We start from the raw sequence: 284,060 nt of genomic DNA, 5'->3' as shown, positions 1-284,060 counted from the left end.
AACAGGCTGGGAAAGAAGAGTTGCGGACCTCAGTTGGGTCTGAACATTAAAGTTTGGATGAAATAAAATCATATAGACAGAAGACCACTGGGCTGTTACAGTGCGCTTCTAGCTCCATCCAGAGGGTGGATGTATATAGGTCTGAGTGGAAATGTTGTTAATAATGTGGGAGAGTCCTGTGAATTTGTGGATCTTTGGGTGAATCTTGAGATTTTTTTTTTATTATGAAGGACCAAACAAGGATAGTACACTGATTCTGAGACCCAGATTATTATAACACATTGGTCTTATTGAAGGTACTCATTAATACCACCCTTCCAAACTCACAATGACAAGCACAAACTTTCCAGATTTTATATAAAGATACATTTATAGATATAGTACCATCTATTTTATACAATATCAATTAAAGATACACACCATGTCATCTACAATCAATATAAATATCACCACCATGCTTTTTTAATTGATATTTATTGAGCTCTACATTTTTCTGTGCTCCCCTCCCTGCCTCTCCCCTACTTCTTCAACCTTTCCTCTTAGGTCCCCCATGCTTCCTATTAACTCAGGAGATATTGTATTTTTCTAGTTTCTATTTCCCGTGTAGATTGGATCTATGTAAGTCTCTCTTAGTGTCCTCATTGTTCTCTGGAATTGATGTTGGTAATCCGGCTTTCTTTTATGTTTAAAAGCCACCTGTGAGTGGGTACATGTGATAATTGTCTATCTTTGTCTGTGTCCACCTCACTCAAAATAATGTTTTCAAGTTCCATCCATTTTCCTGCAAATTTCAAGATGTCGTATTTTTTTCTGCTGTGTAGTACTCCATTGTATATATTGTCTTTATTACGTTTAGGTATGTTCCTCGTATCCCTGCTCTCTCCAAGACCTTTATCATGAAGGGTTGTTGTATTTTGTCAAATGCTTTTTTCAGCATCTAATGAGATGTCTATGTGGTTTTTTATTTTTCAGTTGTTTATGTGGTGGATTATGTTGATAGTTTTTCATATGTTGAGCCATTCCTGCATCTGTGGGATGAATCCGACTTTGTCATGGTGGATGATGGTTCTGATGTGTTCTTGGGTTGGATTTGGCAGTGTTTTGTTTAGTATTTTTGCATCAATGTTCATGAGTGAGATTAGTCTGTAATTCTCTTTGTAATGTCTTTGTGTGATTTGGGGGTATCAGGGTAATTGTGGATCCATAAAAAGAGTTTGGCGATGTTCCTTCTGTTTCTATTGTGTGGAATAATCTGAGGAGTATTGGTTCTTCTTTGAAAGTCTTGTGGAATTCTGACCTGAAACCATCTGGTCCTGGGCTTGTTTTTTTCGTTGGAAGACTTTTGATGACTGTTTGTATTTTTTTTTTTAGCAGTTTTAGGTCTGTTTAATTTGCTTATCTGGTCTTGATTTAATTTTGGTAAGGAATATTTATCCAGAAAGTTTCTCTTTCTTTTAAGTTTTCCAATTTTGTGGAGTACAGGCTTTCGAAATACGGCCTAATGATTTCTCTGTATTTACTCTGTTTCTGTTGTTATGTCCCCCTTTTCATTTCTGATTTTGTTAATTTGGATATTCTCTCTCTGCCTTTTGGTTAGTTTGGATAAGGGTTTGTCAATTTTGTTGATTTTTCTTGAAAAACCAGCTCTTTGTCTCACTGATTCTTTGTATCTTTTTTTGTTTGTTTGTTTGTTTTTATTTTAGCTCTCATTATTTCCTGCCATCTAGTTCTGTTTAGTGAGTTCGCTTCTTTTTGTTCTAAAGTTTTCAAATGTTCTATTAATTCTCTAGTGTGAGATTTTTGTAGCTTCTTTATGTTGGCATTTAGTGCTATGAACTTTTCTCTTAACACTGCTTTCATTGTGTCCCATAAATTTGGGTACGCTGTTTGGTCATTTTCATTGAATTTTAAGAAGTCTTTAATTTCTTTCTTTATTTCTTCCTTGACCCATTGATGATTCAGGTGAGCATTATTTAACTTCTATTATTGTGAGTTTTCTGGAATTAGTATTGGTTTTGACTTCTAGTTTAAACCATGATTATCTGATAAGGTACATTGGGTTATTCCAATTTTTTGTATTTCTATAGGTTTGTTTTGTTACTGTGGTCTATTTTTGAGAAGGTTCCATTAGGTTGAAAGAAGAAGGTATATTTTATGTTTGGATGGAATAGTCTATAAATATCTGTTAAGTTCATTTGTGTCATAATATCTGTTAGTTCTGTTATTTCTCGGTTCATTTTTTTGATTGATCTGCTTAGTGGTGAGAGTGGAGTGTTGACGTCTCCCACTATTACTGTGTAGGATTTGATGTATGATTTAAACTTTAGACGGGTTTCGTTCACATATCAGGGTGCCCTTGTATTCAGGGCATAGATGTTCAGTATTGAGATTTCCTCTTGATGGATTTTTCCTGTGACTAATATGAAATGACCTTCTTTGTCTCTTTTGACTGATTTTAGCTTGAAGTCTATTTTGTTACATAACAGGATAGCTACAAATGCTTGTTTCTTAGGACCATTTTATTGGTATATTTTTTCCCAACCCTTTACTGTGAGACAATGTCTGTCTTTGAGGTTGAGATGTGTTCCTTATATGCAGAGAAGGATGGATTCTGTTTTTGTATCCAATCTGTTAGCCTGTGCCTTTTTATAGGTGAGTTGAGTCAATTTACATTAAGGAATTTTAATGACCGATGATTGCCATCTTCCTTGGGTTGAAGTTTTCCTTCTCGTATTTTGTGTAAGGGCTGGGTTTGTCGCTAGGTATTGGTGAAATCAAGATTTTTTATGGAATATCTTGTTTTGTTCTTCTATGGTGATTTATAGTTTTGGTGGGTATAATAGTCTGGGCTGGCATCCGTGGTCTCTCAATGTCTGCATAACACTTTCATTGTCTCCAGTGAGAAGTCAGGTGTAATTCTGATAGGTCTGCCTTTATATGTTACTTTGTAACTTATTTGTAGTTCGTAATATTCTTTACTCTCATGTTTAGTGTTTTGATTATTATGAGGCGACCGGACTTTTTTTTTTGGATCCAGTCTTTTTGGTGTTCTGTAAGCTTCTTCTATCTTCATAGGCATATCTTTCTTTCTTTTTTTTTTTAGGCATATCTTTCTTTAGGTTGGGAAAGTTTTCTTCTATGATTTTGTTAAATCAATTTTATGTGCCTTTGAGTTGAATATTTTTTTTCTTTCTTCTATACTTGTTATTCTAAGATTTGGCCTTTTCATGGTGTCTTATATTTCCTGAACATTTTGGGTTAAGCTTTTGTTAGATTTAATGTTTTCTTTAACTGAGGAGTCTATTTCCTCTGTTGTTTCTTCAGCACTTGAGATTCTCTCTTCCATCTCTTGTATTCTGCTGTTCATGCTTGCGTTTGTGGTTTCTGATCTTTTTCTCATGATTTCTCTTTCTATAATTCCTTCAGCTTGTGTTTTCTTTATTGTTTCTATTTCAGTTTTCAAATCCTGAATAGTTTCTTTCACATGTTTGATTTCTTTTTCTTGCATTTCTTTAAGTGATTTGCTGATATCTTCCAATTTTTTGTTTGTCTTTTCCTCGATTTCTTTAAGGGAATTTCTCATTTCCTTTTTAAGAATTTCAAACATTCTCTTGAAGTTATTTTTTTTAGGTTATTTTTTCTGGTTTATCTATATTTGGTTGTTTAGGTCTTGCTGCTGTAGGGTCTGTAGGTTTTACTGGTGTTGTGTTTTAGCGTGTGATCTTACCTTTTCTACTGATCTTTTCCTCTAGTGCGTGTGGTTGGAGATGTCTGAGATTCTGTTGAATAATCGTCTAGGTGCCTTTGAGTCCAAAGTTTAGATGGTTGTTCCTCGTGGTACTCTCAGAGTCACAGTTCTAGTTACCCTATTGGTTACTTGGTGTTCCTGGAGATAGCTCAGTTCTCCTGTGCTTTTTTTTCTGCTCCCTTGGAGTTTTCTGTCTCAGGCCTACTTTGGCATACGTTGCTGGCTTTGACCTGCTTCTGTAAATCCTGGTCTGGATCCCCCTCCTGCAGAAGTCCCTGGTTTGCAGTTGTACCTGTTCTGTTGGAGATGGCTGTCTCTGGGTCAGATTGCTAGCTCAATCCTGGTCTGCCAATGTCCCAGGACTGGATTTTCTCCGGTGGAGCTTGTTCGCTTTCTGTCCTAGCAGATGGTTCTGTCCCACTCTGGGTCTGGTGAAGATTGCTTCCTCTGGGTCGGGTTGCTTCTTAATGAAATAAAATCTATTCATACTCTTTTGTGCCTCTCTTTTACATAATTCTACACCATCCTTGACTTGTAATACTTATATTTTAATAGATTGTAAGTTGTAAATTATCACAGTATTTATCTTTTATATAAATGTTAGGAGATTTAACTCTGCAAATATCTTAAACTCCTTATTTGCTACTAATTAAGGGTTAATGTATATTTGTTGCCTTATATTATTACAGACCTATACGGCAGTTGGCACAGGAGCAGTTCTTCTTAATGTGTACCAGATGTTGCATGGGACATAAACCTCTGATGTTCTTCATTACTCTACTCTTTACCATTCTGGGGGTGAGACAATTTTAGTGGAACTGTCAATATATTTATTCTTAAAAATGAGAGATATTCAAAGATAAACTACAACTTTTATTTCATTTAGTTCATGTTCCATAGGAATAGATATGATATTACAAACATTAAGACTTTTTTTGGCAAATAAGTCATTAATGATCACAGTTTTAGTTTGTGTTTGTTAATATTTCAGAGTGTCACAACAGAAAGGGGGAAATATTCAGAAGAATACTTCACACTTTTGAGGCGTCTTCTCACTCATGCTTACAACTGCAGTGTTCTTGTACCCAATGCTGATGTTCTTCTTAGTGATGAAATTGACTGGCTCAAAAGGGTTAGGGTAAGATGAATAATATTCAGATTATTTTATTATTAAATTAACTTTAAAGGAAGGATATGTTAGCTTTTTGTAATTAAAGCAGAATGTGTTTGCTATGAAAATTAGGGAGGAATCGATGAGTTTTGGTCACCATTTTAGAAATTTCAGTTGAAGTGTGCCACAGTCATTCATTTTCTTGTGTCTGAGACAAGATGAACTACTGTGTTAGTATGAGTATGTTGCATAGCCCACACATCTACTGGTGGCTTTAAAGCAGAGAAAATGTCTGTTTGTGGATTTCTTGTTTCTGCACTTATTTCATTCAGTCTTCTATCCTATAGAATGTTAAAGTTGTTATTCAGGACATACTTTCTTCTATGCAAAACCTCACACTTTTGGACACTTCTGAATCCAAGAAAATTGATAACGAAGATTAACGATTTCAGAGGTTTTAAAACTTTGAGATTTTATTCTGCTTTGAAGACAAAAGTGAACAAACTAGACATGATCATATTCTCTTTAATTTCAACACTCAAAAGTAGGAAATAAGTATGAGCATTATGAAATACTATTTAAAATATCCAACAAAAATTTTACAAAGACAAACTGTTGTTTCTTGGAGTTGACTTACAGAAAACACATCTTATTTTGCTTAAATGAATTTGAAACTTGTTAGTTTGCTGTTTGATTATATCTATTTTGGTATTACTGGCCTGTTTGCGAATTACAGTGCTACCATTTAGGGCATATGTTGGTTCTTAGGTTTGATAGGGGTGTTTTTCTTTTAAGGCAAGATCTTACAACAATTCCCAGATGCTATTTAAACCTAATGTGTTACACTGATTACAAATTACACTGAATTTTTTATGTTACTGGTATTATTCTTAGTTTATTTTTATTCAGAATGTTAAATTTACCAAATTATATATTTTATATAATCTGTAGTTCAAAATTTTGTCATTAAAATAGGCATTATTCTATTAGTATGTAAAGCCTTAAAATGCTGAAAGTTAACTGAACCAGCATTATTTTGTTTGGTACTAGATAACCCATTTTCGTTATCTAGCCGCCCTGTTTATATTTTATAATATTAAAGGACAGTTGTGACCTCAAATTCTAATTGTTGCCATAGAAATTTCTCTTTCCCTGGGATTGTATAACTTCAAAATAACTATCTGTACAGAGAAATTATACATGCATTCTTAGAGCTTTTTTTTTAATTGTGACTTCCTGCCCCTTTGTTTATCCTCATAGGTTAGACTGGTATTATTTTTTTCTTTGGTAGGATTGTGTTAAAGACTCAGGTGAAGCAGGTGTTGAAGATCCGATCTTGGAAGGCCATCTTGGAGTAACAAAAGAGTTACTAGCCTTTCAAACTCCAGAGAAAAAATACCATATTGGTTGTGAAAAAGGAGGTACTAATCTTGTTAAAGTAAGTTCTAAATTCAACTGCTTTTGTGTGTGTTTGTATGAATAAGTGCAGGTGTGTGCATACTGGGGTAGATGTGTAGCCTTCCACCTTGTTTGAAATTGAGACTCCTTGTTATTCACCACCAAATACACCACATTAGATGACCTACAAGCTTCCTGGAGTTGTCCTCTTCTGCGTGTCCACGCTTTAGTAAATCTTGGATTGTAGATGCTTAATATTGCGCCCATTTTTACATGGGTTCTAGGGTTTTGAAATCAGATTATTTTTACCTACTAAACCATGTTCTTCAACTCCTTATTTTTAAATTGTAATTCTGAACTATTCACCAACATGAGGACACATATGCTTCTTTCTAGGATTCCAGAGGCTAAGGTAGGCAAGGTTCCGTGTCATCCAAAAGGATACACAAGTGAGTTCTTTATCCAAAGGAAGAAAAAGCAAACTGTTGAAACACTTCATATGTTACCATGTTTTTGATAAAACTCATTAATAGGCTATATCTTTGAAAATAATATTTTTTGTTAAGCTGAAGTTTAAGCCAGCTTTTATTATTTTTCTCTTATTAAAATATTTTTGCATGTTTTGATTTCCCTGCTTTCTGTTCACCCATGTTTGTTATTTCTCTTTCCCTTCCACTCCCCTTCTCTTCTCCCCCTCTTCCTCTTTTCTTCTCTCCTTCTCTTTTTCTCTTTAAAAAATTCTTGTAAAAAGCCTATCTTTTAAAAAACTTTATCTTAATAAAATCCTTAATTTTTAAAGTTTTGAATTACTTTGCAATTTTTTTTAATCTTTTATTCTTTGATAGTTTCATTCATGTATACAGTGTATTTACTCCAAACTTTCTTGTTCCACCCCCAAATGGACTATCATTATCATTTGGGTGCCTCTGTGTTCTCCTTTTCCAAAAATATGCTGTGATTTTTTTTTCATTTAATGACTATCTTCTGGGGACATATGGGAAACAGGGTTAGTGATGTCATGGATTTTATCACACACAGTTTTCAGTGACTCTTGGTTTGTTCTTTCCCAAGACCTTTGCTGCAAGAGATGATAATAAAAAGGGTGCTCATAACTGTTAATAAACATAATTATACAAAAGAATACAGATAGAATATAGGATCACTAAGCAGCTGTATAAGATTTGCTGTTTGCTACATCTGAATTCTTCCCAGGATTGTGTTGACAGTGAGAATTTCTTAAAATACTTGTTTTGTTTTTTTGGTTTTTGGTGATCTTTTTTGTGCTTTGTATAACTGGGATGTATTTTGTTGATATTTAAAATGAACTTAAAGTTAGTATATGATTCGTCACTTGTTTTGTCTAGAAAATTGGTATTCATTAATTACTTTGTTTTATTAATGTCTTGTTAGGATTTCTGAAACTGCTTTTTGAGTTAAGTAGTTAAATGTCAAATTACAAAAGTAATTTCTTATAAGAGATTTGTTTTTCTAAAAATATATTTATAATGTAATAAATATAAAATATAAAATAATGGACAATGTCTTTTTTTTAACTCCTTAGGAACTAATTGATGATTTCATCTTTCCTGCATCTAAAGCTTACCTCCAATATATGAGTAGTGGAGAACTGCCAGCCAAGCAAGCTGTTCCAGTCTGTGGTTCACCAACTACAGTTAATGCTGGGTTTGAACTACTCGTAGCCTTGGCTTTTGGCTGTGTAAGGAATCTTAATCAGATAGTAAACTGTTTGACTGAAATGTATTATTTAAGCACAACAAGAACAAGTAAGTAAAATGTAAAGTTTTTTTATTGTTTCTTAGTATTCCAGTGTTTAAAATTAAAATGTCTGCAAACAGAAAAATTACATTATTGAAAGTATCACAAGTGTTGTATGTAATTTAATAATAAAGTTTAACAATAAATGCCACAGATATAAATATTTTTACACAAGATATTGGAAAGAATTTCATACCCTACTATGGAGGTCATTTAATGTTTCTTGAGTTCTGAGAATAGGCTTATTTTTAAGGTTCAAAGAGAATATTTAGGTGACTTACTATGCTTTCCATGCCCTCAGAGTTCCATGAAGTGACTCTGAAGATTTTACAAGAGTTTTAAACTTAAAAGGAAAGTCAAGCTAAACTTAGAGCTGCATGCCAATAATCCTAAGACTGGGAAGAGTGGAGGAAAAGGATGAATTTGAGGCCAGCCACAGTGCTATCCACAGGAAGTTAAAGAAGGCCACTCGGCAGTATAGCAAGCTCTCTGTTTTGAATCATGTGGAATGGAGCATGGGGCTAGATAATTTTAATTATAATGAAAACATGAACTCATTTTAGTAGAAAAGCATGATAGTTTATTAAATTTGTTACATTATTTAACAGAAATATAAGACCTGAAATTCTGTCATAGATTCTGTTATACCTTTTGTTCTTATATTATTAAATAAATGCTGAAATTCTTTGTTGTGGTAAACTTATAATGAACTTGTAATGAAAAACTTATTTGTCAGAATTTGTTTTTTTCCTCTGATACTTGTTGACAGAGATTTCTGTCCTTCCTGGTCCCACAGCCGTTCAGTCCCATAAAACACACAGAGGTCTACATTAATTATAAACTGATTGACAAATTAGCTCAGGCTTTGTAATAACTAATTCTTACATTGTACAGTAACCCATAATTCTTTTCTGTGTTAGCCATACACCTTGGTACCTTTTTCAGTGAGGCATTCTCATTTACTTGCTCTGTGTCTGTTGACAACTGCAGACTGACTTTTCATCTTCCCAGAATTCTCCTGTTCTCATTGTCCCACCTCTATTTTCAGCCTGGTCACACCACCTGCCTGGCTACTGGCCAAACAGCATTTTATTAAACAAGTACAAGAAACAAATCTTTCTGGGTAAAACCATTGCTGCACAGAAAATGCTTTTTGCATTGCTAGTTTTCAAAGATACCAAAATGCATACAAAAACTGTTAACTTCCCATGTATTCCATATTCCTGTTTTAGTAATAGGGATATGCAAGTTGTACATATACTACATGTATACATACAGATAGCCACACGTGTGTGCGCACGCGCGCGCACACACACACACACACACCCATACATTATATCTGCTTAGGTTGATTTTTCCCACCCCATATAAGTAGAGATGTAGTAAATGCAATATTCTCAACTTTATTTTATAGTTAATATATTTAGCAGCATCTTGATGTCTGATTCTTGTTGGTTTGTTTTGTTGGTGTTTTTCTTGAGACAGGGTCTAAGTAGGCCTGGTACTTACTAATAGGCCATGTTGACCTTGAACTCATAGAGCTCAATATGCCTCTGCCCAGGTATTGAAATTAAAGGTGTGCATAAGCTCAGCTAGAGGTCTGATTATAACTATTAATGGTATGAATTTCAATTTAATATATTTTAATTTTTGTAATTTACAGATTTTTGATGATTTTTAAATTGCTTTTGGATTTTTGCTAAGTATTGGACATATAAAATAATAGTTCTCACAGTAATTTCAGTTTTACTATCTACTTCCCTTGTTATAAAGCTAGATCTAAACCAGTGGTTCTCAACCTGTGGGTCAGGACCCCATTATGGATCAAATGCTCCTTTTCCAGAGGTTTCATAAAACTGCCAGAAAACACAGATACTTAAAATTCACAAGCATAGCAAAATCACACTATGACACAGCAATGAAATAGTTGAGGCAGTTACCACTGAACTAAATAAAGGGTATCAGCATTGGGAATGTTTAGGGCCACTACTCCAGAGAGCAAAATAAATTTTTCACTTTATTATGAGGAACAGTAAATATTTATGTGGAAGAACCTTTTTTTTTATGAGTAGAACTGTGGCTTGAAGGTAAGTGATTTTATATTTAAAACTAAGACGTTTGGACTGTTTCTGTATAGTTCTGTTCATACTAAATTGACCATACTAAGGTTGGTTTGGGGTGTGTTTTGTTTGGTTTCGGTTTGGTTTGTTTGGTCTGTTTTTGTTTGGTATTTTGAGACAGAGTTTCTTTGTAGCTTTTGAGGCTATTTTGGAACTAAATTTGTAGAGTAGGCTGGCCTCAAACTCACAAAGATCCACCTGCCTCTGCCTCCTGAGTGCTGGGATTAAAGGTGTGCACCAAAACCATTCTGTGAGCATACTAATTTTTAAAAGTACAAACTATTTTTAATGTTTATTCTTTAAATTATTGTCTTACTAAATTACAGAAATTTAGTATATAGTCCTAATTAGTGTTATGCAGTATAAATTTATTATATAACACTAAATTATTAAAATATTAAATAATATGCAATCCTATCTTATACTAATATTTCTAAGAAATATAGAAGTAATGTCAATAAAATTATGAAATCAGTTTGACTCATTGCTAAAGGAAAATTTTAGTATTCCAAATCTTGTGCTTTAAAATAAAAAGTTCCTAATAGTAATTTCTTAGCCTAAAAGAGTTGTAAATTAGAAGCATCACTTTCTTGCTGTAAACATTTTATTTTCTTCTCTCAGCTTGTGAAGCACTTACTGAGTGGGAATATCTACCACCTGTTGGACCGCGCCCACCAAAAGGATTTGTGGGACTCAAAAATGCTGGTGCTACTTGTTATATGAACTCAGTGATCCAGCAACTATACATGATTCCTCTTATCAGGAATAGTATTCTTTCAATTGAAAACATAGGGAGTAATATAAATGATGATACATTCAAGGATGAAAAGCAGGACAGTAAGGTAAGTTTCAGTCACTTTTTGTATTATTTTTCCAAATCCTAAAACCAGGTATTCCCAGTTCTCTCTCAGGTTGTTATACTTTTAATAGTATCCTCTACTGTCTTTGATGCTGGTGGTAGAATAATGTCTGATTTGGTGCGTCTAGGGTATTATAATACCCCATTATATACTACAGATTGGAAAGTACAATAGAAAATTTTACTTGTTTTATGTTCTTCCCTCAAACAAATACAGTTGATGTATTCCTGTTTTCTGTGATGTCTTAAGTATAATTAGTTTTTAACTATTTTCGGCAATTATCCTTACTGTGTACCCAATCTATTGTAAAGCTTTCCTGCTATTTTTTTTTATAAACTATCCTTTTTCATAGCGTTCCCTTAGTGTTTTAATCAAATCTTAGTTCCTTTTGATGGAACAGAGCTGTTTCTTCAGCAATACTATATAATTCACTGATAACATTAACAAACATTAGCAGATAATCAGTACCTTGTTGCATGATTATTAAAAACGCAGAAACAGAAATTGGGGTTCAACCTGAAGGTCAGAAAAGCAGAACAACCAGCCAACTGGCTCTTACCTTTACCTCAGTCTGAAATGGCAATCCTGCCTCCAAGAATCCTCAAAATACTGTGAGAGCTGGTGTATAAGCATGATCGGTGCAGCTATTTTACTCTCTAAACTTTATTAAAATACAAATGAAATATTACACAGTACCCACTGAATGTACTCAAATGAAGCAAAAGTGGACAGAAGTTAAGTTATAATAAAAATATTTATAACTAGCATGATTCTGTTTACGCTTTTATTAAAATATAATTATCATTTCCTATTTTCTCCCACCACCACCTTTCTTTGATGAAGGTATAAGGAAAAATATTTAGAACTCAATTTTGAGATACACTGGCTTATTAATGTGTCAGTAGTAAATTCTTTATTAAGATCCATGATCTAATTAGCACCAAGTAGTTAAGCTGGGTTTCCAGTACCAGGCATGATTTGCCTCCTGTTAATTGGTTAAGTCCAAGTGGAGAGCTATGGCTTACACCTGTTGTCAGTGCTGATATTTCACCTTTACGGGTGTCTAGTCACACTGGTTTTTGTTGTGGTTCATAGTCAAAACAGCTCGATTTGATTGTTTCCCTTCCTTTCTATGAAAACTAGTGTACTTATCAATTAGGCTTCCAGGCCCAATCCAGGTTGGACCCTCCATATGTTTTCTTATGCAATAAAGACATACACTCAAACTCTGGGAGACAACCAAGGGAAACAGCAGTAGCCCAAATTGTTTTTGAGAGTCTCTTGAGCATCCTGGACAACTCAAAAGGGATTGTCTCATGACTTTCTGGGATTTTGCTAGTATATATAGCTCTTGTGAAGAGCATTGCCAGGTCAAATTGAGCATAACTTAACATAAACTATACACACACTTATTAAAAATATTCTTACAGCTTTTACTTTTTCTGGTTTCTGCATTACTTGCAGTAACTTACTCACATCTGACAATTTGCAGCAAGGAACCCCAGTTGAGAGAATGTGTAGCCTTTGTCTTTTTGAGTCTAGGTTAAGTCAATCAATATGATGTCTATCTGCTGATTACATTTTAGGTTTTCGTACAGCTGAATAGTATTTTATAGTATACGTCTCATATTTTAATTAGCTATTTGTTGGTTAAATGTTGTTTCCATTTTCTGGCTATCATCAGGAGAGTAGAAATTAATGGAGCAGGGTATTGTTCTTTGGGCATTTGGCACAGAAAACTGGATTGCATGTTAAATTTATTTTTAACTTTTTGAGGTTTCTCCATACTGATTTCCAGAGTGGCTGGACCAATTTGTAAGCCTGCCAACAATAAAGGAATATGCCCCCTTTTCTACATCTTGTTCATCTTTAATTTTTGATCATTTTGTTGATTTTTGCCATTCTGACTGATGTCAGATGAAGTTTCAACATTGTTAGGATTCCGTATTTCCATAATTCCTAAGACTATTGAATGGTTGTAATTTTTTTGTTTGTCAGTTGCTTGGTTTGTCTGTTTTTAGATACTTCTTACCCATTTTTTGTGTCTTTTGGGATTCTACTCATATGCATAGCCCATATCTGTATCATTTGTTTCCTTGACTTTTTTGAGGGATGCCTGTATATATTTGAATATTCTGTATCAGATGTACAGCTGGCAAAGTTTCCCATTCTGTGGGTTCCTTTTTACCATTTTTTGTTGTTGTCTTGATTGTTTTTTTAGCTGTGTAGAAGCTTTTTTTCATTTTATGAAGTCCCACTTGTCAATTATTGGCCTTAATTCTTGGAAAATCATAAGCAGAAAATCAAATCATTTCTTTATCTATATATGTAAGGTATTACCAGTGTTTCCGTTCAGTGTTAACAGGTTTCAAGGTAAAATTAGGTCCATGTGGAGTTATTTTTGTGCAGGATGATAGGTGTACAGGCCTGATTTTATGATTCTTCATGGGGACATCCCGATTTTTAAGCACTTTTTTTTCTTCACTGTGTGTTTTTACATCTTTGTCAGAGATTAAATTGATGGAGTTATGTATATTCATTTGACTCTTGCTTGCTTATATGCCATCGTATCTGTTTTATGCCAGTACCATTTGTTTTTATTTCTGTAGAGAGGTAATAAATCTTAAAATCTGGAATTGACAATCTCTAGCCTTGTTCTTTCTACTCAGATTTTTTTTTCTATCTGAGTCCATTTATGTTTCCAAATGGGTGCTCTGTCACATGATTTTAGGATAGGTTTTTGTTTTGTGTTTTGGTGTTTGTTTTGATTTTTGTTCTATTAAACTTTTATTTTGTGTATTTGAGTTTTTCCTGCATGTATGTGTGTGTACATACATATAATCTCTGTGTGTGTGTGTGTGTGTGTGCGCGCGCGCGCGCGCGTGCATGCGTGTGTGCGTGCGTGCCACATGAATGTACCACAGTGCCTGCAAAAACGATAAGAGTATATTAGATTCTCTGAACTTCAGTGATAGACTATTATTATCCGCCCTTTGGGTACTGAGAACCAAACCTGTGTCTTCTGCAGAAGAAAAAGCATGGTTATTTTACCTAATAAGAGACCTGTGTATGTTTTCTCTTTTGGATTTGGGTTATACATGGCCATTTGAACTTCGAGATTCTAGTAGATCATGCTACTTCTAGATTGTTGATTCAGTGCTGATAAAGATATCTAATTATGCTAACTACAAGTAAATGATACAAACAATATATAAAAATTGAAATTAAATGTTTCACTTTTGTGATTTGTTATGTTGTGTTTCATGTTGTCTGTACTACCATATATTGCCTGCTTGTATGCTTTCTTCTCTACCAAGATTATGAATACTCCTTTATATTATGAACTTTAGGTGCAGGACAAAGCATATAAAAAGATGCTTAGTTTTCCAATAAACAGCTAAGTTGTATAACCACTGAATTCTGCCCACATAACTACAAAGGGACTATATCATTTAGAACAATTGTGGTGGGTTCCTCTTAAATATTCTAATATTAGGTGTTAGTAGTTCTCATGTCATAGAAATATAAAGCACAGATAAAGTATTGCTTCCTTAAGATGATACTGAATACTATAGATTTTATAATCTGCGCTTGTTCATTTGTTTCCTTTCTAGTCTAATTGACTAAAATTTAGACTGTTAATCAATGTTATTATTTTTTTAGTAACTCTGTGTGTTCTGGTGGGGTGGATTGCTATGCATGCACATGCAGAAGCCAGACGATGAAAAGTTTCTTCCTCTATCTCACTTTACGTTGCTCCCTTAAGTCAGGAATTTTCACTAAGTAGAAATTTTATTAGTTCTGCTATTTAAAATAACAAGAGAGTTGTCATGGTCTGGTCTACCTTTCTCTGCCTCCTAGTGCTGGGATTACAAGGCATATCCAGCTATATTCACTTTGTACTGGTAACATCAAGTTATCTTACCCACTATACCATTTCCCCAATTGTATTTTATTACATCTAAAATGGTTCATAACAGCCCACCTGGAAATAAATAATCGTATAAATTGAAATGTGTTTTACAAACAGGAAATTCAATGTAATGTTAAGACACTACTAATGTATTCCCTACGTAGTTTCTATTTAAACTTATTTTGTTGTATTTGAAAATGTAGGTTAGCTCATTATTATTTTGTGTTTTTGCTAATCCCTAGAGTCATGTTGATCCCAGAGATATATTTGGATATCCTCATCAGTTTGAAGACAAACCCACATTAAGTAAAGTAGAAGATAGAAAAGAGTACAACATTGGTGTTTTAAAACACCTTCAGATAATCTTTGGACATTTAGCTTCTTCTCAACTACAATACTATGTGCCCAGAGGATTCTGGCAACAATTCAGGTAAATTATGTGTGAATTTTATTTATGTTTTTATATAATTTAGTTATGCTTTTAAAGATAAAGATTGGGATATTTGTTGTAATGTTTAAATAATGGTAGTTTTCCAGATGTCATTTTTACTCTGTTTTTTTCTTATTCTATTGTCACGAATAGTAAGTATAAAAATTGAGATAACAAATAATCCCTATTCTTCAAACTATAGAACTCTTGTACTTTTGTCTTATCTTGCTTTTATTTTCTAATTCATAAAATGAAATTTATAGTTTATAGTTATTTGAAACCAATACTTTTCAACTAAAGCAAATATCAAGCTTATTTCATCATCAGTCTCTGTGTTTGTAAGATTATGGATGAGAATTTCCTTTTTGGTGTGTTTTCTTGTTTGTCTTTGGTTTGTTTACTTTTTAGACAAGAATTTGTCTGGCGCACACTAACATTCAATACTGCAACCATGCCAAGTTTTCAAATTTTTCTTTTTGGTTTACTGAGACAGTTTCTCTGTGTAGCTTTGGAGCCTGTCCTTGAACCAGCTCTGTAAATCAAACTGGCATTGAACTCGGAGAGATCTGCCTACCTCTGCATTCCACGTTCTGGAATTAAAGGCGAGAACCACCAACGCCTTTAAGCATGATTGTCATCCATCATTGTATGTAAATAAAATGTTTTTACTATCAGTAAACATTTCACTACTCATTATTTTGTTTATTTTTTTTTCCATATGAATTTTAAGAAGCATACTTTCGGGTTCATTACATATAAGTGCTGTTTTTCATTTTTAATATTTTTTGAGTTTAGGATTTGTTCTTTGCCCTTTTTTTGAAGTGTTTTTAATTTTGACATTAGTTCCCTCACTTTTTATGTGTAAGTTACATTACATTTCTTTTTCCTTTTTAGGAAAAGAGCTCTAATATTTAAGAAGTATCTTAATTTGGGTTTCTATTGCTTTGATAAAACACCATAAACAATTTGAGGAGGAAAACTTTGCTTCTTATAACTCTCGATCATATTCCAGTGCTGAGGAGTCTGGGCAGTAACATGAATGCAAGAATCTGAAATATGTCTTGCTCTTCATGCGTTCCTATGTCTTGCTCTTCATGTGTTCCTCATATACCGATGCAGCCATCCCAGAGGTGGCACCAAATATATAGAGTCAGTCATCAATTAAGAAAATGCTCCATAGGCTAGTCTCGTAGGATCTTTTTCTCAGTTGAAGTTCCTCTTCTAAAATAAACCAGCTTGGGTCAAGCTGACCACAAAACTAGCCAGAACAATAAGAATGTAAAGTTCTTTTATCCAGGCACTTCACTGTCTATTTAAAGATTATTTGGAACAGGGCTCTTCTAACTTGTGACCACTTATTTCTGTTCTACTTACTGCAAGTTCTTTTAATGTGTCATTTTATTTTTCCTTTACAGTTGGATATTTATAGTACAATGACTCAATTTGTGTGTTTCAGTATAAATTTAATTCCATTCAGATGAACCGCTACTGTAGTCAGTCGTCGCTCATTTGTTCCCGGCTGCCCAGAACACAAAATAATCAATCATTCAGAAACTATATTATTTGTAATAGTGTTTGGCCAATAGCTTAAGCATATTTCTGGGTAATTCTTACATCTTAAATTAACCCATTTTTATTACAACCCATGTATCTGCCATGTGGCTGTGGCTTACCTTCAGGGTTCCAGCATATCTGTCCCTGGTGGCAACTGCATGGCATCTCTTTGACTCTCTTTCTTTCTCCTAGCATTCAGTTTAGTTTTTCTGTATAGCTCTATTCTGCCAAGCCACTGGCCAAACACCTTTATTAACCAATAAAAGCAACATATTTACAAGACTTCCCACCCACATCATGCTGTTGTAGATCATAATGATATTTATATGCAATACCACATTGTTTGATTCTGTACTTTAAGCTATGCTTTGTTCTTACCTGTTTCTGCTATTTCTTTTTGCTATTTTATCCCCAGATGTGCCAAAAGGTTTACTTTTCTAGGCACTATTTCTAATTTTGTTCTTCCATATTACTCCAATTTTCAGATTTCTCCAAAAGTACTCTACCACTAAGTTATGTATTATTTGCATGATAACAGTAGTATCCCACTGAATAATTGTACATATTACAACTGAGGAAGAAAACAAAACATATATATTTCTATAAAACTATGGATTGCCTTTTATAATAATATGTATTAAAATGTATTAAAATATAAGATATTTTTAATTGAGTAAAATATATTTGTGGCCTCCCACATACCTTTTTATGATATTGATACTAGCAGTGCCATAACTATCCATTCATACTATTCATATTCTAGACATACAATATGTTTTAGTGTGCTTTTGTATCAAAATTCAAATGATAAAAGTATTATAATAGTATTATTTTTAAAGATTTTATTTTGATTTTATGTATATTAGTGTTTTGCCTCCCATGTGTGCTGGTGCCTATGTAGGCCAGAAGATAGAATCAGTTCCTCAGAACTGGATGTTACAGGTGGTTATAAACCACCATGTTGTTGCTAGCATCCAAACCCAGATCTTCTGCAAAGGCATCAGGTTCCTCTTTTATTGTTTTGGATTTTAATATAAATTAAAGCATTTTCCCCTTTACTTTCCTTCCTTTCAACGCCCCTATACCTCTCCCACCTTTGAAATTCGTGACCACATTTTCTATGTTACTGCCTATGTTTGTTTTCAAAATTTGCCATTTGGTAGTCAACAACAGATGTTGTTGTTCTTCTCTGAGACTATTTCTCATACCTGAGAGCAATCCTTAGTTGCTTTTTGCTGCTTTGTGTAGACTTGAGACCTTATGGGCTGTCTAGTTTGGCATGTTAATTGGTGTCTTTGTTCAGTTCATATTTTGACATTCTCATTGATAAGACTTCATGGATGTGGTTTCTGATATTACTAGGAGGCAAATTCTCTTATCAAACTTTCTGATCTTTTGGTTCTTGAAAATTCGTTGCAAAAGGTAGTAACTTTTTTCTGCAGTGCTCCCTGAACCATTTCTGCAACTGTTTTGTAGGTGTATCTGTAAATGGAGACTGCTTGTTGGTTTCCTGGCTGCCCAGACCCAAATAATCACACAGAAACTATATTAATTAAATTAAAACACTCTTTGGCCAATAGCTTAGGCATATTTCTAGCTAGCTCATATATCTTAAATTAGCCCATTTCTATTAATCTGTGTATCACCACAAGACTGTGATTTACCAGTACAGTTCTGGAGTCTTTCTCCTTTGGCAATGACGTGGCATCTCTTTGACTCTGCCTACTCTCTTCTTTATATCTTTTCCAGCTTGGCTATATTCTGCCCTGCCATATGCCAAAGCAGCTTCTTTATTAGCCAATAGTAATGAAAGACATAATCACAGCGTATAGAAGGGGAATGCCACATCATGTATCCCATGGGACTGGACTTCACAATTCTATACTTTGAATGCTTTTTGTTTTCTTTTTTAATTAAAAAGAAAAACAAAACTATCTTTTTTTCATTTCACATACCAATCCCAGTTCTCTTTCCCTCTCCTCCTCCCATCCTTCCACCCTACCCCCATTCCACCCCCATCTGCTCCTCAAAGAGGGTAAACACATTGCTCTGAGGAAGGAGCAAAGCCCTCCCTGTTATATCTAGGTTGAGCAAGGTCTCCTAGTCAATACATAAAGTAGAGAGAAATCCTAATGCCAGTAGCCTGGCAGTCTGTCTCAGTCATTCAACTATCACCCACATTCGGAGGGTCTAGTTTAGTCCTATGCTAGTTCCTTCCCTATCTGGCCAGAGTTGGTGAGCTCCTATTAAGTCAGGTACACTGTTTCAGTGGGTGTCCCCATCATGGTCTTGACCTCTTTGCTCATATTCTTACTCCTCCTCCTACTCTTCAACTGGAATTTGGGAGCTCAGAGCAGTACTGCACTGTGGTGCTCTGCCTATGCTTCCGTCAGTTGATGAATGAAGGTTCTATGGTTACATTTAAGATAGTCATCAATCTGGCTACAGGGCAAAGCCAGTTCATTCACCTTTCCACCATTGATTCGGGTCATCCTTGTGGATCCTAGGAATTTCTCTAGTGCCAGGTTTCTTGCTAGCCCCATAGTGGCTCCCTAAATCAAGATACCTCCTTTCTTGCTCTCCTTCTCTGTCCTTCCCCCATCTTGATTATCCCATTTCCTTGAGTTCTCCCCTCCCCTTCTCCATTCCTCCTGTTTTGCCTTTCCTTCTCCTCCCACCCCTATTCTTCCAATTTTCTCAGGAGATTTGTCTATTTCCCTTTTTCCAAGGGAATCTATATATGTTTCTCTTAGGGTTCATCTTGTCTCTTAGCTTCTCTGGGAACGATATATATGCTCATTATCCTTTGCTTTACAGTTAGTATCCCTTATGAGTGAGTACTACCATGATCATCTTCCTGGGTCTGGGTTAACTCACTCAGGATGGAATGTTGCTTCTACCATTACGTAGGGATCTCTGTTGTAAAGAGAAATTTTCTTGATGAGGAGTGAAGACTACATTTTTTGTGAGTATAAACACAAATGATTATAGATTGTTGCTAAGTATTTTGTGCTAAACTAGAGATTTTAGATTCTCTTATAACCGTGATTTGATTAGCACTGAATAAGCTATATTTCCAACACTGGACATGGTTTCTCTCTTCTGGTCTTAAGTACAATTAGGAGAGTTTTTTATTACCACCAAGTTGTGTAACACTACTGCACCATAGGGTTACCATGTCATATTTCTCCTTAATGTTGTTCATAGCCATCATTATCTTTGTGTAGGATTTTGTAAGCTTTGTGGGCTTTTTGGCTCATAAAAGCTGGTCCTCAAAGAGAGATCATTCAGGTCAGTTACAGCACTGGGTCCTGTTTTTGAGGTGCATGGAGTCTACAACAGTAGAGACTTAGTTACTACTTATGGAAGTAACCAAAGGCAGTAGCAATACATTGTATGCTTGGGAGAGTCTTTTGGGCAGCTCTAGCCGATAACTCAAAAGAGGGCTTCTTGTGCCGGGTATTGTGGTTTTGTCTTTTGATACAGGGTTATGTTGTCCTAGAACTCAAGAATGATCTTCCTTTCCATGATTTCCAAGTGCTGGGGTTAAAAGTATATTTCACCATCACCCACTGAAGGTGTAGTACTTACTATAAGCAATCTTAGAAGTGTACAGAATTTGTTCATGAGCTTGATTAGTGACTTTAAAGATAAACATGTATATTAAATCAAATGTATTCTTTAAATAATCTAGTTATCTCTGTTTATATATTTCTTAAAGCATTTGATTCCTGGTCACTTTAAAAGACTGATAACAGACTTCCACAGGTTTTTTCATAAGTATATGAAAAGGTCGATATGCCCTTCTCTCCCTCCCCTTTATTTTTATTATGTAAATGAGTGGTTTGCCTTAAAATATGTTTATGAACCACATGCCTGCATTGCCAACAGAAGCCTACAAAGGGTTGATTCCCTGGGATTGGAGTTAAAGGTTTTTGTTGAAATATCAAGTAATTCCTCATATTGAACCTCTGCCAAACAGCCAGTACTTTTGTTTGTGTATCTATATATTGGCATACTTCCATTTAATTTGAGGGGAAAAAGAAAAAAGAAATCTCAGGAAAAGCTTTTTTAAAAGCTTAAATACTCATGTTTTCCATTTTTCAGACTTCTTTCAAAGTTAGTAAGACATTCCAACAGTGAAAATTTGTAAAGAACCAATAATAAATACAATGGGAGACCCAGAAATTAATGTGTGCTATTAAGCTTGTTGGATTTTGACACCCCCCAAAAAATGATACATAAAATTTTCGAAAGCTCATACCGTTCCCGATTAGCTTTCTCTATCTCATGGTTGTTCAGTCAAGATATAAACTCTGGGGTTTCAACACCGTGCCTGTCTTCCATTGCCATTCTTCCTCCATGGTAGTCATGGATTCTAACCTCTGGACCCACCTCCTTTCTGTCTCTTATTAGAAAAGAACAGACTTTTAAAACATAATAACCCCACATTGCAAAAATAAAACATAAGATGAAGTAAATACTATTGTATCAAAGTTTGACATAACTCAACAAAAGAAAAGAGGCTCCAAGAGCGGGCAAAATAGTCAGATACCCACTCATTCTCATAGTCAGGAGTCTCATAAAAATATTAAGCTAAAAGATGGGCATGGTGGCACACGCCTGTAGTTCCAACCCTCAGGACACAGTGGCAGTCAGATCTCTGCAAGATTGAGGCCAGCCTGATCTACAAAGCAAGTTCCAGAACAGCCAGAACTATTATACAGAGAAACCCTGTCTCAAAGAAACAGCTGTATAATGTACACACATAAGATGTTGTGCAGACCCATGTAGTCTGTTGAAATTCTACACTAAAACATTTGGTCCTGGGGCTTCAGGAGGAGGGTGACTTTTCATGATGGCTCTATTTGCTTAGAGGTTTTAGGTCTCTTTACATTGTTCATCTGATCTTGATTTAAATTTAGTAAGTAGTGTCTATCTAGAAAATTCATGTTTCTTTTAAAATTTTCAATTTGGTGGAGTACATGTTTTTAAATGTATGTCCTTAAAATTTTCTGGATTTCTTCAGTATCTGTTGTTACGTCTCCCTTTCCATCTCTAATTTTGTAAATTTGGATATTTTTCTGTAAGCGTTTATATATTTTCCTGATTTTTCTCAAAGAACCAGTTCTTTATTCAGTTGATTCTTTGTATTTTCTGTTTAAATTTTACTGATTTCAACCCTCAGATTAATTATTTTTTTTGCTGTCTATTCTTTGGTATGATTGGTTATTTTTGTTCTGGAACTTTCAGGTGTGTTTCTAAGTTTCTAGATCTTTCAAGTTTTTTATTTTGAATTTTCTTAGAACCAGTTTCATATATCCCATAAGTTTAGGTATGCTGTATATTCATTTTAATTCTATTCTAGTAATTAAATTTTTTTATTGATATTTATTGAGCTCTACATTTTTCTCTGCTCCCCTCCATCTTCAACCCTCCCCCAAGGTCCCCATGCTCCAATTTACTCAGGAGATCTTGTCCTTTTTTACTTTCTACTTCCCATGTAGATTAGATATATGTAAGTCTCTCTTAGTATCCTCATTGTTGTCTAAGTTCTCTGGGTTGTAGTTTGTAGGCTGACTTTCTCTTTTTTATGTTTAAAAACCACCTATGAGTGAGTACATGTAATAATTGTCTTTCTGTGTCTGGATTACCTCACTCAAAATAATGTTTTCTAGCTCCATCAATTTTCCTGCAAAATTCAAGATGTTGTTATTTTTTTCTACTATGTAGTACCCCATTGTGTAACTGTGCCACATTTTCCTTATCCATTCTTCAGTCGAGTGGCATTTAGGTTGTTTCCAGGTTCTGGCTATGACAAACAAAGCTGCTATGAACATAGTTAGGCACATGTTCTTGTGGCACGATTGAGCATCCTTTGGATATATACCCAAAAGTGGTGTTGCTGGGTCTTGAGGAAGATTGTTTCCTAATTTTCTGAGAAATCGCCACACTGATATCCAAAGGGGTTGTACCAGCTTGCATTCCTCCCAGCAATGAATATGTGGGTGGTGGGGGGACAGTCTGTAGTTGGTGTTTTGTTGAAGGTCTAGGGATGAGTCTCAGGGATTGAGTCTCGGAGAACAGACAGGAAAAAATATATGTGGAAATAGTTTTTCATACATATTCTGATCATGGTTTCCCTTCTTCCAGATATTACCTATCCATCCAAGTCCATGCCTCCTCTTTCTCTTTAAAAATCAAATAGGCAAATTAAAAGGGGGTAAAGTTATTTTTTAAATTCTATTGAATTTGTTTTCTATTGGCTGTCTGCTGCTGGGCATGGAGTCTCCCTTAAGTGTGGTTTGTATACTCCACATAGGGGATATTTTTTCCTTTACAAGCAGTTGTCAGTTGGAGATTGGTTCTGGGTTAAGGGATCATGTCCACTTTCTCTCATGAGCCCTGGGACTGATCTGACTTGAGTCCCTCTCTGTGAGTTCATATGTGCATCAGTAATGTTTATGTTATGTCTTGAACATTGTTTCCTTTGTGACATTCATATCCTCTATAAGGCCCACTATAGGAGATAGGTCTGGTGGCTAAGAACTTAAGACTGTGTAAGTTATAGGCCAAGGTGAAAACTAAATCCTACTGTTCTAACTGATGTAGTAGTAAAATAACCACTAATGGCATTTTGATGTTCTCACAGATCAGTGTTTTACTCAGCTATCATCAGAGAAGCTCTTAGAATCTTTATATCCCCTCTCCTGAATTCTATGAGACCTGAGGGAGGGGATTTGATGAAGATATCCCATTTGGAACCGAGTATTCCAGTGTCTCTTTAATCTCTGCACATTCTCCACATGTGGATCTTTGTTAGTTCCCATCTGCTACAGGAACAAAACTTCTTTGGTTATAACTCATTAGCTTTGGTAGAAAACCACATGTCAACTCCTAGGCCATCTCTCTAGCCTTATACCCAATTTCTGTTGTAATTGGTTGAATGCAGTATCATGACTACTTAAGTGCAGTATGCACTTGGTTTCTTTTGTCTCTTCTATAGGTATAGAGTTTCAGCTTATATTTTGTTTTTAATTATTTCTTTCAGCTTACATTGTTATTTTTATTTGTTTTACAGAAATTAAATGCATCTGGTACTTTCTTGTATTGATTAACCTATGTATTTGTTAACAGGCTTTGGGGTGAACCTATTAATCTTCATGAACAACATGATGCATTAGAGTTTTTTAATTCTTTGGTGGATAGTTTAGATGAAGCTTTTAAAGCTTTAGGACATCCAACCATGATAAGTAATGTCCTTGGAGGATCCTTTGCTGATCAGAAGATTTGCCAAGGATGCCCACATAAGTAAGTGCCAATATTTGTTGTTGTTGTTGTTGTATATTTTTTTCTTTTTGTTTTTGCAGAAGTGTCAATAAAATCTTTACTAGTTGTTGGAGGAGGGGCCGCTTGTTCATTCCTGGCTGCCTGGCTAGCTTTAACCCAAAATAATCACACAGAAACTACATTATTTAAACCACTGCTTGTCCCACTAGCTCTGTCTTCTTATTTGCTAACTCTTAAATCTTAATTTAACCCATCTCTATTAATCTGTATATCGCTACATGGCAGTGGCTTACCAGCAAAGTTTCGGCATGCTGCAGCTCCATGGCCTCTCCGCCCTTCTTTCTCCCAGCATTCAGTGTAGGTTTCCCCACCTACCTCTATTCTACACTGTCAGGCCAAGCCAGTTTTCTTTATTCATTAAGCAAGGCAGAAGGACCTCCAACATCATTTCCCCTTTTCTGTGTAAATAAAAAGGAAAGCTTTAAATTTAGCATAGTAAAATTACATATAACAAAGCAGGTATCAAGCAAAAAATAATAGTTACAATATTTATATCTACTTTATCTTTTATAATATCTAAGGGAAAACTGTAATTATAACCATTTATTCCTCAACTCCATCAAAGACTCCAGAAAGATACAATATTACCTAAGTAAACAGGAAGTGCAGTATAAGCAACTTGCAAAATTCTAGAATTGACAGAGACATCTCACTGCCTGGACAATAACCCAAAGTTCTTCTGTACCACTGGGGCATCCATCTTCAACCTACAGGCCCATAATATCTGGCAGACTTTTCTGTAAAGCAGGAAATTTCAAAGGTAGGTCTGCCTGGATTGGCAGTTTGTCAGTCACTTTCTTCTGTGTTCTGCAGGCTCTTTCATGTAGCAGGAACTCCGAAGAATCGTCTCACCTTTAGGCAAGTTGAGCAGTCATTTCTCTGTGGATCCTGCATGTCCAGTTAAGCAGTCCATCCAAGAGTAGTTTTTTACCCAAATGGCTAACCAACTCCAATAGGAGCCTCTTCAATGCCCATTACCCTTGGGAGTAGCTTGGTGTGCCAGGAGCTGATGTGCCTCACCGTCATGAAAAGTTAAACCGGAAGTTCAATTAATTATAGAAAATGGTTCTTTATCATATTGCTTCTCGTTTTCTTGATATTTTGCTTCCTTTTCATGCATTATGATTTTTCTGGGTTACATCAGAAGGTGATATTTTCTGCAAGTCTACAATTACCTAGGTCTTTTATTTCTTTTATGAAAACAATGTGTCTTAATATAGATGTATAAAATGACTACCATTTTATAACATTTTAATACAGAGTAAATTCTTAATTAAGAATAGTCTTAAGTTTTCAGCTTCAAAGAGAATGGATAGAATATGTATCGTAAGTGAAAATAACCATATTAATGTTTATTTAGGAAGGTCAGATAGGACCACAAATACGTGCCTAGATAAATGTTTTGTTTGAGGATTATTTTCTTTTTATTAAGTTATTTTCGTGAACTATATTCCTATCACAGTTTTTCCTAGATCATCCCCAGCCTTTTTCTCTGCAAAAAAAAAAAAAAAACCCAAAAGGACATCAGTAAGACAAAAAATACATAAACTCAGCATCCATTGGAGAAAAACATCTACAGAAATGCTATTCAGTTCTGTTTGTGTTAATGGGCTACACTATGCTTGGGGCTGGGGACCTATTCTAAAGTTAAGTTAATGAGACTCAATTGGAAAAAGCTATTTTTCTTTCAAAGAAGTTACAGTGAGCTTTTATTATTTTTTCTTTTTCATCTTTTTTAAGATAAAGCCATTTTAGTGGATTTGGACAAGGGGGGCTTGGGTGACGAGGTGCTCTGCAAATGCCTGGTCCGGAACAAACTCTCAAGAAAGTTCACTAATTACAGAGGGACATTGCATTTTTGGTGGCTGAATGAAGGCTGTCAATTAGTGTTCCAGCTCAGACTCCTCAGCAGCCACCAGAACTTGAACCAAGCTCTAGTTCCCTAAACTACATGAGCAAGGCTACCTAGCCAGCTAAGTAGAGAAGGCCTTTGCTGTGATGGTGTCCTGGGCCATGGCATCCATCCACACCTCCAGTCTGTCCCCAACATAAGTGATCCCTAGAACAGAGAGCTTCTTGATCAATCAATGTTGTGACCTCATGCCCACTTTCCCTCTGTCAGAGCCTGTGTAGCTCTTCTATGTTCTGTCATAGTTTTGGTCAGTTCATATGTACATCAGTCCTATTGAGTCCGGAATTCAGTGCATTCAAGTCATCTATCAAATCTGACTCCAATATCTGTCTAGTTGCACTTGGTTAGGCATCTCTCTATAAGTATAATAGAATTTAATTAAGAGTTATTTTATTGCTACACTCCTTTTTCAGAATATGGGCTTTTCCCTTGTCTATTGCCTTTTTAGTTTGTTTCTTAGACACCTGGGAAGTGTCAGCATTGGGTTCTGTCTCACGAGTGGGTCTTAAATCCAATCAGAATTGCACTATTGTGTACCACCATAATTTTATGATATAAGTTCATGTCCTATTTCTCCTACTTGGGAGACCCTCTAATCCTACCTAGTCCCCTTCTAGGTATCTAACCACTATGATTAGCATAGATATCAAAGGCTTAAAAAGATACATCCACATTTAAGAAAAAAGATGTTGTGATTATCATTTGAGTCTTCATTACCTTGCCTCATTGAAGATTTTTTTTAGCTGATACAATTGCCTGTAAATTTTATTATTATTATTATTTTATTTTATTACTTAAAAAATACCAATCGAAATTCCCACTCCCCTCCTACTCCCTCCACAGATTTTCTTTCCCACACCCTCCAATCTTTTTTTTCCATTTTTTTATTGAGAAAAGGAGAAAAAAAAACAAGTTTCCACCTCCTCCCAGCCTCCCATTTCCCTCTCCCTCCTCCCACCCTTCTCCCCCTCCTCCCACCCTTCTCCCTCACCCCCCACTCCTCTCCCCCTCCCTCTCCAGTCCAAAGAGCAGTCAGGGTTCCCTGCCCTGTGGTAAGTCCTAGGTCCTCCCCTCTCCGTCCATTACTAGGAAGATGAACATCCAAACTGGCTAGGCTCCCACAAAGCCAGCACATTACATAGGTTCAAAACTTCATGCCTTTGTCCTTGGCTTCTCATCAGCCCTCATTGTTCGCCATGCTCAGAGAGTCCAGTTTTATCCCATGCTTTTTCAGTCACAGTCCAGCTGGTCTTGGTAAACTCCCAATAGATCAGCTCCACTGTCTCAGTGGGTGGATGCACCCCTCGTGGTCCCGACTTCTTTACTCATGTTCTCCCTTCTTCTGCTCCTCATTGGACCTTGGGAGCTCAGTCCAGTGCTCCTGTGTGGGTCTCTGTCTCTATCTCCATCCATCACCAGATGAAGGTTCTATGATGATATGCAAGATATTCGTCAGTATTGCTATAGGATAGGGTCATTTCAGGTTCCCTATCCTCAGCTGCCCAAGGAACTAACTGGGGACCTCGGCTTGGGTATCTGGGAGCCACTCTAGGTTCAAGTCTCTTGCCAACTCTAAGGTGGATCCCTTAACTAAGAATTGTGCTTCCGTGCTCCCCTATCCAACCTTCCTTTATCCCAATCCTCCTTTTTCCCCAAGTTCCCCCCATTCTCCCCTTCTCCCTTTTCTCTCCCCATCTCCCTTTACCCACATCCCACCCCACCCCCAAGATCTCAATTTTCTCCCCGGCTATTTTGTCTACTTCCCATAGCCAAGAGGACAACTATATGTTTTTCCTTTGGTTCACCTTCTTACTTAGCTTCTTTGGGATCACCAATTGTAGACTCCGTGCCCCTTGTTTATGGCTAGAAACCAATTATGAGTGAGTACATCCCATATTCATCTTTTTGGGTCTGGGTAACCTCACTCAGGATAGTGTTTTCTATTTCCATCCATCTATTCCCTGCTCCCCTATCCAACCTTCCTTTATCCCAATCATCCCGTTGCCCCAAGTTCTCCCCATCCTACCCTTCTACCTTATCTCTCCCCTTCTCCCCTTACCCCCCTCCCCCCACCCTTAAGATCCTGATTTTTGCCTGGCAATCTTGTCTACTTCCCCTACCCAAGAGGATAGCTATATGATTTTCTTTGGGTTCACCTTCTTATTTAGCTTCTTTAGGATATCCAATTATAGACTCACTGACCTTTATTTATGGCTAGAAACCAATTATGAGTGAGTACATCCCATGTTCATCTTTTTGGGTCTGGGTTACCTCACTCAGGATAGTATTTTCTATTTCCATCCATTTGCATGCAAAATTTGAGAAGTCATTGTTTTTTACCGCTGAGTAGTACTCTAATGTGTATATATTCCACACTTTCTTCATCCATTCTTCCATTGATGGACATCTAGGTTGTTTCCAGGTTCCAGTGCTCCGATGGGGGTCTCTGTCTCGTTTCCATCAGTTACTGGATGAATGTTCTATGGTGATATTTAAGATAATCATCAGTCTGACTACAGGGCAAGGCCAGTTCAGGCACCCTCTCCTCTATTGCTTAGAGTCTTAGGTGGGGTCATCCTTGTGGATTCCTGGGAGTATTTCTAGAGCCAGATTTCTTGCTAACCCCAAAATAGCTTCCTCAATCAGGATATCTCTTTCCTTGTTCTCATATCTGTCCTTCCTCCATCTCCATTCCCTCAAGCTCTCCTCTTCTCCCCTCTTCCCTCTTTCTTCTACTACCCCCCCCACCTCCATACCCCAAATTTTGTCAGGCGATCTTGTCTGCTTCCAATTTTCAGGTGAATCTATATATGTTTTTCTTTGGCTTCACCGTATTACTTAGCTTCTCTAGGATCATGAACTATAGGCTCAAAGTCCTTTGTTTATGGCTAGTATCCACTGATGTGTGAGTACATACAATATTCATGTATTTGGGTCTTTTATCTAACTCAGGATAGTGTTTTCAAATTCCATCCATTTGCGTGCATAATTCAAGATGTCATTGTTTTTTACCACTGAGTAGTACTCTAATGTATAGATGTGTCACAATATCTTTATCCATTCTTTCGTTGAGGAGTATCTAGGTTGTTTCCAGGTTCTGGATACTACAAATAATGCTTTTATGAACATAGTCAAACAAATGCTTTTGTAGTATGATTGAGCATCTTTTTGGTATATTCCCAAGAGTGGTATTACTGGTTCCTGAGGTAGGTTGATTCCAGATTTTCTGAGAAACTGCCACACTGATTTCCAAAGTGGTTGCACAAGTTTGCATTCCCACCAGCAGTAGATGAGAGTTGCCCTTGCTCTACATCTTCTCCAGCCTAAGCTATCATTAGTGTTTTCATTTTAGCCATTCTGACAGGTGTAAGATGGTATCTCAAAGTTGTTTTGATTTGCATTTCCTTGATACTAAGGAAGTTGAACATATCCTTAAGTATCTTTTGACCATTTGAAACTTTTTTGTAGAGAAATCTCTGTTTAGTTCAGTACACCATTTTTAATTGGGTTACTTAGAATTTTAATGTTTAATTTCTTGAGTTCTTTATATGTTTTGGAGATCAGACCTTTGTCTGATGTGAATTTGGTGAAGATCTCCTGCCATTCAATAGGTTGCCTTTTTGTCTTCTTAACTGTGTCATTTGATTTAAAGACGCTTCTCAGTTTCAAGAGGTCCCATTTATTCACTGTTGCTCTTATTGTCTGTGCTACTGAGGTTATACTTAGAAAGTGGTTTCCTGTGCTCATGTGTTGTAGACTACTTCCCACTTTCTCTTCTGTCAGGTTCAGTGTGTTCAGATTAATATTAATCCATTTGGACTTGAGTTTTGTGCACGGTGATAGATATGCATCTATTTTCATTCTTCTGCAGGGTGACATCCAGTTATACCAGCACCGTTTGTTGAAGATGCTTTCTTTTTTCCATTGTATACTTTTAGCTTGTTTGTCAAAAGTCAGAGGTTCATAGGTTTGTGGGCTAATAGCTGGGTCTTCATTTTGATTCCATTGGTCAACATCTCTGTTTTTATGTGAATACCATGCTGTTTTCATTACTGTAGCTCTGTAATAGAGCTTCATGTCAAACATAGTAATCCTTCTGGGATTTCCTTTATTGTATAGGATTGTTTTGGCTATTCTGGGTTCTTTGTTTTTTCATATAAAGTTGATTATTATTCTCTCAAGGTCTGTGAAGAATTGTGTTGGGATTTTTATTGGGATTTCATTGAATCTTTAGATTGCTTTAGGTAGAATTGCCATTTTTTTTTTACTATGTTGATCCTTATGCAAGAGCATGGGAGATCTTTCCATTTTCTGGTATCTTCTTCAGTTTCCTTCTTCAAAGACTTAAAGTTTTTGTCAAATAGGTCATTCACTTCCTTGGTTAGAGTTACCCCAAGATACTTTATGTGATTTGTGACTATTGTCAAAGGTAATGTCTCTCTAATTTCCCTCTCAGCTTCTTTATCCTTTGGGTATAAGAGGGGTATTTTTTTTAGTTAATCTTGTATGCTGTCACATCACTGAAGGTATTTATCAGCTGTAGGAGTTCTCTGGTACAGAGTTTTGGAGGTCACTTATGTACACTCTTATATTGTCTGCAAATAATGAAAGTTTGACTTCTTCCTTTCCAATTTAAATCATCTTGATCTCTTGCGTTGTCTTACTGCTGTTGCTAGAACTTCAAGTACTGTGTTGAAGAGATATGGAGAAAGTGGACAGCCTTGTCATGTTCCTGATTTTAGTAGAATGTCTTTGAGTTTCTCTCCATTTAATATGATGTTAGCTGTTGGCTTGCTGTATATTGCTTTTATTATATTTAGATATGATCCTTGTATCCCTAATCTCTCCAAGACCTTTATCATGAAGGGGTGCTGAATTTTGTCAAAAGCTTTTTCAGCATCTAATGATCTTACATTTTTTTTCTTTGAATTTATTTGATGGATTACACTGATAGATTTTCATATGTTGAACCTGCCCTTCATCTTTGTGGTGAAGCCTGGTTGATCATGATGGATGATTTTTTTTGATGTGTTCTTGGATTGAGTTTGCCAGTATTTTATTGGGAATTTTTGCATGAGTGAGATTGGTCTGTAATTCTCTTTCTTGGTTGAGTCTTTATATGGTAACTGTAACTATGGTAACTGTAGCCTCAAAAAAAAAAGTTCGGCAATGACCCTTCTGTTTTCATTGTGTGTAACACATTAAGGAGTATAGGTATTAGCTCTTGGAATTTCTGGTATAATTCTACACTAAAACCATCCAGTCCTGGGCTTTTTTTTTGGCTGGGAGGTTTTTTATGACAGCTTCTATTTCCTTGTGACTTATAGTTCTGTTTAAATTGCTTACCTAGTCTTGATTTAATTTGAGTATATGGTATCTATGTAAAAAAATGTCCTTTTCTTTTACATTTTTCAATTTTGTGGAATACAGGCTTTCATAGTAAGAACTAATGATGTTCAGAATTTCCTCAGTCTGTTATGTCCCCCCCTTTTTTTTTCATTTCTGATCTTGTTAATTGGGTTGCTCTCTCTCTCTCTGCCTTTTGATTAGTTTGGATAGGGTGTGTCAGTCTGGTTTACTTTCTCAAAGAACCAGCTCTTTGTTTCATTGATTCTTTTTATTGTTTTCTGTGTTTCTGTTTTGTTGATTTCAGCCCTCAGTTTGATTATTTCCAGTCATCTACTCCTCCTAGGCGAGTCTGTTTCATTTTTTTTCTAGAGCTTTCAGGTGGGCTGTTAAGTCTCCAATATGTGCTTTCTCTGTTTTCTTTAAGTGGGCACTTAGTGCTATGATCTTTCCTCTTAGCTCTGCTTTCATAGTGTCCCATAGGTTTGGGTATGTTGTGCCTTCATTTTCGTTGAATTCAAGGAAGACTTTAATTTCTTTATTTTTTCCTTGACTTGGGAGTAGTTCGGTAGTTGACTGTTCAGTTTTAGTGAGTTTGTAGGCTTTCTGGGGGTAGTATTGTTGTTAAATTTTAACTTTACTCCTTGACAATCTGATAAGACACGGGTAGTTGCTCCAATTTCTTTGCGTCTAGAATGTGTACTTTGATAACAAGGATGTGATCAATTTTAGAGAAGGTTCCATGAGGTGCCGAGAAGAAGGTATATTCTTTTCTCTTTGGGTGGAATGTTCTATAGATGTCTGTTAAGTCCATTTGATCCATTACATCTGTTAATTCTCTTATTACTCTGTTAAGTTTCTGTCTGGTTGACCTGTCCATTGGCGAGATAGGAGTGTTGATATCTTTTACTATTAGTGTGTGGGGTTTTATATGTGATTAAAGTTTTAGTGATTTTTTTTATATATGTGGGTGCTTTTATATTACATACGTAGGTATTCAGGATTGAGACTTCATCTTAATGAGTTGTTCCTGTTATAAATTATCCTTCTCCATCTCTTATTATTGATTTTAGTTTGAAATCCATTTTGTTGATATTAGGATAGCCACATCTTAGCACGTTTTGTGTTAAGAATTTGTTCAATTTAATGTTTTCTTTGGCCAGTGAGTCTGTTTCCTCTATAATATATTCAGCGCCTGCGATTCTTTCTCCTATCTCTTGTATTCTCTTGGTTATACTTGTCTCTGTAGTTCCTGTTTGTGAGCCATTGGGAGCAGGGTGGGTTGGGGGAAAGCCCAGCAGCAGGAACACATCTGCTGGCTGTCTAGAAAAGCTTAGAGAGTTTGGGAGGGACTCCAAGGTTGTGTACCAATGGGAAGGTCCCAGAGCAGAGCGTGGGGCATCCCTCTGTCTGGGCTTTTGGGTGCTGTAGCAGGCTGTGTTGCAGGGTTCCAAGGACCAGGTAGGCGAAAAGGCGTGTTTGGGGACAGGGTGGGTTGGCCCTGCAAATTTTATAATTTCATTTTTACCAGCTGAATAATATTCCATTGAGTAAATAAATATACCACATTTTCTATTTATTTCTTCATGGGAATCTAGATGGCTCTAACATATAGATATTATGAATATTATATAAAGCAGCAGTGAACATGGATGAAGAAGTGTCTTGGGATTTAGCATCATTTGGGACTATACCAATAGTAGTATAGCTGGATCCTGAGATAAATTGATTCCCATCTTCCCAAGAAACCACCATATTGATTTCCATAGTGGCTGTACAAGTTTGCATGACTTACTCCACATCCTCAGTAATGTGAGCCATTATTTGTTTTATTGATATTTCATTGTTACTGGTGTAAGATGAGTATCAATGTCTTGAGGTGAATATTGCTGATTTGCGGGGGTGGGATTGAGACAGGGATTCTCCGTTTGGTTATTCCTGTCCTAATACTCATTCTACAGACCAGGCTGACCTTGAACCAGATATCTGCCTGCCTCTGTCTCTAGAGTGCTGACCTACCAAACTTGGCAGCTGACTGCAGATATTAACATTTTTATTTATATTCTTACACATTTTACTTCTGTATCTGTCTTTAATTGATTTTTGTTTGTTTTCTTCGTGTCTTTTTCTGGTTATTTATGTATTTTTAGATATTGACCTTTTGTAGTACAAATTTAATTGATCTTAATTAATCAAAACCCAGAGTCAGATACAGGAATTAAAGCACAAGATCAGAGAAGCAGAGCAGTAAGCCACTAGAGAGACATTTTACCTCTGCTAATGCTCAGCCCAAAGGGACAGTCCTCAGACTGGCTAGACTGCACAGTGTCTGTACCAAACCACAGGCTCCAGTGAGCTCTTGTCATCTCCTCATGTACCTCTCTCTGTCCTACCGTATCACTCCTGTCTCGATATGCCTCCGTTTCTGGAATTAAAGGCATGAGATCCCAAGTGTGTGTGATCCCAGCACTTAGGATCACATCTTGCAATGCTGACATCCTGTTTCACCAGCACTGTTTGGTGAAGGTGCGAGTTTTTTCCTTCAGTTTGTGTTTCTGGCTTCTTAATTAAAGACCAGATGTCTGTGAGTGTTTGAATTTTCATCTTGACCTTCAGTTTGATTCCATTAGTCAATGTTTCTTGTGGGTATGGGGGGGGGTGTTAATACCATGCCTTAAATCAGGGATGGTGATAACTTTTACAGTTCTTTTATTATTCAGGATTGTCTATCCTGAGTTTTTATGTTTGCATATGAAGCTGTCCTTTTGAGAGCTATGAGGAACTGTGTTGGAATTTTGATGAGGATTAAAGGGAACCTATAGATTTCCTTTAAGTAGAATGGTCATTTTTACTGTTAACCAACCACCCCATAAACATGAGATCTTTTTAGCTTCTGATATCTTCTTCAGACACTTGAAGTTTTTATCGTACGAGTCTTTCGCTTCCTTAGTTAGATTTACCCTAAGATTTATTTTTTTGTTTGGAGCAATTGTTAAGGGTATTGTTTCCCTGATTTTTCCCCAGTCCGCCATTTGTCCACTACTCAGTTCTCTGTGTTAATTTTGTGCCATGTTTGTTTTATGGAAGTGTTTATCAGTTATAGGATTTCCCCATTAGAACTTTTAGGATTTTTTATATATATACTGTCATATCATATGCAAATCAAGATAATTTGACTCATTCCTTTCCCATTTGTTTCCCTCAGTCCCGTATGGTTATATATACAATTAGACAATCCTGCGTAGCAGTATTATACTACAAAATTGCAGCTATGAAATAACAACATAAATTTTTTTGAGATGGGGGGAGGATGAGGCAGGGTTTCTCCGCGTCACTGCCCTGACTGTCCTGGAACTAGCTCTTGTAGACCACGCTGGCCTCAAACTCAAAGAGATCCACCTGCCTCTACCTCCTGGGATTAAAGGCATGTATCACTACCGCCTGGCAACAGGAATTGTTTTATCAGTGTGGGTCACCACAACATGAAGAACTGTATTAAAGGGTAGCAGCATTAGTAAAGTTGAGAAACACTGTTTGAGACCTTCATGTATAAAGTTACTTAATATGAGATATCTCTCCAATTTCATGTTACAGAACCATTTCTACTGTATCTCATGGGTTTGGGCAGGTTATGTTTTCATTTTTATTCAATTCTAAAATACTTTTAATTTTCTTCTTGATTTCTGAATTAACCTATTTATTACTCAGTAATGAGGTGTTCGGTTTTTATGGGTTTCTATTCTTTCATTTGTTGATTTGCAACTTTAATCCATGGAGGCTAATAGGATACAGCTTGTTATTTCAATTTTATGTTTTTCTGCGGATAACTTGCTGTATGTTTGAGTAAATATTCAGTTTTAGAGGAAGTTTATTGAGCCTCTGAGAAGAAGGTATATTCCTTTGTGTTTGACTATTCTGCAAGTATTAGTCAGGTCTTTTTGGTTTAAGATGTGACTTAGTGCCAGAATTTCTGTTTAGTTTTTGTCTAAATGGCCTGTCTATTGGAGAGAGTGGAGTAGAGAAGTTTCCCACTATCAGTGAGGGTCAATAATTATGTTATCTGTAATTAATATGTATTTAAGTGGTTTGTGGGGTTTTTTGTATTTTTGTTTGTTCGGTGGACTTTTTTGTTGTTTGAATTTATTTTTTTATTTATTTTGTTGTTGTTGTTGCACAGGTATTAAGAATTCTAGTGTCCTCATGGTGGGCTTTTTTTTTCTTTGATGACTATGTAGTGTTCCTTCTGTCTCTTCTGCTAAGTTGTTATTCAAAGCCTATATTGTCAGATATTAAAATGGCTACATGGCTTGTTCTATGGGTGCCTTTGCTTGTAAATGTTTTCCCATCCTTTACCCTGAGGTGATTTCTGTCCTTAATGGTAAGGTGTAATTTGTGGATACAGTAGGAGGGATCCTGTTTTCTAATCCAGTCTACTAGTCTATGTCTTTCTATTGGCAAATTGAAGGCATTAAAATTGGGGGTCTTTAATAGGTAGCATTTCTTGGTCCTTTTATTTTATTCCATAGTGTGGTCCTCTCACTCCTACCCTTATTACTATACTATGGGATTATTTGTGTCTTTTGGGGTATGGTTAACATTTACAGACTGATGTTTCCTACTGTCTTCTGTAAAACTTGATTATTAGATAAATACTGATTAAATTTGGTTTTATCATGGAATAATTTTCTTTTCAAATCTTTTGTTGGCTAATAGCTTTGTTGGATAGTTTATTCAAGGCTGACTCATAGGAGTTTTTAGAGCATTAGTCCAGACCCTGGAAGGGGTGATATAGAGGTACAGAGTTTTTAGAATTCAGTAATCACTTATTCTCAACACCTTCAGTTAGATACTAATTTATCTTTTTTTTCAAATGATGTGCTTAAAGCATTATTTGTATTGCCTGTTTACCAAGGATTTGACTTCTTTGCTACTTGGGGCTAACAACTTGGAGAAATTGCTTGAGTTGGGTATAACTGTGCACACATTTAGTCCCAGTATTTGGGAGGCAGGACAGATGTATCTTTGTTAGTTAAAGGCTAGCCTAGTCTACGTGGCAAGTACTGACATAGCCAGGACTAGTAGAAAGACCCTACCTGAAAATAAAATAAACAAAAATAGGGGTCATTGCTCTTAACACTCTTTTGACTACTAGGTTGTAGAATGCCTTATGGATGCTGAATTGAAAGAGGTCTTCTCCAAAAGAAACTAGTATTCTTAACTGCTAAGCCTGATCATTAATAATTTTCTTGTTTTATTTTCATTTTTACTTATTTATTTTGGGGCTTGATCTTACTATCTAGTGTGCTGGCCTAGACTTTATTTACATAGACCAGGCTTGCTTCAAGTTCACCAGCATCTGTCTGCTCAATGCTGGGATTAATGGCTTTGAGGTTTCGGAAGGCCAAGCCAGACCCAGTGCCATCTCACTTTCTCAGCCTGTGGACCAGAAAGAGCTTTCAGCTATGCACCAGTGCCATGTATGCTGCCATGTTCATTCACAACACTGGACTATGCCTCTGAACTTAAACAAACCCAATAAACGTCTTCTTTTTTTAAGAACTGATTTGGTCATGGTGTCTTTTCACTGAAGTAGAATAATGACCAAGACAAAAAGATTTTAAACTTAAATTCCTTTGTTTCCTGATATTTTTAGGTATGAGTGTGAAGAATCTTTTACAACTCTGAATGTAGACATTAGAAATCACCAAAATCTTCTTGATTCTTTGGAACAGTATATCAAGGGAGATTTATTAGAAGGTGCAAATGCATATCATTGTGAAAAATGTGATAAAAAGGTATGTTTTATAGCTTTCAAGGTTATTACAGTATGTAACAAAACCAGAAGACTTTGGAGTTGCTTGTAGTTTTCTTTAAAATTAACTTCTGTCTCGTGTTTGAGTGAATGGTTGCATTGGTTGACTGCCTGATTGATATATTAGTCACTTTTCTATTGCTGTGATACAGCAACATTGCCAAGGCAATTTATAGAAGGAAGAGTTAATTTGGGCTTATGGTACCGTAGGGATAACAGTTCATCACTATCACAGGGAAGTAGGGCATGTGCTGCCTGGAACAGCAAGATAAGAATTCACATCTTAAATTTCAAGTTCAAAGCAAAAAGAGCAAAGCAGAAGTAGGCAAGTTTTTTTTTCTCTCAAAGCCCTCACCCCTAGTGATAAACTTCCTCCAAGATGACCATAATTTTTCCAAATAGCACCACCCCTGTGAACATTTGCTTAGTTCAGGAAAACTTGTTACTTGGGCTGGACTAGAACTATATAGCCCAGACTAGCTTTGAACTTAGACTCCTGCTTCAAGAGTTACCTATACTGGTATTTCAGGTATGAACAACTGTGCCTAGTGCTGTTATGTCTTTAATTTCCATTAATGGTCCCATAAAAGAAATTAGCATTCTAGCTTATGTATAGATTCGTCAGCAAAACAATATCATGACAAGGTGTGGCACACCCTGCTTTTAAGAAGCACAGACAGGTACAACTCTGTGAGTCCATACTCAACCTGGTTTATGTAGCGCATCATGCCAGGCAGTAATACACAGTCCCCATCTTTCTCCCCCATCCATCTCCCACCAACCCCATCCCAAAAATAGAAAGAATTTGTAGATTTGGGGGAAATGGTTGCTACCCAATGTGAATACTGGAGTTCAGGTTCCTAGAACTCACTTTAAAAACTAGGTGGGCGTGACCGCCTACTTATAATCCCACTGTGTAGAAGACAGAAACAAGGAATTATGGACCAAACTGCTAGACTAAATAGGCAGAATGGTGAGTTCTAGGTTCAATAAGAGATCCTTTCTTGATATATAAGGAAGAAAGTGAAGAAGCATCAACTTTGAGCCTTTGTGCATAGGCATCTATCTACACATACACATGCCCTCACAGATACAAAAGCCCACAAAGACATACTAATACATATATAATAAGTAATAGTTAACTGTGGTACAAACTTCAATCCCAGAACTAGCTAATTAATTTTAACTACATAGTGAGATCCTGACTCTGTAGTAATAGTTTAAAAGTGTTTACTCCAGATTACTCACCAAATCAAGTTCATTTGATTGTACCAGATTTTCACAACTCCTTTATTTTATGTACATTTATGGTTATTACATTCAGTCAATTACCTGTGAGCTTTTAGATTGTAGAATATAAAAACAGACTATGTTTAAATATAGTATACAGTAAATAATACACCTATTTCTTGACCCACATACCTCTTTAAGCTGTCTGTATTGTAGTAGGTTGGTTACGTGTGTAACATGAGGGGTCTGCTTGTTTGTGTTTCTGTCCCACCCTTTACCCCACAACTGTTTAGCCCCAAAGAAAATCACACATAGGTCTCCATAAATTATAAGCTGATTGGCCCATTAGCTCTAGCCTCTCACTGGCTAACTCTCACATCTTGATTAACCCATTTTTCTGATCTGTTAGCCATGTGGCTCAGTACCTTTTTTCAGCAGAGCAGATCACATCAGTGCTGCTTCGGTGGTCTGGGCAGGAGTGGGAGGAATCAACTTCCTCCTTCCCAGATTTCTCCTGTTCTCATTACATCATTTCTACTTCCTGTTTGGTTTTCCCACCTGAACTTCCTGCCTGGCCAATCAGCATTTATTTAAAACATGATTGACAGAATACAGGCAATTCTCCCGCACCATACGTGACAGTGCCTCATGTAGGAAATACGATTTTAAATTCCCGATCTACCTTGAAGGGGTGATTGGATAACAGTGACAATATGGAATCCCTTCAGGAATATCTATTTTGCATCTTATAAGAAGAGGCATACTTATTTAAATGTTTTGCAAATATTGTTGAAAAATGACATTGATTATATTCCATATTTGTAACATATGTAAATTTAGATGATTGATTTTTAAATTTTATGTATTGGATTTATATTTTCTGTTTTAGGTTGATACAGTAAAGCGCCTACTGATTAAAAAACTCCCTACTGTTCTTGCTATCCAACTGAAACGATTTGACTATGACTGGGAAAGAGAATGTGCAATCAAATTCAATGATTACTTTGAATTCCCAAGAGAACTGGATATGGAACCTTACACAGTAGCAGGCGTCACAAGACTGGAAGCTGATAGTGTAAATCCATTGACTCATTTAATTCAGCAGAATGAGCAATGTGAAAGTGTGATAGCAGGAAGCACAAAGTATAGACTTGTTGGTGTCCTTGTTCACAGTGGTCAAGCAAATGGTGGACATTATTATTCTTACATCATTCAAAGAAATAGTAAAGACAGTGAGAGGGGTCGCTGGTTCAAATTTGATGACGGGGACGTGACAGAGTGTAAGATGGATGATGACGAAGAAATGAAAAATCAGTGCTTTGGTGGAGAGTACATGGGAGAAGTGTTTGACCATATTATGAAACGCATTTCATACAGGCGTCAGAAAAGGTGGTGGAATGCGTATATTCTGTTTTATGAACAGATTAGTACAACTGATGAAGACAAGATGGTAACACCTATATCAAAGCTAACAGTCACAAGACCTCATCAGATTATGTCACCAGCCATTCAGAGAAATGTATGGAAACAAAATGTGCAATTCCTGCATAATCAAATGCAGTATAGCTTAGAATATTTTCAGTTCATTAAGAAACTGCTTACCTGTAATGCTGTGTACTTAAACCCTGCTCCAGGTAAGTTTCCTGGAACTTACATCCTATGAAAGTGGTATCTAGTGAATGATTTGAAGAATTTCTTACCAAATATCACAGTGCTTAAATTTATCTTTTCTATTTTTACCTTAACGTTTGGTGGGGTTTTTGGTTTTTGAAGAACAGTCTTTATTATGTAACTGGCTGTCCTGGAACTCAGTATGTAGACACACACACCTTTGTACATTGATTCACCTGAATCCATTTAATATGTCAGCATTTTCAGTAAGATCTATTTTAAAGTAAAAGTTGTAGAAAATATGGTTCTTGTATTTGTTAACACTGAAATAAAACTTTTATTTTTAACTTGAAATAAAACATGTCTAATTATGTGTTGCTTTTTAACTTAAAGGACAAGATCATTTGCCACCTGAAGCGGAAGATATTACAATGATTAGCATTCAGCTAGCTGCTAGATTCCTTTTTACAACTGGATTTCATACTAAGAAAATAGTCCGTGGCCCTGCTGATGACTGGTATGAGTATGAATTTCATTTTTTATGTGTTCTAACATAATTGGTATGTTTACTTTACTGTTTTGGTTCTTTAGGTGTTTTTTTTTTCTTTTTCAATTTTTGCTTAGGGTTTTGTTTCTTTGGTTGTTGGTTGGTTTGTTTTTCTTTTTTTTCAGATGGTGTCTCTTATGTATCTGTCTATGTCTGGCTGTCATATGATTCACTATGCACACCTTGCTGGTTTCAAACACCCAGGTCCCCCTGCCTCTGCCTCCTGAGTGTCAGAATTAACATTGCCCAGCTATATGGTTTGGTTGTTGTTGTTCTGGTTGTTGTTGTTGTTGGATTTTTGGCTTTTGTTTGTTTTTGGTTGGTTGGTTTTGATTTGTTTGGGTTTTGGGGGATTGAGACTTTTTTCATGTGTAGCCTTATACTAAGAACTTGCTTTGTATACTAGACTGGCATTGAACTCATAGAGATCTGCCTGCCTCTACCTCCTGAGTGCTTGGATTAAAGACTTTGGCCACCATTGCCTGCCTGCCTTTTTTGGGTTTTTAATACCTAGTTTCTCTGTGTAGCCCTGACTGTCCTGGTACTCTCTATATAGAGCAAGCTGGTGCTGTGTTATGTGTGTGTGCATGTATGTATGTGTTTAACCGTGACAGGACAATACTAATTTCAAACATCAGAGAAAGATCTTTGGACTGATATGAGGAAAGTCTTCCAAATTGTTTGTATTTTGTGTATACTGTTAAGAAAGACTGTTTTCCCGTCATTTATGGGTGTGTAACACATTTCCTAGCATTCATAGATGCCCTAAAACTAGAGTTACAGATATCTCTGACCCATGATATGGGTATTGGAAATTTAACACTCCATGTCCTGTGAAGAGGGGTCTGTCTCTCTTACTCCTGTTGTTTTGAGACAGTCTCACTATGTACTCTGCCTACCCTGGACTTGGCTCTATAGGTCTTGCTTGCCTCTGTGTTCCATAGCTGGGATTAAGATTTCTCCTACAACACCTAGACCTCAGAAAAATTTTATTAGACTTAGTTTTTCAATAATTGACTATTACATCCAGGCCCAGTGGTAGTGAACACCCTTCATCCCAGCACTTTAGAGGCAGAGGTATATGGATCTCTGTAAGTTTGAGGGCAGCCTATTCTACATAGGATACCCAGAGAAACTTGTCTCTAAAAACATGTTATTTTTAATTGTATGTGTCTGGGTCTATGCTACATATGTCCAGGTGCATGAGAAGGCCAGAAAAGAGCACCAGATTTAATGCTACTAGCAGTTCTGAGCTGTTAGACATGGATGCTAACAACTGAACTACATCCTTTGCAGTAGCTGTATAATTTGTTAACTATTGAGCTTTCTTTCCAGCACAAATGTTTTCTGTTATTTCTTATTCGTGGCATATTCTTATGGTCTTTTTCACTGTGAAAAGAGTAAAGCTGTGTCACTTAGTAGATGAAATTTTCTTAGCTGTAATTTTAAATCATTACTAACTATAAAATTACAAAACATACTATCTACCTATAAAAACTCTTTCAACATCATTTATATTAAAGAAGTTGATTTTTACAGAGACTCAACATCATCATTGACTTAACGCATTTGATTACTTTGTGGAACTTGTTATAATACTTTATTGGTTAATATGACATTTGTATCTGAACCAACAATAGCCTCATTTTTTTGTTTCATAAAAAACTTCCTCTTTTGTAGAGAACCCCCAGTAAGTATCTTAATAAATCAATACTAATTGATGTTTCTGATTTAGGTGCGATGTGCTGTGTATTCTTCTCCGTCACAGCAAGAATGTACGATTTTGGTTTGCTCACAATGTCCTATTTAATGTATCAAATCGTTTTTCTGAGTATCTCCTGGAATGTCCAAGTGCAGAAGTGAGAGGTACATTTGCAAAGCTTATCGTATCCATTGCACATTTTTCTTTGCAAGATGGATCTTATCCTTCACCCTTTTTATCACCTTTTGCAAGTCCAGCACCTTGTGGTCAGGTAATTGTCAGCTTCTCTGTAATAGTTAGTTAGTTAAAAATAAAATTTTGTGTCTTACAATTAAAATAATATTTATGTGTTGCATTTGAAATATTTACCATTCATCTAAATGTACATTGTAACACTTGCAGGTTTTTTAAATTATTTTATGCTAATGAAAATTTGTCACTGGGCACTTTGATATGGAAATTTCTACTCAGATATTGACTATATCTTCAGAATGTGTTTAAAGTTTGATCTTATAATCACAATATTTTTGTTAAATACCCTGTTGGGTTTGGTAAAGACAGATCACAATACATAGTTCAGACTTCTCTCGAACTTATATGCAATCAAACCCAGATTTATAAACTGTAACATTCCGTATGGTATGGTAGTGCATGCCTTTTTATTCTACTATTGAGGAGTCAGAGATAGGCAAGTCTCTGCTAGGTCCAAGCCAGTCTGACTTCCAGAATAGGTAGAGCTACATAGACCTTGTTTCAAAAACAAACCTTAACACCTTGTTAAGTATCCTTAACTTTTGTCTTAGCTAGCGTTTCTCTGGCTATGAAGAGACAGTATGACCATGACACTTATTATAAGGAACACCTTTAATTGGATAGCTGGCCTGTACAGTTGTTTGACTTAGTCCATTATTGGCATGGTGGGAAGCAAAACAAAATGCAGGCAGATGTGATGCTAGAAAAGTAACTGAGAGTTCTTATGTCTTGGCTTGCAGGCAACAAGAGGTGATGTTCTGAGACACTGGGCAGTATCTTGAGCATATATATGACCTCAGTGTGTGTGTGTGTGTGTGTGTGTGTGTGTGTGTGTGTGTGCGTGTGCGTGTGTGTGTGTGTATGTATGTATGTGTATATCTCCCCAGTGACACACTTCCTCCAAAGAGGCTATAAGGTCACATCTCCTTATAATGCTACTTCCTTTGTTGGCCTTTTCAAACAACCACGCACATATATTTTTGCTCTTTTATGAACAATACCAAGTGTGAAGGCTTGATGAAGTTCTTTATTTCCTGTTTGATAAACCTGAATTTTTTTCCATATACAGGAATGTAACCATTTTATGCCAACAAAAATACATCGATGTATGTAGCTGTTGATAGAATGTTGTTTTTCCAGATATGTGATAATTTGAACTTGAGTGATCATTTACTAAAAGCTGTATTAAATCTCTTGAGAAGGGAAGTTTCTGAACATGGGCGACATTTACAGCAATACTTCAGTTTATTTGTAATGTATGCCAGTTTAGGTAAGGAGTATACTTAATTCTTTTATTTATTTTTTTAAAGAGAATCATACATCAGAGTTGTATGTGGAAGTTCACACCTTTATTTTTTTTAATATTTATTTATTATGTATACAATATTCTGTCTGTGTGTATGCCTGCAGGCCAGAAGAGGGCACCAGACCCCATTACAGGTTGTGAGCCACCATGTGGTTGCTGGGAATTGAACTCAGGACCTTTGGAAGAGCAGGCAGTGCTCTTAACCTCTGAGCCATCTCTCCAGCCCCCACTTAATTCTTTTAATGATTGTTTCATGACTATGAAAATGAAACCATAAAGTTAATAATAATTATTCTTTTAAAGTATGTTATCATATCTTTAAAACCAATTGTAAATTTTCTAATTAATATTTTATGGTGCTTTTCATCTTATACCATAAGGTAACTTGTATTTAACCCTTTTAATTAAAAAACTATCTTGTGATAGAATTTATATTAGATTCTATAACTGATTCATGTTGCCTTTTGAAAGACTAATTCGAGCACTCCAGAGGCAGAGGTAGGCTGATCTTTGTGAGTCCAAGACCAGCCTGGTTTATAGCTAGGACTGCTACCCAGAAAAACCTTGTGTCAAAACCAAGGGGGAAATAAATAAGTAAATAGAGATTTAATAATTCTTTTTCTTTAGTTTCGAGTTAAGAAAATTGAGACAGATATCAAAGAGGAAAGAAGAGTATAAATATACTTTTTTGGCCAGGCAGTGGTGATGCACACTTTTAATCCCAGCGCTATGAGGCAGACACAGGTAGAGCTCTGAGTTCAAGGCAAGCTTGGACTTTTACACAGAGAAATCTTGTCTTGAAAAAACAAAAACAACAAAAATACTTCTTTACCCAAGGAATTTTTGCACTTAGTGAAAGAGACTGATAGTTCACACACAGAAAAAAAAATTGACTTGCCTTTTAATTTCTCCTTTTTTTCCTCTGCTAGAAAGTTTGTTAATTTCTTTTTTGACCTAGTGTAGTTAATAAGCTAGTATCTTTGAGGGCTGAAGAGTGGTTAAGGACACTTGTGAGCCTGGTTTGATTCCCGGGACTTACATGTAAACCCATTTCTTCCTTGGGGACTAAAACATGCTTGTTGGTTCACAGAAACAACGCAAGTGAAACTCTCATATTTATAAATAAATGGGAAAAACAAGACACTACTATCATGATAATTTCCTTTTTTAATACTTAGTGTTTAATATCAGTGTTTTCTGTCCACATTCTGCCTGTAGTTACCTATTTCAAAACTAATAGTGAGAATTTTATTCATAACTTACAAAGAACTGTCATTCAATTCATCCTTTTTCTTACAAAATGATCTTCCGTTTTTATAGGTTTGGCAGAAAAAGCTCAGCTTCTAAAACTAAATGTACCTGCTATCTTTATGCTTGTGTCTTTGGATGAAGGGCCAGGTCCTCCAATTAAATACCAGTATGCTGAGTTAGGTAAGTTATACTCAGTAGTATCTCAACTGATACGATGTTGCAGTGTCTCATCAAGAATGCAGTCTTCAATCAGTGGTAAAGTAGAATGCTTTATTGTGTAATAGTTTCAAAGTATTGTTAGCTGTGCATTATACTCCAAGTAATACTGAAAGTTTATAAAATAGAAGTCTGAAGTATGATGCATTTTTCATTATTTTTAGATGATAACTTTTTGGATTAGTTTATTGTTTGGGAGGAAGTTTTATTGTTTTATTTTTGCACAACCTCTCTCCCCTCCACTCTCTCTCGCATATGTTCCCTTTTTATCACTCTCTCTCTCCCATTTCCCCTTTCCCTCCCTTCCTTCCTCCTCTCTTGCTTAGGCCTAGAATTCACTATGTAGTCTTTTTTTTTTTTATTGAGAAAAAAAAATTTCCGCCTCCTCCCAGCCTCCCACTCCTCCCCCCTCCCCCCACTCCTCTCCCCATCCCCCCAATCTTCTCCCCCTCCCTCTCAAGTCTGAAGAGCAGACAGGGTTCCCTGCCCTGTGGAAAGTCCAAAGTCCCCCCACCCATCCTGGTCTAGGAAGGTGAACATCCAAACTGGCTAGGCTCCCACAAAGCCAGAACATGAAGTAGGATCAAAACCCAGTGCCATTGTCCTTGGCTTCTCAGCAGCCCTCATTGTCCGCCATGCTCAGAGAGTCCGGTTCTATCCCCTGCTTTTTCAGTCACCGTCCAGCTGGCCTTGGTGAGCTCCCAACAGATCAGCCCCACTGTCTCAGTGGGTGGGTGCGCACCTCATGGTCCCGACTTCCTTGCTCATCTTCTCCCTCCTTCTGTTCCTCATTGGGACCTTGGGAGCTCAGTCCAGTGCTCCAGTGTGGGTCTCCGTCTCTATCTCCATCCATCGCCAGATGAAGGTTCTATGGTGATATGCAAGATATTCATCAGTATGGCTATAGGATAGGGCCATTTCAGGTTCCCTATCTTCAGCTGTCCCAGGAACTAACTGGGGACCTCACCTTGGGCACCTGGGAGCCACTCTAGGATCAAGTCTCTTCCCAACCCTAAGATGGCTCCCTTAATTAAGATATGTGCTTCCGTGCTCTCCTATCCAACCTTCCTTTATCCCAATCACCCCGTTGCCCCAAGTTCTCCCCATCCTACCCTTCTCACTTTTCTCTCCCCATCTCCCCTTACCCCCCTCCCACCCCACCCTTAAGATCCCGATTTTTTGCTTGGCAATCTTGTCTACTTCCCCTACCCAGGAGGATAGCTATATGTTTTTCTTTGAGTTCACCTTCTTATCTAGCTTCTTTAGGATATCCAATTATAGACTCACTGACCTTTATTTATGGCTAGAAACCAATTATGAGTGAGTACATCCCATGTTCATCTTTTTGGGTCTGGGTTACCTCACTCAGGATAGTATTTTCTATTTCCATCCATTTGCATGCAAATTTCGAGAAGTCATTGTTTTTTACCGCTGAGTAGTACTCTAATGTGTATATATTCCTCACTTTCTTCATCCATTCTTCCATTGAAGGACATCTAGGTTGTTTCCAGGTTCCGGCTATTACAAATAATGCTGCTATGAACATAGTTGAACAAATGCTTTTGTCATATGATTGGGCACTAACTGAGTTGTAACTCACAACAATTCTCCTGACTCAGCTTCTCACATGTTGGAACTACAAGCTTTAGACAGTATTACCATCAAAAAAATGTTAGCTTATTTATGTTTTAAATTGGTTTCTTTTAATCCAGCTACTAATAAATAGCTTTTAGTTTACTATATGTATTCATATATGTGCTATAGCATATGAGTGAAGAAAATCATCAGGATCCTATTCTCTCACCTAATTCACAAAATTAGAATGATAAAAAGATTAGCATGGCCCCTGCTCAGGAAGGACATACAAATTTCTGAAGTATTCCAAGCCTTTTGAAGATTATTTTTCTCACTTCCAGAAACTACCATTTAAGATCTATAATTTGATCACTTTATCGAATGTATACTACTGTGCTTTATAGAGAGTGTAAACATCAGATTTCATTGTTTGGAATAATCTTTTATTACAATTTTGAGGTTTTTCATTAATGACAAATATGTTGCAGGTAATTCCCCTCTTCCAAATCCTTTTGGTGACCCAAATTTGTCACAGCCCATAATGCCAATTCAGCAGAATGTGGATGACATTTTATTTGTAAGAACCACTTATGTGAAGAAAATTATTGAAAACTACAGCAACTCAGAGGAAACAGTCAAGTTACTTTGCTTCTGCTGCTGGGAGAATCCCCAATTCTCATCTTCTGTTCTCAGCGAACTGCTTTGGCAGGTAAAGCAAAATAAAAATATCTACTTTTATTCATAGTCCTTTAAATGCAATCTAACTGTGCCTTAAACTATTTTTAGATTGCATATTCATATACATATGAACTTCGGCAACATTTGGATCTACTCTTGCAAATTATTCTGATGGAGGATTCCTGGCAAACTCATAGGTATGGTACACCTCTATTCTAACAGCATAATTAGCTTCACAAGTTCTTGGAAAAATTGCACCTGACAGTGAAAAAGTGTACTTCTACTTTTTCCTTGTTCAGTTAAGTGGTTATTAAATTTTATTTACATTTCAGTTAAGAAAAATTCTATTGCAATCTTGTTTTTAGATTAGAAATGTTAGATTGCATAAATTATTAGTAGTTTCAAATTGTCACCCAGTTTATCATAAATTTCAATGTGATTATCAACTGTTTTCAGAACAGTACCTAGAATTAATAACAAAAAGCATTCAATAAATCAACTAATGTTAAAGAAATTTCAAGAGCCAAAAAAAAAGTTACCATGAAACAAATGTTGTGAAACTCCTTTCACTAACTTTCCATAATTTTCAATTGTTTATTTTGGTTGGTGTTACAATTTTTGTTTCTTTTGATTAACATTGATGGGTTTTACTAATACTACCTACTTTTCAAAAAGAAACTATATTTACCTCAAAAGGATTGATTTATGCACAGAAATCATTTTAAATTATTGGCTTTGAACAAATGTGGTGATTTGGGAAACAGTGGCAGATAGATCTCTTTGACTTTAATGCTAGCCTGGTCTGTTAGTGAGATAGAAAGAAAGAGAAAAGAAAAGTGCATTTCTTCTAGGTGTTACAATTTTGTCTTGTTTTGGGATCTTTTCAGAATTCATAAAGCACTTAAAGGAATTCCAAATGATCGAGATGGGCTGTTTGATACAATTCAGCGTTGTAAGAATCACTACCAAAAAAGAGCATATCAGTGTATTAAATGCATGGTAACTCTCTTTAACAGTTGTCCTGTTGCCTACCAAATCTTACAGGTAAAAGTCTTTTTTTTTAAATAGTTTTATGAAGTTCTGACTCAAAATTTCCAAAGAAAACACAGTTTGGGAGTTCCCATTTTAGGTTGAAATAGTAAATTTAATTTCCTAATGATTTTTGGTTTTTTGTTATAGGACTTCTCTTTCTCATGTCCCTAGCTGTCCTGGAACTCACTCTAGACCAGACTGGCCTTGAATTCTCAGAGATCTGCCTGCCTCTGCCCCTCCCCCGAGTGCTGGCATTAAAAGGCGCACACCACCACTGCACAGCTAATTTCTTAATTCTTTTTTTTTAAATATTTATTTATTTATTATGTATACAATATTCTGTCTGTGCAGGCCAGAAGAGGGCACCAGACCCCATTACAGATGGTTGTGAGCCACCATGTGGTTGCTGGGAATTGAACTCAGGACCTTTGGAAGAGCAGGCAATGCTCTTAACCTCTGAGCCATCTCTCCAGCCCCCTAATTTCTTAATTCTAAACATATAGTTTTGTTTTTCTATTTAAGGGTAATGGAGATCTTAAAAAGGAATGGACTAGGGCAGTTGAATGGCTCGGAGATGAACTTGAAAGAAGAACATATTCTTGTAATCCTCACTGCACTTACAGCAATTCTTCTCCTCCAATACAAAGCAATGAAACATCAGACGGTTATTTTTTAGAGAGATCTCATAGTGCAAAAATGACACTTGCAAAAGCCTGTGACCTGTTGCCAGAAAAGGTAAGAAATAAGTTAAAAGACATTAGTTGATAAAAGACGTAAAAACATGAATGAAAAGTTACTGATTTATAAGGCAATGTCCATGTATTGTGATTATGTAAAATTTAGATTATTCTTCTATTTGTTTTTCATTAACGGAATTCATACATTAGAACAATTTAGCTAGGTCTAGGGAGAGTTAACATCTGGACACATTACAAGTCCAAGGCCAGCCTGGGAAACATGAAACAAAGAAAAATAAAAAAAAATAGTTAACTACGGATTGAACAGTTTTATGAGATTTTTTAAAAAAGATTTCAGGAAGAGGCACTTCTGGAAAGACAGTCATAATATTAAGCCAAGAGTGTTATATAGTTCAGTTCTTTTAAGAAAGTCATTCTCAAATGTAGTCTAACCGTGGCTTGAAAGTACTTAATTAGAACCTTAAAGATTTTATGTTCTGACTCTATAAATGATGGTGCATGACTGTAGTTTTCATATTTCCCACATACAGCTGTGGAAATATTCTAGCTGAAACCATCCTGATCTACATAGGAAAATTCTTTCTCCAAAACAGACATGTTTGGCAAGTTCTCCAGTGATGCTATAAGAGCCATACTTGGAATGCCTTTATTTTTATCAGAGTTAGACATAGAAAAGTCTTAAATGCTTCCTCTCTATAAATATAAAACAAAGAAAATTGTTCAAAGATTTATATATACTTACTTTTTCAGATGGGACTTTAACATAGGAATCAGTCTGTAAGTTCTTTGTTTAACAACTACGTGAATTTAATAAAACAGGTTGTAGTAACATTTTTAAATCTGCTTTAAAAAGCTTGAACATATGGTTTAAATTTTAAATTGTAATATTTGAAAAGTTTGAGCTGAAAATTTCTTTCCCCTCCTAGAATTATGTACCTGAACAGCCATATTCAAATCGAGGAGCACATCTCTTGAATAACCCTCAGAAAAACGATGAACCACAAGAAACTTATGAAAGCAATGAAGAAGTATCTTCACCCCTAACAAAGGATCAGTGACACACAAATAAATAACTGGTTTGTTGTGTCAGTGCATTTTGGCCTTATATGCAGAGCTTTTTCTGTGCCTGCTTAGTATTTAAAAGTATAAAAAGAGATTCCAAATAAACATGGAGTTGGAAGTATTTGTTGTGTTTATTGTGATTATATAAATCACCTACTGTGGAATATGTATAGTGTTTTATGATGAATGCCAGTACTAGTGTGCAAAAGATAAAATGTACAAAATATATTATTTGACATTAATTCTCATTCTCAAAAAAGTAACGAATATGCATCTTTTTGCTTTACTACAATGTGTAGAAGCATAATAGAAGAGCTGTACTTGATATTTTTCTATTGTAGAGGAACTGTACTGATTTTTTTATTATTTTGTAGAGTTTATTAGATTAGGCTTCTAAACGTGCTTCCTCAGTCTTATAATTAAATGGCTATCATCAGATTCCACAACATTTTGAATTGTCATTTTCCAAAATATCTGGCTTATTTTCTTGTTATCCTCAGTCATGCTTCGAAGCACCATTTTTCTTTGTCCATTCATAAAATCTGTTCTTTTGAGATAGAGGAGAGGCTTCAGTTAAAACAGAAACTACTTAATTAAAATAATTCTGAGTTGTTGTTTGTTATTTAAGATTCTCAGATTAGTACTATTTTTAAAGTGGTAACTTTTTATTATATATAGTATTTTGGAAGCTCTCTTCACACTAAATATTTCCACAAGCAATACAACATACTTAATGAAAATTTTGCCGCTTTGTAGAAATTTTGCTGGATTCATAAATAAAGATTGGGAAAATTTATTCTGTTTTATTTCTTGGTGCTTTATTAATATCTACACATTTTCACAGACTATACATTTAATTTTATTCATAGCATGCTCTGGTGTGACATTGACCTAACATTTCAGACACATTAAGCTCTAGTATAAAGATTTGCTCCATTAAAAAAAAAACAAAATTATTACTACTATTTAAATTTCCTTTTGTAATCATACTTTTATATGGTGAATTCTTATTACTAATAACAGTTGTGCAGTTAAAAACTACCATGAACACTGAATTAGTTAATAGGCATTTTATACAACTAATACTTCAAATGACCATAGTCTTTAACCTGTAACTTGATGTGCCTGTTTGATATAGTTGATATATTCCTTGGCCCATTGTTAAACAGAATGGGCCAGAATGTACCTTAATCTAAAAAACGGCAAATTATTGATAAAATTTTTGAAAATATTACCCCCTTTGTTCATGGTCATTTGCAGATTTCTTCTCTGTTCAGTAATCCAAATAATTCTTAATATTTTGTTTCATGTGGGACAAAAAGGAATAAATATCCACATTCAGCCCTTTTGTATTTCCATGGTACTTTCATGAGATGAAAGGCATCACCACCACCAACACCACCAGCAGAGATGTTATTTTTGTTTTGTGACTCACAGCTCTTTGTTTTTCAAGGAAAAAGTTAAGGATATAACTTAGTATGTTGAGACACAATATTCTTGGGAAGTCAAGAGCAAGCAGTTACTCACTCTTGATAAGGAAACAGCCACAGACCAAAATAATGAGACCACAAGAATCTAACTTGGTGAACTGATGTAGTGCTTTGAGGTTAACTTACAATTAACTACAGAGATTAATTAACTTGTAGCAGAAATGACTTACCCACCCCATCCAAAACCTAGAGCACACTGCACGGCCTGTACTTAGTGTGTCTTCCAGATCATTTAGCTGGTCTAAGCTTCTTTGAGCAGCTTATATATTTTGAGTGTCTCTTGTACATTACTGCTTATACAATTCCTGGAAAACCAGTGTCTAGTTTCACATACCTTGTTTTTTTTTCCCTGACAGATCTACAAATGACTAGCACTGTCCTAGCTACTTTAGCTGTAATCTTTTTTTCCAATAATTAATTTTTAAGATTAGACTGGTTTTGCATAGACAGGTGTTTTGAACATTTCTATTAGCACTGGTTACTAAAGTTTAATTTTAAAAAGAGGGTTCAGTTGTAACAAAGCAAAAGAACAAATCCAATCACCATGTTAAACACTTAAAATTTCTCCTGTCAAAACCTAGAGTTACCAGAGTGCCTGATGGTTATCTAAAATCATTTTTACTGAGACATATTAACTGAGCACTTTCGAAACATCTTGACAGGTAGCTATCATTGAAGATGAAGGCTCATTCTCCTATTAAAAGATACAAAAGAATTACAATGGTTCTCAACCTTCTTAATGCTGCAACTCTTTAATACAGTTCTTAATGTTATGGTGATCCATAACCATAAAAAAATTTTCATTGTTACTTCAAATTTGCATTTCATTGTTACTTCAAATTTGTTTAAGAGACCCCTGTAAAAGGGTTGTTAACCCACAATGGGGTCATGAGCCACAGCTTGTGAACCACTATTTTAGAAAGTAGTTTATTTGACAGAGCTTAAATCCATGTTTCTTAAGAACTTTTCTGGATGTACTTTTCTGTGTCTTGGTTTTACATTAGCTTGTAGACAGAACTTTCTGTCCCTCACATTCCCACAGCCATTCAGTCACAAATTAATACATCGAGGGTTATGTTAATTATGAACTGTTTGGCCTATTCAGGCTTATTACTAACAAGCCCTTACAACTTAAATTTGTTTGGGCTTATTACTAACTAGACATTACGACTTAAATTAATCTGTAATTATTTTCTATGTTTAGCTACATGGCTTGGTACATTTTCATCTTGCTTCCTCTGCATATGGCTTTCCTATTCCCCAGAATTTTTCTAATTTGGTTGTCCCATCTATACTTCCTATCTGGCTACTGGCCAGTCACCATTTTATTAAACCAATATGAGTGACAAATCTTTACAGTGTACAAGAGTATAATCTAACATCATTGGTTTATGATATATTGCCCTCTTAAGATCTTTTTTCACCTGAGGTTTATAAGACAAAAGATTATTTTGCCTAAGGAAATACATTACCTACAAGGCAAAATTGATGATATTAACTTGACTTTTGCCCCTGTATAATTTTTCGTAAGCTAATACTTGTCTACCTCCTAAAGGCATTCCACTCTTTAAAAAGCCAACTTGTACCATTTGAAGAGATCAGGGAAGACATCCCTGCAACTTTCCACGTCATAGAAAATTCAGAACACTGCTATAGCCTAACATCAATGACTAATTTTAACCAATACTTGCTCCTCTGTGTTCTTAATTTTGTGCACTATGGTGAACCTATATCATGCGATGTCATATTTCCCACCAACCCCGAAAATTTGTAAAACTGATTTTTCTTAGTTCTGGATTTAAGACTGGATTGGTTCTCCAACCTTAACCCTTGCCATCTCATGGCAGCTGTTAGGAAGGCTTTAAAAAAAAAAAGAAAGCCTCTCTACACTTTAATGTGACATCATGTTTAGGTTCCCATATATGCTGTTGTTTCTGTTAATCATCTCATATTTTAAGGTCCAGTCATGGCCAGGAGGCCATTTCTTCTAAACTACAGGCTTTGAAGAAAATGATTTGCTAGCTTTCATTTCCCAGACAGATCATCTGCTGATGTTTGGTTTATTGTATTTCACATTCAAAAGTCAAATTTAATAATTATACTGGAGGTTCAATCTCAGCTCTGCGTCTGGCCTAATGCCTGGATCAGATTGTCTAATAAAATAAGTTGCTGAGGCAGGGGCTACACCGCCCAATACCTTCTCTCCCCATCCCATCCAGCTTACATCCAGATCCCCCCACCCCCTGTCTTCCCCCCCCCTCCCTTCTTTGGCAGCATAGCACCTTCGAGCTCAGCCTGCTTGGGTGCTGGGACCGAACCCGAATCGGGAGGGCAAAGAGGAGGGCAGTAGTTCCTTTGTCTCCATAGCCTGCAAGCAGCAAGCAAGGTAGGCGCTTTGTTTACGAGCTACCCAACCAGCATGGAGATCATCACTGGAGCACAAGGAGAGTCATCACTGGAGAGCCCCGACACTGGGACGGTACATCAGTAGGCAAGGAGACCTGATCCTGTAAAAGAAGATCCATAGGAGACAATTCGGAGGAAGAGATGGGCAGGCGCCAATGCAAGAATTCACCCAACAATCTGAAAAACAACATGAAACCACCAGAACCCAGCGACCTCACAACAGGAGGACATGAACACTTTAATCAAGAAGAAGTAGAAAAAACTGACTTTGTGAAAGTGATAGAGGCCCTTAAACACCATGTAAAAAATGCCTTTATACAAATGGATGAGAATTATAACTGAAAGTTTGAAGAATTGAGTAAATCAGTGAATGATACCCTAGAAAACCAAGAAAAAACAATTAAGCAGATAATAGAAACAGTTCAAGACTTGAAAACTGAAGTGGAGGCAAAGAAGAAAACACAAACAGAGGGCCGGCTGGACATGGAAAATCTAGGTAAATGCATAGAGACTACAGAAACAAGCATAACCAGCAGAATACAAGATAGAAGAAAGAATCTCATATTCTGAAGAAAACAGAGAAAATAAATGCACTGATGAAAGAAAACAGCAAGTCCAACAAACTCTCATCACAAACATTCAGGAAATATGGGACACAATAAAAAGACCAAACCTAAAAATAATTGGAGTAGAAGAAGGAGAAGTACAGCTCAACGGTCCAGAAAATATACTTAATAAAATTATAGAAGAAAACTTTCCCAACCTGAAGAAAGATGTACATATGATGGTTCAAGAAGTATGCAGAACAACGAATAGGCTGGATCAAAAAAAAATCCCCTTGCCATATAATAACCAAAACACAAAGTATACAGATAAGGAAAGAATATTAAGAGCTGCAAAGGAAAAAGGCCAAATTACTTGTAAAGGTAAACCTATCAAACTTACACCTGACTTCTCTATGGAAACCATGAAAGCCAGAAGGTCCTGGATAGATGTACTGCAGAAACGAAGAGACCATGGATGCAAGCCCAGACTACTGTACACAGCCAAGCTTTCATTCACTATAAATGGAGAAAACAAAATTTTCCAGGATAAAAACAAATTTAAACAATACGTAGCCACAAATCCAGCCTTACAGAAAATGTAGAAGGAAAATCACTAACGAAGGAATCCAACAATGACCACAATAACTCAGACATCTAGAGACCCTTCACCAGCTCAAATCAAACAACGGAAACACACAAACCCTACGACTAAAAAAGTGACCAGTGTTAACATCCATGAGCATTAATATCACTTAATGTCAATGGACTCAACTCACCTATAAAAAGGCACAGGCTAAGAGATTGCATACTAAAACAGGATCCAACATTCTGCTGTTTACAAGAAACACACCTCAACCACAAAGACAGGCACCTACTCAGAGTAAAGGGCTGGGAAAAGGCTTATCAAGCAAATGGACCTAAGAAACAAGCAGGTGTGGCCATACTAATTTCTAACAAAGTTGACTTCAAACTTAAATCAATCAGAAGAGATGGAGAGGGACATTTTATACTCAAAACAGGAACAATTCATCAGGATGAAGTCTCAATCCTGAATATCTACGACCCTAATATAAAAGCACCCACGTACATAAAAGAAACATTGCTAAATCTCAAGGCAGCCATCAAACCGCACACACTAATATTAGGAGACTTCAACACTCCTCTCTCACCAATGGACAGGTCAATCAGACAGAAACCAAACAGAGAAAGAAGAGAATTAATGGAGGTAATGAAACAAATGGACTTAACAGACATCTATAGATTATTCAACCCAAAGAGGAAAGAATGTACCTTCTCTGCAGCTCATGGAACCTTCTCGAAAATTGACCACATACTCAGTAGCAAAGCTAACTTACACAGTTACAATAAAATATAAGTAACCACCTGTGTCTTATCAGATCACCATGGATTAAAGTTAGAATTCAACAACAAAGCTACCCCCAGAAAGCCTAAGAATTAAGGAAACTGAACAGTCAACTACTGAACCAACCTGGATCAAGGAAGAAATAAAGAAAGAAATTAAAGTCTTCCTTGAATTAAATGAAAATAAAGAAACAACCTACTCAAACTTATGGGACACTATGAAAGCAGTGCTAAGAGGAAAGTTCATCGCACTAAGTGCCCACTAAAAGAACACAGAGAAAGCACATATTGGAGGCTTAACAGCCCTCCTGAAAGCTCTTCAAAAAAAAAGAAGCAGACTCACCTAGGAGGAGTAGGAGACTGGAAATAATCAAACTGAGGGTGGAAATCAACAAAATAGAAACACAGAAAACAATCCAAAGAATCAATGAAACAAAAAGCTGGTTCCTGGAGAAAATCAACAAGATTGATAAAACCCTATCCAAGCTAATCAAACGGCAGAGAGAGAATACGCAAATTAATAAGATAAGAAATGAAAAGGGGGACATAACCACAGACACAGAGGAAATTCAGATAATCATCAGATCTTCCTACATAAGCCTGTATAACACAAAACTAGAAAATGTAAAAGAAATGTACACTTTTTTAGATAAATACCATATACCAAAGTTAAACCAGGACCAGGTGAACAATCTAAATAGACCTGTTGGTCGCGAAGAATTAGAAGCTGTTATCAAAAACCTCCCTACCAAAGAAAGCCCAGGACCAGATGGTTTCAATGCGGAAATCTACCAGAACTTCCAAGAAGAGCTAATACCTATACTCCTTAATGTACTCCGCAATATAGAAAAGAAGGTTCAATACCAAATTCCTTTTATGAAGCTACAGTTTTCTGATACCAAAAGCACACAAAGACTCAACCAGGACACAGAATTACAGGCCAAGCTCACTCATGGACATCGACGCAAAAATCCTCAACAAAATACTGGCAAACCTAATCCAAGAACACATCTGAAAAATTATCCATTATGATCAAGTAGGCTTCATCCCAGAGATGCAGGACTGGTTCAACATATGAAAATCTATCAATGTAATCCAGCATATAAATAAACTGAAAGAAAAAAACCATATGATAATTTCATTAGATGTTGAAAAAGCATTTGACAAAATTCAACATCCATTAATGATAAAAGTATTGGAGAGATTAGGGATACAAGGGTCATACCTAAATATAATAAAAGCTATATACAGCAAGCCGACAGCTAACATCAAATTAAATGGAGAGAAACACAAAGCCATCCCACTAAATTCAGGAACACGAAATGGCTGTCCACACTCTCCATACCTCTTCACTATAGTGCTTGAAGTTCTAGCAATAGCAATAAGGCAACATAATGGGATCAAGAGGATTCGAATTGGAAAGGAAGAAGTTAAACATTCGTTATTTGCAGATGATATGATACATAAGTGACCCCCAAAACTCCACCAAAGAACTTTTACAGCTGATAAACACCTTTAGTAATGTGGCAGGATACAAGATCAACTCCAAAAAATTAGTCGCCCTCTTATACACAAAGGATATGGAAGCAGAGAGGGAAATCAGAGAAGCTTCAAACTTCACGATAGCCACAAATAGCATAAAGTATCTTGGGATAAATCTAACCAAGGAAGTGAAAGATCTATTTGACAAGAACTTTAAGGCATTAAAGAAAGAAATTCTAGAGGATACCAGAAAATGGATGGACCTCCCTTGCTCTTGGATTGGGAGGATCAACATAGTAAAAATGGCAATTCTACCAAAGGCAATTCATAGATTCAATGCAATCCCCATCAAGGTCCCATCAAAATTCTTCACAGATCTGGAGAAGACAATAATCAACTTCATATGGAAAAACAAAAAAACTACAATAGCCGAAACAATCCTATACAATAAAGGATCTTCTGGAGGCATTACCATCCCTGACTTCAAACTCTATTACAGTAATGAAAACAGTGCGGTACTGGCATAAAAACAGAGAAGTCCACCAATGAAATCGTATAGAAGACACAGATTTTAACCCACAAACCTATGAACACCTTATTTTTGATAAAGGAGCCAAAAGTATGCAATGGAAGAAAGAAAGCATCTTCAACAAATGGTGCTGGCACAACTGTATGTCAACCTGTAGAAGAATGAAAATAGACCCATATCTATCACCATGCACAAAACTCAAGTCCAAATGGATTAAAGAACTCAATATCAGCCTGAACACACTGAACCTGTTAGAAGAGAAAGTGGGAAGTACCCTACAACAGATGGGCACAGGAGATCGCTTCCTAGGTATAACCCCAGCAGCACAGACATTAAGGGAAACATTGAATAAATGGGACCTTCTAAAACTGAGAAGCATCTGTAAAGCAAAGGACACTGTCACTAAGACACAAAGGCAACCTACTGACGGGGAGAAGATCTTTACCAACCCTGCAACAGACAAAGGTCTGATCTCCAAAATATATAGAGAACTCAAGAAACTAGACTTTAAAATGCTAATTAACCCAATTAAAAAATGGGGCACTGAGCTGAACAGAGAATTCTCAACAGAAGAAGTTCAAATGGCCAAAAGACAATTAAGGTCATGTTCAACCTCCTTAGCAATCAGGGAAATGCAAATCAAAACAACTTTGAGATATCATCTTACACCTGTCAGAAAGGCTAAAGTCAAAAACACCAATGATGGCCTGTCCTGGAGAGGCTGTGGAGGAAGGGGTACCCTCATCCATTGCTGTTGGGAATGCAATCTTGTGCAACCACTTTGGAAAGCAGTGTTTCGGTTTCTCAGGAAATTCGGGATCAACCTACCCCAGGACCCAGCAATACCACTCTTGGGAAAATACACAAGAGATGCCCTGTCATATGACAAAAGCATATTTTCAACTATGTTCATAGCAGTATTATTTGTAATAGCCAGAACCTGCAAACATCCTAGATGCCCTTCAATGGAAGAATGGATGAAGAACGTATGGAATATATACACATTAGAGTACTACGCTGCTTGAATGACTTCTCGAATTTTGCATGTAAATGGATGGAAATAGAAAACACTATCCTGAGTGAGGTAACTTAGACCCAAAAGATGAACATGGGATGTACTCACTCATAATTGGTTTCTAGCTATAAATAAGGATCATGGAGACTACAATTGGTGAACCTAAAGAAACTAAATAAGAAGGTGAACCCAATTAAAAACATAGCTATCCTCTTGGCTATGGGAAGCAGACAAAATTGCTGGGGAGAAAATTGGGATCTTGGTGGTTGGGTGGGATGGGGGTAAGGGGAGATGGGGAGAGAAAAGTTAGAATGGAAGGAGGGGGGAACTGGGGGAAACAGGAGGATTGGGATAAAGTTAGGTTGGACAGGGGAGCACAGAACCACAATTCTTAGTTAAGGGATCCACCTTAGGGTTGGCAGGAGACTTGAACCTAGAGGGGCTCCCAGGACCCCATGGTGATGTCCCCAGTTAGTCCCTTGGGCAGCTGAGGATAGGGAACCTGAAATGACCCTATCCTATAGCAATACTGACGAATATCTTGCATATCATCATAGAACCTTCATCTGGAGATGGATGGAGATAGAGACAGAGACCCACACTGGAGCACTGGACTGAGCTCCCAAGGTCCCAATGAGGAACAGAAGGAGGGAGAAGATGAGCAAGGAAGTCGGGACCACGAGGTGTGCACCCACCCACTGAGACAGTGGGGCTGATCTGTTGGGAGCTCACCAAGGCCAGCTGGACTGTGACTGAAAATGCATGGGATAAAACCGGACTCTCTGAACATGGTGAACAATGAGGTCTGATGAGAAGCCAAGGACAATGGCACTGGGTTTTGACTGTACTTAATGAGCTGGCTTTGTGGGAGCCTAGCCAGTTTGGATGTTCACCTTCCTAGATATGGATGAAGGGTGGCGGAACTTGGACTTTCCACAGGGCAGGGAACCCTAACTGCTCTATGGACTGGAGATGGAGGGGTAGAAGAGTTTGTGGGAGGGGGAGAAAGGTGGGAGCAGGGGGAGGGAAATGGGAGGCTGGGTGGAGGCGGATACTTTTTTTTCCTTCTCTCAATAAAAAAAAATTGCTGATTTCTGCTCTGATTTTTATATTTTGTTCCCATCAACTGGACTAGGATTTGGTTTTGTATTTTTGTTTTATTTTGTTTGGCATCATTGACTTATTCACTCCAATTCTTACTGAGTGGTCATTTAGAACTACGATTTTTCCCTCAGTATATTTCCAATGTGTCCCAGAAGTTTTCTTATGTTTTTTTGTTTTGATTTTTAGGTCCAGCAAGTTTTTTTTCTTTTTTCTTTTGATTGCTTTCTTAACTCACTCATCACTTAATAATTATAATCCATATCCTTGAGTTTGCTTTTTATTAAAGATTTTTTTGCTGTTAGTTTTGTTTGATTGCATTATGCTCTAATAGGCTATAGGAAGTGATTTCAATCTTTTTGACTTGATAAAAAATTGTTTTGTGTCTCAAGCTGTGATCTGTTTAAGAAGTGCTTCCATGTGCCTCTGAGTAGGTGTGTATTCTTTGTGTGGCTAGGGTATTCTGTAAATCTTTTCAATCCCATTTGTGGGATATTGAAATCACCTACTATTAGTAGATTGATTTTAATCTCCTGTCTTTAAATCCAGTAGTGAATTTTTATGAAATTGGGAGCCCAGAATTTGGTGCGTGTATGTTTAGTGTACTGATGTCTTCTTTGTTAACTATTACTTGATCAGAATGAGCTGCCTTTCTTTATTTCTTCTGATTAGTTTAAGTTTTAATTCCCTTTTCTCAGATTAGGATATCAACACTTGTTTGCTTTTCCATTTGTTTGGAGTCCATTTCTCTATCCATCCTTTACTCCAATGCTAGTCCTATCTTTTTAAAACTGACATGTTTATTGTTGGTAGCAGATATATTTTATCTATTTAGTCTGTCGTTTGACTGGAGAGTTGAGACCAGTGAGAGATAGATCTATAGAGATGTACATATACATATGCACAGCATAGGAATGTGTATACAGATTGTGTTCTTGTCGATGTTTGATGGATCTTGTTTTAATAATTATTCTTCATATTTCTCTTCTATTTAACATCCTAACACAGTCTCTTCTCCCTCCCTCTCCTCGTCCTACCTTCTCTCTACTTCCTTACCCAATCCACCCACCCATCCTGTATACTCTGAAATTGGTAGGCCTCCCATGGGCATCAACAAAGCATGGTATGTCAGGCTATCATAAGACCAAGAACCTTCCCCTACATTCAGGATGAACAAGGTAGTCAAGCATGGGTGAGTCATAGCACTGGAGCTAGCTCTTTCTCCCATTGCCAGGAATCCCACATATAGATCAAGCTGCACAACTGTCAAATAAATACAGAGGGTCAGCTCCCTGGTTGTTGCTTCAGACTCAGTTTCCACAGAGTCTAGCCATTTCTTTGAGTTTTCCTGAAATATCCATGCCCCCCTCCAGATCCCTCTTCTCAACCCATGTTTGGCTGTGGGTCTCTGAACCTGTCGCTATCAGTCACTGAGTGAAGGCTCTTACAACAACTGGCATAGTCCAATTACAAGGGTTGGCTAGTTGTGCAGTTTGTTCACTACTGCAAGGAGTATCAGCTGGGGCAATCCTAGAAGATTTCTGGTAGTTTCCTTGTATCGGGCTACTCATCTTAGCACTCTCTCCCTGAACCCTTTTCTCAAGTTCCCATGCTTCCAAGTCCACCAAAGAGATCTCTTCTACTTTCCCATCATAGGGAAATCCATGAGTTCCTCTAAGGATAATCCTTATTACTTAGCTTCTCTAGGTCTGTGGATTGTAGCATGGTTATCCTTTGCTTTACAGCTACTATCCACTTATAAATGATTGCATACCATGTTTGTCTTTCTGAGTCTGGGATCTCACACTGTGATTTTTTTCCCATCCATTTTTCTGAAAATGTCATCATATCATTTTTCACAACTGAGTAGTGCCCCATTGTATAAATATCCCACATTTTCTTCATCTATTCCTCTGTTGAGGGACATCTAGGTTTCCAGGTTCTGGCTATAATAAGTAGAACTGCAGTGAACATAGTTAAGCAAGTGTCTTGTGGTATGACTGAGCATCTTTTGGATATATGCCCCAAAATGGTGTAGCTTGTTCTTGAGGTAGGTTGATTCCCAGTTTTCTGAGAAACTGATATACTGATTTAGAAAGTGGCTGTATAAGTTAAAGTTAACACTCCCACCAGCAATGGGGGAGTGTTTCCCTTACTCCACATCTTATCCAGCATAGACTCCCATTGTTTTTGACTTGATCCTCTGATAGATGATTGATTTGCCTTTTCCTGATAGCTAAGGATGTTGAATGTTTCTTGATATGTTTCTTCACCATTTCAAATTCTTCTCTTGAGAAATCTGTCATTTTTGTTTTTGAATTAAGTCTACATAGTCCAGGCTGTCCTAAAGCTCACTGTGTAGTCCTGGCTGTTCTTAAATTCACACAGATCTGCCTGTCTCTGCCTCCAAGTGCTGGGCTTCAACACACAAGCACCATCACACCTGGTTGTATGCCATTTTTTAAATATTTCCATTATTTCCGTACATATTAGAGATCAACCCTCGGTTAGATGTGGGGTTGGTGAAGACCTTTAGGCTCTCGTTTTGTCTTAATTGATTTTGTCCTTTGCCTTATAGAAGCTTTCAGTTTCATGAGGTTCCATTTATTAGTTGTTAATCTTAGTGCCTATGTTGTTAGTATTCTGTTCAAGAAGTTGTCCTTTGTGCAAATGCTTTCTCTTGTGTCATTTTCAGTATAATGATTCTTATTGATGTCTTTGATGTACTTTTGTTCAGGGTGATAGTTACAGATCTATATGTATTCTGCATGAAGGCATCCACTTAGATCATCACCAACTGTTGAAGATGATATCTTTTCTCCATTGTATGCTTTTGACTTCTTTATCAAAAGTTCAATGTTGATAGGTGTGTGGATTTACAGTAGGGTCTTTGGTTTGATTACATTGATGCTTTTATGTGAAACATTGTATCTCTTTTTTTGCCAATACAAATCTGTTTTTATTACTTTAGCTCTATAGGAGAGCTTGAAGTTAAGGATGGTGATGACTGCGTACATTCCTTTATTGTACAGGATTTTTTTTTGTTATACCATATGAAGTTGCATATTCTTTCAAGATCAGTGAAGAATTGTGTTGGAATTTTCATGGGGTAGCACTAAATCTGTAGATTTCTTTAACAAGATGACCATTTTTACTATGTTAATCCTGCTGATCATTGAGCATGGGAGATCTTCCATCTTTCTGAGATCTTTTGTAATTTCCTTCTTCAAAGACTTAAAATTCTTATCACACAGGTCTTTTACTTGTTTGGTTAGAGATTCATCTAGATATTTTGTATTTGTGGCTATTGTGAAGGGTATTGTTTCCCTGATTTTTTTCTCAGACTATTGTATATATGAGGGATACTGATTCATTTCTTAATCTTGTATCCAGACATTTAACTAAAAGTGTTTACCAGTTGTAGGAATTTCCTATTAGAATTTCTGGGGTCACTTACATCTTCTATCATATCATCTGTAAATGGGGATACTTTGACTTCATCCTTAACGTTTTGTACCCCCTTGACTTTTTTTTTGTTTTATTGCTATAGCTACTTCTTAAAATACTATGTTGAATAGATATGGAGAGAATAAACACAGCTTTGCCTTGTTCCTTTCATTGTGACTTTGGTTTTTATTCATGTCTTCCATATTTCTTTCTTTTTTTATTTGTAAATGTGTCCCTTTAAGAGAGCTGAAGGTTCAGTTCATGAAGCATGGACATGTCATGCAATATATCTTCATGTAAACAGCATGCCCATTAATGATACAATGTGATTGGAGCTCTATAGTTAGGATTAAAATTGAAGCTTTTATTTTTGCTAGTGAATGTATTGCAGCAAGTTGCAAAATGCTGTATAATCTCTCAAGGTGAACAGAAGAAGCAGAGTCTTTCATGCTAGGGTGGAAAATCACTAATCCATGGAATAGAAAAAATTTCATGTTTCCAGGTTTCAATGATACTGTGGCAAAGTAAAAAATATTATATTCTGAGGTTACTAATTTTAATTTGTGGCATTTTATCCATATTTGTTCAAAATTCATAGAAAGTTTTCAGGTTTAATATTTAAAAAGCTTTTCTATCTATGATATTTTATATCTGGATAGGTTTCTTTGTAAAGGCACTGGAAATCACAGGTAGAATGTTGTCTGGCATATGACCTACTTATGTTCTACCACAGAATTTGGCTTAACAAAGTACACAATATGGTAAGACAAAATTTATTCTGTTTTTCCTCTAGAGAGGATTCCAGTGCTCAGTGATGCAGCAGATAACACACTCTGAATCATGAATTGGGAATTGAAGGGTTCTATGTCTACACTTACAACATTTCCAAGTTTTAAGGAGCATAAATTCTGGAACAATGGGTAAAGCCAAATAAGCATTCAAACATTAGTAAATGCAGGTTTTACTCCCCAAGCAGTATGGAGACATACCTTCACTTCTCAGTGCCATCATATATTTTTCATTTCTAATTATTTTTACTTTGTTTTACATAACAAACTTTCCCCCTACATCATCTCTTTTACTTTCCTCATACTGCCTACTACCACACACTCTTCCTACTACCAATACACTCTTCCTCATCTTAGAAAGAACAAAGACTTCCATGTGAGTCTTCACAGCATGGCATATCTAGTTGAGATAAATATCAAGATCCTACCCCATGCTTAAAGGTTTGTGAAGGTATTCCAGGTTGGGTTATAATTTGCAAAGGGTCAACTCATTCACCAGGACAGGTACTGTTCCCACAAATAAGTATACACTACTGGAGACCACATGCAGAGGTACTAGGTTAATCAGTAATCAATCATCTCTTTTATGACAACAGAAAAGACTATTGGTTCTTATATAGAGATATTTTTTTTAAGTAGTGAATTCAGAGAAACCACCTTTAGAGCCCTCACATCCAGTCTTTATGAGAAAAGAGCACTTGATTGCAACAAATAGGGGTCTTAAACTCTGGTTGATTAAGGGGAAGAATATTATGTCTTCAGCCTCAGATGGAAGTCTTTTTCCATGGATCTCACCAAAGTTCTCAACAGTATGCAGCTTGCATCTATGAGATCAAGAGTTAGTGAGGAGGAGGCTTCTTTTGGGGATATAAAATATATTTCTTAAGGGAAAAAGGCAAATAACAAAAATCTGTAGAAACCTCTTCACTTCTGGTTACATTTGGCAAGAAATATATGTCAGCATGTTTATTTTGAGCATCAGTCTTTCTTTGTGTCCTACATTTGTGCTTGTGTGGGTATTTGTGTCTGTTAAGTGAATGTGTATATTTTGTGTCCCTCAGTTTGTGACTTTGTGTCTATTCTAAACACAACTCTTTTGTATTAATTTTCATCATGCCCATGGAAACTTGTTTCTCAAAAGAATCATGTTTGAAATATATTTGTCTTCACCTGAGTGAGATAGGGCTGAAAAAGTCAGTGGTATAAGAGTCATAATCCTGCTCCCATATCCACCCTTCCTTCATCCCAACTATCCCATTCCCCCAAGCTCCCCCATCCTCCGCTTCTCACTTTTCTCTCCCCATTTCCCCTTACCCCATCCCACCCCACCCCCAAGTTCCCAATTTTTGCCTGGCAGTCTTGTCTACTTCCAATATGCAGGAGGATAACTATATGTTTTTCTTTGGGTTCACCTTCTTATTTAGCTTCTCTAGGATCAGAAATTGTAGGCTCAATGTCCTTTATTTATGGATAGAAACCAATTATAATTGAGGATATCCCATGTTCATCTTTTTGGGTCTAGGTTACCTCACTCAGGATAGTGTTTTCTATTTCTATCCATTTGCATAAAAAATTCACGAAGTCATTGTTTTTTACTGCTGAGTAGTACTGTTGTATGAATATATTCCACACTTTCTTCATCCATTCTTCCATTGAAGGGCATCTAGGTAGTTTCCAGGTTCTGGCTATTACAAATAATGTTGCTATGAACATAGTTGAACAAATGCTTTAGTAATATGATAGGGCATCTCTTGGGTATATTCCCAAGAGTGGTATTGCTGGGTCCAGGGGTAGGTTGATCCCGAATTTCCTGATAAACCGCCACACTGCTTTCCAAAGTGGTTGCACAAGTTAGCATTCCCACCAGCAATGGAAGAGTGTACCCCTTCCTCCACAACCTCACCAGCAAAGGCTATCATTGGTGTTTTTGATTCTAGCAATTCTGACAGGTGTAAGATGGTATCTCAAAGTTGTTTTGATTTGCATTTCCCTGATTGCTAAGGAGGTTGAGCATTACCTTAAGTGTCTTTTGGCCATATATATCCTAATTAAGGGAGCCATTTTAGGATTGGCAAGAGATTTGACTCTAGAGGGGCTCCCAGTTGTCCAGGGTGATGTCCGCAGTTAGTTCTTTGGGCAGCTGAGGAGAGGGAACCTGAAATGGCTCTATCCTATAGTCATACTGATGAATATCTTGCATGTCACCATAGAAACTTCATCTGGCGATGGATAGAGATAGAGACAGAGACCCACATTGGAGCACCGGACTGAGCTCCCAAGGTCTAAATGAGGAGCAGAAGAAGGGAGAACATGAGCAAGGAAGTCATGACTGAGGAAGTCATGACTGCGAGGGATGCACCCACCCACTGAGACAATGGGGCTGATCTATTGGGACCTCACCAAGGCCAGCTGGACTGGGACTGAAAAAACATGGGATAAAACCAGACTCTCTGAACATGGCGGACATTGAGGGCTGATGAGAAGCAAAGGACAATGGCACTGGGTTTTTATCCTACTGCATGTACTTGCTTTGTGGGAATTTAGCCTGTTTGGATGCTCACCTTCCTAGACCCGGGTGGAGGGAGGAGGATCTTCGACTTCCCACAGGGCAGGGAACCCTGACTGCTCTTAGGACTAGAGAGGGAGAGAGAAAGGAGTGGGGAGAGGGGAAAAGGAGGTGGGAGGGAGGGAGGAGGCAGAAATTTTTTTCAATAATAATAGAAAATACACATGAAGGGAGGGAATCTCAAGAAGTTCCCTATATTTTAGCTGAGGAAAAACTTCTTACAACTGTCAAAGATTTTATGAGCATTATGATGGGAGAAAATATATAAGGATTGAGAAATTTCAGGCTATATATCCAATATTCAAGACAAGAGAAAGATACACAACCATATTCAGACTTTTCAATGTCAATGGCATAAGTGGCAAAGTCAGGGAAATTTTGACTACTTTTTAAACATGTAACGTTTGCTGTATTTTCTCTTTTCCTGATATGTAGATGATATCCTCTCATTTTTGTATTAGTATAATGAGTATCTGTTCCAGATAATTATAACATTTAACCTAAAATAAGGAGTCATAATCCTGTCTCCATTGTGGAAATATGAGAACTGCAGAATATAGAATATATCCAAATTCTCCTCAATTTCCTAGATTGACATAGTGATGGCTTCACTGGCATGTATGCTGGAACACAGTTCTCTTTGGTGTACTGTGGAATTCATCTTTGTATGCTGTGAATATGATTGATTGATGTTATTAAAGAAAACTGGTTTGGCCTTATAGGGCAAAAAATAGTGTTAGGCAGGAAAACTAAACTGAATCATGAAAGAAAGAAGGGCAGATTCAGAAAGAAGTCATGTAGCACTGCTAGAGATGAATGCTGGAACTTTTAGTTAGTAAGCCACAGTCACATGGCAATATGTTAACAAGGAGAGAGGGCCTGCTTTTTGTCCCAGCTGCCCCTCTAGCTTACACCTGAAATAATCACACAGAAACTGTATTTATTTAAACACTGTCTGGCACATTATCTCTAGTCTCTTATTGGCTAATTCTCACATCTTCATTTAACCCATTTTTGATAATCATGTCACCACGAGGTCATGGCTTACCGAGAAAGAGTCAGCATGTCTGACCTGGCAGCTCCATGGTGGCTTTCTTTCTTCCCTTCCTCCTAGCATTCAGTTCTGTCTTCTCTGCTTACCTAAGTTTTGCTTTATCAAAAGGCCAAGGTAGTTTCTTTATTTATTGTCCAATGAAAGCACCACATAGAGAGAAGTACTTCACATACCATTTCTCCTTTTCTGTTTAAACAAAAAGGATTTAACGTTAACACAGTGAAATTACATATAACAAAACAATTAAGAATTACAGTTGCAATATTTATATCTATTTTATATTTATCATAACACAGGAAAACTATAACTATCTCTTCTTCAACTCCATCAAGCACTCCAGAAGGATATAATATTACCTAAGTAAACAGGAAGTGCATTGTAAGCAACATCCAAGACTCTAGAAGTGACAGAAATGTCTCACTTCCTGGACAGTCACCCACAGTTCTTTTGTATATTGGGGCATCCATCTTCAGCCTACAGGCCTATAGTATCCAACAGACTTTTCCATGAAGTCAGAAATTTCAAAAACAGTTTAGTCATTTACTTCTGTGTCCTGCAAAATGTCTCATAGACTTCTTCATGAATCAGGAACCCTGAAGGATCATCCCACCATTAGGCATGTTCAGCAGTCCTCTCTCTGTGGGTTCTTCATGTCCAGTTTATACAACAGTCCAGGCAAGAGCAGTTTCTTGCCCAAATGACTATCAAACTCCATAAGGAGCCTCTTTGATGCCCATCTTCCTCAGGAAGTAGCTTAATGCTACTAGGAGCAGATGTGTCTCATTGTCATGAAAAACCCAAAGTTATTAAGACATTTTAAATGCTAAATTCTGTAGTTTTGAAAGAGATGAAGAATGCCTATCTAGCTGAAATATATCTCTATGTATCTAGAAAACCTAACATGACTACAAGCTATTATTGATGATTATCCATTAACAACCTATATTTCCTAATTAAACATTACATTTTTAAATGAACTACACAATTGCAATACCTTAATCAAGATCAGAAATACATACACATATAACAAAATTGACCTTAAATTTATATCATTAAGGCAAAATCCATATCAATGCAAATCATTCAAATATGTTTCATATCCCGCTTTAATTATAAAAGAACATCTATAAACAATATTTGGGAATATGGTTGCAGTTATTTCTCTCCAAACTGCTTTGTGCTGTATTGGGGCACTGTTAATTACATCTTTCATGGTGTATCCTGTGTGCTAGATTCATCTCAGTTGGCAGTTGAGTGAAGTAATTTTCTGAAGGTGTTCACTGTGACATTTCAGGATGGCAAGGTCTATCATACCATATTAGTCTAAGTGCAATCCATAGGGTCTCATCCTCTGTGAAAACAAAAGAAGAACCTCTTTTCCAAATCACCATATCCTTAGACCTAAATTTGTAAGTCACGATACCTTTAGAACATATATGCTGGTACAGCTTAGCAGACAATACAGGAAATATGTCTCTGTATTTAGCTCCTTCACAATCAAAAAGTTCAAAGAAAACACAATATACAGAAACCAGACTCTCTGAATTTTTCCATTTTTACCTGGCTTTTTTTTTCTTTATTTCTTTTAATCTATAACTATCTGTACTCTATTTCTGTAAAGACTTTATCTTTTTTTAAGGCATTAACTTTATTCTCTATATTCTTTTTCTTCTCTCTCCCAAGCCTATGTACACCCTTCCAACACTGTGACCCATTTATCGGTCTTTTATATCTGAATCTGTCCTATTGTGAATTTGTAATTTTTTACTATACAGGAGCACTTCTTAAAATGCTAAGCACTTCTTAGAAACTTAAGTTGTGCCATGTAGGGGTAATACAGTACTGCCTGCTTCCTGCCTTGTCTAAACTTTAACTGTGCTGTTATTAAGGTAATTATGATAGTTCCTGCCTGAGTTCATAGCACAGTTCAGCATGGCAGAGCAGAGCTGGAGCTGCTCCTGCCTCAGATCCATTTGGTGCCATGAGCCATGCACAGTTCCAGGCACACAGCAAGTCCACATTGCCATCAAGCAAGCAATCATTTTACTCACAAAATCCCATCCAAATTCTCTGCCTCCCACAAGAGAAAGAGGTAGTGATAGAAGCATAGCCCAGAAAGCTGGTGTTTTAAAACTGTGTGGCTTTTTTTCACCTCCAGGTAGGAGCTACACTCAGCACTTTAACTGTGAGAATGAGCTCTTTATCTGAGTTATATCCAAATCTGCCATGCAGGGCACTGCAAAGCCTGGAAACAACTCTGTGTATGGTGGTGGGAATCCACCATGCTCTCCCGCCTGCCTAAGCCTGATACTGCCATCTGCCCAGGCAGGAAGAGCTGAGCCACAGGTATGGTCTCAGATACTTTCCTCCTGATCCCAAGTGAACACACAAACACCCAGGCTCATAAATACACCATAGCCAGAGTTTGCACCAGTGGCTGGGCCCAGGAAGCTGTATTTTAAAACTGTGCAGCTTTTCTTTTTGGTATGGCCACTGAGTTACGAAATCTCTCTGCAGCATACCCTAGCAAACACCTACTTTTGTGTGTGTGTATATGTGTGTGTGTGTGTCTAGAATTGCTTTTCAAGTCCTTTCATGTTTTATGTGGAGTTCATTACCATATTAGAGCGCCGCTCTGTTGTAAAGAGGATCAGCAGGCTGCTTCCCACTGCCCTTGGCCTCTGAGTCATTTGATCAAGATCAGAAATATATATATATATATATATATATATATGTATTTTGTATATATATACATATAACAAAATTGATCTTAAATTTGTGTCCATAAATCAAGTTGGGTGCCAGATGAAGGCATAAGTCACAAAACAATCCCACATCAGTTTGGAATTATGATTAACAAAAGTGTTATTTATTTAAAGGAAAAACTTACTGATCACCATCTTAGACAACAGCCCTCTGAGTGACCACGAAAGGTGTCTAGTAGCCGGAAGTGGAGTCTGAAGCAAGAGAGAGAGTGCACGGCTGCCACTGCTTTTTAAAGCAAAAAAGACCACACCCAAGTGGACTAGTATTTTAGAGGCTATTGGCTGAAAGAGCAGAAGGAGCTCCTGCAGCAGCAATATGCAGATTAAAAGAAATGGGTTGAATTAATATATAGGAGTTAGCTAGTAAGAAGCTAGAGCTAATGGGCCAGGCAGTGATTTAAATAATATGGTTTGGTTTCTGTGTGATTATTTTTGTTCTGAGTGGCCAGGTAAAACAAGCAGTCTTTGACCTACAAACTGGAACAACTACATAGTTGATTAAATCCACATAAAGCCTAGGAGAGCTTGAAAAATAATTCTAGACACAAAAACGGAGTTTAACATTGCTTCTTGTTGTTTGCTGGTGGCATCCCACAACTACTTTAAGGGAGGTTTTCCTGATTCAGCAGTAACAACACAAAAAAGCTGCGCCATTTTGAAATGCAGGTTCCTGGGCCATGCTGCCAATGCTAACTCTGGCAATGGATCATTTAAATGACCCTTATGGGCGTGGATGTTTGTGTTTCCATTCAGGGTTGGAAGAAAAGTAGCTGAGACCATGCCCATGGGTCAGCATTCCCTGCCTGGTTGTGCAGTGGGATCAGGTCTAGTAGGTTTGCAGAAGCAGGATAACATGGTGGATTTCTGTTGCCCATACACAGAGGTATTTCCAGGCCACACAATGGACTGTATGTCAGATTTAGCTTTTACTCAGAAAACAAATTGTTTTATGCTATATGGTGCTATCCAGTGTTGAGGTTGAGGATGGCTTCCCAGCTGCTAACTTTAGAGGTGGAGGTGAAACCATATTTAAAGCCCAAGAGAGGCAGATCCAGCACCCAGGGCAACTGAGGCAATGCTGCTTCTGACCAGAAAGCATGTACAGATATGCAATGAAGAAAAATCCATATTAAAAAAAACTTGGGGGATCACTGGGCAGCGGAAGGCTGCCGGAGGACACCCAGCACAGCCGGCGGGTACCGACTGGGACAGGCTGGAACCGGCTGGGACCGGAGCGGCAGCAGAGGACACAGGCTGCTGGTGGCAGGAACGTCCCAGCAGCAGAAGCAGGCAGCAGGGACCGCGCACAACACCGAGAACAGATTGCCCCACTACAATTAAACCAAAGAGGTAGGCCTTCGGTTGGGGAGGTCCCTGGAAAAGGAGGAGCTGGGTCCTATTCCTGAAGACCCTTCTGAGGGGTGAGAGGGATCTTGGCCCCCGGCAGGAACCAGGAAACAGAGCAAGGGCATTTTGTAAGAGGAGCCCCTGTCCAGCAGGGAAACCTGAACCAGATTTAACAGACCCCTTAGATAGCATTGATAGGAGGAGATGGGAAGGCGCCAAGGAAAGAATTCACCCAATAATGTGAAAAACAACATGAAAACACCAGAACCCAATGATCTTAAAACAGAAAGTCTCCAACACCCTAACACAGAAGAAGTGGAAAAAATTGACTTTATGAAAGCAGTAGAATCCCTTAAACAACATGTGAAAAATGCCCTTATAGAAATTGATGAAAAGTATAACCAAAAATTTGAAGAAATGAGTAAATACGTACATAATACCCTGGGAAACCAAGAAAGAACGATCAAACAGGTAATGGAAACAGTTCAAGAATTGAAAACTGAAATGAAGGCAAAGAAGAAAATACAAACTGAGGACCAGATGGATATGGAAAATCTAGGTCAACGAGCAGAGTCTACAGAAACAAGCATAATCAATAGAATACAAGAGCAAGAAGAAAGACTCTCAGATGCTGAGGACACCATAGAGAAAATAAACGAACAGATCAAAGAAAACAGCAAAGCCAACAAATTCTCAACACAAAACATTCAGGAAATATGGGACACAATAAAACAACCAAACATAAGAATAACAGGAATAGAAGAAGGAGAAGAGTCACAGCTCAAAGGCCCAGAAAATATTTTCAACAAAATTATGGAAGAAAACTTTCCCAACATAAAGAAAGTTATTCCTTTGAATATTCAAGAAGCATACAGAACACCAAACAGACTGGATCAAAGGAAAACAACACCTCGCCATATAATAATCAAAACACAAAATACACAGGTTAAAGAAAGAATACTAAGAGCTGCAAAGGAAAAAGGCCAAATTACTTATAAAGGAAAACCGATCAGACTTACACCTGATTTCTCTATGGAAACAATGAAAACCAGAAGGTCCTGGATAGAAGTACTGCAGAAGCGAAGAGACCATGGATGCAAGCCCAGACTACTATACCCAGCCAAGCTTGTTCACTATAAATGGAGAAATCAAGACATTCCAGGATAAGAACAAATTTAAACAATACGTAGCCACGAACCCACCCCTACAAAAATTAATAGAAGGAAAACCGCAACCCTAGGAATCCAACATTGCCAACACTGCCTACAATAACTCAGGCATATAGAAACCCTTCACTAGCACAACTAAAGAAGAGAGTCACACAAATTCTACTTCCAAAAACAATAAGAATATCCGGCATAAACAACCACTGGTCATTAATATCACTTAATATTAATGGTATCAATTCACCTATAAAAAGGCACAGGCTAAGAGATTGGATACGAAAACAGGATCCAACATTCTGCTGTTTGCAAGAAACACATCTCAACCACAAAGACAGGCATCTACTCAGTGTAAAGGGTTGGGAAAAGGTCTCTCAAGCAAATGGTCCGAAGATAAAAGCAGGTGTGGCCATATTAATTTCTTTTTTTTCCATTTTTTTATTGAGAAAATGAGAAAAAAAAAACAAGATTCCACCTCCTCCCAGCCTCTCATTTCCCTCCCCCACCTCCAAACCTTCTCCACGTCCTCTCACTCCTCTCCCTCTCCCTCTCCAGTCCAAAGAGCAGTCAGGGTTCCCTGCCTGTGGTAAGTCCTAGGTCCTCCCCTCTCCATCCATTCCTAGGAAGGTGAACATCCAAACTGGCTAGGCTCCCACAAGGCAGCACATTACATAGGTTCAAATCCCTGTGCCATTGTCCTTGGCTTCTCATCAGCCCTCATTGTTCGCCATGCTCAGAGAGTCCAGTTTTATCCAACGCTTTTTCAGTCACAGTCCAGCTGGCCTTGGTGAGCTCCCAGTAGATCAGCTCCACTGTCTCAGTGGGTGGGTGCACCCCTCGTGGTCCCGACTTCTTTGCTCATGTTCTCCCTCCTTCTGCTCCTCATTGGGACCTTGGGAGCTCAGTCCAGTGCTCCAGTGTGGGTCTCTGTCTCTGTCTCCAGCCATCACCAGATGAAGGTTCTATGATGATATGCAAGACATTCGTCAGTATTGCTCTAGGATAGGGTCATTTCAGGTTCCCTATCCTCAACTGCCCAAGGAACTAACTGTGGACCTCGGTTTGGGCACCTGGGATCCCCTCTAGGGTCAGGTCTCTTGCCAACCCTAAAGTGGCTCCCTTAACTAAGAATTGTGGTTCCGTGCTCACCTGTCCAACCTTTCTTTATCCCAATCCTCCTGTTTTCCCAAGGCCCGACCTCCTTCCCTTCAAACTTTTCTCTCCCCATCTTCCCTTACCCCCATTCCACCCCACCCCCAAAATCCCAATTTTCTCCCCGGCAATTTTGTCTGCTTCCCATAGCCAAGAGGATAACTATATGTGTTTCCTTGGGTTCACCTTCTTACTTAGCTACTTTGGATTCACCTATTGTAGACTCCGTGCCCCTTATTTATGGCTAGAAACCAATTATGAGTGAGTACATCCCATGTTCATCTTTTTGGGTCTGGGACACCTCACTCAGGATATTGTTTTCTATTTCCATCCATTTGCATGCAAAATTCGAGAAGTCATTGTTTTTTTACCGCAGCGTAGTACTCTAATATGTAGATATTCCACATTTTCTTCATTCATTCTTCCATTGAAGGGCATCTAGGTTGTTTCCAGGTTCTGGCTATTACAAATAATACTGCTATGAACATAGATGAACAAATGCTTTGTCATATGATAGGGCATCTCCTTGGTATATTCCCAAGAGTGGTATTGCTTGGTCCAGGGGTAGGTTGATCCCGAATTTCCTGAGAAACCGAAACACTGACTTCCATAGTGGTTGCACAAAATTGCATTCCCACCAGCAATGGATGAGGGTACCCCTTCCTCCACAGCCTCTCCAGCAAAGGTTATCGTTGGTGTTTTTGACTTTAGCCATTCTGACAGGTGTAAGATGATATCTCAAAGTTGTTTTGATTTGCATTTCCCTGATTGCTAAGAAGGTTGAGCATGACCTTAATTGTCTTTTGGCCATTTGAACTTCTTTGGTTGAGAATTCTCTATTCAGATCAGTGCCCCATTTTTTAATTGGGTTAATTAGCATTTTAAAGTCTAGTTTCTTGAGTTCTCTACATATTTTAGAGATCAGACCTTTGTCTGTTGCAGGGTTGGTGAAGATCTTCTCCCAGTCAGTAGGTTGCCTTTGTGTCTTAGTGAAAGTGCCCTTTGCTTTACAGAAGCTTCTCAGTTTTAGTAGGTCCCATTTATTCAATGTTGCCCTTAAACTCTGTGCTGTTGGGGTTACACATAGGAAGCGATCTCCTGTGCTCATCTCCTGTAGGGTACTTCCCACTTTCTCTTCTATCATTTTCAGTGTGTTCGGGCTGATATTGAGGTCTTTAATCCATTGGGCTTGAGTTTTGTGCAACGTGAAAGATATGGGTCTATTTTCATTCTTCTACAGGTTGATATCCAGTTGGGCCAGCACCATTTGTTGAAGAAGCTTTCTTTCTTCCATTGTATACTTTTGGCTCCTTTATCAAAAATGAGGTGTTCATAGGTTTGTGGGTTAAAATCCGGGTCTTCTATACGATTCCATTGGTCGACTTCTCTGTTTTTATGCCAGTACCACACTGTTTTCATTACTGTAGCTCTGTAATAGAGTTTGAAGTCAGGGATGGTAATGCCTCCAGAAGATCCTTTATTGTATAGGATTGTTTTGGCTATCCTGGGTTTTTTGTTTTTCCATATAAAGTTGATTATTGTCCTCTCCAGATCTGTGAAGAATTTTGATGGGATCTTGATTGGGATTGCATTGAATCTATAAATTGCCTTTGGTAGAATTGCCATTTTTACTATGTTGATCCTCCCAATCCATGAGCAAGGGAGATCCATCCATTTTTTGGTATCCTCTTCAATTTCTTTCCTCAATGCCTTAAAGTCTTGTCAAATAGATCTTTCGCTTCCTTGGTTAGATTTACCCCAAGATATTTTATGCTGTTTGTGGCTATCGTGAATGGTAAAGTTTCTCTGATTTCGCTCTCTGTTTCCATATCCTTTGTGTATAAGAGTTTTACTGATTTTTTGGAGTTGATCTTGTATCCTGCAACATTACTAAAGCTGTTTGTCAGCTGTAAAATTTCTTTGGTGGAGTTTTTGGGGTCGCTTATGTACACTATCATATCATCTGCAAATAACGAAAGTTTAACTTCTTCCTTTCCAATTCGAATCCCCTTGATCCCATTATGTTGTCTTATTGCTATTGCTAGAACTTCAAGCACTATAGTGAAGAGGTATGGCGAGAGTGGACAGCCTTGTCGTGTTCCTGATATTAGTGGGATGGCTTTGAGTTTCTCTCCATTTAATTTGATGTTAGCTGTTGGCTTGCTGTATATAGCTTTTATTATATTTAGGTATGACCCTTGTATCCCTAATCTCTCCAAGACTTCTAACATAAATGGATGTTGAATTTTGTCGAATGCTTTTTCAGCATCTAATGAGATGATCATATGGTTATTTTCTTTCAGTTTATTTATATGCTGGATTATATTGATAGATTTTCGTATGTTGAACCAGCCCTGCATCTCAGGAATGAAGCCTACTTGATCAAAACGGATAATTTTTCGGATGTGTTCTTCGATTAGGTTTGCCATTATTTTGTTGAGGATTTTTGCGTCGATGTTCATGAGTGAGCTTGGCCTGTAATTCTCTTTCCTGGTTGAGTCTTTGTGTGGTTTTGGTATCAGAGTAACTGTAGCTTCATAAAAGGAATTAGGTAATGACCCTTCTGTTTCTATATTGTGCAATACATTAAGGCGTATAGGTATTAGCTCTTCTTGGAAGTTCTGGTAGAATTCTGCATTGAAACCATCTGGTCCTGGGCTTTTTTTGGTAGGGAGGTTTTTGATAACAGCTTCTAATTCTTCGCGACCAACAGGTCTGTTTAGATTGTTCACCTAGTCCTGGTTTAACTTTGGTAAATGGTATTTATCTAAAAAAGTGTCCATTTCTTTTACATTTTCCAATTTTGTGTTATACAGGCTTCTGTAATAAGATCTGATGATTCTCTGAATTTCCTCTGTGTCTGTGGTTATGTCCCCCTTTTCATTTCTTATCTTATTAATTTGCGTTTTCTCTCTCTGCCGTTTGATTAGTTTGGATAGGGGTCCTTCAATCTTGTTGATTTTCTCCAGGAACCAGCTTTTTGTTTCATTGATTCTTTGGATTGTTTTCTGTGTTTCTATTTTGTTGATTTCAGCCCTGAGTTTGATTATTTCCAATCTTCTACTCCTCCTAGGTGAGTCTGCTTCTTTTTTTCTAGAGCTTTCAGTTGGGCTGTTAAGTCTCCAATGTGAGCTTTCTCTGTTTTCTTTAAGTGGGCACTTAGTGCGATGAACTTTCCTCTTAGCACTGCTTTCATAGTGTCCCATAAGTTCGAGTATGTTGTTTGTTTATTTTCATTGAATTCAAGGAAGACTTTAATTTCTTTCTTTATTTCCAGAGAGTCATATTTTTGTAGGCTGTAGCTGGCTAACTGATGTGGGTTAGTACCAGAAGCTGTTGTCTCAGGGAATTTGGCTTCCTGGGTTTTGGGAAGTTAGAAGTTATGAGATCAGGTCATTCAGGCGAGGAGTCTGTACAGTTGAACTGTATGTACTGGAGGGCTGAGTTGATTAACTACTGTACCATCAAAACTGAGTTAGAACTGGGTTCTTGAGAGATGATGCTCCATATTCTGGGGCTCTCTAATGTCTGAACTTGGTATCTGAACAAACTGACTCAATGGCTTGTAGAGTTGGAGATTTTGGGCTCAGGGTTGTCTGACACTGGCTTCTGGAGTTAGAAAATGGGACTGTGGATAGTCAGCTACTGGATGCTTTAGACAATCTTTCATAGCCAGGGTAGCATGGGCATCACAGAGACCAGGAAAGGAGAGTCGTTGTAGACAGAAGTACAAAATATGGGATCACTTCAAGCATGAACAGTTTTTATTTTTTTCCACTGTAGTTTATATATGATTTGTCCAACTACTACAGACAGCACTGTAAGCCAAGCTCAATCCAAATTATCTTTGTCTCTGTTTTGTTAATTCTTCTCTTCATTTAAAAACTTTCTCTCTCTCTCTCTCTCTCTCTCTCTCTCTCTCTCTCTCTCTCTCTCTCTCTCTCTCTCTCACACACACACACACACACACACACACACACACTTGTGTCTAAGATATTTCTTTTGTACTTCCTTGTCCTTTTGGCCTGCTTTGCTGGTGAGGTGAGGTGGGATGACAAGGCATAAAGACAGGATATTTCTTTTGTTTTTGCAGTTTTGGGAGAGACACTGTGAAACATGTGAGGCAGGGTTTCTGTTTGAGAAAGTAACTATAGAACATTTGGACTACAACATCCCAACTCCTTCCTATTTTGTAGCATGATTCTGATATGCTTTCTCCTAGGTATCAATCTTCTCTGGATTCTTTGGACATATTGATCGCTTTTTGAAGTCAATAAACAAATAACAGCAACTAATATGAAATTTGTCAGTATTTTAGCAGGCCAGCCCTGTTAAATATCAATTTGATTGGTATGTTTTCAAGTGTTTTGGAGTTCCTTGCAAACTGTTGTCTCTAGACTATTAAGAAATGATAATTTCTAATGAATATATTCTTGATGTAATTGTCCAAGGTCAATAGTACTGTTCTATGGAGATCATACTTTATCTAGATGGCTATTAAAATTTTCCAGGAATATTTATCCTCTGTAAGGTAAAACAAAGATACAAATACAACTAGAATTGTATTAGCAACTCAGGGCAATCAATTCCCCAGTGTCCTATTTTCTCCCCCATCTGAAGAGGGTCTTTGCAGCAATTGAGTTCAAAGGCAGGTTTATTCAGTGGCCACTTTTGAGGCCAGTGTTGGGTAGATATTCATTTCTCATTCCCTATATGTCTTCTTTGGAGGAAATAGTGAAGCTACCTAGAGTTGGAATGTCTCTCTATCATAAAATGTTTTCTAATAAAACATTTTAAATGCTGTTTTCTGCAGAACTCTGAGCATTTGAGTACTGTGAACTTTTTAGGTATATCTGAGATTACAACACCCACCACCCGTTATTTGCCCTAAGAACACACAGGACTAGGTAAGGCAATTAACCACATCAGTACTTAGCATGACTATTACCAAGGAGCTTGATCAATTGTAAGATGACTCTTGTATTTCTTAATAGTGTACAATATGTAAGCACCCTTCATAAGACTAGGTCTTTGTAGTAATATGGGGCGGCAGGGCTGCGTCCCCCACACCCGGCCGCCCACATGGCTAGCTTATGCCCCAAAATATTACACAGATACTGTATTCTTTTAATCACTGCTTGGCCCATTCTCTTCTAGGCTAATTCTCACATATTAATTTAACCCATTTCTAATCATCTGTGTATGGCACCCCAAGGTGCGCTTACCGGGGAGATTCTAGCCTAGTCCATCCTGGGTCCGAGCTTCATCCCGGGAGCCAGGGCATGGCGTCTCTCTCTAAGGCGTCTGCTCCCGCGAGGAAAGCGGTCGAGTCTCTGACCTCACTTCCTCTTCCTCCCAGTGTTCTGTCCTGTTTTCTCCTCCCACCTATCCTCTAACCAATAAAATGGGCCAGGGCAGTGATTTTATTAGCCAATGACCTTCCTCCATCATTTCCCCTTTTTCGGTTTAAACAAAAAAAAAAAAGGCTTTAACTTTAACATAGCAAAATTACATATAACAAAACAGTTATCAAGTAAAAGTTACAATAATCTTTATCATAACTAAGGAAAACTATAACTATAACTAACTATTCTTAACTCCATCAAAGACTCCAGAAAGATATAATATTACCTAAGTAAATAAGAACTAAGAAACTTCAAACTCTAGAAATGACAAAGACATCTCGCTGCCTGGACAGTCACCCAAAGTTCTTTTGTACCGTTGGGGCATCCATCTTCAGCCTTCAGGCCCTTGGTATCCAGCAGACATTTCCATAAAGCAGGAAAATTCAAAGTCAGTTCAGTCACTATCTGTTGTGTCCTACAGAATGTCTCGCAGACTCTTTCATGAATCAGGAACTCCGAAAGATCATCTCACCTTAGGCAAGTTCAGTAGTCCTCTCTCTGCGGGTTCTCTGTGTCCAGTTTATGCAATAGTCCAGGCAAGAGCAGTTTCTTGCCCAAATGGCTATCAAACCCCATAAGGTGCCTCTTCGATGCCCATCTTCCTCTTGAAGTAGATTGGTGCTGCCAGGAGCAGAGTGTCTCATTGTCATGAAAAGTCCTCAGTTATTAAAACATTAAATGTCCTATTCTGTAATCTTTGAAAGACACGAAGAATGTCTATCTAAAATATATCTCTATATATCTAGAAAATCTAACTAACATGACTACAAGCTTTACTATTATTGATGATTATCCATTAACAACCTATATTTCTCAATTATACAGTACATATTTAAATGAACTACACAATCACAATACCTTAATCAAAATCAGAAACACTTATACATATAACAAAATTGACCTTAAATTTCTATCAATAAAGCAAAATCTATACTAATGTAAATTATTCATATCTATATCATATCCCCCTTTAAATGTAAAAGGACGTTTATAAACCATATTTGGGAACATGGGCGCAGTTTTTTCTCTCCAAACTGCTTCCTGCTGAATGGGGGCGTCGTTAATTAGGTCTTTCATGGTATAACCTGTGTGCTAGTTTCATCTCAGTTGGCAGTTGAGCGAAGCAATTTTCTGAAGATGTTCACTGCAACCCTTCAGGAGGGCGTGGTCCATCATACCAAATCGGAATAGAAGAAATGAACAGCGTCTCATCCTCTGTGAAAACAAAATAAGAAACTCCTTTCCAAAGTATCATATCCTTAGATCCAAATTCAAGATATCTATGTTGGATTAGTTCAGCAGCATTTATAAACAAATATCTTTTAGCATCTGTTGCTCCTTCCTCAGCATTTAAATAATTCAAAGAGAGCATAATAGCATACAGTATCAAGATTCTCTGTGTATTTTCCATCTTTGTACAGCTTTGTTTTAACCTCTATTTTGTTTATTTTTACTTTTAACTCTTTGCTTTTTGAGACAGGTTCTCTGTATCTTTGACCTGAAGTAACTCTGTAGACCAGGCTGTCTTTGAACTCTCAGAGATCCGCCTGTCTCTGCCTCCCAGGCATTGGGATTAAAGGCGTGTGCTACCACACACAACAACTCTCTTCCTTTTTTTGTTTTTTACTTTAAGAACTTCAACTTTTAGTCTGCATATATTTTTAACACACTGTAAACCATTTAAAAATTTTCTTTGTCTTTGAATCTCTCTTTACTGTATATCTCTCTTTTTCTGACCACACGAGCCTTTAAATTACTGAGCAATATGGGTAGGATTAAAGGCGTGGCTTTGCCAGCTAGATCCAGTCCATTCCTTAGCTTTCCAGCCTCATGGCTGATATACAGGCTGTAGCCATGTTTACTGCAACAACTGTATGGCATTTCAAGGTCCCTGCCAGCAAGTGAGCTACAACAGACAACACTCAAGTCCTCTCTCTCGGTAGCCGGCCCTCCTGCCTCAAACAGTCAGAGTTTGCCCTGGCAGGATGGCCCAGAAAGCCAGCATTTTTAAACAGCGCAGCTTTTTTCCTGCTACGGCTGAAAACCGAAAAGCATGCGTTCAGCTTTTCGTCAACACCGTTTAAGTGTTTCGTGGCAGGACCTCTTAATGAGCTGCAGGCTTTGCAGCTAAAGCTGAGTCAGGAAGCCTCTCTTAGATGAGGTGCTTGCTTGCCTCTGGCAAGCAGAGCAGACCCGAGGACACAGCGAGTCTAGTTGCCATCAAACTAATCGTAGCACTTTACTCCATTTATGCTCTATTCAAAAACTCTGTCTCCCGCAGGAGCCAGACAGAGATCGCAATGGCGGCACAGCCCCAGGAAGTCGCGCTTTAAAATGACACAGCGTTTTTTTTTCTGCTACTGTTGCCGAATCAGGAAATCTCTCTACAGCATGCCACCAACAAACAGCAAAAATCTGTGTTAAACTCTCGCTCCCTTATTTTTAAGCCTTCTCAGGTTTTTTAAGTGGGTTTAGTTGTCCACACGTCTGGGCGCCAACTGTAGTAATATGGGGCGGCAGGGCTGCGTCCCCCACACCCGGCCGCCCACATGGCTAGCTTATGCCCCAAAATATTACACAGATACTGTATTCTTTTAATCACTGCTTGGCCCATTCTCTTCTAGGCTAATTCTCACATATTAATTTAACCCATTTCTAATCATCTGTGTATGGCACCCCAAGGTGCGCTTACCGGGGAGATTCTAGCCTAGTCCATCCTGGGTCCGAGCTTCATCCCGGGAGCCAGGGCATGGCGTCTCTCTCTAAGGCGTCTGCTCCCGCGAGGAAAGCGGTCGAGTCTCTGACCTCACTTCCTCTTCCTCCCAGTGTTCTGTCCTGTTTTCTCCTCCCACCTATCCTCTAACCAATAAAATGGGCCAGGGCAGTGCCTTTATTAGCCAATGACCTTCCTCCATCAGGTCTTTACATTTAATTCCTGTGAGATTTAGTCTTAAAAATAATGATTCTAAATTGAAACTCTTTTAGCATCAAAATAATTGTAGATGATAAATTTAGTAAAGTAAGCAAGATAACCATTGTGTGTGTTATAGCAGAAAAAGTATGTGCCAAATTGAGACATCCTCTTGAGAAGGTAAGGAGAAGTGATAACGGAAAGTTCCCAGGACCAAATTGGAACAGGAAAATAGGGGCTTGTGAGTTGGGTTGTGAGCCATTAGCAGGGACTGAGGGAGCACAGAGGCCAGCATTGCTCTTGACAGGACATGGAAACCTCTGCTTCAATATTCAACCTTGAAAAAAAACAGAGTCCTCTTTGATGGGGAAGTTCAGCCAATCACATTCTGTTTATGGTGTGTCCCCCTGAGGCCAAGGAAAACAGATAAAACATCCAGGTGCACAGAAAGCTGTTTCTCTTTGTTCCCTGTGCTCCTGGTTCACTGGAACCCTGGTTGTATTAGTTTCCCTTTTTCCATTTTATTAAAGCTGAATCTGTTATATTAAGCTGGTCTGGTTAATTCTAACTACTGATCGACCATGCCCCTTCACTTGGTGCCTATATGTGAGGCTTTTTGGATACCTGCCTCTGCCTTTGAGCCTCCAGGTAACCCTCCATGCACGACCGCCCCGCATTCCCTTCCGCCACCCAGGCTCTGCTGCTACAGGTGGCAACGAGCTAGTGTGAATGCCCCTTCATCTGGGTGCGACCTAGAGCCCCACCGCAGTGGTGGCTCTGTCATCACAAGCGTCTCCTGACTGTAGTTAAGTAATCCACACAGCACACGGTCTGTGAGTTTAACCTCTGGATTTGAGTATATATATATTTCAGAATTTTTTCCGGTTCTGACTCACATACCACGTGGGTTCAGGTGCACCCCACCACCTACTGGCAGGCAACGGTCATTACAGGTAAGATTTCTTTGGTTTGAAAAAAAGTAAAATACACGTAAGATTTCTTTTGATTGAAAATGTCAGACAATATAACTGTTCAAGGCTTTCACAGCCTTTTTAATTACACAATAACTGAGATTTTACAAGATACCTATAATATTCCCCTTGCTTGGCTATTTATGGGGCTTACCATTTTTATTGTCTTTGGTAGCTTCTTTATAATATGGATTGACAATAGAAAAATGATGCAGTCTTTACAGACTGAATCCAGAATTCTTAGGAAAGAGGTTCAAAAACTTAAGGAAGGGCACGACCATCTTGGATGATAAGTTTCAGTCGGTTGAGGTAATTTCAAATACAATTCAGACCGACATCAACCTCCTCAAGAAAGAGTTTGGAGCTCTCAAGGAGGAGACTAGATCTTTGTCTGATATGTCTCAGTCAACTGAGCAAAATTTTGAGAAGATACAGTCTAATATTAATTCATTTAAAGAGAGCTTCACTGCTCTGGAAGAGGGAACAGCTGATTTGGCTCATAAAATCCAGTCCTTGACAGTAGGAGCTGAAACATTAGTTGAGAGGATTCAAACTGCTGACTGTATTAATCAGACTTTATCAAAGGGGTATGATACATTAATTGACAGAATTTGCATATACAAAAAGGCACAATACAGGCCATGAGGATTATGTCCAAGGATGAGATATTATCTCTAATGGACAGACTTCATACCTTAGAATCCTCATTGAAGGCTTTGGAGCATAATACTGGACAGGAGATTCAGGCCTTACAGAAGGCAATGGTAAACAGCTTTTAAAAGATTGAGGAAATTATAGACTCTGATGAACAGGAGCAAAAGGTAGAAAGGCAAAATTTAACTCTGTCAGTGAGTAAAACTCTCCAGGATACTTTCCCCAGAGTTCTACCTGCCTTTCCAGTAATAACATCAGAAAAGGTAACCGGCTCCAAAAACCCTAGGATCATTAAGGAACATACATGGGAGCCTATACGTATGAGTTATCTGAAAAAAATTTAAAAAGCCATTGTGAATTACGGACTACATTTGTCCTTTGTTAGAGAGATGGTCAAAACCTGGGCTCTCAGTAACAAGGCTACATCTTACAATTGGACTCAATTGACCTCAGCTGTCCTAGAGAGCTGACCTCAGTTGCACTTTAGGTGCCTATTCAAAGAAGAGGCCAGACTTTTACAACAGCAGGAAAGAGCAAAAGAAACTGAGATTTCCCTAGATCAAATTCTAGGTGATGGACTTTACTCTGATCCTCAGAAACAAGCTTTTTATGATGACCATATCTTATCCATATGTGCCACAGCAGCTTTAAAAGCTTGGGATAGGGTTCAGGACCCAGGACAGAGAGTGGAATCATATCTCAGGGTTAAACAGGGTCAGAGAGAACCCTTTACAAAGATTAACTAAGGCTGTACAAATAGGGATAACTGACCCAGAAGCCAGACGTATGATAATTGAATCTTTGGCTGATAAGAATGCCAATGTAGTGTGCAAAAGGATCCTGGGGCCTTTAAAGATCAGATCAGTGCCCTTGGAGGAATGTGTCTTGCATACAATGAATGTGGATACATTTGACTATAGCACTGAAACATGGGTAGAGGAAGCAATTTCCAATGGTAAAAGAAGACATCAAGATACCAAATGTTTTAATTGTGGTAAAATGAGACATATGAAAAGGAAGAGCAGACAACAGATTTCCAGAAATAATACCTCTTCTAGAAATAACAGGAATAGGAGGACTCAGCCTTCAGGTTTATGTAGGAGGTGTGGCAAAGGTAGGTATTTGATGAATGAATGTAGATCAACAAGAGATAGTCAAGGCAACCCATTACCATCAAGAAATGCAATGAGGGGTCTCTTGTAGGCCCCCATGGCAAATGTGGTCCAGTCATTTCCAGTTACTGCAGAGAACATGCCTCATCAGGAAAATTAGAAAGCCCCATGCCTGCTGTTAAAGGCAATAAAAGCCTGAAGGATGATTTAAATGTGGAAAATGAGTCCAGGAATCTGGTAGGACAGAGGAAACATATATTCTGGCAGACTTCTATAAATGAAAAAAGACCAAAGCTAAGAGTGTGTGTAAATGGTATTTTTATTGTTGGCTTACTGGACACGGGTGTGGATGTATCATTACTCCAAAATCTTGGAATCTGAATTGGCCTCTTCAGGAGGTAGATATTCAGTTCCTGGGAATTGGAACCCTATCTCAAGTAAGAAAAAGCACTTGATGGGTTGAATGCATAGGACTAGAAGGACAAACAGGAAAACTAAGGCCATATGTATCCAATATTGCAGTGAATTTATGGGTCATGACCTATTGCAGCAATGGAATACCAAGATTAACATTCCTGCTGCTTCTAGAGCCTATATTACAGATGGCAGATTCTGGCCATTCAGGCTGTACAAGAACACAAAGCAATTGATGACCCTTCAGAGATACCAACAGCCCTGCCTCTAAAATGGTTGACTGAAAAACCAATATGGACCAAGCAATGGCCTTTAGCTGAGGAAAAGTTGCAGGCTTTAGAAAAGCTGGTACAAGAACAATTAGATGCTCGATATATAGAAGAATCTACCAGCCCTTGGAATTCTCCTGTATTTGTTGTAAAGAAAAAATCTGGTAAATGGAGAATGGTGACATCTTAGGGATATCAACAAGGTTATTCAACCTATGGGCCCTCTGCAATCCGGAATTCCTTTGCCTTCTCTGTTACCAAAGGAGTGGCCTGTCATAGTTAGTGATATAAAGGATTGTTTCTTCACTATACCTTTATAAGAAAAAGAGAAAAGTTTGCCTTCACAGTACCTACTTATAATAACTCTCAGTCCACTAGGAGATACCAGTGGACTATCCTCCCACAAGACATGTTAAATAGTCCCACTTTGTGTCAATATTTCATAAGTCAACCATTGGTAATAATACACAAGCAATTTCCTAAGTTGATAATTTAACATTGCATGAATGATATTTTGCTATCTGATTCAAACATAGATACCTTAGAAAGACTGTTTGAAGAGGTAAAAATAGTTTTACATAAATGGAAATTGCAGATTGCTCCCGAAAAAATATGGAGATGAGATTCTGTCAATTATCTAGATTATAAAATAGGTTACAAAAAATTAGGACACCAAAGACACAAATTAATAGAGATCAGTTATGGACTCTTAATGACTTTCAAAGATTGTTAGGAGACATCTCCAGCCTACGACTGACTGTTGGGATAACACCTGATCTAATAATTCATTTAAACAAAACCTTGGATGGTGATAAAGACTTGAACAGTCCTAGAGAATTAACAGCTGAAGCAGAAAAGGAAGTGACAATGATTGAGGAAAAATTAACAGGGTGAATCCAGAGCTCGATTGTATTCTCGTCATATTGTCTTCCAGAATTTCTCCTACAGGAATCTTAATGCAGAGGGATGATATTAACTTAGAATGGATCTTTTTACCACATAAACCAAGTAAGAAATTAAAAACATGTGAAAAAAGTCTCTGAATTAATTATAAAAGGTAAATTGAGGCTTCGTCAACTAGCAGGCATAGACCCCGCAGAAATTATCGTGCCTTTCACTACTGATTAGATTTTAAAAAAAGCTATGGGAAGATAATGAACCATGGCAAACGGCTTGTGCTAATTTTTTGGAAGAAATTAATAATAACTATCCCAAAAGCAATAGGCTTAACTTTATAAAGAGAACTTCCTGGATTCTTCCTCGAATCATCCGTGATGTTCCGATAACTGGAGCCCATACATTTTATACTGATGCCAATAAATCAGGGAAGACAGGTTACAAATCAGAAGAATTGAGTAAGGTGAAACAAAGTCCTTATGATTCTGTCCAGAAGTCAGAATTATATGCCATTCTTATGGTTCTAAAAGACTTTAAAGAATCCCTTAACATAGTTACTGACTCACAATATGCAGAAACAGTTATCTTGCATATTGAAATTGCTGAATTCATACCAGATGATAAAGAACTGTCTTCATTGTTTATCCAGGTACAAAACATGTTCAGGAACAGGTTTTCCCTATATACATAACACACATTCGATCCCATATGGGTCTTCCAGGTCCTCTAGCACAAGGTAATGCGGAAATTGATCAATTATTGATTGGTAGTGTGCTGCAGGCCTCTAAATTTCATTAAAAAAAATCACGCCATGCATCCACCCACTGAGACAGTGGAGCTGATCTACGGGGAGCTCACCAAGGCCAGCTGGACTGTGACCGAAAAAGCATGGGATAAAACCGGACTCTCTGAACATGGCGAACTATGAGGGCTGATGAGACACCAAGGACAATGGCAGGGGGTTTTGATCCTACTTAATGTGCTGGCTTTGTGGGAGCCTAGCCAGTTTGGATGTTCACCTTCCCAGATATGGACGGAGGGGGGAGGACCTAGGACTTACCACAGGGCAGGGAACCCGGACTGCTCTGTGGACTGGAGAGGGAGGGGGAGAGGAGTGGGGGGAGGGGGAGAAGGGTGGGAGGAGGGGGAGAAGGATGGGAGGAGGGAGAGAAGGGTGGGAGGAGGGGAAGGGAAATGGGAGGCTGGGAGGAGGTGGAAACTTGTTTTTTGTTTATGTTTTTTTTTCTTCTTTTCGCAATAAAAAAAAACAAATAAATAAAAAAAATGAAAATAAAATCACGCCAATAGCAAAGGCTTGAAGAAAGAGTTTTCTATTACGTGGCAACAAGCTAAAGAGATTAAAAAGAAATGCCCTACTTGCTCTTTCTATAACCAAACACCACTGCCTGCAGGGACTTATCCAAAAAAAGGGTACTAAAAGGAATGAAATCTGGAAATTCCACTTTGTAGAATTTGGCAAATTAAAATATGTACACCACACCATTGACACTTATTCAGGTTTTCAATGGGCAACCGCTTTAAGCTCAGAAAAAGCTGATTCAGTAATCACTCATTTATTAGAAGTTATGGCCATCATGGGTATACCTGCACAAATAAAGACGGATAATGGTTCAGCTTATGTCTCTAGGAAAATGAAATGGTTTATTGTTTATTACAATATTAAGCATGCTACAGGTATACCATACAATCCTACAAGTCAAGCAGTCATAGAAAGATCAGATTGAACTACAAAGAATATGTTATACAACTAGAAAGGGGTGGAAAATACTCCCAGAAATAGGTTACATAATGCTTTATTAACCTTGAATTTTCTCAGTGCTAATGAGAAGGGTACGATGGCTGCAGAAAGACATTGGATAATGGAAAAGTCTGCTGAATTAAATCAACCAGTTTGTTTTAAGGATATGCTGACCTCGCAATGGAAGCCAGGGGATGTGCTGCATTGGCGAAGGGGTTTTGCTCTTGTCTCCACAGGAGAGGAAAAATTGTGGATACCATCAAAATTAATAAAGGTTTCGTTTGAAGAGGAGAAGCCTCTTGGAAAGGATAAATGACAGTTCATCCATAATTATGACAATCATACCAATGGTAAGAAAAACATACAGGATGGGGGCAGGGTTCTCTTCTTATCTCCACAGGTAAACACTCATCTTCAAAGAATTCCAGGGACCCTGGATGTTTGAATACTGACAGATGGAAACTAGTTACAACCCAATAAGGATCAGCAATAAAATTGAATAGGTTCAGTAACTACAATTACTATAACATGTTTTTAAACATGTATTAATGTGCATTTATTTTTAAATATGTAGAGCTGGTTTTGGAGTTGGACTCTGTCTCAGTCCCCCTCCAATTCCAAGCCTGTTGATAAGAGATATCTCATAGTTTCTGTCTCATGTCAAGAGCCATGATATGGGACAGAATAATAATAATAATAATAATAATAACAACAACAACAACAATAGATAAACTTTCTTTGCATTTCCTCATTTCTGTTTCTGTCTTTATTACATCTTTCATTGAATATATATGTCTGTATATGTCTTTATAGATAATAAACAATATATTTTCCTGCAGTAATCTTTGAAGTTTTCAGGATGAAGATGGGGCCCCATAACATCAACTCTACCTGGTTACTATGACGTCATAATGTTGATAGCTCTAATATTAGACCTGTTTTTTGGTACCAGCTGCACAAGACAGTTCCAAATGGTGCACAATTTTGGCAACATTCTGGTCGGACCTCCTCAAAACACTTAGAGACTATTTGCAATTTTCTCAGGCCAAATATTAATCTGAGAATTTTACCATCATTTACTTTTACGGGGCACCCTAAAAAGGATGTCGCCCCCATGACAGCTAGAAGCAATCTTAGAGGACGATGTCCCTTCTCCCAGCAGAGTTTGCCCTCAGGTTTAGGGACATAATTTAGGGGTTAGTATAGGGTCGAGGAGATGGGGGAGGTATTTTATAGGCTCAGGGATGTTTATTGAAAAAAAAAGAGGGATTGATTGGTGATGGGATAATAATAATATTGGTATTTGTGAGTTATTGTTTTTAGAAAATTATATTGGTTTTGATTCTTGTATATTGATACAAAAGTTAAAGTATATTGAATATTGAATGTGAGTATGCTTCTACCTCTGTTTAAAACATTTATTATGTATTGCCATATATATATATACGTATATAGTATTGATATATATACATAAATTTACCATATTGCAGTGTACATTTCTACCTCTGATTAAGATACTAATATGTAATGATATACATTGTTTACATTTAGAGGTCATTGTCCTCATTTATTGCACAGTTGTTTATTCTCTTAGTCTTCAAGTTAGATAGGTATCGATAATTATAAATTAGTATTCATATATGTTTGTCATATTTATATTTAGGCTAATCAGGTTCTTTAGATACAAGAGATTATATTTGGTATAGATAGTATAATATTCAACCTCTTCGAAGAGCTGTAGAAAATGACCTTTAGTCTAACCTAGGAATTTCGTGCCAATGAGACACAATCACTTTTGGCAACACTGCTCTACTCCCAAGAGAATGTTGAGCACCAAAGACATTCCGCTTGAAGCATGTCTTCTTCTTGGCAGAACTGGTCTTTTGGCAAAGGAAAGCCCATACCTCAACTACTGACAAAGACACAAAATATCCATAAGTGGATAAAAACAGGATTGTCTTATCTTGCCAAGACAGGGTAAGACAGTTCTAAAAAGTTTCTTGCCTTTGAAAATGGCATGTCAGTTATATTAGGCCTTAGCCAAAGTTGGTTGCCTCAACATTGCAAATGAGACTTTGGGTTATTGCCCAGGTAATCAGTTGTCTCTGTCATTTGTTACACATTTTGGAAGTTTCTCGTTTGTACTTCCTGGTTGCTCAAGTAATATTACTTCCCTTCTCAGATCTTTGATGGAGTTGAAGATTAGATAATTGTAGTTATCCTCCGCATGATTTTGCTAAACTTAATTTCATTCTTAGTAAAACTTTTGTTATATCTTTCTTGCTTAATATTGTTTCTTGTTTGTAATTTTATATTTGATATCTGTTCCTACTGTATATTGTATTGGGTTTGGTTCGATCTTGTTTAGACAAAGGGGGAGATGATGGGGAAGTTCAGCCAATCACATTCTGTTTAGGGTGTGTCTCCCTGAGGCCAAGGAAAACAGATAAAACATCCAGGTGCACATGCCTCTTTCCCTTTCTTCCATTTGCTCCTGGTTCGCTGGAACCCGGGTTGTGTAAGTTTCCTTTTTTCCATTTTATTAAAGTTGAATCTATTATATTAAGCTGGTCTGGATAATTCTAATTACCGATTGACTATGCCCCTTCACTTCTTGGGGAGGAGCAGGTATTTTATTATAAAATATATCTTATTTATCAAGCTTATATTGTCATTTCTTTAAATTCTCTAGAGGTGTGATATTAAATGCTTGGCAAAGGCATACATACTTAGGTGTAAATCTCTAAATTATCTTTTGTTATTCTAAATAGATTGCTATAATCTTAATTTTTTTTCATCATATAGAATATATTGTAAACCTGAATATGTGTGTGTGTGTCTGTGTATGTGTGAATATATATATATATATATATATATATATATATATATATATATATAAAACGTTGTAAACAAATCTAATCATATATTTTCAGGATCATATAATAGTCCATATTATTTAAAGCATTTGAGACGTGTTGTTTGCTTAGTCTAGAAGGAGATACATGCATAGAGAGCTTATTTAGATTAAGATGTATTACATAAAATATATTTTAAAATAGTAGTTGGATCTAAATTATAATTATATGTGTGTATAATTAAATCCAGCTTGTTTATAAAAATCTCAGCAACCTCAGATTTAGTGATTTAGCCTTACTGTCACATTTGACAATAAGTTTCAATGACTAAAAGGAGGCACATTTAACTAACAAATCCTCACTGATCTTGACAAGTGCTTCTAACTCATGGGAAAGTGGCCTGAGTCCACCTATCTGCAGGTTTTCTTTACTCATTATTCTCACTCTTCCCTCTGTACTACATGCCATCTCCACCAGGGTCTCCTAAGAAATGCCAGGCTCCTCCCTAAAGCTGAGCAGAACCCCAAACCTTCTGCTCCCACTCTTTTTGATTTCAACATAGAAGATTTAGGCCCACACCTTTCACCTTCTCAACCTAACTCTCTTCCTCAACCTTATCCTTCTGCACCCTCTAATCCAGATCCCCACCACAATCCTCAAATACATTGTCCTTGTTGCCTCCCACTGCTCACACCCACTCACACATCAATGGCCTTTATGTGGTATGGGAACCTAATTACTTTATCCATGTATGTTTCCTTTTCTATGGCTGATGTCTCTCAGGCTTAAAGAAGCCTTGGTTCTTTCTGTGGCAAAGCTTGGGTGTCTTACTCAAAACTCTAACCTCACCAGGTATGGCATCTTTGTCATTCTTTACTCTCACCCCTGAGAAAAAGGATAGGGTCAGGTTGGCTGCTCAAGCACAAGAAGAGGAGGTCCAACAGAAGGACAATTCCTGTCTAGTAGGGGCAGGTACAGTTATCTCATCAAGTTCCCACTGGAACTACTAAGTTAATATTGAGACTCATTCTCTGGTAGGGAGCCCAAGAAAAGATGGTTTGCCTCCTGGATTGCCTCCAAAAGACTTCTCCTACAGAAGTTAATTTTGATAAATTGAGGGAGGTCACCCAGAAGCCAGGAGAAAATCCAGCTGGGTTTCTAGCCTAAATGATGGAGGCTCTCCTGCAGCACACAAAGCTAATTCTTAAGAGGGCATGGCTGTCCTCAACTTTCATTTCTTCTCACAGGCAGTCTCTTATAATATAGAAAGAAAGATAAGGATTGGATGATGGCTCTCAAGCTCCCCATAAAAATCTGATGAATATCAGATTTAAGGTATGTATTTAAATATGTATTTAAGGTATTTATAGTAAAGCAGAAACATGTGAAGACCATAAATCTTCCCATGATAGAGAGAAAAGTGATAGCTTCTAGCAGCACACCAAAGATCTCTTCTAAAAGAGAAGAAGGTATAGAGAACTCCAACTGGAGCTTACTGTAATATGGCCAACTTGGACAAGAGGTGAAAATTTGCTCTTTATCTCAACTGCCACCAGGACACTGTCCAGACTATGTACAAGCAGTACACTAGTGAATTGATTGTTCTGTTTCACCTAGACAAGGTAGGCTGTTCCCCACTAGTTCCTCTTCCACTGTATCTGCTGGGCCTGGTGGCCCAAGACTGATGCTGCCCTGAAACCTTTTCCTCCAATGACAAGAGAGGAACCCAGGGTTGCTGTCCAGGTAACCACTAAGTCTCTGTATTTTTTTAATAGATTCAGGAACTACTTGGTCTATACTTTCTGCTTTTGGTAAAACTTACCCTCATATCTCTGTAGTGGCTGTCATGACTATTCCCATGAGCCAAGGGCTACAGGCTCCCTTCCTCTGCTCTCTCTAGGACCACCTGATAGCTTACACCTTTCTCATTGTAGTTTATTGCCCAGCCCTATTATTGGGCAGAGATATCATGGTTAAATTGAACCATTCCTTCTCTTTTCAACCAATTCCCTCTGAAATTTTTCCTCCTCCTTGTCTCTGAAGAGCCCCCAGTAGCATTAACACTTCACCCTAACCCCTACCACCTGCCTCTCATAACTCAAAAGTATGAGTCACTTCCTTTCCTTTGGTATCCTCACATCATCCTCACATTAAGAACCTACTCCAGGATGCTACCTCCCACCCTTGTCATTTCAATACGATATTTTTCTAAAACATAATCAGGACCCAAATCCTACCATGCAGTGCTTTCTTGACAAAGGTTTCTCAAGAATATTCACTCACCTTATAATACTCCTATCCTGCTTATTATCATCTAGTCTAGGACTTCATGATTGTTAATTAATGCAGTTGACATTGCTGTACACCTGGTAGTCAGTAACCCCTATATTCTACTCTCTCACATTTCCTCCACTATCTCTCATTTTTCTGCCTTGACCCTGACAACCATGTGTAATCAAGTAATCTGGGGCTGATGCATCAAACAAACTAATTTAGGGGAGTGAAAAACTGTGGCTTGTTATCTCCCATGAATGATAGCTTCCAGCATTTCAGAAACTCTCTGTCCTTTGGCAAGGGGCTTGCAGGTCAGAGACATCTTTGTTTCATGGATCTCTAAAGCACAAGAATTAAGACTTAAAATGTAACTTAGGTTCTCACACTATTTTAGGAATTCAGATACTGGATTCCTAACTTTGTTCTTCTTGCTCACCCCTCTATAGAGCAGCTAAGGGCTCCTTAACTGAATCTCTAGATCCTTCTAAGTCAATTTTGCTTTCTCTCCCCTCTGAGATGCACTTCTACAGATCCCTGCTCTGGCCATCCCTGTCCTTGACTAACCCTTCATTCTATACACTACTGAAAATTGTGGAATGGCTCTGAGAGTTTTGAGACTCATGAAAGGATCAACCTTTTTGCCCCTGTTGTCTGCCTTTTCAAACAGTTAGGTACAACAGTTAGGGGATGGCAAGCTTGCTTTATGGGCAGTAGAATAAGACTTGATACTGACCCATGAGGTATATCCAAGCTCATTTTTGGTTGTCCTCTGTCTTCTCACCAGACTGGCTAAGGATTGCCTATCACACAAGTCCTTCCACCCTGGCCCCTTCAAAGCCACAGCTTTTTTACCTCATCTTCCTAGAAAACCTTGATTTCTCTTTGGCTTCCTGCCCTCCAGTTTCCTGTCACACCTCTTCCCAAGGCCAACACCCTCACCAATTCCTGCCTTGAGTCACTTGAAACCCTAACCTATAGAAATCCTGAACTATCCTCACACATTCCTGCCTAGTATCGCTTGAAACCCTAATCTACAGAAATCCTGAACATTTTATTTCCTCCCTGACATATCCTGACTACACTTGGTTTATAGACTGGAGTTCATCTTTCAGCTGCAGGCTCCTACCAAGTTGACTATGCCATAGTCTCCTCTGAAGAGGTTGTATAACCTGCCCTTCTACTAACAAGCTGTACTTCTCAGAAGGCAGAGCTCAGAGCCCTTCTTAGAGCCCTCACTTTAGCATGAGACAAAACCATCAATATATACAAAGATTCAATTTATGCTTTTCATTGGAGTGGCTAGATATCAACCTGTCTATGATGTCCAATTCATCTATAGATAAATCTATCTGCTGATCTCTAATCTATCTATCTATCTATCTATCTATCTATCTATCTATCTATCTATCTATTCCGATCGATCGATCTATCTACCTACCTACCTACCTACCTACCTACCTATGTATCTCATAAACTAGAGTTCACTGTGTAACCCAGACTAGCCTCATACTTGCAGCCATCCTCCTGTTTCAGCTTCTACGTGCTGGATTTACCAACCCATTCACAGTAGAGGAGCGACTTTCTCATAAGAATCCTTGTGGGTGAGGACTGTTGAGAAGCCAAGGACAATGGCACGGGATTTTGATCCTACTTCATGTACTGGCTTTTTGGGAGCCTAGCCAGTTTGGATGTTCACCTTCCTAGACATGGACGGAGCGGGACGGACCTAGGACTTTCCACAGGCAGGGAAGCCTGACTGCTCTTTGGACTGGAGAGGGAGGGGGAGAGGAGTTTGGTGGGAGGGGGGAGAATGGTGGAAGTAGGGGGAGGGAAATGGGAGGTTGGGAGGAGGCGGATACTTTTTTTTTCCTTTTCTCAATAAAAAAAAAAAAGAATCCTTGTGGGGAAGTCAGAAAAAGAGAGTGGGACAGAGCTTTTTTTAATCTTGTTGTACCCATAACCTGTGTTGCAGCAATAACTTATGCTTTCTGCTCTCCTCAACTATTTATGTACCTAGTCAAAGCTCATGTTCTGTGTGGGACACAGCCATCTGGATGGCCTGCAACTCCTCCTCAGTGTGGTAAATGGAGGCATTCTTACATTACTCCCATTTTGTCTGGCCAGCAGGCTGACTGTGGGCAGGGCTACCTACATTAAGAGTGGACTGTGGACTAAACAACCAGCCCTGGAAAAATTTCAGAAATCATGTGGAATAGACATGAGGTGCATGACCAGTAGCTGAATAGCTCTCATTTGGGAACACATATTGTGTCTTGGTTCTTGGGGGGCAGTGCTCCTGTGGCAATGATCTTCCATTTATAGGCCAGAGAATAAGCTCTATGGACCATATCTCCAAGCAAAAGGCCAGTCTCAAGTTCCTACTATGCTTATGAAGACAACATATCTGGTGGGCTGGAGGAAAGCACAATGTAAGACAGACATGCATGTGTACTGAGAATTTCCATGCTGGACCCATAGCCCTTCATATTCTTCAGAGTTTTGTGCCCTCTGAGGCCTGGTGAAGACTGAGAATTTTTTAACATGACACATTGCAATCTGGCCCCACCTGGCCTCAGGGGGTGGCCATACCTGGCCTGACAGTAACGAGGTAGGTAACAAGGGAACCGCTCCTCAGCTTGGATCTGTGGGAACTTCTCAGAGTGTCTTTTGAGTTTTCTTGCTGTCTGTAGGGGCCAGATGAAGACTCAGTACTGTGGTCACCAAAGAACAGCACAGACACACTCTAGATCCAGGGTCCAGGTCAACACAGAGAGTGTTTAAGCTTGAAGCATGAGGAGATACAGAGACTCTAGAGGTTGGGGACATTGGAGAACAGGAATATGGGGGACAAAAGAGTTTGGGGAAGTGGGCCATGAGAGGTTGGGGGACATGGCATCAGAGGTTGGGGAAAATGGGGACACCACAGGTCAGAAATACATGGAAAATAGGGGACACCAGAGAGTAAAAGATTTTTGGGAGGCCAGAGGGGAAACCATGGTCACCTGAGCTCAGAGTCCTAGTGTATTGTGTCCTCCATTCATGACTGTGCCAGCTGCCATGTCCCCTGCAGTCAGCACCCTCTGCTTGGAGCCACTTTACCTGTAGGGACACTTTCTTCTGCAAAGTCAAAGCTGCACAGTGTCACTAGAGGAGACAGATGTGGCCACCTCACAGATACAGAGGAGCCCAATTAACACCCACCAGGTGTTCTTACAGATTCAGTCCCCTACCACAGCAGCAATGGAGGGAAGTGTGATGTTGTGGGCAGCAGGCAACACACAGTTCACAACCACCAAACTGTGGGACTTTGGGAAAGGTCCTACCAAGGAACTAGAAGTGGATTTTAGGTTACTCAGATTGCTATGAGGTCATACATGGGCCACTCATGTTCCCACTCTGTACATGTGACCCAAGCACCAGGCTGGGTCATGTGTGTAGCTCCATAAGAACAGCGACCAAGGGGCATGCTTCATCTTCCCAAGTTCAAGCCTCATGTGTTCACTGAAGACATAGAGACACTCAGTGAGGTGCTGCAACAGCTAAGCACAAGGCTGAAATTCTCATGTGTCCCTGGAATTGAACATCTGCAGTATCTTTCAGGACCAATAGGAATACTCTTTCCAGTCAGGAATATTATTTTGGATGGATCTGCCCACCCTCAGCTATTCATGAGTAGCTCACCACCTCACACTTCCTCATTTGTTCTCCCTGTTTCTTTTCATTGCCACCTGGTTCACTTCTCTTCCAGTTAAGTTCAGACTCTCACCAGCTGCCTCCTGTCACTCCCAGGTCCATATGCTGGCTGGCATCTGGTGCTATTGCTAGACATTGTACTGCAGTTTTATCCTGAATCTAGTCAGGTGCTTGTCCCTACCACAGAGGTCCTGGAAGCTGAATGAACAGAGATTGCATCAGAAGTGGATCACCTTCCCCTCATTGCTGCACACCTGGGACAGATCACAGCTCAGTTTACCAGTGGTCAGCCATGATGTTCTGTAGCATATCAGGTACCAAGACAACCAGGATTCTCATTCTCCTGGTGAGATGGGAAATATGGTGTCATTCCAGAGATGTGGCATTGCAAGTCAAAGTTCTGCCTCTGAGATGGTTCCTTCCTCCCCTCAGCTCTCCCAAAGTCCATAAAGAACCTTGTCAATGTCCATCATCTTTTTTAAGTAGATTGGTACTGCCAGGAGCAGATGTTTCTCATTGTCATAATTTTTCTTAAAATATTTTAAATGTCATATGTTAGTCTTTGAAAGGTTGGAACAATGGCTATTCATCTGACATATATCTCTATACATCTAGAAAACCTAACAAACATGACAAATTTGACTTACAAATGACTATGTATTAACCTATATTTCTTAATTATACATTTTAAAATGACTTACACAAATACTATACCTTAATCAAGAGCAGAAATATACATATAACAAAATTGACCTAAATTTGTATCAATTAAACCAAGATTCATACCAAATGCAAATTATTCATCTCTATATCATATCCCCCCTTTAAATATAAGCCAACATTTATAAACAATATTTGGGAATTTGGGCATAATTTCCACTAAACTACTGCTGAATTTTTGTTAGAGGAAGTATTTTTGGGGTTTCATGAACACCTTTTGGTGGGCCTTGGTCCATCAAACCACATTAGTCTGGAAACATTACACAGGTTCCCATCCTCTATGGAAACAAAAGAAGAACAACTTCTCCAAAGCAAAATATCCTTAGACACAAATTTTGAAGTCAAACCTTTTATGTATGTTGGTTAAGATTAGCAGCCCATACAATGAAATGTACTTTACTCATTCACAGTGAAATAAATTCAAAAACACAATAATATACATAATCCAGACTGTGTATTTTTATCTTTGTATGGCTATCTTCTTTACTCCTTTAATCTATGACTGTGCTTTTTATATGATAACTGTCCATACTTTATTTCCTCTATATTTCAAGCGTACATACAGTTTTTAAATTGATTTTTATTGAGCTCTACATTTTTCTCTGCTCCACTTCCTGCATCTCTTCTCCCCCACTTCCACCCTCCCCCAAGTTTCCCATGCTCCCAATTTACTCAGGAGATCTTGTCTTTTTCTATTTCCTATGTAGACTATATTTATGTATTTTCCACTTAGGGTCCTCATTGCTGTTTAAGTTCTCTGGGATTGTAATTTGTGGCCAGATTTTCTTAGTTTTATGTTAAAAAACCACTGATGAGTGAGTACATGTGATAATTGCCTTTCTGTGTCTTGGTAACCTCACTCAAAATAATGTTTTCTAGCTCCATCCATTTTTCTGTTATCTGTTTAGGTCTGTACTCTATTTTTCATTTGATGATTTGTTCTTTTAATGAGCAGTTTCTTTTTTATTTTTATTTTTTTTGGTTTTTTTTTCAAGACAGGGTTTCTCTGTGGCTTTGGAGCCTGTCCTGGAACTAGCTCTATAGACCAGGCTGGTCTCAAACTCACAGAGATCCGCCTGTCTCTGCCTCCCGAGTGCTGGGATTAAAGGCATGTGCCACCATCGCCCGGCTGAACAGTTTCTTGAGTTCCAGGATAGTTTGGAGATCAGACCTCTATCTGATGTGGTATTAGTGAAGATCTTTTTCCATTCTGTAAACTGTCACTTTTTCTTGTTGACCATGTCTTTTGTTTTACAGAAGCTTTCAGTTTTAGAGGGTCCCATTTATTAATTTTTTTCTCTCAGTGTCTGTGCTGTTGGGGTTATATTTTGTAAGCGGTCTCCTTTGCCAATGCATTCAAGTGTACTTCCCACTTTCTCTTCTATAAGATTGTGTGGCTGGCTTTATGTTGAGGTCTTTGATCCATTTGGACTTGCGTTTTGTGTGTGGTGATAGATATGGGTCTATTTTCATTCTTCTACATGTTGATATCCAGTTATGCCAGCACCATTGGTTAAATATGCTTTTTTAACATTTGATATTTTTATTTCTTTGTCAAAAATCATGTGTTCAAAGGTATGTGGATTAATATCCAGGTCTTCTATTCAGTACCATTGGTCCTCCTGTATGTTCTTATGCCAATACCAGTCTGTTTTCAATACTGTAACTCTGTAGAAGGGTTTGAAGTCTGGGATGCCTCCAGAAGTTCTTTTATTGTACAGGATTCTTTTGGCTATCCTAGGTTTTTTTGCTTTTTGATATGAAGTTTTGTACCATTCTTTTGAGGTCTGTAAAAAATTTTGCTGTGATTTTGATGGACATTGAATTGAATCTGTAGATTGCTTTTGGTAATACTGCCATTTTTACTATGTTATTTTAGGAGCATGAGAGATCTTTCCAATTCCTGGTGTCTTCTTCAATGTCTTTCTTCAAAGATTATAGTTCTGGCCCTTTTGTCTGTGAGGTTCCTGGCCAACAAGTGGCCCTGATCCTGTACTAGAAGATCCATCCAAAGAGGTGAGTGTATGCCTGACCAGCTGCTGGATGCCCTGAGAAGGGAGCACAGGCACCCTCTAATCCCCTAAACTTTTTGGCCATTCAACAGGACTTCACTTCCTGGCTACTGCCTTTCTCATCTTTTCCATCCCAGCTTGCCCCCAGGCACCTCTCTCCATCTGTGGGGTCATAGGATCCCCCAACTCAGCCTTCTTGAGGGCTGAGGGTTTGGAGACAAAGTGGTGAGTGCAGCTGCTGCAGGAGTTTCTTTGTTCCACTGAGCCTGCAACCAGCAAGCCAGTCCATATTTCTGCAAAATCCCTAGCCAGTAAATGGCCCTGGTCCTGTACCAGAAGTTCCATCAAGAGGGGTAAGTGAGTGTCCAAATGGCCAACCAGATGCCCCAGGAGCAGAGTACAGGCATCGCCCAATCCCCTAAACTTTCTGGCCATTCAGCAGGGCTTCTCCCTGGCTACTGCCTTTCTCTAGTTATACCATCCCAGCTGCCCCCAAGAACTTCTTTCAATCTGTGGGGTCCTTACACCCACCACCACAACCTACTCCAGGGTGGAGAAGATCTGAGAGACAACTCCAGTGCTGAGGGGACCTAAAAGAGGACAGAGCTGGAAAAACCCCTAAGTACACGGATAGCCACAGCAAAGATTGGACCAAGCTGCCAAGGCTCTCCTAACAGCATTTGAAAAAAGAGATGGGCAGGGGCCAATGCAAGAATTCCTCTAACAATCTGAAAAGCAACATGATAACACCAGAATCCAGTGAAAATACAGGAGAAAGACTTGAACACCCTAAACCAAAAGAAGTAGAAGAAATAGAGTTTTAATGTAACATTATAAAAGTGTTAGAGACCATTAAACAGGATGTGAAAAACTTAAGGTCATGCTCAACCTCCTTAGCGATCAGGGAAATGCAAATCAAAACAACTTTGAGATATCATCTTACACCTGTTAGAATGGCTAAAATAAAAAACTCCAATGGTAGCCTTTGCTGGAGAGGCTGTGGAGGAAGGGGTACCCTCATCCATTGCTGGTGGGAATGCAATCTTGTGCGACCACTTTGGAAATCTGTATTTCGGTTTCTCAGGAAATTCGGGATCAACCTACCCCTGGACCCAGCAATACCACTCCTGGGAATATACCCAAGAGATGCCCTATCATATGACAAGAGCATTTGTTCAACTATGTTCATAGCAGTATTATTTGTAATAGTCAGAACCTGGAAACAACCTAGATGCACTTCAATGGAAGAATGAATGAAGAAAGTGTGGAATATCTACACATTAGAGTACTACGCTGCGGTAAAAAAAATGACTTCTCGAATTTTGCATGCAAATGGATGGAAATAGAAAACACTATCCTGAGTGAGAACCTTCATCTGGTGATGGATGGAGATAGAGACAGAGACCCACACTGGAGTACTGGACTGAGCTCTCAAGGTCCCAATGAGGAGTAGAAGGAGGGAGAACATGAGCAAAGAAGTCGGGACCGCGAGGGGTGCACCCACCCACTGAGACAGTGGAGCTGATCTATTGGGAGCTCACCAAGGCCAGCTGGACTGTGACTGAAAAACTCCTTTAAAGAAATGGATGAGAGGAGGTCCTTGGACAGTAAGGGGCCCTGATCCTGTACCAGAAGATCCATCAAAGGGGAGAGTGTGTTCCTGACTGGCAGCAGAAGCCCCGGAAAGGGAGCACAAACATTCCTCAACCCGCTAAACTTTCTGGTCATTCTGCAGGGTCTTCTCTCCCTGGCTGCTGCCTCTCTTCCTATCTTATTCCAACTTACTCCCAGGAACCCCTTCCCTTCTTCAGAGCCAGAAGATCCCCCAGCTCAGCATGTTTGGGGGCTGGGATGGGGTGGTAAGTGCAACCTGGCAGATGTTCTTTAGTTTCACTAAGCCTACAAGCAGAAAGCTAGGCCTTTTGTCTGCTAGGTCCCTGGCCAGCAAGGGGCCATGATCCTATACCAGAAGATCCATCCAAGAGCATTTGAAAAAGACATGGGCAGGCACCAATGCAAGAATTCCTCCAACAATCTGAAAAACCACATGATAAAACCAGAATGCAACCAACATACAACAGGAAGACTTGAACACCCTAATACAGAAGAAGTAGAAAAAAATAGACATTATGAAAGTGATCGAGTCCCTTAAACAGGATATGAAAAATTCCCTTAAAGAAATGTATGAGAAGAATAACAAAACGTTTGAAGAAATTAATAAATCTCTAAAAGATACCCTAGGAAACCAAGATAAAACAATCCAACAAATAATGGAAATACATCAAGACTTGAAAACTGAAATGGAGGCAATGAAGAAGACACAAACCAAGGGCTGGCTGGATATGGAAAATCTAGGTAAATGAACAGAGACTACAGAGACAAGCATAACCAACAGAATACAAAAGATAGAAGAAAGAATCTCAGATGCTGAAGACACTATAAAGAAAATAAACGCATTGAACAAAGAAAACAGCAAATCCAAAATATTCTCATCACAAATCATGCAGGAAATCACAATAAAAAGACCAAACCTAAGAATAATAGAGATTCAAGAAGGAGAAGAATTAGAGCTCAAAGGCCCAGAAAATATATTCAACAAAATAATAGAAGAAAACTTTCCCAACCTAAAGAAGGATATTCCTATGAAGTCACAAGAAGTATACAGAACACTGAATAGATTGGATCAAAAAAAAATCCCCTCACAATATAATAATCAAAACACAAAGCATACAGAATAAAGAAAGAATATTAAGAGCTGCAAATGAAAAAGGTGAAGTAACTTATAAAGGTAAACCTATCAGACTTATACCTGACTTCTCTATGGAAACCATAAAAGCCAGAAAATCCTGGATGGATGTATTGCAGAAACTGAGAGACCATGGATGCAAGCCCAGACTACTATATCCAGCCAAGCTTTTGTTTACTATAAATGGAGAGATATGCTGCAGAAACTAAGAGAACATGGATGCAAGCCCAGACTGCTACACCCAACCAAGCTTTCACTCACCATCAATGAAGAAAACAATATATTCCAGTATAAAAACAAATTTAAACAACACGTAGCGACAAATCCAGCCTTACAGAAAGTAATAGAAGGAAAATCACAACCCAAGGGGTCCAACAATAACTCAGACATCTAGTGACCCTTCACCACCACAACTAGAAGAAGGGAAACACAAAAACTCTACTACCAAAAAAAATGACCAGTTTTTTTTTTTGGCGCGTGGCATCGCCCAGCCCAGCCTATCTGGGCGCTGGGTCCGAGTACTCGGGGCTCCCGGGCGGGCAGCAGATCCTTTGTTTCTGTGGCCTGCCTGCACCAAGCGGGGTAGGCGCTTTGTTTGTGAGCTGCCCAAGCAGCACGGAGGCCTGATCTCTCGGCGCCAGGTGACCCAGCGTTGGGGTGAGTTTCTGGCCCACAGCGCCAGCCTGGGACGAGGAGCTCGGGGGTTCCTTGGACCCCTGTCCCTCTTGGGCTCTCTTGCAGAGCCTCTACTCCCTGGGTGCTGCCTCTTTCTTCCTGGCCCACACAGCTTCCATCCAGAGCCCTCCCTACTTCGGCCCCACTGCCCTCTTTTGGCACGTGGCATCACCCAGCCCAGCCTATCTGGGCGCTGGGTCCGAGTACACGGGGCTCCCGGGCGGGCAGCAGTTCCTTTGTCTCTGTGGCCTGCCTGCACCAAGCGGGGTAGGCGCTTTGTTTGCGAGCTGCCCAACCAGCACGGAGGCCTGATCTTTCGGTGCCAGGAGACCCAGCATTGGGGTGAGTTTCTGGCCCATGACGCCAGCCTGGGACGAGGAGCTCAGGGGTTTCTTGGCCCCCTGTCCTTCTTGGGCTCTCTGCAGGGCCTCTACTCCCTGGGTGCTGCCTCTTTCTTCCTGGCCCACCCAGCTTCGGTCCAGAGCCCTCCCCACTTCGGCCCCACTGCCCTCTTTTGGTGCGTGGCATCGCCTAGCCCAGCCTATCTGGGCGCTGGGTCCGAGTACTCAGGGCTCCCGGGTGGGCAGCAGTTCCTTTGTTTCTGTGGCCTGCCTGCACCAAGCGGGGTAGGCGCTTTGTTTGTGAGCTGCCCAACCAGCACAGAGGCCTGATCTCTCAGCACCAGGTGACCCAGCATTGGGGTGAGTTTCTGGCCCATGGCGCCAGCCTGGGACGAGGAGCTCGGGGGTTTCTTGGCCCCCTGTCCTTCTTGGGCTCTCTGCAGGGCCTCTACTCCCTGGGTGCTGCCTCTTTCTTCCTGGCACACCCAGCTTCTGTCCAGAGCCCTGCCCTCTTCGGCCCAACCGCCCTCTTTTGGCGTGTGGCATCGCCCAGCCCAGCCTATCTGGGCGCTGGGTCTGAGTACTCGGGGCTCCCGGGCGGCAGCAGTTCTTTGTTTCTGTGGCCTGCCTGCACCAAGCAGGGTAGGTGCTTTGTTTGCGAGCTGCCCAACCAGCACGGAGGCCTGATCTCTCGGCGCCAGAGAGCCAACATTGGGGAGAGCCAGCGTTTGGTAGGCAAGGAGACCTGATCAGGTAAAAGAAGATCCATAGGGAGCATTTGGAAGAAGAGATGGGAAGACACCAAGGCAAGAATTCACCCAACAAGCTGAAAAGCAACATGAAGAAAACAGAAACAAGCGACCTCACAACGGGAGGACAAGAACCCCTTAATCAAGAAGAAGGAGAAAAGATTGACTTCATGAAAGTGATTGACACCCTTAAACAGCATGTAAAAAACGCCCTTATAGAAATGGATGAGAAATATAACAGAAAGTTTGAAGAATTGAATAAATCAGTGAATGATACCCTAGAAAATCAAGGAAAAACAATCAAACAGATAATGGAAACAGTTCAAGACCTGAAAACTGAAATGGAGGCAAAGAAAAAAACACAAACAGAGGGCCTGCTGGACATGGAAAATTTAGGTAAACGAATAGAGACTACAGAAACAAGCATAACCAGCAGAATACAAGAGATAGAAGAAAGACTCTCAGATTCTGAAGATACCATAGAGAAAATAAACACACTGATCAAAGAAAACAGCAAGTTCAACAAACTCTCATCACAAAACATTCCGGAAATATGGGACACAATAAAAAGTCCAAACCTAAGAATAATAGGAGTAGAAGAAGGAGAAGAATGGCAGCTCAATGGTCCAGAAAATATATTTAATAAAATTAGAGAAGAAAACTTTCCCAACCTAAAGAAAGATATTCCTATGAAGGTGCAAGTAGCATACAGAACACCAAATAGGCTGGATCAAAGAAAAAATCCCCTCGCCATATAATTATCAAAACACAGGCACAGAGGCGGAGCGGCGGCGGCCAGACGCGGCGGAGTGGCCAGACGCGGCGGAGCAACACTGCATACAGGAAGAGGCTTTCGGGGACCAGCGCAGCGGCAGACCCAAGCGGGGGGAAAAGGGGTGCAATAAGGAGAGCAGATCGTCCTACTACAATTGAATCAAAGAGGTAGGCCTTTGGTTGGCCAGGTCACTGGCACAAGGGGAGCCTGGTCCTGTCCTGAAGATCCTTTGGAGGGGTGAGAGGGTTCTTGGCCTGCAGCAGGAACCACGAAAGAGAGTGAGGGCATTTTGTAAGCGGAGCCCTTGGCCAGCAGGGAAACCTGATCCGGTTTTTAAAGGACCCATTGGATAGGATCAATAGGAGGAGATGGGCAGGCGCCAAGGCAAGAATTCACCCAATAACCCGAAAAACAACATGAAAACATCAGAACCCAATGATCTTACAACAGAAGTATTTGAACAACCTAACACAGAAGAAGTGGAAAAAATTGACTTTATGAAGATAATAGAGTCCCTTAAACAACATGTAAAAAATGCCCTTATAGAAATGGATGAGAAGTATAACAAAAAGTTTGAAGAAATGAGTAAATACGTACATGATACCCTGGGAAACCAAGAAAAAACCATCAAACAGGTAATGGAAACAGTTCAAGAATTGAAAACTGAAATGAAGGCAAAGAAGAAAATACAAACTGAGGACCAGCTGGATATGGAAAATCTAGGCCAACGAGCAGAGTCTACAGAAACAAGCATAATCAATAGAATACAAGAGCTAGAAGAAAGACTCTCAGATGCTGAGGACACCATAGAGAAAATAAACGAACAGATCAAAGAAAACAGCAAAGCCAACAAATTCTCAACACAAAACATTCAGGAACTATGGGACACAATAAAAAAACCAAACCTAAGAATAATAGGAATAGAAGAAGGAGAAGAGTCACAGATCAAAGGCCCAGAAAATATTTTCAACAAAATTATGGAAGAAAACTTTCCCAACTTAAAGAAAGATATTCATTTAAATATTCAAGAAGCATACAGAACACCAAACAGACTGGATCAAAGAAAAACATCTCCTCGCCATATAATAATCAAAACACAAAATATACAGGTTAAAGAAAGAACATTAAGAGCTGCAAAAGAAAAAGGGCAAGTAACTTATAAAGGTAAACCGATCAGACTTACACCTGACTTCTCGATGGAAACTATGAAAGCCAGAAGGTCCTGGATAGAGGTTCTGCAGAAGCTAAGAGAACATGGATGCAAACCCAAACTACTATACCCAGCCAAGCTATCGTTCATTATCAATGGAGAAAACAAGACATTCCAGGATAAGAACAAATTTAAACAATACGTAGCCACAAATCCAGCCCTACAGAAAGTAATAGAAGGAAAATCGCAACAAGGGAATCCAACACTGCCAACACTGCCTACAATAACCCAGGCATCTAATGACCCTTCACAAGCACATCTCAAAGAAGGGAGACACACAATCTCTACTAACAAAAGCAATAAGAATAACCGGAGTAAACAACCACTGGTCATTAATATCACTTAATATTAATGGGCTCAATTCACCTATAAAAAGGCACAGGCTAAAAGATTGGATACGAAAACAGGATCCAACATTCTGCTGTTTGCAAGAAACACATCTCAACCACAAAGACAGGCACCTACTCAGAGTAAAGGGTTGGGAAAAGGTGTTTCAAGCAAATGGTCCTAAGAAAAAAGCAGGTGTGGCCATACTAATTTCTACCAAAACTGATTTCAAACTAAAATCAATCAGAAGGGACCGAGACGGTCACTTTATACTCATAACAGGAACAATTCATCAGGAGGACGTCTCAATCCTGAATATATACGCCCCCAATATAAAAGCACCTACGTATGTAAAAGAAATATTACTAGAACTCAAGGCAGACATCAAACCACACACACTAGTAGTAGGAGACTTCAACACACCTCTCTCTCCAAGGGACAGGTCAATCAGACAGAAACCTAATAGAGAATTAAGAGAATTATTGGAGGTAATGAAGCAAATAGACTTAACAGACATCTATAGAACATTCCACCCAAATAGGAAAGAATATACCTTCTTCTCTGCAGCTCATGGAACCTTCTCAAAAATTGACCACATACTCGGAAATAAAGGAAACCTCCACAGATACAAAAAAATATCAGTGTCCACCTGTGTCTTATCAGATCATCACGGATTAAAGTTAGAAGGCAACAACCACGCTGCCCCCAAAAAACCAACAAACTCATGGAAACTGAACAGTCAACTACTGAACCACACCTGGGTCAAGGAAGAAATCAAGAAAGAAATTAAAGTCTTCCTTGAATTTAATGAAAATAAAGGGACAACATACTCAAACCTATGGGACACAATGAAAGCAGTGCTAAGAGGAAAGTTCATAGCACTAAGTGCCCACTTAAAGAAAACGGAGAATGCATACATTGGGGACTTAAAAACACACCTGAAAGCTCGAGAAAAAAAAGAAGCAGACGCGCCCAGGAGTAGTAGAAGACTGGAAATAATAAAACTGAGGGCTGAAATCAACAAAATAGAAACACAGAAAACAGTCCAAAGAATCAATGAAACAAAAAGCTGGTTCTTGGAGAAAATCAACAAGATCGACAAACCCCTATCCAAAATAATTAAACGACAGAGAGAGAACACGCAAATAAATAAGATCAGAAATGAAAAGGGGGACATAACCACAGACACAGAGGAAATTCAGAGAATCATTAGATCTTACTATAAAAGCCTGTATGCCACAAAACTGGAAAATACAAAAGAAATGGACATTTTTTTAAATAAGTATCATATACCAAAGCTAAACCAAGACCAGGTGAATGATCTAAATAGACCGGTCTCTCGCGAAGAATTAGAAATGGTTATCAAAAATCTCCCTTCGAAAAAAAGCCCAGGACCAGATGGTTTCAATGCAGAATTCTACCAGAACTTCCAAGAAGAACTAATACCTATACTCCTTAATGTATTTCACAATATAGAATCAGAAGAGTCATTGCCAAATTCCTTTTATGAAGCTACAGTTACCCTAATACCAAAACCACAAAAAGACCCAACCAAGAAAGAGAATTACAGACCGATCTCACTCATGAACATCGACGCAAAAATTTTCAATAAAATACTGGCAAACCGAATCCAAGAACACATAAGAAAAATTATCCATTATGATCAAGTAGGCTTCATCACAGAGATGCAGGGCTGGTTCAACATACGCAAATCTATCAATGTAATCCACCATATAAATAAACTGAAAGAAAAAAACCATATGATCATTTCACTAGATGCTGAAAAAGCATACGACAAAATTCAACACCCCTTTATGATAAAGGTCTTGGAGAGAATAGGGATACAAGCGTCCTACCTAAATATAATAAAAGCTATTTACAACAAGCCAACAGCTAACATTAAATTAAACGGAGAAAAACTCAAAGCCATCCCACTAAAATCAGGAACACGACAAGGATGTCCACTCTCTCCATACCTCTTCAATATAGTGCTTGAAATTCTAGCAATAGCAATAAGACAACATAAGGAGATCAAGGGGATTCGTATTGAAAAGGAATAAGTTAAACATTCGTTATTTGCAGATGATATGATCGTGTACATAAGCGACCCCAAAAATTCTACCAAAGAACTCCTACAGCTGATAAACAGCTTTAGTAATGTGGCAGGATACAAGATCAACTCCAAAAAATCAGTTCCCTTCCTATACACTAAGGATAAGGAAGCAGAGAGGGAAATCAGAGAAGCATCACATTTCACGATAGCCACAAATAGCATAAAATACTTTGGGGTAACCCTGACCAAGGAAGTGAAAGATCTACTTGACAAGAACTATAAGTCTTTGAAGAAAGAAATTGAAGAAGACACCAGAAAATGGAAAGAACTCCCTTGCTCTTGGATTGGGAGGATCAACATAGTAAAAATGGCAATTCTACCAAAAGCAATCTATAGATTCAATGCAATCCCCATCAAAATCCCATCAAAATTCTTCACAGATCTGGAGAAGACAATAATCAACTTTATATGGAAAAACAAAAAACCCAGGATAGCCAAAACAATCTTACACAATATAGGATTGTCTGGAGGCATTACCATCCCTAACTTCAAACTCTATTACAGAGCTACAGTATTGAAAACAGCTTGGTATTGGCATAAAAACAGAGAAGTCGACCAATGGAATCAAATAGAAGACCCTGACATTAACCCACAAACCTATGAACACCTGATCTTCGATAAAGAGCTAAAAGTATACAATGGAAAAAAGAGAGCATCTTCAACAAATGGTGCTGGCAAAACTGGATGTCAATCTGTAGAAGAATGAAAATAGATCCATATCTATCACCATGCACAAAACTCAAATCCAAATGGATTAAAGACCTCAATATCAGTCCGAACACACTGAACCTGATAGAAGAGAAAGTGGGAAGTACTCTACAGCACATGGGCACAGGAGACCACTTCCTATGTATAACCCCAGCAGCACAGACACTAAGGGCATCATTGAATAAATGGGACTTCCTGAGGCTGAGAAGCTTCTGTAAAGCAAAGGACACTGTCACTAAGACAAAAAGACAACCCACTGACTGGGAGAAGACCTTCACCAACCCTGCAACTGACAAAGGTTTGATCTCCAAAATATATAAAGAACTCAAGAAACTAGACCGTAAAAGGCTAATCAACCCAATTATAAAATGGGGCACTGATCTGAACAGAGAATTCTCAACAGAAGAACTTCAAATGGCCAAAAGACACTTAAGGTCATGCTCAACTTCCTTAGCGATCAGGGAAATGCAAATCAAGACAACTTTAAGATACCACCTTACACCTGTCAGAATGGCTAAAATAAAAAACACCAATGATAGCCTTTGCTGGAGAGGTTGTGGAGAAAGGGGTACACTCACCCATTGCTGGTGGGAATGCAAACTTGTGCAACCACTCTGGAAAGCAGTGTTTCGGTTTCTCAGGAAATTCGGGATCAACCTACCCCTGGATCCAGCAGTACCACTCTTGGGAATATACCCAAGAGAGGCCCTATCATACAACAAAAGTATATGCTCCACTATGTTCATGGCAGCATTGTTTGTAATAGCCAGAACCTGGAAACAACCTAGATGCCCTTCAACGGTAGAATGGATGAAGAAAGTATGGAATATATACATATTAGAGTATTACTCAGCAGTAAAAAACAAGGACTTCTTGAATTTTGCATACAAATGGATGGAAATAGAAAACACTATCCTGAGTGAGGTAAGCCAGACCCAAAAAGAGGAACATGTAATGTACTCACTCATATTTGGTTTCTAGCCATATATAAAGGACATTGAGCTTATAATTCATGTTCCTAGAGAAGCTAAATAAGGTGAATCCAAAGACAAACACATAGGCATCCTCAGCAATATTAACCTTCATCAGGCGATGAAAGGAGACAGAGACAGAGACCCACACGGGAGCACCGGACAGAAATCTCAAGGTCCAAATCAGGAGCAGAAGGAGACAGAGCACGAGCAAGGAACTCAGGACCACGAGGGGTGCACCCACACACTAAGAAAATGGGGATGTTCTATTGGGATCTCACCAAGGCCAGCTGGCCTAGGTCTGAAAAAGCATGGGATAAATCCGGACTAGCTGAACATAGCAGACAATGAGGAATACTGAGAATTCAAGAACAATTGCGCTGGGTTTTTTGATCCTACTGCACGTACTGGCTTTGTGGGAGCCTAGGCAGTTTGAATGCTCACCTTACGAGACCTGGATAGAGGTGGGCAGTCCTTGGGCTTCCCACAGGTCAGGGAACCCTGATTGCTCTTCGAGCAGATGAGGGAGGGGGACTTGATCGGGGGAGGGGGAGGGAAATGGGAAGCGGTTGTGGGGGCGAGGCAGAAATCCTTAATAAATAAATAAATTTAAAAAAAAATAGTCATCACCTTCCGGTAGAGTTCACCAAAAAAAAAAAAAAAAACCACAAAGCATACAGAATAAGGAAAGAATATTAAGAGCTGCAAAGGAAAAAGGCCAAATTACTTATAAAGGTAAACCTATCAGACTTACACCTGACTTCTCCATGGAAACCAAGAAAGCCAGAAGGTCCTGGATAGATGTACTGCAGAAAAAGAGAGACCATGGGTGCAAGCCCAGATTACTATACCCAGCCAAGCTTTCATTCACTATAAATGGAGAAAATAAAATTTTCCAGGATAAAAACAAATTTAAACAATACGCAGCCAGAAATCCAGCCTTACAGAAAGTAATTGAAGGAAAATCACTAACCAAGGAGTCCAACAATGCCCACAATAACTCAGATATCTAGAGACCCTTCACCAACACAAAACAAAGAAGGGAAACACACAAACTCTACGACTAAATAAAATGACCGGAGTTAACAACCACTGGTCATTAATATCACTTAATGTCAAAGGACTCAACTCACCTATAAAAAGGCACAGGCTAAGAGATTGGATAAGTAAACAGGATCCAACATTCTGCTGTTTACAAGAAACACACCACAACCACAAAGACTGGCACCTACTCAGAGTAAAGTGCTGGGAAAAGGCCTATCAAGCAAATGGACCTAAGAAACAGGCAGGTGTGGCCATACTAATCTCTAACAAAGTTGACTTCAAACTTAAATCAATCAGAAGAGATGGAGAGGGACATTTTATACTCATAACAGGAACAATTTGTCAGGATGAAGTCTCAATCCTGAACATCTATGCCCCTAATATAAAAGCAACCACGTACATAAAAGAAACATTGCTAAAATTCAAGGCAGCCATCAAACTGCACACACTAATAGTAGGAGACTTCAACACTCCTCTCTCACCAATGGACAGGTCAATCAGACAGAAACCTAACAGAGAAATAAGAGAATTAATGGAGGTAATGAAGCAAATGGACTTAACAGACATCTATAGAACATTCCATCCAAATAGGAAAGAATATACCTTCTTCTCTGCAGCTCATGGAACCTACTCAAGAATTGACCACATATTCGGTAACAAAGCAAACATCCACAGTTACAAAAAATATTAGTAACCACCTGTGTCTTATCAGATCACCATGGATTAAAGTTAGAATTCAACAATAATGCTACCCCAGAAAGCATACAAAGTCATGGAAACTGAACAGTCAACTATTGAACCATACTTGGATTAAGGAAGAAATAAAGAAAGAAATTAAAGTCTTCCTGGAATTCAATGAAAATAAAGAAACAACATACTTAAACTTATGGGACACTATGAAAGCAGTCCTAAGAGGAAAGTTTGTAGCACTAAGTGCCCACTTAAAGAAAACAGAGAAAGCTCACATTGGAGACTTAACAGCCCACCTGAAAGCTCTAGAAAAAAAAGAAGCAGACTCACCTAGGAGGAGTAGAAGACTGGAAATAATCAAACTGAGGGCTGAAATCAACAAAATAGAAACACAGAAAACAATACTAAAAATCAATGAAACAAAAAGCTGGTTCCTGGAGAAAATCAACAAGATTCACAAACCACTATCCAAGCTAATCAAACGGCAGAGAGAGAATTTGCAAATTAATACGATCAGAAATGAAAAGGGGGACATAACCACAGACACTGAGAAAATTCAGAGAATCATTAGATCTTACTACAAAAGCCTATATGCCACAAAATTGGAAAATGTAAAGGAAATGGACACTTTCTTAGATAAATATCATATTCCAAAGTTAAATCAGGACCTGGTGAACAATCTAAATAGACCTGTTAGTCGCGAAGAATTAGAAGAGGTTATCAAAAACCTCCCAATCAAAAAAAGCCCAGGACCAGATGGTTTCAATGCAGAATTCTACCAGAACTTCCAAGAAGATCAAATACCTATTCTCCTTAATGTATTCCACAATATAGAAACAGAAGGGTCATTACCAAACTCCATTTATGAAGCCACAATTACTCTGATACCAAAACCACTCAAAGACTCAACCAGGAAAGAGAACTACAGGCCAATCGCACTCTTGAATATCGATGCAAAAATCCTCAACAAAATACTGGCAAATCGAATCCAAGAACACATCTGAAAAATTATCCATTATGATCAAGTAGGCTTCATTCCTCAGATGCAGGGCTGGTTCAACATACGAAAATCTATCAATGTAATCCAGCATATAAATAAACTGAAAGAAAAAAACCATATGATCATTTCATTAGATGCTGAAAAAGCATTTGACAAAATTCAACATCCATTTATGTTAAAAGTCTTGGAGAGATTAGGGATACAAGGGTCATACCTAAATATAATAAAAGCTATATACAGCAAGCCGACAGCTAACATCAAATTAAATGGAGAGAAACTCAAAGCCATCGCACTTAACTCAGGAACACGAAAAGGATGTCCACTCTCACCATACCTCTTGAATATAGTGCTTGAAATTCTAGCAATAGCAATAAGACAACATAATGGGATCAAGGGGATTCGAATTGGAAAGGAAGAAGTTAAACTTTCGTTATTTGCAGATGATATGATAGTGTACATAAGCGACCCCAAAAACTCCACCAAAGAACTTTTACAGCTGAAAAACAGCTTTAGTAATGTGGCAGGATACAAGATCAACTCCAAAAAATCATTTGCCCTCTTATACACTAAGGATGTGGAAGCAGAGAGGGAAATCAGAGAAGCTTCACCATTCACAATAGCCAAAAACAGCATAAAATATCTTGGGGTAAATCTAACCAAGGAAGTGAAAGATCTATTTGAAAAGAACTTTAAGGCATTGAAGAAAGAAATTGAAGAGGATACCAAAAAATGGATGGACCTACCTTGCTCTTGGATTGGGAGGATCAACATAGTAAAAATGGCAATTCTACCAAAGGCAATTTATAGATTCAATCCAATTCCCATCAAGATCCCATCAAAATTCTTCTCAGATCTGGAGAGGACAATAATCAACTTTATATGGAAAAACAAAAAATCAAGGATAGCCAAAACAATCCTATACAATTAAGGATCTTCTGGAGGCATTACCATCCCTGACTTCAAACTCTATTACAGAGCTACAGTAATGAAAACAGTGTGGTACTGGCATAAAAACAGAGAAGTCGACCAATGGAATCGTATAGAAGACCCGGATTTTATCCCACAAACCTATGAAAACCTCATTTTTGATAAAGGAGCTAAAAGGATACAATGGAAGAAAGAAAGCATCTTCAACATATGGTGCTGGCCCAACTGGATGTCATCCTGTAGAAGAATGAAAATAGACCCTTATCTATCACCATGCACAAAACTCATGTCCAAATGGATTAAAGACCTCAATATCAGCCCGAACACACTGAACCTGATAGAAGAGAAAGTGGGAAGTACCCTACAACAGATGGGCACAGGAGATCGCTTCCTATGTATAACCCCAGAAGCACAGACATTAAGGGCAACATTGAATAAATGGGACCTACTTAAACTGAGAAGCTTCTGTAAAGCAAAGGACATAGTCAGTAAGACACAAAGGCAAACTACTGACTGGTAGAAGATCTTCACCAACCCCACAACAGACAAAGGTCTGATCTCCAAAATATATAAAGAACTCAAGAAACTAGACTTTAAAATGCTAATTAACCCAATTAAAAAATGGGGCACTGAACTGAACAGAGAATTCTCAGCAGAGGAAGTTCAAATGGCCAAAAGACACTTAAAGTCGTGCTCAACTTCCTTAGCAATCAGGGAAATGCAAATCAAAACAACTTTGAGATATCATCTTACACCTGTCAGAATGGCTAAAGTCAAAAACACCAAGGATAACCTTTTCTGGAGAGGCTGTGGAGGAACGGGTACCCTCATCCATTGCTGGTGGGAATGCCATCTTGTGCAACCACTGTGGAAGTCAGTGTTTCGGTTTCTCAGGAAATTCGGGATCAACTTACCCCTGGACCCAGCAATACCACTCCTGGGAATATACCCAAGAGATGCTCTATCATATGACAAAAGCATTTGTTCAACTATGTTCATAGCAGTATTATTTGTAATAGCCAGAACCTGGAAACAACCTAGATGCCCTTCAATGGAAGAATGGATGAAGAAAGTATGGAATATATACACGCTAGAGTACTACGCTGCGGTAAAAAACAATGACTTCTCGAATTTTGCAGGCAAATGGATGGAAATAGAAAACACTATCCTGAGTGAGGTGTCCCAGACCCAAAAAGATGAACATGGGATGTACTCGCTCATAATTGGTTTCTAGCCATAAATTAGGGCCACGGAGTCTACAATAGGTGAACCTAAAGAAGCTAAGTAAGAAGGTGAACCCAAGGAAAAACATATAGTTATCCTCTTGGCTAAGGGAAGTAGACCCAATTGCCGGGGAGAAAATTAGGATCTTGGGGGTGGGGTGGGATGGGGGTAAGGGGAGATGGGGAGAGAAAAGGTAGAAGGGAAGGAGGGGGGATTTGGGGAATCAGGAGAATTGGGATAAAGGAAAGGTGGATAGGGGAGCACGGAACCACAATTCTTAGTTAAGGGAACCACTTTAGGGTGAGCAAGAGATTTGACCCTAGAGGGGCTCCCAAGTGCCCAAGATGAGGTTCCCAGTTAGTTCCTTGGGTAGCTGAGGATTGGGAACCTGAAATGACCCTATCCGAGAGCAATACTGACGAATATCTTGCATATCATCCTAGAACCTTCATCTGGTGATGGATGGAGACAGAGACAGAGACCCACACTGGAGCACTGGACTGAGCTCCCAAGGTCCCAATGAGGAGCAGAAGGAGGGAGAACATGAGCAAAGAAGTCGGGACCACGAGGCGTGCACCCACCCACTGAGACAGTGGAGCTGATCTACTGGGAGCTCACCAAGGCCAGCTGGACTGTGACCGAAAAAGCATGGGATAAAACCGGACTCTCTGAACATGGCGAACAATGAGGGCTGATGAGACGCCAAGGACAATGGCACGGGGTTTTGATCCTACTTAATGTGCTGGCTTTGTGGAAGCCTAGCCTGTTTGGATGTTCACCTTCCTAGATATGGACAGAGGGGGGAGGACCTAGGACTTACCACAGGGCAGGGTACCCGGACTGCTCTGTGGACTGGAGAGGGAGGGGGAGATGAGTGGGGGGAGGGGGAGAAGAGTGGGAGGAGTGGGAGAAGGGTGGGAGGAGGGGGAGGGAAATGGGAGGCTGGGAGGAGGTGGAAACTTGTTTTTTGTTTATGTTTTTTTTCTTCTTTTCTTAATAAAATAAATAAATAAATGAGAAAAAAAATGACCAGAGTTGACAACCACTGGTCATTAATATCACTTAATATCAATGGACTCAACTCATCTATAAAAAGGCACAGGCTAAGAGATTGGGTACAAAAACAGGATCCAACAGTCTGCTGTTTACAAGAATAGTGTGAGGTCCTTCTGCTCCTCCAGCCAATAGCCGCTGAGATACCAGCCCACTGGGGTGTGGTCTCTCTCTTTAAAAATAATGGCCACTTCCCTCCTCTCTCTCTCTCTTTGGTTCCTGCTTCGTTTCCGGTGACTAGACTCCTTCCTAATTGCACAGAGGGCTGTTGTCTGGGACGATGATCTGTAAGTTTTTTCCCCTTTAAATAAATACCACCCTATTAATCATAATTCCAAACTGTTGCGGCATTGTTTGTGACTTACTCCTTCATCTGGCACCCGAACGTTTGGTTTTAGGACCCCTCCTTCCCCTGCTTGACTACCTGTCGCCAGTTCGGCTTGGCGTGAGCCCTCCCTCCCTCAGTCATGGCCTGTGCCTTGCGGCCTATGCCTTGCAGCCTGTGCCTTGTGCGTGGACCCAGCAGTTTAATATAAATTATCACGCATTGGCTTTCTTGCTGCAATTCTTTATATTTTCCCTTTAGACACTTCAGATTGACTTCAAGTCCCCACGCGCCTATCATTTGCCTCCCCATATGGATTTAAACTCCACAGGCCCGTGTAGTCTCTGCCCTTGTTATTTGCACTTTTCTGGGTCTTTTTCAAATCTCCCTTGCAAGCGCAGCTCTTAAGCGGCACAAACCAGAGCATGCGGTTGCTGGTTGCAGAAAGCTGCAACCCCTCGGGGCGACTCTGTCACGTGGAGGCATACATGGCTTCTGGGTTCCTCTTCTCTATCCCTAGATTCTGGGTTTCTGGTTTCGTGTACAGAATTGATTTAATTACATTTACTTTGCTGAGCAACTTGCATTTCCCAGTTTTTAACAAATACCAGGCGGACACTGAAACAGGACCCCATTTTCGACATGACTTGGCAACAGCGCCACCTATCGGGTAATAGGAAAAATGGCAGTTTTCATTTCCAACCCAAATTTTACTGTTTTGTTTACTAATACAATGGGTAATATCATGCAAAGTTTATATGGCTATGGGGATAATTTAATTTACTGGTTACTATGTTTCAGTATTCTTTTGAATATTCTATCATTTAGGAAGAATATGGCATTCCTAAGAACCATACAGTCTTTACTAGAAACTCATGCAGGCCAGGAGATTCAGGATTAAAAAGAGACAATAGGAAAAAGACTTGAAATGATTGAAGAAATTATTGGAGCTGGTGAACAGAGTAAGAAGGCACAAGGACAGGATACAATGCCACTACCAGCTATTAGAAATGGCTTACCTAGGGTTTTAGCGATATACCCTGTAATCTATTCTGACAAAGCGTCAATTTCTAAAGGCTCAAAGGGAGTCAGAGAAGCTAGATGGACGCCAATAGCAATGAATGATCTAAAAGAAATTAAGCAAGCTATTGTTAATTTTGGCTTGCACTCTGCATATGTTAAAGAAATGATAAGGACTTGGGCTTCTAATGCTAGAGCTACCCCCCATAATTTCCATCAGTTTGTGTCTGCAGCTTCAGATGATGGACCTTCCTTGATGTTTGGAATCTATTTCAGAGAAGAACCCAAACATATGGAACAGCAAGGAAGAGCAAAAGGTGTGGAGGTTTCCCAAGATCAAATTCTTGGTGCAGGAGAATATGCTGATCCACAGGTCCAAGCTCTTTATGACGAAGAAGTACTGTGTCTATGTCACCAAGCAGCTTTAAATGCTTGGAATAGGATACAAGATCCAGCAAAAAGGGTTGAATCATATACCAGGATTAGGCAGGGACAGAGAGAACACTTTATTGACTTTTTGCAAAGATTAATTAAGGCTCTGGATATAGGGGTAACAGACCCAGATGCCAGATGAATACTTCTTGAATCTCTAGTTTTTGAGAATGCAAACATAGAATGCAAAAAGATAATTGGGCCTTTAAAGTCTAAATCAGCACCTATGGATGAATGGATTCAGCATATGATGAATGTTGAGACGTTTAGCTATAATGATGAATCTTGGGTAGGAGAAGCGATTTCCACAGCAATGAGGAGACATCAAACTGCCAGGTGTCTTAATTGTGGTAAATTAGAACATTTGCAAAGGGATTGCAGGCAAAGAATTTCTAGGAATAATATCTCCTCTAGGAATGGCATAAATAGGAGACCTTGGCCTTCAGGTATATGTAGGAGATGCGGTAAAGGCCGGCATTGGTCCAACAAATGCAGGCCAACAACAGACAGACTGGGCAACCTGATATCATCGGGAAACTCCTTGAGGGGCCTCTCGCAGGCCCCCAAGCCAACAGTGGCCCAGTCATTCCCAGTCACAGTGGAGAATGTGCCTCACCAAGAAAATTAAAAGCTCCAATTTCTGCTATAAAAAGTAATACTGGTCTAAATGATGAATTACGCGTGGAGGATGAGTAAAAAAAAAAACCAGTAGGACAGAGTAAACGTATATTTTGGCAGACTTCTATTAATGATCAAAGACCAAAGCTAAGAGTCTGTATAAATGGCACTTTTATTGAAGGCATATTAAACACAGGTGCAGATGTAAGTATCATTACCCCAGAATCTTGGCATCTGAATTGGCCTCTTCAAGAGGTAGATGTTCAGTTCCTGGGAATTGGAACCCTATCTCATGTAAAACAACACACAAGATGGGTTGAATGCCTAGGGCCCAAAGGGCAATAGGAAGACTAAGGCTATATATAGCCAATATTGCCATAAATTTATGGGGACATGACCTGCTACAGCAATGGAATACCCAGATTAACATTCCTGTAGTTCCACGAACTCATAATTCTGGGAAGGATATGATGAGGTATTATGGAAAAAGGTCACCAGCCATTCAGGCTGTACAAGAACAAACAGCAAATACCAAACCTTTACAGGTACCAACAGCCCTACCTTTAAAATGGCTAACTGAGAAGGCAATATGGATTAAACAGTGGCCTCTAGCTGAAGATAAATTTCAGGCATTGGAATAGCTGGTGCAAGAGCAACTAGATGCTCACCATGTTGAAGAATCAACCAGCCCTTGGAATTCTCCTGTGTTTGTTGTAAAAAAGAAATCTGGTAAATGGAGAATGGTGACAGATCTAAGAGCTGTCAACAAAGTAATTCAACCAATGGGCCCACTACAATCTGGAATTCCTTTGCCTTCTCTGTTACCAAAATGATGGCCTCTTATAGTTATTGATTTGAAAGATTGTTTTTTCACTATACCGTTACAAGAAGAGGATAGAGAAAAAATTGCCTTCACAGTGCCTACTTATAATAATTCTCAGACTAATAGGATATATCAATGGACTGTCCTCCACAGGGTATGCTCAATAGTCCTACATCGTGCTAATATTTTGTAAGTAAGCCATTGGAAATAATTCGTAAACAATTCCCAAGGTCCATAATTTATCATTACATGGATGACATCTTGTTATCTGATTCAAAAAAAAAGATACATTAGAAAGGATGTTTGAAGAAGTAAAGAAAGTCTTGCCTAGGTGGGGATACCAAATTGTCCCTGAAAATATTCAAAGAGAAAATTCTATTAATTACCTAGTTTACAGAATAGGGTTAGAGAAAATTAAAATGCAAAAGGCACAAATTAGGAGAGACCAGTTAAACACCCTTAATGACTTCCAAAGATTGTTAGGAGACATTTCCAGTCTGCGACCAGCTGTTGGGATAACGCATGATCATTTAAACAAAACCTAAGATGGTGATAAAGATTTGAATAGTCCAAGAACACTGACAGCTGAAGCAGAAAAGGAACTGACAATGATTGAGGAAAAATTACAGGAGGCACATGTGGATAGGGTGAACCCAAATCTTAGCTGCATCCTAGTCATATTGCCTTCCAGAATTTTTCCTACAGGGATTCTAATGCAGAGGGAAGATATTATTTTAAAGTGGATATTTATACCTAAGAAACCAAGTAAAACATTAAAAACTTATGTGGAAAAAGTCTCTGAATTAATTATAAAAGGTAAGCTGAGACTTCGTCAACTAGCAGGTATAGACCCAGCAGAAATTACAGTGCCTTTTACGACTGAAGCAAAAAAAAGGTATGGGAAGACAATGAACCGTGGCTAAGAGCTTTTGCTAATTTTGGGGGAGAAATTAATGGCAACTATCCCAAAATGGTAGACTTAACCTTATTAAAAGAACTTCTTGGATTCTTCCTAGAATTGTACGTGATGCTCCAATAACTGGAGGCCGCACATTCTATACTGATGCAAATAAATCAGAGAAAGCAGGTTACAAGTCAGGTGAATTGAGTAAGGTGGAAAAAAGCCCTTATTATTCTGTTCAAAAGGCAGAATTATATGCCATTCTTATGGTGCTAAGGGATTTTAAAGAAACTCTTACTATAGTTACAGATTCACAATATGCAGAAAGAGTTATCTTGCATATTGAAACCGCTGAATTTATACCAGATGACACAGAGTTGACTTCATTGTTTATCCAGGTACAAGAGATAGTCAGGAATAGGCTTTGTCCGATGTACATAACACACATCTGGCCCTATACAGGTCTGCCTGGTCCTCTAGGCCAAGGCAACGCTGAGATTGATCAATTATTGATTGGAAGTGTGTTGCAGGCCTCAGAATGTCATAAGAAGCATCATGTCAATAGTAAAGGCCTAAAGAAAGAATTTTCCATTACTTGGCAACAAGCTAAGGACATTATAAAGAGATGTCCTACTTGTTCTTTCTATAATCAAACACTGTTGCATGCAGGGAGTAACCCAAAGGGTACTAAGAGAAATGAAATCTGGCAGATGGATTTGTTCCACTTTATGGAATTTGGTAAATTAAAATATGTACACCATACCATAGACACATATTCAGGTTTTCAATGGGCAACTGCCCTGAGCTCAGAAAAGGCTGATTCAGTAATCACACATTTATTGGAAGTTATAGCCATCATGGGTATACCTGCACAAATAAAGACAGATAATGGTCCAGCATATGTATCTAAGAAAATGAAATGCTTTTTTGATTATTATAATATAAAACACATTACAGGTATACCAAATAATTCTATAGGTCAGGCACTTATAGAAAGATCAAACCGTACTATAAAGGATATGCTGAACAAACAGAAAAGGACTGAAAATACTCCCAGAAATAGATTACATAATGCTTTATTAACCTTGAATGTTCTTAACACTAATGAGAAAGGAACGACAGCAGCAGAAAGACATTGGATAATGGAAAAGTCTGCTGAACTAAATCAACCGATTTATCTCAAAGATGTGCTGACCTCTCAGTGGAAGCCAGGAGATGTGCTACATTGACGAAGGGGTTTTGTTCTTGTTTCCAGAGGAGAAGAAATTTGTGAATACCATCAAAATTAATAAAGTTTCATTTTGAAAGGGAGAAACCTCTTGGAAAGGAGAAATAACAGCTCATCCACAATGATGATATTCATACAGGTGGTAAGAAAAACATATAGAATGGGGGCAGGGTTCTCTTCTTATCTCTGCAGGAAAACACTCATTTTCAGAAAATTCAAGGGACCCTGGATGTTTGAATACTGACAGATGGAAACTATTTACAACCCCGAAAGAACGTCACCCCCATGACAGCTGGAAGTAATTCTAGAGGACAATGTCCCCTCTCCCAGTAAAGTTTGCCTTTGGGTTTAGGGACATCATTTAGGGGTTGGGAGGTTGAGGCAGGAATTTTATAAGCTCAGGGATCATTTTGGAAAAAACAGAGGGATGATGGTATAATAGATTTATAATTGTGAGTTACAGTTTTTAGACAAATATATTGGTATCGATTCTTGTATATTGATACTGAAAGAACCTCAGAGAGGATCTTCCCTCAGGAGGAGACCCCTGAACCCAAGGAAAAGTCCGAGACCAATGGTTGCAACAGCAAGAGGGTTTTTTTTGTTTGTTTGTTTGTTTTTTTTTTATTGAGAAGTGCACAGGTACCTGCGGGCATCAGAGTCTATTTGGAAGACTTGTGTGCCCTCAGGCTGGGCAGGGGGTCTTTTATATGGAATGGGTGGCAGAAGCAGGCATACAGAAGCGGAAGCATGGCTACAGGAATCCCATTGGTCAGTTCGAATGAGGCGATAGGTTCACTTGGGGACAAGTTCCTCAGGGACATGAAGATCTGATAATAGCTGACTTGGCTCTATCTAGGGCACATGTAATTTTTCCCAGAACTTTTAGTTCCCCTCCTAGGCCTGATGTCTGACCACAGATATCCTGTTTGACACCCTAAAGTACAGAATTTACCTTGAACTTATACTTGTTTGTGTGAAAGCCTAGAAAAATGGCATTACAGCAGCTAAGCTGGGGTCTTTCAATAAAAAGTTAAATTATATCGACTATTGTATGCATGCATGCTTCTACCACTATTTAATCATTTTTATGTATTGACATATATTGTATTGATATATATATATAACATATATATTTACCATGTTTCAGTGTACATTTATACCTCTGATTAAGATACTTATATATTGTTTGTGTATTGATATATATTTACCATAATGCAATGTATATTTGTACTGTGTTTATATTCGGAGGTCATTATCCTCATTTGATACACAGTTGTTTATTGTCTTAGTCTTTAAGTTAGATAGATATTGAGAATTATATAGATCAATAGTCATCTAAGTTTGTCATTTATAATTAGACTAATCAGGTTCTTTAGATACATAGAGATTATACTCAATATAGATAGATAATCATCAACCTCTTCAAAGAGCTGTAGAAAATAGCCTTTAATCTAAATCAGAGTTTCGTGATAGTGAGACACAATTGCTCTTGGCAGCACTGATCTATTCCTGAGAGAATGTTGAGCACCAAAGACACTCCACCTTTCTTTTGGCAGAAATGGCCATTGGGAAATGTCCATACCTCAACTACTGACAGAGATACAGAGCATGCATCAATGGATAAAACAGGACTGTCATATCCTGACAAGACAAGGTAAGATAGTTTTGAAAAGTTGCTTGCCTTTTGAAAATGGTAAGTCAGTTATGTTAGGCCTTATCCAAAGTTGGTTGCTTCAACACTGCAAATGTGACATTGGATGATTTCTGAGGTAGCTAGTTGTCCTGTGATTTGTTACATGTTTTGGAAGTTATTTTACTGAACTTCCTAATTACCCAGGTAACATTATTTCCGATCTCAGATCTTTGATGGAGTCGAAGACTATATAAACGTAGTTGCTGTAAAGCAAAGGACACTGTCACTAAGACAAAAAGGCAACCGACTGACTGGGAGAAGATCTTCACCAACCTTGCAACAGACAAAGGTCTGATCTCCAAAATATATAGAGAACTCAAGAAACTAGACTTTAAAATGCTAACTAACCCAATTAAAAAATGGGGCACTGAACTGAACAGAGAATTCTCAACAGAAGAAGTTCAAATGGCCAAAAGATAATTAAGGTCATGCACAATCTCCTTAGCAATCAGGGTAATGCAAATCAAAACAACTTTGAGATATCATCTTACACCTGTCTGAATGGCTAAAATCATAAACACCAATGATAGCCTTTGCTGGAGAGGCTGTGGAGGAAGGGGTACCCTCATCCATTGCTGGTGGGAATGCAATCTTGTGCGACCACTGTGGAAGTCAGTGTTTCGGTTTCTCAGGAAATTAGTGATCAACCTACCCCTGGACCCAGCAATACCACTCCTGGGAATATACCCAAGAGATGCCATATCATTTGACAAAAGCATTTGTTCAACTATGTTCATAGCAGTATTATTTGTAATAGCCAGAACCTGGAAACAACCTAGATGCCCTTCAATGGAAGAATGGATGAAGAAAGTATGGAATATCTACACATTAGTGTACTACACTGCGATAAAAAACAATGACTTCTCGAATTTTCCATGCAAATGGATGGAAATAGAAACCACTATACTGAGTGAGGTATCCCAGACCCAAAAAGATGAACATGGGATGTACTCACTCATAATTGGTTTCTAGCCATAAACAAGGGTCATGGAGACTACAATTGGTGAACCTAAAGAAGCTAAATAAGAAGGTGAAACCAAGGAAAAACATATAGTTATCCTCTTGGCTATAGGAAATAGACAAAATTGCCGGGGAGAAAATTGGGATCTTGGGGGTGGGGTGGGATGGGGTAAGGGGAGATGGGGAGAGAAAAGTGAGAAAGGGAGGGGGGAACATGGGGAAACAAGAGGATTGGGATAAAGGAAGGTTGGACGGGGGAGCACGGAAGCACAATTCTAAGTTAAGGGATCCACCTTAGGGTTGGCAAGAGACTTGAATCTAGAGTGGCTCCCAGGAGCCCATGGTGATGTCTCAATTTGGTCCCGTGGGCAGCTGAGGATAGGACACCTGAAATGACCCTATCCTATAGCAATACTGACGAATATCTGACATATCACCATAGAACCTTCTTCTAGTGATGGATGGAGATAGAGACAGAGACCCACACTGGAGCACTGGACTGAGCTCCCAAGGTCCCAAAGAGGAACAGAAGGAGGGAGAACATGAGCAAGGAAGTCAGGACCACGAGGGGTGCACCCACCAACTGTGACAGTGGGGCTGATCTATTGGGAGCTCACCAAGGGCCAGCTTGACTGTGACTGAAAAAGCATGGGATAAAATCGGACTCTCTGAACATGGCGAACAATGAGGGCTGATGAGAAGCCAAGGACAATGGCATGGTGTTTTGACCCTACTTCAAGCTCTGGCTTTGTGGTAGCATAGCCAGTATGGATGTTCACCTTCATAGACATAGACGGAGGGGGGTGGACCTTGGACATACCACAGGACAGGGAACCCTGACTGCTCTTTGTACTGGAGAATGAGGGGGAGAGGAGTTTGGGGGAGAGGGAGAAGGGTGGGAGGAGCGGGAAGGAAATTGGAGTCTGGGAGGAGGCAGATACTTTTTTCTTCTTTTCTCAAAAAAAAAATGTAGTTACTTTTCTCCCATGACTTGGCCAAGTTATTTATTATACAAAACCTAAGCTAGTTAGAATAAAATATTTGTACTTATTGTATATAATTTCGTAGTAGGTTTAGAACTCTCTTACTTAAACAAAAGGGGAAGGTGTTGTGGGAGGTCCTTCTGCTCCTCCAGACAATAGCCACTGAGATTCCAGCCCATTGGGGCATGAAACCTCTCTTTAAAAAAGCGGACACTTCCTTCATCTCTCTCTCTCTCTCTCTCTCTCTCTCTCTCTCTCTCTCTCTCTCTCTCTCTCTCTCTCTCTCTCTCTTTGCTTCCTGCTTGGATTCCTTCTTCCAGATTGTGCAGAAGGCTGTTGTCTGGGACTATGATCTGGAAGTGTTTTCCCTTTAAATAAATACCACACTATCAATCATAATTCCAACCTGGTGTGGGATTGTTTGTGACTTGCACCTTCAACACACCTCACATACAAAGACAGACATCTACTCAGAGTAAAGGTCTGGGAAAAGGTTTATCAAGCAAATGGACCTAAGAAACAAGCAGGTATGGCCATTCTAACTTCTAACAAAGTTGACATCAAACTAAAATCAATCAGAAAAGATGGAGAGGGACATGTTATACACATAACAGGAACAATCCATCAGGATGAAGTCTCAATCCTGAATATCTATGCCCCTAATATAAAAGCACCCGATTATGTAAAAGAAACCTTACTGGAACTCAAGGCACACACCAAACACCACACACTAATTGTAGGAGACTTCAACACTCCTCTCTCACCAGTGGACAGGTCAATCAGACAGAAACCTAACAGAGAAATAAGAGGAATAATGGAGGTAATGAATCAAATGGACTTAACAGCCATCTATAGAAAATTCCACCCGAAGAGGAAAGAATATACCTTCTTCTCTGCAGCTCATGGAACCTTCTCGAAAATTGACCACATACTCGGTAACAAAGCAAGCTTCCACACTTACAAAAAAATATTAGTAACCACATGTGTCTTATCAGATCACCATGGATTAAAGTTAGAATTCAACAATAATGCTACCCCCAGAAAGCCTACAAACTCATGGAAACTGAACAGTCAACTACTGAACCATACCTGGATTAAGGAAGAAATAAAGAAAGAAATTAAAGTCTTCCTTGAATTCAAAGAAAATAAAGACTCAACATACTCAAACTTATGGGACTCTATGAAAGCAGTCCTAAGAGGAAATTTCATCGCACTAAGTGCCCACTTAAAGAAAACAGAGAAAGCACACATTGGAGACTTAACAGCCCACCTGAAAGCTCTAGAAAAAAAAGAAGCAGACTGACCTAGAGGGGTAAAAGACTGGAAATAATCAAACTGAGGGCTGAAATCAACAAAATAGAAGCACAGAAAACAATCCAAAGAATCAATAAAATAAAGACTGGTTCTTTGAGAAAGTCAACAAGATTGAGCAACCTTATTCAAACTAATCAAAATGCAGAGAGATATCATGCAAATTAAGATATTAAATAAAAAGGGGAACATAACAGCAGACACTGAGGAAATTCAGAGAATCATTAGGTCCTAGTACAAAAACTTATATGCCACAAAATTGAAAAATGTGAATGAAATGGTCTTGTTTTTAGGTGAGTACCATTTACCAAAATGAAATCAACACCAAGTGAACAATTTAAATAGACCTATAAGTCATGAGGAAATAGAAGCTGTCATAAAAAACCTCACAACCAAAAAAACCCAGGACCTGATGGTTTTAATGCTGAATTTTATCAGAATTTCCTAGAAGAGCTGATACCTATACTCCTTAATGAGTTTCACAAAATAGAATCAGAAAATTCATTGCCAAATTCCTTTGTGGGAGCCTAGCCTGTTTGGATGCTCACCTTCCTGGTCCTGGATAGAAGTGGGAGGACCTTGGACTTCCCGCAGGGCAGGGAATCTGGACTGCTCTTCATTCTCAAGAGGGAGGGGGAATGGAGTGGAGGGGAGGGGGATAGGGGTAGGGGAGTAGGGGGAGGAGATGATTTGTGCAAGGAGGGGGAGGGAAATGGGAAACGGGGAGGAGGTGGAAATTTTTTTTGCAACAACTAAAAAAAATAAAATAGACAAAAAAAATTAAAAAAAAGAAAATTCATTGCCAAACTCTTTTTATGAAGCTACAGTCATTCTGATTCCAAAACCACAAAAAGACCCAACCAAGAAAGAGAATTACAGACCAATCTAATTCGTGAACATCAATACAAAAATTCTCAATAAAATTCTGGCAAACCGAATCCAAAAACACATTTTAAAAAATTATCCATTACGATCAAGTAGGCTTTATCCCGGAGATACAGGGCTGGGTCAACATATGAAAATCTGTCAATGTAATCCATTGAAGATGGAACTGCAGGGTGCGTTCCTGCACCTGACTCCAGGCCGCCAGGCTAGCTTATGCCCCAAAATAACAACACACAAACTGTATTCATTTAAACACCGACTTTCCCATTATATCTAGTCTCTTATTGGCTAACTCTCATATCTTGCTTTAACCCATATCTAATAATCTGTGTAGCACCACGAGGTGATGGTTTACCGGGAAGATTTTAGTGTATGTCCATCTTGGACTGGAGCTTCATCGCATCTGACCAGAGAGGAGAGGCATGGCGTCTGGCTCACTTCTCTTCTTCCCAGCATTCTGTTCTGTCTACTCCACCTACATCATTTTCTGACCTATCAGACCAAGTAGTTTTCTTTATTGATTAACCAATGAAACAACAGATTGACAAATGACCTTCCCACATCAATCCATCATACAAATAAAATGAAAGTAAAAAACCATATGATCATTTCATTAGATGCAGAAAAAGTTTGACAAAATTCAACACCCCTTTGTGAAAAAGATTTTGGAGAGATTAAGGATACAAGGTTCATACCTAACTTAAATAAAATCAATATACAGCAAGCCAACAGCTAATATAAAATTAAATGGAAGGAAACTCAAAACAATTCCACTAAAATCAGGAACAAGACAAGGCTGTCCACTCTCACCATATCTCTTAAACATAGTGCTTGAAGTTCTAGCAATAGCAATAAGACAACATAAGGAGATCAAGGGGATTTGAATCAGAAAGGAAGAAGTGATTGGGAGAAGATCGTCACCAACCCTGCAACAGACAAAAGTCTGATCACCAAAATATATAAAGAACTCAAGAAACTAGACTTTAAAATGCTAATTAACCCAATTAAAAATGGGGCACTGAACTGAACAGAGAATTCTCAACAGAAGAAGTTCAAATGGCCAAAAGACACTTAAGGTCATGTTCAACATCCTTATCAATCAGGGAAATGCAAATTAAATGGGAAAGGGCCACCTACCACAAAACATGGACACTACATGAAGGGTCCAAGAATAAGAATATAAGCCGGGCTGTGGTGGCGCACGCCTGTAATCCCAGCACTCGGGAGGCAGAGGCAGGCGGATCTCTGTGAGTTCGAGACCAGCCTGGTCTACAAGAGCTAGTTCCAGGACAGGCTCCAAAACCACAGAGAAACCTTGTCTCGAAAAAAAACCAAAAAAAAAAAAAAAAAAAAAAAAAAAAAAAAAAAAAAAAGAATAAGAATATAAAAATTTAGATTCCAGAAATAAAAATGCATAAAGAAATATAAAGTTGTAAGTCTAGAAGAATGAGGACAGATTGTCAGCAGCTTTCTCAGCAGCTTGAGGATTAACTGTTAACAGTGGATTACTCTGCTTTATAACCCATAGCTCTATTTACAAGATAGAGCCACCCACCATAGGACATGGACACTACATGAAGGGCCCAAGAATAAGAATATAAAAATTTAGCCTTTTTTTCTGTGGTGTCCTTGGGCTACCAGACATCCCCGTTTCAGTGCGGAAGAGTTCCATCTGGATGGGTGAGTATGTGCTATCCCAGGGCAGCCTGGCCCAGAAGAGAGCACAACGCCCTCTCCTCCAGCTCCTGCTGCAGAGGCATCTTTGTTATACAAGACCCAGCACCGCCCCCCCACAAGCCTGCCCTGTTGTCTGCATGGTCCTTGGCTCAGGAACAGTTTCCTACTCCTGCACTAAGGCTAACCACCCAGAGGGGTGAGTGCAGGGCAGGCCTGAAAGTTCCTACAAGAGAGCACAGGCACCTTCAGCTTGTGCTGCAGGGTCTCCTGTGTTCTACTCAAACCCGCCATGCTCCCCATGTTAGCCCTTTTGTCCACAGTGTCCTTGGGCTACCAGGAATCCCTGTTTCAGTGCTGAGGAGTTTTATTCTGATGGGCTATCCACCAAGAAGGGATACCGGGAATCCATGTTTCAGTGCTGAGGAGTTCCATCCAAACAGGAACAGTTACTGCTTCTACTCTGAGGAGATCCACCCAGAGAGTCAGTCACAGCAAAGACTGGACCAAGACACCAGGCCTCTCCTGGCTCCATTTGAAGGAAGAGATGGGAAGGTGCCAATGCAAGAATTCCTCAAACAACCTGAAAGGCAACATGACATCACCAGAATCCAGGGATCTGGAAAAAAGAAGAATCAAACACCCTACTCCAGAAGAAATAGAAGAAATCAACTTTAAATGGAACTATATGAAAATAATAGAGGACCTTAAAGAGGAGATGAAAAACTGCCATAAAGAAATAGAGATAACAAACAAAAAAGTAGAGTAAATGAACAAATCACTCAAAGATACCCAAGAAAACCAAGAGAAACAAGAAAAAACAATCAAACGGGTAAGGGAAATGGTTCAAGACTTGAAGAATAAAATGAAGGTATTGAAAAAAACAGAAACTGAGGGAAGGATGGATATGGAAAATCTGGGTAAATGAACAGTAACTACAGAGACAAGTATTACCAAAAGAATACAATAGATAGAAGAAAGAATCTCAGACACTGAAGATACCATAGAGAAAATAAACACACTGATCAAAGAAAACAGCAAATCCAACAAATTCGCATCACAAAACATTCAGGAAATCTGGGACACAAAAAGACCAAACCTAAGAATTATAGGGGTAGAAGAAGGAGAAGTACAGCTCAACGGTCCAGAAAATATATTTAATAAAATTATAGAAGAAAGCTTTCACAACCTAAAGAAAGATATTCCTATGAAGGTTCAAGAAGCATACAGAACACTGAATAGACTGGACCAAAAAAAATCTCCTCACCATATAATAATCAAAACAGAAAACATACATGATGTGGGAAGGTCGTTTGTCAATCTGTTCTTACATTGGTTAATCAATAAAGGTACTGCTTGGCATGATAGGTCAGAAAATTAGGTAGGTGGAGTAGACAGAACAGGAGGCTGGGAAGAAGAGAAGTGAGACAGACGCGATGGAGCCAGCCGCCAGGACAGACATGCTGAATCTTTCCCGGTAAGGCACCACCTCATGGTGCTATACAGATTATTAGAAATGAGTTAATCAAGATGAGAGAGTTAGCCAGTAAGAGGCTAGAGCTAATGGCCCAAGCAGTGTTTAAATGAATACAGTTTCTGTGTTGTTATTTGGGGGCATAAGCTAGCCAGGTGGCTGAGAGCAGGGTGGCAGGAAGCGGCCCGCCACTCCTTCTAAAAATATAGAATGAAGAAAGAATATAAAGAGCTGCAAAGGAAAAAGGACAAGTTACTTATGAAGGTATACCTATCAGACTTACACCTGACTTCCCTATGGAAACTGTGAAAGCCAGAAGGTCCTGGATAGATGTACTGCAGAAACTAAGAGACCATGGATGCAAGCCCAGACTGCAATACCAAGCCAAGCATTCGTTCACTATATATGGAGAAAATAATCTTCCAGGATAAAGACAAATTTAAATAATACGTAGCCACAAATCCAGCCTTACAGAAAGTAACAGAAGAAAAATCATAAAAGCAAGGAGTCCAACACTACCTATAATAACTCATATATCGAACGACCGTACACAAGGACAACTGAAAGAAAGGAAACACACAAACTCTACTACCAAAAAAATGAACAGAGTTAACAACCACTGGTCATTAATATCACTTAATGTCAATGGACTCAACTCACCTATAAAAAGGCACAGGCTAAGAGATTGAATACGAAAACAGGATCCAACATTCTGCTGTTTACAAGAAACACACCTCACCTACAAAGACAGACATCTACTCAGAGTAAAGGTCTAGGAAAAGGTTTATCAAGCAAATGGACCTAAGAAACAAGCAGGTGTGGCCATACTAATTTCTAACAAAGTTGACTTCAAACTAAAATCAATCAGAAGAGATGGAGAGGGACATGTAATATTCATAACAGGAACAATCCATCAAGATAAAGTCTCAGTCCTGAATATCTATGCCCCTAATATACAAGCACACACATACGTAAATGGAAAATTACTAGAACTCAAGACAGTCATCAAACCATACACACTAATTGTAGGAGACTTCAACACTCCTCTCTCACCAATGGACAGGTCAATCAGACAGAAACCTAACAGAGAAATTAGAGAATTAATGAAGCTAATGAATCAAATGGACTTAACAGATATCTATAGAACATTCCACCCAAAGAGGAAAGACTATACCTTCATCTCCACAGCTCATGGAACCTTCCGGAAAATTTATCCCATACTCTGTAACAAAGCAAACTTACACAGTTACAAAAAATTATTAGTAACCACCTGTGTCTTATCAGATCACCATGGATTAAAGATAGAATTGAATAACAATGCTACCCCCAAAAAGCCAAGGAGCTCTTGGAAACTGAACAGTCAACTACTGAACCACACCTGGATCAAAGAAGAAATAAAGAAAGAAAAATTAAAGTCTTTCTTGAATTCAATGAAAATAAGACTCAACATACTCAAACCTATGTGACAGTATGAAAGCAGTGCTAAGAGGAAAGTTCATAGCACCAATTGTCCACTTAAAGAAAAGAGAAAGCATACTTTGGAGACTTAACAGCCCACCTGAAACCATGAAAGCTCTAAAAAAAAGCAGACTCACTTAGGAGGAGTAGATGACTGGAAATAATGAAACTGAAGTCTGAAAGCAACAAAATAGAAACACAGAAAACAATCCAAAGAATCAATGAAACAAAAAGCTGGTTCTTGGAGAAAATCAATAAAAATGATAAACCCCTATCCAAAACTAATCAAATGGCAGAGAGAGGACACACAAATTATTAAGATCAGAAATGAAAAGGTAAGTTCCAAGGCCAGCAGGCCTGGGTCTGAAAAGCATGGGATAAAACCGGACTTGCTGAACATAGGGGACAATGAGGACTACTGAGAACTTAAGAACAATGACAGTGGGTTTTGTTCTTACTGCACGTACTGGCTTTGGGGGAGCCCAGGCAGTTTGAATGCTCACATTACTAGACCAGGATGGAGGTGGGGGCAACTTGGACTTCCCACAGGTCAGGGAACACTGATTACTCTTCAGGCTGAGGAGGGATGGGGGCTTTATCGGGGGAAGGGGAAGGGAAATGGGAGGCAGTAGTGGGGAAGAGGCAAAAATCTTTTTTTTAAATTTATTTATTTATTAAGGATTTCTGCCTCCTCCCCACAACCGATTTCCATTTCCTTCCCCCTCCCCCGATCAAGTCCCCCTCTCTCATCTGCTCAAAGAGCAGTCAGGGTTCCCTGACCTGTGGGAAGCCCAAGGACCGCCCACCTCTATCCAGATCTCTTAAGGTGAACATCCTACCTGCCTAGGCTCCCCCAAAGCCAGTACGTGCAATAGGATCAAAAACCCATTGCCATTGTTCTTGAGTTCTCAGTATTTCTATTGTCTGCTATGTTTAGCTAGTCAGGATTTATCCCATGCTTTTTCAGACCTAGGCCAGCTGGCCTTGGTGAGTTCCCGATAGAACAATAAATTTAAAAAAAATGAGAAGGGTGTCATAACCACACACACAGAGGAAATTCAGAGAAACATTAGATCTTACTACAATAGCCTAAATAGCACAAGATTGGAAAATGTAAAAGAAATGGACATTTTTTTAGATAAGTACCATATAGCAAAGTTAAACCAGGACCAGGTGAAAGATCTAAATAGATCTCTTAGTCACGATGAATTAGAAGTTGTTATCAAAAACCTTCCTACCAAAAAAAGCGCAGGACCAGATGGTTTCAATGCAGAATTCTACCAGAACTTTCAAGAAGAGATAATACCTATACTCCTTAATGTATTTCACAATATAAAAAACGAAGAGTCTTTGCCAAATTCCTTATATGAAGCTACAGTCACTCTGATACCAAAACCACACAAAGACTCAAACAAGAAAGGGAATTACAGGCCAACTTCACTCATGAACATCAATGCAAAATTTCTCAATAAAATACTGGCAAACCGAATCCAAGAACACATTGGAAAAATTATCCATTATGATCCAGTAGGCTTCATCCCAGAGATGAAGGGCTGGTTCAACATATGAAAATCTATCAATGTAATCCAGCATATAAAAAAACTGAAAGAAAATAACCATATGATCATCTCATTAGATGCTGAAAAAGCATTCGACAAAATTCAACATCCATTTATGTTAAAAGTCTTGGAGAGATTAGGGATACAAGGGTCATACCTAAATGTAATAAAAGCTATATACAGCAAGCCAACAGCTAACATCAAATTAAATGGAGAGAAACTCAAAGCCATCCTGCTTAACTCAGGAACACGACAAGGATGTCCACTCTCGCCATACCTCTTCAATATAGTACTTGAAGTTCTAGCAATAGCAATAAGACAACATAAGGTTATCAAGGGGATTCGAATTGGAAAGGAAGAAGTGAAACTTTCATTATTAGCAGATGATATAATAGTGTACATAAGCGACCCCCAAAACTCTACCAAAGAATTTTAACAGCTGATAAACAGCTTTAGTAATGTAGCAGGATACAAAATAAACTCCAAAAAATCAGTTGACCTCCTATACACAAAGTATAAGGAAGCAGAGAGAAAAAATCAGAGAAGCATCACCCTTCACGATAGCCACAAACAGCATAAAATATCTTGGGGAGACTTTAACCAAGGAAGTGAAGGATCTATTTGACAAGAACTTAAAATCTTTGAAGAAAGAAACTGAAGAAAAAACAGAAAATGGAAGGATCTCCCTTGCTCTTGGATTGAGAGGATCAAGAGAGTAAAAATGGCAATTCTACCAAGGGCAATTTATAGATTCAATGTTATCCCCATCAAGATCCCATCAAAATTCTTCACAGATCTTGAAAGGACAATAATCAACTTTATATGGAAAAACAAAAAACCCAGAATAGCCAAAACAATCTTATATACAATTAAGGAACTTCTGGAGGCATTACCATCCCTGACTTCAAACTCTATTCCAGAGCTACAATATTGAAAACAGCTTGGTATTGGCATAAAAACAGAGAAGTCGTCCAATGGAATCAAATAGAAGACCTGGATCTTAAAACTCAATCCGATGAACACCTCATTTTTGATAAAGGAGCTAAAAGTATACAATGGAAGAAAGAAAGCATCTCCAACAATTGTTGCTGGCATAACTGGATGTCAACCTGTAGAAGAATGAAAATAGATTCATATCTATCACCATGCACAAAACTCAAGTCCAAATGGATCAAAGACCTAAATATCAATCTGAACACACTGAACTTGATAGAAGAAAAAATGGAAAGTACTCTACAACATATGGGCATGATGGGGGAGTGTCATATATCAATCTGTTGATTTCATTGGTTAATCAATAAAGAAACTGCTTGGCTGGCCCTCATAGGTTAAAACATAGGTGGGAGGAGTAAACAGAACAGAAGGCTGGTAGAAAGAAGCTGAGTCAGAGAGCCGCCATGATTCTACCACTCCAGGCAGCTGCAGGTTAAGATCATTCCTGGTAAGCCAGCTCAGGAGCTACATGGATATTAGAAATGGGCTTGTTTAGGTGCGAGAGTTAGCCGAGAAAAGGCTAGATATAATGGGCCAAGTGGTGTTTAAAAGAATACAGTTTCGGTGTAATTATTTTGGGTAAAGCTAGCCGTGGGGGCGGCCGGGTGCTGGGAACGCAGCCTACCGCTCCTAATTATAACATGGGCAGTGGAAATCACTTCCTACATATAATACCAGCAGCACAGACATTAAGGGCAACATTGAATAAATGGGACCTCCTGAAACTGAAAAGCTTCTGTAAAGCAAAGGACACTGTCTCTAGGAGAAAAAGGCAACCTATTGACTGGGAGAAGATCTTCACCAACCCTGCAACAGACAAAGGTCTGATCTTCAAAATATATAAACAGCTCAAGAAACTAGACTTTAAAATGTTAATTAATCCAATTGAAAAACAGGGCACTGAACTGAACAGAGAATTCTCAACAGAAGAAATTAAAATGGCCAAAAGACACTTAAGGTCATGTTCAACCTCCTTAGCAATCAGGGAAATGCAAATCATAACAACTTTGGGATACCATCTTATACCTGTCAGAATGGCTAAATCAAAAACACCAATGATAGACATTTCTGGAGAGATTGTGGAGTAAGGGGTACACTCATCCATTGCTGATGGGATTGCAAACTTGTGCAACCATTTTGGAAATCAGTGTGGCAGTTTATCAGGAAATTCGGGATCAACCTACTCCAGGACCCAGCAATACCTGTCTTGGGAATATACCCAAGAGATGCCCTATCATATGACAAAAGCATTTGTTCAACTATGTTCCTAGCAGCATTATTTGTAATAGGCAGATCCTGGAAACAACCTAGATGCCTTTCAATGGAAGAATTTGATAAAGAAAGTATGGAATATATACATATTGGAGTCCTACTCAGCGGTAAAAAAAAAAAAAACAATGGCATCTTGAATTTTGCATGCAAATGGATGGAAATAGAAAACACTATCCTGAGTGAGGTTACCCAGACCCCAAAAGATGAACATGGGATGTACTCACTCATAATTGGTTTCTAGCCATAAATAAAGGATATTGAGCCTATAATTCGCCATCCTAGAGAAGCTAAATAAGAAGGTGAATCCAAAGAAAAACATGTAGTTATCCTTCCGGATATTGAAAATAGACAAGATTGCAGGGCAGTAATTGGGAACTTGGGGATGAGGTGGCATGGGGCTAAAGGGAAATGGGGAGAGAAAAGTGAGAAGGGGAGGATGAGGAGAGCTTGGGGGAATTGGATGACTGGGATAAAGTAAGGGTGGATATGGGAACAGGGAAGTATATATCCAAATTAAGGGAGCCATCTTAAGGTTGGCAAGAGACTTGACTCTAGAGGGGCTCCCAGGTGTCCAGTGAGATGTCCCCAGATAGTTCCTGGGGCATTGACAGAGGGAACCTGAAATGGTCCTATCCTTAGCCATACTGATGAATATTTTGCATATTACCATAGAACCTTCATCAGGTGATGGATGAAGATAGAGAAAGAGACCCACACTGGAGCACCGGACTGAGCTCCCAAGGTCCCAATGAGGAGCAAACAGAGGGAAAACATGAGTAAGGAAGTCAGGACCGCGAGGGGGGCACCCATCCACTGAGATGTTGGGGCTGATCTAACGGGAGCTCACCATGGTCACCTGGACTGGGACTGAAAAAGCATGGGATAAAACTGGACTCTTTGAACATGGTGGACAATGAGGGCTGATGAGAAGCCAAGGACAATGGCACTAGGTTTTGTTCCTACTGCGAGAACTGGCTTTGTGGGAGCCTAGTCTGTTTGGATGCTCACGTTCCTAGACCTGGATGGAAGGGGGAGGACCTTGGACTTCCCACAGGGCAAGAAATTCTGACTGCTCTTCTGACTGTAGAGGGAGGGTGAAAGGAGTGGGGGAAGGGGAGTTGATTGGGTGGAGGGGGAGTGTTGTGGGAGGTCCTTCCACTCCTCCAGCCAATAGCCGCTGAGATACCAGCCCATTGGGGCATGGTCTCTCTCGCTTTAAAAAAGCGTCTACTTCCCTTCTTGCTCTCTTTACTTCCTGCTCCGGTTCTGGCGACTAGACTTCTTCCTGATTGTGCAGAGGGCTGTTGTCTGGGACAGTGATCTGTAAGTTTGTTCCCCTTTAAATAAATACCACCCTATTAATCATAATTCCAAACTGGTGTGGCATTGTTTATGACTTACTCCTTCATCTGGCGCCCAATGTTTGGTTTTAGGACCCCCTTCTTTTCCCCCCTCAGCTGCCTGCCGTGAGTTCAGCTTGGCACAAGCCCTCCCTTCCTCAGCCGTGGTCTGTGCCTTGCAGCCTGTGCCTTGTGCGTGGAGCCGGCAGTTTAATATAAATTATCACACAGTGACTTTTCTTGCTGCAGTTCTTTATATTTTCCCTTTAGACACCTCAGATTGACTTCAAGACCCCACACACCCTATTGTCTGGCTCCCCACGTGGCCCACGTAGTCTCTGCCCGCGTGGTTTGCTCTTTCCTGAGTCGTTTTTAAATCTCCCTTGCAAGCACAGCTCTTAAGTGGCGTGAACCAGAGCACGCCCTGGTTACTGGTTGCCGAAAGCTGCAACCCTTCAGGGTGACTCTGTCACGTGGAGGCATAAGCAGCTTCCAGGTTGCTCTTTCCTACCCCTGGATTCTGGATTTCTGATTCCATGTACAGAATTGATTTAATTACATTTGCTTTGTTGAGAAACTCACATTTTCCAGTTTTTAACATCTACTAAGGCAGACACTGAAACAGGACCCCATTTTCATCACAACTCGGCAACAGCACCACCTGCTGGATAATAGGTAATATGGTAATTTTTGTTTCTAATGCAAATTTTACTGCTTTGTTTTTACTAATACAATGGATTAGTAAATTTGTATTTACTAAATCAATGGATTACGTCATACAAGGTTTATATGATTATGGGGATACCTTAATTTGCTTGTTACTAGGTTTCAGTTTTCCATATTCTATCATTAAGGAAGAATATGGCACTCCTAAGAATGATAGAATCTTTACGAACTAATAATGAACAACTATTTGACAGGATTAAAATTATTGAAAATCAGAGGTTATCTGAACAAGTGGATACTATGACATACAAAATTGACTCCATATCCAAGGGTACTAGAAAATTACCTGAAAGGGTTCAGGCTGTTGAATTTGATGTTCAGACTTTATCACATAGTTTTGATAAGGTAACAGAGAGAATGTACCTCCAAGATGGGAATCTACATGATATACAAGAAAAGTTTAAGAAGGACATGTTATCTTTGAAGGAAAAAATTAAAGCTTTGGAATCACAGCTGCAGAATGGGGACCAAAAAATTGATACCTCAGTAAAATGACTGGAAAAATATACAGGTGTAATGCCGTAAACGAATGCAGACAGATTGTAAAAATATATATATAGCTTTAATGGAGAAATAGACTTACAGAACCACCATTCCCGCGGAGACCCAGAAAGCAGAAACAAGCACTGCGAGCATGCTCACCAGATTAATAGGTAAACATTAGCCAGAGGCGAACACGCGCCCTAAATGGCGGGACTTATCCCTACATCTCCCCCTTTTGTCTAAATAATACAACTGTATACAATAATAACAAATAATAAATATAACAAACAATATTTAGAACAAATGTTTTGCTAAACATTCTATCTCAAGGAGTCTAAATAATGTAGAGAGTAGCTACAATTATATAATCTTCAACTCCGTCAAAGATCTGAGAAGGGAATAAATATTACTTAACAAATGAGATATATCCAAAATGTGCAACTATTGACAGAGACAACTGACTACCTGGGCAATCACCCAAAGTCTCGTTTGCAATGTTGACTCAACCAACTTTGGCAAAGGCCTAACATAACTGACTTACCATTATTAAAGGCAAGGAACTTTTCAAAACTATCTTACCCTGTCTTGGCAGGATATGACAGTCCTGTTTTATCCATTGATGCACACTCTGTATCTCTGTCAGTGGTTGAGGTATGGGCATTTCTTTGCCCAAAGGCCAGTTCTGCCAAAAAGAAAGGCTCCAGGTGGAGTGTCTTTGGTGGTCAACATTCTCTCAGGAATAGAGCGGTGTTGCCAGGAGCAATTGTGTCTCACTATCACGAAACTCTGATTTAGATTAAAGGCTATTTTCTACAGCTCTTTGAAGAGGTTGATGATTATATATCTATACTGAGTATAATCTCTATATATCTAGAGAACCTGATTAGTCTAATTATAAATGACAAACTTAGATGACTATTTATCTATATAATTCTCAATATCTATCTAACTTAAAGACTAAGACAATAAACAACTGTGTAACAAATGAGGATAATGACCTCCAAATATAAACACAGTACAAATATACATTGCAATATGGTAAATATATATCAATACACAAACATTATATAAGTATCTTAATCAGAGGTAGAAATGTACACTGCAATATGGTAAATATATACAATATATATTTATCAATACAATATATGTCAATACATAAAAATGTTTTAAACAGAGATAGAAACATGCATGCATACAATAGTCAATATAATTTAACTTTGTATCAATATACAAGAATCGATACCAATATATTTGTCTAAAAGCAGTAACTCACAATTATAAATCTATTATCCCATCATTCCCTCTTTTTTTTTCTTTTTTTTTTCAAAATGATCCCTGAGCTTATAAAATTCCTCCCCCAACCTCCCAACCCCTAAATGATGTCCCTAAACCCAGGGGTAAATTTTACTGGGAGAGGGGACGTCGTCCTCTAGAATTACTTCCAGCTGTCATGGGGGCGACGTTCTTTCTGGAGATCCTGTGAAAGTAAAATGTTGGTTAAATTTCAAGATCAATGTCTTTTAAAATTGCAAATAGTCTCTGAGTATTTTGTGGAGGTCTGGCCAGAATGTTGTACAAGATGTGCACCATTTCAGCTAACCAAGTTGGGATCGTCTTGTGCAGCTGGTATCCAAAACAGGTCTTGTAGTAGCGCTATCAGTATCATTACGTCATATCAACCAGGTAGAGTTGTTGTTTTTGGGCCCCATCTTCTTCCTGGAAACTTCAAATGTCACTTCAGGAAAAACTCATTGTTCATTGTGAAAAACTTAAACATTAATCATATAGACATATATAGACATACATATATATATTCAATGAAAGGCATGATAGATATATTCAATGAAAAGTATGATAGATATGGAGAAAAGCAAAGATGTTTTCTAAACTCATATTTCTTTCTGTCCCATATCATGGCTCTTGACATGAGACAGAAACTCCAGAAACTCTGGGTTTTTCTCTTACTAACAGGCTTGGAATTGGAGAGGGACTGAGCCAGAGTCCAACTTCAAAACCAGCTCTATATATTTATAAAGAAATGTTTAATAAGACATATATATATATATATATATATATAAATTAATACTTACAAAATGTGTCCATCCATCAGTAATTAAATAGTCAGGGTCCCTCATGGGACTCTTAATCCCAGGGTCGGGGGTTCGAGCCCCACGTTGGGCACCAAAATGTAGCGGCGTAAACGAATGCAGACAGATTGTAAAAATATATATAGTTTTAATGTAGAAATAGACTTACAGAACCACCGTTCCCGCGGAGACCAGGAAAGCAGAAGAGACGGCTGGGAGCATGCTCGCCAAATTTATAGGCAGACATTAGCCCGAGGCGAACACGCCCCCCAAGGGGCGGGACTTATCCCTACATCTGGATGCATACCGAGCTGGGAAAATAGCTCACTGGGTAAAGTTCCTGCTGCAGAAACATGAGGACCTGAATTCAGATCCTCTGGGCCTATATAGAATCTAGGCATGGTGCTGCACTTCTGTAACACTATTGCTGGAAGTGCAGGTGAGGTTTCTCAGATTCAGTGAGAACCTCTGCCTCAAAAAATACAGAATGATAGAAGACACTCAATGTCTTCACATGCGCACTCAAAGGTAAGCAGACACACACGTCTGTATATACTATTGCTTACACAAATGATAAGAAATTTTGAGGTGGCCTGCCTGCACCAAGCGGGGTAGGCGCTTTGTCTGCGAGCTGCCCAACCAGCACGGAGGCCTGATCTTTCGGCGCCAAGAGACCCAGCATTGGGGTGAGTTTCTGGCCCACGGCGCCAGCCTGGGACGGGGAGCTCGGGGGTTTCTTGGCCCCCTGTCCTGCTTGGGCTCTCTGCAGGGCCTCTACTCCCCGGGTGCTGCCTCTTTCTTCCTGGCCCACCCAGCTTCCGTCCAGAGCCCTCCCCACTTCGCCCCCACTGCCCTCTTTTGGCGCGTGGCATCGCCCAGCCCAGCCTATCTGGGCGCTGGGTCCGAGTACCCGGGGCTCCCGGGCGGGCAGCATTTCCTTTGTCTCTGTGGCCTGCCTGCACCAAGCGGGGTAGGCGCTTTGTCTGCGAGCTGCCCAACCAGCACGGAGGCCTGATCTTTCGGCGCCAGGAGACCCAGCATTGGGGTGAGTTTCTGGCCCACGGCGCCAGCCTGGGACGGGGAGCTCGGGGGTTTCTTGGCCCCCTGTCCTGCTTGGGCTCTCTGCAGGGCCTCTACTCCCCGGGTGCTGCCTCTTTCTTCCTGGCCCACCCAGCTTCCGTCCAGAGCCCTCCCCACTTCGCCCCCACTGCCCTCTTTAGGCGCGTGGCATCGCCCAGCCCAGCCTATCTGGGCGCTGGGTCCGAGTATCCGGGGCTCCCAGGCGGGCAGCAGTTCCTTTGTTTCTGTGGCCTGCCTGCACCAAGCGGGGTAGGCGCTTTGTCTGCGAGCTGCCCAACCAGCACGGAGGCCTGATCTTTCGGCGCCAGGAGACCCAGCATTGGGGTGAGTTTCTGGCCCACGGCGCCAGCCTGGGACGGGGAGCTCGGGGGTTTCGTGGCCCCCTGTCCTGCTTGGGCTCTCTGCTGCCTCTTTCTTCCTGGCCCACCCAGCTTCCGTCCAGAGCCCTCCCCACTTCGCCCCCACTGCCCTCTTTTGGCGCGTGGCATCGCCCAGCCCAGCCTATCTGGGCGCTGGGTCCGAGTACCCGGGGCTCCCGGGCGGGCAGCAGTTCCTTTGTCTCTGTGGCCTGCCTGCACCAAGCGGGGTAGGCGCTTTGTCTGCGAGCTGCCCAACCAGCACGGAGGCCTGATCTTTCGGCGCCAGGAGACCCAGCATTGGGGTGAGTTTCTGGCCCACGGCGCCAGCCTGGGACGGGGAGCTCGGGGGTTTCTTGGCCCCCTGTCCTGCTTGGGCTCTCTGCAGGGCCTCTACTCCCCGGGTGCTGCCTCTTTCTTCCTGGCCCACCCAGCTTCCGTCCAGAGCCCTCCCCACTTCGCCCCCACTGCCCTCTTTAGGCGTGTGGCATCGCCCAGCCCAGCCTATCTGGGCGCTATGTCCGAGTATCCGGGGCTCCCGGGGGGCAGCAGTTCCTTTGTTTCTGTGGCCTGCCTGCACCAAGCGGGGTAGGCGCTTTGTCTGCGAGCTGCCCAACCAGCACGGAGGCCTGATCTTTCGGCGCCAGGAGACCCAGCATAGGGAGAGCCAACATTGGGGAGAGACAGCGTTTGGTAGGCAAGGAGACCTAATCCGGTAAAAGAAGATCCATAGGGAGCATTTGGAAGAAGAGATGGGCCGACGTCAAGGCAAGAATTCGCCCAACAAGCTGAAAAGCAACATGAAGCTACCAGAAACAAGCGACCTCACAACGGGAGGACAAGAACCCCTTAATCAAGAGGAAGGAGAAAAGATTGACTTCATGAAAGTGATTGACACCCTTAAACAGCATGTAAAAAACGCCCTTATAGAAATGGATGAGAAATATAACAGAAAGTTTGAAGAATTGAATAAATCAGTGAATGATACCCTAGAAAACCAAGGAAAAACAATCAAACAGATAATGGAAACAGTTCAAGACCTGAAAACTGAAATGGAGGCAAAGAAGAAAACACAAACAGAGGGCCGTCTGGACATGGAAAATCTAGGTAAACGAATAGAGACTACAGAAACAAGCATAACCAGCAGAATACAAGAGATAGAAGAAAGACTCTCGGATTCTGAAGATACCATAGAGAAAATAAACACACTGATCAAAGAAAACAGCAAGTCCAACAAACTCTCATCACAAAACATTCAGGAAATATGGGACACAATAAAAAGACCAAACCTAAGAATAATAGGAGTAGAAGAAGGAGAAGAAGGGCAGCTCAATGGTCCAGAAAATCTATTTAATAAAATTATAGAAGAAAACTTTCCCAACCTAAGGAAAGATTTTCCTATGAAGGTGCAAGAAGCATACAGAACACCGAATAGGCTGGATCAAAAAAAAAACATCCCCTCGCCATATAATTATCGAAACACAAAGCATACAGAATAAGGAAAGAATATTAAGAGCTGCAAAGGAAAAAGGCCAAATTACTTATAAAGGTAAACCTATCAGACTTACACCTGACTTCTCCATGGAAACCATGAAAGCCAGAAGGTCCTGGATAGATGTACTGCAGAAACTGAGAGACCATGGGTGCAAGCCCAGATTACTATACCCAGCCAAGCTTTCATTCACTATAAATGGAGAAAATAAAATTTTCCAGGATAAAAACAAATTTAAACAATACGCAGCCACAAATCCAGCCTTACAGAAAGTAATTGAAGGAAAATCACTAACCAAGGAGTCCAACAATGACCACAATAACTCAGACATCTAGAGACCCTTCACCAACACAAAACAAAGAAGGGAAACACACAAACTCTACGACTAAAAAAAAATGACCGGAGTTAACAACCACTGGTCATTAATATCACTTAATGTCAATGGACTCAACTCACCTATAAAAAGGCACAGGCTAAGAGATTGGATAAGAAAACAGGATCCAACATTCTGCTGTTTACAAGAAACACACCTCAACCACAAAGACAGGCACCTACTCAGAGTAAAGGGCTGGGAAAAGGCCTATCAAGCAAATGGACCTAAGAAACAGGCAGGTGTGGCTATACTAATCTCTAACAAAGTTGACTTTAAACTTAAATCAATCAGAAGAGATGGAGAGGGGCATTTTATACTCATAACAGGAACAGTTCATCAGGATGAAGTCTCAATCCTGAACATCTATGCCCCTAATATAAAAGCACCCACGTACATAAAAGAAACATTGCTAAAATTCAAGGCAGCCATCAAACCGCACACACTAATAGTAGGAGACTTCAACACTCCTCTCTCACCAATGGACAGGTCAATCAGACAGGAACCTAACAGAGAAATAAGAGAATTAGTGGAGGTAATGAATCAAATGGACTTAACAGACATCTATAGAACATTCCATCCAAATAGGAAAGAATATACCTTCTTCTCTGCAGCTCATGGAACCTTCTCGAAAATCGACCACATAGTCGGTAACAAAGCAAACATCCACAGTTACAAAAAAATATTAGTAACCACCTGTGTCTTATCAGATCACCATGGATTAAAGTTAGAATTCAACAATAATGCTACCCCCAGAAAGCATACAAAGTCATGGAAACTGAACAGTCAACTATTGAACCATAGCTGGATTAAGGAAGAAATAAAGAAAGAAATTAAAGTCTTCCTGGAATTCAATGAAAATAAAGAAACAACATACTCAAATTTATGGGACACTATGAAAGCAGTCCTAAGAGGAAAGTTCATAGCACTAAGTGCCCACTTAAAGAAAACAGAGAAAGCTCACATTGGAGACTTAACAGCTCACCTGAAAGCTCTAGAAAAAAAAGAAGCAGACTCACCTAGGAGGAGTAGAAGACTGGAAATAATCAAAATGAGGGCTGAAATCAACAAAATAGAAACACAGAAAACAATACAAAAAATCAATGAAACAAAAAGCTGGTTCCTGGAGAAAATCAACAAGATTGACAAACCACTATCCAAGCTAATCAAACGGCAGAGAGAGAATTTGCAAATTAATAAGATCAGAAATGAAAAGGGGGACATAACCACAGACACAGAGGAAATTCAGAGAATCATTAGATCTTACTACAAAAGCCTATATGCCACAAAATTGGAAAATGTAAAGGAAATGGATACTTTTTTAGATAAATATCATATACCAAAGTTAAATCAGGACCTGGTGAACAATCTAAATAGACCTATTAGTCGCGAAGAATTAGAAGAGGTTATCAAAAACCTCCCTACCAAAAAAAGCCCAGGACCAGATGGTTTCAATGCGGAATTCTACCAGATCTTCCAAGAAGATCTAATACCTATACTCCTTAATGTATTCCACAAGATAGAAACAGAAGGGTCATTACCAAACTCCTTTTATGAAGCCACAATTACTCTGATACCAAAACCACTCAAAGACTCAACCAGGAAAGAGAACTACAGGCCAATCTCACTCATGAATATCGACGCAAAAATCCTCAACAAAATACTGGCAAATCGAATCCAAGAACACATCCGAAAAATTATCCATTATGATCAAGTAGGCTTCATTCCTGAGATGCAGGGCTGGTTCAACATACGAAAATCTATCAATGTAATCCAGCATATAAATAAACTGAAAGAAAAAAACCATATGATCATTTCATTAGATGCTGAGAAAGCATTTGACAAAATTCAACATCCATTTATGTTAAAAGTCTTGGAGAGATTAGGGATACAATGGTCATACCTAAATATAATAAAAGCTATATACAGCAAGCCGACAGCTAACATCAAATTAAACGGAGAGAAACTCAAAGCCATCCCACTTAACTCAGGAACACGGCAAGGCTGTCCACTCTCCCCATACCTCTTCAATATAGTGCTTGAAGTTCTAGCAATAGCAATAAGACAACATAATGGAATCAAGGGGATTCGAATTGGAAAGGAAGAAGTTAAACTTTCGTTATTTGCAGATGATATGATAGTGTACATAAGCGACCCCAAAAACTCCACCAAAGAACTCCTACAGCTGATAAACAGCTTTAGTAATGTGGCAGGATACAAGATCAACTCCAAAAAATCAGTCGCCCTCTTATACACAAAGGATATGGAAGCAGAGAGGGAAATCAGAGAAGCTTCACCATTCACAATAGCCAAAAACAGCATAAAATATCTTGGGGTACATCTAACCAAGGAAGTGAAAGATCTATTTGACAAGAACATTAAGGCATTGAAGAAAGAAATTGAAGAGGATACCAAAAAATGGATGGACCTCCCTTGCTCTTGGATTGGGAGGATCAACATAGTAAAAATGGCAATTCTACCAAAGGCTATTTATAGATTCAATGCAATCCCCATCAAGATCCCATCAAAATTCTTCACAGATCTGGAGAGGACAATAATCAACTTTATATGGAAAAACAAAAAACCCAGGATAGCCAAAACAATCCTATACAATAAAGGATCTTCTGGAGGCATTACCATCCCTGACTTCAAACTCTATTACAGAGCTACAGTAATGAAAACAGTGTGGTACTGGCATAAAAACAGAGAAGTCGACCAATGGAATCGTATAGAAGACCCGGATTTTATCCCACAAACCTATGAACACCTGATTTTCGATAAAGGAGCTAAAAGTATAAAATGGAAGAAAGAAAGCATCTTCAACAAATGGTGCTGGCACAACTGGATGTCATCTTGTAGAAGAATGAAAATAGACCCTTATCTATCACCATGCACAAAACTCAAGTCCAAATGGATTAAAGACCTCAATATCAGCCCGAACACACTGAACCTGATAGAAGAGAAAGTGGGAAGTACCCTACAGGAGATGGGCACAGGAGATCGCTTCCTATGTATAACCCCAGAAGCACAGACATTAAGGGCAACATTGAATAAATGGGACCTACTTAAACTGAGAAGCTTCTGTAAAGCAAAGGACATAGTCAATAAGACACAAAGGCAACCTACTGATTGGGAGAAGATCTTGACCAACCCCACAACAGACAAAGGTCTGATCTCCAAAATATATAAAGAACTCAAGAAACTAGACTTTAAAATGCTAATTAACCCAATTAAAAAATGGGGCACTGAACTGAACAGAGAATTCTCAGCAGAGGAAGTTAAAATGGCCAAAAGACACTTAAAGTCGTGCTCAACTTCCTTAGCAATCAGGGAAATGCAAATCAAAACAACTTTGAGATATCATCTTACACCTGTCAGAATGGCTAAAGTCAAAAACACCAAGGATAACCTTTGCTGGAGAGGCTGTGGAGGAACGGGTACCCTCATCCATTGCTGGTGGGAATGCCATCTTGTGCAACCACTGTGGAAGTCAGTGTTTCGGTTTCTCAGGAAATTCGGGATCAACTTACCCCTGGACCCAGCAATACCACTCCTGGGAATATACCCAAGAGATGCTCTATCATATGACAAAAGCATTTGTTCAACTATGTTCATAGCAGTATTATTTGTAATAGCCAGAACCTGGAAACAACCTAGATGCCCTTCAATGGAAGAATGGATGAAGAAAGTATGGAATATATACACGCTAGAGTACTACGCTGCGGTAAAAAACAATGACTTCTCGAATTTTGCAGGCAAATGGATGGAAATAGAAAACACTATCCTGAGTGAGGTGTCCCAGACCCAAAAAGATGAACATGGGATGTACTCGCTCATAATTGGTTTCTAGCCATAAATTAGGGCCACGGAGTCTACAATAGGTGAACCTAAAGAAGCTAAGTAAGAAGGTGAACCCAAGGAAAAACATATAGTTATCCTCTTGGCTAAGGGAAGTAGACCCAATTGCCGGGGATAAAATTAGGATCTTGGGGGTGGGGTGGGATGGGGGTAAGGGGAGATGGGGAGAGAAAAGGTAGAAGGGAAGGAGGGGGGATTTGGGGAATCAGGAGAATTGGGATAAAGGAAAGGTGGATAGGGGAGCACGGAACCACAATTCTTAGTTAAGGGAACCACTTTAGGGTGAGCAAGAGATTTGACCCTAGAGGGGCTCCCAAGTGCCCAACATGAGGTTCCCAGTTAGTTCCTTGGGTAGCTGAGGATTGGGAACCTGAAATGACCCTATCCGAGAGCAATACTGACGAATATCTTGCATATCATCATAGAACCTTCATCTGGTGATGGATGGAGACAGAGACAGAGACCCACACTGGAGCACTGGACTGAGCTCCCAAGGTCCCAATGAGGAGCAGAAGGAGGGAGAACATGAGCAAAGAAGTCGGGACCACGAGGCGTGCACCCACCCACTGAGACAGTGGAGCTGATCTACTGGGAGCTCACCAAGGCCAGCTGGACTGTGACCGAAAAAGCATGGGATAAAACCGGACTCTCTGAACATGGCGAACAATGAGGGCTGATGAGACGCCAAGGACAATGGCACGGGGTTTTGATCCTACTTAATGTGCTGGCTTTGTGGAAGCCTAGCCTGTTTGGATGTTCACCTTCCTAGATATGGACAGAGGGGGGAGGACCTAGGACTTACCACAGGGCAGGGTACCCGGACTGCTCTGTGGACTGGAGAGGGAGGGGGAGATGAGTGGGGGGAGGGGGAGAAGAGTGGGAGGAGTGGGAGAAGGGTGGGAGGAGGGGGAGGGAAATGGGAGGCTGGGAGGAGGTGGAAACTTGTTTTTTGTTTATGTTTTTTTTCTTCTTTTCTTAATAAAAAAAATTATTAAAAAAAAAAAGAAATTTTGAGATTTATTTTATATTCCAAGATTAGAGATAGCCTTATGTTTGACTTTCTCTTAGGTCATCTGGTCCTGCCTTTATATTCTTTACTCCATTTCCATATAATGAATATTTCATTATTCTCAATGTTCCTTTAAGTAGACATAAAAAGTTACTGTATCAGGCATTAATGTAAGTTGCCTTTGGGAATGGGAAGATATTTTCTTTTATTTAAAAATTATTTATTATTGTAAATATATGTGCTCATGATGCATTTGAAGGGATTTATCAATATCACAGAGTATATGTGGAGGTTTTAGGACAACTTTGTGGAGCCCATTCTTCTCCCTTTTTGAGGAGTTTCAAGGATTATACCCAGATTTCCAGGCTAAGCAGTAAAAGCTTTTACCATTGAACCCTCTCACTGGCCCCTACTTTCACAAATGATGGCATCTGCAGGAATCTGAATTAGAGAAGGCTTAATAACATTCAAAGAAAAATAACGTAAGGAAGGGTTAATGAACTCTCTACTCCGTGACTGCTTACTCAAGGCAACTAAAAGTAAGATTGACCTTTTCATGAATTTCATGTAGAAATACAGTGTTTCACAGCAGATTAAGCAATAATACCAGTCTTAAATACAGGCATTATTAGCCAGCCAGATTAGATCCTGTTGTTTTAATTATGGTTAATGATTCAAGGAATATTTAAAGACGTCTATGTTTGAAATGTATATATAATAATCAGTTAAATAGAGTGCTTTGTTGTTTACAATGTCATTGAGACTAAGCCATGTGGCATGATGTTTCATGCTGTGGATATATGATAGAAAAATGTTGATTCTTATCAGTCATTTGGAAAATGAACAGCCTAAAAGATAAATAGGAAAACATAACACATGTAAGCAATAAATGCAAAATATATAATGTAATTCAACAGTGTGATTAAAGAATCATCAGTAGACAACAGAATGAAAATTAAGATGAAATATTTTCAGTATTAAATGAACTAACAACTTAAATGATAATGCTTAGCACTGGAAGAGTGGAGGAATCAGGCTCTTTTATGTAATCATTACTATATAAGGATAAATTGGACAACCTTTTGTGTAGTTCTGCACTAATACATTAGGGAAAAGAAAAAACTCTTTCCAATACACTAGCAACTATACTTGAAGTTATGCAACAGTATGCTTTAGCAATAAGGATCAGGCAGGTCTGCATGTGATTGACAACACACATGTGTAGAGTCAGAGTGTCCTTTTCAATCACTGTACTTCTTGATTGTAAATGCATCTCTCACATATAATAATCTGGGGTCTTGGAAGTGTTTTTGCAGTTGTTAGTATGTTAGTTGATTGTATTTGTAAATGCTAAGAATTTTACTTTACTTTCAAAGTTTTTATAAAACAACAGTCACATTTTGTTTCTTTAGTTTCTGAAATATATAAGACCTCAGATTAGGTTTTAGGAAATCTATATATGCGCATTACCTTTCTGTGTGTGTGTGTGTGTGTGTGTGTGTGTGTGAGAGAGAGAGAGAGAGAGAGAGAGAGAGAGAGAGAGAGAGAGAGAGAGAGAGAGAGAGAGAGAAAGACTATGTGTGTGTTTTCAGAGGACAAATAATTGAGTATTTGGCAGCAATTTCAAGGCAGGAGCTTTTGTGCTTTCCCCAGAATTACCCAGCTGTTTTGCTTTTCATAAAGTCGTTTTTAGTATTATAGACTAAATATGTGTATATTCAGATTTAAATTTAGAGATTGTGATTATTGTGTTCCTAAGGAGTTCTGATGGTGTGTGGGGCAGAGAAAGAAAGTATATATTACCTGTATAGAAGGAGAAGAATTTGCTATGTAAAATGAAAACATTGCTTAAAAACAATCTGGTCAGTTAGATGACTCAGCAGCTTGTAGAGGTGCTTGCTTGCAGTCCTACATTTAGATGCAAAGACAGCTCTTTACATGCCAGTTAGGAAGAAAATGTTTTAACTTGGCTACCACTGTAGTTCATAGTAGTGCTTCTACCATATCTTGTTTTCATTTATTCTGCATTTATTTATTAAATGTTCTCCAGTTGCGTGGAGCAGAATTTCCTGTGGTAGAACAGAAGCATTGTGGGAAATAGGGTCTATTACAGCTTGGGCTGTGTGTGACTTTATGCTTGGCTGGAGTCTTTTGTTAGTTGAATTGTGCTTTATTTGTAATAACTGGTTTTTTTTTTGAAAAATTCAGGACAGTAATTTTTTTATCTGCATGTTTTATAAGAAATTCATAGATTAAAATGGTAAGAGAAAGGGTGATGTTTTGTAGCGCATTGAACAAAATCTTATTATGTTACCTTTTAAAATTCTTTTAACATATAACTCAGATGAAGCATTTTAGACGTTTTGTGTGTATATTTTTGAGAGAGCTATTTATTACAATAGTGTTCTGTATGCATGTGTGCCTGCAGGCCAGAAGAGGGCGCCTGATCTCATTACAGATGCTTGTGAGCCACCATGTGGTTGCTGAGAATTGAACTCAGGACCTCTGGAAGAGCAGCTAGTGCTCCTAACTACTTAGCTGTTTCTCCAGCCCCTTGTGTGTATCTTTAACATGGTACTTAGTAAGCAATTCAGTTATCAACTCTTAATTTTCTTTCAATTTATATTTATATTTGTGTGTGTGTTTCACACAACATCTTCACACATGCTCCCTTGCCATAGTGCATGGGCAAAGGTCAGAGGACCATGTCTTCTGTTACCATCTGGATGCCTAGGACCAAATGCAGGTGTCTTTGCCCACTAAACCATCTTTCCTGGCTCCGAAGGGTCATTTTATTTTTATTGGTGATATAAATGTGTCCGTGTTGGCCCAAAGAAGCCAGAGAGCATGTCAGATGATCAGAAGATGGAATTTTAGATCATTTTGACCCACCAGAAGTGTTTAGTTGGCACTGGCTCTGGTCCTCTGTAAAAGGAGCAAATGTTTTAACTACTGGGCTGTTCCTCTACCTGTCTTCCCAGCACCTGTTAAATCAAAGCTTAAAGTCTAATAACAAAAATAGTTTCTTATAGTGTGTGGATTTATATCTTAAAATTTTTGAGTGTCAAACTACCTTTTCATTTTACACAGGATGATAGCAAGCAGGCACAGTTCTTAGCTCTGGCTGTTGTTTACTTCATCTCTGTTCTGATGGTGTCTAAGTATCGGGACATATTAGAGCCCCAGAGAGAGACTGCGAGAACTGGAAGCCAACCAGGTAGAAACATCAGACAAGAAATAAATTCGCCAACAAGTACAGGTACTTAGTATTTAGTTTCCATTACTTGTTATTTCACTAGTATTTATCTCTTTCCTGCTCTCTCACTAGCACTTCTGCATGCATGTTTGAATTGTACTTACTCATAGACACTTCAGACACTTACAGAATTGGTGGAGATGCTGATTCAGTATTTGTAGATTGACACAAATATACTGGATATGTCTGTATATATTTGCTATCATTCTCATGTGTCAGTGCAACTTTGTGGTTACCATTTCCCATTTGTGAATACAAATCATTTGGTTATGATATTATTTACCATGCAGTGGACTCATGCTTTTCAACACATTTATTGTGAAACTTTTATAAGCATGAAAATAGGAGGTCCTCATATAGATTCTTTACAGCCTAATTAAAAAATTCCTTCCCTCCCTTCTTTGCTCTCTCCCCTCCTCTTTTTGCTACTAAGTGAACACTTAATCCAACATCTAAATATTACATCAATTATGTAATAGCAAACAAAGATTTTGAATTTTGTACAAGTTGGAAAAAGTTTATACAAAGTAGTTGTAACTAAAAGAGTTATGGAGAAGTAACATCAGAGACAACAGTGAGCCACCTTGGGTTATACTGGTCTCATTTGCAGGACACTTACCTTGCAGGAGCTGTTGCACTATTGGCTGCCACTGCTCTAAAGGCAGTGGTGTCTGGGAAAATGGAGCCATGATGAATGAGGCAGAATAAAGTCTCATGCGATAGCCAATTTATACTCTAAGGATTAAGAGAAGATCACATGAGTAAAGTTCTCATGAGTTCAAGCTGTGCACAATCACAAGGATAAGCTGCACATGGCAAAATCATGTTTTCCCATCGGGGCATATAAAAGATAGTTTAAACATTTGATTGAATAACAGCAGCAAGCAATGATGAGTAATCAGAAGTAAACGCACTCCTCTCTGCTATACTTGGGAGGAGCTCGAAAACACATTCCAAGAACAAGTCAGTGTTTTGAAGAAACTGAGGGGAAAAGACTCTTGTTTTCTCAGAGTGTTCTCACAAACACTCAGAATTCTCCTCACATAAATCCATTCTTAGGCCATGATCCAGTAATTGATTTGGCCTACTGTACTTGAGAACTATAAATATGTTTTGTGGCAACTAATCATTTGTATTTCCTACTAAGTGTTTACATCAAGATATTTTCCTGTTGTTTGTACTATAATCTTGATAACTCAATGGCCAATTTTTTTGTTTTGTTTTGTTTTTGTTTTTCGAGACAGGGTTTCTCTGTGGCTTTGGAGCCTGTCCTGGAACTAGCTTTGTAGACCAGGCTGGTCTCGAACTCACAGAGATCCGCCTGCCTCTGCCTCCCGAGTGCTGGGATTGAAGGCATGCGCCGCCATCGCCCGGCTCAATGGCTATTTCTTGTGAACCATATATAGCTTTTGCTCTTCCATTCCGTTATATTTCTTGGATTAACATCTTCAAATTGCAGGCGATTAATATACTATGTTAATATTCATTGTTCTGGCATACACCAAATATTAACAGTCATACCACAATAGTGTAGTTAAATTAGTCTAAAATGTAGCATACTGTAGGTATGCTACTGGATTAATTTATACATGGGATTCTTTACTAAGTCAACACATTTGCTTTTTAAATGGATGTAATAAAAGTGAGTAGATACTTATGGTCAAACCACTATATCTCGTTAAGGGAAATAACCTCATTTGCTCTTTCTTGCTATTGTAGAGATAAAGGATCACATTTTAGCCAGGATTTTCTTGTTGCAGGTCATACCATTTCATTATTACACTATTACTTTAATTTTATTATGCAAATTAAACATCAATTTACCATTCAAACTGATGTCCTATTAAAGCATGAAGACTTTACTGTATGTGTCCTATATGTATAAAATTAGCACTATTATAGTGAATCTTCTAAGTCTAGTTTTCTGGTCTGTGTGTATGTTTTATGTATGTTGCTAATCGTACTCTACTCGGTGAGTATATCACCTACTTCCTTTCTCTTAAAGTTCCTTTTCCCACTCTCAGAGATGTGTTCTTTAGTATTGTGTGCCTATTACAGTAATATAGAAATGTCATGAGTCTTTGGTGTGGACTATATTACTGTCATTTTCCTCCTCAAATATGGCTCCATGATTTTCTCCAGAGTTGTGGTCATACCATCTATCCCTCATCCAAGTTTGAATCATGGACTCCTTGCCAAGCTAATGCCTGAGCAGAGTTTTCCCCACTCATTTTACAAAGGTAATACTGACATTGTCTCACTGCTCATTTGGTATTTTTGTTTCATGAGTTGTTTTAAAATAAATATTCATGGTATAATATAAATATATAAGGAAGGTGTGTTTTATTTCTATAATGTTGCTACTGAGAACCAGGTATAGCTTTTGTTCTTGCATTCCATTATATTTTTGGTTAACATCTTCAAATGAAGAGTACTTAATGTATTATATTAATATTCACTATGCTAATGTACACTAGGTGTTAACAGCCATACCACAGTAGTGTATTTAAGTTAGGCTAAATTGTAGCAACCTGCAGATTAACTAGTAAAAACAAAAGATTGAAAGTAACTCTGGACAAACTGGCCTATGAATTATTTGACATCTAGTCAGAACATAGTCTTAATACTCTTTAAAGGAATGCAAAAATGTCTTGCATAAAAAAGTGCATGAAATTAAATGTTAAACATCCAATAATCCATTAATAAGCATGTTAAGATACTGGAAAATGCAAGCATAAGCAGAAAAAAATCATTGAACAGAAATAGATTTGTAAGCAACAATAAATGGTACAAATGAAGACATTAAAACACAGTAATTATAAGTGTATTTAAGGCTTGCTTCAAGTAATGGAAATGTGAACACAATGAGGAGAGAATGAGCCCACATAAAGAAAAATAATGAAAAAATGTTAGAGATGAAAAATACAGCAGCCAAAGTGATGATATTTCTGGGTCTTATTAACAAAACATTTGTTGCTGCAGAACAAGAGTTTTGTCAGGCAGAGCTCTCCCTCTAGTGGTCCCAAGATTTTCCTTGTGTGCCCACCTTGTACAACTCATGGTGTGTTGAACATGCTGGGTTTTCCTCCTGTAATTAGTTCCACTGTTAGTCACATTAATATGTAAGAGTGGTAATCCAGGTTGCAAAAGAGGAATTCAGAGACACACTGTGAATTGTGAGCAAGCCCCTGACAGCAACTTCGGAGCGAAGAGCACTGCTCAGCTAAACTCCAGCAAGAAAAATGGGAAATTGAACCCTGACCTGAGGAGACAGTGATTTCTGCTGACAGTTGGACTGAGTTTTGAGGACACTGAGCCCCAGATGAAACCATAGTTGGAAATATCCCATACCTAACTAATAATGTCCTAGGATAACTTTAGAACAAGCAGTGCTAACAAAGTATTTTTATCACACCTGGATGAGTTCTTATATTTTTGAGGGTTGGGGGTAATGGCTTTTTAACACTATGAGAAATGAAAATTTCTTTGTGAAAATTAATAACATAAACATTGTATGTGGTTTGTCTTGTGGAGAAATATATTCCCGAGTGACTGAAAATCATGTAGAGTAATTGCCAAGATTTACGGAGTGTGCTTTGGAATGTCCATGCTCATTGAGAAATTTTCACATCTGCAACAATTTAGCTTATCTGGAATACTTTGTAATGATAATAAAAATAATTACTTTTAGGTTAATGTTGTAAACTACCAGTCTTTATTACTAACAAGATCAAAAATGATCTTAACTACTGTTGTTTGCAATAATGCCCTGGTTATTCAAGTGAAAATTCCTGTTGGTGACAACAGAACCTGCAAGTAAACACTTAGTTTTTCTGCAGAATAGGAAACCAGTGTGGTTTTACTTTTTGGAGATGAAGAGGACTGGCTTTTTGGTGAAGTTCTAAAACATTTTCATAAACCGTGTGTTTCCAAGTGGAGAATGTCACTATTTTCACATGTAGCTAGGATCAAAGAACAACATGAACGCTAGAATGTAGTTAGGCCTGTGGGTGCACACCTTTAAACCTAGCACTTGGGAGATAGAAGCAGATGTCTCTGATAGTTTTTTTCTGCTCTGCAAGTGCTTACATACATGTGTTGGACCATATATCTTACTCAGAAAGATACACTCATAAAACAATGGATACATAAATCTTTTTTTAAAAAAATGTATTTCTTTTGCCATACTGTTCTTTGTTTCAACCATTTTCTTTGACTGTGCTGTACTAAAAGGAAGTTACAAATATAATTGCAGCAGCCCTTCCCTTACTGCCATCCTCTTGAACATAGTGTCTGCTTCCTTCCTTCCTTCTGATTATGGTTTATTAGAATGTGTATTCCAGAGGGTGATCTGACTGATTTGTTTGATTTCTTATTATGTAGAGTGTGCTGTTTTAAGATTTATATCCAGTGTAGAATGATTGCATCATACTTCTCAGATACCACTCACTTGATAGGTGGGTCATATTTGTGTGATAAACATTAGAACTGATTGGATATTTAAAACACATTTTCATAAATTTTATGACAGCAGTATCTCACTATTAATTGTAGTTATCATATTGTAAAGTATATCTACACAATTCTATAATTGTGTCCCCTTTGACTAACATCTTCCTTGTCTCTGGTAATAATTCCATTCAGTACCCAGTGAATTGTCTTTTTCTAAATTGCATGTAGGATTGAGAACATGTGGTATTCATCCATTCATATCTGCTTTCATAAGCTCATTTTTGACAGTGCCCTGACTTTGTCTACTTTGTCACAAGTAATGGATTTTATTGGTGTTTTGTGGTTGAATGATATTCCATCGTGTCTATGTACCTCATCTTTTCTGTGAGGTACATATGCACAGTCCTCTGTTTACTTCACATCTTGAACATTGTGAAGAGCATTGTATATCTTTTTGAATTACTGATTTCCATTGCTTTGTACATATAAAACCTAGACATAATTGCTGGTGACTTTGGTGGTCCTACTTTATCTTTTTTTATTTAGAAGTACCTCGCTACTATTTTCTACAATGCCTAGACTACTTCACATTGCCAGCAACAGTGTGGAGTTTCTTTCTCTGTGATGTCATGCTTCATCATTTTGATTATACCGTTCCATCTAGCTAGGTGATAGCTCATTGTGGTTTTAGTTGTTGTTTCTAGTTGATTATGATATGAATTTTGTCATGAACAACTTTTCATCGTTTTAATTTCTAAATATATCTTTTCAGATTCTATGACCATGTTAGAAGTTATTTGTTTTTATTATGTTATTGTTATAGAGTTCTTTTAGTTGCGTCTATTTTGAATTTTTCTCTTTCTGTTGGTTGTTTATTCTCTCTTACTTTGATTATTTGCTTGTTTGTTTGTTTATTGCTATTCAGAAGATATTTTCTACTCTGTCTGCCACTTCTATTGTTGCCCATGTTTCTGCTCATTTTTAAAAATATCATGTTCTGACTTTGTGGGAGCCTAGCCAGTTTGGATGTTCACCTTCCTAGACATGGACGGAAGGGGGAGGGAGGACCTTGGACTTTCCACAGGGCAGGGAATCCTGACTGCTCTTTGGACTGGAGAGGGAGGGGGAGAGGAGTGGGTGGAGGGGGAGAAGGGCGGGAGGAGGGGGAGGGAAATGGGAGGCTGGGAGGAGGTGGAAACTTTTTTTTTCTCAATAAAAAATTAAAAAAATAAATAAATAAAAATATCTTTAAAAAGAAAAAGTATGTCAACAGTTGCTTTCCATTTTCTTCTAGTGGTTTTAGTTGCAGATTTTAAACCTTTAATCTATTTTAAATTGAGTTTTGTAAGTGAAATAAGGACTTGATTAATTCTTCTACATATGGAAAAAATTTTCCTTTCTTCATTCTCTATTTTTGATGTTTTGTTAAACATCTGTTGGCTACAAATGTGCAAACTTAAATTTGTGATATTGATACTAATGCATTCATTTATTTCAGTTTTCATATCAGTACAATTTTGTTTCCATAGCTTTGATGACACGATTGGTAGTATCGTCTAGCTTCTTATAAACCATTTTTTTCAATTTCTGATAAGAAACAATGGTATTTTGATGTGAATTTTACTTGATTTATAGATGAGCTTGACTATTGTACATATATTTTATCAACATTAATCTTATATGCATATAAAATATCTTTTGTGATGTCTTTAGATTTTATTATTTGTATTTTATCATTTCCTTGTATAAATTCTTCACCACCTTTCACTAATGTATTCATTAGTTTGTTTTCATGGTTAAATAAGATTGCTCTCCAGTTACTTTTTCCAGATAGTGTATTCTTAGAAATGATGCCGATTTTTGTGTCTCATTTTGATTTTTCTATCCCATGACTTTATTACTTCATTTATTATTGCTGGCAGGGGGTGTGTGTGTGTGTGTGTGTGTGTGTGTGTGTGTGTGTGTGTGTGTGTGTGTGTGTGTGATCTTACAGAGTTTTCTGTGTAGAAAAACTTGCCACCTGCAGAAATGACTTTTTCCAGTTTATATGCTTATGTTTCATTTTTCTTGCCTAATTGCTCCAACTCAGAGTGGTAGTGATATGTCAAATCAAAGCTATCTTTCTTTACAGATGCAAGGCATCTCCCATGTCTTGCATGTGAAAGTGAGTGCAGGAAATAGTTCTTTAATAAATTAGTAAGCTAGTGAGAAAATTAAGTAGTATTTTGTAAAGGTGAGTATTGATGTTATCCTGTTAATAAGCCTGCCCAAACAAAAATCTTAGTTGGTAACGTGTCCTATAAGATGATAAAGCTAAATGTTAACATTATTAATAACCTAATAAGTTCAGATAAGTGTAACAAATGTTTCATGTTAGTTTTTCTATAATTTTTGATCAGTGTAAATAAATAACACAGGAAACAAGTGAGATAATGAACTGTTATAAGAAAAGACAGATGCAACATAGACTAAATCCGTATGCTAGTACATGAGCATCTATATAGTTTAACTATTAGTTTGCTAGTCAAATGGGGGAATTATTTCTTGGCATAGGAATGTGTAGTACAGCTTTAAAAAGGAAACTATATTGTCCTTTTTTTGGTTTTGTGTTTTATTTCTTTTGAGGGAGAATCTTGCTGTATAGCCAGGAAACTCTACTTCGTCAACCCTTCATTATGTATGTGTTAAAGTTTTAACGGTGACAGTCAAACTGTGACTGTGATGTTTTCGCCATTCTAGTTGTTGGCGTGAACCTGGAAGAGCGGGGTCTAAAATGAGGAGGACTAAAATCTCATGCAGTAACCAACTATTTTTCAGGCCATCAGACAATTTATACTCTGGGAGTTAAGAAAAATCACATGAGCAAGGTATTCTACATCATGAACAAGCCACACATGGCAAATACATGTTTTTCCATAGAAGGCATATGAATAACAATAGCTGAAGTAAACTCCTATCTGCTACACCTGGGAGGAACACCAAAACATATTCCAAGAACAATTCTGTGTTTTGAAGAAGCTAAGGTTACATGACTCTTGTTTGCTTTTTTGGAGTGTTCTTACAAGCACTCAGAATTGTCACAAGACTCCATTCTTGGACTGTGTTCTCACTGTAAATAATATTCAGAGTAAATTTCAGAGTAAATATTTGTATAATTAGAAACATTGTTCTCTCGGGTGTGTTTAATCCATGGGTGGGGGATCACATGTAGCCAAGGATAGCTATTGATGTGGCTCATGTTATATATGTCTATGATTAGCCTGGGGAAGTAGCTCAGTTGTAAAATGGTTGCCAAACAGGCAGCCTCGGTTCAGTCTCCAGAGCCTATGTTAAATATAAGTTGGGTGTGGTGGCAGGTTTGTAATCCTAGAACTGTAAAGGCAGAAGCAGGCAGGTTCATGGAGCATATTATGCAAATAACTCATACAAATAAGTATGTCCTAGGTCAAAGAGACCCTCTCTCAAAAAAACAGGTGGAAAGCTCCTGATTAATGACATCTGAGGTTGCCTCTGGCTTCAACGCATGCTCTCAAACACATACATGGGCACCCCTTCACACGTGTACCCATGCAAGCATGCACCACTTGCCCTCCACACACAAAAGAAGGTTATTATCTTCCATAGATAAAAACCTCTTACATATAAATTAAAAGAACATATAACTTAATGTGAATAAATGAACAAAAGCAAACAGATTTCTAAAAAGGAAAAGTAAGACATAACAAATAAATAAAATTTAACATTTACTAATAATTAAGTAAATTTAGATAATTTAAAAACAAAATTGTAAACTTGTCAAACTTCAGAATTTGGAAGGGTGGGTATCTAAATCCGTGTGCTTTTCATAGCACGAAAGTCTTCCTGACCTTGCTGCAGTAACGCTCTTTAGTACTGCTTGAAGGAAATGGGTATACCCTTAGCTCAAATACAAAGGTTTTGTTAGTCTTTATTTATTGTAAGTACACTATATGAAAATGTTACATTTACATAATAAAATTCACTCTTTCAGATTATAAAATCACCCATTTTGTCTTACTATCACAGTAAGTTTTAAAGATTAAGAGCCCATCTTATAATTGTGTCATTATTTGTAGGTATTCTAATGTATTGGTATCATTTCTGCAACTCTGAGCACTAATGCTGAAAAGAATGTATATTTCAGATATGTAAAGTTGAAATCATGTCTATTTTCATGATGATTTCTTAACTTGTTTAATGTAATTGTTTTCAATTAGTTAAAACGAGTCTCTTCTCTCTTATACTTTCTATTAACTTCATAATTCAATGAGCATCATAATTTCCTTCATTGTATCTATTTTGAGGAAGATAGTAATTTCCTACTTACTGTGTTATAAGCATATGTAAAATTAACAGACAGTATCTGTCTAACTGAAGAAAAATGGTCCAGGATATAAGGTAAACACTTTTAGAAATCATATACTGAAATGATGTATTATTGCAAATCATGGTATATAGTAAAGAATAAAGTTTTAAGTTTGAAAAACCTAAGAGAAGAAACATAATTTGGTTTGGGCATTGGGTATGCCTCACAGAAGTGCTATTTATGCAGAGAGCTAGGCATATTTGGTTAGTTTGGAAAAAGAATGGAGATGATAATTGGAGGTAGGCTGGGGGATGGGCCAAATGTCCAGCAAAACTGTGTATTGTCTTGGTTTAATATAATAATCAAGGGGAAAAGAAGCTTTCAGAATTGCTTCAGCAACAGACAGGAACCAGATCATGTAGTACCTATAAAAAGCTACTTAGGAAATGGTTTAAAACTAAGGATAATACCTTATTGGTTTCTACTTTTGCTATAAAATGTTAACAACTACTTAAGATCTTAAATCAATCTGGATTTATTATCTTACAGAACTTTTAGTTAAAAGTATAACTAAAGTTATTTTAGGCTAAAATTGGTACATCAGCAAGACTGTTTTTGTTTCCTTGTTTGTTTTCTGGAGTGTCCAATTTCCCTCCCCTTTCCATCTTTTAGAGGCAGTCATATTCCTTGAGTCAAAGCCTTTTTCCTCCATGTATCATCAAAACATTCTTTTGTTTTCTTTCTTCCCTCTGAACAAAATTAGGAAAGATTTTCTGCTCAAAGGACTCACTTGAGTAACCTGAGGCAATCTTCCTTTTCAAGACCCTTAAACTTAATGTGGTCATGTCAGAGCAAATTTTTCCAAGTTACAAGAATGGGATTTAGATACTGTAGAGTTGGGGTTATTATACTGTGTCCTGTGTATAGGATGATTTAAAAAGAATATTGTAGGTACAATGGAAAACATATTAGAGGCGCATGCAGGATATTGAATTATAAATCTATCACTTCTGACTTGAGGTGTTATTTATTTATTTATTTATTTATTTATTTATTTATTTATTTATTAAGGATTTCTGCCTCCTCCCTGCAACCGCTTCCCATTTCCCTCCCCCTCCCCCGATCAAGTCCCCCTCCCTCATCTGCTGGAAGAGCAATCAGGGTTCCCTGACCTGTGGGAAGCCCAAGGACCGCCCACCTCTATCCAGGTCTCATAAGGTGAGCATCCAAACTGCCTAGGCTGCCCCAAAGCCAGAAAACACCAATGATAGCCGTTGCTGGAGAAGTTGTGGAGAAAGGGGTACACTCACCCATTGCTGGTGGGAATGCAAACTTGTGCAACCACTCTGGAAAGCAGTGTTTCGGTTTCTCAGGAAATTCGGGATCAACCTACCCCTGGATCCAGCAATACCACTCTTGGGACTTGAGGTGTTATTGATTAAGAGAATGATGGTGGGGTTGTAGAGATAAAGAGGAAAGTAACCCAGGTGAGAAGCACTGAGGTGATAAAGAGCCAGTTGTTAGAGGACTAGAGGTAGATGCGGGTGTGGAGACAATACAAGTGATGACCTGACAGGTTTCCTGATCCTTGTAACAGATGTGAGACTAGTAGTATCTTTCAGTTATAGTCTGCAGATTTTAGAGGGTTGCTAATTTGTCTGAGGTAACATGGAAAACTAGTTAATTGTGAACACAGAATTGCAATTTGATCAGTTTGATTAAATTTCCATTACTTTCCTATTTTGACTTCCGATTCACCTCCAACAGAAAGAAATACCTCAAAGTACTTGTTGAGGCATGAAAATGAAATGAGTGGTGAGGGAAGGTGAAGTGAGATATTGCTTTTTTTAGGCAAAAGGGGTCAAGCTAGGGGCGAGAGGATGAGATTATAGATGAGTAGAAAGAGTAACTGGTAGAGCTAGGGCGCAGGGGCTCCATATTTCATGGTGCTGTATGACAGTGATGATGATGGCGGCAGCAAGCACAGAAGTCTGTGGGGATCGTATATATTCTGCTGTATACTCTTATGTATTCTTTTTTTTAAGATTTATTTATTATGTATACAACATTCCTTCCATGTATGCTTGCCAGAAGAGGGCACCAGATCTCACCATAGATGGCTGTGAGCCACCATGTGGTTGCTGGGAATTGAACTCAGGACCTCTGGAAGAGCAGTCAGTGCTCTTAACCTCTGAGCCATCTCTCCAGCCCACTCTTATGTATTCTTATGTTAAAAGCCACTGTAATGTATTATGATTCTGTATCTGTATTGTAGAAAATGGAACCAGGCTTAAGAAATGGAAATGATTCTTCCTAATACACAGTGATAGTAAGTGGTAAATAAATCTTGAGTGAAAGTAGAAGTAAGTCTTAATTTCAAAGACTGCACTGCATAATACTCAAATTGCTATTAATCTAGTTGATAGCATATATATTATAATGTTTTTTGGCCATTTTATATGTATTTATTTATGCATAATTATATAATACATTTAGTATAATGCATAATGCCATTTTGTGCAACATTTTATTATTACTGTTAATGTTTCTTTCCTATACATTAAAAAATGTTTCGAGGGAAAATGAACATTGTAATAAGTTTTTTAATATAATTTATTCAAGATGTAGAAATTGAAATTACATTAAAAGTTTAGTTTTAAACATAACTTAGAGGTAGACCTTGGCTCTGCAAAACACTGCTTCTCCAGAAGAGGCTGTGTATGCACTGGCAGAAACGTCTAAAATCAACCTCCTCAGTGTTCTAAAAACTTCAATAAAAGATGTAAACCAATCCAGTGAGAAAAATCTGTGGAATTCAAATTCTCATGAAAGGAGAATAAGAAACTGAAACTGAATAACAGGTTACCTTACATATTTGTTTTCTTTTTTCTCCGGTTGTGTAGTAGCTTTGGAAAGCAGAGGTCAGGCAACTGTGGTGGTTGGTGGAGATTGTGAAAACCAGCTGTGAGTAGCCACTGTAGGGTGGTGGATAAGGTTTCTAGTTCTTAGAGCATTGAAGATTCTGGGATGCTGAGAAAAACCTGAAAATCTCCATTCATAGAACTTGTCATTGTTTTCCTTCCTGCATAGACTAGGTGGAGGTAAACACTCTGTTCCCCAGACATTTGTTGGAAACATCATCAGCAATTCCATTTGCATTGCTACCACCTACAGCTACAATTTGTAACAGCAACAACAATAAGAACAAAGTCACCTGGCTAACATCTTAAAAAGAGTACTTAGGAATGAGATCCATATCTCTGGATCAGAAAGGCCAGTGTTGTTCTGTTGCTGACCTGTGCATTGTACAGTTAGGAGTGTAGGCAGACTGTCCAAGCATACAACCAGAGCCTATAGAGAGCAGTGGGTGATTTAGGGGTTCCGGACTTCTAGACAATGTTTACAACCATTAGATGATCACTAGCATAACTGAGCAGAAATATTTTTGACTAAAGATAATGAAAAATACATTTTACAATAGTAATTCAAAAACAACAGACTATGTGGAAGGGATTGGATTTTCCAGGTGTCTGTGCCATTTAAAATGTATATTTTTTAATTAAAACCTGAGACAAGCAAAGAACCAAAATGTGTTGGTCAATACAAACAATGGGGAAAAATAGTTGACAGAAAATGCTACTCACAAAGCCCAGATATTGGATGTATGTTTTAAATAAGCAGTTATGGGGTATGTGCAAAAAATTAAAAAGAATGTCTTCTAAAGAGTGGAAAGTATGAGGATAATGTCACAACATGTTGTGTTGTGTTTGAGAGAGTCAGAAATAAAACATTATTTACTGAAGGACAACTAGAAATTCTAGAGTTGAAATTATAGTAACTGCAATAAGAAATTCACTAGAGGAATTGAGAAGTTTGAGATGATAGCAAGAAGAGTTAGCATATTTGAAGTTAGGCCTCTTATGACTCTCCAGACCATGTAAAGTCTCACTGATTTCAAACATTAAGTAAACCAATGCGCATATACTGAGAGTCTTGCAAGAGAGAATAGAAAGGGGCAGCTAAAAAACAAAACAAAAAACTATGAGTTGGACATAGTGGTGCATACCTTTAATCCCAGGATTCTGGAAGCAGAGGCAGGCAAATCTCTGAGTTTGAGGCCAGTCTGGAGTACACAGAGAACCCCTGTCTTGAAAGGGTAAAAAAAAAAAATCAAACAAAACCCCCCAAAACTATGAAAGAGTTTGGAAGCAATCATGGCTTAAATAATATATAAAATGTTTAGTGCACTATAAGCAGGGTAAAATCAGTATGGCCCATACCTAGACAGAATGATCATAACACTGAAAGGGTTTCTTCATTTGTGACTGTATCATTTCATTTTCTCTTTTCTATTGTTATTAATAAATTGGATCCCACGGCTGTGTTATTTTCATATCTCTATTATAGGAAATAATTATGGATAATTACTCTGCTTTGCAGTTTCACTTTGTTGAGTGTATATAAAACAAACATTTACATTGATTTTTTAAAAAATCTTTTTCATGTACTATTTTTACTTTGGGAATTAAAAATAATTTTTATATAAGTTACTCTTTTACTTTTGGAATTAATGGAACTCATGTACAAGTTTTAGACTTTCATAATTCATTTAACTTAGGTGTTTTATTTGCTTGATATTTAAAGAAGATGCTTAACTTAATTTTCAGTGCTGTGCTGACGTTTTAGTTAGTCCTTTGTAGAGAGTTTGGAAAACAGCAAGTTGAGCACTTTAATATGTCATAAGTATTGAGATCACTGTGAAACAGGAGTTTTCAGGGAAGAAATGTGATGAGGTAAGCTTGTAAATCTCATGTCATTTGTTGAATTTAACCTCATAGTTGTTGTTGTTGGTTTTTTTTTTTGTTTTGTTTTTTTAGTACATAGTAGGTGAATTCATTACATTCAGTGAAAAGCATTAAAAGGCATCTGGCATCTAATTGCCTGTTTCTGAGAAGACTCAGCTAACTCCGTCTAGTACTGTTTCAGCTTTGTGTAGCCTTTGCTACCAATTCTCATGAGAGCTACTGAAAACTTCCATGTTACTGTTGTTACTATAACTATATAGACAGCCCTTTCTGTTAAAGTCATTGTATTAAACCCTCACAGACATATTATGGAAGCTGCACTGTAGTGTCAACCGAGAACATGTTCTGTGAGGGGTGTTAAGAGCGCAGTGAGAAATTAAGTGGGGATTTTGGCTAGTAATCAGGTTTTTTTTTATTGTTTTTGATTATTTTTCAATTACTCTTACAGTGTTTTCTTTGAGTATTTGTTTTTACTTCTATATAACATGATCATAGGGTGTGCTTTAAATTACTTGTAGAATTTTTATTAAAATTTCAAAATTATTATTCCACTTTAAAATCATTCAGACTCAGTAAATAAAATTAAAACTTTCATCAATGTGTATATATTTCGATGAGCAATTTAATTAAAAATTCATAGATTTTCGTCATAACTTGGAAGTCGAAACATACCTGAGTTCTAAGTATCTTTTTTTTTCTTTTTCTTTTTTTTTATTGCGAAAAGAAGAAAAAAAAACATAAACAAAAACAAGTTTCCACCTCCTCCCAGCCTCCCATTTCCCTTCCCCTCCTCCCACCCTTCTCCCCCTCCTCCCACCCTTCTCCCCCTCCCCCCACTCCTCTCCCCCTCCCTCTCCAGTCCACAGAGCAGTCCGGGTTCCCTGCCCTGTGTTAAGTCCTAGGTCCTCCCCCCTCCATCCATATCTAGGAAGGTGAACATCCAAACTGGCTAGGCTCCCACAAAGCCAGCACATTAAGTAGGATCAAAACCCCCTGCCATTGTCCTTGGTGTCTCATCAGCCCTCATTGTTCGCCATGTTCAGAGAGTCCGGTTTTATCCCATGCTTTTTCGGTCACAGTCCAGCTGGCCTTGGTGAGCTCCCAGTAGATCAGCTCCACTGTCTCAGTGGGTGGATGCACGCCTAGTGGTCCCGAATTCTTTGCTCATGTTCTCCCTCCTTCTGCTCCTCCTTGGGACCTTGGGAGCTCAGTCCAGTGCTCCTGTGTGGGTCTCTGTCTCTATCTCTATCCATCACCAGATGAAGATTCTATGATGATATGCAAGATATTCGTCAGTATTGCTCTAGGATAGGGTCATTTCAGGTTCCCAATCCTCAGCTGCCCAAGGAACTAACTGGGAACCTCATCTTGGGCACTAGGGAGCCCCTCTAGGGTCAAGTCTCTTGCCCACCCTAAAGTGGCTCCCTTAACTAAGAATTGTGGTTCCGTGCTCCCCTATCCACCTTTCCTTTATCCCAATTCTCCTGTTTCCCCAGGTCCCCCCTCCTTCCCTTCTACCTTTTCTCTCCCCATCTCCCCTTACCCCCATCCCACCCCACCCCCAAGATCCCATTTTCTCCCCGGCATTTTGGTCTACTTCCCTTAGCCAAGAGGACAACTATATGTTTTTCCTTGGGTTCACCTTCTTACTTGAGTTCTAAGTATCTTTTAAGTTAGAGATTTTTAATGCTGTTTAAGTGTCATCTGACTGGATAAGAAAGAAATAGTAAGATTAAAATGACATTTAGCTATAGAACTAGAACAATTGAGTACTTGTTACAGTTTGTGAGGAACAGATATTTAAATCCAAGAACCCACACCAGGACTATCTTGTTAGGGTTTCTGTTGCTGTGAAGAAACACCATGACCATAGTAAATCTTTATGAAAGAAAACATTAATTGGATGGCTTACAGTTTCAGAGGTTTATTCCATTATTATCTTGGCGGGACCAGGTGGCATGTAGGCAGACACAGTGGTGGAGAAGGAGCTGAGAGTGGAGAAAGAGCTACATCTTGATCCCACAGACAACAGGAAATAGACTGAGACACTGGGCATAGCTTGAGCATTTATAAAACCTCCAAGCTCACCTCCACAATTTCTCCAACAAGGCCACACCTACTCCAGAAAAGCCATACTTTCTAATAGTGCCACTCCCAATTAGCTTATGGGATCCAGTTACATTCAAACTACCACAAGGACCTTCCAGAAAGGTCTATAATCCCAGCTCCCAGGAATCTGACACCCTTCTCTGGCCAATTTAGCTTATGCATATTTCATATATATTCATTCTCATCCTCTCTCCTCCTCCTCCTCCTCCTCCTCCTCCTCCCTCCCCCTCTTCCTCTCTCTCCTCCCCCCCCACGCATGCAAACAAGTTAATTTATAAATAACTTTGGAAAAGAATCTTTGAGTATGGTACTTATGGACAACAAATTGAAGATACTGTTTTCTTGTATAGTATGTTTACTAAGGAAATACATTTTGGTCTAATACAAATTTTAAGAGTTTAAAATTTATATGTATTTTTAATTTGAGACATACTATAATATGGTTGGATATCTTATTAGTGTAAAGCCAAAACTTTGGATCACATCTGTAAATCTAGCCAAGGACTAGAGTATAATCCAGACATTTTCTGATAGTTATACTGTGATATAAAATTCATCCATGTTAATAACTGTCACTCACTTCGGAGTTTTGTTGTCATTGTGAAAATTCCTTCATTTCATTTTCATTCCACGTCTTATATTATGGAAATGTCTTAACTGCTTACAAGTACAAGAGACTTTCAGTGCTCTCTTGGTATTTTGCTAAAGATGAATGGCCTCAGCCACCTTCACTCCTTACTCTGTATCCCTAGGTTATATATCAGCTTCCAAAATCTATTCTCACTGTGTTATGATCATCACAATTTATTGCTATTCTTCTCTCAGTTTCCAGGCATAAGTGTTCCAGAAATTCTGAAAACTCCAGTGACTAAAACTGAATTTGTATCTTCTAAACTGCTTTCCTATTTGCATTATCAGTGGTTTATTACTATTCTTTGTTTTTATAATCTGTATTTCCAATATAATATCATGATATTATGTCTTCCTCATTCCTATTGCTATAATTTTAATTTTAGTCTTAATTTTTTCTTACAAGTTTTTATTTTTGTTAAATCTTAGCTATAATTTTAACTCCTATTTCCTGGTGCTTTCCCTGATATTATTGAGATTGCATTCTCAAAACTAATAAAATTGTTTTAATTTTTAGTCTTTAAACAGTACAAGACACATCTGATATATTTTTAATTTTGATTATTCAGTGTTGGAATGAATATTAATTCCCTAATTCTCAAGAGTAATTTTTTTTAATTCTTGAGAAAACCTGACAAATAAGCAAAACTAAACCTACTTAATAAGTATAGGAATGACTATAATATAACATTACATTATTGGATATGTGTATTTTTGCCTATTTAAATGAATATTGGACAGTGCAGAATTTAAATAAAAACGTTAACTTTTTGTAAATTAATGCATACACTTCATAAGTTTCTTTGCCTCTGAAAGTATAGTGAAATGATTCTGAAATTAATCTGGAAAGTTAGTGAAATCATGTTCATATCATAGAATTCTTCTGCATTCACGAGACTGGCAACTGTTTAATCACAAACCCAAGATCTGAATTTATTACTGGGAACCTTTTCATGATTGTTCACCCTGATGTTTGGACAAACTTGCAGCAGGTTTGATCTGTGTGTAGGACAGTATCTCTGAAACAACATCCCTTTATGTTTTCAATAGCTTGTCCCATGAGGCTTCCTGAGCTGCATGCTGATTTCAGGACTGCCATTTCTGTTCAGTTTCTTATTGATGCAACCGTTTAAAATATAGAAGCAAACATCAACGATTTTGGCAAATTAGTATAATGTAAATCACATAAAATCTCTTAATGACTTAGTTTTCATCTCTAAAATGATTTTAAGTTATGCTAGGAGACTGTGACATATGCCTTTAATCCCAGCACTCAAGAGACAGGGCATGTTGGGTCTCAGAGTTCAAGGCCAGCCTGGTCTACAGAGTTCCAAGTCAGCCTGGGCTAAACAGAGAAATCCTGTCTTTTGCCTCATTCCCTCCAAAAACATTTTACGTTAAAGACTGTTTTACATGCATGCATGCTTATATACAAATTAAGATCAAGTACATTTTCCAATGCTTTTTAGAATTATTCTGTGAAATACTTCATCATATTAACTTTTGTCATTGGAATTGAACCTTTTAAAACTATTTATTCATATCCCCAAACCTTGTGTATGTGTGTGTTTGTCTTTTTCTGTGTCTATATCTGCAGGCACACTCCAATGCATGTCACATTGTAGGTGTAGAAGTCAGAGGACAGGTTGCTAGAGTTGGTTATCTTTTGTTATGTGAGTTTCAGGAATCAAATTTCGGGTATCAGACTGGTGTCAATCACCATACTGACCCAGATTTGTCATTTAAAGATATTTTTCTTTTCAACCATTTTAATTAGTAACGTGCACAATTCCTGTTGATGAAGATAAATAGATGTTTCTGATCTGTTTTACAAGTGGAAATTAATATTGATTCACAAAAATTAGGCAAAAGTTTCTAAAATTATTGATAGCAGAGCACATATAGACTAATTTCTTGTGGTAGACTATGGTATATAAAGAATGTATCCCTCTGAAATAATCACTTGACATATTTCACATTTTAAATATTTCACAATCTTGTATGTAATTTATAATAATTTTTTAGCTAATTTAAATATTTTGAACATTTCTTTATTGAAATGTCAAAAAGGCATTAAAATGACTTTTTTAAGGACAATAATAATTTATAAGGAAATAGCAGGATTCTTTTCTTGTATGTAGTTTGAGAGCTAGCAATGAATGTATAGTGGGAATTTGATGTGACATTTTTGATCGCTTTAAGAAATTAGTTGAGTTATGCTCTTTAAGACATGTGTTTTAGACTGTCGGACAGGTTTGTTTTTAAGAAATGGGATTGTTTTGATATGTGCTAAAGAAAACAACAGGTGTATATGGATATTGCGTATGAGCTGTTTTGTGCTGTGCATGTTCAGATAGACCCATGGATCTTTGATTAGCTTCTTACCTGCACATGAAACCTTTTGATTAGACCAATTTCTTTCATTACAGAAACACCTGCTACATTTCCAGACACTGTAAAGGAGAAGGAAACACCAACCCCTGGTGAAGATATTCAGCTTGAAAGTTCAGTTCCTCACACAGATTCCGGAATGGGAGAGGAGCAAGTGGCTAGCATCTTGGATAGGGCAGATCTAGAGACTGCTGCAGGTCCTGATGCAATGAGTGAGCTTTTATCCACTTTGTCATCTGAAGTAAAGAAATCACATGAGAGCTTAACTGAACACCCCAGTGAAATGTTGAAGCCCGCAACATCCATATCTAGCATTAGTCAAACCAAAGGCATTAACGTCAAGGAAATACTAAAAAGTCTTGTGGCTGCCCCAGTTGAGATTGCTGAATGTGGCCCTGAGCCTATTCCATACCCAGATCCAGCACTGAAGAGAGAAGCGCAAGCCATTCTTCCTATGCAGTTTCATTCCTTTGACAGGTATGTACCGAGCTTATTATCCATGATGCTCTATCCATAGAAGAAATATTAAAATCTATTAATTTGGGAAACAGTAGGAGGGTCTCGAGAACTTGTTACTTACTATTGCCAGTTCATATTACAAACATATCGTCAAACTATAAGTGCACAGGATTGAACCTGGGATGAGGCATGATGTGGCGATTAGCACATTGCACTAGAAATGGTGAACTTAGCATTGTGTTTATTCTGCCACTGAAGAATTGCCGCATGTTGGGGAAATTTGTTTTTCTCGTTTGCTTTTCCTGACTTTCAAATTCTATTATACTATAAAATATTGTAATAATTACTGAAGATGAAATAACTCACTTTAAGTAGGCACGTTTAATTTTAAACTTTAAGTTGATCTTTACTGAAAACTACAAAAGGCTTGTGATTGTTTTTCTATAATAATTCTGCCATCAGTATAAAAGGTTTATTTTGCCAGATATTTGGAAATAAATATTCTTGAAAGGCCTTTTCTGACTTTAAACTACTTCGAACCTGGCCCATATATCTACATTTAAATATAAAATCGTTCAAGGAATTTAGAAGTAACTGATTCCTTTTTCTAATGCCACTATATATACAATTAAATAATTCAGAGAATCAAAATAAAATGTTGTAGATATGAAGAATTCTTGTATTTAATATATCTTATAATTGAATTCAAGTTCAGCATCAGAAAAATACTGCAAGTGTTCACTGATTATCATCAAGAGTGTCTGAGTGCTGGTTTTTACTTTATACTGTGTCCTTCCAGTTATGTTTATGTGTTGATATTTAAACCAAAGGTGTTGGCTTACTGTATGGATTAAATGTTTGTTGGTGATATTTAAAACATATCTTCATACCAAAAATTGTGTGTGAAAGAGTTGATTGATCAGCAAGTGCTTTTGGCTTTAGTGATAAAGATTTAGTTTAGGAATCAATGTTTCTGAAACTAAAACATCAAGATCAATATATAGGCAAAATAATATAGGTAATATTAATTTATTACTGAGTTTTAGATAATGTAGTTTTCACCAATAACCATCATAAAAAGATGTGTCATGTTAAAAGTTCCTAATAAGTGGCAAATTGTAAGATTATGAAATGTAGAAAATGTTTTTCTGACAAGTCTTTATCAAATAGTTGTTAAGTCTGTGTTCTCATGTTTATTCATACAGTGATTGCTCCTTCTGGTCTTTCATACTACATCTCTATTTCACATATCCAATTTATGTTTACAGGATATGAGTGCATTTGTGCCTATGAGTGTGTGTGTTAATGTATGCCTTCTATATGCACATGAGACACATCAGTGTCTATATACTAAATAACAAATTAATAAGGTAATTGAAGTTGTGCAATTTAATATTATATCTTTAAATTTTATCAAAATAGAAATTAATAAATCTAGGGAATTACTGAGATTTTTCAGAAGAGGCTTCAGTGTAATTAAATAAATTTGTTAATTTATATTTTTATTCATTTTTTCATTAAAAATTGCAAGTGGCAACTGAATGGTCACTGTTCTTAGCTGTACATAATTTGAACTTTTCAAATACTGTTTTGAAACCATAGTACTTTTCCTTTGTTCCTGGTAACATTTATGTAAAATGTAGTAGGAGTGGACTCATTATTCTTACTTGTGTAAGTAGAATGAAATAGAGGAGCACAAAGCTTGTTTTTTATGTTTTTCTTCTTTTGGGAAAGAGTCTCCAGTGTAGTTAATATATGCAGTAGCTCAAGTACTAGCAAATGTAAATGATGAGGTGATATTGATGAAAGGAGGGGATTGAGGTCTCAGGGGGCACTGATGACGGATTGAACAGAAGCGGCCTTGCACTGCACGTAACTCAAGTCTGTCGTCTTCACTGCTCAAAGCCATAATGGGAGGTGGCAGTCTGAAATGAGTTGCCACGGCGAGGAGTATTATTTTTGAAATGCTTTCACACAAATCACTAGGCCCTGCATACAACTTAGTTTCATGCTTTAATGTCATCAGCAGGCACAAATTGGTGTGTCTAATTGTTTGCCACCTGCCAGCAAAATGAGCTGCCAGCCAGCCAGACGGGTTTGATTGTCTGTCAGCCATTCAATAGATCGAGAGTGACAACATCAAAATTTTAACTTCAAACTCTGAACCTTTGATCAGCTTTTCAGAGACATCACCCCCACAAGAACTCCTGGACTGCTGCTGCACTTTCAATTTTATTTCCAGCATATTGCTTATTTACCTTATCTATCTTAAGGTAGCTGTAATTACATTATGAGGTATATAAACATATTACTGGAACACTGAAGTCTGAAATCCGAGTTATGGCATGTCTCTAACAACAGATTGAATCCTTGAGAGGTGGGGCTAAGGTGACAGCTTTAGAGTGAAAGTCCAGAAAACCCCAGTGTCAGACAGTCACCACAAGGCTTGTTCTTTACATAGAGTATTTGCTCTTACTTTTAGTTGAAATAGCTATAAATTCAGTTGCTGAACTCAAACTAGCACTATGTAATTAACTGGAAAGCAATCATCTGAACTCAAACTAGCACTATGAAATTATACTTGAGATCATCTGTGATATTTCTTTTGCTACCCAGTTGCTTATTGGTCTGCTATAGTCATTGCAGTCATGTACTTTTTATGCTTACTCTAGACTATAAAATGACTTGCTAAAATAAAACTGGAGAGACTAGTGTTCTGGTCACCATCTACACTTTCACTCATCTTTCCACTTAGGATGGAGAACTGAAGAATTTTGGTGCTTTAAAATTCATGAAAATGTTGAAGGAGGCCACTTGTTTGTCCCAGCTACCCAGAACCAAAATAATCACACAGAAACTATATTAGTTAAATCATTGCTTGGCCCATTAGCTCTAGCTTCTTATTGGCTAACTCTTACATATTAATTTAACCCATTTCATTAATCTGTGTATTGCCACAATGCTGTGGTTTACCAGCTAAGGTTCTGTCCATTTCCCGTAGGGCTACATGGCTTCTCCCTGACTATTCCTTCTTCCTCCCAGCTTTCACTTTAGTTTTTCCTGCCTAAGTCCTGCCCTGCTATAGGTCCAAAGCCGTTTTTTGATTCACTAATGGTAATCACGCCATTCAGATGGGAATCCCACATTACTTCCCCTTTTCTGTTTAAATAAAAAGGAAGGTTTTAACTTTAGAATAGTAAAATTACATATAACAAAAAAATACAGTTATCAAGCAAGAATTACAGTTACAATATATCTATTTTATTTTTTATCACAACTAAGGAAAACTATATCTACTCTTCAACTCCTTTAAAGACTCCAGAAGGATACAATATTGCCTAAGTTAACAGGCAGTGCATTATAAGCAACTTCCAAAACTCTAGAATTGACAGAGACTTCTTGTTACCTGGACAGTCACCCAGAGTTTTTCTGTATCATTGGGGCATATATCTTCAGCCTACAGGCCCATAGTATCTGGCAGATTTTTCCTTGTAACTGGAAATTCAAAGACAGTTCCACCTATATTGGCAGTTTGTCAGTCACTTTCTTCTGTGTCCTGCAGGAGTTCTGGCAGACTCTTTCATGAAGCAGGAACCCTTAAGGATTGTCTCACCTTTAGGCAAGTTCAACAGTCATTTCTGTTTGGGTCCTGCATGTCCAGTTCATCAAGTAGTCTAAATGGTTAGCAAACTTCATACGAAGCTTCTCCAGTGCCCATCTTTCTCTTGAAGTTATTGGTGCTGCCAGGAGCAGATGTATCTCACTGTCATAAAAAGTTTTAAGTTATTAAAACATTTTAAATGCCATATTCGGAAGATCTCTGAAAGATTTGAAGAATACCTAACCATCTGAAAGACATCTCTGTACATTTAGAAAAATCTAACTAACATGACTACAAGCTTGACTATTATAGATGATTATCTATTAACCTATATTTCTTAATTATACATTACATTTTTAAGTGAACTACACAATCACAATATCTTAATCAAGAGCAGAAATACACATATAACAAGATTGACCTTAAATTTGCATCAATAAACCAAGATCCATACCAGTGCAAATCTGTATAGCATATCACCCTTTAAAATATAAAGAAACATTTATAAACATTATTTGGGAATTTGGGCATAGTACTCTCTAAACTGCTTTCTGCTGTTTAATGGGTGAGGTAATTTTTTGAGGGTTGTTCAAGGCGACCTATCAGTGGGTCTTGGTCCATCAAATCATATTAACCTGGAAGAATTCACAGGTTCTCATCCTCTGTGGAAACAAAAGAAAAACCTCTTTTCCAAAGCAGCCTATCCTTAGACTCAAATTTTGAATTCAAGATACCCTTGAAATACATATGTTCATTACTTAGCTCCTTCAGTCAAAAAAATCAAAGAAAACACAATAATATTCATCATCCAGACTCCCTTTGCACATTCCATCTTTATGTGGCTTATTTTCCTTTACATCTTTTAATCTATGACTGTCTGTACTCTGTCTCCTTAAAGGCTTTATTTTATTTTTTTAACTATTTACTTATAATTTTAATAACTCTTTATACTCTTTTTCTCCTCTCTCTTAAGTCTACGTACATTTTTTAAACACACTGAGCTTAGAGGTCTTTTTCATCTGAATTTGCCTTTATGGTGTATCTTTAATTATTTTCTGTCCAGGAGTGCTTCTTAAAATGCTAAGTGCTTTTTAAGAATATAAACTGCTCCATTGCTAGGGTATATACGGTACTTCCTGCTTGTTCCACACAGGCTGACATGGTGGAAGTCCATTCACAACCTCTGCAAGTCCTGCATATTGCCCCAGTTCTAAATATGCAGCAGGTTTGTGTTGAGCCACATGCTGCTTACAAATCCCATTTAAATATTCGGTCTTTTGAATGAGCCAGAGGTGATGCTGGCAGCATGGCCCAGAAAGCTGGCATTTCAAAATGCTCAGCTTTTTTCCTGCTACTGCTGAATCAGGAAAACTTCTCTTAAAGGAACTGTGGCATGCCACCAGGAGACATCAAGAAGCTGTGTTAAACTCTGTATTTTTGTGTCTAGAATGTCTATTCAAGTTCTTTCAGGTTTTAAGTGGATTTAGTCAACCACGTTAGCGCCAAATAGCAACATCAAATTCTACAAATGCTTAGGTCTGATTAAACAAAATAATTTAGAATTTGGTATTTTTTTTCAAATTTTATATGGTATTCTTTATATATGTGTTTTTATCTACATGTACAATAACTGGTTTCATTTATTTCTTCATGGTGTGTGAAGATAATAAGATGTGTCTTGGATTACCCTGGGTTACCAAATGGTATATGTATGCATATAAAAATATTTGGAATCCCCCAAACCACACTGCAGTATAGCACAGTGTGTAGAGATTGCACCAGACTTTTATCATTGGGTGCAAACATCTTTGGTGGTTTTCTTTTTAAAAGTAAAGCATAGTGTTGTCATTTAGAAAGCAACAGTGTAAGTGGCAGGATTCACCACCAACTCCTTCTCTCTTGGAAGTTTCACTGAGAAACCATGATTTGTTGATAGTTCTAGTCAAGCTGTAATGTTCCTGCTACTTGAATCTGCCCATGGGAAATACTTCAGCAGTGAAGAGTAGGCCACTAATGCATGCTCCTTCTGTGTCTGCTGTTCGTGGGCCCATTTTTATGCAGAATAGTGCGGTAATCATATTGCTAAGAGTTTGCAATTGCAATGGCTATGTCACAACCCTTCTTGTCTTCAGCTTCCATGTTTTTATGCCCCCTCTTCCACAGTTTTCCCTGAGCCCTGTAGAGGATGGTATATATGTCTTGTTTAGGTCTTAGCACTAATCTGTTATTTATTCTCAGCACCCTATCCATCCATGAATTTACTGTCAGTCACTGGAAAGAGACTTCTCTGATTAAAGCTGAGAGGGTTATTTGTCTGCATACAAACTAAATATTTAAAAGCCACTTCGATATTGTTTTAACTTAGCTAAACAAGAGAATTCTATTTTCCTCCAGGGCCTATTATTTTCTGTGGGGTTTTGACTAGGTTTTACAGTACCGGTTATGGATCCCCTTAGAGAGGGAATCACATTTAATCAAAGGGAAGTTGTTTACCTTATAACATTAGTGCCACTCTTGCACAAGTGAGCACATCTTGTCTGGCTGGTTTCATCTTCATGGTTTGGAGTGTTCACAGGTAAATAGGTAAGGCCATTGATACCTTTTCTTGCTGCAGTTTGGATTGCACCTACCAATCCTGGTGAAGGTAACCAGTAAAGAGGAAGATTCCAACTCAGTTGCAGCTTTTCAATCTATCATTTAGTCAGTGTATGTGACATACTCTGTCTCATTTAGTTCTTATGAATAGTCAAGAAGAATGGACAGAGCCTGTATTAGTTTAGAAATGCTTTGAAGCTTTTGTACACAAATGAAGGGCAAATATTAGCATGTGATTTTACTTTGTTTTGTTTTACTTGGGGGGGGGCTTCAGTTACTTCACTCATTTTCGAGTTCTATCCATTTACCAGTGAATTTCATTTCTTTTTAACCTGAATAAAACCTTGTAAATTTAACCTTGTATTTATGAACCATATTTTCATTATCCATCAGTTTGTGGACATATAGCCTGATTCCATTCCTTAGCTTTTGTAAAGAGTGAAAGCACTGATGAGTAAATATCTCTATAGGAGAACATTGAGTCTTGGGCATATAATCCCAGGAATGGGATAGCTGGAACATGACAGTTCTGTCTTATCGAGGAATCTTCACACTGATTTCCATAGTCAGTATAACACTCTGCGGTCCTACTGACAAGGAATAAGGGTTTCTTTACCTTTACACGCTCACCAGCATTTGTTGACATTTGATTTCTTCATAATAGGCATTCTGACTAGGGTGAGATAACTCTCAAGGTAGGTTTTTTTCTGCATTCCAGTGATGGCTAAAGATGTTGAACACTTTTTAAAGCTCTTTTTTCATCATTTGTAATTCATTTGAGAATTCCTTGATTTTTATCTGTAGACCATTTTTTGATTGGTTGGTTTTCCTAAAAGTTTTTCTTTGTGAATTCTATTAATAATTCTCTGACTGATGTATAATTGGCAAATTTTTTCCCTTTCATTCAAAATAACAAATGGCTCCAGTAGAGTCTTTTAATTTCCTCCTGAAACTTCCCAAACCAGGTCTCCATCATTTGCATTGTTCTCACTATTCTTATCTTCCATATTTACAGAACACTGAGCTCTCAACATTCAGCAACTTTTCTAGCCAAAGTTCCTATGTCTTTCCACAGTCTTCCCCAAAACAACACCATTAGGTCTGTCACATTAATGTCCTACAATCCCTGTACCAGCTTCTGTCTTTGTTCTGTTCTGTTGCTGTGAAGATACATCATGATAACAGCAACTTCCACCTGCCAATAGCATTGTCAGGCCTGTAACAATACCCCACTCCTGGTATGTAGTCGGGGGCTGTTCATTTGTTCCTGGCTGCTCAGATCCAAAGTAATCACATGGAAACTGTATCATTTGAAATACTTCTTGGCCAATAGCTTAAGTATATTGCTAGCTAGCTCTTATACTTAAATGAACCCATTTTCATTATTTCATATTTTACCACGAGGGTCGTGGTTTACTTGTTAAGTTCCAGGTCACGTCTGTTTCCTCCAATGGGTACATGACATCTCACCTACTATGCCTTCTTTCTCCCAGTATTTTGTTTAGGTTTCCTACCTAAATATACTCTGCCCGATCACAGGGCAAAGCAGATTCTTTACTCATTAACCAATAAAAGCAACATGTACAATGAAATGTTTTTCTGTACTTAGCTCATTCACAGTCAAAATATTCAAAGAAGATACAATAATATGCATAATCTAGACTGTGTATTTTCCATCTTTATGTGGCTTAGTTTTCTTTACTCGTTTAATCTATTTAATCTACGACTTTCTGTACTGTTTCTCTTTAAAGGCTTTACCTTTTTAAAAAAAATCATTTACTTCTTTTTATATCTATTTCTTCTCTTTCCCAAGCCAATGTACATTTATCAAACACTGTAACCCATTTAGAAGTCTTTTTCATCTGGATTTGTCTTTATTGCATGCGTATCTGTATTATTTTTTGATCAGAAACAGCTTTTTAAAAAAATGCTGAGTGGGCATGGCTAGGACCAACTCTGCGGTCCTGCCTGTTGGTTCCGCTCAGTCCAACATGACAGAGGTATGTTCATGACCTCTGAGAGCCATGCACATCGCCCCATTTTCAGGCACACAACAGATCTGTGTTGCCATTAAGCAAGTTGTATCACTCTGCTCAAAAACTCTATTCAAATGCTCCATAGCAGGACTTCCAGAAAGAATCATAGCCATTTGTGCTGGCGAATCAGGAATCTGCCATTTTTAAAGAAGAGGCAAAGTTTTACTGTACCTCTCTCAAAGAAGTTGTGGCACCCCTGCTCATTGTGAGCCCATTCCAAAAAAAAATATTTGTGGCTCCATGAAGCTGTGCTAAACTCTGTTTATTTTGTGTCTAGAATTCCTTCCAAAACTCTCCCATGTTTTATGTGAATAATCTCAGCCCATGTTGGTGCGCCAATCTGTTGGCAAAGGTTGCTCGTTCATCCCTGCTGCCTAGACCCAAAGTAACCACTCAGAAACTATATTATTTAAAACACTGCTTGGCCAATAGCTTAAGCATATTGCTAGCTAGCTCTTGTGTCTTAAATTAGCCCATTTCCATTACTTTATATTTTACCATGAGGTTTCTGATTGACTGATAAAGTTCTGGGGCACATCTGTCTACTCTGGTGGCTACATGACCTGTCACTGACTCCGCCTTCTTTCTCCCGTCATTCAGTTAGGTTTTCTGCCTTGTGCTACTCTGCCCTATTACAGGCCAAAGCAGCTTCCTTATTCATTAATCAATAAAAGCAACACATATACAGAAGGACTTCCCACATCACTTGTACCAACTTGTCTTAGAATTTCTGTTGCTGCAATTAAAGACCATAACCAAAAAAGAAGGAGGAAAGGGCTTATTAAGCTTGTGTTTCCACACTACAGTTTATCATCAAAGCTAATCAAGACAGAAACTCAAAACAAAGCAGGAATCTAGAGGCAGGAGCTGATGCAGAGGCCATGGAGGGGTGCTGCATACTAGTCAGCTTCTTATAGAGCCCAGGACCACTTGCCCAAAGGTGGCCCCACTTACATCCATCACTAATTAAGAAAATGTCCCTAGGCCTGCAGTCATACATGTAGGAAGAACACTGTATATGTAATAAATCTTTTTACAGAAGATTATATCGTCTTTAGTCTCAAGTTATAAGAGCTCATTAAGAAAAATAATCACAAGTTTAAATTTTCAACACTGAAATAGTTACTGAAGAACATAACAAAAGAAGCGTTTTTATTAAGGAAAGGTAAGAAGTTTGGGCTTGAGAATGTGATCTGTATATAGTTTTACTGAGTGGACTTTATTCATTGAAAGTTCAAAGCAGATTACAAGTACAGATCTTCATTTTGTGGAAGTATTGCCACTACCCTACTGAAAGGAAAGTCATGTTGATGGCTTCTGATTTTACCTTTATGGGTGTAAAAATGACAGCTTGACAAAGGCAGTTCAGAAAAATAAGTACATAATAATAAATGAGCATATTAATAATAAAATATAAAGCCATTAAATGACAGTGTACATTGAAGATTTTCATGCTCTCAGTCACTATTTTTCGTCATTTGCGTTTGAGCGTAAATTATTTTATGGATCTTTTTCTGTAAAATCAATCATAGTTGGATAGTGCTTGGGAGATATTTATGAAAGTTTGGAAAACTTTAAAAAATTTTAAAAAGTTTGAAGTGCTATAAATTTTGAGATATAAGCCTTTATAATAAGAAAATACAGATACTGATTATATTTTAGAAATTCATATTTTAACATTAAACAATATCCCCAAGTGTTTATCATTTCAGTTAGAGACAGTTGAGGGAATGGGATAGTTGAGATGGAGGAAGGAGAGATATGAGAGCAAGGAAAGAGATATCTTGATTGAGGAGTTAGCAAGAAACCTGGCCCTAGAAAAATTCCCAGGAATCCCCTAGGATGACCCCAGCTGAGACCCTAAGCAATAGTGGAGAGGGTGCCTGAAATGGTCTTGCCCTATAGTCACACTGATGATTATCTTAAATATCACCATAGAACCTTCATCCAACAACAGATTGAATCAGAGGCAGAGACCCACATTGGAGCACTGGACTGAGCTCCCAAGGTTCCAGTTGAAGAGTGGAAGGAGTGAGAATATGAGCAAGGAGGTCAAGACCATGAGACAGTTTGTCTGAGCTAATGGGAGCTCACCAACTCCAACTGGACTGGGAGTGAACGAACATGGGATCAAACTAGTCCCTCTGAGTGTGATTGACAGTTGGGGCAGACTGAGGGGCCACTCACAGTGGCACTGGGATTTTTCTCTACTGCATGTACTGGCTTTTGGGGATCCTATTTTCTTTGGGTGTATACCTTGCTCAACCTAGATGTAGTAGGGAGGGCCTTGGACTTGCCACAGGGCGGGGTGTATTGTCCTCTCTTAGGATTGGAGAGGGGAAGGGTGGGAGGGTGTGGGGAGGGAGTGGAAGGAGGGGATGGAGTGAGAATTTGGATTGATTGTTTTTCAAGTAATAAAATAATAAAAAAGAAAAAAGACATTGTGATATTCAGAAAAAAATTTAAATGAAATTCATTTAAAAGTGTTGAATAAATATGAGAACATAATGAATTTCTATGTTACAAAAGTTATGGCGTGAAAGTTAAGTTACATTTTAACTATATATGTGTGCCATAATCTGAATTTTCTTGTGTTATAGAAAGCAATTTTAATAAGAAATCTAAAATACAAGTTCTTTATTCCCTTGTGGTGTTTTGCTATTCCACATTTCATTTTTCAGCATCATATTTTCAAGTTTGACTATCAAATATTACTTTGGTGGTTTTTATATATAATTTTATGAAAATTTTTAGAGAGTGGTGTGCTTGTGTATGCATGCCACCTGGAAATCTGAGGACTTTGGGGAATAAGTTCTCTCCTTCCACTTGATGGAAGGAGAGGGTCTTGTTTCTGCTGGACTGCACAGCATATGCAGGCAGACTGGGCACTGAGCTTCTGGGTGATTCTCCTGTCTTCACCTCCTGTCTTACCTCAGAAGTGCTGGAATTACAGGTGCTTGCTACCACATCTGGCTTCTTTACTTGGGTTCAGGGGTTAGGTTTCTCAGGTGGGTGAGGCAAGCTCTTTAGCCCAGTAAACTTTTGGCAGCCCAATTTTATGGGCATTTTACATGTATGATGCTATAATAAGAAGAAAGTGAACATTTTATCATGAGATTATTTGGTAAGCATATGCAAAATGTGTTAACCTGAGCACTTGTTTCTAATTTTTGATTAATTTGTCACTTTAAGAAAGATTTACAAACTCCAGATTCTACACTAGTGTTTGCTAAATAAGTGTTTGTCATAAGCTTCCCAGTGTTTGCTTAAGTCTTGTATTCCTTTCACCAGTAATATTGGGTTTGCAGGCTTACAGTGTGGAGGGTCAGGAAAGGAGAGGAAAGGAAGAAGGGGAGGGAGCTCAGCTGAACTCCATTGTTGGCTTTGGGTATCTGCTCTGCATCCTATGAAGAGGCTTTACCTCATGCTTTGGGTTTGTTTTCTGTTTTTCTCTGCAGGAGTGTGGTGGTGCCTGTAAAGAAGCCACCTCCAGGGAGTCTAGCTGTCACTACTGTGGGAGCCACTGCTGCAGGAAGTGGGCTGCCAACAGGCAGTACCTCAAGTATATTTGCTGCCCCTGGAGCTACACCAAAAAGTATGATTAACACGACAGGTATCGTCCTTATAGACTTTTGTGAAGCTTCATCCTTTTTTCTCCGTTTGCCGTATCTTCATTTTCCCATGTGATCTTAACAACTAAAATGCCCAGAACATACTTAGGGTTAGCTTAGTCTTGAGTGTGCTGCACTCTGTGCGACAACTTCTCAGAACTTGCTGCTGGCTCTAGGACACAGACACAGTGGTCGTTTCAGGAGACAGTACTGATCTTTTGTTCTGAGTTGTCTCAGAACATCATAGTCCACATTCAGGGTACAATCAGATTATTGGAATACATTTGGGGAGCAAAAGCCGTTTTAGGTACTGGAGAGTGACAGGTGAAAACAAACTTATATAAAGCATGTGAAGGTGCTCACACATATTAGTGCTAGAAAATGGGTTTTTTGGATTGAACCCTTCAAGGAAAAGTAGAGTTCCCTGAGAACCTTGATGATTTGCAAGAGCCTCAGCTTTGTAAACAGAGCGTGTGAACAAGGACCACTGCCTCACACTGAATAATTATGTTCTTAGGTTATGCCTGTGTCCAATTTGTTGTCCAGCTATTTCCTATGGTTCTAGAAATCGAAAGTGCCAATTTAAAAATATGACTAAAATCAGTCTCTCTCCTCTGTCTCTGTTTTTCTTCTCTCTGTTTCTCTCCTCTCTCTGTCTCTGTCTCTGTCTCTCTCTCTCTGTCTTTCAAATTTCCAGAAATGTTCCTATTGATTATTAGATAAATAAATCCTTACCCAAATCTTTGTGATTCCGTTTTAGGTATTTATACAACGCAAGATGATCCCTGACTTTCCTTCCCTGACTATAGTAGTCTTCTGTTCTCCAAACTGTATAGCCTTGAACTTTTCCATTTATTATCATTACTTAGATTCTTCCCATTTCTATTGATTTTGTAGCTCCCTTTTGTGCTTTCTGTATCTATCTTGTTTATCATGTCACCTGAGTCTGACATATCATGAGCCACACATTTATGGGGTTTACTAAGTAGAACACTCTCTTAGACATATATACTTGTCTCGATCATTGAGCAGCATTAATAGCATTTTAAATTTTGTAAGTTTATTTTTTCAGTTTTAAAAATTTAACAGTGTGATAGAATCTGTCCTTAGTGATGTCTAGTAAATAAAGTCCTTTTTTCTTATGACTGCAGTGAAACGAAAAGCTTAAATCACCTTTTTGTCTTTGAATAAGCCAAGTTATGCTTTCTTGTATTTTTTGTTTTAAAAATTACTGATTGATATATAACAGTATAAGGTTTTGATAGTATAAATATATATTACAGTAAAAATTAAAACTAAGCAATAACCTTCCTCCTTAATACTTGGTCATATATAGAGAGCTATAAATATGAGCTAACATTTATGCTGAGCACAGTGTACAGTTTAGATATTAGCCCATGGCACTATACAGTCATTATAGTGGAAATTCAGTGAGCAACTCATTTTGTTGGAGTTAGAATAAGATATAAAATATTTAGAAACATTAGATGTCCCTCAACTCGTTTAATGTACTCACATGACATATTACAAAAAAGTCTCTAAAATGGCATCTTTGTATCATTACGGAGAACCAGTTATTTTAAAATCAGGTACTGTTCTACTCATGATAGGGCTTCTAAAGCAATCATTTTATCAAAGTCAGAATTTAATGCTGCAAAATGATAAAATTATGCTCTCAGTGTTTTGAAAATTTGCCTTAGATCATTAGGTTTAAGAATATTGCAACATAGTAATAAAAAGGGGATAAAATTTTCACATTTAAATTTGCATTGTTTTATCAAACTCATTTAATCTAGACTTTTTCATGTTGATGTTTTTTATTTATATCCATTTGTAACACGTAATTTTCTTAGATTAACATAAGTTAACTGGATTTTAATGTATTATCTATTATTTAAAATCATGGAATTTATTAGTATACTAATGACCAAATAATTTTTAATTGTTGAATTCTTGTTAGCTATTCTAATGAGTTATTGTTTGAAAATCAAATAGAAATAAAATAATGAATTTATTTTGTTATATGAATTTATATTTAAAACTAAAATTATTATTTTGGGAACAGGTGCTGTGGATTCAGGGTCCTCCTCCTCTTCCTCCTCTTCTAGTTTTGTGAATGGTGCTACCAGCAAAAATCTTCCAGCTGTACAGACTGTAGCCCCAATGCCAGAGGATTCAGCTGAGAATATGAGGTATGCATAGAGATTTGCTTTGTTTACCAGTTTTATTCTCCCTTTTTAAGACACAGTGAAATACTCAGTGGTGGGAACACCTAAAGTAAACATCCTTGGGAATGTCAGTTAGCTACATACTCTTAAGATATTTGTAACTGCCTAACCATGGGTCTTGGAGAAATTGCTAAAAATCAGCATTTTATTTTCAAATGCAGATTGAGGTGACTTGATTAAAACTGCTCACAGAACTTTTAATTATTTGTAGTGTAGCACATACTGTCATTTCCATTAATAGTTCAAATGTGGAAAGATACTATATTAGAAATTGATCATCTCTGAGTGATAACAGTTTAAACCATTAACTTTGAAAATAAGTCTGAAAAGAAAAAATAATAATAATAAAACAGCTTGGCAGTGCATTTAATCGCAGCACTTGGGAGGCAGAGATAGACGGATCTCACTAAGTTTGAGGCAGCCTGGTCTACAAAGGAAGTACGAGGACAGCCAGGATTATTACACAGAAAAGCCCTGTCGAAAAATCAAAAGAGGAAAATAAGTCTGTGTAATTTTATGTGATATGTATCATTGAACCTCAAATAGCCAGTGCTTTTAGTTCATTGTGGTGATTAATGAGTCAGAATGTAGTGCCCCACATTATGAAGTTTATAAACATTTATAGTTTTCCAGTTTTTATCTATTTCAAATAATGCTATCATGTAAATGACAATATGGGTATTTATTATTCTCTGAGTATTTGCTCTGCTACTGTGTATATCTTTTAGGCAAATGAAAGATTTAGAGTGGACTTGCCGCCTACCTTTTCTGTCTACTGTGACTAGACTGTGCCAAGTGATTTTCTGTGCATTTGTCAGAGTTTGCTGACTCAAAAGCTGAAAAGAGAATCCCAGTTCACTCTTACCTTGGCCATTTTGCTGGGTTTTTTCTTTTCATTATCAATATGGCCTGTTTGGACCAATAGCAGATATATATATATATATATATATATATATATATATATATATATATATATATATATATATTCATATTCAAGGTATTTTGTTTTTGCCTGTGGTTGCCTTTTGTGTTGTGTAAGTATTTGCTTACATTTCCTCACTCTGTTGAGTTGCATAACCAGCTGGAATGGCTTTTTGATAAACGCATAACAAGAAACAGGGATAGGAATATGGCTGACTCTCATCTGAAGACTTCTTTATACAATGATCTTTCACTTCTGTCACAAATTGTGACCTTATATTCTTGAATTGAGTTTCACACTCAGTTCTGCTGTAACTGTTCACCTTCTTCTACTAAGCTGACAAAATTAGCTTCAGGTTTAATAATGACAGTAAGGGCCTTGAGGGAGGTCTTTGGGCTTTGCCCAAACTCTTGTACAAAAAGTCAAAAATTCTCCATGCTTCATATTTTTTTAAAACATTGGAATCAGGGTTAAAACACCAATTGTTACAAACAAGTGTGATTTTTTTTTATAGAATGGAGTCTTCAGAAACTGTTTCCACAGTGTGCTGGACCTTTAGTTCTCTTTCCATGTTTTCATTTCCAAACTGTGAATATCAAATATTCCTTTCAGAATTTTAGTTTTTCTTAAACAAATGGTTCTTACTAGTGCTTCTTATTTTGCTTTGTATCAGTCTTAATATGTTTCTGATTTTATTCACTTTTAAGGAGCTTAATATTTTGTGTCTATACTTTTATCAAGTTAATTTTCATTTCAACTTTATTGAGATCATTTGTTTTCATTGCTGAAGCTCAATAAAAATGATAAGAATTTACATATTAATGAGATTTACTAGTTTATAACCTAGTGAAACCACATTGCATATTAGAATGAAAAAATATATTTGTCACCTCAGAAATTTCCACGGTCATATATGTAATTTACCCATCCGTGCAAGTAGGAAAGGCTTAGGTGTTTCTCAGCTTTTTATTTTAGATTTTACATTCAAAGTTTTTAAAGGATGGGATCATATGATGTGTACTGGTTTTTTACTTTCTTCTTTCACATGGTTTATTACTTTGTTGATTCATTTATCTTTGTTCATGACTGTTCTAGTCCTATTTATTATCCAAGTATCATTCCACTTTGTGACTTATGAGTTTATGTGTTTTCTCAATGACAGACACTGGAGTTTTTCCTGCTTTGGCATATTACAAATAATGTAATCCTAAGTCTTGGGCTTGCCAATACGTTTCTTTTTCTTTTTATTTTTGAGTAAGAATAACTAAGAATAAAATTGCTGGTAGGATAATAAGTAAGTACTTAAAATTATGAGAAAATGCTGAGCGATTTTGTAGAGTGGCTGTCATTGCACTTTCTGGAGCGATGATGAAACATCCCATGCTTTTCATGTGTCAGTACTAGGTATTGTCACATTTTATCATGGTGAGATAATTATATCCGTTTTTATTGCTGCTGAGTGTTTTTGCCTGTGTTTATGGGTCATTGAACTCTTCCTGTGTCTTAAAATGGATTTTTTTTCTTAAAATATGTAGGCGTTAGTAGTATACTCTTCATAGGTGCCCGTTGTCAGCCACATGTATTCCATTGTCTTATTCTATAGACTGTTTTTTAATTAATTAATTAATTAATTAATTAATTAATTATTAAAGATTTCTGCCTCCTCCCCGCCACAGCCTCCCATTTCCCTTCCCCTCCCCCAATCAACTCCCCCTCCCTCGTCAGCCTAAGAGCAATCAGGGTTCCCTGCTCTGTGGGAAGCCCAAGGACCACCCACCTCCATCCAGGTCTAGTAAGGTGAGCATCCAAACAGCCTAGGCTTCCACAAAGCCAGTACGTGCAGTAGGATCAAAAACCCACTGCCATTATTCTTGAGTTCTCAGTAGTCCTCAGTGTCCGCTATGTTCAGCAAGTCCGGTTTTATTCCATGCTTTTTCAGACCCAGGCCAGCTGGCCTTGGTGAGTTCCCAATAGAACATCCCCATTGTCTCAGTGTGTGGGTGCACCTCTCGCGGTCCTGAGTACCTTGCTCGTGCTCTCTCTCCTGTTAAGAGCTAGAACTTTCTATTTTCTGTGAATTTCAGTGTCTCAAATAGCATTTCGATTATAACTTCTGTAATAACTAAATCATCTTTGTCAACCACCAACGTCTTATATTCTTACTTTCCCCCCTAAAAGTCCTGTATTTCCCCATTGATGGCGAAGTACCTGATCTATTTGATGTAGTTTTAAAACAGCTGGGTAAGCTTTGAGATTTGCTCTTAGGTACAGTGGTTTAAATTTTGTTTTATATGTTTCTTAAAACAAAATTGGTGATTTTTCATTATGGCTTAATTGATCCTTTAGACTTGTGGAGCATTATATCGATTAATTACTGTTCCTATTCGTCAGTGCTGTCTGTCGTGCACTGAGATCCTGAAGTTTTATTGTAACATTCTTGAACTTTTTGGTGTGTCTTTAAAAATATCTTTTATGTCTTTGATGGTGTTCAGTGTTAGGATTTCTCTTTGTCTTCCCTCTAGTTTTTGTGTTGGGTTAATGGAGTTTTCCTTTCTCCCAGTTTCTCTCCATTGTTGATTTATTGTTTCCTTCAGTTTTAGGTTTATTTAAGGTTTTAATATTGGAGTTTTAAACACAGTTGTAGTATTATTTGCTTATAATGGTTCACAGCAGACTGTTCTTGCAACCCTTGATCATCATACATCTCCCTGGTAGTCGTTTGATGGAGCTTGATTTTGGGTAAAAGGTGTAATGCTTAAAGTCTGCATTCTGCTATGGTGTTCAATCCGCAGCTTACAAATAAAATGAAATTAAAATAGATAGATAAATCAAAAGAAGCAATATAATACTATTGCTTTGTCTAAGACAGTCATTTTGCTAGTATTTATTATTTCTCATACTCTTAATTTACATAAATCTAGGATTTTGTCAGGAATCATTCTCTTTATTGAAAGGACTTTCTCTAACAGTTCAAGCTATTTCAAATGTTTTCCCAACATTTGTTTTTGTGAAAAGCCCCTAGTTTTCCTTTGATTTCTTCATGACTTTCTGACTTATACAGAATTGTTGGCCTCTATGTTTTGGAAATGGATTTGAAATATATTTTTTCCAAGTCTTCAGGCTTGCATAGTATTTATGTAGAGAGTGTTATTTTTTGTTCTGTGAAGTGAGCCTTTAATCTCTGCTTTCCTCAAATTTCTTATTTTCTGCATTGTAATAGTTTATTATGACAAATTTGGGTTATTTACTCTTAATATTATACATGATGTTTTATATCTCTTGAGTACACGCTTTTAGTAACTTTTACTGTTTGTGGAAATTCTTAACTGATGGTCATGTATTTCTTTTGTTGTGTCTTTCATTTTCTTAGTTTTGTGTTGTGGCCACATCAAATTTGCAGAAATCTAGTACTCTGTTTATTAATTCCCTCATTTCTGCAGGCTTCAAGTCTTACACACTCAGACTGGACTGAGATCTACTTTAAGATTATCTGAGGCGATAGCCTGCCCGCAGCGAGCAGGGTGGGCCCTTTGTTCGCGAGCTAACCAAGGAGCACGGAGTTTCGATCTGGGCACCAAGTGAAACATCATTGTGGTGAGTGAGTGCTGCGGCAGCTGGGAACATACCTCAGCCCGCCCACACTTCCAGGCCATCCTACAGGGGCTATACTGCCCAAACCGCCTCTCTATTTCTATCCCATTCAGCTTACATCCAGATCCCCACACGCCCTGACTCCCTCCCTCTCTCCCTCCTTTGGGGCATAGCGCCTCCCTGCCCAGCCTGCTAGGACGCTGGGACCGACCCGGGAGGACAAAGGGGTGGCCGGTAGCTCCTTTGTACCCATAGCCTGCCCGCAGCGAGCAGAGTGGGCCCTTTGTTCGCGAGCTAACCAAGCAGCGAGGAGTTTCGATCTGGGCACCGAGTGAAACATCATTGTGGAGAAACATCTCTGGGGAGTGACATCACTGGGAAGGTACATCAGTGGGCAAGAAGACCTGATCCTGTAAAAGAAGATCCAAAGGGGAGTATTGGGAGGAAGAGATGGGCAGACGCCAATGCAGGAATTCTCCCAACAATCTGAAAAACAACACGAAACCACCAGAAGCCAGTGACCCCACAACAGGAGGACATGAACACCTTAATCAAGAAGATGTAGAAAAAACTGACTTCATGAAAGTGATTGACACCCTTAAACAGAATATAAAAAACACCCTTATGGAAATGGATGAGAAGTATAATAGAAAGTTCGAGGAATTGAGTAAATCAGTGAATGATACCCTAGGAAACCAAGGAAAAACAATCAAGCAGATAAAGGAAACAGTTCATGACTTGAAAACTGAAATGGAGGCAAAGAAGAAAACACAAACAGAGGGCCAGCTGGACATGGAAAATCTAGGTAAACGAATAGAGACTACAGAATCAAGTATAACCAGCAGAATACAAGAGATAGAAGAAAGAATCTCAGATTCTGAGGATAACATAGAGAAAATAAACACTCTGATCAAAGAAAACAGCAAGTCCAACAAACTCTCATCACAAAACATTCAGGAAATATGGGACACAATAAAAAGACCAAACCTAAGAATAATTGGAGTAGAAGAAGGAGAAGAAGTGCACCTCTACGGTACAGAAAATATACATAATAAAATTATAGAAGAAAACTTTCCCAAACTGAAGACAGATGTACCTATGAAGGTTCAAGAAGCATACAGAACACCAAATAGGCTGGATCAAAAGAAAACATCCCCTCGCCATATAATAAACCAAAACACAAAATATACAGAATAAAGAAAGAATATTAAGAGCCACAAAGGAAAAAGGCCAAGTTACTTATAAAGGTAAACCTATCAGACTTACACCTGACTTCTCTATGGAAACCATGAAAGCCAGAAGGTCCTGGATAGATGTTCTCCAAAAACGAAGAGACCACGGATGCAAGCCCAGACTACTATATCCAGCCAAACTTTCATTCACTATAAATGGAGAAAACAAAATTTTCCAGGATAAAAACAAATTTAAACAATACGTAGCCACAAATCCAGCCTTACAGAAAATAATAGAAGGAAAATCACTAACCAAGGAGTCCAACAATGACCACAATAACTCAGACATCTAGAGACTCTTCACCAGCGCAAATCAAAGAAGGAAAACACACAAACCCTACTACTAAAAAAGTGACCGGAGTTAACAACCACTGGTCATTAATATCACTTAATATCAATGGGCTCAACTCACCTATAAAAAGGAACAGGCTAAGAGATTGGATAAGAAAACAGGATCCAACATTCTGCTGTCTACAAGAAACACACCTCAACCACAAAGACAGGCACCTACTCAGAGTAAAGGGCTGGGAAAAGGCTTATCAAGCAAATGGACCTAAGAAACAAGCAGGTGTGGCCATACTAATTTCTAACAAAGTTGACTTCAAACTTAAATCAATCAGAAGAGATGGAGAGGGACATTTTATACTCATAACAGGAACAATTCATCAGGAAGAAGTCTCAATCCTGAATATCTATGCCCCTAATATAAAAGCACCCACGTACGTAAAAGAAACATTACTAAAACTCAAGGCAGACATCAAACCGCACACACTAATAGTAGGAGACTTCAACACTCCTCTCTCACCAATGGACAGGTCAAACAGACAGAAACCTAACAGAGAAATTAGAGAATTAATGGAGGTAATGAAGCAAATTGACTTAACAGACATCTATAGATTATTCCACCCAAAGAGGAAAGAATATACCTTCTTCTCTGCAGCTCATGGAACCTACTCGAAAATTGACCATATACTTGGTAACAAAGCGAACTTACACAGTTGCAAAAAAATATTAGTAACCACCTGTGTCTTATCAGATCACCATGGATTAAAGTTAGAATTCAACAACAATGCTACCCCCAGAAAGCCTACAAACTCATGGAAACTGAACAGTCAACTACTGAACCATACCTGGATTAAGGAAGAAATTAAGAAAGAAATTAAAGTCTTCCTTGAATTCAATGAAAATAAAGAAACAACATACTCGAACTTATGGGACACTATGAAAGCAGTCCTGAGAGGAAAGTTCATAGCACTAAGTGCCCACCTAAAGAAAACAGAGAAAGCACATATTGAAGACTTAACAGCCCACTTGAAAGCTCTAGAATAAAAAGAAGCAGACTCACCTAGGAGGAGTAGAAGACTGGAAATAATCAAATTGAGGGCTGAAATCAACAAAATAGAAACACAGAAAACAATCCAAAGAATCAATGAAACAAAAAGCTGGTTCCTGGAGAAAATCAACAAGATTGATAAACCCCTATCCAAACTAATCAAACGACAGAGAGAGAACACGCAAATTAATAAGATCAGAAATGAGAAGGGGGACATAACCACAGACACAGAGGAAATTCAGAGAGTCATTAGATCTTACTACAAAAGCCTGTATGCCACAAAACTGGAAAATGTAAAAGAAATGGACGCTTTTTTAGATAAATACCATTTACCAAAACTAAACCAGGACCAGGTGAACAATCTAAACACACCTGTAAGTCGCGAAGAATTAGAAGCTGTTATCAAAAACCTCCCTACCAAAGAAAGCCCAGGACCAGATGGTTTCAATGCAGAATTCTACCAGAACTTCCAAGAAGACCTAATACCTATACTCCTTAATGTATTCCACAATATAGAAACAGAAGGGTCATTACCAAATTCCTTTTATGAAGCCACAATTACTCTGATAACAAAACCACTCAAGACTAAACCAGGAAAGAGAACTACAGGCCAATCTCACTCATGAATATCTACGCAAAAATCCTCAACAAAATACTGGCAAATCGAATCCAAGAACACATCCGAAAAATTATCCATTATGATCAAGTAGGCTTCATTCCTCAGATGCAGGGCTGGTTCAACATACGAAAATCTATCAATGTAATCCAGAATATAAATAAACTGAAAGAAAAAAACCATATGATCATTTCATTAGATGCTGAGAAAGCATTTGACAAAATTCAACATCCATTTATGTTAAAAGTCTTGGAGAGATTAGGGATACAAGGGTCATACCTAAATATAATAAAAGCTATATACAGCAAGCCGACAGCTAACATCAAATTAAACGGAGAGAAACTCAAAGCCATCCCACTTAACTCAGGAACACGGCAAGGCTGTCCACTCTCGCCATACCTCTTCAATATAGTGCTTGAAGTTCTAGCAATAGCAATAAGACAACATAATGGGATCAAGGGGATTCGAATTGGAAAGGAAGAAGTTAAACTTTCGTTATTTGCAGATGATATGATAGTGTACATAAGAGACCCCCAAAACTCCACCAAAGAACTTCTACAGCTGATAAACAGCTTTAGTAATGTGGCAGGATACAAGATCAACTCCAAAAAATCAGTCGCCCTCTTATACACAAAGGATATGGAAGCAGAGAGGGAAATCAGAGAAGCTTCACCATTCACGATAGCCACAAACAGCATAAAATATCTAGGGGTAAATCTAACCAAGGAAGTGAAAGATCTATTTGACAAGAACTTTAAGGCATTGAAGAAAGAAATTGAAGAGGATACCAAAAAATGGATGGACCTCCCTTGCTCTTGGATTGGGAGGATCAACATAGTAAAAATGGCAATTCTACCTAAGGCAATTTATAGATTCAATGCAATCCCCATCAAGATCCCTTCAAAATTCTTCACAGATCTGGAGAAGACAATAATCAACTTTATATGGAAAAACAAAAAACCCAGGATAGCCAAAACAATCCTATACAATAAAGGATCTTCTGGAGGCATTACCATCCCGGACTTCAAACTCTATTACATAGCTACAGTAATGAAAACAGTGTGGTACTGGCATAAAAACAGAGAAGTCGACCAATGGAATTGTATAGAAGACCCGGATTTTATCCCACAAACCTATGAACACCTCATTTTCGATCAAGGAGCTAAAAGTATACAATGGAAGAAAGAAAGCATCTTCAACAAATGGTGCTGGCACAACTGGATGTCAACGTGTAGAAGAATGAAAATAGACCCATATCTCTCACCATGCACAAAACTCAAGTCCAAATGGATTAAAGACCTCACTATCAGTCAGAACACAGTGAACCTGATAGAAGAGAAAGTGGGAAATACCCTACAACAGATGGGCACAGGAGAGCGCTTCTTTGTATAACCCCAGAAGCACAGACATTAAGGGCAATATTGAATAAATGGGACCTACTTAAACTGAGAAGCTTCTGTAAAGCAAAGGACACTGTCACTAAGACGCAAAGGCAACCTACTGACTGGGAGAAGATTTTCACCAACCCCACAACAGACAAAGGTCTGATCTCCAAAATATATAGAGAACTCAAGAAACTAGACTTTAAAATGCTAATTAACCCAATTAAAAAATGGGGCACTGAACTGAACAGAGAATTCTCAACAGAAGAAGTTCAAATGGCCAAAAGACACTTAAGGTCGTGTTCAACTTCCTTAGCAATCAGGGAAATGCAAATCAAAACAACTTTGAGATATCATCTTACACCTGTCAGAATGGCTAAAGTCAAAAACACCAAGGATAACCTTTTCTGGAGAGGCTGTGGAGGAACGGGTACCCTCATCCATTGATGGTGGGAATGCAATCTTGTGCAACCACTGTGGAAGTCAGTGTTTCGGTTTCTTAGGAAATTCGGGATCAACTTACCCCTGGACCCAGCAATACCACTCTTGGGAATATACCCAAGAGATGCTTTATCAAATGACAAAAGCATTTGTTCAACTATGTTCATAGCAGTATTATTTGTAATAGCCAGAACCTGGAAACAACCTAGATGCCCTTCAATGGAAGAATGGATGAAGAAAGTATGGAATATATACACGCTAGAGTACTACACTGCGGTAAAAAACAATGACTTCTCGAATTTTGCATGCAAATGGATGGAAATAGAAAACACTATCCTGAGTGAGGTGTCCCAGACCCGAAAAGATGAACATGGGATGTACTCACTCATAATTGGTTTCTAGCCATAAATAAGGACCACGGAGTCTACAAGAGGTGAACCTAAAGAAGCTAAGTAAGAAGGTGAACCCAAGGAAAAACATATAGTTATCCTCTTGGCTAAGGGAAGTAGACCAAATTTCTGGGGAGAAAATGGGATCTTGGGGATGGGGTGGGATGGGGGTAAAGGAGATGGGGAGAGAAAAGGTTGAAGGGAAGGAGGGGGGACCTGGGAAACAGGAGAATTGGGATAAAGGAAAGGTGGATAGGGGAGCACGGAACCACAATTCTTAGTTAAGGGAGCCAGTTTAGGGTGGGCAAGAGACTTGACCCTAGAGGGGCTCCCTAGTGCCCAAGATGAGGTTCCCAGTTAGTTCCTTGGGCAGCTGAGGATTAGGAACCTGAAATGACCCAATCCTAGAGCAATACTGACGAATATCTTGCATATCATCATAGAATCTTCATCTGGTGATGGATAGAGATAGAGACAGAGACCCACACAGGAGCACTGGACTGAGCTCCCAAGGTCCCAAGGAGGAGCAGAAGGAGGGAGAACATGAGCAAAGAATTCGGGACCACGATGCGTGCATCCACCCACTGAGACAGTGGAGCTGATCTACTGGGAGCTCACCAAGGCCAGCTGGACTGTGACCGAAAAAGCATGGGATAAAACCGGACTCTCTGAACATGGCGAACAATGAGGGCTGATGAGACACCAAGGACAATGGCAGGGGGTTTTGATCCTACTTAATGTGCTGGCTTTGTGGGAGCCTAGCCAGTTTGGATGTTCACCTTCCTAGATATGGACGGAGGGGGGAGGACCTAGGACTTACCACAGGGCAGGGAACCCGGACTGCTCTGTGGACTGGAGAGGGAGGGGGGGAAAGAGTGGGGGGAGGGGGAGAAGGGTGGGAGGAGGGGGAGAAGGGTGGGAGGAGGGGAAGGGAAATGGGAGGCTGGGAGGAATGGAAACTTGTTTTTTGTTTATGTTTTTTTCTTCTTTTCGCAATAAAAAAAAAAGATTATCTGAGGCTAAAAAATGTTCAACTCTTATCATCTGGGACTCATGAACCTGTTAATTACTGTCTGCCCAGACTGTACTTGGCACTCAGCATTTTCCTTTTTCTTTGAACTTGGCTTGCTCTCCTCAGAACCATTCGAGTATTTCAGATGCTTCTCATTCTGGGATGCTGCTCTTCCTCTTCTGACTCTTCTTTCCTGTCTTTTTTCTTCTCAGTGCTTCTTCTGGAACCACAGTAGTGTCTATGTTTTTATAGTTCATGTGTTTAGACTGAGCAGACCTCCAGTCTTAATCTCCCTGTCTTAATGTACACATGGCCTGTCTATCTGTAGGTTCTGGAGGTTGTGGCTTAGGTACTATTGGACACATTATTTAATGTAGTGGACTTCAGGAATTTAGCAAAACTATAAGAGATTACTTCTTACTGTCCCAAAGCTCTTGAATTCCTGTGTGATAAAATACTTAAAATAGTATCTCTTAGCTATTAAAAATGTGGTGTGTTTATTGCATTATTATTAACTAAAATCACCATACTGTAACATTAAAATTTACAGCTTTCTAATTCTAACACTGTATCCATTCACCAAGCTCTCCTAATCTTCCCCCTCATCTCCAGCTTATGTAACCATATTCAACTCACAATTTCAATGAAACTGAGTTATTTAGATTCTTCATATGTGTGATATTATGCAGTATTTATTCTATACATGATTTTTCTCATGTTGCATATTGTCTTCCAAGCCTATCCATGTTTGTTGCAGATGACATAAGCATTCTGGATGTGGTCTATATACCACCTCTTCTGTATATACATTCACCTGTTGATAGACACTTTGATTAGTTTCATATGTCTTTTGTCATCTGTACTAATGAAGCATGAACATCTTTAAAGTCACTGGTTCTTCACCTGGCTTACTTAACCCTTTTGATTCATCTGTTGAAAGCATATTGTCTGTTTTAATCATATTTTTCATTTCTACCATTATTAGAGATTTATATACTTTTGCTTCTGTTGTAATACCCCTTTGCTCGTATATGGTGGCTGTCTTGTCATGTCTTAATTCTTACAGATGTTAATCATGCTTATTTTAGATTCCTAGATGATTCTAGAATCAGATTTACTTATGATCCTGATTCTGTTAGCTTATCTCTGTTGTTGTTTTTTTTTATGCTGCTTTGAATAGATTGTAATGCTGGTTTAAAATGAACTTTTTGGGTATGATGGTAGCATTTTAGTAGCATTGATGCCCAAAATGGACCCTATTCTACTGTGCCCAGTTTTCAGTGTTAGAAACCAAGTCATCCTAGTTTAATTTTATTTTGTACTGTTTTGGTTATTCTCTGTGAACTGCAGCTCAGACGTTCTCGGTCTTTACCTTTTACTTGAGCTGGTACTGTTATTTTTGTACTGTTTTGGTTCTCTGTGAACTGCAGCACAGACGTTCTTAGTCTTGACCTTTTACGTGAGCTGGTACTGTTTTACCAACTGTTCTCAGTCTTCTTGTTCACTCTTTGTAGGATGCTTGGGTTTTGTCTTTCAGAGAGGTTCAATACTCTGTAAGCCCTTCTGCAATCATAGTGTTCAGGGGCCTGGGCTTCTTGCCCTGGTTCAGACTCATTCTCAGTCATGGGCAAATAGAGAATCTTACACAGATTCTGACTACTTCTCAGTGATGGGATCATAAAATATTGAGATCTCATGATACTTTCTTACCCCATCCTTGGTGCATAGAATTTTCCTATTCCAGCACTAGCAATGTTTAGTTTTTCTTTTGTGTCCTGGATTGGCATGTTTGCCACCTTTTCCACAGCCTCCATGAGTCTGTTATCCTGTCCTCTGGAGGAGATGGAAAATGATTCCAAGCTATGCTTTGTGATTCCTTTCTGCAGTTATTGGAACATCTCAGCTTGCAGAAGAAGCAAAGGAAGTTTTTTCCAACTTGTACATGCTGTCTAGTCTTTTTTCATTCATTGGTGAAACTTATAGTAACAATCTGAAAGTAATTTTAGTATCCTACTGCGTTTACCACTCTAAGAATTCACTCTCCCATATTATAATGCTCACACTTCAGCTTTAAAAATTTCAAATGTTAGCTGAACTATTATGACCAGTTCACATAAAATCTTATGATTCTTCTTCCTCAGCTTTCACCAGCAAAAGCATGTTCCTGCATCCTCTTCCCATTGAGAAGTTACTGGTTTTGGTTTCAGGTACAAGGCTAGAAGCTGCCTGATAGCATTTATATGCTCTTGTGTCAGAATAGGATTCTGTTCATTGTATGGCCTCCTCTGTGATTATTACGTGTGTGACTCTGGGTTTTTCCATCAGAAATAGATGTCCTTTATCTCAAGTTATTTGTTTATTTTTCTACTTACGTTTTCCAAAATTATCTATGAACTGAATGCTGTTCTAAAAGTACAATAAATTACTAACTCAGGGAGCAGCTCCATGTGCAAAGCAGACATATGTCTGACTTAGTGGGGATTGTTCTGGATAAGACCACTTATGAAGGCTTGAGGAATGGGAGTTGGTCTGAAAGAAAAGTGGCACAATTCCAAGAGAAGAACACTGCATAGGAAAGAGCCAGGACGGCAATAGCCTAGAGAGCTACCATCCTCAGTCCAATCAAGGCTCAGTGCCTTCACGTTTTCACTGGCCAGTTTTGGTTGTAGACTTGGGTGGAAGAGCCTCCCTTCCGGGGAGAAAGCACAGCTCTGCTCAGAGCTCTCCCAGCACAAGAGTCACTTACGTAGCTCCTTGGACGTTATTGTCTAAGAATATCTTTTAGAAAGCTTATTACCATTTCTATATCAGTGATTTAAAGCACAAATCCTGGTGCTTTGTATTATTGGACTTGAGCCTCAGTTAATGCTTTATTTTCTTTACTTTATATTTTTATCTTGCTATAGAGATGTTTTGTGACATTTTTTTTAACTAGTTGACTTGAAAAGAGGAATCTTTGCATTTCCATGTTCAGTTATTTCCTTTCTATCTACCAAACATCCAATTAACAATTTCCAAAAATGCACTCCAAAAGCTTTTATAATTTTTAAATACATCTCTAACAGGCATCATGCTTCTTAAAACATGAAAAATGTTTACATGGAATTTAGTTTACATTTTAAAGTAATAAACTTCTTATATAGAAGAATTTTGTTCAGCCTCTATCTACTTCCTTAATGTGTATATTGTACTCTTAAAATATATATTATTCTTTTTTTTTTTTTTTTTTTTTTTTTTTTTTTTTTTTTTAATAATTTTTTTTATTAAGAAAAGAAGAAAAAAAAACATAAACAAAAAACAAGTTTCCACCTCCTCCCAGCCTCCCATTTCCCTCCCCCTCCTCCCACCCTTCTCCCCCTCCTCCCACCCTTCTACCCCTCCCCCCACTCCTCTCCCCCTCCCTCTCCAGTCCACAGAGCAGTCCAGGTTCCCTGCCCTGTGGTAAGTCCTAGGTCCTCCCCCCTCCGTCCATATCTAGGAAGGTGAACATCCAAACTGGCTAGGCTTCCACAAAGCCAGCACATTAAGTAGGATCAAAACCCCGTGCCATTGTCCTTGGCGTCTCATCAGCCCTCATTGTTCGCCATGTTCAGAGAGTCCGGTTTTATCCCATGCTTTTTCAGTCACAGTCCAGCTGGCCTTGGTGAGCTCCCAGTAGATCAGCTCCACTGTCTCAGTGGGTGGGTGCACGCCTCGTGGTCCCGACTTCTTTGCTCACGTTCTCCCTCCTTCTGCTCCTCATTGGGACCTTGGGAGCTCAGTCCAGCGCTCCAGTGTGGGTCCCCGTCTCCGTCTCCATCCATCACCAGACGAAGGTTCCATGATGACATGCAAGATATTCGTCAGTATTGCTCTCGGATAGGGTCATTTCAGGTTCCCAATCCTCAGCTACCCAAGGAACTAACTGGGAACCTCATGTTGGGCACTTGGGAGCCCCTCTAGGGTCAAATCTCTTGCTCACCCTAAAGTGGTTCCCTTAACTAAGAATTGTGGTTCCGTGCTCCCCTATCCACCTTTCCTTTATCCCAATTCTCCTGATTCCCCAAATCCCCCCTCCTTCCCTTCTACCTTTTCTCTCCCCATCTCCCCTTACCCCCATCCCACCCCACCCCCAAGATCCTAATTTTCTCCCCGGCAATTGGGTCTACTTCCCTTAGCCAAGAGGATAACTATATGTTTTTCCTTGGGTTCACCTTCTTACTTAGCTTCTTTAGGTTCACCTATTGTAGACTCCGTGGCGCTAATTTATGGCTAGAAACCATTTATGAGCGAGTACATCCCATGTTCATCTTTTTGGGTCTGGGACACCTCACTCAGGATAGTGTTTTCTATTTCCATCCATTTGCCTGCAAAATTCGAGAAGTCATTGTTTTTTACCGCAGCGTAGTACTCTAGCGTGTATATATTCCATACTTTCTTCATCCATTCTTCCATTGAAGGGCATCTAGGTTGTTTCCAGGCTCTGGCTATTACAAATAATACTGCTATATCCCACAAACCTATGAACACCTCATTTTCGATAAAGGAGCTAAAAGTATAAAATGGAAGAAAGAAAGCATCTTCAACAAATGGTGCTGGCACAACTGGATGTCATCTTGTAGAAGAATGAAAATAGACCCTTATCTATCACCGTGCACAAAACTCAAGTCCAAATGGATTAAAGACCTCAATATCAGCCCGAACACACTGAACCTGATAGAAGAGAAAGTGGGAAGTACCCTACAGGAGCTGGGCACAGGAGATCGCTTCCTATGTATAACCCCAGAAGCACAGACATTAAGGGCAACATTGAATAAATGGGACCTACTTAAACTGAGAAGCTTCTGTAAAGCAAAGGACATAGTCAATAAGACACAAAGGCAACCTACTGATTGGGAGAAGATCTTCACCAACCCCACAACAGACAAAGGTCTGATCTCCAAAATATATAAGGAACTCAAGAAACTAGACTTTAAAATGCTAATTAACCCAATTAAAAAATGGGGCACTGAACTGAACAGAGAATTCTCAGCAGAGGAAGTTCAAATGGCCAAAAGACACTTAAAGTCGTGCTCAACTTCCTTAGCAATCAGGGAAATGCAAATCAAAACAACTTTGAGATATCATCTTACACCTGTCAGAATGGCTAAAGTCAAAAACACCAAGGATAACCTTTGCTGGAGAGGCTGTGGAGGAACGGGTACCCTCATCCATTGCTGGTGGGAATGCCATCTTGTGCAACCACTGTGGAAGTCAGTGTTTCGGTTTCTCAGGAAATTCGGGATCAACTTACCCCTGGACCCAGCAATACCACTCCTGGGAATATACCCAAGAGATGCTCTATCATATGACAAAAGCATTTGTTCAAAATATATATTATTCTGTTTGGAAGAAATTAGGAGAAAATGTCAGCTTTTGATTTTATAAGATCATGGAAAATAAAATAAGCACACTTTTCTTTTTTACAACATAATGTTTTGCTTAGTGGTAGCAACCCTAGAAACTTCAGCTTAAAAACTGTTTGACTGTGTGTTACAGATTCTGAAATTTCTGATCTGTTTACCCATCAGCTCTCTAGTATGCTTGCTCATGTTTCCTAGCTGTAATTGAATGAAAGCCTGATAAAATGTTTAAAGCCAAGGCTTGTCAGTTCCTAGTCATAACATGGAGCTGATTAAACAAACTTGTATGGCTTTTCGACCATAATGCTCCCTTTCTATGCATTTTCCTAAACCTTTTCATTTACCTATGCCTACATTCCCTAATTCATATAGGAACATTTAATGGTAAAGTCTTTCTACCATGGAATTCCCTAATTGAATTATTTTCTATCTGCTGTTTCTTATTGGTACATTACATAATAGAGTTACTTGCTTTAGCTTTACATGATGTTGTTAGAGCTGCCCATTCCTTTTTTATTTTAAGGAATGAATACATTTAAGAACTTTAAAAAGCAAAATTAATTTTTTTATATTTATGAAATTATGCTAAGAAACTACAGTACTACAAAAGAATTGACCTTGAGAGTTAAGTCAAGATTATAATTTTATAGTAACACAATTATAAAAATGGAATGTAGTAAAAGAAAATTAATAATATGTATAATTTCCAAAATGAGTATGGGTAATGACAAGTTTTCAAGGACTAGGAAGCAGTATGTTTCTGTGCACTTGGATTGTTCATCTTCCCTGTTATGCTGGCATTCCTCTTACAGCCACATGACCTCAAATGTAGCTGGAGGTTGGATCTTTGTTTGGAAACATTTAATAAGTATTGTAGCAATGGGTTTTTAGACATTGTTTTCTCCCATTGTTTAATTGTGTTTTATTTGTATAAAATCCTTAGAATTGGCAGGGCCCCCACTCCCTGCATACCTCCTCTTTCTTCCTAGCCCACCCAGCTCCCATCCAGAACCCTCCCCACTTTGCCCCACCGCCTTCTTTCTGCACATAACATCACCCAGCCCAGCCTGTCTGGGCACTGGGTCCGAATCATCGGGGCACCCAAGCGGGCAGTTCTTTGTTTCTATGGCCTGCCTGCACCAAGCAGGGTAGGCGCTTTGTTTGCGACCTGCCCACCAGCACGGAGGCCTGATCTCTAGGCGCCAGGAGACCCAGCATTGGGGTGAGTTTCTGACCCTGCTGCGCCAGCCCGGGAAGGGGAGTTCAGAGGTTCCTTGGCCCCCTGTCCTTCTTGAGCTCTCGGCAGGGCCCCCACTCCCTGCATACCTCCTCTTTCTTCCTAGCCCACCCAGCTTCCATCCAGAACCCTCCCCAATTTGCCCCACCGCCCTCTTTCTGCACATAACATCACCCAGCCCAGCCTGTCTGGGCACTGGGTCCGAATCCTCGGGGCACCCAAGCAGGCGGGAGTTCCTTTGTTTCTTTGGCCTGCGTGCACCAAGCAGGGTAGGCGCCTTGTTTGTCACCTGCCCATCAGCACAGAGGCCTGATCTCTCGGCGCCAGGAGATCCAGCCTTGGGGAGACCCAGCGTTGGGGAGAGACAACGTTGGGGAGATCCAGCATTGGGTAGGCAAGGAGACCTGATCCGGTAAAGAAGATCCATAAGGGAGCATTTGGAAGAAGAGATGGGTAGACGCCAAGGCAAGAATTCGCCCAACAAGCTGAAAAGCAACATGAAGCCACCAGAAACCAGCGACCTCACAACGGGAGGACATGAACACTTTAATCAAGAAGAAGTAGAAAAGGTTGACTTCATGAAAGTGATTGACGCCCTTAAACAGCATGTAAAAAATGCCCTTATAGAAATGGATGAGAAATATAACAGAAAGTTTGAAGACTGAATAAATCAGTGAATGATACCCTAGAAAACCAAGGAAAAACAATCAAACAGATAATGGAAACGGTGCAAGACGTGAAAACTGAAATGGAGGCAAAGAAGAAAACACAAACAGAGGGCCGGGTGGACATGGAAAATTTAAGTAAACAAACAGAGTCTACAGAAACAAGCATAACCAACAGAATACAAGAGATAGAAGAAAGAATCTCAGATTCTGAAGATACCATAGAGAAAATAAACACACTGATCAAAGAAAATAGCAAGTCCAACAAACTCTCATCACAAAATATTCAGGAAATATGGGACACAATAAAAAGACCAAACCTAAGAATAATAGGAGTAGAAGAAGGAGAAGAAGTGCAGCTCAATGGTCCAGAAAATATATTTAATAAAATTATAGAAGAAAACTTTCCCAACCTAAAGAAAGATATACCTATGAAGGTTCAAGAAGCATACAGAACACCGAATAGGCTGGATCAAAAGAGAACATCCCCTCACCATATAATTATCAAAACACAAAGCATACAGAATAAGGAAAGAATATTAAGAGCTGCAAAGGAAAAAGGCCAAATTACTTATAAAGGTAAACCTATCAGACTTACACCTGATTTCTCCATGGAAACAATGAAAGCCAGAAAGTCCTGGATAGATGTACTTCAGAAACTAAGAGACCATGGATGCAAGCCCAGATTACTATACCCAGCCAAGCTTTCGTTCACTATAAATGGAGAAAATAAAATTTTCCAGGATAAAAACAAATTTAAACAATACGTAGCCACAAATCCAGCCTTACAGAAAGTAATAGAAGGAAAATCACTAACCAAGGAGTCCAACAATGACCACAATAACTCAGACATCTAGAGACCCTTCACCAACACAAATCAAAGAAGGGAAACACACAAACTCTACGACTAAAAAAATGACCGGAGTTAACATCCACTGGTCATTAATATCACTTAATGTCAATGGGCTCAACTCACCTATCAAAAGGCACAGGCTAAGGGATTGGATACGAAAACAGGATCCAACGTTCTGCTGTCTACAAGAAACACACCTCAACCACAAAGACAGGCACCTACTCAGAGTAAAGGGCTGGGAAAAGGCTTATCAAGCAAATGGACCTAAGAAACAAGCACGTGTGGCCATACTAATCTCTAACAAAGTTGACTTCAAACTTAAATCAATCAGAAGAGATGGAGAGGGACATTTTATACTCATAACAGGAACAATTTGTCAGGATGAAGTCTCAATTCTGAACATCTATGCCCCTAATTTAAAAGCACCCAGGTACATAAAAGAAACATTGCTAAAACTCAAGGCAGCCATCAAACCGCACACACTAATAGTAGGAGACTTCAACACTCCTCTCTCACCAATGGACAGGTCAAACAGACAGAAACCTAACAGAGAAATAAGAGAATTAATGGAGGTAATGAATCAAATGGACTTAACAGACATCTATAGAACATTCCACCCAAATAGGAAAGAATATACCTTCTTCTCTGCAGCTCATGGAACCTTCTCAAAAATCGACCACATAGTCGGTAACAAAGCAAACATCCACAGTTACAAAAAAATATTAGTAACCACCTGTGTCTTATCAGATCACCATGGATTAAAGTTAGAATTCAACAACAATGCTAACCCCAAAAAGCGTACAAACTCATGGAAACTGAACAGTCAACTACTGAACCATACCTGGATTAAGGAAGAAATTAAGAAAGAAATTAAAGTCTTCCTGGAATTCAATGAAAATAAAGAAACAACATACTTAAACTTATGGGACAGTATGAAAGCAGTCCTAAGAGGAAAGTTCATAGCACTAAGTGCCCACTTAAAGAAAACAGAGAAAGCTCACATTGGAGACTTAACAGCCCAACTGAAAGCTCTAGAAAAAAAAGAAGCAGACTCACCTAGGAGGAGTAGAAGACTGGAAATAATCAAATTGAGGGCTGAAATCAACAAAATAGAAACACAGAAAACAATCCAAAGAATCAATGAAACAAAAAGCTGGTTCCTGGAGAAAATCAACAAGATTGACAAACCCCTATCCAAACTAATCAAACGGCAGAGAGAGAATTTGCAAATTAATAAGATCAGAAATGAAAAGGGGGACATAACCACAGACACAGAGGAAATTCAGAGAATCATTAGATCTTACTACAAAAGCCTGTATGCCACAAAACTGGAAAATGTAAAGGAAATGGACACTTTTTTAGATAAATACCATATACCAAAGTTAAACCAGGACCAGGTGAACAATCTAAATAGACCTGTTAGTCGCGAAGAATTAGAAGAGGTTATCAAAAACCTCCCTACCAAAAAAAGCCCAGGACCAGATAGTTTCAATGCGGAATTCTACCAGAACTTCCAAGAAGACCTAATACCTATACTCCTTAATGAATTTCACAATATAGAAACAGAAGAGTCATTGCCAAATTCCTTTTATGAAGCTACAGTTACTCTGATACCAAAACCGCACAAAGACTCAACCAAGAAAGAAAATTATAGACCAGTCTCACTCATGAACATCAATGCAAAAATCCTCAACAAATTACGGGCAAACCGAATCCAAGAACACATTAGGAAAATTATCCATTATGATCAAGTAGGCTTCATCCCAGGGATGCAGGGCTGGTTCAACATACGAAAATCTATCAATGTAATCCAGCTTATAAATAAACTGAAAGAAAAAAACCATATGATCATTTCATTAGATGCTGAAAACGCTTTTGACAAAATTCAACACCCCTTTATGATAAAAGTCTTGGAGAGATTAGGGATACAAGGGTCATACCTAAATATAATAAAAGCTATATACAGCAAGCCGACAGCTAACATTAAATTAAATGGAGAGAAACTTAAAGCCATCCCACTAAACTCAGGAACACGACAAGGCTGTCCACTCTCGCCATACCTCTTCAATATAGTACTTGAAGTTCTAGCAATAGCAATAAGACAACATAAGGGGATCAAAGGGATTCGAATTGGAAAGGAAGAAGTTAAACTTTCGTTATTTGCAGATGATATGATAGTGTACATAAGCGACCCCAAAAACTCCACCAAAGAACTTTTACAGCTGATAAACACCTTTAGTAATGTGGCAGAATACAAGATCAACTCCAAAAAATCAGTCGCCCTCTTATATACAAAGGATATGGAAGCAGAGAGGGAAATCAGAGAAGCTTCACCTTTCACAATAGCCACAAACAGCATAAAATATCTTGGGGTAACTCTAACCAAGGAAGTGAAAGATCTATTTGACAAGAACTTTAAGGCATTGAAGAAAGAAATTGAGGAGTATCCCAGAAAATGGAAGGACCTTCCTTGCTCTTGGATTGGGAGGATCAACATAGTAAAAATGGCAATTCTACCAAAGGCAATTTATAGATTCAATGCAATCCCCATCAGGGTCCCATCAAAATTCTTCACAGATCTTGAGAGGACAATAATCAACTTTATATGGAAAAACAAAAAACCCAGTTTAGCCAAAACAATCCTATACAATAAAGGATTGTCTGGAGGCATTACCATCCCTGACTTCAAACTCTATTACAGAGCTACAGTGATGAAAACAGTGTGGTACTGGCATAAAAACAGAGAAGTTGACCAATGGAATCATATAGAAGACCCGAATTTTAACCCACAAACCTATGAACACCTCATTTTTGATAAAGGAGCCAAAAGTATACAATGGAAGAAAGAAAGCATTTTTAACAAATGGTGCTGGCATAACTGGATGTCAACCTGTAGAAGAATGAAAATAGACCCATATCTATCACCATGCACAAAACTCAAGTCCAAATGGATTAAAGACCTCACTATCAGTCAGAACACAGTGAACCTGATAGAAGAGAAAGTGGGAAGTACCCTACAGGAGATGGGCACAGGAGATCGCTTCCTATGTGTAACCCCAACAGCACAGACTTTAAGGGCAACATTGAATAAATGGGACCTACTAAAACTGAGAAGCTTCTGTAAAGCAAAGGACACTGTCACCAAGACAAATAGGCAACCTACTGACTGGGAGAAGATCTTCACCAACCCCGCAACAGACAAAGGTCTGATCTCCAAAATATATAGAGAACTCAGGAAACTAGACTTTAAAATGCTAATTAACCCAATTAAAAAATGGGGCACTGAACTGAACAGAGAATTCTCAGCAGAGGAAGTTCAAAAGGCCAAAAGACACTTAAGGTCATGCTCAACCTCCTTAGCAATCAGGGAAATGCAAATCAAAACAACTTTGAGATATCATCTTACACCTGTCAGAATGGCTAAAATAAAAAACTCCAATGATAGCCTTTGCTGGAGAGGCTGTGGAGGAAGGGGAACACTCATCCATTGCTGGTGGGAATGCAATCTTGTGCAACCACTTTGGAAATCGGTGTTTTGGTTTCTCAGGAAATTTGGGATCAACTTACCCCTGGACCCAGCAATACCACTCCTGGGAATATACCCAAGAGATGTCCTATCACATGACAAGAGCATTTGTTCAACTATGTTCATAGCAGTATTATTTGTAATAGCCTGAACCTGGAAACAACCTAGATGCCCTTCAATGGAAGAATGGATGAAGAAAGTGTGGAATATCTACACATTAGAGTACTATACTGCGGTAAAAAACAATGACTTCTCAAATTTTGCATGCAAATGGATGGAAATAGAAAACACTATCCTGAGTGAGGTATCCCAGACCCAAAAAGATGAACATGGGATGTACTCACTCATAATTGGTTTCTAGCCATAAACAAGGGTCACGGAGTCTACACTTGGTGATCCCAAAGAAGCTAAGTAAGAAGAACCTTCATCTGGTGATGGATGGAGACAGAGACAGAGACCCACACTGGAGCACTGGACTGAGCTCCCAAGGTCCCGATGAGGAGCAGAAGGAGGGAGAACATGAGCAAAGAAGTCGGGACCACGAGGGGAGCACCCACCCACTGAGACAGTGGAGCTGATCTATTGGGAGCTCACCAAGGCCAGCTGGACTGTGACTGAAAAAGCATGGGATAAAACTGGACTCTCTGAGCATGGCCAACAATGAGGGCTGATGAGAACCCAAGGACAATGGCAGGGGGTTTTGAACCTACGTAATGTGCTGGCTTTGTGGGAGCCTAGCCAGTTTGGATGTTCACCTTCCTAGAAATGCACGGAGGGGGGAGGACCTAGGACTTACCACAGGGCAGGGAAATCTGACTGCTCTTTGGGCTGGAGAGGGAGGGGGAGAGGAGTGGGGGGACGGGGAGAAGGGTGGGAGGAGGGGGAGGGAAATGGGAGGCTGGGAGGAGGAGGAAATTTGTTTTTTTTTCTTTTCTCAATAAAAAAAAGTTAAAAAAATAAAAAATAAAAAAAATCCTTAGAATTTACTGAGACTTTTTAAATACATATGAAAGCAAGTACCAGTTTGGTGTAGTGGTGCACACCTTTGATCTCAGCACTTTGGAGATAGACGCAAACAGAACTCTGTGAGTTTGAGGCAGCCTGGTCTACATATTGAGTTCCAGGACAGCCAGAGGTACATAGTAAGGCCCTATATCAAAAGAAAAACAAAAGTGAAAGGAAAAGAAAGAACCTAATTGTGATTTAAAAACAACATTAAGTACTTGTGCTACAGAACACATTGTATTATATTTCACATCTATAGACTCTCATCTGAAGGTTTTATTTTCCTCTCTCTAGTAATTTTGTTAAAATTGTTGATAAATCACTTCATTTGTGGGCATTGTTTTCTATATGGAAATCAGTGGTACTCTTTCTTAGGAGTTTGTGCTCACTATCCAGAAATAGAGCCACTGAGCATCTCTAGTGTTTAGTTCAACACTAGAACTAAAGGAGAGTGAAGTCAGAGGCTTAAACAGTTTTGGTTCCAACCCAGGAACTCCCCTGACCATTAGGAAGTTGCTAGAGTGTAGTTGGAAGCCCGAGGGGCCAGTTCTGTAGTTACTGCACTTTTGTATTTGTGCACCAAGTGAATGTGTTTTTGTAAATGAAGTAACATCTCTGAAAATCTGAAAAACTACTTATGTTCCCCTAAAGTAAATAAAGCATGCTATTATTTCTTGTACAGTAATTTGCTTAAAAGTATCCCCTTTTTTCTGTTATATGGTGTTTGTTTCTTTGTGGTTCTTGTGGTAGCTCAGTCTGACCTAGAACTTGCCATTGTCTGCCCCATCCCCCTAGTACTCAAATATACCCACCCTGCCCAGCAGTTCCTTTTACTTTCTCTTTGAGAGAATCATTTACTTATAGGACTGAAAGCCTTGGAGTTCTCCTGAGCTATCATCTCTTTGTAATACATTAGTGGATAGTTTTCTCATGTACAGCGTGGAGCTTCACCAATTTATACTGTGCTTTTCTCTGACCAAAAACAAAAAAGGAAGCCCTAGAAGTGAAGTGCAGGCCAGCATTATGTGCCTTTTTATGTGGAAGGATCAAAGTCCTTGTTTGCCAAGGAATAAAGGGTGTCTAAAGATGAATTTAATTTCTGTTCCACTTCTTTTGATAAGTTATAATATGGATGAACACATATTTTACCCTCCTTTGTTAACACATGGTGTAATGTCAGTCTCTTCAGCATAGAAATGGTTACAGATACTTTTCCAATTAGAGTGTTTTGTGTAATGTGATGAGGAAATCAGGCAATATAACTTGATGATGGATATAAATCTACAGAAACTTGAATTTTCATATTTCTGTGCGCTCACTCATGTTAATTAAATACAGCTAAATATCAGTGCTTCTTTCAGAAATCAGCTTTAGAAAATATTAATAATTATCTGGATCTATCCCATTTCTATAGTTGTGATCCCTTCTTATGCTTTCATAGTAGATGGAATTACTTTGTCTAAGAAGCTATGGACATGATTCTGCAGATGAATAGGATTGGGTGAAATAGGAGATAGAAAAGCTCTACTTTTAGTTATTAAAAGTCAAGGAAAATCTAGAGTGATGGTGAGAATTCTGAACCTTTAGGTAATATTATCCCTCTAGCTTTTGTGTTACCATTCCTTAGCATCAGTTTCTCTTTAGAGTGTCAGAATGGTCCCTGGTCGATGTCAGCATCACCTGAGACCTGCATGTATGCTCTCATATTACAGCTGTATATGCTCAGTCAGAAGTGGGGCGCTGGGCAGTCTCTGTCAGCAGGCTCTACTGTGATTCTGCCACACCCTGCAGATGGCAAACCTATACATCCCTGTTCACTCCTTATTCCATAGCTCCTGTATGGCATGGACTCATCTCATGTTATATTGATTTTGTTGTTGTTGTTGTTCAATAGATCAATGTTGGATTTTACAAGACTACATATGGGTGGGCTTTATTAAAAATATCACTTACAAAACTAACTAACATTACTGACATCTCATTGTGTACTGGGTGCTTTTCTGCTTGGATTTTGTGGCTTAGCTGATTAATCTCCACTATCTAGATGTTAGGATGATCATTCTTCAAGTTGGCAAAGCTGATGTTCATAACATCACATGGCTTAGTCTGTGACAGAGTCAATATTCCACCTTAAGCAGTCTTTCTCATCACTCATATCTACAAGACGTATATCTATAGCCAAAATATTAACCTGCCTGTGTAATAATATTTTCCTCTCCCACTTTTTTCTTTACTTACAACATAGACCTGCAAAGCAACCACTTAAAATGCAATACTGAACACTTAAATACTATTTTAGGAATTGAGAAAGTAAATGGGCTTAGGAAATGAAAATTTTACTCTGACAAAGCAAATAACCCAACTTTCAGTTACTTTTTTAGTTGTCTAGCTTTACAGGAAATGCTTTTTGAGAACAGGAGTTCTTTGTAACTGGTATAGTGACCACACAGTAGGCCTCAAAGCCGTTTTCATTGATGTTGTATGGAGACGTAGAAGAACTCATTTTCCCCTGACATTCCTAGATTTGTGGCAGTGTCTTTGGCCCCTTTGGGTGCAGAACTCAGGCTCTTTTTCACTGTGTAGTTGTTCTCATTCAGCTTCAGTCTACAGAGTAGACAGACACTTGACTCCACAAAACTGTGTCCCTTCCATATTTCCATATGAAGCTTTCTGTGTTCCATGGGCTCAAACTGGACTTTTACTGTGACTTATAAATATTTTAATTTAGAACTAAAGTTTATTTGGCATTTATATTGAATTATATTTACTAGTCTTTATGTCTTAATTTCAACAGCATCACAGCAAAACTTGAAAGAGCTTTAGAAAAAGTTGCTCCTCTTCTTCGTGAAATTTTTGTAGACTTTGCCCCATTCCTATCTCGTACACTTCTGGGCAGTCATGGACAAGAGCTATTGATAGAAGGTATGATTTCTCTATATATTCTACATATTTTACTTTCATGAAATGTACCTATTAATCATGGCATATCTTGTGCATTTAAAAAGATATGTATTGCCAAAAGATATCATTAGCTGCAGATTCTTATGAGACTATGTGTATGCTTTCTCTTTACTCATTTTAAAATGCCACTTTGCAAAGTCAGTACCAATGACAGAATTCCAAATGACGAACTTTGAAAGGTCTTCGCATGGGCAGCAGTGGCTCTTCAATCCCAGTCTTATTAGCAACACTACATCCTTCTCCTGGGACAGCATTTATTAAGCACTGGTCTCTTAACATTCCCTGATGTTCTGAGAGTCATGATTCTTCAAATGACATTTTCTATCCATATGATGTTTTTTTTTAAAAACTGACCTCAAATTTTTATCAATAAAGCAAGATCCATACCAATACAAATCTCTATAACATATTCCCCTTGAAATGTAAACAAACATTTATAAACAATATTTGGGAATATGACATAGTTCTCTCCAAACTGCTTCCTGCTTTTTGTTGGGTGAAGTATTTTTGGGGGTGTTCACACTGACTTTTCAGGGGTTCTGAGTCCATCAAACCACATTATTCTGGAATTAATCCACAGGTTCTCATCTTCTGAGGAAACAAAAGCAGAACCTCTTTTCCAAAGGAACATATCCTTAGACCCAAATTTTGAAAACAGACACTTTTAAAGTATATATTTTGGTTAATTAGCTTCTTCACAGTCAAAAAATTGAATGAAAACACAATAATATACATAATCCAAACTCTCTGTGCATATTCCATCTTTATGTGGCTTATTTTTCTTACTCTATTGCTTTTTTTACAAGTTTAATATTTATTTTATTATCTTTATTCCTTTAATCAATGACTGTCTGTACTCTGTCTTTTTTTTAAACTTTTTTTTATTGAGAAAAGAGAAAAGAAAAAACAAATTTCCTCCTCCTCCCAGCCTCCCATTTCCCTCCCCCTCCTCCCACCCTACTCCCCCTCCCCCCACTCCTCTCCCCCTCCCTCTCCAGCCCAAAGAGCAGTCAGATTTCCCTGCCTGTGGTAAGTCCTAGGTCCTCCCCCCTCCGTGCATTTCTAGGAAGGTGAACATCCAAACTGGCTAGGCTCCCACAAAGCCAGCACATTACGTAGGTTCAAAACCCCCTGCCATTGTCCTTGGGTTTTCATCAGCCCTCATTGTTGGCCATGCTCAGAGAGTCCAGTTTTATCCCATGCTTTTTCAGTCACAGTCCAGCTGGCCTTGGTGAGCTCCCAATAGATCAGCTCCACTGTCTCAGTGGGTGGGTGCTCCCCTCATGGTCCCGACTTCTTTGCTCATGTTCTCCCTCCTTCTGCTCCTCATCGGGACCTTGGGAGCTCAGTCCAGTGCTCCAGTGTGGGTCTCTGTCTCTGTCTCCATCCATCACCAGATGAAGGTTCTATGAAGATATGCAAGATATTCGTCAGTATTGCTATAGGATAGGGTCATTTCAGGTTCCCCATCCTCAGCTGCCCAAGGAACTAACTGGGGACCTCGGCTTGGGTATCTGGGAGCCACTCTAGGTTCAAGTCTCTTGCCAACCCTAAGGTGGCTCCCTTAACTAAGAACCGTGCTTCCGTGCTCCCTCATCCAACCTTCCTTCATCCCAATCCTCCGCTTTCCCAAGCTCCCGCCCATTCTCCCCCTCTCCCCCCTCTATCCCCATCTCCCCTTACCCCCATCCCACCCCACCGCCAAGATGTCAATTTTCTCCCCGGCAATTTTGTCTACTTTCCATAGCCAAGAGGACAACTATATGCTTTTCCTTTGGTTCACCTTCTTACTTAGCTTCTTTGGGATCACCAAGTGTAGACTCCGTGACCCTTGTTTATGGCTAGAAACCAATTATGAGTGAGTACATCCCATGTTCATCTTTTTGGCTCTGGGATACCTCATTCAGGATAGTGTTTTCTATTTCCATCCATTTGCATGCAAAATTCGAGAAGTCATTGTTTTTTACTGCAGCATAGTACTCTAATGTGTAGATATTCCACACTTTCTTCATCCATTCATACATTGAAGGGCATCTAGGTTGTTTCCAGGTTCTGGCTATTACAAATAATACTGCTATGAACATAGTTGAACAAATGCTCTTGTCATGTGATAGGACATCTCTTGGGTATATTCCCAGGAGTGGTATTGCTGGGTCCAGGGGTAAGTTGATCCCAAATTTCCTGAGAAACCGAAACACCGATTTCCAAAGTGGTTGCACAAGATTGCATTCCCACCAGCAATGGATGAGAGTTCCCTTTCCTCCACAGCCTCTCCAGCAAAGGCTATCATTGGAGTTTTTTATTTTAGCCATTCTGACAGGTGTAAGATGATATCTCAAAGTTGTTTTGATTTGCATTTCCCTGATTGCTAAGGAGGTTGAGCATGACCTTAAGTGTCTTTTGGCCATTTGAACTTCCTCTGCTGAGAATTCTCTGTTCAGTTCAGTGCCCCATTTTTTAATTGGGTCAATTAGCATTTTAAAGTCTAGTTTCCTGAGTTCTCTATATATTTTGGAGATCAGACCTTTGTCTGTTGCGGGGTTGGTGAAGATCTTCTCCCAGAGGGTAGGTTGCCTATTTGTCTTGGAGACAGTGTCCTTTGCTTTACAGAAGCTTCTCAGTTTAAGTAGGTCCCATTTATTCAATGTTGCCCTTAAAGTCTGTGCTGTTGGGGTTACACATAGGAAGCGATCTCCTGTGCCCATCTCCTGTAGGGTACTTCCCACTTTCTCTTCTATCAGGTTCACTGTGTTCTGACTGATAGTGAGGTCTTTAATCCATTTGGACTTGAGTTTTGTGCATGGTGATAGATATAGGTCTATTTTCATTCTTCTACAGGTTGACATCCAGTTATGCCAGCACCATTTGTTAAAAATGCTTTCTTTCTTCCATTGTATACTTTTGGCTCCTTTATCAAAAATGAGGTGTTCATAGGTTTGTGGGTTAAAATTCGGGTCTTCTATATGATTCCATTGGTCAACTTCTCTGTTTTTATGCCAGTACCACACTGTTTTCATCACTGTAGCTCTGTAATAGAGTTTGAAGTCAGGGATGGTAATGCCTCCAGACAATCCTTTATTGTATAGGATTGTTTTGGCTAAACTGGGTTTTTTGTTTTTCCATATAAAGTTGATTATTGTCCTCTCAAGATCTGTGAAGAATTTTGATGGGACCCTGATGGGGATTGCATTGAATCTATAAATTGCCTTTGGTAGAATTGCCATTTTTACTATGTTGATCCTCCCAATCCAAGAGCAAGGAAGGTCCTTCCATTTTCTGGTATACTCCTCAATTTCTTTCTTCAATGCCTTAAAGTTCTTGTCAAATAGATCTTTCACATCCTTGGTTAGAGTTACCCCAAGATATTTTATGCTGTTTGTGGCTATTGTGAAAGGTGAAGCTTCTCTGATTTCCCTCTCTGCTTCCATATCCTTTATGTATAAGAGGGCGACTGATTTTTTGGAGTTGATCTTGTATCCTGCCACATTACTAAAGCTGTTTATCAGCTGTAGAAGTTCTTTGGTGGAGTTTTTGGGGTCGCTTATGTACACTATCATATCATCTGCAAATAACGAAAGTTTAACTTCTTCCTTTCCAATTCGAATCCCTTTGATCCCCTTATGTTGTCTTATTGCTATTGCTAGAACTTCAAGTACTATATTGAAGAGGCATGGCGAGAGTGGACAGCCTTGTCGTGTTCCTGAGTTTAGTGGGATGGCTTTAAGTTTCTCTCCATTTAATTTAATGTTAGCTGTCGGCTTGCTGTATACAGCTTTTATTATATTTAGGTATGACCCTTGTATCCCTAATCTCTCCAATACTTTTATCATAAAGGGGTGTTGAATTTTGTCAAAAGCTTTTTCAGCATCTAATGAAATGATCATATGGTTTTTTTCTTTCAGTTTATTTATAAGCTGGATTACATTGATAGATTTTCGTATGTTGAACCAGCCCTGCATCCCTGGGATGAAGCCTACTTGATCATAATGGATAATTTTCCTAATGTGTTCTTGGATTCGGTTTGCCAGTATTTTGTTGAGGAGTTTTGCATTGATGTTCATGAGTGAGATTGGTCTATAATTTTCTTTCTTGGTTGAGTCTTTGTGCGGTTTTGGTATCAGAGTAACTGTAGCTTCATAAAAGGAATTTGGCAATGACTCTTCTGTTTCTATATTGTGAAATACATTAAGGAGTATAGGTATTAGGTCTTTTGGAAGTTCTGGTAGAATTCTGCATTGAAACCATCTGGTCCTCGGCTTTTTTTGGTAGGGAGGTTTTTGATAACCTCTTCTAATTCTTCGCGACTAACAGGTCTATTTAGATTGTTCACCTGGTCCTGGTTTAATTTTGGTATATGGTATTTATCTAAAAAAGTGTCCATTTCCTTTACATTTTCCAGTTTTGTTGCATATAGGCTTTTGTAGTAAGATCTAATGATTCTCTGAATTTCCTCTGTGTCTGTGGTTATGTCCCCCTTTTCATTTCTGATATTATTAATTTGCAAATTCTCTCTCTGCCGTTTGATTAGTTTGGATAGGGGTTTGTCAATCTTTTTGATTTTCCCCAGGAACCAGCTTTTTGTTTCATTGATTCTTTGGATTGTTTTCTGTGTTTCTATTTTGTTGATTTCAGCCCTCAGTTTGATTATTTCCAGTCTTCTACTCCTCCTAGGTGAGTCTGCTTCTTTTTTTTCTAGAGCTTTCAGGTGGGCTGTTAAGTCTCCAATGTGAGCTTTCTCTGTTTTCTTTAAGTGGGCACTTAGTGCTATGAACTTTCCTCTCAGGACTGCTTTCATAGTGTCCCATAAGTTCGAGTATGTTGTTTCTTTATTTTCATTGAATTCCAGGAAGACTTTAATTTCTTTCTTAATTTCTTCCTTAATCCAGGTATGGTTCAGTAGTTGACTGTTCAGTTTCCATGAGTTTGTAGGCTTTTTGGGGGTAGCATTGTTGTTGAATTCTAACTTTAATCCATGGTGATCTGATAAGACACAGGTGGTTACTAATATTTTTTTTGTAACTGTGGATGTTTGCTTTGTTACCGACTATGTGGTCGATTTTTGAGAAGGTTCCATGAGCTGCAGAGAAGAAGGTATATTCTTTCCTATTTGGGTGGAATGTTCTATAGATGTCTGTTAAGTCCATTTGATTCATTACCTCCATTAATTCTCTTATTTCTCTGTTAGGTTTCTGTCTGTTTGACCTGTCCATTGGTGAGAGAGGAGTGTTGAAGTCTCCTACTATTAGTGTGTGCGGTTTGATGGCTGCCTTGAGTTTTAGCAATGTTTCTTTTATGTACCTGGGTGCTTTTAAATTAGGGGCATAGATGTTCAGAATTGAGACTTCATCCTGACAAATTGTTCCTGTTATGAGTATAAAATGTCCCTCTCCATCTCTTCTGATTGATTTAAGTTTGAAGTCAACTTTGTTAGAGATTAGTATGGCCACACGTGCTTGTTTCTTAGGTCCATTTGCTTGATAAGCCTTTTCCCAGCCCTTTACTCTGAGTAGGTGTCTGTCTTTGTGGTTGAGGTGTGTTTCTTGTAAACAGCAGAATGTTGGATCCTGTTTTTGTATCCAATCTCTTAGCCTGTGCCTTTTAATAGGTGAGTTGAGTCCATTGACATTAAGTGATATTAATGACCAGTGGATGTTAACTCCGGTCATTTTTTTAGTCGTAGAGTTTGTGTGTTTCCCTTCTTTGATTTGTGTTGGTGAAGGGTCTCTAGATGTCTGAGTTATTGTGGTCATTGTTGGACTCCTTGGTTAGTGATTTTCCTTCTATTACTTTCTGTAAGGCTGGATTTGTGGCTACGTATTGTTTAAATTTGTATTTATCCTGGAAAATTTTATTTTCTCCATTTATAGTGAACGAAAGCTTGGCTGGGTATAGTAATCTGGGCTTGCATCCATGGTCTCTTATTTTCTGAAGTACATCTATCCAGGACCTTCTGGCTTTCATGGTTTCCATGGAGAAATCAGGTGTAAGTCTGATAGGTTTACCTTTATAAGTAATTTGGCCTTTTTCCTTTGCAGCTCTTAATATTCTTTCCTTATTCTGTATGCTTTGTGTTTTGATAATTATATGGTGAGGGGATGTTCTCTTTTGATCCAGCCTATTCGGTGTTCTGTATGCTTCTTGAACCTTCATAGGTATATCTTTCTTTAGGTTGGGAAAGTTTTCTTCTATAATTTTATTAAATATATTTTCTGGACCATTGAGCTGCACTTCTTCTCCTTCTTCTACTCCTATTATTCTTAGGTTTGGTCTTTTTATTGTGTCCCATATTTCCTGAATATTTTGTGATGAGAGTTTGTTGGACTTGCTGTTTTCTTTGATCAGAGTGTTTATTTTCTCTATGGTATCTTCAGAATCTGAGATTCTTTCTTCTATCTCTTGTATTCTGTTGGTTATGCTTGTTTCTGTAGACTCTGTTTGTTTACTTAAATTTTCCATGTCCAGCCGGCCCTCTGTTTGTGTTTTCTTCTTTGCCTCCATTTCAGTTTTCACGTCTTGCACCGTTTCCATTATCTGTTTGATTGTTTTTCCTTGGTTTTCTAGGGTATCATTCACTGATTTATTCAGTTCTTCAAACTTTCTGTTATATTTCTCATCCATTTCTATAAGGGCATTTTTTACATGCTGTTTAAGGGCGTCAATCACTTTCATGAAGTCAACCTTTTCTACTTCTTCTTGATTAAGGTGTTCATGTCCTCCCATTGTGAGGTCGCTGGTTTCTGGTGGCTTCATGTTGCTTTTCAGCTTGTTGGGCGAATTCTTGCCTTGGCGTCTACCCATCTCTTCTTCCAAATGCTCCCTTATGGATCTTCTTTACCGGATCAGGTCTCCTTGCCTACCCAATGCTGGATCTCCCCAACGTTGTCTCTCCCCAATGCTGGGTCTCCCCAAGGCTGGGTCTCCTGGCGCCAAGAGATCAGGCCTCTGTGCTGATGGGCAGGTGGCAAACAAAGCGCCTACCCTCCTCAGTGCAGGCAGGCCATAGAAACAAAGAGACTCCCGCCCGCTTGGGTGCCCCGATGATTCGGACCCAGTGCCCAGACAGGCTGGGCTGGGTGATGTTATGTGCAGAAAGAGGACAGTGGGGCCGAGGTGGGGAGGGTTCTGGATGGGAGCTGGGTGGGCTAGGAAGAAAGAGGAGGTATGCAGGGAGTGGGGGCCCTGCCGAGAGCTCAAGAAGGATAGGGGGCCAAGGAACCTGTGAACTCCCCTTCCTGGGCTGGCGCCACAGGGTCAGAAACTCACCCCAATGCTGGGTCTCCTGGCGCCGAGAGATCACCCCTTCGTGCTGGTGGGCAGGTCGCAAACAACGCGCCTACCCTGCTTGGTGCAGGCAGGCCATAGAAACAAAGAGCCTATATTATGTTTTTAATGTAAGAAGCCAGTAAAAACATTGAGAAACACTGATGGGGATTTGATGAAGCTATTGTCTCCTTTTCAACAGCAGCTTAAGTCATATAGTGAATGGTAAAGATTTAATTTGTATACCGATAGTAGGAGAGGAGCTTTGAAAACTAGAGCCAATGAAGCTTTATTTCATTTAAGCATTCAGTTTCTGGGTTTCAAAAAGGGAAGATCAGCATCAAGATGGCCCTGCACGTAAAAGAGGTTCTTTATACCCTTTTAGTGGCCTTCAGATTTAGTGCTTGTGGCCTCCACTTCTATTATTGTTCTGCTTCTGCACAGTGTTTCTAGGAGGGCATATTGTGATAGTCGATGCCAGCCCATGCAACCCACTACCTTGGTATCCTATTTCTACGGTTTACTCTGTGGTCTTTGGGAATTGCTGAGTTACTGTTTTTTTTTTTAATTCCACTGTGCATGTGCACCACATCTTTATTTTTTTTTAATTGAGAAAAGGAAAAAAAAAACAAGTTTCCACCTCCTCCCAGCCTCCCATTTCCCTCCCCCTCATCCCCCCCTACGCCCCCTCCTCCCACCATTCTCCCCCTCCCCCCACTCCTTTCCCCCTCCCTCTCCAGTCCGAAGAGCAGTCAGGGTTTTCTGCCCTGTGGTAAGACCTAGGACCTCCCACCTGCGTCCATATCTAGGCAGGTGAACATCCAAACTGGCTGGGCTCCCACAAAGCCATCACATTATGTAGGATCAAACCCCCGTGCCATTGTCCTTTGCGTCTCATCAGCCCTCATAGTTCGCCATGTTCAGAGAGTCCAGTTTTATCCCATGCCTTTTCAGTCACAGTCCAGCTGGTCTTGGTGAGCTCTCAATAGATCAGCTCCACTGTCTCAGTGGGTGGGTGCATCCCTCGTGGTCCCGACTTTTTGCTCATGTTCTCCCTCCTTCTGCTCCTCATTGGGACTTTGGGAGCTCAGTCCAGTGCTCCAGTGTGGGTCTCTGTCTCTATCTCCATCCATCACCAGATGAAGGTTCTATGATGATATGCAAGATATTCGTCAGTATTGCTCAAGGATAGGGTCATTTCAGGTTCCCTATTCTCAACTGCCCAAGGAACTAACTGGGGACCTCAGCTTGGGCACCTGGGAGCCCCTCTAGGGTCAGGTCTCTTGCCAACCCTAAAGTGGTTCCCTTAACTAAGAATTGTGGTTCCGTGCTCCCCTGTCCAACCTTCCTTTTTCCCAATCCTCCTGCTTTCCCAAGGCCCGACCTCCTTCCCTTCTAACTTTTCTCTCCCCATCTCCCCTTACCCCCAACCCACCCCACCCCAAGATCCCAATTTTCTCCCTGGCAATTTTGTCTACTTCCCTTAGCCAAGAGGATAACTATATGTTTTTCCTTGGGTTCACCTTCTTACTTAGCTTCTTTAGATTCACCTATTGTAGACTCCGTGACCCTTATTTATGGCTAGAAACCAATTATGAGTGAGTACATCCGATGTTCATCTTTTTGGGTCTGGGATACCTCACTCAAGATAGTGTTTTCTATTTCCATCCATTTGCATGCAAAATTCGAGAAGTCATTGTTTTTTACCGCTGAGTAGTACTCTAATGTGTAGATATTCCATACTTTCTTCATCCATTCTTCCATGGAAGGGCATCTAGGTTGTTTCCAGGTTCTGGCTATTACAAATAATACTGCTATGAACATAGTTGAACATATGCTTTTCTCATATGATAGGGCATTTCTTGGGTATATTCCCAAGAGTTGTATTGCTGGGTCCAGGGGTAGGTTGATCCCGAATTTCCTAAGAAACCGAAACACTGACTTCCACAGTGGTTGCACAAGATGGCATTCCCACCAGCAATGGATGAGGGTACCCGTTCCTCCACAGCCTCTCCAGCAAAGGTTATCCTTGGTGTTTTTGACTTTAGCCATTCTCACAGGTGTAAGATGATATCTCAAAGTTGTTTTGATTTGCATTTCCCTGATTGCTAAGGAAGTTGAGCATGACCTTAAGTGTCTTTTGGCCATTTGAACTTCTTCTGTTGAGAATTCTATGTTCAGATCAGTGCCCCATTTTTTAATTGGGTTAATTAGCATTTTAAAGTCTAGTTTCTTGAGTTCTCCATATATTTTGGAGATCAGACCTTTGTCTGTTGCGGGGTTGGAGAAGATCTTCTCCCAGTCAGTAGGTTGCCTTTGTGTCTTAGTGACAGTGTCCTTTGCTTTGCAGAAGCTTCTCAGTTTTAGTAGGTCCCATTTATTCACTGTTGCTCTTAATGTCTGTGCTTCTGGGGTTATACATAGGAAGCGATCTACTGTGCCCATCTGTTGTAGGGTATTTCCCACTTGCTCTTCTATCCTTTTCAGTGTGTTCGGGCTGATATTGAGGTCTTTAATCCATTTGGACTTGAGTTTTGTGCACGGTGAAAGATGTGGGTCTATTTTCATTCTTCTACAGGTTGACATCCAGTTGTGCCAGCACCATTTGTTGAAGATGCTTTCTTTCTTCCATTGTATACTTTTAGCTCCTTTATCAAAAATGAGTTGTTCATAGCTTTGTGGGTTAAAATCCGGGTCTTCTATACGATTCCATAGGTCGACTTCTCTGTTTTTATGCCAGTACCACACTGTTTTCATTACTGTAGCTCTGTAATAGAGTTTGAAGTCAGGGATGGTAATGCCTCCAGAAGATCCTTTATTGTATAGGATTGTTTTGGCTATCCTGGGTTTTTTGTTTTTCCATATAAAGTTGATTATTGTCCTCTCCAGATCTGTGAAGAATTTTGATGGGATCTTGATGGGGATTGCATTGAATCTATAAATTGCCTTAGGTAGAATTGCCATTTTTACTATGTTGATCCTCCCAATCCAAAAGCAAGGTAGATCCATCCATTTTTTGGTATCCTCTTCAATTTCTTTCTTCAATGCCTTAAAGTTCTTGTCAAATAGATCTTTCACTTCCTTGGTTAGATTTACCCCAAGATATTTAATGCTGTTTGTGGCTATCATGAATGGTGAAGCTTCTCTGATTTCCCTCTCTGCTTCCCTATCCTTTGTGTATAAGAGGGCGACTGATTTTTTGGAGTTGATCTTGTATCCTGCCACATTACTAAAGCTGTTTATCAGCTGTAAAAGTTCTTTGGTGGAGTTTTGGGGGTCGCTTAAGTACACTATCATATCATCTGCAAATAACGAAAGTTTAACTTCTTCCTTTCCAATTCGAATCCACTTGATCCCATTATGTTGTCTTATTGCTATTGCTAGAACTTCAAGTACTATATTGAAGAGGTATGGAGAGAGTGGACATCCTTGTCGTGTTCCTGAGTTAAGCGGGATGGCTTTGAGTTTCTCTCCGTTTAATTTGATGTTAGCTGTCGGCTTGCTGTATATAGCTTTTATTATATTTAGGTATGACCCTTGTATCCCTAATCTCTCCAAGACTTTTAACATAAATGGATGTTGAATTTTGTCAAATGCTTTTTCAGCATCTAATGAGATGATCATATGGTTATTTTCCTTCAGTTTATTTAAATGCTGGATTACATTGATAGATTTTCGTATGTTGAACCAGCCCTGCATCTCAGGAATGAAGCCTACTTGATCATAATGGATAATTTTCCTAATGTGTTCTTGGATTCGGTTTGCCAGTATTTTGTTGAGGATTTTTGCGTCGATGTTCATGAGTGAGATTGGCCTGTAATTCTCTTTCCTGGTTGAGTCTTTGTGTGGTTTTGGTATCAGAGTAACTATAGCTTCATAAAAGGAATTAGGTAATGACCCTTCTGTTTCTATATTGTGGAATACATTAAGGAGTATGGGTTTTAGCTCTTCTTGGAAGTTCTGGTAGAATTCCGCATTGAAACCATCTGGTCCTGGGCTTTTTTTGGTAGGGAGGTTTTTGATAACAGCTTCTAATTCTTCGCGACCAACAGGTCTGTTTAGATTGTTCACCCGGTCCTGGTGTAACTTTGGTATATGGTATTTATCTAAAAAAGTGTCCATTTCCTTTACATTTTCCAGTTTTGTGTTATACAGGCTTTTGTAATATGATCTGATGATTCTCTGAATTTCCTCTGTGTCTGTGGTTATGTCCCCCTTTTCATTTCTGATCTTATTAATTTGCGTATTCTCTCTCTGCCGTTTGATTAGTTTATCAATCTTGTTGATTTTCTCCAGGAACCAGCTTTTTGTTTCATTGATTCTTTGGATTGTTTTCTGTGTTTCTATTTTGTTGATTTCAGCCCTCAGTTTGATTATTTCCAATCTTCTACTCCTCCTAGGTGAGTCTGCTTCTTTTTTTTCTAGAGCTTTCAGGTGGGCTGTTAAGTCTTCAATATGTGCTTTCTCTGTTTTCTTTAAGTGGGCACTTAGTGCGATGAACTTTCCTCTTAGCACTGCTTTCATAGTGTCCCATAAGTTCGAGTATGTTGTTTCCTTATTTTCATTGAATTCAAGGAAGACTTTAATTTCTTTCTTTATTTCTTCCTTAATCCAGGTATGGTTCAGAAGTTAACTGTTCAGTTTCCATGAGTTTGTAGGCTTTCTGGGGGTAGCATTGTTGTTGAATTCTAACTTTAATCCATGGTGATCTGATAAGACACAGGTGGTTACTAATATTTTTTTGTAACTGTGTAAGTTAGCTTTGTTACCGAGTATGTGGTCAATTTTCAAGAAGGTTCCATGAGCTGCAGAGAAGAAGGTATATTCTTTCCTCTTCGGGTGGAATAATCTATAGATGTCTGTTAAGTCCATTTGCTTCATTACCTCCATTAATTCTCTAATTTCTCTGTTAGGTTTCTGTCTGATTGACCTGTCCATTGGTGAGAGAGGAGTGTTGAAGTCTCCTACTATTAGTGTGTGTGGTTTGATGGCTGCCTTGAGTTTTAGTAATGTTTCTTTTACATACGTGGGCGCTTTTATATTCGGGGCATAGATATTCAGGATTGAGACTTCATTCTGATGAATTGTTCCTGTTATGAGTATAAAATGCCCCTCTCCATCTCTTCTGATTGATTTAAGTTTGAAGTCAACTTTGTTAGAAATTAGTATGGCCACACCTGCTTGTTTCTTAGGACCATTTGCTTGATAAGCCTTTTCCCAGCCCTTTACTCTGAGTAGGTGCCTGTCTTTGTGGTTGAGGTGTGTTTCTTGTAGACAGCAGAACGTTGGATCCTGTTTTCGTATCCAATCCCTTAGCCTGTGCCTTTTTATAGGTGAGTTGAGTCCATTGACCTTACTTGATATTAATGACCAGTGGTTGTTAACTCCGGTCACTTTTTAAGTAGTAGGTTTGTGTGTTTCCCTTCTTTGAGTTGCGCTGGTGAAAGGTCTCTAGATGACTGAGTTATTGTGGGCATTGTTGGACTCCTTGGTTAGTGATTTTCCTTCTATAATTTTCTGTAAGGCTGGATTTGTGGCTACGTATTGTTTGAATTTGTTTTTATCCTGGAAAATTTTGTTCTCTCCATTTATAGTGAACGAAAGCTTGGCTGGATATAGTAGTCTGGGCTTGCATCCATGATCTCTTAGTTTTTGCAGTACATCTATCCAGCACCTTCTGGCTTTCATGGTTTCCAAAGAGAAGTCAGGTGTAAGTCTGATAGGTTTACCTTTATAAGTAACTTGGCCTTTTTCCTTTGCGGCTCTTAATATTCTTTCTTTATTCTGTGTATTTTGTGTTTTGATTATTATATGGTGAGGGGATGTTTTTTTTTTGATCCAGCCTATTTGCTGTTCTGTATGCTTCTTGAACCTTCATAGGTACCTCTTTCTTCAGGTTGGGAAAGTTTTCTTCTATAATTTTATTAAGTATATTTTCTGTACCGTTGAGCTGCACTTCTCCTTCTTCTACTCCAATTATTCTTAGGTTTGGTCTTTTTATTGTGTCCCAAATTTCCTGAATGTTTTGTGATGAGAATTTGTTGGTTTTGCTGTTTTCTTTCATCAGTGTGTTTATTTTTTCTATGGTATCTTCAGTGTCTGATATTCTCTCTTCTATCTCTTGTAATCTGTTGTTAGTACTTGTTTCTGTCATTCCTGTTCGTTTACCCAGATTTTCCATCTCCATTCTTCCCTAGGTTTGTGCTTTCTTCATTGCTTCCATTTCATTCTTCATGTCTTGAACCGCTTCCCTAACCTGTTTGATTGCTTTTTCTTGTTTCTCTTGGTTTTCTTGCGTGTCTTTGGGCGATTTATTCATTTCCTCTACCTTTTTGTTTGTAATCTCTAATTGTTTATGGCAGTTTTTCACCTCCTGTTTAAGGTCCTCTATTATTTTCATATAGTTCACTTTTGAGTCGATTTCTTCTATTTCTTCAGGGGTAGGGTGTACAATTCTTCTTATTTCGGGATCCCTGGTTTCTGGTGGTGTCATGTTGCCTTTCAGATTGTTGGAGGAATTCTTGTATTGGCGCCTTCCCATCTCTTCCTTCAAATGGAGCCAGGAGAGGCCTGGTCTCTTGGTCCAGACTTTGCTGTGATTGACTCTCAGGGTATATCTCTTCAGTGTAGAAGCAGGAACCGTTCCCGTCCAGATGGGATTCCTCCGCAACCGTCCTGATGGGATTCCTCAGCAACTAAACAGGGCCGCCGGTAGCCCAATGATCCAGGGCCAACAGGATGAATGGAGCAGGGGGGGGTGGTATCCAGGAGCGCGCAGGAAGCCTGGAGCCAGAGCTGAAGGTGCCCGGCTCCCTTACAGGGGACCCTGAGGCCTGCCGGGCTGGCAGGCACTCACCGCTCTGGGTGGGTCGCCTTAGTTTAGGAGCTTAAGACTGTAGTTGAGCACTGGTCCTAGCATACAGCAGGGCAGGGTTGGGGAGGGGTGCTGGGGGTGCTGGGTCGTGCGAAAGCTGAGTTACTGTTAAATGAAGTATTTGGATGAGAATTAAATTGCATAATGCTTTTAAAGTTTCCAGACACGGTAGCTTGGGATAACAGGAAAATAACAATGTCTTTCAACTGAAGCAATGTGGAATAAAAAGTATCCATAGAGAGCCGAAACATCTTTGTCTTCTCCTGAGTGACTCCTAAACTGACACAGTTGTGAGAAGAGTAGGAAAGTCACTGTTTCTGTCATTACTTCCACCCACAGAGCCATGTAGGAAGTGTTTCAGGGAAAAGGACTCTGATCATCTCACTAACTAAAAGCTGCTCCTTAATGAAATTCATGCTCTAAGAAACTTGAAAACTTCACCTTGGCCACAGGTTGTGTTTGTCTAAGTACATTGTTTCAGATGTGTGTGATTCATTGAACAATATGTATCTCACGGATGCAGTGATACACCTGTCCTGAGTACTGTGATGGAAGGACCAGTTGCTAACCTCAAGGAGCTTACAGTCTACTGGGAAAGACCTATATTAGAACATACACTACATAAAGTATAGTGAAGCCAAGTGGCTGGATGACCACATACCCTTTTAGTGGGATCAGAAGCAGGTGTGGTCCTGGGCTTACTCCTGCCTGCTCTTAGAGCCTCTTTTCTCATCTTCACACAATTTTGAAGTGTCTCTTCCTTCTGTTTACTTACCATGACAGCCCAGCTGTGTCTTACGAATTCCAGACAGACTTTGAGCCAGATACAACATTAGATAGTAGGCTGTTCTAACAGTACCACAAGCACACTTTTGAAGACGTTAGTCCCCTTTCTTTTCAGAGAGGTTTTCTTATAACATTATTCAATTGTTTTGTTACTAATATTACTCTTAATTTAAACATTTGAAAAACTACCTGATTCTTCCTTAAATTATTTTCCTTCTACTTGATATTTACGGTATTTTGGTAAGAAATGACAATTTCTGAAAATACTAACTTGAAGCCTAGTTCTCCAAACTGTACTGCAAATATTTTATCACATTGTTTGAAAACCTGCTTAGATGGTGGGAATTATGTTACAGTAGCTAAAAGTAGAGATGCTGTACATGTAGTTTCCAAGGGGATTAATGTTCATTGGTGCATTCTTTCTCACTTCCTTTGTTCACTTGGTTTTGTTGAGTGTATTTTCCTGAGGAGCAAAAAAACTGGTAATTTATGCTTTCGTGGCTTTTGTAACATGCTATTTTTATTTTAAATTTTCAGTAAATATTACTCAAAAATTAATGTAAATGTTTTCTCACACCTTGCAAAATAATGAGTATTTTTCTGTATTCATGTGTAACTTCTTTTCAAAGTTTACAGGAATTAGAAATGCTAATAGGTAAAGAGTAAAGTTAATAATGTAATAATGCTATATGATGGACCTTTTGGCCTTGTGTTGTTATTAAAATATAGCCGCACATTTTACATAAGTTATCAAGGAGTCAGAGCATCAGTAGAATTATAAAAGTAAAAGTTATAAGGCCATGGAGTGGCCTGAAGTCAAATCAGATACTGGTGGTTACTCCCACAGCTTTGTGCCACCATTGCCTTTGCATATCTTGCAGGCAAGACTCCATCGCAGATCACGGGGTTTATGGGTATATTGGTGTACTGAACTGCCTAAAGGTAGGTCCTGATCATATCAGGCAGTGTATCTTCAGAAATAACTGCTGTGTAGTATGTCTGTAAACGGACCATTGCCAATCTCTAAAATTGGGAATAAGTTTGATCACTGAAAGAGCATCATCAGACTAACAAACACACTTAAGCAGACATGTGAGGAGTCAAATTTCTCATAATGATATATGTATTGGGACAGCTGCCTAACATATCACTCAGTGTACCTTCTGTAATTTTAAGCACTGAGCCCTGATATGGTTTCTAGGACCTTTTCCCTTTCCAATCCTTTTGAATCAGTTTGTCATTATTAAAATAAATCTATGATTTTTTTAAAGACTCACAATACTGTTTTTACATGTATATATTTGACTCTTTGAGGTTCTAAAGAATTATTCCCAGATAATATTTTAACTATTATAACTTGGACAAAAAATATTCCCTTGTGTAGCAGTCTTTACAGAATTTTCCATAGTCAGACATGTGGACTTTTTCTTATACCTTTTTCATCAGTAGGTGAAAGGCAAGAGAAATGGCTGGATGAACTCTTAAATATCCCTCAAATATTCTAAATTGAATTGAAAGACTGAAAGTAGGCCTCTAATGATAACAGTGATGTAAAATTGACTTACAAATGAGTGTTCTAGAGTTGAATTACTGCCACAAGCTAGAAATTAAACATTCATTTTTCTCCCTTTAATTGAATATAGTTTTATCCTATAGTTTTTCTGTAGTCAAGTTAAAATTATATATAATGATCATGTCCTTCCTCACTAATGTAAAAATAGTATTTCTTTATAATAGAATGATAGCAAATGGTAGATCTTCAAGCTGTGAATTTTGTTTTTTTAAATGTCATTCCTTGAGAAAGTAAAATGTTGATAGCCTTAATCCATGACCCTGCAAATGGCCCATCCAGTCTGTGTATCTAGGAATTACTGCTCAGCAACAGAATGAAGATCATACCTGCCAGAATGTGGTTGTTACTTTCCAGACTCCTCTGTTCTCTTTCCTCTTGCCGTAGACAGCTGGTAAGCAAGTCATACCTCATTTAGCTTTTATTGACTTCTTTGTTTTAGGTAAAGTTGTTTTCCGTTTAGGGTTCTCTTCCTTTTATGTAGACCTCTTTTCCTTTTACATGACGTTCTTTTCATTTTACAGAGTCTTCTTCCTGTCCTTTCCTCACCTCAAAATTACACTCTCCTTTTGACTTCTAGGACAGGGTCTGTAAGAAACATTAATGCACTCTCTTCAGTGCTTCTGTGTGACTTTTATTCTGTTATGGATGAAAAGAATCTGCACACTTTTTGTCATTTTCTCACTTAAATTTTATTACATAATTAATATCCAGTACTTTTCCCTCTACCTGAAAGGATACTGTTTTTGCTACTGCTAATTTTTGCTAGAGGTAAAATTTTGTATTCTTTGGTAAGAATTCCCAGTGTTGATCTGCTGTCCATACCCATGAGTTTTCTACTTCATTCTAGATTGTTCTCTACTCTACCCTATAGAAGTGCATGTTGTTTCCTGTTCTTGCTTGATTTTCATTTGGGGGACCAAACCCAGGACCCTAGGTATGCCATGTGAGTGCTGTGGTGCTGAGCTTTTCCCCAGCCTCCACATTCTTCCTCATGCTTCCATCATTCCATCTCCTTTGCTCTAATGTGACAGTTCCTCTCTTGAGAAGGAAAACTGTCAAACCAGTGTAAAGAAGCCAGGGAAATTACACAATCAACACTTCATTTTCTTAGCCATTGATTATTTCTGTTTGAAATATTGCTTACTATGAATAAATCTTGTGACTTTTATTACCATGTATAATACATACTTTATCATGTATGTATGACAGAAGCAAACCTTGAATTCATGTAACTGAAACCAGTTTCATGTTTTAAGAAAAGAAACCACGTTCAATATCTGTATAATAAAATATATTTGAATTGTATCTTGGTTGGGTGTTTTATATTTAGTTTTCTTTCTCTACATGTAGTTGTTCAGTGTTCTCTTCAGCAATCAATCACTGCTACTTTCAGATGTTCTCTGTTCTTTATTTGCAAGCTAAAACAGTATCATTCATGTTCATGTCTGTCGCTGTTATTCAACATGTTTTTTAAACTTATTATGTGATTCCACAGCAAGTATTAGTGCTACTTTTATTTTGCCTTTGGTAGACAAGACTGTAGTTATTCAAGTTTTAGTTAGGTTCTTTTTTAAATGTTCAAATTCTTTATGAACTACACTGTGTAAAAGTACCTTGGAGTAAATACAGATCCAAGTGTCAAAACCCTCAGCAAAGATGACAGAAAAATAATGAGTGATCAAAAGTGTTAGGCTGTGTGACTTGCAGCACCAGTGGAAACTGCATACCAGTGAAATCAGAAAGCATTTCTCATAGATCTGAGAGGCTAGGCAGATGGCCCAGTACACCCACACAATCATGTGGAACAGAATTCAGACCCTGTATGAATGTGATATCCTGCTTGTGAATGCAGTTCTGGAGAGGCAGAAGCAAAGAATTCCAAGAGCAAGCCGGCTGGCTAGACAAGCCATATGGGTGAGCTCTGGGCTCAGTTGAGAGACTGCCTCAGTGGATAAAGTCCCTCACTTACTGTTCATCCTCTGTTATCTGGCTTCAAATTCCTCAGTTATTCAGAACTGTTCTAGCTCCTGTGACAGCTAAGACTCTAGTCCTTAAGGACACTTTTAATCCTTTATATGACTGCATTCTGCGAAAAAACTCTTATATTTGACCCTCCCCATGGCCTACCCTATAGTGAGGGCCGCTTACCAAGTCCAGTCTTTATCAAATCCACCTGCACATGAACAGCTACTAGTCAATGACTTTGGAGGATTCAATTTTAAAATGAAAACCTAAGTGAGTATATACTTTTAATTGTAATAGTATCCACATCATAATTAATTGTTAGCTTCTCAGGGGCTGTTATTAAAACAGTAAAATGTTTCAGTGAATAAGGTAGAGAATAAATAAACAAGAAAGACTTCCTACATTATCTTCAGACTTATACACACGTGTTTGTGTATGCATGCATACATAAATACAGCCACCCAAAAATACAAATAAATGCAGTAATTAATTGAATGGTGAATAAATCAATAAAATTTTGAAAGAGAGAGAGAGAACTAGTTTAGTATTTATATTTAAAGATGTAGGCTCCATTGTGAATTGCATGCTGAATGTCAAAATGTGGAATACATTTTGACCATTTTTATTTTGAAAGCTTTATAAGTAATATAGAACCAGTATATCACCCAAAAGTTTGGGATGGAGAGAAGGGGGGATAGAAGAAAGAGGGGGGGAGAAAAAGAAAGAGGGAGGGGTAGAGAGGGAGAAAAGAAGGGAGGGAGAGAGGAAGGGAGTACAAGAGAGGTAAGGGAGAAATGTTTCAAAGGCATGTGTGTTTATCTTCTCAGTGTTCACTTCAATGCCTTGTTCTGCTGTGATACAAAGTAATCATGAAAAACCACTGTTATACTTTTTTAGCATTATTTATGCTCACTTGATAACTTGTAAGAAAATATTCAAGTTAAACACTTGCTATGATGATTTAGATGAAACTCTGTTTAGTTTGCAAGGACAGGAAAGAATATTCTGACTTTAGGTGGCCTGGAAATAAAAAAGGAATGTCAGTAATAGAGACCATTCCTTTTGACTTAGAACCTTCATAGTCCCTAGTTTCTGTATATCTCTATCTTCTGAGCAAACTACTTTCTCTGGCATAGTCATCAAAATGGGGCCCATCGCAGCCCCGAATCTAAGTTCTCTTTTAACGGGAATGACTTTCTTTTGATAAAAGAGAGTTCCAAATGACTTAGCTAAGACTGATTTTGTTCTTTTGGGCATTTTTTGTTTCTATGAAAATCAGCTTAAGTCTGGAGAGGGGTAGGGTAACAGGTTTTAGGATACACAACACTGCACATAAATTTAAATTTTATTTTGAAAGAAATTTACTAATATAGAAATTCTTTTTTGAATGGCATCGATACATGTTTCTTAAAATTCAGTGCTTAAGTCTTTCAGAGTTCTCAGGAATAGGATTCTTAAAAATGTAATAATATGTCATAAAGTTTTCACCTCCTCCAAAAGAGGTTATCACTGAACTATTTTTAGAGGAACGAGCCTTGTCAGGAAAGTACCATGAGAACAGTGAGAAAATATTTTATCTGCTTATATTTTTATTGAATAGAAAATGATGTATTAAACTGTGCTTTATTTTTCCCTTATGTTTATGATGTTCACGTGTGTGCATATTCAGCTTTTGCATGTGCGTGGGTATACACATGTGAGTGGGCATGTGCATGAATGACTAGAGAAGCTGATGTGGGGACTCATCCTCCATTACTCTGCCTCACTGAGCCTTCTCTGTCAGACTCCGAGTCACCTTCTGTTTGTCTCCTCAGCACTGAGGTCAGGCTGCCATGCCCACCCAGCATTTGAAGATTCCTGGGCATCAGAACTCCAATCTGCATGCTTTAAGGGCAAGTACTTTAACCACTGAGCTATTTCCCTAGCACTAAAATGGTTTTCTAAATTAGCATTTTAAAATTGCCATAATGGAAACAACAAATTCAAGTAGATTACAAATAGTAGCATATTATATTTTTAATATCATCAATAAAAGACCTGAAGAAGAGAAAGTAATAATTATAAAAATAAAACGAATGGACATCTAAAACATGACTAGCTAACAAGGGTTCCCATTGGCCTCATATTGGGCTCTGGGAGTCATCTAGTGAGCTGCAGAACAGGATAGGGATCAATACCTGGAGCAGGCCATAGGAAGCAAGTGAGCTTTTGTGGAAATGAGTCAGCACATCCTTAGAGGAAAACTTCGAAGGTGAGCTTGAAAACATCAGTTAAAAGAAGAGAGCACTTGCTAGGCCGTGGTGGTGCATGTCTTTAATCCCAGTACTTGGGAGGCAGAGGCAGGTGGCTCTCTGTGAGTTGAAGCCAGCCTGGACTACAGAGAGAGTTCTAGGATAGATTCAAGGGTGCCCTGGTACGGTCAGATGGGGTAGAGCTATCCAGACCCCATGAGAAATTAAGAACAGTTCCCTTGCACCGAATAGAATCTACACTGAACAGCGGAAAGACAAAAGTAATGCAGAGAAAAATTGAAATAAACTGTTAAAGACAAAAGACAGTTAACTTAGTTTATCACACTTTTAAAACAACTGTGTGCACAGTAGTTTTGTATTACTGAAACAAATAGCCCATGTTTAAACAACTTATAAGGGAAAATGGGTTTGCTTTGGTTTGATTTTATTGCTGCTGTTTTGTTTTGTTGCTTTTAGGTATTTTATTCTGAGTCATTTGGTCCTTTGTCCAGGGCAGCACATAACAGTGGGAATTACATGCAGAGAAGATTCTTACCTCTTGAGAAAGAGAGGAAGCTAAAATAAAGGTAGTATGCAGGACAGTGGTACCAAAGCCTATCTAGAGACATGTCCCCCAGTTTTCCTAACTTTTTTCCACTAGATACAAAACACTAAAGATCTCATCACTTCCCTATAGTGCCAAAGGCTGGTGACAGAGCATTAAACCTGTGGGTATTTGGGTGACAAAAAAAAATCATACAGAAAAAAAAACTAACAGCAAGGCAAAATCTGAGAAGCTCAAGGTAGAGGTCAAAAGCTATAGAAAAGTTTTCTGAAATTTAAGAAAACCCTTATCACATAAAGGTAAAGGATATTAATTTTATTTTTATAGTAAAAATGATGAGAAAGAGAAGAAAAATTACATCAGAAACATGTTTAAATGAGCTAAAGAATTTAGAAAACGTCGAAGAAGTTAAAAGCTATTAAGATCAGAATTTAGCAATTATAACTCTGGAGAAAAAAATCACAAATAAAAATATTTGAAATGGAGTTAGAAAAAATATAACTGATAAAAATCAATGAATAAGGCTATAAAAGCACAAGAAGAGGAAGGAGCAATATAAAGACCAAAAATCTAATGACGAAAAAGACAAGAAAGCCAGCAGCATGTGATCCCAGTATGTGATAGTGATGGGCAGTGCAGTAGAAGTCTCTTAGGGAAAGGAAGGGCAATTAAATTCGCTCGTCATTATGTACACATGATACTAGCAGGAAACCCAAGAAATACGACTTCAGATGCTTCAGACACGAGAAATGTATCTTAAATTAGACGTGAGAGATCAAGAGGGAGCATTATATTCTGCACAGAAAAATTGGTCACTTTTTCCTAAATACCACTCTCAATTGATCCAGAAAAATATTTGATAATTTTTTTTTGGTTTTTTGAGACAGGGTTTCTCTGTAGCTTTGGTGCCTGTCCTGGAACTAGCTCTTGTAGACCAGGCTGGCCTCGAACTCACAGAGATCCGCCTGCCTCTGCCTCCCGAGTGCTGGGATTAAAGGCGTGCGCCACCACCGCCCGGCTTGATAAATTTTGATACTCTTTCATTATAAAAATGCTCAGAGGAAAATTAGATAACAAACAAAACTATCTCAACATAATTAAGGCCTCAAAAAATACCTAGAGCTACATTCCTAAGCTATGGGACAGTGCTGAATGCTTACTCTCTGCATTCTAGTGTATTAGAATGACTTCACTTCTGTTTGATATACTGTGAGTGTTCATCAAGGTGTCTGTGCAAGGTAAAGATTTACACTACCTTGGGCAGGAAGATGTCTCTGTTTTCATAGAATACCTGTGTAGAATACCACTTAGAATTAATGAATGGATTTAGCCAACTTACAGGACACACATTGTCTGTCTTTGTCATTTACACTGAGCAGCCTGCAAAAGAAACCAAACATGGTTGCAGTTAATAGTATCATTTAGAATAATGGACTGCTTAAACCTAAACATACCAATGTGGTAAGATTTGTATTATGCAGACTTCAAAAATTGCTGAAATTAAAGGCATGTCAAATGGTCATAGATTGTAGAGTTAATATTAGGATGCCAGTACTACCCAGGTGGTCGTTGGGTAGTATTTGCCAGTACTGTGACAATTCTTGTCAAAAAATTATAATGATGTCTTGTGTAAAAACAAAAACATAGTCTATTATAAAATTTACATGGAATCTCAAGGGCATCATAATAGTAAAAAAAAATAGAAAAAAGCTGAACTGTTGAGGCTTAGTGATGTAAACACTAACTACAGTATTGCAGTAATCAAAACCAATGTTGATGGGACTAGAGCATCAGAGAAGTAATATTATGAGCTTTTCTGTTTAGCTTTTGTGTTTTAGATTTTGGAGAACTCAGTCATCTTTCAGTCTCTGACTCTTGAGTGCTGGGGTGGCAGGTGTAAGTTACTATTCATAGTTGCTTTTAAGAAAAATTCTAAATGCTTGCCCTGGATTTCCTTTTTCTCATGATGGAATGTCAGGGGAGTGGACTTGCCTTCCGCTTGTTAGCACTAGAATACTTGACACAATGTGTGAATCTAAAAGTTTTATACATTGAACAGGAGGCTGTAGAGAACTGTACACCATAGCAGAGGGCAGCTGACTAGGAATTATTGAATGAGCTCTGATTTTTGTGACAGATTTCTGGAAACATATTCTAGATTGCCGTATAGTGAAGATGTTCTCAGTAGTGAACATATTCTAGATTGCCGTATAGTGAAGATGTTCATAGTAGCTTTGCTGAGCTGAGATAATTAGGTTTGAGGAAGCTGTAAGCAAGTTTTGTAGACAGGGGAGCTACTCTTTCAACTAGCTTTGAAAAGCTGTGTGGCACCTTGAATTTTGAAGCTGTGAATACATAGGTACAGTAGCCACAAAGCTACATGTCTTTATTGGAGAGTTTTCGTCCTGCATAGTTGGGAAATGTTCAATCTCTGCCTAATCAGCATTCAGTTGTCACTGCTCACCAGGGACAGCAGCCCAGAAGGATGACGATGCTGACATAGTTACAGTTATTTCCATAGCAGAGCATTCTCTAGATCATTCTAATCTAGACTCACTCCAAAATAAACAAACCAACCTTTGGTAATGGACTCCACAGATTTAATAGTTTCACCCACAGTTTAATTGTGAAAACACAGCCCAAAATGTATTGAAGAATATAACAAAATGCAAGGGTTCCCCAGTATAGTATCCACATTGCCTTTATCCAGACAAAATTGTTGGATATGAGATGAAGTAGCAGTGAAATTTAACACATATTGTACGAGAATTTTGTTAGAAAAGACAGAAAGGGATGTCTAAAAGAAAAGGGAGAGAAGTCATGAGACAATGTAGAAAGAAAGAGACAATTTATGATAACTGGAAAGATAGAAATCTGAGAGTTTGAAAATAAAATCTGAAATGTGAATTAACATGAAGTGTTTGACAGTCTTATATCCTAATAGGAAAACATGAGTGCTCGTAAAGATAATCAATTGATTTTTTTTTCCCAGATGAAGCAGAAGAAAAAGAACTAAGATAATAGAACAGAGCCATAAGAACTGCTGTTCAGGAACCTGCATTGCAACAGAAAAAGTACCAATCATGGGCTGGTAGGATAAGTAGTATCAGGAAATCAAGAGCTATGTACTAAGTTCCAGGCTTGCTTGAGAACCTGTCTCAAAAGAAGAAATAATATTATATATTTTACACTATGTTTGTCTAAGGAAATAAGAGGGAAGGGGGTAAAGGGAGAAAAAGGTGATAGAGTAATAGGCAAATAATTGAGAGCTATAAATCCTAAAGTTTATGAAAATCAACCACCAACTGGATCAAGACTAACACTAGAACACCATATAATAAAAAAAAATTCAAAGACCGTTTTAAAGACGACATTTCAAAATAACTCACTGATGAAAAGCAGGCACCAACTCAGTTAAAAGTGACTTGAACACAACATTTGGTCCATGATATCCGAGGCCCAGAAGCACCTGGAAAGGTCAGCGTCATTAGCAAGTAGTCATGTGTAACAGTCACTCACCACTACAAACACATGGAAATTGTTAAAACAAAGCATAGACTATAGCAAGAATTGGAGAAAGTATGGTACCACCGACAGAGTCATCCACGGCTTTCATCATGGCTTTGAGGATGCAAAATGATCCCCTAGGAAAATGGTTTAGGTTCTCTGTGTTAAAAAAAAAAAAACACTTGCTGTATAAACCTGTAATCTTATTCTTAGGTATTTTCCCAAGGGAAATAAAATTTTCTTCTCATACAAAGTCATGTAGGTGAATTTTGGAGCAGTTATGATTGTGATAATGGCTAGAAAAATGAGAATGTCCTTTAACCCTATTTGGATGAATTTGAAAGGAACTAATCACAAAAAGCAGTTCTAATCATTTGCATATTTTATATTCTCAAAGAAACAAGCTCAGTGATAGGTAATAGATTAGGGATCCCCAGGGACTAACAATGAGGAAAAGACTTCACTGTGTGAGATTTCTTGGGCAGGAGACTATTCTGATCATGATGACATCTCATACGTTAATGTTCATGTTAAGTTTCTCAGCATGAAAAGATACTTGTATAATGAAAACCAAAAGTCATTGTTTGAAGAAATTAAAATGTAAGTATTAAGACTCATAATGACTGAAAGCTTTACTATTGTTAAAGCATCAAGTACTGTCTCTGTTAGCCCTAGCAGCAAGTACTGTCTCTGTTAGCCCTAGCAACAAGTACTATCCCAATTAGCCCACAGTTCGTTGCTCTACTCATGAAAATCTGTCTCTTATGTAGAAATAGAAAAATCAGTGGTAAAATCCAGTTGAATTCATTGGTCAGTAATTGCAGAGGGCTGGGACACACCATTTTAGCTGACACATCGTGCATTCAGATAGAAAATGAAGACATGTTTAGAAGACATTTGTGCATATGCTACACTTTGGACCAAATGAACATCACCTCCCCATCTCTCTTTCTCACACACACAGACACAGTGTGGCAAAGGGGAGAGCAGTAACACATTCATGTACCAAGTGAAGAATTTATGTTGTTCTCCACAGCCGAGGGAGCATAGTCCAAGCTAGGTGACATTTAGGGCAAAACAAGTCATAACAAAAATAGGAATGCTCAGAGGATGATCATTTATGACTAATGTATAAAACAAACTAAAGGGAATTTCATGAACACTGAAACTCAACATGCTCCTGACAACCAGCACATCATTGAGCATCATTCAAAGGAAATTTTAAATTCGCTTGAGAAGACAGGAAAAGGAGATTGCAATGTATGGAAACTCACTGGCTACTGCAAAGAGCAGGTTTAAAAGGGAAGTCTATAGATCTAAGTACATTCACAAAAGTGAGGGAACTTAGGTGTGTTGTTAGACTACAACACAACAAAAATTTTAAATGTTTAAGTCTTGTAAAATTAAAACAGCAATGTTATTAAAAGTAAATTAAATATTGATTTTAAAAACAGTAAAAAACATGGACAAAGGTAATAATCTTGAAAGGGGCAGAACATTCACAAGAATGAAATTTTTGAGCATGTAAATATTTTTGGTTTTTCAAGATAGAGTCTTTCCTGGCTGTTCTGGAACCCACTCTGGAGATCAGGCTGCCTCAGACTCACAAAGATCTGCGGGCTTCTGCCTCCCAAGTGCTGGGATTTTAGGTGTGCACCACCACTACCCGGCTAAACTTCTTTAGTGAAGTAGTCATGGGCATTTTGGTGTATGTGGCTGTAAAAATTTCTTAGGAAATTGAGACTCTTGATTTGAGACCCAAAGGCATGGAGACCTGATGGCCCAGACACCAGTGGTAGAGGCAAATGATTGGATGTGGATCTAAGATTAAGGTAGCTGTCTTGTTACTGACTAGCTAATTGAAGTGGGATTTTACCATGCTTAGCAGGCATAGTTGGAAAAATAGCAAACTCAGCCTGAAACAGCTCTGACACTCCACTTCAGAAAGACTTCTGTTGAGTTTTCTGGGGAGTTTGCAGCATAGTAAACTTAGCAGCGACATGGAGACTGAACTCTCATTTAGCTTCAGGACCATTCTGCCAAACTTTGGGAAAGGTCTTCTGAATCTGTATTCAGGGAAGGAGACATGGATCTAACTCAGAATCTGCATGGGAATTTGAACACTTGTTGCAAAATGCTAATCAGACAAGAGAAGGTTGCACAATAGTTGGGCCAGCGCTAGCAGCCAGAAGCCTGAAGGACTTTCTAAAGGTATGCTTAGCTACTGAAATTTCACCTGTGAACAAACAGCCCGAACAGACGACATCTGTAACTGGATCTCCACAAGGAAGACCCAGAGTTGGGGAATAAATTCTGAAAGCCACGTGACAAACTGTACCTACTTTCTATCTCTGTATCTCTTTTTTTTGTCTCTTTTTTCCACTTCTGTGTTCAATACCCTCTCCCAGAAAACATAGGCTGGTCAGATTTCCTTCTCCCAGAAAACGTAGACTGGTCAGATTTGTACCCCCCCACCTCTCATAAACGAGAATGGCATACTTCATTTGGTTTATGTATATATCCTTACTTCTCCCTTTCCAATCAACCTTTTCTGAATTCTGTCTCACCCCAACCTCCTTTGCTCCTACTATTCCCACTTTTCTGTGTTTATATCTCCTTTCTTTCCATTTCCTTCTTTTTCCGATATTAATCACTAGTTTTATCAATAGTGTTCTTTTCCTTTCCATTCATGCCAAAATAATTAATATATTAGTATTCAAACTGTCAGTTACCCTTTACTTAATAAAATGGTTGGCATTTATGGGGTGATCAAATTGTTATTGATGACTTACTTTTAGACTACCTTTTGATACTGATTGCTTGTGCAAATAATATTATAATCATTGGGGAGAGCTGGAAATCAAGCCTCTCCCACAACTGTCAGCGTGTCAGAAAAAAAAAACAACATTAGAACCCTATGAAAGCCAAATTCTCTTGAAGAACACAAACATCCTTCCAAAAGAAGAATGATTTAAAATACTTAAAATAAATACAGTGTTTTCTGGCTTCAGAAGAGCAATCCTTAGCACAAAATACAAATAATAGAAAAATGAACTCAACACAATTCCTAAAAACAATACTAATTCCATAGTAAAAAGCCACCAGTGAGACTGAATTACATAACATTCCAGAAGTACTCAAGAAAAGAATGGGAACTGTATTCAAACAACTTAAAGAACATGATTCCTGATGAAATATAAAAATGAGCAAAATACTGAATAAAATGAACTCAATACAGTATATAAGTCTTCAATGACTTCTTCAATAAAGAAGGGAAATACTTGAAATGAAAAGCATAGTGTATCAAAACAACGGTTCTGTGGAAAATTTGACCAGTATTCTGGATCAAGGAAAGAATAAATTATCTGGCATGAAGACAAAGTAGAGGAATTGGAACATTTAAACAAAGACAACGATTAATTAATAAAACAATTTTACCAATACTCTTAATATCTACAAGACGCAATGTAAAGAAAGACCAAATCTAAGAATCATGGGGAGAGTATTTCAAGGCATAGAATATATTTTCTCTAAATCAGAGAAGAAATTTTCCCACAATTGAAGAAATAAATGCAAATCCAGATATAGAAGGCATTTAGAACATTAGCACCAAATAAGACTAGCTGCAACCATACAGATGAATCCGGACAGAATCATAGTGGGTGATTTCTGCACATCTCAAAATTATAATTCAGTTTATCTTTAAATGTCAGAGAAACATCAGAATTACATGACATCATAAATCAGACTTAACAAACACCATTAAAATATCTATCCATACAGTGAAGAATACACATTTATCTTAGCAGCCTACAGAGCTTTTTAAGTAGATTGTAAAACACAAAGTAAAGCTTAGCAAACAGAAAAATTGAAGTGATTTCCTCTAGATGTTCACAGTAGAATACAACTAAACATCAATATTAAGAGAAACTGTAGAACATAACATAAGCTCATGGAGATTAAAAAATACAGTACTTTATTATGAGTGGGTCACTAAACAAGTCAATAATTTAAAAATCCTGGAATTAAATGAAAAAAATATAGCATGCCATCTCAAATAGAACACAATGAAAGCAATCATAAAATAGAAGTATATTTCTCCAAATGCCTGTTTGAGATCTCAGGTAAACAACTCAGTAATGTACTTTAGGGCATTGGGAAAACAAGACCAAGTCAAACTCGAAATTAGTAGTCAGAAAGCCATAATTAAGATCAAGGCAGAAGCTGATGAAGTCTAAGAATAAAAATAATCGGGACCACGAGGCGTGCATCCACCCACTGAGACAGTGGAGCTGATCTACGGGGAGCTCACCAAGGCCAGCTGGACTGTGACCGAAAAAGCATGGGATAAAACCGGACTCTCTGAACATGGCGAACAATGAGGGCTGATGAGACACCAAGGACAATGGCAGGGGGTTTTGATCCTACTTAATGTGCTGGCTTTGTGGGAGCCTAGCCAGTTTGGATGTTCACCTTCCTAGATATGGACGGAGCGGGGAGGACCTAGGACTTAACACAGGACAGGGAACCCGGACTGCTCTGTGGACTGGAGAGGGAGGGGTTCCAGAGGAGTGGGGGGAGGGGGAGAAGCGTGGGAGGAGGGGGAGAAGGGTGGGAGGAGGGGAAGGGAAATGGGAGGCTGGGAGGAGGTGGAAACTTGTTTTTTGTTTATGTTTTTTTTCTTCTTTTCGCAATAAAAAAAAAAAAGAACCATACTTGGACTACTAAATGTAGGGGACAGTTGTGAGGCTTGAGCAGTCTGTGGGGTCACCGAAAGTGGAACCAGGATCTATCCTGGTGCTTGAACTGATATCTTGGAGTCCATTCTCTTTGAAGGGTTACCTTTCTCAGCCTAGGTATGGGGGAGAGAGCCTTGGTCTTGCCTGGAAGTGAAGTGTCAGACTTTATTGATTTCTCCCATATGACGCCTTACCCTATCTGAGGAGTGGGGTAGGGTGGGGGAAAAGGTGGGGCAGGAGGAGGGGAAAGAGTGGGAACAGGGATAACTATGGAAAATGAGAAAAGATTGCATTAAAAATTATTTAAAAAAAAAGAAACAACTTATTGACATGATATGACATAAAGTGTAAACAAAATATAAATCATATTGCTATTAATTTATTTGTGAATTAAATTATTTTGTATAATTGTGGTCTGTGAGATGGATCCGCAGGAAAAGGCATAAACCTGATGAACTGAGCTTCATCCTTGGAACTCAAATAAAAGTATAAGAGAAGAACCAACTTCATAAAGGTATCATTTTACCTCCTACATGTGCTTCACGGTGAGCACATACCTACACATCATTATATATACACAATAGCAATGAGCAAAACTGTAAAAATTACCCTGTCTAACCAAAATACACGATGTCCAGTTCAAATCTAGTTATAATTCAGAGTAAGATTTTAGAGTCAATTTATATTTTAAACCAGTGGCCCAATAATCATTCATAGAATTTTATATACAAGTGTCCATGTGGACATAGCATAAAATATTAGAACATATCAACTAAAAGTAAACAGAACTTTCTATTCATTCTAATTAATCTTAAAACAAGAGATAGTTCTCTTTTGAAACTATATGTACATGAAGTATACCTATCACGATCTGTGGTTTTCAAGAACTAAAGACATCTGGTGATTTTAATATCTAAAACAATACTTTAAATAGTTAAAACAATACTATTAAATAATGTGCCAAGGCACAAATGAAACAGGTAAGTCCTACTTCCTAGAGAAGCCTCAATTCTAGTGGACGACCCAGACAAATGCACTGACCAGTTTTCAGAGAGGACAGCAAAGCCCATCTCAGCAGAATTTTAGGACGTTGGTTCAGTGATCCAGATAAATAATGTTTTAATTAATTCCTTGTCAGGAAAAGAAAACAGTGGCACTAACGGGAATCAACAGGAATTATGGGTGGTCATTAATTTGTAGGGGAAGTGATAAGGGGATTATTCTAAGACCAGCAATCAAAAATGTTTTAATTTGTGAAACAGGATGTCTAACTAAAAAAGGTATTTTCTGAGAGTGCACCTAGTCTCAAGCATTCTTTCCATTATAAAACAAGTATGTAAAAAGAAAGCATCATTGTTAGTATAACTTTCCGTTAGATGCTTTGCTGTTCTGCTGTTTAAATTCCTTTAAGTTTTTTAAATAAACAGTCTTAAAGTTAAAATAATTACAAGTTTAATGAGAAAAATATCTTTGGTTGGACTTGGTAGGATTAGAATGACCACATGAAGCAGAGAGAAGAACCTGTTAGGGAAGAAGATGACAGCATGTGCAGGCACCATGAATCACAAGTCCTGTTTTCACATAGAGAAGGTCAGGAACAGCCTAACAGCTAAGGCGACAAAACATAAACTGTAGCTTTTCAGAACTATGACCTGCCAGGTGGAGATATCACACACCTTTAATCCAGCACGCTGGAGGAGAGGCAAGCAGATCTCTGTGAGTCTGAGGCCAACCCGGTCTACAGAGTGAGTTCCAGGACAGCTATGGCTGTTACACAGAGAAACCTTTCTTGGAAGAAAAAAACAAAACTATATACTAATCCTGAGCGATTTATTTTATATACAATTGTGAATTACGCTAGCCATACAGCAAGCAAAACTAGATTGAGAAAACCGATTCTACAGGAGTTGATGTGCACACAGCAAACAAATAATGAAAACAGGAGAACCTAGAGCAGGCTCAGGGGAGCATACCATAGCTTTAGCACAGCAACTAACCTGAAAAATCAGTAAAATACAACAAAAAGATCCTTGCTGATCAAGTTCTTATTATGCATGGAAAAAAATAGCACAAGCCATGGTTGCATATTTTGTTAGTAAAAAAAAAAATCGAAGATGCAATCATGACCTTATCATCTTCAGTCCAAATAGGAAGCTTATACGGCACAACAATGACTGAGGGCACAGGTGAACACCATCTACAGGAAAGTATCAGAACAGCATCTGGGATAGCAAATGGTTACAGGGTACGAGAGACACTCTGCAAACGTGAATTTCTGGAACATGGATTTCTGCAGAGGAAGAAACATAAAGCTAGAGTGGGAACGGCTGAAATAATGGAGGATTCTTCTTTCCAATTTATAAGGCTTTGTCTAATAACAAAAGCTTCCAGTTCCTAAAATTCTGCCAGTAGGAATTCAGAGACTGCAGGAAGAAGCAAAGGATTTATATAGAGGGTAATTTGTAAAAATCTCAATGCAGTGAGTTCTGAACACCAGAAAGATCAATAAATATGCAAAATATTTGAAGAATTCTGGGAACTTTAATTAAAAATCATAATGCATATTATTTTTATGTCATTTCAAATATTTTAAATCTAGATTTCTCAACTTAGTCCATAATCTACAAATTTTGAAAGTTATTACAAAAAAACAGTGAAATACAACTAGCTAGCAGCTATGGTCTATAGTGTTCTGAATTTAACTGCACCTGAGCCTACCATGGACAACTAGTCAATCTTTTTTGATAAACAGGACTTAACTATATATACAAACAAATCTCCAGAACAACATGTTCTAAGTTACTTAAAAATTGGAAATTTTTTAATATATTAAAGTTACCAACTTTCCACGCATATTGTGAAAAATACAAAAATGAAGGGGCAGGAGTAGAAGTCCTGTCAAATGTTTATTCTTGTCTAATTTTTAATCAGGATTCTTTAGAAAGAACTAGTCCTTAATGGATTGTTTTTCTTGTTATCCAGAGTCTCTCTAAGTTGTGGGAACCCCACTTAATTAGGAAGTATCTGTATGTGGAAAACTGTATTTTGACACCCAGTAAAGACCGACGGGAGAGTAATGGTCAAAGCCGACTTGTCCTCGGTCTGACCTCAAAGCCTGAAACTAGAGAGAAAAGGAGGCATGTCTGACAGCCCAAGAAAATGTCTACATGTGCATGTCTGTATGAAGTCGCACTGTTATTTAAAATTCAATTTGGGTAGATGTCATTCACAATCAGAAAGTTACTGGAAAACAGTAGAAAGTTCTTACATTTTCTTTGAGATCTTTTACTATTAGAGCATGAGCTCTAAGAACTTGGATTTGACTGGCATTATCAAAATTTAAACTTGGATCTGTTTTTATACTAATGTCAAAAAGTTCATTTTTAATGTCATTTCTTTTTAGAATTGTCTGGTCATATGTATCAGTACCATGCTGTTTGTGTTAATAAAAATTTGTGTTTCTTCTGCCATGAAATTTGAAAGAATTCAGGAGTGAATTCATCTAGACTTATATTTTATTGGGGAGATTTCATACTACTGCCTCATTCTCCTTGCTTGTTATAGATGGAACTGTTTTAAAGATCTCATTAATTTGATTGTGTTAAGTGATATGCATCTAAAACTTATTCATGCATCCCATATTCTGCAATTCAATAGAATATAAAATTTCAAGGTAGGATCTAATAATTGTCTGAATATTATTAGCATCAATCATAATGGCTTCTTTTCCACCTCAGATTTAATTAGTGTGAGTTTTTCCGATGTTTATTTTAGTTATTTTACTTAAGGATTTGATGTTATTACTTTTTCTAGAAAGAACTCCATTTTGGGAAAAGACTTAGAATCTTGCACTTTTTATTAATTTAACTCTTAACTTTTGAGAATTTTATAGATAGTATTATATCATTTCCACTATACATTCCCTCTCCTCACTTCCAAACCTCCCTGTGTCCCCTTCAATCTCTTTCAAATTATTGGCCTCTTCTTCAATTATTCTTTACACACACACACACACACACACACACACACACACACACACACACACACACACACAAAACCTGTGGAGTCCCTTTAGTGTTGCTTATATGTATATGTGTTTAGAGTTGACCACATAAGATTGAACAACCTATCAAAATGCTCATTCCCGGAGAAGACTGGCATTCCTTTTTCAGCAGCAATTTTAGTTGCCAGTCACTCTTCATCTAGCAGTGGAGTCCTAGATGTCCTCCATCTGCATTGACATGTCAACATGTTCGTATTATGCAGGCCTTGTTTAGATGATGGTATTTTTTCAGTCTGCATGGATTAAGCTTTCCCAACATTTACAGACAACACTCTCCTAATAGATGCCCTATCTTCTGGCTTTTATAGTCTTTCCATTCTTTCTTTTGTGTTATTCCCAGGATTAGCTATATGGGGTGCATTGTGGACATTATCTATTGGGTTTGAGTATCCACAGTCTGTAGTCCTCTACATTTTTGACTATTCCTGAATTTATGCAATAATCTCTATCTGTTGCAAAAAGAAAGCTTCTTTGATGGGGGTGAGAGTTACACTTATCTGTGGATATAAGGTTAAGTATTTAGAATGTAGTTGGGAAATATACTGGGTTAGTTAGCAGTAGTAGGGTTTCTACTAGAGTCCATAACCTTGCATCAGTCTAAGTAGTTAGCTAGGTTTTATAGTTACAGGTGAAAATTCTCTCTGACTGATCAGTACCTTAAGTACAATTGGACAGTTATTGATTACCTCCAAGATAGGATTCTAGCACACACACACAAAAAAATAGATATATAGACCAATGGAACAAAATAGAAAACCTAAGCATACATTCATATAGACACAGCCATCTGATTTTGATATAGATGCAAAAATCACACACTGGAGGAAAGAATTTTCAACTAATGTTTCTGGGGAAACAATGTCCAAAAGTAGAAAAATAACATTAGATCTGTATCTATCATGCTTTACAAAAATCAACTCCAAATGAATCAAAGACTTCAATATGAATCTTGAAGCTTTAAAACTACTGGAAGAAATATACTGGCAATATTATAAAAGACATAGATGTAGGAAATGACTTTCTGAACAGGACTTTATGTTCTCAAGAATACCAAAAATTGACAAGACTTTGATAAACTAAAAAACTTTTGTACAGTAAAGGAAACAATGAACTGGATAAAGAGGAATCCATCAGAGGGACACATAGTCTTTGCCAGGAATATATCTAGTAGAGAATTAATATCCAGAATATACAAAGAACTCAAAAAAAAATAAAAACAAAAAATACCATGTGACTCAATTTAAAAAAAAATTAGCCATGATTCTAAAGAAAATGTCTTCAAAAGAAGAAATAAAATGGCTAAGAAATAAATTATCTTTAAAATTATTAATCATTCTTAGAAAATAGATATATACGATATAAAACTAGTTTGAGATTTCGTACCCAGGCCAGAACTGCTAACAACAAAAAAACAATGATAACTTTTGGTGGAACTGTAAACTGGTGAAGCCATTATGAAAATCTATGAGAAGAATTGTCAAAACAAACAAACAAACAAACAAAAGCAAAACCAAAAAAAAAAAAACTAAACCAAGCCAAAAAACATAAAAGATGATCTACCATATGGCCCACCTATACTATTCCTTGGATTATGTCCAAAGAACTTGACATTCCATTCCACCAAAATGTAGTCATGTTCACTGCTGCTCTATTCACAACAGCTGGAAAATGGAAACAACATAAATGTCCATCAAGTAATGAGTGGATAATGAAAGTGTGTTACATACACACAATGGAATTCTATTCAGAGGTAAAGAATTTGTTTTCTTGATTATTTTTATTCTTTTTTTTTACTTTAAAATTTTTTTTATTGCGAAAAGAAGAAAAAAAAACATAAACAAAAAACAAGTTTCCACCTCCTCCCAGCCTCCCATTTCCCTTCCCCTCCTCCCACCCTTCTCCCCCTCCTCCCACCCTTCTCCCCCTCCTCCCACCCTTCTCCCCCTCCCCCCACTCCTCTCCCCCTCCCTCTCCAGTCCACAGAGCAGTCCGGGTTCCCTGCCCTGTGTTAAGTCCTAGGTCCTCTCCGTCCATATCTAGGAAGGTGAACATCCAAACTGGCTAGGCTCCCACAAAGCCAGCACATTAAGTAGGATCAAAACCCCCTGCCATTGTCCTTGGTGTCTCATCAGCCCTCATTGTTCGCCATGTTCAGAGAGTCCAGTTTTATCCCATGCTTTTTCAGTCACAGTCCAGATGGCCTTGGTGAGCTCCCAATAGATCAGCCCCACTGTCTCAGTGGGTGGGTGCACGCCTCATGGTCTCGAATTCTTTGCTCATGTTCTCCCTCCTTCTGCTCCTCCTTGGGACCTTGGGAGCTCAGTCCAGTGCTCCTGTGTGGGTCACTGTCTTGATCTCTATCCATCACCAGATGAAGATTCTATGATGATATGCAAGATATTCGTCAGTATTGCTCTAGGATAGGGTCATTTCAGGTTCCCAATCCTCAGCTGCCCAAGGAGCTAACTGGGAACCTCATCTTGGGCACTAGGGAGCCCCTCTAGGGTCAAGTCGCTTGCCCACCCTAAAGTGGCTCCCTTAACTAAGAATTGTGGTTCCGTGCTCCCCTATCCACCTTTCCTTTATCCCAATTCTCCCGTTTCCCAGGTCCCCCCTCCTTCCCTTCTACCTTTTCTCTCCCCATCTCCCCTTACCCCCATCCCACCCCCCCCCCCAAGATCCCATTTTCTCCCCGGAAATTTGGTCTACTTCCCTTAGCAAAGAGGACAACTATATGTTTTTCCTTCGGTTCACCTTCTTCCTTAGCTTCTTTAGGTTCACCTATTGTAGACCCTTGGTCCTTATTTATGGCTAGAAACCAATTATGAGTGAGTACATCCCATATTCATCTTTTTGGGTCTGGGACACCTCACTCAGGATAGTGTTTTCTATTTCCATCCATTTGCATGCAAAATTCGAGAAGTCATTGTTTTTTACCTCAGCGTAGTACTCTAGCGTGTATATATTCCATACTTTCTTCATCCATTCTTCCATTGAAGGGCATCTAGGTTGTTTCCAGGTTCTGGCTATTACAAATAATACTGCTATGAACATAGTTGAACAAATGCTTTTGTCATTTGATAGAGCATCTCTTGGGTATATTCCCAAGAGTGGTATTGCTGGGTCCAGGGGTAAGTTGATCCCGAATTTCCTGAGAAACCGAAACACTGACTTCCACAGTGGTTGCACAAGATTGCATTCCCACCAGCAATGGATGAGGGTACCCGTTCTTCCACAGCCTCTCCAGCAAAGGTTATCCTTGGTGTTTTTGAGTTTAGCCATTCTGACAGGTGTAAGATGATATCTCAAAGTTGTTTTGATTTGCATTTCCCTGATTGCTAAGGAAGTTGAGCACGACCTTAAGTGTCTTTTGGCCATTTGAACTTCTTCTGTTGAGAATTCTCTGTTCAGTTCAGTGCCCCATTTTTTAATTGGGTTAATTAGCATTTTAAAGTCTAGTTTCTTGAGTTCTCTATATATTTTGGAGATCAGACCTTTGTCTGTTGCGGGGTTGGTGAAGATCTTCTCCCAGTCAGTAGGTTGCCTTTGTGTCTTAGTGACAGTGTCCTTTGCTTTACAGAAGCTTCTCAGTTTAAGTAGGTCCCATTTATTCAATGTTGCCCTTAATGTCTGTGCTTCTGGGGTTACACATAGGAAGCGATCTCCTGTGCCCATCTGTTGTAGGGTATTTCCCACTTTCTCTTCTATCAGGTTCAGTGTGTTCGGGCTGATATTGAGGTCTTTAATCCATTTGGACTTGAGTTTTGAGCACGGTGAGAGATATGGGTCTATTTTCATTCTTCTACAGGTTGACATCCAGTTGTGCCAGCACCATTTGTTGAAGATGCTTTCTTTCTTCCATTGCATACTTTTAGCTCCTTTATCGAAAATGAGGTGTTCATAGGTTTGTGGGATAAAATCCGGGTCTTCTATACGATTCCATTGGTCGACTTCTCTGTTTTTATGCCAGTACCACACTGTTTTCATTACTGTAGCTCTGTAATAGAGTTTGAAGTCAGGGATGGTAATGCCTCCAGAAGATCCTTTATTGTATAGGATTGTTTTGGCTATCCTGGGTTTTTTGTTTTTCCATATAAAGTTGATTATTGTCTTCTCCAGATCTGTGAAGTATTTTGATGGGATCTTGATGGGGATTGCATTGAATCTATAAATTGCCTTTGGTAGAATTGCCATTTTTACTATGTTGATCCTCCCAATCCAAGAGCAAGGTAGATCCATCCATTTTTTGGTATCCTCTTCAATTTCTTTCTTCAATGCCTTAAAGTTCTTGTCAAATAGATCGTTCACTTCCTTGGTTAGATTTACCCCCAGATATTTTATGCTGTTTGTGGCTATCGTGAATGGTGAAGCTTCTCTGATTTCCCTCTCTGCTTCCCTATCCTTTGTGTATAAGAGGGCAACTGATATTTTGGAGTTGATCTTGTATCCTGCCACATTACTAAAGCTGTTTATCAGCTGTATAAGTTCTTTGGTGGAGTTTTGGGGGTCTCTTATGTACACTATCATATCATCTGCAAATAACGAAAGTTTAACTTCTTCCTTTCCAATTCGAATCCCCTTGATCCCATTATGTTGTCTTATTGCTATTGCTAGAACTTCAAGCACTATATTGAAGAGGTATGGCGAGAGTGGACCCCCTTGCCGTGTTCCTGAGTTAAGCGGGATGGCTTTGAGTTTCTCTCCGTTTAATTTGATGTTAGCTGTCAGCTTGCTGTATATAGCTTTTATTATATTTAGGTATGACCCTTGTATCCCTAATCTCTCCAAGACTTTTAACATAAATGGATGTTGAATTTTGTCAAATGCTTTTTCAGCATCTAATGAAATGATCATATGGTTTTTTTCTTTCAGTTTATTTATATTCTGGATTACATTGATAGATTTTCGTATGTTGAACCAGCCCTGCATCTGAGGAATGAAGCCTACTTGATCATAATGGATAATTTTTCGGATGTGTTCTTGGATTCGATTTGCCAGTATTTTGTTGAGGATTTTTGCGTCGATATTCATGAGTGAGATTGGCCTGTAGTTCTCTTTCCTGGTTGAGTCTTTGAGTGGTTTTGGTATCAGAGTAATTGTGGCTTCATAAAAGGAATTTGGTAATGACCCTTCTGTTTCTATATTGTGGAATACATTAAGGAGTATAGGTATTAGGTCTTCTTGGAAGTTATGGTAGAATTCCTCATTGAAACCATCTGGTCCTGGGCTTTTTTTGGTAGGGAGGTTTTTGATAACAGCTTCTAATTCTTCGCGACTTACAGGTCTGTTTAGATTGTTCACCTGGTCCCTGTTTAGTTTTGGTAAATGGTATTTATCTAAAAAAGCGTCCATTTCTTTTACATTTTCCAGTTTTGTGGCATACAGGCTTTTGTAGTAAGATCTAATGACTCTCTGAATTTCCTCTGTGTCTGTGGTTATGTCCCCCTTTTCATTTCTGATATTATTAATTTGCGTGTTCTCTCTCTTTCGTTTGATTAGTTTGGATAGGGGTTTATCAATCTTGTTGATTTTCTCCAGGAACCAGCTATTTGTTTCATTGATTCTTTGGATTGTTTTCTGTGTTTCTATTTTGTTGATTTCAGCCCTCAATTTGATTATTTCCAGTCTTCTACTCCTCCTAGGTGAGTCTGCTTCTTTTTTTTCTAGAGCTTACAAGTGGGCTGTTAAGTCTCCAATATGTGCTTTCTCTGTTTTCTTTAGGTGGGCACTTAGTGCTATGAACTTTCCTCTTAGGACTGCTTTCATAGTGTCCCATAAGTTCGAGTATGTTGTTTCTTTATTTTCATTGAATTCCAGGAAGACTTTAATTTCTTTCTTTATTTCTTCCTTAATCCAGGTATGGTTCAGTAGTTGACTGTTCAGTTTCCATGAGTTTGTAGGCTTTCTGGGGGTAGCATTGTTGTTGGATTCTAACTTTAATCCATGGTGATCTGATAAGACACAGGTGGTTACTAATATTTTTTTGTAACTGTATAAGTTCGCTTTGTTACCAAGTATGTGGTCAATTTTCGAGAAGGTTCCATGAGCTGCAGAGAAGAAGGTATATTCTTTCCTCTTTGGGTGGAATAATCTATAGATGTCTGTTAAGTCCATTTGCTTCATTACCTCCATTAATTCTCTAATTTCTCTGTTAGGTTTCTGTCTGATTGACCTGTCCATTGGTGAGAGAGGAGTGTTGAAGTCTCCTACTATTAGTGTGTGCGGTTTGATGTCTGCCTTGAGTTTTAGTAATGTTTCTTTTACGTACGTGGGTGCTTTTATATTAGGGGCATAGATATTCAGGATTGAGACTTCTTCCTGATGAATTGTTCCTGTTATGAGTATAAAATGTCCCTCTCCATCTCTTCTGATTGATTTAAGTTTGAAGTCAACTTTGTTAGAAATTAGTATGGCCACACCTGCTTGTTTCTTAGGTCCATTTGCTTGATAAGCCTTTTCCCAGCCCTTTACTCTGAGTAGGTGCCTGTCTTTGTGGTTGAGGTGTGTTTCTTGTAGACAGCAGAATGTTGGATCCTGTTTTCTTATCCAATCTCTTAGCCTGTGCCTTTTTATAGGTGAGTTGAGCCCATTGATATTAAGTGATATTAATGACCAGTGGTTGTTAACTCCGGTCACTTTTTAAGTAGTAGGGTTTGCGTGTTTTCCTTCTTTGATTTGCGCTGGTGAAGAGTCTCTAGATGTCTGAGTTATTGTGATCATTGTTGGACTCCTTGGTTAGTGATTTTCCTTCTATTATTTTCTGTAAGGCTGGATTTGTGGCTACGTATTGTTTAAATTTGTTTTTATCCTGGAAAATTTTGTTTTCTCCATTTATAGTGAATGAAAGTTTGGCTCGCGAACAAAGGGCCCACCCCGCTCGCTGCGGGCAGGCTATGGGAACAAAGGAGCTACCGGCCACCCCTGTGTCCTCCTGGTTCAGATTCGGTCCCAGCTCCCTAGCAGGCTGGGCAGGGAGGTGCTATGCCCCAAAGGAGGGAGGGAGACAGGGGGTGTGGGGATCTGGATGTAAGCTGAGTGGGATAGGAAGAGAGAGGGGGTTTGGGCAGTATAGCCCCTGTAGGATGGCCAGGAAGTGTGGGCGGGCTGAGGTATGATCCCAGCTGCCACAGCACTCACTCACCACAATGATGTTTCACTTGGTGCCCAGATCAAAACTCTGCGCTGCTTGGTTAGCTTGCGAACAAAGGGCCCACCCCGCTCGCTGCGGGCAGGCTATGGGAACAAAGGAGCTACCGGCCACCCCTATGTCCTCCTGGTTCAGATTCGGTCCCAGCGCCCTAGCAGGCTGGGCAGGGAGGCGCTATGCCCCAAAGGAGGGAGGGAGACAGGGGGTGTGGGGATCTGGATGTAAGCTGAGTGGGATAGGAAGAGAGAGGGGGTTTGGGCAGTATAGCCCCTGTAGGATGGCCTGTTCCTCTCTTTTTAAAGGACTTTTAAAAATTAGTTTGTCATTTTTTACCTTTGATTTTATATGGTGATGAAATATAATCACTTATTATAGAGAAGTGACACATTACTTTAAAATGGTTTCTTTTTACTCTCAATTCAAATTTAAGGATTTTTTTAATCTCAAATTGTGCTTACGCTGCTGTAGCACAAATAAACCAAAATTGATCATTTATGAAACATAAATTTCTGTTTTCTGAAGTTTATGGGCATATAAGGTAGGTTTTTTTTTTTGGTCTCTACAAACTTTTCTTTTAAAAAATTGTAGTAATAAGGGACTGCACTATCTCATCAGGCTCTGTATTTGCAAGGCAGACTCCATTAAACACGAGACCCCTAAGAATACTCCACTCTTAGGTGGCTCAGACTTGACTGCATATCTTATCACCTTCCAAGGAGAATATATGCAGTGCCGCTATGTCAGGGAGGTGCACAACCTTATACCACGCAGGAAGTCTTCCCTCATGCCACCCTCAGACAGATCAATCACTGTTACATGTCTCATCTCCATCTTAGGCCAACTCATCTTTGATTCTGTCCATTTTTGTCCCGTTTTCAGAAGAGACATGAACTCATGTCTGTTAAACGCAAAGAGGGCACCAACAATAGACAAAAGAAATAATTATACCCAAGTCTAGCTTAGTGACTGTATGTGAGTTAGTTGGGGGTGTTTAACAGGAACATAAGTGCAACGCAACGGCAACGACTCATGCAGCTCCCTACACAACTTGAAAGAGAGTCCAGATCTGAGACCTCATCTTCCCAGTAACTGTCACTGCCCATAGAACTGTGAGAGGGGCTTGTAACAAAGTCCTTTACATTTCAGGACCTTCTTGAGCCTAGTATGTTTGGGTTATGTCTTAAGTTCCATAAGCCTCCCTCCAGAAAGGCATACCAGTTCAGAGGAAAGTCCATCCAACAAGCATCAAAAGTCTTTGTGCCTGTATGATACTACAGTCAACAATGACCTCACATTCCAATGGAAATCGTGAATTTCTCAATATGTCACAAAATATTGTAAATTAACTGGTGCTTTTGAATGCTTTCCTGTGATGTTACAAATGTAGCTTCTGGGGCCAATGAGAAGGCTCAGTTAGGGAAAGCTCCCAATTCTGAACACTTGGATTTGACCCCTGGACCTAGATGGTGCAAAGAGAGAACTGACTCACACAAGTTGTCCTCTGACCTCCATGTGATTGCCACAGTGTGCGCACATACAAATAAACAAACAAGCAAATAATAAATGAATGCTTTGGGAAGATTTGGCTTTTATGTAATTGTCAGCTTTTGCATGTTGTACATTAGATATAAATATTGTACATATTGCAAATTAGAATCACTTTATAAATATAAGTAAATTGGTTCTCACATTTCTCATTTTAATACAGCAACAAATAAGATTAATTGCACATTGGAATTTTTATTATCTTTCAGGGGAACTGAAAAGCATGTTTCCAAATGGAGTGGGCATATTTATTGATTAGAGTTCATTTTTCTGGGATGCTTAACTGTATTTGATAGTCATAAAGCTCTGTGCTCCCTTGATTACTTTGGTTCCCCTGCTGCGTATTTGGCCTCCCGTCATAATGTATATCCTCACAGTTCATGGCTTCCCCCTGCATCCACACTGGCTTCTGCCTGCATTGATAGCAGGCTGACCTCGCTTTGTTTGTTGTCTCCTCTCTAGTCTTTTCAGACTCAAGTGTCTGTTGAGGCCACCTTTCTCTGGTCATTTTTATCAGATTTTCACACTTTCTGTTCTTTCATCACTTTCTTGAATTTAGCTTTAATCTTTTTCATGGCTCTTAAAATTAAATGTTTATTTCTTTAACCTGGTATTATGGACTTTTGCTTTTAACTCTATACCCAATATAGAGTACTCTACATATAACAGGTGCTCAATACATATTCTTTACATTTATTTATTTATTTTTATGTTTTAATCAAAATAGAATTATAGCACTTTTCCCCCTTTCCTTTCCTCCCTATAGCCCTCCCCAGCCCTCCTCATTTAACTCCTTCCATGTCCCCCCACTCTCATATTAATAGGATCTTATTCCTTGTTATTATTACATAATATGTATAAATATGCATGAATATATAAATACAACCTGCTGAGTCCATTTTTGTTGTTAGTGTGTAAATGATTTCAGGGATGACCACTTTGTATTGAATAACAAATTAGAGGAATCATGCCTGGGGGAGGCTAATTCTCCATCTCTCAGCAGTCTTTAGGTAGTTGCCTGTGATTCTTTCTGTAGAAACCCAGTGAGATTTTTCTCCTTACCCATTAGTATGTCTACTGATACTGCCATTATTCCAGTCTGGCTTAAACGGACATTTCAAGCCTACTTCCTGGTATTCTGGCTCTTAGAATTTTTCTGTCCCTCTTACATAGATACAGGAGCTGTATTGTAGATGTGTCCGTTTTGTCAGGAATCCTCACAGTCCATTGATCGCTGCATTGTGTTCAAAAATGGTTTTCCATGATGATCTCCATTTACTGCAAAGAGAAGTGTCTTTGAAGAGGAGTGAAAACCACACTTAGCTGTGGATGTAAGGATAACTTTAGAATATAGTTAGGAAATATGCTGGTCTAGCAAAGGGGCAGTAGTAGATTCTAAGATTCTTTAACTCATTAACCCTGGGAAACTGATTAGGTTTCTAGTACCAGGCATGATTTCTCTCCTGTTGATTGGGCCTAAAGTATAATGAGACAACTCTTGCTTATTACAGACATGTAAGTGCCACTTCTTGCACCTATCCAGATACTTTGCTATGCTGGTCATTGTTGTGGTTCACAACATTGAGCTGGTTAGAGCTATTAATTGTTTCCCTCCCTTGGTAGTTGCATAGTATTTTCTGGTACTATAGAAGCTAGACCACAGGCAGGAGGCTTTACATGAGGTAAAGCTTAAATAAATTGAGTACTGTGCCCTAAGTGTACAGTGCCTTCAGCAGTAGGGCTTACCATCAGTCTCTGAAAAACAACCAAGGGTAACAGCAATATTGTTTAGGGTGGTGTTCTCAACCTATGGGTAATGACCCTTTGGGGGAATTACATATCAGATATTTACATTATGATTCATAACAGTAGCAAAATTGCAGTTATGAAGAAACAATGAAATAATTTTATGGTTGGGGGTCACCACAACATGAGGAACTATATTAGCAAGTTTGAACTAGGGAGTGTTGGAACTACCCTGACAATAACCTGTGACTAGCTATTCAAAATCAAGGTTTTAGTGCCTAATACTGGGGCTTTTTTCGTTTGTGGTTCTTATTTACATTCTAGACTTCAAGATATATTTTCGAGCTATAATAATAAAATAATGTGACATTGGCACAAAAACAAAGATGTAGATCAATGGAATAAAATCAAAGAGCCAAACATGAGTACTTATAACTACAGTCATTTGATAGTGGAGATTAAAAAAAAACAGCATTAAACATATATTGCATACATTGAAGAAAATGTTGAAAAAGCATTTTTAACAAAGGTCCTGAAAAAACTCCATGTCAACATGTCGAAAAATGAAATTATACCCACCATATATGTCACCCTACACAAAATTATCTCAGGTGGATCAAGGGCATCATTTTGAAAACTGAAGTGCTAAAATTGCTAGACTAAAACATGGGTAGAACCACACATTACTTTAATTTAGGAAAGGACTTTGTTCATAGGACTCCATTTCTCTGGGAATTAAGACCAACTGTTGATAACTGGGACCTCATAAAACAAAAAAGCTTCTGTACATCTAAAGAAACAACCAGTCAAGTGAAGAAGAAACCCGCAGAATGGAAGAGTATGTTTGTAGCTATATATCCGATAGAAAATTAATATCCAGAGTATACAAAGAACTAGCAAAACAAAGAGGGAGGAAAAGGACCTAATTTTTTAAAATGGGCTAGGGATGTAAAACAGTTCTCAGAAGAAATCAGAATAGTTAAGAAATATCTCAAAAAGTGTTTATCATTCTTTGAAATTCAGGAAATGCAAATTAAATCAACTTTGAGATTTCATCTTATGCTAGTCTAGTCATAATGGCTAAAATCAACAAAAGAACCAGTGGGGAAAAAAATGCTGCTGAGGTGGTGAGGAAGGAGGAGCCCTTGTCATTGTTGGTAGGAATGAAAATTGGTGCAGCTGCTCTGAAAATCAGTATGGAGAATCTTTTTAAAATGAAAATCAATCTCCCATATGATCCAGCTGTACCAACCCTTGGCATATGCCCGAAGGACTTGACACCCTACTCTACGTCCACTGCCACTACTCACAGTAGCCAAGAAGTGGAAACAACCTGTGTCCTTCAACAGATGAACAGAGACTAATCACAAACACGATGAACAGTATACACAGTGGAAAGCTAAATCTGTTTTTTTTTAAAAGAAGTCATGAAATTAATAAAGTTGGAAAGAAAATATGGGTGAGGTAACCCAGATATAGAAAGAGCTTCTCAGCTCCAAAGCTTCAGATGTGAATATAGAACCTGGAATAACAGCAGGAACCAGGAAAGTATAAAAGGACCCTGTTGGGAAGGGGTGCTTGAGAGGGGAATAGCAGGATATAGGTGCTGTAATGTAAAGGGGGGATGGGCCGGGGGACTCCAAATGCGGAGGAGGGAGGAAGGTCAGTACAGAAGGAGAGGAGGGACAAATAACAGCAAGGTTGTTTGACGGATCCTCAAGGAATCATATTATTTTATATTTACCTAAAGTTAAATTCAGTATGTATTTTTGGAATTGAATTCATTCTTGAAGATCTCTGTGTGCTATATTACCTTGTGTCAGAGTGTTGTGGCTTGCTTTAGAGGTGGCCTTTATCATATAAGATTTGAGATTAATAACATGAAGCTCTACTGTTTATTTCCTGTGTGCTGTATTAACCTTCAACAAATAACTTCCCTGTTCCTCAAGTTGTTTAATGAATAATATGGAGTAAACGGTTTCTACTTTATTAAAAGTAAAATGAATTGATGTGTATAAAATGTCTGATATAAGATATCTAGTACCCTTTGTTTCTTTTTTTGGCTACTTGAAAAGAGCCTATTAAATGTAATAATACCCCCAATATATTAATTATTTTATTCATTTTTATCAATAAATTAAAGCTTGACTCCTGTCTGTGCTAGCATAGTTGTAAGCAAACTTGACCTCTAGTCTGGGCTTATTGGCTATTAGAAAAAAATGATGTTAAATAAATGGTAACAGACACACAAGCAGCAGGAAATAGACATGCCCCTCCAGGATTTTTGTTCTATTAGGGAAGAATTATTTGAAGAAGCTTTGTTTAAGCTAAAATTGGAAGTGATTGTTAGATGAGTGTCTGCAGATAGTAGGATTTAAGTCGTTTAGGAGACAAATAGTACTAAAACTTTGACCTGGACACTAACAAGATGAACAGAAAAAAAGAGTAATTTTTCTAGTATTTAATGAACAGTGGAGATAATAGCTTGAAGATAGTTTGAAGTAGTTTGAAGTAACATATGAGCAACATGATCTGTGACCTTATAGCATATTGAAAATGTGTAACTTTGTTCCTGGGAGGTGTGAAAATAATAGGAACTTTGAACTGCAGGGCAACAGGATCTGATTTATGTTGACAAAGATAAGTCCAACTGCTCAGTGAAGCTATGTACAGAACAGATAAGAATGTGTGCTCATCCTGTTCAGACCTGCCAACTGTCAATCCAGTATCTCCTCTGCCCAGAGCACTCCCTGGCTTTCTCTAACTCTGACAGCCCTGCTCCTCCATGCTTACTCTCATCACTCTGCAGGAGTTCTGTGGTGGCTCTGTTTGAAAGGCTTGCCCTGTGCCTGTCTTTCTTAGTGTGGGAACTGAATACTAATCATGTCTAAATTCTGCTTATCAAATCTACATTAAATATGAAGAAATGTCATCGCTATAATAATCTACCGTCACATAAAAGTGTTTACTTTTAACATAGATATGCCAATTCTTGTTTTTTACTCATTCATACTACGAGACCTAACATACTTTAGCATTTAAATTAATTTTGTTGGCATTTTTTTCTGTATTGTCTATAGTCTAAAATTTGAAAATTTCTTTTAAAATATGCATCTCAAGATTTGGTACTATTGATATAAGCTGGGGGTATTTTTTCTTATTCTGTTAGTATTGAGGATTACATTTCCTTTTCTTACATGCCATAACTGCCTGTATCAAACAGACCCATCCTATGCTCTTAAAGCCTGAGCTGGTTTCAGGAGTGCTGCCTAATTAATTAAGGCAAGGCAGACAGGTTAATTGACTGAAAAAGCTAAAGCAAAGAGAAATTCTTCAAAAGAAGTTAATGTCAGCCTGTGTCCCACAGAATTCTCTGGTGCCTTCCAGAATTGCTCAGTGAACAGAGCCAGGAAAATCTCACCATTTCTCAAATGGACATAACTAAAGATGCTGAACCCAATAACGCTGCAGATGTGGAACTGTCAATGAATCCAGTGCAGCCATTGTAACCAACATTTAAGAAATAAAGGCAAATTGTCTTTTAAAGAATGTCCAAAAATAAGATCTCGACAAAGAGATGGAGTGCACAAAAAGGCGTTCAAAGAGGAAATGAAGTCATTGACATGAAAACTTAGCTGTGTGTACTCAGTAGTAGAACAGAGTTGACAGGGGAAAGAGCAGGAACATAAAGATAGATCATGGGCTTTCACAGTTGAAGAACAGAGGGATGAGCAGACTTCATAATCTATGGCACAGTGTCGGAAGGTCTACCATTCCAGTTATGAGTAAGAAAGCGAGAGAGAGAATGGGTACAGAAAACTTACGTTAAGAAAATGGCTGAAACATAGAGACTTAAGTATAGAGACTTCACACAGAAAAAAAAATAGTATTAAAAAACTGTATCTAAACATACCATAATGAATTTGAAAACCAAAGATAGGAAAATTTTGAAAGAAGCTGTGTAAGAACAAATAATCAAGCACAATATATGTTCCATCTAGCGGAACTGAAGCTCACAAGATTATAGCTTTCTTGTAAAAATCCTGGAGCTCAGAAAAGGCCTTGTTAATCCAAAGTTTTATATCCAGCAAAAATTCTTACTGTAATTGTGGCAAAATGAAAGTGTTCTCACCTAAGTTGTTACCAGAAGTCACATTCTCAAAGAAATGCTGAGGACATTGTTCCATCGTACAGGCACCAGAGAACACCTAGCAACTGGAGCTTTGAGAGTAAAGGGGGCTTTGCTGTTGGGTTGGTTGGTTGTAACCATGACATTAGGAAAGCAATATGCTAAAGACACAATGGACTTTTTTCCCAAGAACTATTAGTGGAGACTTACAAAAATTGGAGCAGCCTGTTCTGCACTCACATATAAAACTTAACTCAAAATAGGTCTCAAACTTATACGTAAAATGTGAAATTGTAAAACTTATAGAAGAAACCAAAATCTTTGGGATCTCATCTGGTAGAATGATTAATCTGATTAGTCACTAAAGATCTGATTCATAAAAGAATAAAAGAAATCATAGGACTGGAGAAGATAACTCAGCAGTAACAAGCATCAGCTGATATTGTCTTGAGAATTGGGTTCCATTCCCAGCACTCACATGACAGTTCACAACTCTGTAACTCAAGTTTCAAAGGATCTGATGCCCTCTTTTGGCATTGGGCATCAGGCTTTAAGATGGTACACAGACATATATTCTTCAGGCAAACACAATACAAATAAAATAGATATTAAAAAAAAGAAAACCATCACAAAGTGGCCATCATCAAAACTAAATATCTATTTTCAGTGGGTGAAAAAAACTCAAAAGAACCTAAACGTCTGAAAGAATATCTGCACTGTAAATCCCATAGTTTACAGGGGATTTATAGCTAGAATATAGAATGTACTTTCTATATATAATGATATGAAACGGTTGTTTCTGAAGAAACAACCAGCAAAGCCCTAGAGGAGACACTTCTCATAAATGAAATGGCAGATAGACATGAAGCACATAAGGATGCTCAGTATCAGCTCCTACAAAAAGTCAAAACAAAATTCAATTATGCACTTATTAAAATGTCCAAATGAAAGCAACAGAGATGGGCTGGCAAGTAATGGCATTCAGCACCATACAAGAACTGGAAAGGATATGAATGAAGTATGTACAACCTTCACACATCCCTATAGAAACACAAAGGGACTCAGCTTCTTTGGGAGTTCAGATGGATTAATTTTCACTAGATATATATTATAAAATGTTTATCTCATAGTACTATTCTAGCATAATGTTATTCAGGGATGAAAAGAAACATTATGCTAGAAATATTCAAATAGTTTAAAGTGTCAAACTCTCATCTAGGAATGTGCTACATAAATATGTAAGTTGTGTTGCTGAAATATTGATAGCACCTGGGTTAGTTAAAACAGTATAGTAATCATCCTGTCTTAAGCAATGTGAGGTGTGAGACTCCTCAGTGAGTAAGGGGTCACTCAGTAGACTGTAGTTCCTCTGAGATAGTTATGGAAGGGAGGATTGAAAGAGTCAAGGAGACAATAGGAGAGAAGAAACAGCAAGTTGTAGATTGTGAGAACAGAGCCGCAACCTAGGACTGCCCTCCAGCATGTGGTGATGCAGATGATGAGATGCGGCTGGGGAGGAAGTGCTGCTGAAGATCAGTTATCAGAGGTTCAGAAATTGAAAAGGAGAAATGCTTATTGGGTCCTGACTTTGAATTATTCATAGAGTTCCAATATTTAGGATGAAAGGGGAGATGTCAACATATTTTCAGTCTTCCATTTTTAAGAGAAATGATCTGAGATATGCAAGGGACTCCAAGGAGTAAGATTAAAAGGGCTTTGCTATGTTTAGCCAGAATTTAAGACACAAAGTTCAGTGAGGCGGTGGTGGCACACACCTTTAATACCAGCACTCCAGACACAGAAGCAGTCAGATCTCTGTGAGTTTGAGGACAGCCTGGTCTACAGAGAGAGTTTCAGGACAGCAAGGGCTGCTCAGAGAAACACTGTCTTGGAACACAAACAACAACAACAAAAAAAGAAGTTTCTCTTCCTTAAAATATAATACAGATGAAAATGAAAAGAAACATAAAATACACTGCAGCAGAGCAAAGCATATAAGGCTGTCCCGGTGCAGCCTCTCCCAGAACTTTAATACAGGGCACACTACAGGGTACCCGTCTAGGAGGATCTGGAAATGGAGACTTCAGCACAGGTGTCTGCTTGGGTGTGAAGGGTTGGACTGGAGGCTCCCTGACCCTTTTGATTGACCTAAACTATATCGATTTTTAAAAATTTGGATAATAATTTTTGGTCAGTCTTTCAGAAGTCATTTTAAAATCCATAACACATACTGTTAAGTACATAAACCACACAGATGCATATAACAGAGAACAGCAATTTGCAGATAAAAAAACAACTAGTCACAAACATTAGACTGCTTTCTTAGCCACAGAAGCCTTTGGTGTCTTCCTTTTTTTTCTCAAATTCCTAGGATTGGAATTTGTCCATAACTTTAAAAAGGGCATAAAATTGAAAACTTGTGATGGTTTCCCCTCCTTCAAGTGAGTCCATCACAACCTCTAGTCCTTAATGCAATTTTTAAAAAGTCTGCTCTTTGCTTTGATATAGCTGCAAGACTAACGATATTAGCGCATATGTTTGGCTCACACCAGTTCTTCTATGTTAAAAATAATGTAAGTTTTGACAGTTTAATTTGGTGTTACAAAACCTCTTTTCAGTGGAATTTTGTATTTGACATTATAGCTATAATTCTATGTGTTTTATATAAGGTGACATTTGAGAAAACACAAAATGTCTTACAAAAAGATCATCATGAAATATGTATGACATAACTATAAAGACCATTGTGAGCATTGTTAGTAACTGCCCAGTTGGAATGGAAATCTAAGAGAACTGAAGGCTGCCATCATGTAAGCCTTCAGAAAACTCAGGTAGAGAGTTATGTCTACTAAATGTAGACCACTGACATCAAGGCCTTTACAAATTGTCCAAGAAGAAAGCACCAGTAGTGTGTCATCACTAAGTAAGGGCGCAGTTTTTGCTACTTTAGGGTTAGACGGTTATGTCCCAAGAATATCATCTTCTCCTTTTAACAACTTTCAAGCTGATATAAGCCCTGGAAATCTAATTTACATGATTTATCTGGAAACTGTAAAGTATAGTATCTATTTAGAGATAGTGTGAGAGTGAGAAAAGTGAAGAACTGTTTCTCCAGCTAATTCCAGAGCACCTGACCCCATTTATTTTTTTACCTCCATGGGCACCAGCAGTACACATTCATATGTGCAAGCAAAAAAAACCTCACACATAAATAATATAAATGCATCATTGTTTAAATTTTCATCTTCTTGTAAACTTGGTGGTGCTTTGTCAAAGTTAGGCAAATACTTGTTCCTATGTCCAGATCAAGGGGTAGTAAGTGACAGGACCTCACTGCTTCCTTGAGGATCACCACATCTCTTGATATTGAGTTCACAAATAAGTTCTTAACATTATTCTGTTTCTTATATTGCCTCTTTTAATCTGTATCAAAATTAAAAATGTTTACCTTGAACTTGTAAATTTTCAAAAAAAATCCTCACTAAATAAATGGCCTTTACAAAAGGACAATAAGTTTAAAAGGATATTTATATGTCAGCATTTTGCTGTTTTATTCTTTTAGTGTAAATAAATATGTATAGTATTTTGTTTGGTCATTGAGAAATATTCCCCACCAACAGCAGTGGTGACATTTACCTTTAATCCCAGCACTCTGGATACAAAGGCAGGTGGATCTCTATATGTTCAAGGTTACCCTGGTCTACGAAACAAGTTATAAGCCAGCCAGGGCTGCATAGTGATTGAGAACCTATCTCAAAAAGGAAAGAACAGCAACACAAAATAAAACACACATACACACCAAAATTCCTCACCATATAACTATGCCAAAAATTTTCACAAGCTTTAATGATATATGTCCTGCTTGGAATTTTAATTATTTACTTTATGGTTCCCATACTTTTTCTGTCTTCAAAATAATGGCATTTATTAACTTGTTTTGAGTTTATAATATTTGCGGATATATGGCTATAATATTTAGTAACAGTTACTTTCCTGAGTTTCTTTTAATTTGTAAGTTTTCCAAGTAAAACAATGCCAGCTTCAGGGTCAAGATATAATAAATTCAGCCTCAGCTTTTAGCTTTCTTTCTTCTTTCTTTCCTTCCTTCCTTCCTTCCTTTCTTTCTTTCTTTCTTTCCTTTCTTTCTTGACAGAGTTCCTCTATGTAGCTTTGTAGCTTGTCCTGAAACTTGTTCTGTAGACCAATCTGGCCTTGAGCTCACATAGATCACCTGCCTGTGCTTCCCAAGTGCTGGATTAAAGGCATGCACCACCACTACCTGGTATTGTTTTCATTTTTCAGTATTTAGGTGTTCATCTGCAAGTATTAATCATTGTAGGAGCATCTTCCTGTCTTTTAAAAAAAAGTCGGTACAAAACTTTTGAATCCCTCTACTGAGGGTATTGGCCTAGTTAATATCTGCTTTAAAATTCAGTGTCTGCTCATTTCTCTCTAGTAATGAGTTAAACCTACAACAGTATCTTAGATTTAAGAAACTTTCAGATTCCATCTCATCTGTATGTCTTAGCTCTAAGGCATCTCAACTCCATGCTGTCTCAATTTGACTGCTCTTTCAGAGGTCCTGAGTTCAATTCCTAGAAATAACATAGTAGCTCACAACTATCTATAATGAGATCTGGTGCCCTCTTCTGGTGTGCAGACATACCTTCAGGCAGAGCACTGTAATAGCAAATAAATAAATCTTGAAAAAGAAAGAAAATCTATAAGAATAAACCATGAAGTGCCATTCTCTTGACTTTGAACTTTTGTTTTTCCTTCCTGGACTTAAGCTGATCATGGTTAAACAAAAATCTTCATGTTTTACCTTTACTTTCTCCAAATACATGTGTCACTATATCTGTAAATCTGCATGAAGTGGCAGGCAGTCAGCGGTGTTCAGATGCTGCGTACATGACATCAGTGCTCGCATGCTTAGATTTTGTAAGAAGGGACAGAACTTGGGATTTTTAAAAACAAGTTGTCTTGAATGTATTGTTAGAAAAATTAGGAAACGTAACAAATCCTCACATCCAGTTCACTTCCTCGCTTATTTTTTTTTGATTCGTAGTTACTCAAACTAATATTATTATCTGTTGCTTGCAGTTGTTTAATAGAAGTGTTGTTGTTTGAGAATTTGAAATGTTCAAATTTTCTTTCTTTTTGCGTGCATTTATAAAAAAGAGGATTTGGTTTATTTTGGATTCATTGAATATTAAAATCACAAGCTTTATCTTGTTTAGCTTTATCTGTTCCTTTGTTACTTTTGCCTTTGGTTGACTATGCCACAAGGAAAGGAGGGTTCTCCATTTTTCACAGTATCTAATGGTTTTATAGCAGCAGCTGAGCAGATGACTTTCACTCCGTGCTGCATTAGCTTTCCATTGCAGGCACTGTGGTAAAGAATCAAGTCCTAAAGCATCATCAAGTTGTTGTCCCATGTTTGCCGGTTGGTGTGGCTGCCCTTGAATTTCTGTCTTTCTCAAATGAAAGCCTTCATCGGAATGTTGCTTCTTTCATTGTAAACTTTTTGGAATTTAACTGCACTGTTAAGATTTAAAAGTCAACATTTTTGTGATACTAATTTTTGCTTATTTAGGACTTCTGACATGTCAAGTAAAAAGTAATTGTAGTGCAACTATTATCCATAAAACCCAAATGTGTGAATAACATAATTTGGGCAAAAAAGATTGTTAATTCTTTGGTGCTGTGTTTTAGTTTTTTCTTCTTTTAATTCTCTGTTTTACCCTAATTGTTTGAAATTGCTTAAAAGCTGAGGAATAGTCTCTAGGAGATGAGATGATATCTTATGCTGTGGCTCATGATGAATAAGGCAAAGTTTCTTCCCTTCTGGATTGGTAGTCTTATGAGAGGGAGATTCTGCGTTATATAGAATAATGAAAAGGGGAGTGTAAGGTTGTGAGAAGATATACCAGTAGAAGCAGGCTGCAAAATCATTGTCCCCAGGCTCAAGTTAACTGGACCTCTCAGGTCCAGTATTCCTGGCACATTTTTAGGTCTCCTTCTGACTTTAAGGAAGGATCAGTTCTATGGGGACAAAGAGATGCTTTTTGCTTTTATGTTTCTTCAAAGAGGTAAAAAGCCAGCCTCTACTCAGGTAACAAATTGATGGTGGCTTCTTTTGCATTCTGACTAAAGAAACTTACAAAACCCTGGGCATGGGCTACAGCTGAGGATCACTGATGACCAGCGTGAAACTGTGAGCAGGAAGGCCCAGCTCAGCCCTGTGAATGGGGGCTAGCAGGATAGAAGCTGGGAGGCTGGCAGGAGAACCAGAGTTGAATGCTGAGGTTAAAGTGGAAAGAAGTTACCCTTTGGGATTCGGGGCCTGACAGAAATTCCCCTTCTTACATAGCAATAATTTCTAAACTCTACAGCTCTAAATTTTTATATTGCTAATTAACTTGTATATATTACAGTTTACAACTTTCACATCTAAAACATCCCAGATTCTTCAATCCTTTATACATGAATTACCAGGAAATAGTAAAGTATGTCTTAGTCCTTAAACTCCTGTGCCTTAGCTCAGATCCTAGTGATCCATGCCTGTCCATTCTACCTATTCAGTCCTCTGGTTGTATCAGGGTAATTTTCCATTTCTTTCTTGACTTTATTTCTTGGCACAGTGCTTTACTGTGCACTGCTATCTTAGAATAAATTTTGACTCCTACCTTCACAGTAACTTCACCATGAGTTCTAATGCTTCCAACAGTCAAGTTCTCACTGGGACCTTTCGTGGGCCCATCTTTGACCTCTACACACACACACACACAGGGAGGAGGGAGGGAAGGATGGAGGGAGAACATTCAGGGCTGTGTAAATTCACCCTCTTTTTTTTTTTGGTTTTTCAAGACAGGGTTTCTCTGGAATTCACCCTCTTTTAAAATACAGTCACTGGCTTGGAACTCCTCTAGTGTCCTCTCAGCCTTTTTAAACCCATCACTAGTCATGTGGAGAGAAGCAGCCCCCAAAAGACAGTTCCATTGCAGCATCTTTCGAAGAAAAACACATTTCCATTACAGGATGTCTTTAGGATGGGGGAGAAAACATGGCCATCAGATGTTTTTTGGGGGGAGACAAGGAAATTTATACACACAGTATTGGAATGAGCATGCAGATGTGTGTATCACTCTGTCTGAGGGAAGACATGTGTAAAATCAGTATGCTTTTGCTTCATGTGACCACACAGTTCAGAGGTTCCATGCTTCATTGACAGCATTCTTTTGCCAAGCTGGCATGATTATGGAAGAACAAAGTCCTTATATATTCTCTCTTTCTCTCTCCCCTCCCCCCTTTCTTTTCTCTCACCCCCCCCATACACACAGAGAGACATGAGAATGCTAGGGAAATCTGAAGATAAAAATTCTTGGTGCATAAAGTTTGATCTGGGCTGGAGAGATGACTCAACCATTAAAGGCGAGGCTCACAACCAAAAATATATGAGTGCAGTCAACTGTTTGGAAATATTCAGTTATTCTAAATGAATTTCAGATATTTCTTTGCATAAGTTCTATGTATATTTGGCTTTCTACTTTACAGCCTCAACCTTAAATATACTAAAGTTCCTGTACTGATACAAAATATAGTCCAGGGGGGATGGTGATAAGGCTCTATAAGTAAAGAGCCTTCTGAGAACCTGAATTCAGATCCCCAGCACCAAAATAAAATGTTACTGTAACCCCGGAACTGGTAAGTATTGATAGGCAGATCCTGGGGTCTTGGTGGCTAGCTAGTCTAGCCAGCATGTGAGAGAATGCCAGGTTCAGTGAGAAACTCTTTTTCAGAAATGAAGTGGAGAAGCGATCGAGAAAGACATCTTGATGTCTGTCTCTGGCCTTCACACTCCTTGCACCAAAGAATGCAACATCCACACGCATATGTAAACGCAAGCACATGCCTTTAGACATATGTGTATAAGACATAGAATATGAGTGGAGTTCTGTTGGCTTTGGGTAAATTTTAACATGTAAAATGAGTGGGTTTAAATTTAAAATATGCAGTGAAATGAACTACATACTACCACACAATAAAAGAAGTAGTCACATTGTTGACTGAGGTTTCTGTCCTGCCCAGTTCCTGCAGCCGTTAAGTCCCAAAGAAATCACACAGAGGCCTATATTAATCATAAACTGATTGGCCCAGTAGCTCAGGCTTCTTATTAATTAATTCTTATATCAGCCCATAATTCTTGTCTGTGTTAGCCACATGACTCAGTACCTTATTTGGCAAGGCAGTCACATCTTCCTTTCTCTGAATCTGGGTCACAACTGCAGACTGTACTTACCTCTTCCCAGCATTCTCGTTGCCCTGCCTCTACTTTCTACCTGGTTGCCCCGCCTATACTTCCCGCCTGGCTACTGGCCAATCAGCATTTTATTAAAAATAATACAAGTGATAGGATAAAAGATCATTGTCCCACAACAGTCACATGAACTCTCTCCTCTTTTATATGGAAGTGTGGCACAAAGTAGAAAAATACATTCTATAAAAAGAACACCTCAGCAAGTTACTAAATGGACACTCCCTGTGTGATCACCTAGGTGAATAGACACTGCTACCAGAACTCTAAAACCACATCCCCCCCATTCTCCTGCTTCATTGCTTTGCACTTGGGGAAGCTAAATATTGAAACCATTTTCCTAAATTCACAGCACATACTTGTAACCTACTTTCGTATTCTTGCATAGAACCTTATAATATGAACTTGTTTCTCTTGTTTTGTTTGTCCAATATTTGTGACTTTAACCCATATGGCATAAGCTTTTCAGAATGTTTAATATTCATCTATATTTAGAAATATTTTATGTGAATGTACCTGAATTTATCTATTACACATATTTTTACTATTATAAGTAAAAGTTGCTCTTATGCTCTGATAATTCCTATATCTGTTTCTTACGGTTTTATTTTCTAAAAATTATGTGTGTAAATTAAAATTATATATCTTTTCTGTTTGAAGAATAGCTAGGCTCAGAATTATTGAGCCATGGTGTAGACATGTGTAGCTCTTTTACTTAAGTTCTCAAACTGTTCAGTTTTTCTACATCTCTGCATTCTGCTTTGCATTATATTACCGTTTTCTGAAATTTTAAAATGTCCAGTACCACTTATGACAAGTGCCATTTGTTTCATGTTTGTTTAAGTCTTTTGCTCAACTTTTGTAAAGATATTTTTGTTATTTTTTGATTGTGTGTATGGCTGTGGTTCTTTATGTGCTTATGAGTGTAAGTGCCCATGTGGAGGCTACAAAAATGGGATACCCCAGAACCAGAAGTTAAAGGTGATGGTGAGCCACCTGATGTGGGTCTGGGAGCTTGTGTCCTAATCACTGAGCTGTCTCTTCAGCCACCTATTGAGTCTTCTGTTGAGCTGTTGTTACTCTGACCCATTTGTAGCAGTCCATTTTATTCATTATTCATTATATCAGTACCTGATCTTCAGTGGAGGTGTGCATTCATGTGTCTCCTCCCACCATTCACCTTCACGTTTGTTATAATCAGGTCCTCTAGTCCATATCACCTTTTCTTTGTTGGCAGTGATTTTGCTTTTAGAAATGTCCTTGCTTTAACACTGTGAAGATGTTCTGTAAGTGTTGCCAAAGCTTAGTGCTTTGACTTTGACATTATGCTGGAGGCCTAGGTAGAACTTGTGCAGGAGGCAGAAGTCAGTATTGTTATTTCTTTGCCGGATACCCAACGGACCAAGCAGTATATATTGAAAAGAACATCCATCCGTGTTCACACTGCACTAATAGCCTGTGTCTGTGTCAGTCTCTAGACTTCCTGGACTTAACTTTTCAGCACTCTGAGCCAGTTGTCTATTTTAGTTTTAATCATATGTATGTTTGTGGGGACATATGCATGTAAGTGTGAGTGCCCGCAAAGGCCAGAGGAGGGCATCAGATGCCCTGTAGCCCAAGTTTTGTATTGGTTGTTTTGAGCCACCTTTTGTGGGTGTGAGGAACCATACTCCATTTAGCAAGTTGGGCAAGTATTCCCACTACCGACCCATCTCTCCAGCCCTGGTTTTTATTTTTGAACACAACTGTCTTGATTGCTGTAACTGTATAAATAAGCTTGGTGCATGGCTTATTTTCAGGTCTTTGGTTCTCATATGCTCACTTAGCTGTTCTTGACCTTAAGTCTTGAAGGTTTTATTGAAATTTCATTGGCTCTATAGAACATTGACAGCTTCATTAGAATGGTATGCAGATGTATTTGTGTGATACACCTTTACTTGTGCGAATTATCTCTCGCTTGTCTTGTGGATGGTAGGTAACGCTCAGTGTGAAGATACTGTATATCTTTTCATAAGATTATTTTTTAGGGTGTTGATGTATTTTGAAGCTGTAGTAATTGTGTTTTTTTTATTAATTTAGTAGTGAGCTTGGGACAGATAACTAGAACACAGTTGTCACATCTCTAGATCTTTATCCAGTAATCCTTCTAAGCACTGGTTGGTCATAGTATGTGCATTTTCTTAGCTGCTCTGGTGAGCACAGCATCACCTGAAATACAGGCGGCGTTCCTCCTTTTCCAGTGGCATCCACTTTGTTTCTGTACTCTACTTTGCGTTGTTTCATGGGATGTAACAGTGATGTTCTTTCTTTGTCCTGATGGCAAGGACAGTTTCAATATTTTACAATAATTTAAATATTTTATAAGGTTTTTGTTAATTTTGGTTTTTAATGTGTTTTCTTTATCAGACTAAAGACAAGTCCTCCTTTATGGTTTGGTCTATGTAGTTTGTGAAAAGTTTTTATAATGAGTAGATGTAGAATTTTGTCATGTCTTATCAAAATCAGCACATAGTTTCTCTTTACCGTTTTCCTACTGGCACAGTAATCGGATGGGAGGAATTATGCTGTAAAGTTCTCAAACAGTGATGGTTGGAGTAGACTGGCGTTCTAAACTGTACACTTTTCTTAGAGCTTTGCTTGCTGACCCTCTATCGGTGTTTGCTGTTAGCTAGCTGTAGTCTAGTTAATATACCACTGTCCCCAATAGGATACAGTAGGCTGCTGTTCTATGTAAAGCAACTCAGCCCAAGGAAGCTCTCTGTTGTCTAATCTATGAGAACATGACAATTCTTAGTAATAGTAACATTACTATAAAGCAGTAATTATTGTTATTGAAATGAAATATTAACCAGCTTACAGACTTAATAAAGAAATAGTTCAGATTTCCAGTTCCAAGGAATGACATAGCAGCAGGGGTATTTGAGCTATGTCAAATTAACCAGAATGAAGTTTGAGAATGGTCATAATTAAAGATAAGACTGAAAGTAGAGTTCAAATTCAATCAAGGAGGATCTTGATTGCCCAGCCAAAGATTAGGCCTGGTTCTGTAGCAACTCAATTTTACAGATAAGAAAATGCATCTTGAGAGGTCATGACCTGCCTCCAGTACTACCAAATCAGAACTGCAAATCCATAATAAAAAGAATTTAATCACACTAGTCCTTTATAAAATATACTGTACTCTACTCACTAGTTTGTATGCTAATTGTTTTACTTGTATTACCTTAAATTTATAAAATATTTTTTAATTACACTCTTCTTTGTCTTATTATATTCTTCCATTATAAAATTAAATTGACGGGAAACCGAACAGAATAATTATTCTGCAATCATAACAGAGGTAATAGGTATTCATCCCCTAACAATACTGGATGCTCAAGCAAGGTCATGGGGTGCTAGAGAAAGAGAAACAAGCCATATAGAATCTCTGGGTGATTAATGTGAGGGGCATGTCTTATTCAGGGTTCTAGCCGGGACTTATATTAGTTTTGAAATCCTGGTGACACATTGCCTGTACCAGTGGTCTCCTTTCCTCATGATTTTTTTTCCTGTGTGCTTTCTTAGGCTACAGACTAAGAGCTGCTTGCTTCATTTGGAGTGATGAGTATCTTTACCTCTTCCTTATCTCTGTATTGTACTTTTTACCTTAATATTCAGAATGCATTTTATATAGCATGTATGCATGCATATATATATTGAGGGGCAAATTCTCAGGACATAACTCAAACAAACCTTGAACTCACCACCCTTCTGCCTCATTCTCACAAGTGCTGGACTCCAGGTTCCTGCTACGATGCCCGGTGTTCTTTCGTGTATTTAAACACCATGGGGTGACCCTTTATATTTTGCAGTATGAAGAGGCTAAAAGGATGAGCACATGCTACATGAATAAAAGACTAATTGTTCTTTTTCTTATGTGGTGTATTGCCTCTGAGGAAGGAAAGAATGTCTTTCAGATGCCATTAGCTACACATAACAATTGTGAATATATGGTTGTGAAATGAATGAATTACTGAAATTTATTTTTCTTGTTATTTCTACAAAATCCTGGAGGAAGATTATGAAAAATCCGAATCCTTTCTGATTTGCTGGGGATAGTTTTTTATTGAAATATTTAAATATGTATTTCAAAACAATGCTGTTTCCACGTACTATTTGTGAATTTTAGAAGTTAGAGAAGGTCAGAGTCCTGACTGGACACTTGCTGCCTGCTCCTGCAGTACTCTCAGTTCTGTTTAGAGAGCACAGTTTTTCACATATTTATTGCCTTTTCTTGGAAAATATTCCTAGGTTAATCAGTAGCCACTCTCATATCTTATAGTATGGTCAAGAGAAACCTGGCATGCTTTGTTACCATAAAAAGCAAGAAACAAAAAGCAATGGCATTCTCTTACGTAAATCCCGGGTACTGGGGATTTAAAATAGCACTGGAAAGAAATTATTAACATAACCGTAAAACAAGCTTAATTTGGATTTAATGGGTTAGACTTAGGTGATGGCTGACAAGACCCTACCCTCATGCCTCTATGGTAGACTACATGTTAGCCAGGGAAGCTATTGATGTGAAGTTTCTCTTGTATAATTACTTTTTTTGCCAAGAAAAAAAAAATGCATGGTGTATTGATCTAGATGGGAACCTCTGAGTAGCAGCTTCCCTTGACTAACAGTGAGTGTCATCTTTCTGCCATGATAAATGGTAACACACTGGCCCCACATAATTACTTTGTGGTGAAATGAACCTCCTATCCCCTTCTCCCTTCCCTGTGCAGAGATATAACAATCATCTTCATCTGAAAGGTGTAATTTACTGGACTAATCATCCTCTTAATAGGGAAAATCCGTGTCCCCTAGAATATGGCCTCTGTTGGCTAACTGAAACAGAAACACCTTTTAAAATGATTTAAAAAGAAAAAAAAAGACTCCATGGTATTAGCATTTTTACCAATTCTCAATTGTTCTTATCCATGCTTTCAGCTGCCTATTCACCCCATCTACATTCAACCTTAAATTTTATACTGATTATACATTAACAGAGGAAAGATAGAGATAGTCAAATGTTTGGCTTGCAAGGCGGACAATGATTTATGTAAATTAACCTATTAAGTTCACGAAACTGACTACATTTTGTAAAAATTTATTTAGATAACACTTGTTTTGAGAAAGCCGCTATTCATAACACTTCCCTATATGATTTTTATCTTGGGCAGCATTTCTACTTTGTAAAATCTTTTCCACTGATCATTCTCTCCATCAAGCCTTAAATAAGCCCCCTTGAGTGTGACAACCACACTGTCCCTAGCCATTGTAAAAGACTAGGTGATTTTGGTTGTCAGCGTTTTGACAAAGATTTCCCAGTGTGCTTCCAATTCTCCTTAAGCCTATGCTACATTTTGATGAGCAAAGACCTGTCCTTCGTGCCCCTGCTTTAATACTCCGTACTGTGTAATTACTTTAAGTAATGTCCTTTAAAGAGTGTCTAGCATTCATTTTAGATCATTGTAAGACCGTGGTGAAGGGTGGGCTAAAGGTCATTTCCAATGATTGCGCCTAGTTAAATAAATGTACAGGTTCTCACAAAGGAGTCTTGCTCTTCAGTCATGGATTCCCTCTTAGTGCCTCTAGGAATACCAAGTAAAATGTACTTGTTTTTGCCTTTAAGGCGTTGTATTTTATATTTTCCTTCTCTTTGTTAATTTTCCCCTCATACTTCTGTTTATTTCCAAAACTGAGCACAAACTTTTATTTAGTTGTAAATTAGATCCATCACTTTTGACAGTTGGTGGAAACCCTGTATGTAGATATGAATGAATGTTTAGAAAGGATTGTTCTTAACTAAGACTTATTAAAAATGACTACTTTATAAAATGAAACAGGTCTCTCTTGAATGGAGCACAGGTTGGGTGACAGTTTCTTCCTATCCTGGCCACAGCTGGCTTCTTCTGTTCACAGCCAGAAGTGAAATCCGTGCAGATTGAAAGCCATCCCTATCCTGTGTAGCCAGTCATTTCTGTCACTTCCAGCCTTAAATCACTTCCATGACCTAGCACTGTTTATCAAGAAAGCCCAGACCTAACTTCTGCATTGAGATGTGCTGTGCTCCAGGAAAATGATAGTTCCTTCAAGCTACCACACTGTGAATAGCTCATCACCAGAGTCATTTTCTAAAGTAACTATTATGTTTCCTCCCCGAGGAAACACTGTCTGTAATCAAATTATCACTTAAATTCTAGAAATCTGTATGCTAAAACAAAGATTCCCTTTTTAAAATTGTTAATATTTTTTTAAAATCTAAGACCAAAAAAAAAATGTGCAACAATGTCTCAGGTCAAAGTCTCATTGATCCGGTGTTTTCTTAAATGTTTATTTTAGCAAATTAGACGGAAAGCTGCATTGTAGCTGAATGCTTCAGAAGTCATAGAACTACAGTGAGTTTGATGGAAAACAGCTTTTCTCCTTCCTATTCTAAATGGTTCCTACTTTGATTACAAGCATTTATTATAATTATCAAGAGATTAAGCTCTTATAGAATCCAGTAATGGAACCATTTAAAAGGAATATAATGGCAGTTTATTGGATTCTGCAAAAGAAAAGAACACAGCTAGAGTGGTCTGTTTTGTACAGGGCTCTACTCCTGGCCGAGGAAACTCATTTTATTATTCCGTCTCCCTTGATTCACTGCGGTAGTTTTTGATGGCTAAGGATGTAATGTTCTCTGATATGCGACCTGACCTTTGGCCTTTCTATGGTTTCCATCTTTTGTAAGCATGCATGTGTGTATTGGCTTTTCAGTGTGAATATCTTTGTTGTAAAAATCAGTGAGGTTGATGCCCAGTTAATTTTTTTAATTTTAATTTATTTGGACTCACACGAGGAGAGGAGAGAGGAGAGGAGAGGAGAGGAGAGGAGAGGAGAGGAGAGGAGAGGAGAGGAGAGGAGAGGAGAGGAGAGGAGAGGAGAGGAGAGGAGAGGAGAGGAGAGAGAGAGGAGAGGAGAGGAGAGGAGAGGAGAGGAGAGGAGAGGAGAGGAGAGGAGAGGAGAGGAGAGGAGAGGAGAGGAGAGGAGAGGAGAGGAGAGGAGAGGAGAGGAGAGGAGAGGAGAGGAGAGGAGAGGAGAGGAGAGGAGAGGAGAGGAGAGGAGAGGAGAGGAGAGGAGAGGAGGAGGAGAGGAGAGGAGAGGAGAGGAGAGGAGAGGAGAGGAGAGGAGAGGAGAGGAGAGGAGAGGAGAGGAGAGGAGAGGAGAGGAGAGGAGAGGAGGAGAGGAGAGGAGAGGAGAGGAGAGGAGAGGAGAGGAGAGGAGAGGAGAGGAGAGGAGAGGAGAGGAGAGGAGAGGAGAGGAGAGGAGAGGAGAGGAGAGAGGAGAGGAGAGAGAGGAGAGGAGAGGAGAGGAGAGGAGAGGAGAGGAGAGGAGAGGAGAGGAGAGGAGAGGAGAGGAGAGGAGAGGAGAGGAGAGGAGAGGAGAGGAGAGGAGAGGAGAGGAGAGGAGAGGAGAGGAGAGGAGAGGAGAGGAGAGGAGAGGAGAGGAGAGGAGAGGAGAGGAGAGGAGAGGAGAGGAGAGGAGAGGAGAGGAGAGGAGAGGAGAGGAGAGGAGAGGAGAGGAGAGGAGAGAGAGAAGAGAAGAGAGATATTTGGGGGGTAAAAGAAAGAAACTAAATTCAGCAAAGTAGAGATCCCTGGACTTGTAACTGGCAGAATTGCAGTGTGGGCAGAAATACAAGAGAACAGTTAGAGAACTGATGTCTGTGCAGAGAAGGACCGAGGTGTTGATGCTGTCTGTCAGTGCCTGTACTAGGAAGAGGCTCAGGTCCAGCAAAACCCCTTCTTATGGTGTGAGACACTGGGAAGGCTATGCTAATGATTCTGAACAGCTGAAAATGAAAGATCCCAAGCCAGCTTCCTGCCTAAATAGCATGCTGTGCATAGTAAGCCTTCAAAAGTATTTTAATTACTTTGTTTTTATCAAAGTAGTAAAGAAAATATTATTTTATTTAAATGGTTAAATTTTCTGTTGACTATTTTTGAGGAGTGTCCTTTCTTCTTTTTGTGGTTGTTGTTGTTTGTTTGATTGTTTGTTTTTGGACAGTATCTTACTCTGTAATGTAGGCAGGCTTTGAACTTGAAATCCTCCTGCCTTGACCTCAGGAATAGCTGGGATCACAGGCCTGGCCCACTATTTTGACCTACCCAAAATAGTATTTCTTTGAAGCCTTTCAAATTTGTGTTTCTCTACTTTAGCTGTTTCATATTATCAATGGAACTAGTGTTATTTTGTTGCTGTTGTTGCTAAACAACAGTGTCAAGTTAGGAGCCATGGTTCTATCCCATAAACTTAACTGAAAATTCTTAAACCATTTGGTATGTACTAGAGGCTTTAGCTACTGTTCTAGACTTCTAAAGGTTCTACCTGAGGCTTTCTTCACTGTTCGGTTTCTTCTTGTATACTGAGAATAACTGGAGATGTAGTCACAGGCCTAGCTGCACTGACACACAAAGCAAAAAAGGAGCGATTCAGAATGCTAGTGACCCACAAAAATAGAGAGCTGCTCCCTAAGCCAGCTACTGTGTTGTCAGCTGCCTTCTAACACAATGCTAAGCCTTGTCTTTGAAATAGTGTGTATAGTTTGTATACTATATTGTATAATGTGTATTTACTATGTAGTGTGTATTTATATACTACTTTACTATATAATAGAGAAAGCATATCTAATATAGATATTTTATGAAATGTATGTAGATAAATAAAAAAAATTACAAAACATCTCAATTCCAGCAGGGTGGTTCACAGGTATAAAGCCAACACTTAGGAAGCTACCATAGGAAGATGGTCAGATCAGGATTAGCCTGTGCCACATAATGAATTGTAGTTTATCCTGGACCACAGAGTAAACCCTGTCTTAGATGAGGTGGGGACATGGAATACGAAAACATCTAAGAGAGTAATTTCTGGCTTCCCCATGATTATAATACCACTCAAAACAGTCTGTGTATGTTAGTTAAAGACTTCATCTTGCCCAGTGGCAGTGCTGGTACACACATTTAATCCTAGCACTTGGGAGCCAGAGCAGGGGATCTCAGTGAGTTTGAGGCCAGCCTGATTTACAAAGAGAGTTCTTTCTAGCCAGGAAATCCTTTCTTGGTGGCGCCGCGGGGGGGGGGGGGTGTCTTCATCTGTGTCACTGATTGCCTAACTGGGTCACTTGGAATCTGGTTTTTCTTACTAGACCTCCCCTTAGAATTATGTATGTGAGTTTGTCAAACTGTTTGTCCATATGACTTAATTTCATTTTTACATGTACTCGTGTGTAATAGTGCTCTTGTTAATGCAAAGTGAGTGACAGAGCACAGCCTGTGTGCAAGAAGGCCATCAGGACGTGGTGGGAACAACCATGAGCAACCTTTTGCTTTAGTGTTCTAAACAGTTCTAAAATACTCCTTTTCATATTCTGTGTGAAATATCACTGACTTTCTTTAGAAATGCAAAGAGACTAATAGATTGTGATATCACTTAGGAATTTGAGGGCACAAGCAAGGCTTATGTTTTCTTGGTAGACCTGCACCAGTGCACTGAAATCACTAGAAAATAAGCAACTAGATGACCTCCTCCTCCCCCAAAAATGATTTTGACCTCTAGGAATTGTTTTACGTGTCCAATCCATTTCTAATTTCTAAAAACAATATTTTGTTCTTAAGGGGAGTGTATATACCTTGTAGGCAAAATTAGAAGTAAGTTAGTGTCATGTGTTTATTTGGTGCCTATGTGAGGCATGCCGTCCTCATTTGTACACTGCTTTGTAGAAATGCCTGTTTGTGTGATTATTGAACACTAACCTAAATGGTTCTGAAGATAGTTTATAGCAGCTTCAGCATTCCAGACGGCCAATACCTAACACCTAAAATAGTATGGCTTACAAAACACGAATCCTAAGGGTCTAAAATACAAAGTTGGCAGTGCAGACAGCAGGCCAGAGCTGCCACGGAAAATGGAGAGGTCGGTAAGGAAATGTGTCTTGTGGATGAATGGGAATTTCTGTTCCTTAGGTCATTTCTAGTTCAGAATGATGAGGGTGTAGTACTAGAGGTATTTGGAAGACGGTGTTACCAACTCTGCAGAGTCTGCAGTATTCAGAAGAGCACAGGTGAATGCAGTGTGACTGCTGGTTACCTTCCAGGTTACCTTGGATTACTAGGAGTCACTGCCTCCCTCTTGCACAGGTCTTAATCATCTTGAGGGGAGCTTTCCTTAGAGGCCACTATGATAGGCCAGTTTCAGCTGGTGGGTATTAGCGGATTTCTTGCAACAGAAAGGCAGGCTAGCAGTTTCAGGTTCCTAAGGCCTGCTGGGTGTCTTAAGACAGTTCACCTGAGCAATATGGTGAGCTTCCTTTAAAACACATGTTAATGTTTTATTTAAAATAAATGAAGGATTTTTTTAACTTTTTTTTTTATTGAGAAAAGAGAAAAAAAAAACAAATTTCCTCCTCCTCCCAGCCTCCCATTTCCCTCCCCCTCCTCCCTTGGCTACGGGAAGTAGACAAAATTGCCGGGGAGAAAATTGAGATCTTGGGGGTGGGGTGGGATGGGGGTAAGGGGAAATGGGGAGAGAGAGGGGAGAGGGGGAGAATGGGGGGGAGCTTGGTAAATGAAGGATTTTGAAAATCGTCCCAGTAGTCTTATGATCTTTAAACAGCAAATGTTTCTTTTATTAGAATGAAACTCAATTCCCTGGCCATCACACTTAAAAGGACTGCTTCTGCCTTATATGAACACTAACCAGAACCTTACCCCAGTTTCTTGTGGACAGATTTTCTCATCTTGCATTTTCACATTGAAAACGCTACCCCTTGAAGACTGTGAAATCACTTTATTCTTTATGCTGCTAGGAAAACAGACTTAAAGGATGTGGTGGTATTCACAAAAGGCAAAAAAAAGTAGATAAATGAAGTGGGTTTTTTTTACTCCTTAAAAGTCTGCCTTCTCTGAAGAAAGCAAAGCAAAACAAAACAAAATCAAAATCAAATTAAAAGTCAAACATCTCAGCACCCAGAATCTAGCAAAAGGCCATTCTTTGGCATGGTTCCAAATATAAGTACTTGACATCTTTGATATAACTAATTATTTTAAGGGAAGAATAAAGATTTCTCCTTAAGTGATTTTCCTCTCCTTATCAAATAGACATGCTTCCCCTTCACACTGATAGTAGAATTAAGATGTACCTTGTTTGTGAGTATGTCCAAAGTACAAGGCAGACATGAAAAAGAGACTAAATGAAACCCATGACTTCATACAGTTACTGTGTACGAATCCAAGCTTTTAAAAGAAAAATAACTATATCCCTCATAAATATTACTAGATGATAGTAACTTAAGTTTTTTAAAGTTCACTAAGTTCACTGCATCTCTCCCATAATTGCCAGTGTTCATCCAGGGTAGTTGGCTTTTCTTGAAAAGAGGCAGGAAATAACTGTCTTTGGTGCCATATCCTTAAGAGAGTTCATTTTTTCAATTGCCTTTACAATGAGTGTAGCTAAGAAATCCGAGTACCAGAGAACACATGCCTGCTCTGCCACTAAGTGGTTGCTTGATATTGAGAACAGCAACACCTCCTGGCCTCTGTTTTCTTATAAGGGTGTGTAATAGTGCCGCTTTTCTCATTTGGATTTTAAGAGGACTGAAAAAACTAGCAGATGTGGAATGACTAAATCCGTGCCCATTGGCCTGTCATACTTAGCTTCCTACAAACTTATCTCTTGGGTTATACTGAGGTAACAAACAACCTGAACACCTCAGGGATTCAACTCAAGAAAATCTTGGCCCAGTGGTGGTGGTGCACAATTTTAATCTCAGCACTTGGGAGGCAGAGGCAACCTCTGTGAGTTCAAGGTTGGTCTGGTTAACAGAGAGAGTTCCAGGACAGACTCTAAAGCTACAGAGAAACCCTGTCTTGAAAAAAAAAAAAAAACAAAAAAAAACAAAACTTATTTCTCATCCACACCCACGTCCCGCACAGGCCCTCAGAGCGGCAGTACTCCCGAATGTCACTCTGACATCTTAAGTAATAGATGGCATGCCAAGGGAAAGGGACATGGCACACACCCTATGCCCTATCCACTGTCCCTGAGACCCTTGTGTGAAAGTGACTGGCTGACACTCACAATAACTGCCCAAAAGTCACATCAGCATGCTTTTCTTCAACATGCATAAAGTTAGACATGGTGGCCAGCTCCTGTCTCCCATCATTTGACACACTTAGGCAGGGGGATTGACCTTGCTATGAGTTCAAGGCAATCTTGAACTACATAACAAGATCATGCCTCATTTAAAGAAAAAAAAAAGAAGGAAAAAAGAAAAGTAGATGGAAGAAGTATAATCCATAGTGTAAATGGGAGAAGTATAATCTATAGTGTGTCCAAACAGAAACAATGACACCTTTATCTTAATAATAGCTTTATTAATATAATTTATATATTATACAATATACCCATTTAAATTATATAGTTGAGGTACTCAAGTTAGCATCACACCATACAGAAGTTTAATTCAGGGCTTGGTATGTGGCTCAGTGGTAGAGCACTGCCTAGCATGTGCAAAGCTCTAATTTTAATCCCTAGTACTGCAAAAAGAAAAGAAAAGACATAAGCTCCAGTTTTTATCATGCAGTCTCTTAGTGGCGTATACTCAGTGTATGAAGTCATGGCTTTCATAAAAGGGCCTCTTCATGTGAAGATAATATTTAATTACCAATCTGTTAGACACATGCTTTTGTGTGATCTGGGCAGGGTTAAATTGCATACATGGAATTTTTTTGAAGGGGCCAGGGTTCTAGACAGAGGTTTTTTTTTTTTTATGTAGTCTTGACTGTCCTGGAACTCACACTGTAGACCAGGCTGGCCTCAAACTTATAGAGATCTGCCTGTCCCTGCCTTCCAAGTTATACACAGAATTCTTAATATCAATGATTAGTATATGGTAATGTGTGGAATGCCTCATGTGTTTTTAGTAAAGTATCTGTTTGTTCTGACTCTAACCTTTTATCTGATCTTTTGAATAATTTTTATTGCTAAATGTCCAACAACAGATTACCTACCATCTTTGATTTTGTTTTATCTTGTAAATTCAATCTTCTGTGAAGTTTATGAGAGTAATCTACCTCTTTAAAAAGCTCAAAAATAAAAAAAAATAAAATAAACAAAAAACAAAAAAAAGCTTCAATCTAAAAGTCAGGCCTATCATGAGTAGAAGGGAAGATGAACTGGAAATGACATGGGCTTTCTGATTTAAAATACATTTTTAATGTTCCTCAAAATAAAATTGTTAGTAATTGAAAGTAAAAAAATGGATTAATTTAAGACATAAAAAGAAGCCTGAGTTAATAGGCCAAACAGTGTTGTAATTAAAAAAAACTCAATTACCATAAAAATAAAAACTAAATAAGAAAATCAAAACTGCAAGCAAGCCATGTTTTCTTTTTTAAGAGTTGCCTTGATCATGGTGTCTATTCACAGACAGAAGGTCTTATTGGGAGTGGGATATTTCTGTGACAGGCCTGACCATGCTGCTTGTTAGAGGAATATGGAAGACTTTGAGACTTTGGAATAGAAAAACAGTTGGCAGTACTTAATGGACCATCCTAGTAGGAGCCTGGAAGACAGTGCTGAGGGCCATTTGAATTTTGGGAGCCCGGCACTTACAGTTAAGTAAAGGTCATGAGTCTCAGAAGGGACTTTGTAGTTAAAAGCACCACTGATACTACAATAGACTATGTTTTTATCAACAGTGCTGCTCACTTACAGCATCATTTTTTTTTTACTATATTAGTCTACATTCTATAAACAGAAAACCTAACTTTTTAAGCTGAGGTATTTACCACTAATGTTTGTTTAAGTTAAATGAAAGCAAAGCCCCATAACAAATGCTGCATTGGACATGTAATGTGCATGTGTCAAGTAATTCCTGAAATGCACTGTGGGTTTTAATAATGATTCAGCATGTACAAGACAGTGTTATCCGATGATAACCGTACTTGTTAATGGTTTATATTAGCTGAAAGCTGTAAAATCATCTGAGGACTCTTAGCACTAGAATAATAATTTACCAAGACAATTACCACATACTGGAAATCTTTTGCAACTCTAATTTGGTATTATTAATAATGGATAAAATTGCACTTTTCTCAGGTTGCTATGGGCAGCAGGGATTTACTTCAATGAATATTTCAGCACATCATTTTAATCATTTCTCCACCAGATCCACATGGGCAATATTTTATTCTTCTTAATTTAGTCTACTAAGCTACAGACATTAAGTTGCAGACTATCTGTAGTAAGGTCTACTCTGATTTACAAGCTTGTTATAAACTGTAAAAGAAAGGAAACTACCATTAATGCTTGCAATTTGATGTTGCATTTGTTACTAAACTCCTTATAATCAATGTTTGGTAGAGAAAAGAACACTGTAAAAAAAGAAAAGCAGCCAAGTATTTACAGTGTGAGAGAATAAAGTACAAGAATGCAGCTGTTTTAACTACTGCTTGTTGTGATAGTAATACTCATACAAACACACTTGTCTTAATTTTCCATAGATACCAATGAAGTAAAATTTAATTTTTGGGAACAAATGAATTTCCTGTTTCAGCTTTTTATTACTAACATTAATGTCATTTATTTTCCACATCTAGTCAGTTGCATGATTTCTGGCGTCTGGATTACTGGGAGGATGATCTTCGACGAAGGAGAAGATTTGTTCGAAATGCATTTGGCTCCACACATGCTGAAGCACTGCTCAAATCTGCAATTGAGTACGGTGAGTGCCACTGCCTCAAAAGCAGAATCACTTCTGAGGTGCGGGGTCTGTGATAGTAAGAATTTAGTTTTGCAATATTGGGTAATACTAACCTAAGTGTCAGAAATGTTTCGCCTTGCCCTTTAGCGCTATCAAGGTAGAACCAAACTCCATATTTCTTAG

General features: G+C 38.5%; 2 protein-coding genes and 2 non-coding genes across 4 annotated transcripts; all 4 read left to right on the top strand.

Annotated features, from left to right (window-relative positions):
• Positions 1-4,437: 4,437 nt before the first annotated feature.
• Positions 4,438-50,677, top strand: LOC121437308 (probable ubiquitin carboxyl-terminal hydrolase FAF-Y; the record flags this gene model as incomplete). Its single annotated transcript, XM_041637170.1, has 18 exons — positions 4,438-4,546; positions 4,740-4,886; positions 6,151-6,297; positions 7,819-8,041; positions 10,775-10,995; positions 15,169-15,356; positions 24,048-24,221; positions 37,172-37,313; positions 39,450-40,194; positions 40,565-40,688; positions 42,454-42,691; positions 43,813-43,942; positions 45,299-45,484; positions 47,509-47,729; positions 47,807-47,895; positions 48,586-48,742; positions 49,253-49,465; positions 50,355-50,677. Coding segments are annotated over 18 exons (3,586 nt in total), but the record flags the coding sequence as incomplete, so codon positions are not given.
• Positions 47,232-47,336, top strand: LOC121437310. Its single transcript, XR_005972957.1, has one exon. It is a non-coding gene; the product is annotated as a U6 spliceosomal RNA (small nuclear RNA).
• A 102,138-nt stretch (positions 50,678-152,815) lies between the features above and the next one.
• Positions 152,816-260,167, top strand: LOC121437307 (neurobeachin-like). Its single transcript, XM_041637169.1, has 7 exons — positions 152,816-152,873; positions 155,015-155,110; positions 171,620-172,058; positions 183,731-183,885; positions 185,949-186,075; positions 212,491-212,618; positions 260,046-260,167. The coding sequence occupies exons 2-7, from the start codon at positions 155,074-155,076 to the stop codon at positions 260,165-260,167; spliced, it is 1,008 nt and encodes a 335-aa protein (XP_041493103.1). The 5' UTR covers positions 152,816-152,873; positions 155,015-155,073.
• LOC121437311 lies at positions 181,509-181,638 on the top strand. Its single transcript, XR_005972958.1, has one exon. It is a non-coding gene; the product is annotated as a small nucleolar RNA SNORA69 (small nucleolar RNA).
• Positions 260,168-284,060: the final 23,893 nt, after the last annotated feature.

Source organism: Microtus oregoni, unplaced genomic scaffold (genome assembly GCF_018167655.1).
Source record: "Microtus oregoni isolate MIOR12 unplaced genomic scaffold, Mior012 000051F_ref0000332, whole genome shotgun sequence".
In the NCBI taxonomy this organism is placed as follows: domain Eukaryota; kingdom Metazoa; phylum Chordata; class Mammalia; order Rodentia; family Cricetidae; genus Microtus; species Microtus oregoni.
Note: the sequence above shows the minus strand (reverse complement) of the source record. Positions and strands in the feature narration are given on the sequence as shown.

Excerpts from the sequence above, each read along its gene's own strand:
- LOC121437307 (XM_041637169.1), top strand. The coding sequence starts at position 155,074 with ATGCCTGAGCAGAGTTTTCCCCACTCATTTTACAAAG. Across the intron at positions 155,111-171,619 it reads TCCCCACTCATTTTACAAAG|AAACACCTGCTACATTTCCA; the intron begins GTAATACTGACA and ends CTTTCATTACAG. Across the intron at positions 186,076-212,490 it reads GATTCAGCTGAGAATATGAG|CATCACAGCAAAACTTGAAA; the intron begins GTATGCATAGAG and ends TAATTTCAACAG.